Genomic DNA, 287333 nt, shown 5'->3' on the forward strand with positions numbered 1-287333 from the left:
TTTTCTTTTTTGGGTCATTTTGTGTCTTTTTTTTGGTCAATTTGTGTCTTCTTTGGGCATTTTGTGGTCAATTTGTGTGTTTTTTGGTCATCTTGTTGTCAATTTGTGTCTTTTTTGGTCATTTTGTTTCCTTTTTTTTGGTCATTTTGTTTCTTTTTTGGGTGATCTGAACTGTGCGTGTGAGATTGTGTTCAGTGAGCGGGGGTCTCGGACAACATGCATGTTAAATTGGGGGTCGCGACTCAAAAAGGTTGAGAACTACTGACCTAAGTAACTACCTCTCTTTGGGGAGTCCATTCATTTATGTTACTTTTTTTAACTATGTTTTGATTCTGCCAATCTTGTACTTTGTTGCCAATACTTTGCCAACACAGCTAAACCCAAAGCAACACAGTCAGAGGGAATGTGTGTATTATTTTTATACCAAATGCATGCAAAGGTGTTTCCATTTAAGTGTCAGCACAAATTATGCAACCCCAGAGATTTAGTTTTCCTTTAATCTTTAATGTAAGGTCAGAAGTAAGCAGCCTTTGCTTTGGTCTTTTTAAGGAGTATTACCAGGACTAACTGGATGCTTGTTTTGTTTGTTATTTGTGTTACACTGTAAAAAAAACCCTGTTTTTTTTACGGTAAAAAACCAGCAGCTGTGGTTGCCAGAATTTTACTGTAATAAATACGGTGCAACTTTTTTAAATATTACGGTAAAAAGATATTAGCACTGTTGATTTTGCATTTAAGATTGCCATTTTATTAAATTTTTTACTGTATAAATAAAATATTTTTCCATCAAAAGAAACGCTGTTTTGCCATATAATTGACAAGAAAATACTTTATAAATGCTGCATAAATGAAAGATTTTACCATGAAATAGTACAGTATATTTTTTGTTACAGATATGGTGTTTAGTTCATTCAAAAGTGAGAAAAAGATTTTTTTACAAAAGATAAATGCAAAAATTACAGTGGTGGCTTGTATATATATTACATTAAATACATATTACAGTGTATTTTACAGTGGAATAATGTATGTTTCAAAAAACAAAACTATAAAAAATACTGTTTTGACTGATATAAACATTTACTGTGTTTCATTGTTACTGAAACTGAATTAACTCATTTATCATTTCACGTCTTTTACTGTCGTGGTTTAGCAGTTTTTCACCGTAAAATCTACAGACATTTTTTACAGTGTAGTTAATTCATAATGTTGGTGGCTACACCTTACTGGTTTACTCATAACTTCAGGTAATATCTTGAGGTTGAACTCTGTGGTGAACAGAGAAATATAATATCATCTGCTGTGTAAAAGGTTCGTTTCTGCTTCAAAGAATGAACAAGGATGCTTTCTACAATAAAAAAAACACCTGTGATCTTGCTTTTAATGGGCTTCTTAAAATCCAAATTGATTAATATCTGACAAATAAAGCCCATTAAGCTGCATATTAAAGCAGGGATTAAAAAAAAAAAAAATCCCATCCATTAGCTGATTGTACTGTATGTGTTGTTGGCTCAAACATCCAAGTCACAGGAAATCACTGCTTTGCTTTAAAACCCTCATGTTGGGCCAGATTTATCAGCCAAATTACTAACAATTTGTACAGAAAGCTGTTTGATAAATAATATAAATATTTCTGAGGAAAAATACACCTCATTAAGTGTTTAAAAACACTGAGCTCACATTAAAATCTATTACACAAACAGGCAGAAATGTTAATAAAATGGAAGTTTGATTAACTAAACCCCAACTAACCCAAAAACATTGATTAAATTATAGATTTAACTGAATGTTTTTGTAGTTAATCTATAGTGGATTAAGAATAAGCATAACATAAATCTTCATATTTCAGAGTTTGAAAACAGTATTTTCTGTCATTATTGCTTAAAAATAAGTTTAATGATTAATTATCAAAATAGTTGATGGTTACTTATTTGTTAATTGACCAATTGATTAGTTGGCAGATTTATATGATAATACATTTTGGGCTGTTGGTCATACAAAACAAAAAACAAAACAACAAGTTTAAAGAGACGAATACAGACGAAACAATTAAAAGAGGAAAAGTAATTAAGTTGCAGCTTTCAACCTATCTCTTCTATTTAAGCTCATAGCTTTAATTACTATGTAATTAAGCCTGTGGCTTCCCGTTACAGTATTTAAAATCACCTCAAACACATAATTTAACAAACTAAAGAGGCAAATTAAGTGCCAAGTCTTCATCTGTCAGGTATTAGAGGAACAGACCAAAGAGAAAGATCGAAATATACATTTATTTGGACTTAAAAGAAGAACACAGTACATTTCTAACAAGCAAATCTTCTCTAAATAGAGTGTTGAAGAAGAAACATGGTGGAGATGGGTTTGCCTTTTTGAGGGAATATCAAACTTTATTCTTAAGTTAACATGAGTTAAAACGACTTATATTTACATTTGTTGTTAGTGGTCCCTCTAACACCAAGACAGAAGTAACATCACAGAGTGTAAAAGCAAAGTAAGAAGTGAGGAATCAGAGTATAAAGAACAACAAGGTCCACTTATGGTGGCTGGGACTTTGACCCACGCTTTTTTGGTCATTTTGTTTCCTTTTTTTGGTCATTTTGTGTCTTTTTTTGGTAATTATTTTCTTTTTTGGGTCATTTTGTGTCTTTTTTTGGTCAATTTGTGTCTTTTTTGGTCATTTTGTGGTCATTTTGTGTCTTTTTTGGTCATTTTGTGGTCAATTTGTGTCTTTTTTGGTCATTTTGTTTCCTTTTTTTGGTCATTTTGTTTCTTTTTTGGGTGATCTGAACTGTGCGTGTGAGATTCTGCAGGACAACATGCATGTTAAATTGGGGGTCGCGACTCAAAAAAGGTTGAGAACTACTGACCTAAGTAACTACCTCACTTTGGGGAGTCCATTCATTTATGCTACTTTTTTTAACTATCTTTTGATACTGCTAATCTTGTACTTTGTTGCCAACACTTTGCCAACACAGCTAAACCCAAAGCAACACAGCAAACTGTCTGCATGGCACTGGGAATGGACTGACTGAGTGATGTGTGCTGCATTAGTATTCAGTTCCAGTGAAAGCAGCTTCTTGCATTGCACCAACCCAAAAAAAACCTTGACACACAACAGTTGAGAAGCCCACAGGTAGATTCAGACATCCATGTCGTCATGGGAGGCGTCTGGAGACGTTCTGGCCCGAGGCGTGTTTACGCTGCCTGCAGTCTTCCTGCCATTTTCTTTTTTAATGTTTCAGAAAGATTAGGAGTAAACAATGCACTCCATGTGCACGATAATATGCAGCAGAAAGGCTGAAATTAGCGGACAATTGGGGGCATTTTGTTGGACCGACATGTTTTTGTGCACATTTTCTTTTTACATTAATGAGTAAGTGGTGGCTGGCTGCCTGTTGATTCTGTTTTGGTTTATCTGTTTGTTTACTTTTATTTATTTATTTATTTTTTTCCTCTGTTGGGTTTTTTCTATGTTTCTTGTACTGTATGTGTCTGTTCTCTAGTTCTTTTGTCTATTCTCTAGTTTGTTACTTTGTTAGTTAAACACCAAGAGTTTGGACACCCTTTGTTAAATCTTAGTTTGTTTCGTTGGTTTTGTGAAAGCTTATGGTTGCTGACCTCCTTTTGTTAGAGTTTTGTGTAAGCCAAGAGTTTGGTAATTTATGTTAGTTGTATATTGTATTGCATATTGTCAGCCCCATATAGCCTCTTTTTGTTTGCTTTTGTTGTAAAAAGCATTCTCTTACTGGTTAATAAAACCCTGATTTAACCAGAACCTCCCAGTGTTACGTTCCACCTTCATTTCTATACCTTTTCACATGTTACTGCTCTCAAAATCGAGCCGGGTCGTAACAATATATATGTGCCAAAACTTTGCATAAATAACATTTACAGAAAGGCTGAAATTAAGGCTAAGATACCCAGTGACCACATGTGCTAAATGTCCAACAATGTGCACCAGCAGTCCTTCCAGCAAACAGACTGCACACCTGGTTGAATGTGAAATAAGAAATGTATTTTCATGATATTACTTGTGGGTGGCTGCAGTATTAAACGGAGACGGAGGAAAGGCACAACATACATCTTTATCTGCGTCCACTTACAAAAGGTTATCTTTCATATTGCTCAAATGTTACCTGATAAATGTCCTGGTAACTCTCAATATTTCCACGGCGGGTGGCACATTTGTCATCGTTGAGATGGCGGGCAGAGTAGGCCACAGATGGGAACTCCTCCCTCACGCTGGCGTTGACGTATGAGCCGCGGGTCGGACCAGACGAGAGCATGTGATTGATCACTGAGCTGGATCTTAAACAGACAGAAGCTGAACTGGTGGCTAGAGCTTCATGAACTACAACAGGTCTAACAGGAAAAGTTGCACAAAAGAAGTTTGATAAATAATATTAATATTTCTGAGGGAAAATACACCTCATTAAGTGTTTAAAAACACTGAGCTCACATGTCATCTATTACACAAACAGGCAGAAATGTTAATAAAATGGAAGTTTGATTAACTACGTAAATCTTGATATGTGATATTGTGTCTGATTGAACCTTGGGTAGTTATGAAACAATATTATGACTGGACATAGTGCATGCTACACTGTAAAAAATGTCTGTGGATTTTATGGTGAAAAGCTGCTAAACCATGACAGTAAAAGACCGTAAAATGATAAATGGGTTAATTCAGTTTCAGTAACAATGAAACACCGTAAATGTATATATCAGCCAAAATAGTATTTTTTACATTTTTTTTTTTTTATACATTACTACCACTGTAAAATACACTGGCACCGTGATTGTAGCAAAAATATACTATAATATATATTTACAAGCCATCATTTTTGCATTTAATTTTTGTAAAAATACTTTTTCTCACTGTTAAGTATACTAAACACCATATCTCTAACAGAAATATACTGTAATATTTAATGGTAAAATCTTTAATTTATGCGGCATTTATAAAGTATTTTCTTGTCAATTATATGGCAGAACAGCGTTTATTTTGATGGAAAAACTTTTTGTTTTTTACGGTAAAATATGGAATAAAAGGGCAATCTTAAACGTGAAATCAACAGTGATAATATCATTTTACCGTAATATTACAAAAAGTTGCACCGCATTTATTACGGTAAAGTTCTGGCAACCACAGCTGCTGGTTTTTTACCGTAAAAACAACAGGGTTTTTTTTACAGTGTAGTTACTAGTTATGCAGCACAAAAAAACTCCAAAAACATTGATTAAATTATAGATTTAACTGAATGTTTTTGTAGTTAATCTATAGTGGATTAAGAATAAGCATAACATAAATCTTCATATTTCAGAGTTTGAAAACAGTATTTTCTGTCATTATTGCTTAAAAATAAGTTTAATGATTAATTATCAAAATAGTTGATGGTTACTTATTTTCTAATTGACCAATTGATTAGTTGGCAGATTTATATGATAATACATTTTGGGCTGTTGGTCATACAAAACAACAAACAAAACAACAAGTTTAAAGAGACGTATACAGACTAAACAATTAAAAGAGGAAAAGTAATTAAGTTGCAGCCATTGTAAGCTTTCAACCTATCTCTTCTATTTAAGCTCATAGCTTTAATTACTATGTAATTAAGCCTGTGGCTTCCCGTTACAGTATTTAAAATCACCTCAAACACATAATTTAACAAACTAAAGAGGCAAATGAAGTGCCAAGTCTTCATCTGTCAGGTATTCGAGGCACAGACCAAAGAGTTAGATCCAAATATACATTTATTTGGACTAAAAAGAAGAACACAGTACATTTCTAACAAGCAAATAAAACATTTTGGGCTGTTGGTCATAAAAAACAACAAGTTTAAAGAGACGTATACAGACTAAACAATTAATACTGCAGCTTTCACAAAAGAGATCACAAAAGAAGATAATAAAAATAAAATTATGAGTTGCACACCAGATGCTTTTGACTCTTATATTGCAATTAAACGAGGGGCAGATAATTGCTGAATTATGGTGATTACCCCTCTGGAGGATATCACAACCACAGCCCATTAACCCGCCATTGTTGCATGTGCAGATTATAATCCTGTTAAATCAACTGCTAGCTACACAGCCACTAACGCCATGACATAGTCACTAATGCCATGACATAAAGGCTGATGAAACATGGCTACAGGATGTGATGCAACCTGCCAGCGCTGTGTCAACTAGGTCACAGAATAATACACATTCACAATTCACAACTGGAAGGTGAAAGCAATGTGTAAATGGGTTTTGCATTAAAAAGATCCGAATTATATATATATAGAGAGAGAGAAGAATAATCTGTGGTTAAATACACTGAAAAAAAGCAAACTGGGTGTCTGTTACCTTCTCCTTAGTCTAACATGTACCTTCTACTATATACAATTATGTTTTGTGGTTGAACAATTTTAAAACATGTAGTTTAAGCATAAAATGCAACAATTTTAAATTTACTAGAATCATTTATGTTAAAACAACCCAATTTGCTTTGTGTTTTTCTTTTCTAAACTTGACACCAGCTGGGGTTATATAGGTTGAATAAATGAATAATTACTATTATGTTCATTTTCATATGATAAAGGTAATCTTTTAGGCTAAACCAGCTATTCTCAACCTTGGGGTCGGGACCCCAATTGGGGTCGCGAGATGATTTCTGGGGGTCGCCAAATCATTTTGGAAGTCAGCTCTGCCTTCTTTGGTCATTTAATGTCTTTTTTTGGTCATTTTGTGGGTTTTTTTTAGTCATTTTGTGTCTTTTTTGGTCATTTTGTGTCTTTTTTTGGTCATTTTGTGTCTTTTTGGTCATTATGTGTCTTTTTTTGATAATTTTGTGGTCAATTTTTTGGTTTTTTTGGACATTTTGTTTCCTTTTTTGGTCATTTTGTGTCTTTTTTTGGTCATTTTGTGTCTTTTTTTGGTCATTTTGTGTCTTTTTGGTCATTATGTGTCTTTTTTTGATAATTTTGTGGTCAATTTGTGTCTTTTTTTGGACATTTTGTTTCCTTTTTTGGTCATTTTGTGTCTTTTTGGTTATTTTGTGTCTTTTTTGGTAATTCTGTGTCTTTTTTTTGGTAATTTTGTGTCTTTTTTTAAATAATTTTGTGTCTTTTTTAGTAATTAAGTGTCATTTTTTTGGTAATTCTGTGTCTTTTTTGGTCATTTTGTTTCTTTTTTAAGTATTTTAGTTTTTTTCTATCATTTTGTGTCTTTTTTGGTAATTCTGTTTATTTTTTTGGTTGAGTGGGGGTCGCGGACAACATGCATGTTAAATTGAGAACTACCGGGCTAAACCACTTCAACCTAGCTTTGTTTTGTTGGCTCAGCACAATTAATTCATATACTGGACCAATTTAAAAAGTAGTTGTAACTACCCTATTAAATAAAGTAACTCTTAATAATGTCATACACGTTTAAATGGCCCAAGAAAATTATGTTAGTATGTTACAATTACCCTTATAAATCTAGTTAGACTGACCCCTGGTAATTAATTAACAGTAATGCAAATACATCATGTTGACCCGACATATTTACATTTTGTTCACTCAACAAAACTGTTTCTCGTTAAATTAAAGCATTTTATTTAGGTGGAAATGATTTCCATAATGTTATTACGTTTTGGGAACAAGTTTTTTTCACATGGAGGGTTGTTTTTTTTTTCAAGTGCAACATGTCTTCTTCAAAAGGAGACTAACTAGCTTTGAAACGCCTCCCCCTCCTGTCAGATGTGAACAGGGACATGTGTAACAACACAAAGCGACATGACAGGAGCCGTGATGATATCCGTGGTTCGCCACAGAGCACAGCCAGCCTTCTGGCTTGTCAGTTAATTAAAATAGCCAGAGGTATCATATCAGAGCTGCATTCTGAATCATGTCAGCACAGAAATATCATTCACATATTCTGGAAGGGATTCAAAATGGAGCAGTTTGGTTTGGTTTAGGAGCCATACGATCTCTGAAATGAAACATAACTTAAATTTAAATGGAATTTGGTTAAACTGGGTAAAAAAAGATAGAAGCATTGATAGATTTTGAAAGATCACATTTGTGGGATTATGTGCTGTAGCCCTTTATAAGGAAATACTTGGAAATTAAAATTTTAAACCTTAAAGTGCGTTTGAAGAATATAACAAGACTATGTATTTTTGTGGCTTTTTTTCAAAATGTTCAATTGTATGTTGCAAATCAAGGTCAATTGATTTATTATTAGGGCCTCGGGGCAATCTCCCCAGCACTGGTCCCTACAGCAATATCTGCAGGGACCAGTGCTGCACTACTGTTATACTGTGGATTTCTTCTTCTTCCTCTTCCGGACGCAATTTCGTCCCGCTACTAGTCCTACAACTTGAAGAGTTGCAGGACAAATTATATATCAAAACGTGCAGTTTGATCGGGATCGGTGTGCTATTACTTTTCTCTACCAAATATTAATTTTTTGTGACGTAAGTGCCCAAAATTTTGAATTGAAATGAATGGGACGGCCGAAAAAAAATGAGCTAAAAAGAACAATAATTGGAGATTTTTAAACGCCTACTTCTCCGGCATAATTTCACCTAGAGACTCCATTTAAACTTTAAACAGTAGACACAAGTCTTGTGTATCGGTGTATTAATCCACGTTTCGATAGGTCATATAGTTTTTTATCAATCCCTGTTCAATGACCATGATCATTTTGGGAGAAATTCTGAGATTATAATGGGTGTGTATTGCACGGAATGTTCGTGTCACAGTGTGTGACATCATCGCCAGAGTGTAGAGGGAGAGAAAAAATTGTCAAAAAATTATTAGTTTTTTTGTCATTTTGTTTCTTTTTTGGTCATTTTGTGTCTTTTTTGGTCAATTTGTGTCTTTTTTTGGTCAATTTGTGTCTTTTTTTGGTCATTTTGTGTCTTTTCTGGTCATTTTCTGGCTTTTTTTTGGTCATTTTATGTCTTTTTTGATCATTTTGTGGTCAATTTGTGTCTTTCTTGGTCATTTTGGTTCCGTTTTTTGGTCATTTTGTGTCTTTTTTGGGTGATCTGAACTGTGCGTGATTCTGTTCAGTGAGCGGGGGTCGCGGACTACATGCATGTTAAATTGGGGGTCGCGACTCAAAAAGGTTGACAACTACTGTGTTAGAGAAACATGAGCATACAGTTTCTCTGACACACATTTCTGTAACTGAGACCTTTTTTTCGGGTTGAGCTAAAATATGGACAGATACAGAGTTGCCACTGACGCATGATAAAACTGCGGGGGTGCTTTTATGTCTGTCGTCAAACCACCAAAGCAGTGTAAAAGTGAATCAAACCAGAACACATTTGGCGAGCTGTTCACCACAGCAATTTCATGTTTTCCCTCTTTAGACGTCTTAAAGATCAGACATCACAAACTTTAATTTAGCTGTGATTGACAGGCACCCAGTACACTCCCAGTATTGCTTACATCCAAAAAAAAAGGACAATTTGATTTCCAAATCTCCAGTTCTGATGGCTGCTGAGGGGAGAAGTTCACCCTCCAAGGTTTGCTCTCTGTAATCACACAGATGGGGCCAGCCAGGGATTGTAAAGGTAAGCTAACCCGGTCCCCGCAATTTCCCTTCCCCAGACTGCAGTCTGCTGGTTTGTTTGCTGTCTCCTCAGGACTGTGGTTGCTCCACTGTGTTGACAACCTACCATCTGCTGCACAGCCAATCTAGATCTCATATACCTTCCCCAGTCTGTGTTTACTCTGCTGTCAGGACTTTAAGTTTGGGGCTAAACATAATCAGTTAGGATATTTTGACTGAAGTTTACCCACACATTCTGTTTGAGTGGGTTTTCTACTGTAAATTTAAATGTAAATATCAGCTAAATATGTCATTTAGACTGAAAAATCACTTGCCATTTTATCCCTATTGTGTCTCTTTTTGGTAATTTTGTGTCTCTTTTGGTCGTTTTCTGTCTTTTTTTTGTCATTTTGTGTCTTTTTAGATAGTTTTGTGTCTCTTTTGGTCATTTTGTGTCTTTTTTGATGGTTTTGTGTCTCTTTTGGTCGTTTTGTGTCTTTTTAGATAGCTTTGTGTCTCTTTTGGTCGTTTTCTGTCTTTTTTTTGGTCATTTTGTGTCTTTTTAGATGGTTTTGTGTCTCTTTTGGTCATTTTGTGTCTTTTTAGATAGCTTTGTGTCTCTTTTGGTCGTTTTCTGTCTTTTTTTTTGGTCATTTTGTGTCTTTTTAGATAGTTTTGTGTCTCTTTTGGTCATTTTGTGTCTTTTTTGATAATTTCATGTCTCTTTTGGTTGTTTTCTGTCTTTTTTTTGGTCATTTTGTGTCTTTTTTTGATAATTTCATGTCTCTTTTGGTTGTTTTCTGTCTTTTTTTTTGGTCATTTTGTGTCTTTTTTTGATAATTTCATGTCTCTTTTGGTCGTTTTCTGTCTTTTTTTTGGGTCATTTTGTGTCTTTTTAGATAGTTTTGTGTCTCTTTTGGTCATTTTGTGTCTTTTTAGATAGTTTTGTGTCTCTTTTGGTCGTTTTCTGTCTTTTTTTTGTCATTTTGTGTCTTTTTAGATAGTTTTGTGTCTCTTTTGGTCATTTTTGATGGTTTTGTGTCTCTTTTGGTCGTTTTGTGACTCTTTTGGTCATTTTAGGTCCTTTGTTAGGTCCTTTGGTCTGCTATTATTTTTAGGGTAGTTATGTCCTTGTGACGTTATGGTATTTTGACTGAAGTTTACCCACACATTCTGTTTAACCCTATAAAGCCAAGTGTATCATATTTGATACACATGTTGTTGAGACCTCTACATCATTAGAGTGATATATTTTTTTCCTGAAAAACCTGATGTATACATGTGTTGGAGATTAAAAACAAACAAACTGAGCAACAAATTGCACAAAAATACCAGGCGTAGCAAAAATGATACAGGTTCATTGCTGGGTGAAAACTTCATATCATCATATCATCAGATAATGCATATTTGAATATTTGAATTAAATGTTAAAAGGAAAGTCTTAATAGGATAAAAATGTTCGGTTTTATGTTTTTGTTAGTTCAAGAAAAACAAACTGTGAGCAACAAATTGTACAAAAAGACCTGATGTATCAAATATGATACAAATTAGAATTCATATATGCAAATTGATTTATTTTTTTTGTCAGCAGGTTCAATAAATACTCAAGTTTTTAAAAAATATAATTTTCTGGCAATTATTTCACGGTTCAGGCTTTATAGGGTTAATTTACGGTAAAATACCGGCAGCTGTGGTTGCCAGAACTTTACCGTAAAAAATACAGTGAGTGGGTTTTCTACTGTAAATTTAAATGTAAATATCAGCAAAATCTGTCATTTAGACTGAAAAATCACTTGCCATTTTATCCCTATTGTGTCTTTTTTTGATAATTTCATGTCTCTTTTGGTCGTTTTCTGTCTTTTTTTGGTCATTTTGTGTCTTTTTAGATAGTTTTGTGTCTCTTTTGGTCATTTTGTGTCTTTTTTGATGGTTTTGTGTCTCTTTTTGGTAATTTTGTGTCTCATTTGATAATTTTACGTATTTTTTTGGGTCATTTTGTGTCTTTTTTTGATAATTTCATGTCTCTTTTGGTCGTTTTCTGTCTTTTTTTTGGGTCATTTTGTGTCTTTTTAGATAGTTTTGTATCTCTAGTGGTCATTTTGTGTCTTTTTTTGATAATTTTATGTCTCTTTTGGTCGTTTTCTGTCTTTTTTTTTGATCATTTTCTGTCTTTTTAGATAGTTTTGTGTCTCTTTTGGTCATTTTGTGTCTTTTTTTGATAATTTCATGTCTCTTTTGCTCGTTTTGTGTCTTTTTTTTGGTCATTTTGATTCTTTTTAGATAGTTTTGTGTCTCTTTTGGTCATTTTGTGTCTTTTTTTGATAATTTCATGTCTCTTTTGGTCGTTTTCTGTCTTTTTTTTGGTCATTTTGTGTCTTTTTAGATAGTTTTGTGTCTCTTTTGGTCGTTTTGTGTCTTTTTTTTGGTCATTTTGATTCTTTTGAGATAGTTTTGTGTCTCTTTTGGTCATTTTGTGTCTTTTTTTGATAATTTCATGTCTCTTTTGGTTGTTTTCTGTCTTTTTTTTTGGTCATTTTGTGACTTTTTAGATAGTTTTGTGTCTCTTTTGGTCATTTTGTGTCTTTTTTGATGGTTTTGTGTCTCTTTTGGTCGTTTTCTGTCTTTTTTTTTGGTCATTTTGTGTCTTTTTTTTGATAATTTCATGTCTCTTTTGGTCGTTTTCTGTCTTTTTTTGGGGTCATTTTGTGTCTTTTTAGATAGTTTTGTGTCTCTTTTGGTCATTTTGTGTCTTTTTTGATGGTTTTGTGTCTCTTTTGGTCGTTTTCTGTTTTTTTTTTTGTCGTTTTGTGACTCTTTTGGTCATTTTAGGTCCTTTGTTAGGTCCTTTGGTCTGCTATTATTTTTAGGGTAGTTATGTCCTTGTGACGTTATGGTATTTCTCCATTCATTTTAAATGAAAAATCTAATATTTTTTACAGCAAAACTGTGTTTTCTAAAGTTTATGACAGAAAAAAGTAAAAGTTTTGTGCTATTCTTTGATTTACGGTAATTAAAAGTGTCTACTACGGTGATATTACATTTTTAATTTCACGCCCTATTTCTGATATAATTTGACAGTGTTTTACTGTAATTTCTACAAACATTTTTTACAGTGTGGGTGACAAATGTTTGAAGCTGTGACTGGAAGAAAACATGACACGTTATCTTAATAAAATAGTTTTTATTTAGTAATAAAAGAAGAAGACGACATCTGAGGACCATCACCTGAAATTCAGTCAAACAAGGCAGAGAGAAGTGTAAAGAGAGGTTTGAGACTCCAAAATAGCACAAGTTTACAGAGTCTATCTATCTAAACAAAGTATTTCAGAGAACATAGTGTAAGAGACAATAAGCTGCAGAAACAAAGCAGGGTACTCAGTCCTTTTAAATTTAGACTACAATGCAGGTCGACTTGTTTCAAGTTCCAATTGTGCCACAACAACTACAAATACTGCCCTCATTTTCCTTCCTTTCTACTTTTTCCAAAGGATATGCCAGAATAAGGATACAAATGGTTCTGCTGGGCCACAAAATCAAGCCTTGGCATCTTGAATAAATAAAGTGTAAACACAAATGTAAAAAGAAAACACCATAAGAAAAATAAAGCTTGTTCTATATAGACAGAACACAGTGTTGTCATTTTAATATTTGTTTTTCTTGGCGATCACCAAATGCTTTAGTGCCTCGCTCACCTGTTGACTTCACCTTTGTTTCGGGCCTCTCTTGGTCGCTGTGTTGTCTTCTTTCGGTCTGGCTGATCTGGCAAATTGCTGTGAATGTTTAGTTAAGGTCTGCAGCCAGCTAACATTTGCATAAAAAGGTCAAAGGTCAAGCACTTTTCAAGCATTTCCAGGAGCAATTCCAAGCTTCCCAGCACCTTCCATCAATGGTAAATTACTTATTTTATATACAGTATAAAAAGCATTACTGATGACTGCACTTATTCATCACACTAAATTAAATATTATGATTTAAACCAGCTATTCTCAACCTTGGGGTCGGGACCCCAGTTGGGGTCGCGAGATGATTTCTGGGGGTCGCCAAATCATTTTGGGAGTCAGCTCTGTCTCCACTGTGTTAAAGTGTTCATGTGTTAATGTGTGTTAGTCTTTTTTTGGCCATTTTGCATCTTTTTTGTCATTTTGTGTCTTTTTGTTGGTCATTTTGTGTCTTTTTTGGTCATTTTGCATCTTTTTTTTTGGTCATTTTGTGTCTTTTTGTTGGTCATTTTGTGTCTTTTTTGGTCATTTTGTGTCTTTTTTTTGTCATTTTGTTTCCTTTTTTGGTCATTTTGTGTCTTTTTGTTGGTCATTTTGTGTCTTTTTTGGTCATTTTGTTTCCTTTTTTGGTCATTTTGTGTCTTTTTTGGTCATTTTGCGTCTTGTTTATGGTCATTTTGTGTCTTTTTTTGGTCATTTTGTTTCCTTTTTTGGTCATTTTGTGTCTTTTTTTGGTCATTTATGTCTTTTTGTCATTTTGTGTCTTTTTGTTGGTCATTTTGTGTCTTTTTTGGTCATTTTGTGTCTTTCTTGGTCATTTTTTGTCTTTTTTCGGTCATTTTGTGTCTTTTTTTGATGACTGTTTCTTTTTTTAGTCATTTTGTGTCTTTTTTTGGTCAATTTGTTTCCTTTTTTTGTCATTTTGTGTCTTTTTTTGGTCATTTTGTGTCTTTTTGTGGTCATTTTGTTTCTTTTTTGGTGATCTGAACTGTGTGTGTGAGATTGTGTTCAGTGAGCGGGGGTCGCGGACAACATGCATGTTAAATTGAGGGTCGCGACTCAAAAAGGTTGAGAACTACTGATATAAACAACTAAAATTATGTTTTGTGACAGCATTCTACAGATCACATTAAAAGGAAAACGCAAAAAAGGTTGATGCTCCAAAATGTGTCACCTGTTTGTACGAAACCTTGGCAACCTGTATAACCTTCATTTCTAATTCAAACCCATTTTATTCAACAGACAAACTGTCCAATCCTTGAAAACACATACAAATTCAAGTGATTCAAAGATTTTCAGCACCTGTAGGAACTCTGGTTCAAAGGAGGGAAGTTTATCAGAATTCTAGCCCTTTACATGCATCAAATCCTTCATTTTTGATCTCTACTGCCTTCAACTGCTACTTTGGCATCAACAAATGTACTATGTCATTTTTTGTCTTTCTTGGTCATTTTTGTCTTTTTTTGGTAATTTTGTGTCTTTCTTGGTCATTTTTTGTCTTTTTTTAGTCATTTTGTGTCTTTTTTTGGTCAATTTGTGGGTTTTTTTGGTCATTTTGTGTCTTTTTTGGGTCATTTTGTGTTTTTTTTGGGTAATTTTGTTTCCTTTTTTGGTCATTTATGTCTTTTTGTCATTTTGTGTCTTTTTTTGATCACTTTGTTTCTTTTTTTAGTCATTTTGTGTCTTTTTTTGTCATTTTGTGTCTTTTTTCGGTCATTTTTTGTCTTTTTTTGATGACTGTTTCTTTTTTTAGTCATTTTGTGTCTTTTTTTGGTCATTTTGTGTCTTTTTTATGGTAATTTTGTGTCTTTTTTTGGTCATTTTGTGTCTTTTTTATGGTCATTTTGTGTCTTTTTTGGTCATTTGTGTCTTTTTTTGTCATTTTGTGTCTTTTTTTGACATACTAAACATCAATGGCACCACAGTAAATACACAACAAAGCTTCACCCTCACTGAAAAGCCATTTTCAGCTTAAGGCACAGCTTCACGGACGGATTATCACAGGCTAATATTTTATATCATACTCATATACGATCCTGTTTTACTCCCGGAGTTGAATGCAGCAGCTTTAAGCCACAGGGGCCCTCCTCCTTGTGACACTTGCCGCCTCATATGAATTTAATTTGAGAAAAGGTCGCAGCTGTTTGCTCATAAATGCCAGAAGACTACTGGCCAAAAATGGACCTTTTAAGAGCTCCTGCTTCTCCGAGGTTGGCTCACTTACTCACTGACGGCGACTGTCATTTACATGGACGGATACATGTTGCACAGGCTAAATAAAGGGGGAGGAGCCAGGCGATGACAGGCTGCCCCTATAGAGTTGTCTCTTAATAAACCTTACACTTTAAACTACTAGCGTGTCGTGCAGGTTTTTCCTTCCAGCTCACTAATTTTAGTAGCAGGCTGTTTGAGGATTCTCTGGCAAGTGCCATGCTGCAGTCTCTAGCTAGCACTGAAAAAATCATTATAGGGAATCTAAACTGGGACCGGCTGTCCTCTGCCTAGGACTGCTTAAAAAGACATCTGAACCAAAATGAACCTTACCCGATTTTTTGATGCTCCAAATAGAAGAAAAACCCCAAAACAAACCAAGTCCACCTCGGTACACGTGTTAAAGAGCTCTATCTACAACCTGAAAGCCGACTTGCAGTGGGATATTTTCTGTTTTTTTACATTGCAGCTTCAGCAAAACACATAGAAATATGAACAAAAAAATGCATGTCAGCATTCTTTTAAGATATAATCCTTCAGATTGTCATGAAATCCAACCTCAGGTTTCACACTATTTGGGATTTCTTTCTGCAAAAGCCATTTCATATGTTTGCAGTAGTTATTATTGGCTCTTCCTGCCTACCTGAAAACAAAAGATTCACAGAAAACAATGCATGAATGTTATCTGGCACTATTTAATCTAATTGATACACCATCTTAAAGCCCCTTCATCAAGCTTATATATTTGCTAGATGGTGCAGCTTGTGCATCAAACATACAATACCTACAAATTCAGAAATCACCAGTTAGCAAAGCAAAAGTCAAGCTTCTTGTACCAAAGTGAACCTTACTCAACTATGTCCATCTTTCTACACATGTTGAGTTCCATTAACAACTCAAAATCACACTTGCACTGGTATATTTTCACATTTTTTAAATCCAACCTCAGTTTTCATACTACTTTTTGCAAAAGCCTGTGCTTGTACTTGTTTGTGCAGTAGTTTATATTTTTTAGTCATTTTGTGTCTTTTTTTAGTCATTTTGTGTCTTTTTTTGGTCATTTTGTGTCTTTTTTTAGTCCTTTAGTCCAACATAAAATGTGATTTTAAATCTTTTTTTTTCTTTCAAAACACTATCATGCTCAATAAAGAATTTTAAATGTTGCAAATGTGCATTAATTTCAGAGAAGACTGAGACATTAAACTGCATAATTTTCAATTAAATTCTGGATTCTGAATTCTGAAGTTGGTGTGTTCTAAAACTTTTGACCAGTAGTGTATATCATATATCAATATTCAGCCTAAATATATCGGGATATGACTTTTGGTCCATATCCTCACTCTTTCTGCCTGCCTAAAAAATTAAAAGCATTGGCAGGATAATAATGCATGCATGTAATAATGTAAGAAATACAGCATCTTAAAGCCTTTCATCAAGGTTATAGATTTGCATTTAACATACAATACCCACAGATCTATACACTACCAGTATCTATACCACTAGCTCCAGTTAGCAAAGCACATTTCAAGCCTCCAAACCGCCTCTTAAATGGCTGAATGGTAACTCACTGACCAGTCATCACCCTAGCTCAGGGGTCTCAAACTGGCGGCCCGCGGGCCAATTGCGGCCCTCGTGAAGATATTTTGTGGCCCCCACCTTGATATGAAAGTCTAATGTGAGTTTTATATGAATGACACTTTACCGTGTTGTGTGTGGAAGGTCCCTTATATTACTTTTTTGGGTAATTTTGTGTCTTTTAAAAAAAATAATTTTGTGTCTGTTTTGGTAATTCTGTCTTTTTTTGGGTAATTTTGTGTCTTTTTTAAATAATTTTTCTTTTTAAAATGCATATGTGTCTTTTAAATAATTTATTTTTTTAAGTAATCTTGTGTCTTTTAGTAATTGTGTATCTTTTTGTCATTTTGTCTTTTTTAAGTAATTTAGTGTTTTTTTCAGTGATGTGTCTTTTTTCGTAATTTTGTGTCTTTTTTGTGTCTTTTTTTCTGTCATTTTGTGTCTTTTTTCTGTCATTTTGTGTCTTTTTAGTAATTTTCTTGGTCATTTTGATACTGCCTCCAGCGGCCCCCAGGTAATTTGAGTTTGAGACCCCTGCCCTAGCTGGAATATATTAAATATAGCTCCATGCAGGACAGCATCTCCAACTAAATGACAGTGCAGACGTCGCTGTTCATTCTTTGAACTCAAAGACTAATATGCTGTCGCCAAGCTAATTGGTTACGGGATGCACATTAAAACACCATCAAAATCAATAGCCTTGTTCCATTAGACAAGTTCAAAGGTTGATGTGCAATTATTGGTGTAGAGCCGAGGAAGAGCAGGTGGTGGATCAGGGCTGCCAGGAATTAGTCCTGGTCCTCCTGGAGGAGCAGAGCCAACACACATCTAACCTGATAACCATAACACACCACCTCCTAACTGCCTTTTATCTAGGTTTAGTGCCTGGGTCTATACCAAGGTTATTATAGTTAACCAAAACTAACGAAATAACGAGAAAAACTAGAATTGAAAAAACATTTTCGTTAACTGAAATAAAAATAAAAACTAGAGTTTTTAAAAAAAGATAACTAACTGAAACTGTATTGTGTGGTTACAAAACTAACTAAAACTAACTAAAATTATAGTGAAAATGTCCTTAGTTTTTGTTTTTGTCATCTTTTTTCACTCATAATTCAGTGTTTCTATTTGAACATGCAACACATGGTGAATATGTTTACTGAGACTGGGATGTTTACACTAGAACCAAAATACAAAACACCCAGAACTGTAAGAGTTAATAACCTTATTGGTGCTGAGATGATAAACCAAAGGAAATAAAGGAAACATAGCCCATTACAAAAAACTAAAACTAACACTAAAACTAATAAAAACTAAACTAAAACTAAGCATTTTCAAAAAATAAAAGCTAAACTAAAACTAGAAAACTCACTCTAAAAACTAACTAAAACTAACTGAATTTGAAAACCAAAATTCACAACGAAATTAAAAATAAAACTAATGAAAAATCCAAAACTATTATAACCTGGGTCTATTCCAGGTCTTAACTTTCCTAGCACTGCAACATGATGTGTTTATGTCTCCTAAATGTAACATAAAACAGCCAAATCAAGAAACACAACAACAAAACAGAAATCACAACAACAAATCAAGAAACACAACAAAACAGAAAACACAACAACAAAACAGAAAACACAACAACAAATAAAAAACACAACAACAAATCAAGAAACACAACAACAAAACAGAAAACATGATTTGCTGTTGTGTTTTCTGTTTTGTTGTTGTGTTTTTTAATTTGTTGTTGTGTTTTCTGATTTGCCGTTGTGATTTGCACTTCAGGGCCACTATAGCTGGGCGATATATATCAATATAAAAATATATCAATATATTTTTTAATGTGATATGGAATTAGACCATATCGCATATATGTGTTCCTGCTAGTATTGAACAGGAGGTGGAAATTAATAATAATAAACTAAATGAACCCAGACTTGTTAGGTAGATGGCCAATCTATGTTTGTGTTTCGCTTCAGATAGAAGCAACAACTTATTTTATTTCAATGAAATGTGTCCCCCACTCATTAAAAAGCTTTCCTCTGAGCAACTGATGATTAAAAGATATTCTAGCAGTAATATAAAAAGAACCCTGTATATACATCTTTGGATCCAACTCCTCCAAATCACCCAACCCTGCCAAATCAGCCTGGATTTCTAACCCCTTAGAAACTCTTGTCCCTGTTTCATCTTGTGAGAGGGAGCAAAAAGGATACAACGACGAGGGGTTTGTCGTAGAGAACGTAGCCGTTGGTGTCCCGCAGGGCTCGCTCTGCACTCTGCTCACTGGGGAGTCCCACGAAAGCCTGGCCTTTCATCCGCCCCTCCTTCATTAACACAATGTCAAACCTGAGGAGAGAAACCAAAGCAGGGACACATCATTATCACTCCAGGCTGCAGCACAGCCAAGTTATAAACATTATACTGTAGCCATTCAGTTCACAAGAGGAAGATGTTATTAAACCAGATCAAACACTGGATGGCATTCAACTTGGCTGGCTCAATCACAACTGGAGGAGACAGATCATATGAAAGCTGAAAACCAGCTCAGCACTGTGTGGTAAGTTGTTGTTGTCATAAATCGGAAATAAAAACTCACGAATTAGAATGAATTGTTAAAGTGTGTAAGGATTTAGATCAGGGGTGGGCAATTAATGTCCCCAAGGGGCCACATGACCAATACCACGAAGGTTGCAGGGGCCGGACCAAAACTCTGAAATAAATTCTGCTCAATATTAATGTAATCGCTTTATAAAATACAGTAAATTATCTGGTTTTGAGCTGCTACTGATAGGAACACATGTTATGATGAGACTGTTACTGTGGAGTAAATCAAATATAGCAGTAAAAAGTAGTAACACAACTGTAAATGACCTTTAGCAAGGTTCCTATTTATGTTTTTGTATTATATAGCTTGTTTTTTCATGTTTGTACATTTTCAAGGTGTTTTACAATGTTGTGATGCTTTTATTTTGAAAAGGTGTCGTCCAATAATCTGCAGATAATAACGAGTGCGTCGTAATTCATATAAAGTTGATATAAAGTATCAAAAGGCTTCTATAGTGGCTGACTGACAGGAACAAGTTTTGTTAAAGTTTATTTCATTATGTCACATATATTAGTGGCTATATTTGTTGTCTTAACTATAGTAAAAGTTTTTTATTTTTTCAAAATAAAAGCACTGCGGTTATATTGATTTCTAATTTCTTGGTAACCTCACGCGGGCCGGACAAGGACAGCCAACGGGCCGGATGTGGCCCTCAGTACAACTACATGCATTTGAGCATGAAATCTTAAAAGTTCAGTGTAAAAATGCACAAAATTACTTCTAGCAATTAATGTTGGTCAGCTGTTCTTTCACTGAAACAAAATAAATCACAGTAAGTTTTTATTTTTTATTTGCTTCAAACCTTTTGTATTCCTATTTATACTGTTCTACATGCATTTGAGCATGAAATATGTGAAGTTACTGCACTGTAAACATATTTAAAATTGCAGTTTCATCATATCTGGTTAAGTACACGGTCCTTTATGTGGCCCTGTGGTAGTGAACATGAAAAATTGTGGCCCCCTGCAGCATTTAAGTTGCCCATCCCTGCTGTAGATAATCAAATATTTTTTCAAATGATCTATTACACACACATAACACACCAAATACACACAGCTTGGTTGACATGTACAGCAGTTAAGTGGTAACTAAAACATTTTGACCACTTGAGATTTGATAGTAATGATCCAAAAATCCCTCAAAAACACACATTAAGACCCTTATACCTTGAGGAACACCGTAGAAAAATGACTGCTGTGATTTGGATTCAAAAACTTATGACATTTTAGAGATTTCTGCACGAATTTGATTTTTGGGCTGTTAGATGGCGAGTACTTCTGTTCTGGAAACAGCTCAGAAATCACCTCAAACTGCATAGTTCCTGCACCAAGCTGCATGGGATTAGCATAAAATGGGCATGGACACATTGAGGTCAAAGGTCAAGGGACCAGTTGAAAAGTAACTTATCCCTCTTGGGAGGTCTATACGATACTGCACTGCAAAAAAGCCAACTTGTGTTTTTTGGCCTAAAACAGTGATTTAAGTTGGTAAAACTTGGAAATATAAATTATTGACATTTAGGGCAATAATGTAAGTTAGCACAACAAAGGAAGCCAGTTGTCTGCTCAAAAACAAGTTGGTGAGTTGTTGTTACTTATATCTTTAAGTTGGGGTTCACAACAAGGGACAATAGTTCTGATAACTCTTATTTCTTTGTTGGGAAATGCGGGAAAGCGGTGAAATTCGGTCATTAGCGAAAGCTAGCGGCTAACTGATGCTAGCGGCTAACTGATGCTAGCAGCTAACTGAAGCTAGCGGCTAACTTATGCTAGCGGCTAACTTATGCTAGCGACTAACTGATGCTAGCAGCGCTGCTTGTTACAGCTACAAGAGTAGCCATTAGCGTATCAATGCTAACTCAAAATTGTGGTCGCAACATTAGCTGACATTTCATAGCGGCGTTACAATCGTGCCAATTCAGCACATTGCAGAAGTTAGCAGAAGTAAGGATTAAAAGTTATTACAATGTAAAATTATAAGTTAGTACAACTTACAGTTGAGTTGACAAAAATCTGAATTCAGAGTTGAGCAAACTCAAAAACAAAACTTAAAATATTTAGTTTAATTGTCCGACTTAAAATTTTATGGAAGTTTGTTGCCTTGAAATTTTGAGTTCACCCAACTTTTCTTTTTTTGCAGTGTGGGATGTTCACTGCCTGCCAGTGGTTGTAGGGTAAATGACAGTATAACTACCCTGAGGTAAAACTATTGGAACATGGATTAATTTGCACTGCATCAACTGTTTAGTAAATGATGTGTTTTAGGACATCTGAGATCTGGTAACAAAGTTTTTAGAATTTATTTGCATACATGTTTAATCATGAAAAAAACTGAAATAAACTGCAGTAGCCCTCAAACGGGAAAAGAAGCCGCAATTTAGAGATAGATGGGTTACCAGAGGACAGAGTGTTTCTCTGGCAGAGTTGTTTCTTCCTGTTTATCACCTACATCTGTGTTCAGAGTCTGGCCCTCTACTCAACATAAGCTCAGTTTGATGACTCAGGTGGAATATTCATTTGAAGTACTGCTGATGCGCAAACATAAAATGTCCCTCATGATCTCTATGTCAGGTTAGATACTTATTAATAACACAACACACAGTCAGCATGAATTACTAAAAACTCTCAGAGGAAAGTGACAAATTGCAAGAGTCAGAAATAGCTTGTGAATACAGGAAGTGGTGAGGTGACACGCCAACCATGTCGATAAAAAGTAGAATAAAGATCACATACATGTTTCTCTCAGCTTCTGACGAAGGGTCCACATATCTCCCATAGATGTACTTCAGGTCCTAGAAGACACATAATAATAATAATAATAATATCAGGAAAACAGTCAATATATGAATGTGAAATAATCTCCTTCATGCAGTAGTAATATATTACAAAGTGTAACATTTTATAACACAGAATGACATGTTTTAACCTCCTGGGACCCTGCGTCCTCATATGTGGACATTTCATTTTAGGTTTTATGGACCTTATATTTAATTCTGCTTCACTATAACATGTTGTCCTCAGTAGTACACACTCTAGAAAAAGCACAATACATCAATCAGTGTAAAAATCAGATGGCAGCACCTTGCTAAAGTCAATTAACAGCTTTTACCCAGACAAAAGTGGACCAGGTACAAAATCTGATCAGATTTTATGGTTAAAAACTTCTTTATTTGTGCTTAATAATGTTTGTAGCTTGATATTCTGTGCAAGTTTGACTATTTTTCGCAATAGCAACAAGCTACGACTGCTAATCAGGAAGTACTCATCTGAGAACGAATAGACTTTTACTATCATTCTTCCAAAGAGAGGGAATAAATGTAGGGAAATAAAAGTTTTATACACTGGTGAATTAATTGTGTTATACGGGAAAAATAACCGATTTGTTTTTTTTTTCAAAAACTACTTCCTGTTCAAAGACATTGCTTAGTTTTTGTACTTATCATGTCCTACAAATCCAAAATATCAAATATATAGGAGAAACTAACAATACATACCAAACAGAAGCTTGGGTCTCAGGAGGTTAATCAATAAATCAGAACTCTAGAATAAGCATCATATCCAGTAAACCTAAGTGGGTCAAGTGCTATAAATGTACCTACTTTCTCTTCCACTTGCTTTGCAATATTCTTCACGTACAGTCTGCAGGTTGGCTCACCCGGTTCATAATTTTTAAACACAGACATCCTTTTTATCTCTGTTTTAAAAGAGAGAAGAAGAAGAAAAAACGTGATGCAAGGTGCATTTGAAAAACAGGTACAAAGGATCACGGCAGAGCTGCCCATACATACATAAAGATAAATTCAAAGTCATTGCAACTCAATACCATCAACTCCATGTTTTATTTAAGACAGAGTGGACTGAAGAAGTGGGCTGCACCAGATGCACTCAGACATTAAAGCAGTGATTACATGTTTGATCCCAGCACCCAGCAGCCATTTCTTTTGAGATATGATTTGGTCATAACTGGTGTGTACTGTATTAGTGTGTCAGTGGCAGGAAGATCAAGGGAATTCATTTGAGTGGTGTAAGCTGACATGGTGAGGAGAAACAAACAATACTGGCTGTCTGAAATTGCAAATGTGGAGATTATTTACAATTCCAGCTTAATGCTTCCTTTATTTTCATTTTGTTTTTAGCTTTAAATTATCAAAAATAAATTAGAAATACAGCAAGAACCAAAGCCCTATTCAAAAAGGATTTGTTTCCACAAAAATGCTGCTGCAAATGTAATTGCAATTACACATTAATAGGTTTTTAACATGGTGTAAATATTAATGTTAATGGATGTATAAATATTCATATTAATAGCAGATCTGCACCTAAAAGGTCTTTTGAATGTTTGCATTAAAAGAGATGGAATATCTGCACAACCAAATACTTAAAACTGCATTATTTTTTTTCCTGTCCTCTTAGGGCAGAAGATATATTATTATTATTATTATTATTATGCTGTCAATCTAATGAATGTTTGTCAAATAATCACTATACTTTTGGCCTTGCTTTGGTCTTCAAAAACTGCTGAGGAGTAGATCTATTTATACCTTATTATACGTATTTAACTGCTAAATGTTCCACTGTTAACAAGCTAGGTTTAATATGCAACGTATCCAGCACCAAACCACACAGTCAGAATTAGGATGGATGGATGGATGGATGGATGGATGGATGGATGGGTGCATGGATGGATGGATGGATGGATGGGTGCATGGATGGATGGATGGATGGATGGATGGATGGATGGGTGCATGGATGGATGGATGGATGGATGGATGGATGTTTGATGGATGGATGGATGGATGTTTGATTGATGGATGGATGGATGGATGGATGGATGGATGGATGGATGGATGGATGGATGGGTGGATGGAAGGACGAATGGATGGATGGATGGATGGATGGAAGGACGGATGGATGGAAGGACGGATGGATGGATGGATGGATGGATGAATGGATGGATGGAAGGACGGATGGATGGATGGAAGGACGAATGGATGGATGGATGGATGGAAGGACGGATGGATGGATGGATGAATGGATGGATGGATGGATGGATGGATGGATGGAAGGACGGATGGATGGATGGATGGAAGGACGAATGGATGGATGGATGGATGGAAGGACGGATGGATGGATGGATGGATGGAAGGACGGATGGATGGATGGAAGGACAGATGGATGGACGGATGGATGGATGGATGGATGGATGGAAGGATGAATGGATGGAAGGACGGATGGATGGATGGATGGATGGATGGATGGAAGGACGGATGGATGGATGAATGGATGGATGGATGGATGGATGGATGGATGGATGGAAGGATGGATGGATGGACAGAGGGATGGAGGGATGGATGGATGGAGAGATGGATGGATGGATGGATAGATAGATAGATAGATAGATAGATAGATAGATAGATAGATAGATAGATAGATAGATAGATAGATAGATAGATAGATAGATAGATAGATAGATAGATAGATAGATAGATAGATAGATAGATAGATAGACAGACTTTATTTATCCAGCTGCTCTCTGAAAACGGTGCTGCTGAGTGAGGTGAGCTTCATCCTAAACCATAAAATCAGGCTGTAAAACCAAAACAATGAACTGAAAGACTTTTTTTACTGTGCTGAGGAATCCCCGATGGGTATGACTGGTCTCCAAACTATGTTTTTACACGAAAACACATATGGGAAGTAACACTGGAAATTAAATTCTACACTAATTTACTATTTATAGCCTGTTTCTTCTAGGCGCGACGACAGCTTGGGTCTCTGTGCAGACACCCTCCCCACAGTGTTCCTTTAACCCAAGTCTCACACTCTGACAGGTCCACATACTCAGCTGATAGATATCTAAGATGTATCTGCATTGGCAAGCCTCTTTTCTTGCATCTTTGCACATCTCACAGATAACACTCAAGTGTGATTTGTGTCGAGGGTATGGGTGGGCGATATGGCCCTAAAAGAATATCACAATATTTCAGGCTATTTTTGCGATAACAATATTCTTGACGATATTACGAAATACTTAAAAAGATATAGAAAATATAATTTTTTTTTTAGTCTGTATAAATAAATAAAAATCTAAAATGTAGTGTGAAGTGCAAATCTCAACAGTTGCCAAATACAAAAAAAAATTTACTCTTGACTCTTGAGTATGAGCAAATAATAAAAATAACCATTTAGGGGTTCCGGGGGCATATTTTAATGACATTTTGTAAAGGAGAATAAAGGTTCTTGTATGTTTTATTTAAGGCATCTTATTTTGACAGTCTTCTTGTAAATTCTGTGGTGGATTCTGTTAACACACTGTGCTCTTATTTTGAAAACTGCATGTGTTTAGCAACAGAGAGTAAGTAGCTTTGTGTGATTAAAACAACTTTAACCACTACATCAAGAAGTAGGAATGTTGCCAATATCATGATATGCATTTTTTTTTAACCATAAATAAATATTTATTATGATTTATGATATTATCGCGAACGATACGATATGGCACACCCCTAGTGGAGGGGACAGCGATTTGTTTCTCATCTGGTACATTTGTTAGGGAGCTCCAAAACAATGTTGTTGGTGAGTAGAAAACCAGGGCTGAAGTGGTGCAGTGTGAACTAGGCATAAGGCTGAGTGGAACTGAAGAGTGGGACAATATTTATTTGTGGTATTATTATTATAAAAATATTGACTAGAGCAGCTTAACCCTGTGACTGACAGCACGGCGCGGTTTTATCCCACTCAAGTGCCACTATTGATAATCCTTGCTTTAGGAACCAAGAGAGAATAAAACTAAGGACTGTCAACCTCAATTTAATTCTGACCAACAGTCTCAGTAATGTTAGCTTGGACACAATTGATAATATTGGGCCTGGATGTATTTGACAGATATACTGAGATGATATTATATCAGCAGAAATGATCAATGTTACGCTGACATTGCTCCACTTCTCTCTGTGCTGCTGCCAAAATATGACTTGAAGTAATAATCCACAATTGTTTTTGGTTTGGGGACACCACTGGTGACAAGTACTTGTTGCTTTGATGCTCTCCACTCAGCATTGGACAAACATAAAAGACACTAAAGACAGACGGCAGCTGATTACCAACAGCAGAATGCTTCCTTCAGAAAGTGTGGTGATTTTAGTCTTGAGTGTTAATGCTGATGTTAAACTTTTCAGCACAGGCTCTCACAAGTCTCTCCCTCTGAGGGATCTATCAGTTTCTTTTGTCAAGTTTGATTCTCTGCAGTTGGCACTTTTCTTTTTTTTTTGTCGAGCCACGATGGCTCTCGCTGCTCGCACTAACTGCCAAATTTATCTAATATGCATTTCAAACAAACCACTGTTGCTGCCTCCATTCTTGGAGCATCACGTCTACACAGAGCAGGGTTTGTGAGAGGGAAGAAGAGGGTTATTAACGGAAAATGCAAGAGCTTGTTACTGTTGTTCATCAACTTGCAATACACAGAGCCAACCTTCCTGAATTTTCCCCTCGAAAATCAGTACCTGCATCGTCAAAAAATCCGGTAACGCTTTATATTAAGGTCCTTGTAATAACCATTAATTAACAAGTAATAAGGCCCTTGTAAGTCCTTACAAGATGCTTATTAACATTATTGTGTGTTTATAAGCTTATATAAGTGTTAATAATGGCATTACAAACACCCATGACCCATTATGTCTTTGCTATGCCTTTATTAATCTTATTTTGTTTGCTTATTGATATTAAAATACTTTATTGCTCATCTATTATAGGTTAAATATGCTTTTTGCAACTACCGGATCTAAAGCGAGAACAATGCCTTATTACTTGTTAATTAATGGTTATTAAGGACCTTATTATAAAGCGTTACCAAAAATCCCATATCGGTCAGGCATTGCCCATCTTGCACAGTGATTGGACCATTCCCCCTTAGTTTTTTTGTAAGTAGGCAATCAAAGATGAGGAAATTAAGTTTCTGGATCTATAGTCTAGGGTCAGAGCAAGGATATAGTGGAGGCTCAGTGTCTTTTTATATATATATATATATATATATATATATATATATATATATATATATGCAAAATACCAACTGGAACATTTAAAAGTGATATTGATTGAATATTTATGTCGGCCTTAAAAAAACCACACAAATAATGCTTAATTTAACCTTAAAAGTTGGTATTTTGCATATATATAAATATACATAAAAAAGACACTGAGCCTCCACTATATCCTTGCTCTGACCCTAGACTATAGATCTAGAAACTTAATTTCCTCATCTTTGATTGCCTACTTACTAAAAACTTGGGGAAAATGGTCCAACAACTGAGCAAGATGGGCAATTTGGCCGCCATTTTGATATGCAAATGAGAAGGTCAAAAACCAAAAATTTCGCTTGGGAACCATTTTTTTTGGATTCAGCACCCTTGAAATAAGTAAAGTAGGCCGGTTCCTGACTTGTACCCATAAATGCTCCTCACTTTCACTTTTTGGACAATTCAGTCTAGACTATAACGGTTCTCGATGAATTTTCCCCTCGAAAATCAGTACCTGCATCGTCAAAAAATCCCATATCGGTCAGGCTCTAGTAAACATTTCTAGTAGAAACCAAGCACATTTAAGTCCAGATCTGTTGGTCAGTTCACTGGCTGAGGACACTGATATCACTGTCCTGATACTATCATGCATGTCTTGAGGGTGGGGATAAATAGAGAATAAAACCTGCACAAAAATGGGAAATGTGCCAGTCACTGAGCCACAGAGATTCATTAAAAGGTCATGTTTACCATCTCTTGACAGCCGTCCTTTTTCCAGCTCCTTTCTGGAGATGACGTCTGACGGGAGGTCCTCCTCGTCCCCGCTGTGCTCGTCGTGTTGTTGGGACGTCTGGGTGCTGGGGTAGAGCTTCCCGAAGCCTTCAGCCTCTGCTGCCTCCTGGCTGCTGCTGCTGGGGTCCAGCTCCCTCTCATCCACGTCTGCAGGGACACAGTGGCACATTAAAAAGCTAAAGTTGTTACTACATTCATTCGGGCATCAGCTGAACTGTATTTTATATTTTGTGCTGTTAAGTTGGATTTGTACTGAGGCATACATGTAAGAAAAGTTTTAATTTTGTAAAGGACAGACTAATTTTGACTACTTAAAGAATGTCTAAACACTTTAAATGTATCTTTTTTGTGAAATCTCGACCTGAAAAGCAGTGGTGGAATGTAACTAAGTACATTTACTCAAGTACTGTACTTAAGTACAATTTTGAGGTATTTGTACTTTACTTGAGTAATTCCATTTTATGTAACTTTTTACTTCTACTCCACTACATTTTTAGGCAAATATTGTACTTTTTACTCTAGGATAAAGCTGCCAGCTTTAGTTACTTTTCAGGTCGAGATTTAACATAATATATATGATCAATGTAAAGTGATTAGACGTTTTTTTAATTAAATCTTTTAACAGTATTTTAAGTAATTAAATGAGCCCAATCTTGACAAAATTAAAACACTGCATACATTAAATCATCAATACAAATAATGTAATAATATATTTAGAATATATAAAACAATCATAGTGGGTCCATTCTGCATAACCCGAGTACTTTTACTTTTCATACTTTAAGTAGATCTTGATGGTGATACTTTTCTACTTTTACTTCAGTAAGATTTGGATGCAGAACTTTTACTTGCAAAGCAATGTTTCCTTCACAGAAACGGGCACAATGAGTCCAGACCACAAGAACTTTCTCTATTTACTTTGTTGTTCCTGTTACTGTTCCTAAATCTGACCAATAAGCGAGTGAGTGATTCCATGTCATGTTGTTGTGAAGCTTTTTGGTTTGCTAGGCTTTTTTCTGTGTGAAGAGAAAAAACAACTCAAACTGATTCGGACCACAGCAAAGAAACTAGAGTAGTGAAACACCCTGAGGGACAGTCTGCTGGGACCAAGGTTATTATAGTTAACGAAAACTAACGAAATAACCAAAGCTAGAATTGAAAAAACATTTTTGTTAACTGAAATAAAAATAAAAACGAGAGTTTTTAAAAAAACGATAACTAACTGAAACTGTATTTTGTGGTTACAAAACTAACTAAAACTAACTAAAATTAGAATGAAAATGTCCTTAGTTTTCGTCTTTGTCAACTTTTTTCATACATAATCCAGTGTTTCTATTTGAACATGCAGGAACACATGGTAAATATGTTTATGTTTGTATGGGTTAATAACCTTATTGGGGCTGAGATGATAAACCAAAGGAAATAAAGGCAAAATTTATTCATTACAAAAAAACTAAAACTAACACTAGAACTAATAAAAACTAAACTAAAACTAAGCATTTTCAAAAACTAAAAACTAAACTAAAACTAGAAAACTCACTCTAAAAACTAACTAAAACTAACGAAAAATCCAAAACTATTATAACCTTGGCTGGGACTCACTACCTGCTCAGGTATCTGGCTTTCAATTAGTGCAATGAATGTCATTTTATCAGTGCTTTATGCATGAGTAAACAACTAGTGTTATAACAGATCATATGATCATATGGTCATATGATATATTGCTGTTGCAGGATGTGAACATGGTTTTGATAATTACAGCACATGAAGAAAATCACATCCCTGATACAACGTGCTGTTAAGTTGGATGTGCATACGTTGCTGGATTTCTTTATGATAGAAAACAGGAAACGGACATTTCTTCCTGCAGCTCAAATACAGATGGAAGTTTTCAAAGTGTCTAACAAAAGCAGATGGTGAAGTAATCACTTCCACAGTGTTTATCCTCTTCAGCAAAGCAAACTAACTCAGGATGGGAGGGTGCACGCAAATCCTCTTGGTCACAATTAGTTTAACATCTCCGTGGTGGCATCATTATTAACCGAATGAATTGAATATAATAAATTCTTTGTCTGGGTTTAATACGATATTTTCTCGTCTTTTGGCAGCGATAATGATTTGGTTAAATTGGTTGCACTGGTAATTGAAAGAAGAAGCTCTCAAGAGTGAGGCATAAGCACTTTCAGTCTACGTCAAATAAAGAACTGTAATCAAATCAAAATCCATTCGTGTCTTGCAAACATGAGTTTCAAAGGCAGTGGGAAGGATAACTCTGGCAGACTTTTGAGGAGCGCACACACACGTTGTAGATTACTAAGAGCAGTGAGCCTGTACAAATCCGAGCAGGGGGAGAAAAAAAAAAAAAAGCTTGTCATCCACATAAGGTGTATGTGTGTGTGCACTGGAGCAGGAAGTGTTGGGGAGCTTTTCTGATACACTCTCGGCAGAGAACTAGATCACTGCTTTCAAAATTATCCTCCTCCTTATCTGTCCCCCACCTCCCCTTTCCATTTAAATAGCTTGTTTATCGGATCACACGCCCCCCCTTCCTCAAAACAAGACTAATCCAAAAAGCCACCTGTCATAGTTTATCTTTCTCCTGCCTTTAGGAAATCTTTTGTGTTTGACTTTGAGATCTATTTTACTTCTCAGGGGCTTGCCAGGGAGTGAAGTTGTAGCTAGAGAGAAGGGAGATAAGGCGAACAGGGAACTGCACAGCTGACAAGTAACACAGCCTGCGCCCCCAATGACATTTTCTCATACAGATAATGGTAAAACCTTTTTTGGTGCGACTTTCTGCTGTGATATACTGCTGCGTAACACTTGGCTCTGACTGCAGCCATAGTCGGAGCTTTAACTTATGTCAATAGGAGTATCAAACCACCTCCTGCTCCAATGTGATAATAAACATGATGTATAGTAATCATCAAATCCTTACGCTGCCTTTCTGGCTAAAAAAAAAGAGGGAAGGCAGTGCACTTTTTATACAGATCTCCCTGTAATGCAGTTATTCTCAACCTTGAGGTCGGGACCCCAATTGGGGTCGCGAGATGATTTCTGGGGGTCGCCAAATCATTTTAGAAGTCAGCTCTGTCTCCACTGTGTTAAAGTGTTCATGTGTTAATGTGTTTTAGTCTTTTTTTTGTCATTTTGTGTGTTTTTTGGTCATTTTGTTTCCTTTTTTTGGTAATTTTGTTTCATTTTTTGGTCATTTTGTGTCTTTTTTGGTCAATTTGTGTCTTTTTTTTAGTCATTTTGCGTCTTTTTTGGTCATTTTGTGTCTTTTTTGGTCATTTTGTGTCTTTTTTTTAGTCATTTTGTTTCTTTTTTGGTCATTTTATGCCTTTTTTAATCATTTTGTGGTCAATGTGTGTCTTTTGGTCATTTTGTTTCCTTTTTTTGGTAATTTTGTGTCTTTTTTTGGTCATTTTGTGTAATTTTTGGTCATTTTGTTTCCTTTTTTTGGTCATTTTGTGTCTTTTTTTAGTCATTTTGTTTCTTTTTTGGTCATTTTGTGTCTTTTTTTGTCAATTTGTGTCTTTTTTTGGTCATTCTGTGTCTTTTTTTGGTCATTTTGTGTCTTTTCTGGTCATTTTTTGGCTTTTCGGTCATTATATGCCTTTTTTAATCATTTTGTGGTCAATGTGTGTCTTTTGGTAATTTTGTTTCCTTTTTTTGGTAATTTTGTGTCTTTTTTTGGTCATTTTGTGTAATTTTTGGTCATTTTGTTTCCTTTTTTTGGTCATTTTGTGTCTTTTTTTTAGTCATTTTGTTTCTTTTTTGGTCATTTTGTGTCTTTTTTTGTCAATTTGTGTCTTTTTTTGGTCATTCTGTGTCTTTTTTTGGTCATTTTGTGTCTTTTCTGGTAATTTTCTGGCTTTTCGGTCATTTTAAGTCTTTTTTAATCATTTTGTGGTCAATTTGTGTCTTTTTTGGTCATTTTGTTTCTTTTTTGGTCATTTTGTGTCTTTTTTTCAGTCATTTTGTTTCTTTTTTGGTCATTTTGTGTCTTTTTTGGTCAATTTGTGTCTTTCTTTTGTTCAATTTGTGTCTTTTTTTGGTCATTTTGTGTCTTTTCTGGTCATTTTCTGGCTTTTCTGTCATTTTATATCTTTTTTAATCATTTTGTGGTCAATTTGTGTCTTTTTTGGTCATTTTGGTTCAGTTTTTTGGTCATTTTGTTTCTTTTTTGGGTGATCTCATTCTGTTCATTGAGTGGGGGTCGCGGACAACATGCATGTTAAATTGGGGGTCGCGACTCAAATAGGTTGAGAACTACTGCTGTAATGTATGTGCAGACTACAGTATTGGTCTACACAATTTAGCAAAATGTGCCTAACTAGTGCAACGGCACAAAGTTTCTTCCCAAGCGGCATATAATCAATAACAGATAAGTGATTGAAAGTGGCTGTTATTTCACATTAAAGCTCAAACGATTAGTTGATTAACCCATTAGTCATTCAACAGGAAACTAACTGGAAGCTGAAGGGTTCTTATGCCTTTTAACTCCATTTCAAACACTTCTAAAGCATCTTCAAGGTGCATTTTCAAGCTTTTCCAGCACCTTACAGCTGTGATAAATGAGGCTACATATTTATATACAGTATATACAGAATATATGGGCAACAATATAAAAGAAAACAAAACCTGAAACTGTTTCAAAATGTGTTTGTAAGTAGAATTGGTATCCTATTTAACCATAATTTCAATTTATTGAATCCTGAGCTAATCCTAAACTATTTCCATAACCGAATAAACATTAAGGTCATTTTTTTTAAATGGACTAATTAACGGATTAATTGAGATTACAATCCCACAGTCAGGTAAATAAAAATCAATTGAAGCCCTAGTTTCAACATATCTTATAAACTCATTTTAAATCCTCAGGCATGTGATTGACAAAGGTCCAAAAAGCTGAAAAAATATACAGAGCTTCAGCAGGCGCCCACGCCAAAATGCACAAAATACCACCATGCCCTGGTCAAACATCACACTCATATTATATTGCTTTTTGTTTGTCTAACTGGTGGAACTTGCAAGAAGCAATCATTCTAGCTCTCAGGCACCACATATCAGGCTCAATATTAAGCTTTTTTATGTTTGTGAAGGGTCTTTGACTTGAACTACGCACTTTCACATTACTTTGGACCATTATCATTACTATAAAGAACAAAGCTTTGAGACAAAACTTCATCTAAAAATCATCTTCTGTAAAACAAAAATTATACGATTCACTCTCTCTGGTCATATGATACACTGCTGTTGCAGGACGTGAACATGGTTTTGATAATTACAGCACATGAAGAAAATCACATCCCTGATATAACGTGCTTTTATTTTAATTTTATTATAATTTATTAGACCACCTGTCATAAAAACAAGAAAACATAAATATTTTAGAAATTGTTTAAAAGCTTGTATAAAACAAACTTTTTTATTGTTATTTATTTGGCAAATAACAAAGTGAATTTACCTTTTTATACCCAACTTCTCTGAGAAGTCAGAAATTAATCAAGCACTAAAACTTGTTTTTTTCGGTTCAGGAATGCAAGTAAATAACTATAATTTGACTTCTTACTCAATAAATAATAATGCGCTTTACTATTTTTTACAGTTTTTTTTATAAAACAGTCAATTTGAAAATTCATGGATAACAATAATTATTATATTTTAGCATTAAAATATAATTTTGGTTAAAGAGCTTCTACATACTGCTGTATTAACCACTACAGAAACATAAAAAAATGATTTTGGTAATTACTGATGCTGTTAATTTAGGACACTGGGGGATAAACCACGGTGTAATAAATGTATTAAGCACTGCATCTTATGAGCTCTTAACAAATACTGCAGAGATGCTGAATCTCATTTATAGGGAAAGTGCACACCTGATTTGACATTACCATTGGTATAAATCTAGCAAAGTGATATCATAAAACCTAGAGGAAAACTTAATTTAGTCATGATTAGTGCTAAAATTATCAGTAAAGTTAATTAGTCAATAACCTATAATAAATCCAATGATTCATTCACCACTTTTCTAAGCATACAAGCAATATATTCACTTATTCTAGCTTCTTATATGTGAGGAGCTGCTGCTTTTATCCATTTGTATCATTGTCAAATTAGTATTTTTTTGGTTTTGAAGTGCTCATCAGCCAAAGCAAGAACTTAACCCATTAACGCCAGGAAAGCATTACCGCATTTCTACCATTAAAACCGGGAGCGCTGTTGCGTCACTCTACCATTAAGGCCGGGACAGCGGATATGTCATTTTGTAGTATTTGTATTTTTTTCCACCTATTTTCGGTCTCTTGGACAATGAAATGCATCAGAACATGATCAGAATACATGCGGGAGTGGCACAATGCATCATGGGACTTTCCCAGAACTTTAAATCATGGAGGAAGACGACTATAGCGGAGGAGCTCAGCAGGAAGTGACGGAAGAGATCTGATGAAAACAGCGCCGATCATTTTATTGCTGATCCGACTTTGAACCCTCCGAACCAATCGACCAGATTTATGGATGAGGAATATGTTTTAGATGACATATTTTCACCAAAAAACAGACAGATTTGTGGCCATCTGGAGATAATAATGCTATTAATAATATATCAATATTAATAATAATAATAGGCTAATTGATTGTGATGATGATATCAGAAATCATGACTGTTTATGTCTTATATTACTTTATGCGTCGTTGAGTACCCTGAAAAGTGCAATATATAAAATGTATTATTATTATTATTATGATTTTTTTTTATTTTTTTTATTACAGTAGGCTAATGAGAACTATGTCTATTTCTTCCAATGGTCATATCATGTTAGCATCTTGCTAATGGGCATGTATTAGTATTATGCATAGGATTTTTTATTCAGTCAAATGTAACATTTGCTGAGTTTGTTGATTTAAAAAAAAAACTTTATTGAAGGTTTGGACAAATAAAGTCAACTTCGTATGAAAGCCACGGGTATAAGCTCTCAAATACTTTTTGAATTTCATTTTTATCTGCTACAGAGGCTGAAAAATCTATTATTTAGTAGGTGTTGAATTTCCAGAAAAACTTCAGGTTTTAGGGGGTCATTTGAAAATCGCCCAGAGGTTTTACAGGCGCTTTAGGCCTGAATGGGTTAAAAGTCATCACCTTGGAAAATATGATGGATATTCTCCTCCGTCACCACCTCTGACTGATGTCACCTTTCATGTTAAGAAAATAATGACAGTTTGGAGGAAGTGAGTGAGTATGTGAGGTTAAAACAAGGAAGCAGAGCTCTCACCGCTGCCTCCATCATCCGGCTGACGCGGCCCACTTCCTCCTTCCACCGTGGCTGCCACCTCTGGAACCGAAATGTGGAATTCAATTTTCCTGTGTCCGGCGGGGTGGGGCTGCTCGAAGACGTCGGCGGGCTGCAGCGCTGGAGCACTGAGGACGGCACAGACAATCAGCAGCAGCCTCCAAAAAACTACCCACAATAAAGCTGGCTCCTGAGCGGCTTAAGGGCTGGGATATTTTGTTCTGGTCAACCCGAGATATTTCCCAGTCCACAAACATGCAGCCTGGAGACACCGAGGTGTGTGTGTATTTATAGTTTGTGGTCTGTCATTAAGGGAGTGTGTGCTGAAACAATAAGACTCGGAGCAACAAAAGCCTGTCGTTATGAGGAAGACTTATTGTCTGGAGGTTTTGTCCTGCTTCTTTTTTTTTTTTTAGCTGCCTATGAATACTGTCTATGTGTGAGGACTGTGACATGCATGAGAGCCTGTGGTACCTCTGAGAGTCTGGTTTGGGAGCGTAGAGTAGATCCTTGATCTTGGGCTTCTTTCTCTTTGAAGCTGTTTTTGGTCTCAAGGGTCTCTTGCATGCTTGGTTGACCAGGCCCATCAGACGAACAATCCTGGAATAAAGCAAGCATAGGGAATAAGTGGGAAAAATGTCTACTATGGACAAAAAATAGCCCACAAATTTGAATGTAAAGACATTTCCCTTATAGTCTAGACGGATTTCAGAATAAAGGCCTCCTATAAGAAGTGAGGAGCATTTATGGGTACAAGTCAGGAACCGGCCTACCTTACATATCTCAAGGGTGCTGAGTCCAAAATAAAATGGTTCCCAAGCAAAATTTTGAGTTTTTGACCTTCTAATTTGTATCAAATGGCCACCAAATTGCCCATCTTGCTCAGTCATTGGACCATTTCCTCTTAGTTTTTTTGTAAGTAGGCAATCAAAGATGAGGAAATTAAGTTTCTGGATCTATAGTCTAGAGTCAGAGCAAGGATATAGTGGAGGCTCAGTGCCTTTTTTATGTATATATATATATACAAAAAAAATACCAACTGGAACATTTAAAAGTGATATTGATTGAATATTTATGTGGGCCTTAAAAAAACACACAAATAATGCTTAATTTCACCTTAAAAGTTGGTATTTTGCAAATATATATATATACATAAAAAAGACACTGAGCCTCCACTATATCCTTGCTCTGACTCTAGACTATAGATCTAGAAACTTAATTTCCTCATCTTTGATTGCCTACTTACAAAAAAACTAAGGGGAAATGGTCCAACGACTGAGCCAGATGGGCAATTTGGCCGCCATATTGATATGCAAATGAGAAGGTCAAAAACTCAAAATTTCGCTTGGGAACCATTTTTTTTGGATTCAGCACCCTAAGTATAAGAATATAAGAAGATATAAGAATAAGTAAAGTAGGCCGGTTCCTGACTTGTACCCATAAATGATCCTCACTTTCACTTTTTGGACAATTCCGTCTAGACTATTCGTGCTACGTGTGTTTCTGGAAACATTATTACTTCTCAGTGACACTTCAACACACTGGATCGACAAAATGATGCAAAACTAAATGAAAGTCAATTCGTCTGCCTCTTGAAGAACCCAGAGATGAGTCCTCACCTCTCCTTGTCTTCGTCGTCTCCACTCTCATATTCTGATTCTTCTCCACTGGACAGCTCCATCTCCTCCTCTGGTAGAGGAGGGTAGTCGGGGGGGAAGGGAGGAGGCATGGGGATGGGAGGCGCAGGGAGCAGGAGCTCAAACTGGGAAACAAAACAACAAGACTTGGATTACAAATGAGTTCAACGGACAGATTTCATGAGTTTCAAAACTGAGATTTATTGGTTTATTGCAGATAATATAGAAGCAATAAAAGTAAAAAGGTATGGCCGGTTTATTATCACAGTAAAAAAAAAAAAAAAAAGCTGAACACAGTCAATTACTGTTCTGCAAAACAAACAAAACAGCAAATGTTCACCTTTTAAGAGCTGGACCAAGCAAACAGTGTGGATTTTTTAAAAGGTGTGTTGTACATACTTGTTATCGATTTATATCACAATATTTTTAGAATTCCAGGTCGTCCACACTGACAGGGGTGGAATATAACTCCATTTCATTTTTAGAACTTTATACTTCCAGCAAATTTTAGAGGCATCTTTAGTTACTTTTCAGGATTTCAAGATTTATCATTTAAAACATGAAAATGACAAAGCATTTTTTCAATAGTCAATTAAGCCTTATAACAATATGATAAGTAGTTAAAATCAATCCTATCTTGACAACAGCAAAATGTGTGTATATATATATATATATATATATATAACGAGTACTTTTGACACTTTAAGTATATTTCAATGTGGATACTTTTAGTTTAGTTTAGAATGCAGTTTAGTTTGTACTTTTACTTAAATGATTTGAATACTTCTTCCACCACTGCACGCAAACAATAATAACACTAATAATAGTGTTAACTACAACAATGTGAGCATCTTAACTGATGAACAATAAAATAATAAAGTTCTATAAACAGCAGCAGCATCACACGCTGTCTGCTCCAGCTGTGTTAAAGCCCCACGTGTTCCCTCTTCTGCATTATAATGCATTATAATGTGTCCTTAAACAGCCAGTAACTTACATGAAACAGGTATTCAGAGACAGCAGACACAAAACATTTCATTTTTGCTTTGTCTATCATATCTATTATTATTATTATTATTATTATTATTATTATTATTAATAAGAATACGAATGACAAGAATATTTAGGTGAACTTTCAAAAAGCGCGAGAGAGGCTTTGGATTTCAATAAGTACAATTTATTACACGTTGTTATGGAGTTAGAACATGATGCAGAGTTTGTGGGATTGATTTTAATTGGTTGTAAGTGTCAATCAAATTGCTCTGAAAGTGATCCCAAACAACAATATTGTTGTTATGGACTCTGTTATCTATGACATTTTTAAAAACTTTATATTTATAGTTGTTCTTGGTGCAGATGGCCCATTATGCATAGTGTTCAATTAGATTCATTTTCAGATTATTAGATTATAATGAATTCAGAAAAGTGCCTATCATTATCTCCAAATTCAGAAAAGCAGTGAAACTGTTTGGGAGACAAAGCAGAAGAGTAAATGTTCAGCATGTAAATGTTGCTCTGTTGCCCATAGGAGATCTTTAACCTCCCTTAAACAATGTGAAATATTGATCTGAGCACAATTTCAGATTCATAAATACACTTATCCAGTGGCTGCCCTCAGCACTCAGGGCTTTCCATGAACTTTCACACAGTCCTAAAGCTCAGTGAGGGAAATTAAATCCCTGTTTTTACATTAACAGGAAAATATCTGCAGTGATTTAGTGAAGTAAAGACGGTTAGTGGCACAGAAGTGTTGTTCCAGCCAATAAATTGCCAATTGAGTCACTGTAAATCAATTTGCTCTGATTGCTGAGGGTCCTCTACAGCAGGGAGCTCACCTCAATCATTGACTTCCTTTCTTGGACACATTTGAATACTGGCCTCCTAATAACTTCTATCTAAATCAGGGGTGTCAAACTCTGGCCCCTTTATTTATATAGCACAATTTTAGCAAACACAAGGTTCCCAAAGTGCTGCACAAACAATAAATACATAACACAATACAAAGAGATGTAGTAAACAATAGATCAGTAAGATGCAATAAGATAAAATAAATTAAAAATGGGATAAAAATAAATTAAATAAATTAAAAATGTACTGCCCACACAAAATAAAATATGCATGAATACAATAAAAACAAAAAATCATAAAATCATAAAATCAACACTCTACGTGGTGTTAAAAGCCAACGGGTTTTAAGAAGAGATTTAAAATGAGACATTTTTTATAATTATTGTACTATAAAAGCTGACCCGCCGGTATTATACGGCGCATTTACCGCTAATACTTGATTTATTATTGTTATTTCATTTTTAAATGTATTAACCTGTTGAAAAAGTTTATTTTGATATTTAAATCAGAAGGATGCAAATAGAAAAGAGGCATACGATTTTTATTTAATTTTTATTTAATAAATTAATGACATTGATGTGTTTTTTATTTGAAATTTGATTAGATTAGATTTGACTTTATTAATCCCACAGCGGGGAAATTTCTTTGTTACAGCCGCAGAAAATCACACAATTTTAAGATAAGATAAAAAACAATCTAAGAAAAGACATTTAACAAAATACAAAATATACAAAATAATAATAATAATGCATTTTTAATGCAATTTGCATGTCTGCACTATTTAGTTATATATTGTATGTTTATAAGCGTTGCTGGTTCCATATTTAATGTTAAAGCAAAACATGTTTGGTATATATTAAAAGGTTTGGTAACACTTTACAATAACTATCTAAGTGATGTTTATAGATTGTTTATAAACCATTTACATACATATTTAATCGTTAAATGTTTTAAATCAATTTCTTCAAGGTATATGAATGATTTGAAAATCCTTAACACACTTAATATGGTGTTAAAAATGTTAAAATGAGTGCAAAACTATTAATAAACTAATAATTATAATGTCATTGTTTGTTAATGGTAAAGTAACTATCAACTGACATTAATATACCATCTATTTGGCATTTATGAATTATAGTTCAACATTAATACATTTTCTGTTTACCATTATAAATGGCCTATATACTGTTTATAAATGATGATTGAACGTTAATAATCTGTTTATAAACCATTAAATAAACCATTTATAAATGATGGTTATTGTAAAGTTTTACCAAAGGTTTATTTGTTCAATGTTGGCCCGCGATTTTATTCAAGTTTTTAATTTTGTCCCATTGTGTATTTGAGTTTGACGCCCCTGCATTAGAGATAAATGATCTAAAACTCAACAATAATGTAACCCAGCTTACCATGGGGGGTCTGGCTGTGACTGGGCCAAACGGACAAGGTAAATTCATCTTGTTCATCAGATGTAGAACCTGTAAAAGCAGAGAAACGATTGTGAGAACAGCGATAGTTGTATCTTAAAGAGTCTGGGTGGGAGCTGGTAATATAAATATACTGCCTCTCTCCAACAGGCAGCCTGTAACCCGAGCTCCGTATGTAAAACAGATTGCAAGGCTTCTGCATTTTCATTTAAAATACAAGGATCAAGGTGAGATTGAGGCTGAAGTGAGATACCAGCGGCGAGGCTGAGCGTGACGCACCAGCACCACCAAGACGCCGGCGCTGGAAGTAGCAGCGAGGAAAAAAATCCAGCAGGCAGCACGGCTCCCAGGGAAATGTTAAACCCATAACTCATGCCTCCCACTTATGGTTTATTATTAATACTTGCTCCCCAAATTGAAATTTAAAAGGCAAATGTTTGCTGTTTGATCTTTAAGAGGTTGGATGCAGTTCAAAAACCTCTGGGATATTCGTATTTCCATTTTACAATATGAATCTGATGGCTGGAAATGCTGTCACATTTGCATTTTTTTGTACAAATTCCCCCACTTCCCAAAATTAAAGGAAAGAACAGCGCCAGTGGAATAATATCCGACAATACAAATCCAACACACACACACAGATGACCACCGTATGCATATCAAAGACGTGCAGGTTTTTAAAGCAAGAATAAAATGATAGTATTTACTCACTTGAACATAAAACTTTGGCACACTCAGGAGGGCGTGCGTTATATTTGTCAGGATGCCATTAGAAGGTGGAGGGTATAAATATTTCAACGTGGGATTCGATTGAAAATTCAACCTGTAAGAGAGAGGGCGAGAGGAAAAGACAATATTATACATATATATATATGTACACTACTGGTTAAAAGCTTTAGAACACACCAACTTTTCCAGTTTTTTATTGAAATTCAAGCAGTTCAAGTCAAATGAACAGCTTGAAAGGGTCCAAAGGTAAGTGGTGAACTGCCAGAGGTAAATAAAAAAAGGTAAGCTTAACCAAAACTGGAAAATAATGTACATTTCAGAATTATACAAGTAGGCCTTTTTCAGGGAACAAGAAATGGGTTAACAACTTAACTCTATGGGGTCTTGGGCTATTTTGTCCATTTTTGAATTCTTTTCATGTCTTTGTAAGTCATTTTGTGTCTTTTTTGGTCATTTTGTGTCTTTTTTTAGTCATTTTGTGTCTTTTGGTGTCTTTTTTTGTCATTTTGTGTCTTTTTTTGTCATTTTGTGTCTTTTTTTTGTCATTTTGTGTCTTTTTTTGTCATTTTGTGTCATTTTGTGTCTTTTTTTGTCATTCTGTGTCTTTTTTTGGTCATTTTGTATCTTTTTTTAGTCATTTTGTGTCTTTTTTTGGTCATTTTGTGTCTTTTTTTAGTCATTTTGTGTCTTTTTTTAGTCATTTTGTGTCTTTTGGTGTTTTTTTTGTCATTCTGTGTCTTTTTTTGGTCATTTTGTGTCTTTTTTTAGTCCTTTAGTCCAACATAAAATGTTGGACTAAATCTTTTTTTATCTTTTTATATTTTCAAAACACTATCATGCTCAATAAAGAATTTTAAATGTTGCAAATGTGCATTAATTTCAGAGTACACTGAGACATTAAACTGCATCATTTTCATTTTCACCATCAAGTTGGTGTGTTCTAAAACTTTTGACCAGTAGTGTATATAAAAGGAAACCCTGTAGCTGCAACTTGCTGCCTTAAATACAATATCCCCTTCACTTAAAATCTCACAAAATATGTCAGAATAATGGAGACACATGAATATGTGGTCCAGCTTTAGCTAGGTAGCTTTCTCTGTCGATGACAAGCACTCAGCCAACAGAATATGAAACCAGCTATTAAGGGACGTTGGGACCAGCATGCCATGTCAGCACCAAAGCTTGTCCTCATGTAATAATAACTTTTATAAGCCAAGACTCTGCATGGCACGAGAGAACAAATGTAAATCTACTGAGGCCTAATAAACAAAGACTTAAAGTGGGGGTTCAGTGGATGTTGTTCAATCTGCCACTTGGCGACATGACAAAGAAATCTGTTCGTTGTTCAGCTGGGACTGAAGAACAGTGAGCTCAGTAGATCAGAAAGGTAAATGGAAAACATTTAAAGCAGCCTCTATTTGATGAGTGTATGCTAATGCTTGGGAGGATACATTCATTCTGCAATAAGGTGAAAAAAACATGTCAAAACTATCTTTAAAAGGAAATTAAGCAAATAAAAATGAAACAAATATAAACATTTGCATCGTTTTTATGCTGATTTTAGCTTAGGTTGTGCATTTGAGACTCAGAACTGCAGTAATTGTAGTGGATTTTACCACATGTTGTGTCTGATTTAACCCTGGTTTGGAAAATTAATTAATAATTAATTCACCTTATTACCTTTGATTATAACCTTTGAAACTTTTCATTTGTTTCAAACAGTCGCTATGAGTTGGATTCTAAATATTTCAGATAGATTTAATTTTTGAAGCAGATAGATGGATTGAAATCTGCATAACTTCCATATAATACATTCATGCAATAAGGCATAGGTTCTCAAAGTGCGGCCTGCGAGCAAATGCTGGCCCGCAGACACATTTCTGGCAGTTTTAAATCCAACTGTACATTGCTTTGAAAGGATGAATCTCCGTTTCGTGGTCTTTAGCGGCATCTATAGGGTTAATCGGATCAAGTCATGTATGTGGGTGGTTGACGTGCCGCTCAATTTTTGTGTTCCCAGTGACAAATATTACTAAAATTTGATAATATTTCATTGAAATTAATGTTTTAATATGCAGTTCATTCTTCTACATCTAATCCATCTGCAAACAATGACTATCGTTCTTCAACTATGCAAATATTCTGTTTTGAACATGACATTTGTCCACCGGTGCAACTGTCCTAGGTAGCATTACTTATCTTAAAACAACTGTCATTTAATGAAAAATGTATCTAAATACATTAAAATACTTGAATGCATGTCATACAAGTGTTTAGTTAATGAATCTAGAGGATATAAGTGTTAAGGTCCCTATGTAGAGTTATTATGACACATTACATTTTGTCCTCCTGGAGCAACGCCATGATGTGGATATAAAACAGGCATTAATGTGACCAGCCATTACTGAGAGGGGTCCTTCCAGAACCAGGAAGGACAGAAGAATCTCTGGACACAAGATCACTTCTGTCTCAGATATTTTCATAATATTACTATTTCCTTGCAGTGTTGGAACTGGTCGTCTTAAGGTAGTCCTTTGGTACAACGCAGTTTAAGTATTGATCTGAATATTAAAATAATGTAAATTGATAAAAAATATTCAGAACTAATATGACTTGGGCTTATCTATCTTATCTGTCCAACATTCCCTGAATTAAATAATGACATTCTTTATTTTGTTGCACCGGTGGACACATTTTAGGACTACCACACCAAAAAGTTAATAATATGCTAAATATATAAAGAATTAGAAATGGACACATTCAGTTTTGAAGTATTCACATATAAGGGAATATAATTGTATGTCATTTGACATATATTTTTTGAATGATTCTGTTTTTCACTTTGAATTTTAGTTCACGTCAACCACCCATGTGCCTGATCTGCAAGCAGGTTAATGCGATGCTCAAGGACCTCAACATAAAACGTCATTATGATACCAATCATAAAACCTACGATAAATCCACCAGTTTGTTTTAGCCTCATTTATTAATTAAAAAGTTTTGCACATTACTGGATGCAGACCAATAAATGTAAACTGTAGTGATGCAATCTGGTCATTAAAAGGATTACAAATGGGATTCTCCCCGTTTTTTTACTTTTTTCCCCCCTTCGGCACCAATCAGTCTAATGTTGGGTTCCTAAATTGGCCTCAAAACTTTGAGAACCTCTGCAATAAAGGAATCACTTCACCTACAGTACAGGCCAAAAGTTTGGACACACCTTCTCATTCAATGCGTTTCCTTTATTTTCATGACTATTTACATTGTAGATTCATCAAAACTATTAATGAACACATGTGGAATTATGTACTTAACAAAAAAGTGTGAAATAACTGAAAACATGTCTTATATTCTAGTAAGCAAAGGGTGGTTACTTTGAGGAATCTAAAATACAAGACATGTTTTCAGTTATTTCACACTTTTTGTTAAGTACATAATTCTATATGTGTTCATTCATAGTTTTGATGCCTTCAGTGAGAATCTACAATATAAATAGTCATGAAAATAAAGAGAAACGCATTGAATGAGAAGGTGTGTCCAAACTTTTGGCCTGTACTGTATACAAACATTTTTTTTGAGGCAATTAACATGAATATTGCTTTCAGACATCAAGCTTTGTTTCTGTTTCATCCCAGAATATTTTCCTGTCAGAATTAAGTATTGCAGTATTTTAACTGTAAGTCGACAGAATTCTCTACTGTTATACACATTTATGTCCCGTGAGGACATCTTATTAGAATTTATCCACATTAAATGCTTCTGATAAACAATCAGTGCAGTATTGATCCGAGCTATAATAATAATTAAATTTTAATAATAATTAATCTATAATTTAATTTAATAATAATTTAATTTAATTTTTATTTTATTTTTTATTTTATTTATTATTTTATTTTATTTTTTATTTTATTTTTTCTTCTTTTTTTGCTGGGACAGTTAGATTGTATAAATTATATGTTGATTGTAATGCAATGATTGTAAATATTGCTTTCTTTTATTGTTATTAGTTTTTCTTTTCTTTTAAAATGAATAACAGAATTATAATAATTTATTGTAAATATTGCTTTCCTTATCTTGTTATCTTTTTTTCTGATGCTTGCTTTGGCAATATATACATTGTTACGTCATGCTAATAAAGCCAATTGAATTGAATTGAATTATAAAGACGTCATGGAGCACACTGCATCATCTCAGGAGGTGGTGGAGACTTCAGGCTGATCCAGATTTTATTTTAGCACCAGGCAGGACACACTGTCAGGACTGAGTGAGAGGTATCAAAGACCACCTGGTCCCACCAACTGGCGGGACAGACGGCCTGTCAGCCTCTCGATGGCGGACTGACCGTCTAATTGGACACGAGGCCAGTGACAGCTCCGACTATCACATTCTCCTCCAGGTTTACTGTCACACTGAACACTGGCAGCATGTGTCATACATGCATATTTAATAGTATACAGGATAATTTGGCAAGTGATGACAAAGTAATGGGGATGTTACGATGCGTTGATATTCAATTCATTCATATACAAGAAAAAATAGTATTCTAACTTAAGTATATGCAATCAAATCTACACTACCGGTCAAAAGTTTTAGAACACCCCAATTTTTCCAGTTTTTTATTAAAATTCAAGCAGTTCAAGTCAAATGAACAGCTTGAAAGGGTCCAAAGGTAAGTGGTGAACTGCCAGAGGTAAATAAAAAAAGGTAAGCTTAACCAAAACTGAAAAATAATGTACATTTCAGAATTATACAAGTAGGCCTTTTTCAGGGAACAAGAAATGGGTTAACAACTTAACTCTATGGATTCTTGGGCTATTTTGAATTCTTTTCATGTCTTTGTAAGTCATTTTGTGTCTTTTTTGGTCATTTTGTGTCTTTTGGTGTTTTTCTTTGTCATTTTGTGTCTTTTTTTAGTCCTTTAGTCCAACATAAAATGTGATTTTGAATCTTTTTTTTACTTTCAAAACACTATCATGCTCAATAAAGAATTTTAAATGTTGCAAATGTGCATTAATTTCAGAGTACACTGAGACATTAAACTGCATCATTTTCAATTAAATTCTGGAAAAGTTGGTGTGTTCTAAAACTTTTGACCAGTAGTGTATATCGGATCTAATGAATTGAGACCTTGTGAATCAGAACTGGATTGATTAAAGAACTCTGTGGCGATATCCAGCTCTAGTCTGAAGTATGTTGCATTAAAGTTGACACACTAAGCCACCTGCCTGAGTCCATCTAAAACAGGGATTCCCAAAGTGTGGTGCGTGGACCTCTGAGGGTGCATGAGCTGCTGCTAGGGGGTGCGCGAGATGAAAAATGTAATGGCGGTCTGGTAATGACACAATTCATTTTTTTAAGAGGTGTATTAATTAATTAATAAATACAGGCTAATTAATTTTGTGTAATTTTTTGTTCATTTTTGCATCTATTTTTTGGTTGTTTGGTAATTTTTACATGTATTTTTGGTCAATTTGTGTCTATTTTGATAATTTTGTGTCATCTTTGGTCATTTTTGCATCTATGTTTTGGTTGTTTGGTAATTTTTACATGTATTTTTGGTCAATTTGTGTCTATTTTGATAATTTTGTGTCATCTTTGGTCATTTTTGCATCTATTTTTTGGTTGTTTGGTAATTTTTACATGTATTTTTGGTCAATTTGTGTCTATTTTGATAATTTTGTGTCATCTTTGGTCATTTTTGCATCTACTTTTGGTTGTTTTTGATCTTATAATGAAGCGTAGAAGAAGTTATCTTCTTGTTCTTGTATCATTTTTCCAGCCTGTGTTATGATGACGGGTTGTGTTCACTCCACGCTCATTTAAATTTGCTGCAATTTTTGTTCAACGCAGCTCAAAATATTATAACATTTGTCCCAACTGATCTGCTTTCTGCCTCTGATCCTGAGCCTGTCATCATCCTCCACCTTTAATATGGCTATAAAAACTCTTATTGCATTTTGTTTTTTTGAAGGTGTGGGGGATTGGGGGGGGTCAACCCAGTTGGGACATAGAAAGGGGTGCACGGCTATAAAAGTTTGGGAATCCCTGATCTAATGTATTTCAAAGTCAGAATTACAGAAACTGTTCAGGTCACAGATTCATCAGCCAAAAACACAACAACCATGAACACAGAAAGCCTCAACCCCAAGTTCATCAAGATGTGCTCATATCACACCAAAGCTACAAGAACAATGCTAACGGACATTAAACACTCACCCAAGGCTCGGTGCAACGCCCGTCTCTATGAGGGGGATTTTTGGTTGCTTGATTTCCTGTTTCTTCTGGTCTTTCCTGTTATGTTTACCACTGTAGGGAAAAAAAATAAGCTTGTTACACAGAGGATTCAACTGCAGCCTTCACCTTGATTAGTATTTGTTTTAATGCTGGTAATTAAGTTTGCCAGGGAGAGGAGAAGATGTTCACACTGGAACTAAAAGATTTTAATTCAGGGCAAGTTTGAATTGGCTTAATGTTGTCTGCTTAATGTAATTTGTTTTCATATGCGATTTTATTAAAATAATCCCAGCTTGGAAAATCATTTCTGATCTGTGGAGATTACAACAAAACTACACAAAACACCAACAATATATGGCTCTACTGTATCTCACAGGGAGGTGACTGGATGCATTTTTGCAATGTACAAAAGTAGCATTTCTGAAAACTGTTTCTTAATTCATACGATTCGAGCAACTTACCTGTCCGACACTGGTGGGTCGTTTAATACTGTCACATCATCTTTGCCTTTTGCAAACTCCACAACAAGTGTATGATCAAGAATCTTTAACTGATGCAGCCTGCTAAGAGCCTAAAATAAAAAGGAATGGGGATTAAAAACCATACAGGATATATTCAGGTAAAACTAGATTATGTTTACATTACTTTCAGCTTCAAGTTTAACACATAAAAGACAAAAATTGCGTAAATATCTCACGTTTGCTGCTGACTTCTCACTTCTAAAAGTTGCAAAGGCTGCATGTTTCTGTGAAGACAGAAAGGCTTGTTTAGATTGGACAGCAACTCAAATTAATTTCAAGACATAAAGGCTCATTAGGCTTAATACATCTGCATTGAACGTCATGGTAAAATTTATGCTTACCTCGTATACTCTTCTAGTTACATGATTATATATTCTACAATCATGTAACTCTTTTTATAATCATGCCTTGTACTACTTAATATATATTATAATCATGTTAATATACATTATAATCATGTTAGGATGAATGACTTCATGTTATTATCTGTATAAATGCTGTAATGATGTTTGATTTAATGTGGACCCCAGGAAGAATAGTCTTCATCTCTATGAAGACTAATGGGGATCCAAAGGATACAATAAACAATAAACAATTAGGTTTAAGTAAGGCCCGACCTACCATACGACCCGTGTTGGAGAATACCCTGATGGACTCAGCTCCAAAATACTTTAAGAGGTCTTCTTTCTCATCCTGGCTGAGTTCAGCTGGTAAGTGGCGGATAAGCAGCGTTTTACTGCTGAGAGTTTGGACCTGCTCCTTATTCTTCTCCATTTCCCTGCAGGACAGCAGGCAGTGAGATACCACAGTTACACAGACTACACACCAAGGTTATTATAGTTAACGAAAACTAACAAAATAACGAAAACTAGAATTGAAAAAAGATTTTCGTTAACTGAAATAAAAATAAAAACTAGAGTTTTTACAAAAACGGTAACTAACTGAAACTGTATTGTGTGGTTACAAAACTAACTAAAACTAACTAAAATTATAGTGAAAATGTCCTTAGTTTACTGAGACTGGGATGTTTACACTAGAACCAAAACACAAAACAGTTAATAACCTTATTGGGGCTGAGATGATAAACCAAAGGAAATAAAGGAAACATTTATTATGACCTCTTTGAATCTGGCACCCAACACATAGCCCATTACAAAAAACTAAAACTAACACTAAAACTAATAAAAACTAAACTAAAACTAAGCATTTTCAAAAAATAAAAACTAAACTAAAACTAGAAAACTCACTCTAAAAACTAACTAAAACTAACTGAATTTGAAAACAAAAATTCACAACGAAATTAAAACTAAAACTAATGAAAAATCCAAAACTATTATAACCTTGCTACAGACTACCCAGAAGCACTTAGAAACACTTACAGATGATAGATCTCTTTATTGTTAGCAGTTTCATTCAATGAATGAGTGATCAGAACGATAGAAAATACAACAACCCTAAACTAATTACTAACTCTAAAGTACGTTTGAATTATTGCCAGTCAGCTTGTCCTTTACATGAATGAAGCAAAACATTAGAAACATCTTTCAGAACAAGTTGTATTAAGAAGTCTGTGTGAAACGTTCTTACATGTCGTCACCCTGTTAAAATAATCGCCTAACTCATTTTTTAAGTTTTGCAGGAAACACAAAAAACTTCACCAAAAGTGTAACATATGACATTTATTGATCATTTCACTCAAAAAAGATGTAACAAAGGATGGCTATTGGCATAGTAATAACACTGTGTGTAAATTATGTAACTTAAGAGAAATAAATGACTTAGGCATTTTTTGAACATGCCTTTGTGACTTAAGCAAGATATGGTAACACTTTATTTTGAAGGAGTCTACATAAGAGTGACACAAGCCTGTCAGAAACATGACATGACAAGTATCATGAGCATTAATGTTCCTTCAAAGTGTCATTAATGTTCATGACACATCCCATGTCATGTTTATGACACGCTCATGTCACTCTTATGTAGACACCTTCACAATAAAGTGTTACCATATCTTGCTTAAATCACAAAGGCATGTTCAAAATATTGCCTAAGTCACATTTTATGTTGACTTAGACATAATAAATCCGCTTAAGTCACACACTTGACATAGGCCATTATCTTAAAGGAGATGATTTAGGCAAAAAAAATCAATTTTGACAAAAAATGACTTAGGCGATTATTTTAACAGTGTGACGATGTTATTACCATTACTTTGTTGAAAAACGTTAACCATTTTTAAAACGGGTGTTGCCGAATTAAAGAACCAATGTTAAAGATTTAATAAATATCCGAAGTCATGTTATATAAAAAAATGTAAGTGTTTATATCAGCAAGGCAAAGTTAAACTGCAAATTCTTTGAACAGAGTCAGGTGCTACAACAACACTGAGCTAGCTTAATGCTAACGATATGACCGAAGCTAACTGCAAATTACAAGGTTGTCTTTATCTTTAACTTTTTAGGGTTGCGAACTTAAATGGTCTAATGATTAATTTTTTTTTTTAAATACAGGCACTTTTTAAAAAAACGTATATTAAGCAAGTAATCAAAAGCTGAAGTGATATCTGAGATAACTTACCTGCAGCAGCAGCTAGTCAGTGAACATATCCACTTCCGGCCTCTTCTTCTTCTACTAACGGTAACTCGGCGGTCGGACGCTCTGGAGCAGCGCCACCGCCCCCTGCTGGACTGGAGTATACTGCCCTAAAAAGGCTAACTGCAGTAACTACACAAAGAGTAAAACTGATTATCAATAATAAGGTAAAAGAAGTATATTTTAAGATAATTTACAGAATTTACCCATCTAAAGTTTTTTTTATATATACAACGACTTAAGAAAGACATAGACTTAAACTGCTCTTTCTGTAAAGGACACCCTGAAGATGTTTTTCATTTATTTTGGTCTTGCCCTTTCTCAACTAAATTATGGGAAGATATTTGTAACCTGATTTCTTTTTCGATTGAACCTCATTTGTCCCCGTGCTTATACTGTTTGGTTTCACTGACTTTCCTTTTGCAAAAGAAAAACAATACTATTTCATCAATCTCATGATACAGTTAGCCAAAGGGAATATCCATAAATGTTGTTATGTTGTTGTACAAAAACCTCTCTCTCTTGTCTTTGAAAATGAGACCAAACAATATATTAAGTCTATTAAGAAATCTACCAACATTAAATCTTTAAAAACTTTGAATTTATGTACACTTTACAATGTTTTTGTATGAAAGAAAGAAGAAAACTGAGAAAAACTGCTTTAAAGTTGTTGTTTTTATCAACGTTTTTTTAACTGGCCAGCCAAATGGGTTATAGGTAGTTAAGTGATATGACACTTATTTCTACATGTATTGATGATGTCATTTTAATGCTGAAAAATCATGATGATTTATTTGATCTTTGACCCCAAAAATGTAGTTACTGCACTCTGGTTTTGCTGTAAAAGACTCTAATGCAGAAACAGAGTGCAGTAACTACAATGTTGTTGTCTTCTTTCAGCTTTTATATTGTGTTTTCAGTGAATAAACATTCTCAAATAGATTTTGAGAAGTGTATTTAAAAGTGTTTAACAACTCTATTCAAAGATATGTATTTCCGACTTAACATTATAAAGTAATGTTATATATTATTTTCTGTCACTTTTTTAAATTTTACTTACACTTAATCACTATCTACATTATAATTTCCCTATCAAAATTTATCATTTCTATTATTCTTGTCTTCACTATTCAACACAATGAAGAAATACAAGGCTACACTGCATCAAAGTTTGCTTTGGTTTTGAGTTGGATTTTGTAATTACTGCAATTTTTATATAAGTATTTCTCTGAAATAAACCAAAATTAAAATCTAAAACTTTATCACAAGATAAAACAGACATCGAGGAGTTCATGTTTAGTTATAACTCATATTTGACCAAAAAATGTAGTTACTGCAGTTAGACTTTGTAGGGCATTTGAAGGAAATTTGGTACTTCCTGTCATGGTGGTACAAGAAGTAGGCGGCGACCTACTTGATATTCAAGACACAAGGCATTGTCTGAACTCACTAGGGCCTTAACTCTGATAACACCATGAGAGAGGGGAACATGTAGATCAGGGGGCTCTGTCCTGATGTGATGTATAGGGCAGGAAGATAGGGCTGCATTGATGAAAAGCTGAAAAGTGCAACAGTCATAAGTCGAGCGGTGTACGGGGCTTTGTTGTACTGTAAAAGAGCCATTTGGAGTTGTGCGGTGTATGGAACACGAATGTGCTAATGAAACTTGCTGAACAGAGTATTGAGTGCTTTGTGTTTGGCCAGCTCACCCATTAACTTAGTGCAGTTGTAAAAACTGCCACGACAGGCAGTATAACATGTTCTCACAGAAATCCGTGAAATAGCCACGGATTTCGCTTAACTCAAAATCCGTGGAATAGCCACGGAATCGCTCAAATTTCTGTGAAACTGACACGGATTTGGCTACAATGCAAGTTAATGCCAGTCATATCCCGTGGCTATTCCAACATACAAAGTGATTATGTACATTCACTGAGTGGATATTTAGAAAATAAAACATATATTTCTCGCTAGAAATGTGATCAAAATCCATTTTTATGCAGAAACTAAGTCAAAATATTGATTTTTTCACTAAAACTGAGAGAACTGTCCGCCATGTTTTTTGTTCTGACCGCCGGGACCTTGAAAGTCACGTGACTTGGAACAAACCAATAGGAACAAATATCCATGGAATAGCCACGGGATATGACTGGCATTAACTTGCATTGTAGCCAAATCCGTGTCAGTTTCACAGAAATTTGAGCGATTCCGTGGCTATTCCACGGATTTTGAGTTAAGCGAAATCCGTGGCTATTTCACGGATTTCTGTGAGACCAGGTTGCAGTATAGGTGAGAATAGCTCTGTCCGGTTACATTGCTCCATGTTCAACCAGAAACTAATGACTCTTCCCGAAACACGACTAACATTGCAGCAGTTCGGTTTATAATGATGGAGGTTAATGATTAAGTTTGCTGTCCTAATTTTCAAACTGCATTGGTACCGAAGAATTAGACGACACTGGTAAGTCAAAATACAAGAGCATTTTACTTTGGTCAGCCTTGATATTTCCCTGATATTACCAAGTGTGTTTCCTAAAATGTTATTACAGAGTCTGCTGGAAATTGCGGCAATGGTCTAGTTTATGAAGTGTTATTTTAAGTTCTTATTTTACATCCATAATGAGGCCACTTCGTCGTGGTCACGTGATTTGTAGTGTTCATGTAAGGTGTCTGTTTGGTATAACGTTACACAGTTTTTAAAGTTTTATCTTAGAGTGATTTTCATGTATTGTGATATTGTGGGGTTTTGCCTCATTAGCTCACATCCCGGAAGCTTTTTCTGTTTGTTCTCGGCTTAACCCTCTATGGTACGCACTATGATGCCAAAAGTTTGGAGTGGGGGAAAAAAAGTTTTTTGTTTTTTTTGTCTTAAAATAGACTAAATAAACATAATTTGAAGAATTTTTATAATTTTTTTTTTTTTTTGGTAGTTTTTGGGGTTTGTTGCCCGTAGGCAACATTGTACCATAACGGTTCACAAGTGAAAAAGAAAGTTTTTGAAAATTAATTTTAACATCATTTAATCATATAAACGTGTAAAAGATTCAGTACCTTCAACAGGGTACAATACAAAACATTTTAAATTTAAAAACATTATAAAAGGAACTTTGTCTGAATGTTGCCTTGAGGCAACACTGTACCATTAAACCAACGACCATTGAAATGATTGTCTTGAAAAAGTGTATGAAACTATCAAAAATGAAGGTTTACTCACCTATCAGTAGGAATATATATTTTTTCCAGATGGAAAAGGTCCAGCAAATGACGTTTTGAGTGATTTTTTTGTGGCGCAAAATGGCAAAGCTGTTTCCTTTGGAAAAGTCTGCAAAATAGGATTTCAGTATGGCCTCCTGGAGGTCATGTGACAAATTAAAGCATTGCTATTGGTTCCCTATGGTCTTTCCTCTTTTTTTAAAGTATCACATCACTCAAAAACATGCATTGTAGAAATTTGACAGGCCAAAAATGGGTATGTTGCCTGAGGGCAACACTGTACCGTAGAGGGTTAACTTCTAAACACTCCAAGCAGCGGCTAGCAGCAACATAACTGTTTTTTTGTTTAGTTTAGTTTTTACTACGGATGGTATTCTCCGCTCATCATTTGCAACTTCTGGTGAGACTGTCCCAAACTTTTATTTGGGTCGCCTCAGATTCAAACAGCTTTCCAGGCCGCTTGTCACCAAAGTTTAGTGTGTTTTTAGTATAATACAGTATAATAAGTGTTTGCTTACCAAGCAAAGCTATTGAAAAGTACCTTACTGATGTCTAGGGTGGACTCCATCTGTCAAAGAACTCATGTCTACCATACAGCGTTCTTACAGATGACAATTTAGGTGAGTGGATTTAAAATTGTGCTTTTCTCCGCTGTCCTCTAGTGCAGTAGTTCTCAACCTTTTCGAGTCGCGACCCCCAATTTAACATGCATGTTGTCCACGACCCCCGCTCACTGAACACAATCTCACACGCACAGTTCAGATTACCCAAAAAAGAAACAAAATGACCAAAAAAAGTAAACAAAATGAACAAAAAAGACACAAATTGACCACAAAATGATCGGAAAAGACACAAAATGACCAAAAAAAAGACACAAATTGACCAAAAAAAACACAAAATGACTAAAAAAAGACACAAAATGAACAAAAAAGACACAAATTGACCACAAAATGATCAAAAAAGACACAAAGTTACCAAAAAAAGACACAAAATGACCCAAAACAGAAACAAAATTACCAAAAAAACACAAAATGACTAAAAAAAGACACAAAATTACCAAAAAAAGACACAAATTGACCACAAAATGATCGAAAAAAGACCAAAAATGACCAAAAAAGACACAAAATGACCAAATACCACACAAAAAGACATTAAATGACCAAAAAGACTAAAACACATGAACACTTTAACACAGTGGAGACAGAGCTGACTTCCAAAATGATTTGGCGACCCCCAGAAATCATCTCGCGACCCCAATTGGGGTCCCGACCCCAAGGTTGAGAATTGCTGCTCTAGTGGTCAAACTGACAAACTATCAATCAATTAATCAAGATACCTGAACGCAGAGATGTTAATACTTCCGGTTAGTACTTTCAAAATACAGGGACCAAACGGAAGCACCCAAAAAGAAAATGAAAGTACCATTGAATTATGTTCATCATTCTCCGGTGGTCCCATCCATACCGTAGAACTATTAATGGTTATTATTAACCCATAAGAACCCAGAGCCAGTAATCCTTAAAAAGGAAAATTATGGTGGATATACCACAGACCAAGTGGACCTTATGATATTTCTTATTTTTAAATAAATAAACTAGACACATTTTCTGCTTACAGAAACACAAATTTGCCTTTTTCTTTGCATCTCCACCACATATATCAAAATTGTGACATTAATAGTGCTGTTTAACAATAAATTATTTTTTTAGATTTGTTTTTAACTAACAAAATAATATTAAATCAATAATAAATAAAAACAAATAACCATCTGCCCTTTTTTGTTTTCATTACATTACATTACATTACATGTCATTTAGCAGATGCTTTTGTCCAAAGCGACTTACAATAAGTTTCATCTCCACAACATATATCAAACTTGTGACTTTAATAGTGCTGTTAGACAACAAATTCCATTTCAGATTTGTTTTTAAGTAACAAAATAGTAATAAATCGATAATAAATAAATATAAATAACACTGCCTTATTGGACGGCTTCTCAACAAGCTACTGTAGCTGTAGAACACTAAAAAACAGACTTATGTACTTGAGAAAACATACATGAACATTACTAGAACATTTAAAATGTGTGTGACACCCATGTCACCGTGGGTTCTTATGGGTTAATATTCGTAAGAATAATGCTAATAACATTTATAATGCACACTCTGATGCAATGTAAAGCTCTGTAACTTGTAATGTATTTCAATAAGCCAGCCTACCCATTAGAAGTGTAGTTATTGTTTTTCACCAGCAGGTGTCAGTCTTGCCATGTGAAACAGCAGTTTGCTTCAGCAGTAATGGAGCTGACATGTCAAACTAATGTATGCAGGTTAAAATTACTTAGTATCCCTCTTCAACCACAGTTTATTAATATATTGTATTGTGACTGACTCGTAAGACCAGTGGTGGAAGAAGTATTCATATCCCTTACTTAAGTAAAAGTACTAATAAAACACTGTGAATTTACTCCACTACAAGTAAAAGTCCTGCATTCAAAACATACTGAAGTAAAAGTACAAAAGTACCAGCATATAAATGTACTTAAAGTATCAAAAGTAAAAGTACTCGTTATGCAGAATGGACCCACTCAGATTGTTTTATATATTCTAAATATATTATAAGATTATTTGTATTGATGCATTTATGTTTGTATCATTTTACTGTTGTCCAGATAGGACTAACGTTAATTACTTAACACACTGTTATGTTTTATAAATGTGTAATCATATTACATATCTGGTATTTTTTCATGTTGAATCTGAAAAGTAACTAAAGCTGCCAGCTAAATGTAGTGGAGTAAAAAGTACAATATTTGCCTCTAAATGTAGTGGAGTAGAAGTATAAAGTAAAAAATAAAAATGGAAGTACCTCAAAATTGTACTTAAGTACAGTACTTGAGTAAATGTACTTAGTTACTTCCCTACACTGCGTAAGACTAATTAAAACATTCCCCCTATAACTTTGTTTTGAAATTAAAATTGTGAGATTGTTAATTAGTCCTAAATGGAGATATAAAGGGATCACAAAGTGGAACATGTAGCACCCTGAGCTTTCTGTTGGTCAATGCAGATCTCTCAGTAGTATCCCAGAGATTGGGTATCACAGTGAAGGCCTGTCCTTCTCCTCACCAGGCTGTTTCCCATCCCCCCCCCCAGAGAAAATATCCCCTACACTTCTCGAGATGCCTCCAAATTCCTGGCCAAATGAAGCCTTTTCTTTGAGGAGCGACGCAAGGGCATTCCTCATCAGGGGGACACAATACCCCCTTTCACCGTGGCCTGGCTCTGAAATTTCACAGGTGATGGGAGGAACGGGAGACACTCGATCCTCCTTCCTCCCTCCGACGTTACGCATCAGACGGAGGAGGGGGAAGAGAGGGAGATGCTGATCCAGAATGGCTGGAGAAAGAAACTGAGTCTGACTCAGTTTCTATCAATCGGGCTGATGAAATTGCTGATATTTTGACAGTTTTCATACAAGCATGGTGTCTGTCATATCAGAATGGGTTGACAATAACAGCACTTATCCTTTACATGGCAGTCTAATAAAATAGTTGAAGGGAAAGGGGTTGGACTATGTGAAAAAGTGCAGTTTTAGGTGGCACAAAAGCAACCTGGTCTCACAGGAATCCGTGGAATAGCCACGGAATCACTCAAATTTCCGTGAAACTGACACGGATTTCGCTACAATGCAAGTTAATGACAATGTTAAGTCAGATTTTTCTGGCGAGATCTTCACCACAAAGTGATTATGTACATTCACTGAGTGAATATTTAGAAAATAAAACATATATTTCTCGCTAGAAATGTGATCAAAATCCATTTTTATGCAGAAACTAAGTCAAAATATTATTTTTTTTCACTAAAAATGAGAGAACTGTCCGCCATGTTTTTTGTTCTGACCGCCGGGACCTTGAAAGTCACGTGACTTGGAACAAACCAATAGGAACAAATATCCATGGAATAGCCACGGGATATGACTGGCATTAACTTGCATTGTAGCCAAATCCGTGTCAGTTTCACGGAAATTTGAGCGATTCCGTGGCTATTCCACAGATTTCTGTGAGACCAGGTTGCAGAATGGGTTGACAATAACAGCACTTATCCTTTACATGTCAGTCTAACAAAATAGTTGAAGGGAAAGTTGTTGGACTATGTGGAAACTGAAAAAGTGCAGTTTTAGGTGCACTGTAAAAAATGTTTGTGGAAATTACAGTAAAAAACTGTCAAATTGCATCAGAAATAGGTTGTAAAATTAAACATTGTACATCACCGTAATAGATAGTTTTAATTACTGTAAATCAAAGAGTAGTAAAAAACTTTAAATTCTACTGTCATAAATTGTAGAAAACACACAGTTTTGCTGTAAAAATATAAAATTTCCATGTAAAGTTAATGGAGAAATACCATAATGACACAATTATCCTAAAAGTAATGGGATTATTCTGTATAAATTACAGTTTTTGCTGATATTTACATTTACATAAGCTCACTGTATTTTTTACGGTGATGTTCTGGCAACCACAGCTGCCGGTATTTTACCGTAAATTAAACAGATTTTTTTTTTTACAGTGTGGCACAAAAGCCAGAAGAAGGGCTCTTACTGCCTCTGTAGGCAGGAAGACATTATAAAGTATAAAGTAGTCACCAAGATGAATATTGATGTTTGTATTTTTTAGTCATTTAGCTGATTCTCTCATTTAGAGAAGTTTCCATCAAAAGTCTACAGGGTTTCAATCTAGTCAGTGGACAATTACTGAAGCCCAGCGGCTTCTTGATATTTCATTACAAATGCAAACTGACTTTATTGGAGAAAGGTTGGCACACACTGTAAAATAACAAGCATAACAAGTATTTTTTTTTACCTTTCGCCCCATCTTTGTGTGCATATATCTGGATTTTCCCCAGAAACATGGTCAGCTATGTGATCTTTTCTAAGACAAAGTGAAGAAGTTGTGATTGAGACCACTACACTGTAAAAAAAATCTGTTTAATTTACGGAAAAACACCGGCAGCTGTGGTTGCCAGAATTTCACCGTAAAAATTACAGTGAGTGGATTTTCTATTATAAATTTAAATGTAAATATCAGCAAAAACTGTAATTTAGACTGAGTATTCCTGTTATTTTATGTGTCATTCATTCACACATCATGGTATTTCTCCATAAATTTTGCATGAAAATGTTATATTTTTACAGCAAAACTGTGTGTTTCTTCCACTTTATGGCAGAAAAAAGTAAAAGTTTTGTGCTATTCTTTGATTTACGGTAATTAAAAGTGTCTAATACGGTGATATACAATTTTTTATTTTACGCCCTATTTCTGATGTATTTGACAGTGTTTTACTGTTATTTCTACAAAGATTTTTAACAGTGTAACTCATTACGAAAAATGATTACTGAGCTAAAAAATCAAGTGAGAATTAGGGCCATTTTCATATACTTCTAGACAATCACACTCCTTTTTTTCATCCAGTGGAGTCGCCCCCTGCTGGACACGAGAAATACTGCAGGTTTAAGGAACTTCTAAGGCATTAGTCTTAGTTTTTAGGCCCAGAAGTTGCTGCTTGGTCTCCTCCGACTCCTCAGTAGGTTTAAGTTGCAGGTTTATGAATCTCTGTGAGTTCGTCCCCACAAGTGACATCACTCTCATTACACATAGTCCTGGGATCCAATGTTAATTTTAAAATATTGCTTAAAGCAAATGTGTGTATGGGACTTTGTCATAAATTCATGCTGCTTAGGTATGTAGCAAAAAAAGGAACACCATATTTGTATTTATGGTAAGATTCCAGACACAGTTTTCCACCTGGCTGTTCAAAATGGCTGCTTTAGAAATAAGGTCAACACTCGAAATTCTACTCATGTCTCTCCAGTATTTCATCTCCTCTCTGAGGTTGTCCACAGAAATACTTTCCAGCTAGGTTCTAGCCTTGGATGAAAAAAAAATGGCAACTGCACACATCCAGTCCTGTTTGTCAGCTTGAGGGATTTACTAATAAAAAAACTGCCAAAAAGTCCTGCAGCATTTGAACTAACACGGAATAAACACATTTCAATAGACTTTTAATGAAAAAAACAACATAAATACTTTATGGAGACGTTATTGTACTGAGGCTGGGAAGTATTCGGACACAAGATAATATTCACCAAGTAATACTGGATGTTTAAGGACCAAAATATAGTCTTCAGAGGTTTCGAAGAGCTCTGCACCTCCAACAGGGTCCTACAGTCCTCATAAAGTCCATATGGCCTGTGTATTCCTGACTGGGCACACAGGGAAGGCTAATACACTCTAGACAGTAAACTCAGGTCATGTCCAGCCTCTGAGGCTTTAAATGGACTCTTTCATGGCAATGAATGGGGCAGCAGGGGCCTCTGTGGTGGGATAGTGTGTATTTTCAGCAGCCTGCATGGAAACAGCATTGAAAAACTGAGCTCCTGAGTATATCAGGCCTCCATTGTACCTCAACAAATATGTCAAATACAAGACTTTGCTTATTTCACAGAAAAACAGGTCTGAGCTTACTGTGATTTCTTGTTGGGCCCGTATCTTGGGGTTTGTACCATTTAACAAACAAGATATAACTAGTTAACTTTAGAGGTACTGGTAGGACGTTTTTGTTACCTTCTTGGGACCAAGCAACAATATCCAGGCCTTGAACCTGAATGATTTCAAATGATCAGCAGGGGGCGACTCCACTGGTTGCAAAAAGAAGTCAGATTGTATAGAAGTCTATAAGAAAATTGCCCAACTTTTCACTTGTTTTATTACTAAAGTAAACATTTTCCTCATGCTAATACTGCCTTGATAGCTAGTTTCAAGTCTTCTTCAATACAGCAGGATGTTTATTTAGTAAATGATGGTCCCGTTTAGAGTAAAATAGATGATGAAAGATAACTCAAAGAAAAGTTGGGTGAACTCAAAATTTCAAGGCAACAAACTTGGATAAAATTTTAAGTTGGACAATTAAACTAAATATTTTAAGTTTTGTTTTTGAGTTTGCTCAACTCTGAATTCAGATTTTTGTCAACTCAACTGTAAGTTGTACTAACTTATAATTTTACATTGTAATAACTTTTAATCCTTACTTCTGCTAACTTCTGCAATGTGCTGAATTGGCACGATTGTAACGCCGCTATGAAATGTCAGCTAATGTTGCGACCACAATTTTGAGTTAGCATTGATACGCTAATGGCTACTCTTGTAGCTGTAACAAGCAGCGCCGCTAGCATCAGTTAGCCGCTAGCATCAGTTAGCCGCTAGCTTTCGCTATTGAATTTCACCACTTTCCTGCATTTCCCAACAAAGAAATAAGAGTTATCAGAACTATTGTCCCTTGTTGTGAACCCCAACTTAAAGATATAAGTAACAACAACTCACCAACTTGTTTTTGAGCAGACAACTGGCTTCCTTTGTTGTGCTAACTTACATTATTGCCCTAAATGTCAATAATTTATATTTCCAAGTTCTACCAACTTAAATCACTGTTTTAGGCCAAAAAATACAAGTTGGCTTTTTTGCAGTGTGTATGCCATTATGGTCACTTCTGGCTCCAGAACACCAAGGTGGCGAAGGCTTTAATGCCAAATTTGGAGCCTCAGAATGGTATAGCCCATAAACCAATGGGTGATGTCACTGTGGTTATGTCTAACTGTTATATACAGTCTATGCTTCAGACAGACCCAGGCTAGTACCAGTCGTGATGCTAAGTAAAACTAACCGGCTTCACGTTGAAAGGACAAGAAGGAGGTATCAACAGAGCCGGCCCAAGGCATAAGCGAACTAAGTGACTGCTTAGGGCCCCGTGGCCACTAGGGGGCCCCCAAGTGCAATTCAAAACAATATTTTTTATTTTATTGTGCACTACACATCCAAATCGCAGGTAGTTGCAGGCAAAATATTGTAGCAAAAAGGACATATCCTTCAAGGGCAGAGAAAAGAATAAGATAAAGGTATGTTGTCTTGGTAATTGATTGTTTATCGAAGACATTTGTGTAGCCGTTAATAGCAAATTAGCTAGTTGTTTTGGCATCCGTCTACTATATATAGTTTGAGATTTGTTGTTTGCACAAATTGTTTGCTGCACATTGCTGTTGCAGTTTTTTTGAAGCCAAAAATAATAAACCAGATGACACTTTTACTAAAATATATACGTATAATATAGTTTTTTTTAATATAATGTTTTACCATTTGGATCGTTGTGTAAATCAACCCTACATAAATTATTATTGCATTGGTATTATTTATGTTATTAACTGGACCACCCCCATAAATGTGTAAAGACACATCAGGCTGACAAATCAATCAATGTTATTGGCAGAAATAGAGGGCCCCAAAAATTGAATTCTGCTTAGGGCCCCGTGGAGGCTTGGGCCGGCTCTGGGTATCAATCTTCTCAACTAACTCTAGGCAGGAAAAGAAATAAGCAAATTTCCCAAAATTACCCAAATTCCTTTTCCTGTCAGTCTGTTTAACACTGTGCATGTGTGTGTTTGACAAAGCCATCTCTCAGATTGGTGTGGAATGCCAGAACCAAGTGACTCCAGTCTGGACTTTTCGGTCTTTAGAGTCAGTAATCCTTCAGTACACACTGTAAATTGTAATAAGTTCACTTTACTTAAAAAAAGTTAGGAAACCGACCTCAAAATCTCCAAGTAAAGTAGCTAATTCATTTCAAGGTGTCATAGCTAAAAATAACTGTGTTTAGACCACTCAGATAATGGCAGTAAACTTGAGTTTAGTTAACTCAAAATCATTAGTTAGGTTGACTATAACATGTCAATTTTGACTACTTAAACTTGTGAGTTATCTTAATTAGGCAGTACTCATAAAAATAAGTTATCTTTACAAATTTAAGTGTTCACATTACTAGCAAAAATATCAGGAAACCGATTGCCTTGATATGTTCGAACCAAAAGTGATAAGTTATTGAAACGAAGAGACAAAAGACAACAGTTTGAATGGAAAACAAAGTTTAATAATTAAACTTTTTTTGTTCTGAACACAAATACATGGAAAATGGGGTCCAGGCTGAAAACTATTGAAGTTTACCTTAAATACAGGGATTCTCAACTGTGGTTACATACATTGTTGAGGGAACTCCAAATTCAGAGAGTAAGTAACCTAACTAATGATTTTGAGTTAACTTTACTCAAGTTTACTGCCATTATCTGAGTTGTCTAAACACAGTTATTTTTAGCTATGACACCTTGAAATGAATTAGCTACTTTACTTGGAGATTTTGAGGCAATCGGTTTCCTAACTTTTTTTAAGTAAAGTGAACTTATTACAATTTACAGTGCAGACTTTCATGATTACAGAAGCATACAAGCCAAGCTAATTGTTTGAATAGGCAATTTTTATGTGTGCTATTGCTATTTATTGCTATACCATTGCTTATTGTATAATTGTGTTTAATGGTCACAATCTCTAATAACCTGTCAGTCTTGTCTTTGGTGGGCCGAACCGGCTGACAGATGGACACTGCCATCCCTTCTAAATCCAAACAGAAGGAAACTTGATGCATCATTAAAAACAATTAATATGTTACAACAAGCTAGTAATAGTGCCAGCATCTGCTTCTACTAAATTAAAGTCCTGAAGTCTGGTTACAAGACAACTTTGTTTTCTAAGTCAAGGTAAAAAATGTCCCATATTCAAGCAGAATCACAACTGTCAGTGTCCTGAAGTGACTGTATGAGCTATATTTCAATCTACAACAGACACGACATGCTGTTTACATAATACCATTAAAGGCTTGCACAGAGATATTGTGTTCATGTCAGAATGGGTGACAAGGCCATCCTGCTGACAGATGTTCAGAATAAAGCCAACTGAGTATTGAAGACTCATGTGGCCTACAGATGTCTAAGCTGATAATTTCAGTGTCATTATAATTTATGCAATAGTTGTTGTGGTCTGATTCTGTTTTCTAAGTGAAATAAAAGTTCACTTATGTTCTGCATGTTCTCGTTTATATCTGCACAGTCATGCTCTGTTAAAACTCCTTGGAAGAAATAAAAGATTGTTTTTTCTTTGCTCTTAAAGCTAAACAATGTTTAGAAAAGGCTGGTGTGGATAATGTTCCCCATAGCAAAGAGGTTGATGAGCATGGCACATATTGGATCACATAGTGGATCACATAGTGGATCACATAGTGGATCACATAGTGGATCACATAGTGGATCTCAGACTGAGTCAAGTCAAAGACATACACTACCGGTCAAAAGTTTTAGAACACCCCAATTTTTCCATTTTTTTATTGAAATTCAAGCAGTTCAAGTCAAATGAACAGCTTGAAAGGGTCCAAAGGTAAGTGGTGAACTGCCAGAGGTAAATAAAAAAAGGTAAGCTTAACCAAAACTGGAAAATAATGTACATTTCAGAATTATACAAGTAGGCCTTTTTCAGGGAACAAGAAGTGGGTTAACAACTTAACTCTATGGAGTCTTGGGCTATTTTGTCCATTTTTGAATTCTTTTCATGTCTTTGTAAGTCATTTTGTGTCTTTTTTTTGGTCATTTTGTGTCTTTTTTTAGTCATTTTGTTTCTATTTTTAGTCATTTTGTGTCTTTTGGTGTCTTTTTTTAGTAATTTTGTGTCTTTTGGTGTCTTTTTAGTCATTTTGTGTCTTTTTTTGGTCATTTTGTGTCTTCTTTTAGTCATTTTGTGTCTATTTTTAGTCATTTTGTGTCTTTTGGTGTCTTTTTAGTCATTTTGTGTCTTTTTTTAGTCATTTTGTGTCTTTTTTTTAGTCATTTTGTGTCTATTTTTAGTCATTTTGTGTCTTTTGGTGTCTTTTTTTTGTCATTTTGTGTCTTTTTTTTGTCATTTTGTGTCTTTTGGTGTCTTTTTGTCATTTTGTGTCTTTTTTTGTCATTTTGTGTCTTTTTTTAGTCCTTTAGTCCAACATAAAATGTGATTTTGAATCTTTTTTTATTTTCAAAACACTATCATGCTCAATAAAGAATTTTAAATGTTGCAAATGTGCATTAATTTCAGAGTACACTGAGACATTAAACTGCATCATTTTCAATTAAATTCTGGAAAAGTTGGTGTGTTCTAAAACTTTTGACCAGTAGTGTATAATATGAATTTTAGGTCGTCTCTGTTTAATCAACACTTCCATGGAAGCATTTGATAGATGGTGGATGGCCAAGTTCTGTCTCTGAGGTCACCATCAATCCCGACATGCACAAAATGTCTCAAAATTATGATGTAGCAAGTGTATATTAAAACAGCTTTTGAAATATTTTGGACCTGACATCAGACATCCCAAAATGATGCAAGCAGCAGCTCCAGCTCCAGCTGACATTGCTTTAAGCTTTATTCTGTTGTGAGTCCGGTCAGTCTCAGACTGAATTACAAAGTATAGCCGCAACACTCAAATTTGTCTGGTATCCTATCTTCAATCACTGTCTGAAACCGAGAGGGAAGATGGCAATCTTCTGTAATTCTACAGGTGAAACTGAACACCAAATTCCTCCGTTTGAGGATCCATGTAAACAGGGAGATAATTTACGTCTGTCCAGTGAACACACTTCTGCCCTTAACTGCTCTCTGTGATTAATGGTAATGACTGGCCTCTGTTCATGCAACTTGCACTCTCAGGCTTAAACCAGTTCACATGCTTACCTGCAGAGGCGGTTCTACACAGGGGCCTCCAGGGGCCACTGCCCCTGTGAAGAAGCCTTTGGCCCCTGCTGTGGCCCCTGTGTCAAATTAATAATAAAATGATCAATTTATAACAATGAACAATGGAACAATTCTAACCTTTTTTTTTGTTCAAACAATATCTCATTGTACACAAAAGGAACCCAGAATGTTACATTGTATAATAGTTTAACTCTCTGGAGTCTTATAGGGCTATTTTGTCCATTTTTGAATCCTTTACATGTCTTTGTAAGTCATTTTGTGTCTTTTTTTGGTAATTTTGTGTCTGTTGTTGTGTCTTTTTTAGTTATTTTGTGTCTTTTTTTTTTTGTCATTTTGTGTCTTTTTTGTCATTGGTGTCATTTATGTGTCTTTTTTGTGTCTGTTTTAGTTATTTTGTGTATTTTTTTTGGCCATTTTGTGTCTTTTTTGGTAATTTTGTGTCTGTTGTTGTGTCTTTTTTAGTTATTTTGTGTCTTTTTTTGTCATTGGTGTCATTTATGTGTCTTTTTTGTGTCTGTTTTAGTTATTTTGTGTATTTTTTGGTCATTTTTATGTCTGTGGGTTTTTATTTTGGTTATTCTGTCTTTTCATTTTGTGTCTTTTTTGGTCATTTTGTGTCTTTTTCAAGACATTCAAAGATTTTGAATGCTTAAATATCATCTTTGCCATTTTTCATCATGTGCTAATGTGCCCCTCTGATTAAACACTGGCCCCCACAGTAAAATTGGTCTAGAACCGCCACTGCTTACCTGTGTGAGCTAGCCATGAAGAGAAGGGCTGGTGGGGAAAGGTAACAAGTGTACAGGGATCAAACACAGTGTCATCCACCCTGCAAGGAGACTAGTGAGGGTGAAGGGAGGTCAAGAACCCAGGGTTAAGGCAGAATGTGAGGAATGTTGCCTGCAGACCTGAACACTGAAAACCAGTGACCACAGAGAGATCCCATAAAGACTTGCAGAGTAATGGTTCAGGGTCAAAGTTACAGGATGAGTGATATTAGCAACAGTTCAGGTCCAGAAGCAAATTCACACCAAATGCATGAAGTTGTTTGAAGGGATGCCACTCAGAGATTTTTGTGGGGAAGAGCTTTTGCAGTTTATCCATTTCCAATCCCACAAATGAAATAAAAACAAACTGTATTTCATTATTGAATACCGTACAAACTATCACTCAGCGAATTATTAGTCCACATTATGAATTGGTTATGAGTAATTTAAATCGCATGTGCAGTAGAATGTAATTTGAAACATTTCCTTCCTAAGCACCATTACATGTTCTCAGTCTATACTAAGGTTTGATTAAATCACAGTGGTATGTAAATTGTAAATTGTATGTAAATAGTATGTAAATTGAAATAATTCTGTTAAGTATACACTGCAAAAAAAGAAAAGTTGGGTGAACTCAAAATTTCAAGGCAACAAACTTCGATAAAATTTTAAGTTGGACAATTAAACTAAATATTTTAAGTTTTGTTTTTGAGTTTGCTCAACTCTGAATTCAGATTTTTGTCAACTCAACTGTAAATAATTTTACATTGTAATAACTGTCTGCTAATGTTTCGATCACAATGTTGAGTTAGCATTGATACGCTAACGGCTACTCTTGTAGCTGTAACAAGCAGCGCGGCTAGCATCGGTTAGCCGCTAGCATCAGTTAGCCGCTAGCTTTCGCTAATGACAGAATTTCACCGTTTTCCCGAATTTCCCAACAAAGAAATAAGAGTTATCAGAACTATTGTCCCTTGTTGTGAACCCCAACTTAAAGATATAAGTAACAACAACTCACCAACTTGTTTTTGAGCAGACAACTGGCTTCCTTTGTTGTGCTAACTTACATTATTGCCCTAAATGTCAATCATTTATATTTCCAAGTTTTACCAACTTAAATCACTGTTTTAGGCCAAAAAATACAAGTTGGCTTTTTTGCAGTGTACCATGTATATATCTACAGCCATGTTAGCTGCCGTACTTTGTGTTTCTGAGCTAAATGCTAACGTCAGCATGCTAACAGGTTTAGCTATAGTGACAATGCTGTGGTGATGTGTAGCAAGTATACCATTTATGTTTACCATGTCAACCATCGCAGGTTAGCGTTAGCATAGAAACCTCCTGGTCTGAAAAGTAAAGCCTGTGTGGAATTTAAACCTGCATTCTTTCTAATGACCAGCATGCAGCACTGATCGTATAGAAGTCTATGAGAACATGACCCTACTTCTCACTTGATTATTACTTCAGTAAACATTATCCTAATAAGTTTATGGTCTCATTTGCTAGTTTCAAGTCTTCTTCAATACAGCATGATGTTTATTTTATACTATGGTCCTGGTAAAATATGATGAAGCAGGGTATGATTTAGGTTGTGGCTACCTTGTGATTTACAAGTTGCTACCACAGCAGCCTTGTAATCAATACAGAGGCCCAGTGATGCATACCCATTGCACTGTGTACTTTTAAATAGCCATGAACTTACCTTTCTTTTACCTCAAATTATGAAAGCTAGCTTTGCACGATGTAGCCAGGGGCTCGGTAAAGTCAAGTTTAGATACAGGTACACTGCAAAAAAGCCAACTTGTGTTTTTTGGCCTAAAACAGGGATTTAAGTTGGTAAAATTTGAAAATATAAATTATTGACATTTAGGGCAATAATGTAAGTTAGCACAACAAAGGAAGCCAGTTGTCTGCTCAAAAACAAGTTGGTGAGTTGTTGTTACTTATATCTTTAAGTTGGGGTTCACAACAAGGGACAATAGTTCTGCTAACTCTTATTTCTTATTTTAGAAATTCGGTCATTAGCGAAAGCTAGCGGCTAACTGATGCTAGCTGCTAACTGATGCTAGCGGCTAACTGATGCTAGCGGCGCTGCTTGTTACAGCTACAAGAGTAGCCATTAGCGTATCAATGCTAACTCAAAATTGTGGTCGCAACATTAGCTGACATTTCATAGCGGCGTTACAATCGTGCCAATTCAGCACATTGCAGAAGTTAGCAGAAGTAAGGATTAAAAGTTATTACAATGTAAAATTATAGGATAGGACAATTTACAGTTGAATTGACAAAAATCTGAATTCAGAGTTGAGCAAATAAAAAAAAAACTTAAAATATTTAGTTTAGTTATTCAACTTAAAATTTTATCGAAGTTTGTTGCCTTGAAATTTTGAGTTCACCCAACTTTTCTTTTTTTGCAGTGAATAGATAGCTTGGTGTGCATAGTGTTACAGTCATTCAGTTAGATCCGCTCTCTCATAGAAATTTTGTCATTTCTTGCTCAACGTACAAAACAGCAGCCAAAATGCCTCACTTAACATCTAGATTAAATAAGATACCGTTTGCAAACAAGTACATCAAATCAACCACTGACTGTCCCCAGGTGCCTTAAAATAGTATTCAGTTATTGCAGGTATAATGAGCATCATGAGGGGAATAGAAATGTATTTTTATGGCAATCCATCCAACAGCCACTGGGAGACAAAACCCAGATGTCAACCTCAGGATGGCACTAATGGGACATTCAGAGGATCACCACAGTCATTTGGATTCATCAACTGCGAACCATAAATGTCTGTACCAAATTTTGTTCCAATCCATCAAATAGATGTTGCAGAGTGATGGTGCCAGACAAAAAGACAGAGGATCACTTGGAGACCATAAATCTCGATAGAAAGTCGCTCTCTATCCAACAGTTGTGATATTTCAGTCTGGAGAAAAGTTGTGGACAAACTGGCAGACTAACATTGTCATTCCACGCTGCTAGGGGGACTAAAAATGACATTTTATAACCATTCTCTGGAGAAGTAGGCCAATTTAACATGTATATAACATATATGATTGCATGCTTCATGGACATATAATCACCTGGTATCCAATGTATTTTGGCCTCCTGTCAGTGAAAATAAGAACCAAAGATATCCATCCATGAAAAATTCAGCCTTCAACATGTAAATTTAGCAAGAAACAAAAATATATATGCTGGGATGCAGACGTTCTATTTCAGCTCAAAGATCCCATAATCACAATTTTACTAAATCTTGTACACTGTGTTCTACTTTGCCATCCTGTTTGATGTTTCATCTTTCCACGTCACCCCAATCCACTGGTTTAGCTAGATTGCCCTCTCCAAACAGTTAATTATCTCTCACATGGGCACTTCCCAGAGGACCACATGGTGATTCGAGGCACACAGCTGGACTACAGCAGGAGACTTCAGCTTTTTCCTACGAAGACATTTATCTGGGGACATTATAGATCCTTTGAAGTTGTTTTTTCGAAGCTGTGCAACAGTTTTGATTATTTGTGATGGAGCGGCAGATGTTGGGCTCTGGGTGAGAAGTTTCCATTGAAGACAATAAATAGGTATAATCTTGTTTTAGCACCAGTGCATTCTGGCATTACCACAGAATACCTCCCCTAAACATTCTTCAGAGTTGTCAAAACCTAAAACCAGCCAGACTTCTAGATTTAAACAGCAATTCCCATCCCTTCAAATAATCTCACTAACTGGATCTCCAGGGGACACTGACTGCTTTCATGTAAATCTTGTATTAAAAAAAAGGTTGTTAATGAAATAAAGTGAAAGAAAAAACTCAATTGCTTCAACACATTGCTCAGACATTATCTGAGCAGGCCACATAGTAATATAGCCACTGAGAATGCACTGGCATCAGTAACAAAAGACTGCACATACGGAGACCATTCACATCTCTAAGTGCTTCCAGAAGCAGCCCTGCACACAACCACTGCTGATATACATTGTGCATAGATTCACTGCACTGCAAAAAAGCCAACTTGTATTTTTTGGCCTAAAACAGTGATTTAAGTTGGTAAAACTTGGAAATATAAATGATTGACATTTAGGGCAATAATGTAAGTTAGCACAACAAAGGAAGCCAGTTGTCTGCTCAAAAACAAGTTGGTGAGTTGCTGTTACTTATATCTTTAAGTTGGGGTTCACAACAAGGGACAATAGTTCTGATAACTCTTATTTCTTTGTTGGGAAATTCGGGAAAGCGGTGAAATTCTGTCATTAGCGAAAGCTAGCGGCTAACTGATGCTAGCGGCGCTGCTTGTTACAGCTACAAGAGTAGCCATTAGCGTATCAATGCTAACTCAAAATTGTGGTCGCAACATTAGCTGACATTTCATAGCGGCGTTACAATCGTGCCAATTCAGCACATTGCAGAAGTTAGCAGAAGTAAGGATTAAAAGTTATTACAATGTAAAATTATAAGTTAGTACAACTTACAGTTGAGTTGACAAAAATCTGAATTCAGAGTTGAGCAAACTCAAAAACAAAACTTAAAATATTTAGTTTAATTGTCCAACTTAAAATTTTATCGAAGTTTGTTGCCTTGAAATTTTGAGTTCACCCAACTTTTATTTTTTTGCAGTGTGTCAGTGGTGCTTCAGTGATCATCTTTTTTTCCTGTTTGAGGCTTTTAGCCTCACTGTTTAGCCTCAAATCGTCTTGTACCCTCGCCTTTCCTTCCATATACCTTTTTACTGCAGCCACCTGCTGTGACATCCACAATCCACAAACCGTTAAAGTAATATGGTGAGGTTCCCGATGCACCGAGGTAAAAGGGCTATTTAAGCACAGTCCTATGATTCTAATGTGGGGAGGATGTAACAATCTGACATTAAGAGTCCCACTACTTCCCATGTCTCGACTGCGAGGCTCCACCACCTCTCATGCAGCCAGCCAGCTGCAATTCCTTAATTATAGAAAGCATGCATGCCTCCAAGGGGGGTGCATGGTGGCTTCAAAACCAGAGTGGCAAAACCATTCAACCACTAGTATGTGTAATAAGTTAACTTAAGTACAAAACCATTACTTTCAAAGGGAAATATTGTACTTACTTCACTAAATTATACAACTACAGTTAGTGGAGAACCACACTGCAAAAAAGCCAACTTGTATTTTTTGGCCTAAAACAGTGATTTAAGTTGGTAAAACTTGGAAATATAAATGATTGACATTTAGGGCAATAATGTAAGTTAGCACAACAAAGGAAGCCAGTTGTCTGCTCAAAAACAAGTTAGCAAAAAGCTAGCGGCTAACTGATGCTAGCGGCTAACTGATGCTAGCTGCTAACTGATGCTAGCGGCGCTGCTTGTTACAGCTACAAGAGTAGCCATTAGCGTATCAATGCTAACTCAAAATTGTGGTCACAACATTAGCTGACATTTCATAGTGGCGTTACAATCGTGCCAGAGAAATTCAGAGTTGAGCAAACTCAAAAACAAAACTTAAAATATTTAGTTTAATTGTCCAACTTAAAATTTTATCGAAGTTTGTTGCCTTGAAATTTTGAGTTCACCCAACATTTCTTTTTTTGCAGTGCATGTATTGTATTGTCAACCAAGAATGAAAGAAAGAAAGAAAGAAAGAAAGAAAGAATTGTTACCATGAAAATTCACCCCTTGATAATTTCATCTAGGCAATAATTTTTTGTATGACATGCTTACTGAAATTGTGTTCAAAAATGCAAAAGAGGCAATATTTAATAGAAAGTTTTGGTGAATTTTAGGAGAAATCTATAAATTCAAATAGACAAAGTGGAGTAAAATATACACCTTGATGTGTTATTGGCTTTCCACTTGTCTGTAATAAGACATTTTATGTAAGCAATATCTCAAAAATGATCAGTGCATTAAAAATATCTTTGCCTGTATAACATACAGCAGCACTGACAGTCAGACCAGCTGGCCAATCAGGAGACCAAGATTAAATCAAACATTAATGAGGTGCAGCTGTGTGATTAACAGGGAGCTTCATATATACAGTACATCAACAATTAAACTAAAAGAAGCCACGGATACAAGGAAAAAAAGTTAAATACTGAGTAAGTTCCTCTATTGGCACTTTATAGTTTTCCAGAATATAATAATATGTCATTTTCTCTGTTTGGCTAAACTTGCTGTTGTAAAATTAGCTAACAGCTAACCTACTGTACTAAGTAAAGCTAACTCCCATAGCCATTGTTTCCTTGTGTACTGTAATGACAAAGCTGGCTTATATTGTTTACATATTTATCAAACCACATGTCTCTGGTTGGACACACGAGCTGAAACTGTAGGGTGGAGGCTAAAACTGTAGGGTGGAGGCTGAAACTGTAGGGTGGAGGCTGAAACTGTAGGGTGGAGGCTGAAACTGTAGGGTGGAGGCTAAAACTGTAGGGTGGAGGCTAACAGTTACACAGTAGCTGCTTCAGGTGGTGATTTCTAGTCTGTTTGAAACTAGCTAGCTACTAGCATCATGTTTCAAGCACCCATTCCATTCAGTGATAACACTAAAATGTAGCATTATGGAGCTTTGAAACAAACAACTTATGTAGCAACACATTAACAACACACAGACCTGAGTTCATGAGAGATAAAATAGTTTTTTGTAACACTGTGCATAAACATAACACCAGGAAGGCAGACAAGGGTGATATTGTGCAAGCTCATCCAAGAACTAATTCTGTGAAAAGAACAGAGCTTTATAGAGCCAGTAATATATGGAATGATTTACCACTTGATATCCGTCAAGAAAAAAGCAAAATATCCTTCAAAAAGAAATTAAAGATGTACTTTGTCAGTGGTTAATGTTAGGTGTTGGGCTTATTATATTTTTTGGGGGGTTTATTTAAATTTTTTTTGTTTATTTTGGTTGAAAGGAAAAGACGCTACTCTTTAAAGAAGCGATGTTTGCCTGGATTCATGATGTCCAGGATTACAATCAATGATACTGGTTAAAGCTGGATTGTTTTTTGTTTTTTTTGTATTTTATTTGTTTTCTGATCAAATGCATTTGACCAATTATTCCTAAACATTTAATCCAAATGGCTATAATTCAATGGTTTGATTCTACAAACTGTCTTTTAAATTTGTGCTGCACTTTTCTAATGTATTTTGGAATGTATTTTTACTGTTAAAGTTGTTGTAGGACTGTTGAGTATTACTTGTTGGAATGTTTTGACCCCAGGAAGACTAGCCAACTGCCACGGCACAAGCTAATGGGGATCCTTTAATAAAAACATAAAACATAAAGCTCTTTAATATCTGACATTTGACAGGAAAAAAACACAGGTGTAATTAACAACGGCTCCATTATTTGGTTTGTTACTGAGCTTACTCTACAGTTAAGCTGCATTCACAGTATTAGACCTGCCATGGAGACAGTTTGGGCTGGTTAAATGCAGGTGTTACCAATAACAATGAGGATGAATGAGGATGGCTGTGATCCATGTGTGTGTCCCAGGGCCTTGGCCTTGCTATTGTGCATGCTGGTTACTGGCACATCACAGCCTTAATTAAAATTATTTGTTACACCTGCACCTTTTCTGCTGTGACAAATTAAAATGTCTGTTGTTAAAAAAAAGGGTCTATATCAGAGTCTTAGGACAGATATGCATACAGTACAGGCCAAAAGTTTGGACACACATTCTCATTCAATGCGTTTTTCTTTATTTTCATGACTATTGACATTGTAGATTCATCAAAACTATGAATGAACACATGTGGAATTATGTACTTAACAAAAAAGTGTGAAATAACTGAAAACATGTCTTATATTCTAGTAAGCAAAGGGTGGTTACTTTGAGGAATCTAAAATACAAGACATGTTTTCAGTTATTTCACACTTTTTTTGTTAATTACATAATTCCATATGTGTTCATTCATAGTTTTGATGCCTTCAGTGAGAATCTACAATGTAAATAGTCATGAAAATAAAGAAAACGCACTGAATGAGAAGGTGTGTTGAAACTTTTGGCCTGTACTGTAAATGGAATGTAGTAATTATTAGTTAGTTAAATTAAGTGAAATTATTTTCCTCTATTTTTTTTAGTGCCCTGTAATGCCTATTATAGTTGTTATAAATCATATTTGGCTTGCATGTACCACCACGTTATGTGATAGTAAAGTTTGGATTCATGCTATTATATTTAAATGCTTCATAAGTACACTACTGGTCAAAAGTTTTAGAACACACCAACTTTTCCAGAATTTAATTGAAAATGATGCTGTTTAATGTCTCAGTGTACTCTGAAATTAATGCACATTTGCAACATTTAAAATTCTTTATTGAGCATGATAGTGTTTTGAAAGTAAAAAAAAGATTCAAAATCACATTTTATGTTGGACTAAAGGACTAAAAAAAGACACAAAATGACCAAAAAAAGACACAAAATGACAAAAAAAGACACCAAAAGACACAAAATGACCAAAAAAAGACACAAAATGACAAAAAAAAGACACAAAATTACTAACAAAGACATGAAAAGACACAAAATGACCAAAAAAGACACAAAATGACTTACAAAGACATGAAAAGAATTCAAAAATGGACAAAATAGCCCAAGACTCCATAGAGTTAAGTTGTTAACCCATTTCTTGTTCCCTGAAAAAGGCCTACTTGTATAATTCTGAAATGTACATTATTTTCCAGTTTTGGTTAAGCTTACCTTTTGCTGCCTTTTACTGCTTGAATTTCAATAAAAAACTGGAAAAATTGGGCTGTTCTAAAACTTTTGACAGGTAGTGTACATTTGCGAATTTTTTATAGGTAACATAAAAAACACAGCTGAAATATTTTGCTGAATCACCAAAAGGTTTCCACAGAGCTCCCCCTCCCCTTTTCCATTCTTCTGACAGGCTTTTCCTCAGCATACCTGAACACCGAGGGTCTGTTCTGGAAGCTCGCCTTGGGGGGCTGTGTTGGATAACTTGTTAGAGCCTGACGGAGTCAGAAAGAAGGCACACGCAGCAGCACAGGCAGCTCTAGCTGGAGGTGAGTGCTACATGACTCGTCTTGAGCTGTGACCTCTTCACCAAACTCCCTCAGAGGCCAAAGGTCAAACGGGACAGCTGCACACTCCGTCCTGTTTCAATCAGAAAACCCTGACACAGTTGATGAATTTGCTGGCAAAAAAAACCCCTACACTGCAAAAAAAGAAAAGTTGGGTGAACTCAAAATTTCAAGGCAACAAACTTCGATAAAATTTTAAGTTGGACAGTTTTACATTGTAATAACTGTCTGCTAATGTTTCGACCACAATTTTGAGTTAGCATTGATACGCTAATGGCTACTCTTGTAGCTGTAACAAGCAGCGCGGCTAGCATCGGTTAGCCGCTAGCATCAGTTAGCCGCTAGCTTTCGCTAATGACAGAATTTCACCGCTTTCCCGCATTTCCCAACAAAGAAATAAGAGTTATCAGAACTATTGTCCCTTGTTGTGAACCCCAACTTAAAGATATAAGTAACAACAACTCACCAACTTGTTTTTGAGCAGACAACTGGCTTCCTTTGTTGTGCTAACTTACATTATTGCCCTAAATGTCAATCATTTATATTTCCAAGTTTTACCAACTTAAATCACTGTTTTAGGCCAAAAAATACAAGTTGGCTTTTTTGCAGTGTAAAGCTCATTAGACAATGAGGAATTTATCATCAATTTCTTGCATTTTGTGAACCATGGCGATCAAAACTGTGATAATTGCAATTCACAAACACCAAATTATGGGGTCCACACATGGTCTGCCAGGGGGATTTAACTTGATGGGTTGAGGATGGCTGCCTGGTGTAGCAGCCATGGGACCTGTCCCTGGAGCTGGCTGGTAAAAGGTAGCCAAAGGCAAATGTAAGCAAATGTTAGGATCAAGGCTATTATAGTTAAAGAAAACTTTCAATGAACAGCTTGAAAGGGTCCAAAGGTAAGTGGTGAACTGCCAGAGGTAAATAAAAAAAGGTAAGCTTAACCAAAACTGGAAAATAATGTACATTTCAGAATTATACAAGTAGGCCTTTTTCAGGGAACAAGAAATGGGTTAACAACTTAAAGCAGTTCTGCAGCAACGGAGGTTGATCAAGCCTTGAAAGTTGCTAAGTTGCTACCAATTCCTACAGGTGTCCCAACTTTTCTTGATCACTTACAACCTACAAGTTGCTCCACATTTAAGGGAACTTCTGCAACAGAGTTGGGAAGAACTTTCTGAAGAATATTTGGTTTCCATTGAGTGTGTTCAGCTGTTCTATCTGTTAAGGTGCTACTTCCATGAGTCAACAGTTTAGAATACATTTTCCTTTCTAAACTGATTCTACGATTTATTTTTTAACTTCAATTGTTTATCTGTTACATGCATTAATTTCAGAGTACACTGAGACATTAAACTGCATCATTTTCAATAAAAAACTGGAAAAATTGGGCTGTTCTAAAACTTTTGACCGGTAGTGTAGGTGCCAGTATATTGGCTGAAACAGCAGAAATAACAGGTGGGATCATGTTACGGTGCAGGACGAAGGACCTTAATGAGATAATGAAACAGCTTGGTAGTGCTCATATGCTCCGTTATAATCAAAAACTAAATGACAGTGACAGACAGCATCCAAAGTCCGCCACATCAAATGCCTCCAGTAGCACACACACCCTGTCATTCTGTAATATGAATAGAGACGTACAGTGTACTCTACCTCCTACGATGCATCACTCAGCCAGATTGTGAACCCTGCCCTATGGGCTCCATTTAAAGGCCACATTATTCCAGAGCCGGCCCTGTGGCTGCACAGTGCATGCTGTTACAGGGTGGGAGGGAGACACAGACACGTATGAAAAGGAGCTCTGTGACTTCCACTGCCCACAGAGCAAACCAGGAAATGTGAGGAAGAAGATTTTAGTCTAAAAAGAGCAAACCTCTGCTCTATATTGGTAACACGTGTGCCGCTAAGGCACGTTATGGGCGTCTTATAACTGCATTTGAATTAGCCTGTCCTTATTTATATAAATGAGGTGGGCAAAAAAATAAAAACACCTGTCAGCACCACAAACTCTATTCTCCAAAATGACTTAAGTTTTATTCCGAGTCCCAGTGTTTGTGTTGCAGTCGGTACTGAATCAACCAACTTACCAGTTTACTGCTGTCTCCTGTCAAATGTGAGTTTTTTTCTGATGTGAATGTCCTAATTTCAGTTTCTTTTTTTCCCCCCTCTGTGTGGTTGAAACAGACCTGTGGATTTTAAAGCGTGGTTGCAACAGAATTGTGCTTAGAGTACCATTAAATCAGTATTTTAGAGCAGTAGTTCTCAACCTTTTTGAGTCGCGACCCCCAATTTAACATGCATGTTGTCCACAACCCCCGCTCACTGAACAGAATTTCACATGCACAGTTCAGATCATCAAAAAAGAAACAAAATGACCTCAAAAAGACACAAAATGACCAAAAAAAAGAGACATAAATTGACCAAAAAAAGACACAAAATGGCTAAAAAAAGAAACAAAGTGATCAAAAAAAGACATAAATGACCAAAAAAGACAAGTCAAATGTGAGTTTTTTTCTGATGTGAATGTCCTAATTCCAGTTTCTGGTTGAATCATAAATCTGCCTGTTAGGGACTCATGAGAGATGGCTCACTCACTGACCTATCCAAAGACTTGCTTTACAAATATGCAAGATCACTAATAACACACACACACACACACACTCACACACACACACACACACACACACATTCTTGTACTTCTATCTTTGTGAGGACCCTCATAGTCACTCTTAGTTTTAATTTTCCTTGTGAATTTTTGTTTTCAGATTCAGTTAGTTTTAATGAGTTTTTAGAGTTAGTTTGCTAGTTTTATTTTAGTATTTATTTTTTGAAATGCTTTAGTTTTAGTTTTTATTAGTTGTAGTTTTTTGTAATGGGGTATTTGTTGGGTGGGAGATTAAAAGAGGTCACAGTAAATTTTGCCTTTATTTCCTTTGTCTTATCCATCTTCATCATGTATGAAAAAAGTTGACAAAGACGAAAACGAAGGACATTTTCACTATAATTTTTGTTAGTTTTGTAACCACACAATACAGTTTCAGTTAATTATCATTATCATGTAACCTTTAACCCTTAAAACAAAGTCTGAAATCTCAAAAAAGCCTTTAAAGAAGTGAGGATAAAACACATTTTGTGTATTTTGTGTCTTTTTTTAGTCATTTTGTGTCTTTGTTGGTCATTTTGTGTCATTTTTTGGTCTTTTTGTATCTTTTTTTTGGTCATTTTGTGTCTTTTTTGAGTCATTTTGTGTCTTTTTTAAAGTCATTTAGTGTCTTTTTTTGGTCATTTAGTTTCTAAATTTTGCCTTTATTTCCTTTGTCTTATCCATCTTCATTATGTATGAAAAAAGTTGACAAAGACGAAAACGAAGGACATTTTCACTATAATTTTAGTTAGTTTTGTAACCACACAATACAGTTTCAGTTAATTATCATTATCATGTAACCTTTAACCCTTAAAACAAAGTCTGAAATCTCAAAAAAAAAAAGCCTTTAAAGAAGCGAGGACCGGCCGAAATGTCCTCACTTTGCAAAAATGTCCTCACTCTGTTGGTTAAAAACGTGTTCTGGTCCTCACAATGTAGGAAGTACAAGAACACACACACACACACACACACACACACACACACACACTGGAGCTAGTTGAGGCCACCCACCCTCACTTCACAGTAGCTCCTCTATCTTCCCAGTCAGCCGGGTGATTCCCTCCTAGACCTTTACTAAACCTATCTCCTGTGCCCAACAATACCAAATCACTTTCCCAACACATTATATTCCAACCTGGTCTCACAGGAATCCGTGAAATAGCCACGGATTTGCTTAACTCAAAATCCGTGGAATAGCCACGGAATCGCTCAAATTTCCGTGAAACTGACACGGATTTGGCTACAATGCAAGTTAATGCCAGTCATATCCCGTGGCTATTCCAACATACAAAGTGATTATGTACATTCACTGAGTGAAGATTTAGAAAATAAAACATATATTTCTCACTAGAAATGTGATCAAAATCCATTTTTATGCAGAAACTAAGTCAAAATATTGATTTTTTTCACTAAAAATGAGAGAACTGTCCGCCATGTTTTTTGTTCTGACCGCCGGGACCTTGAAAGTCACGTGACTTGGAACAAACCAATAGGAAAAAATATTAACTTGCATTGTAGCGAAATCCGTGTCAGTTTCACGGAAATTTGATTGATTCCGTGGCTATTCCACGGATTTTGAGGTAAGCGAAATCCGTGGCTATTTCACGGATTCCTGTGAGACCAGGTTCTTATATTCACAATGTAGACCTCTAACTTTAAACTTGCCACCTGTAATAAGGGTGCAGCAACCGAGGGTGTACTATATATATATATATACACTACTGGTCAAAAGTTTTAGAACACACCAACTTTTCCAGAATTTAATTGAAAATGATGCAGTTTAATGTCTCAGTGTACTCTGAAATTAATGCACATTTGCAACATTTAAAATTCTTTATTGAGCATGATAGTGTTTTGAAAGTTAAAAAAAAGATTCAAAATCACATTTTATGTTGGACTAAAGGACTAAAAAAAGACACAAAATGACCAAAAAAAGACACAAATTGACAAAAAAAGACACAAAAAGACACAAAATGACTAAAAAAAGACACAAAATGACTAAAAAAAGACACAAAATGACCAAAAAAAGACACCAAAAGACACAAAATGACTAAAAAAAGACACAAAATGACTAAAAAAAGACACAAAATGACCAAAAAAAGACACCAAAAGACACAAAATGACCAAAAAAGACACAAAATGACCAAAAAAAGACACAAAATGACTTACAAAGACATGAAAAGAATTCAAAAAATGGACAAAATAGCCCAAGACTCCATAGAGTTAAGTTGTTAACCCATTTCTTGTTCCCTGAAAAAGGCCTACTTGTATAATTCTGAAATGTACATTATTTTCCAGTTTTGGTTAAGCTTACCTTTTTTTATTTACCTCTGGCAGTTCACCACTTACCTTTGGACCCTTTCAAGCTGTTCATTTGACTTGAACTGCTTGAATTTCAATAAAAAACTGGAAAAAGTGGGGTGTTCTAAAACTTTTGACCGGTAGTGTAGATGTATATTTGCTGCAGAATATGTCTGCCGTCTGTTTTTTAACAGCCACAGCTTCACATCAGCTTCACATACCAAGGTCATGCAACTCTCCTAACTCTACATTTTGGTCCTGAGGGCTCTGTGGAGCTCCGCCCCGACCAGGTGGTGTGAACATAGAGCTCTACCTTCAGCATTTCATGATTGACTGAAAGCAGAGCTGCACTGTAGGCGATAAATTGTTCCATTAAAGGAGGGAAATTGGTGCAGCACTCAAGCTGTCTATTAAGTTATGGCATGGACTTATTGTGCTGAGCTCCACAGCAATTTTGTGAACTTTCAAAAGCCCCATTAACTTCACATGAACTTCAATTTTATGTAAGAAGTATTTTTACTGTGGTGGACTGGGCTTTATGAGCACAAACTGGAGATTAGTTCTTTCAACAAGGTTTAACCCTATAAAGCCAAGTGTATCATATTTGATGCACAAGTTTCTGAGACCTATACATCATCAGTGTGATATTATTTTCCTGAAAAACCTGATGTATACATGTGTTGAAGAAGAAAAAATGAGCAACAAATTGCACAAAAATACAAGATATAGCAAAATTTATATGCAGGTTCCACTGGTGGATCAGTCATTGCTGCGTGAAAACTTCATATCAGCAGATGTATGATGTTGTGTTATATGGAAAAAAATATTTTGCATGTTTGAGGAAAATGTTAAAAGAAAGTAAAGCCTTAAAAGGTTAAAAATGTTGGGTTTTATATGTTTTTGTTAGTTCAAGAAAAACAAACTGAGCAACAAATTGCACAAAAAGAACTGATGTATCAAATATGATACAAATTAGAATCATATATCCCTATTGTTTTTGGATTTTTTTTAAATTATCTGTCAGCAGGTTCAATAAACACTCCAGTTTAAAAAAAAGAAGAATTTTCTGGCAATTATTTAATGGTTCAGGCTTTATAGGGTTAAAGGTAAAAATGTATCAACACAAATGACCAAAAATGTTGTTTTTTGTCCTGTTTTCCAGATATGCTTGCCTTAGATGTGGATGCCAGCTATTATGATTCCAACATGTGGCATTTTGTGTCTCGTTCGGTGTAAATAAAACAGCAGTTATCAAGTCGTCTCACATAGGAACATCCCAGCAGCCCTGAAATTATCCTTTTATCGGCTGAAGCCATCACTTTAGATGCCTCTCAGCTACAATGTGCTCAGACAAAATGACATTCCTGACTTTCTGAGATGTACAAAGGGCTTGTTGCATGTCTGGCTGCAAGATTGCTGTTTCCTTTCTCTGGTGTGCTGTAGAATCAGACTGCTTCCCATTACAAACACCTGTAGCCCAGGCCAGGCTGACTTCACTTCAAGATAGAGGATTTTCTTTTTTTTCTCCCCGTCTGTGTGGTTGGAACAGACCTGTGGATTTTAAAGCGTGGTTGCAACAGAATTGTGCTTAGAGTACCATTAAATCAGTATTTTAGAGCAGTAGTTCTCAACCTTTTTGAGTCGCGACCCCCAATTTAACATGCATGTTGTCCGTGACCCCCGCTCACTGAACACAATCTCACACGCACAGTTCAGATCATCAAAAAAGAAACAAAATGACCACAAAAAGACACAAAATGACTAAAAAAAGACACAAATTGACCAAAAAAAGACACAAAATGACTAAAAAAAGAAACAAAGTGATCAAAAAAAGACACAAAATGACCGAAAAAAGACACAAAATGACCAAGAAAGACACAAAATGACCAAAAAAAGACATAAATGACCAAAAAAGACACAAAATGACCAACAAAAAGACACAAAATTACCAAAAAAGACAAAAAATAACAAAATAAGACACCAAATGACAAAAAAAAGACACAAAATGACCGAAAAAAGACACAAAATGACCAAGAAAGACACAAAATGACCAAAAAAAGACATAAATGACCAAAAAAGACACAAAATTACCAAATAAAGACATAAATGACCAAAAAAGACACAAAATGACTGAAAAAAGACACAAAATTATCAAAAAAAGACACAAAATTACCAAAAAAAGGAAACAAAATGACCAAAGAAAGACACAAAATGACCAAAAAAGACACAAAATTACCAAAAAAAGGAAACAAAATGACCAAAAAAAAGACGCAAAATGACCAAAAAAGACATGAAATGACCAAAAAGACTAAACCACATGAACGCTTTAACACAGTGGAGACAGAGCTGACTTCCAAAATGATTTGGCGACCCCCAGAAATCATCTCGCGACCCCAATTGGGGTCCCGACCCCAACTGGGGTTGAGAATAGCTGTTTTAGAGCACAGCCTTTACAATCATACAAATACAATAAATCATACATTGATTTAATTGATATGCAGTTGTAACAGTTTGGCAATAACTAATAAATACTGTAATACTATCTAATATTAAAGAATGTATTAGATACTATCGACATTTTTGTAATATAATTATTAAATGAAAGAAAATACCATCTGAAGCAAAAACAGTACACACTCTGTTTTCTCAAACTGCTGTATGATGCGTAACAGAGAAATAAAAATGCCATCGTAAATTAAGAATGACTTCACAAGTCACTACAATCATGCTATTCTGCATATGATGCATAGGTCTTCTCGTCATATTAATCTCCATCTACATATACACTACTGGTCAAAAGTTTTAGAACACACCAACTTTTCCAGAATTTAATTGAAAATGATGCAGTTTAATGTCTCAGTGTACTCTGAAATTAATGCACATTTGCAACATTTAAAATTCTTTATTGAGCATGATAGTGTTTTGAAAGTAAAAAAAAGATTTAAAATCACATTTTATGTTGGACTAAAGGACTAAAAAAAGACACAAAATGACTAAAAAGACACAAAATGACAAAAAAGACACCAAAAGACACAAAATGACAAAAAGGACACTAAAAGACACAAAATGACTAAAAAAGACACAAAATGACCAAAAAAAGACACAAAATGACAAAAAAGACACAAAGACACAAAATGACCAAAAAAAGACACAAAATGACCAAAAAAGACACCAAAAGACACAAAATGACTAAAAAAAGACACAAAATGACTAAAAAAAGACACAAAATGACCAAAAAACCCCCAAAAAAAGACAAAAAAGACACCAAAAGACACAAAATAACTAAAAAAAAACAAAATGACCACTAAAAGACACAAAATGACAAAAAAGACACCAAAAGGCACAAAATGACTAAAAAAAGACACAAAATGACCATAAAAAGACACAAAATGACTTACAAAGACATGAAAAGAATTCAAAAATGGACAAAATAGCCCAAGACTCCATAGAGTTAAGTTGTTAACCCATTTCTTGTTCCCTGAAAAAGGCCTACTTGTATAATTCTGAAATGTACATTATTTTCCAGTTTTGGTTAAGCTTACCTTTTTTTATTTACCTCTGGCAGTTCACCACTTACCTTTGGACCCTTTCAAGCTGTTCATTTGACTTGAACTGCTTGAATTTCAATAAAAAAATGGAAAAATTGGGGTGTTCTAAAACTTTTGACCGGTAGTGTAACTGTCCTATATCTTGGGCCAAATGTTCATTCTGGTGCTACATGGCAAAACTTCATTGAAAATACATGGTTGTCACGGTCAGGATGCTTTAATGACAACTAAGAGACAAAAATATATCCCAAAAATGCCAAAACCCATGGCATAGAAACCTTCAAATGAACAAATGAAGCCCTGGCTTTCCACAGAATACCTCAAATTACCCTCAATCTGTTTAGGCTTCTAATAAAAGCATTTAGTCCCATGATGACTAAACTTACCAATAGATACAAGATTATGAAGCATATTTATTCTTATAAAACATACTGTGGTAGCCAAAAATAATGTTAGTAAAGTGAGGGAGCTTTTTCTAGCTTGTGTTAGCCAGAGGGCTGGAGTGAGTGGAGAAAGAGCTCTTTATACTCTGTGAGTGTGTAAACAGGGACAGACAGTGGCTGGTTGGCTTGAGTGTGCCTGTGAAAAGTGCTTGTGTTTCGATACCATGTCAGGTAAAAACTCACGGCAAGTAAAAGAATAATTCCCATTTCAACATTTATACAGTGCTCATTAAATGTGTCTTAACAGGATAGATTTAGATATATATAAATATCAGATTCTGAAACCAAGTCTGAAGTCCAAAGAGTGTTTTTTGTAAAAAATGCCACTGACGTCCTTAGATCATGTGTTTTAGAACACTGCAAAAAAAGAAAAGTTGGGTGAACTCAAAATTTCAAGGCAACAAACTTCGATAAAATTTTAAGTTGGACAATTAAACTAAATATTTTACTCTGAATTCAGATTTTTGTAAACTCAACTATAAGTTGTACTAACTTATAATTTTACATTGTAATAACTGTCAGCTAATGTTTCGACCACAATGTTGAGTTAGCATTGATACGCTAATGGCTAGTTGATGTAACAAGCAGCGCCGCTAGCATCAGTTAGCCGCTAGCATCAGTTAGCCGCTAGCTTTCGCTAATGAATTTCGCCGCTTTCCCGCATTTCCCAACAAAGAAATAAGAGTTATCAGAACTATTGTCCCTTGTTGTGAACCCCAACTTAAAGATATAAGTAACAACAACTCACCAACTTGTTTTTGAGCAGACAACTGGCTTCCTTTGTTGTGCTAACTTACATTATTGCCCTAAATGTCAATAATTTATATTTCCAAGTTTTACCAACTTAAATCACTGTTTTAGGCCAAAAAATACAAGCTGGCTTTTTTGCAGTGTCTGCCTCTCACCAGAAATACTGTAACTCTCTAACTAATTGCTGTTTAGGATCCTAACTTGTGATTTGCATTTTGCCCCAACTTTAGTGATTTACCAAAAAGCTACAGTGGCTTGCCAAGTTAACATTTCTTGACTGGTTGTTTTACTGGTTTTGAGAATGTTTTGCAATATGCTAATGCTAATGATGCTGATCTCACCTCCAGGACACAAACACACAACATACTTTCAACAAGTCACAATTTAAGTTATCCATCTGTTAAATAAATATTATGCCGTCTGACCCATTCATTAATTCAACTTCTCATTTGACTAGTTCTCAGGATGTTATGTTTAGGATATTGAACAGTGAAGCATATTGTATGGCTGCTCCTATAGGCCCTTGATTGGTATTTACCTGATTTCATTGCTGAATGTATATGTATACTTGGGCAGCGATAACTGTCAAAACAGGCATTAAACTCCTCTGTTTGAAGTTTTGCATTCCTCAGTGAAAGTTGCTTTCCTTTGGTTTTCATCCAATAAGAAAGCTACATGGAGTTGCAACAGCTATTAACTGTAAAGCCTAAACCTAAGCAAGTTGGATTTGTACCAAGGTTATTATAGTTAACGAAAACTAACAAAATAATGAAAACTAGAATTGAAAAAACATTTTCGTTAACTGAAATAAAAATAAAAACTAGAGTTTTTAAAAAAAACGATAACTAACTGAAACTGTATTGTGTGGTTACAAAACTAACTAAAACTAACTAAAATTATAGTGAAAATGTCCTTAGTTTTTGTTTTTGTCAACTTTTTTCATTCATAATTCAGTGTTTCTATTTGAACATGCAACACATGGTGAATATGTTTACTGAGACTGGGATGTTTACACTAGAACCAAAATACAAAACACCCAGAACTGTAAGAGTTAATAACCTTATTGGCGCTGAGATGATAAACCAAAGGAAATAAAGGAAACATTTATTATGACCTCTTTGAATCTGGCACCCAACACATAGCCCATTACAAAAAAACTAAAACTAACACTAAAACTAATAAAAACTAAACTAAAACTAAGCATTTTCAAAAAATAAAAACTAAACTAAAACTAGAAAACTCACTCTAAAAACTAACTGAATTTGAAAACAAAAATTCACAACGAAATTAAAACTAAAACTAATGAAAAATCCAAAACTATTATAACCTTGATTTGTACCTTAAACTCACCAAACTAACCATAGTTGTGAAAAATCAGAGAATAGTTTTATTGTTGAAATAGCAATATCATCCTGTGGAACTGTGGCGTCATATCAGAAAATGCTTATACATTTGTGCTGTTTGGGCAGGCATGGACCACCACCATATTCTGTTGTTTAATTAGGAGATCTCGTGTTTGACATAGTGTGAACTAAATCTTACACAGTTTGCATTTGCACGTCATCTTGTTTTCTTATATAGACGCACAGCAAGAGTCAGGTGTGCCACTCATCCAGGTACATCTACATAACATCACATATCAGGGCCAAGAAAAGTCCAATTTGGGCATTTTGAGGTCCAAAATACACTACTGGTCAAAAGTTTTATAACACACCAACTTTTCCAGAATTTAATTGAAAATGATGCAGTTTAATGTCTCAGTCTGCTCTGAAATTAATGCACATTTGCAACATTTAAAATTCTTTATTGAGCATGATAGTGTTTTGAAAATAAAAAAAAGATTCAAAACCACATTTTACGTTGAACTAAAGGACTAAAAAAAGACACAAAATGACCAAAAAAAGACACCAAAAGACACAAAATCACTAAAAAAAAAGACACAAAAGACCAAAAAAAGACACAAAATGACAAAAAAGACACAAAATGACAAAAAAGACACATAAAGACACAAAATGACTAAAAAAAGACACAAAAGACCAAAAAAAGACACAAAATGACAAAAAAGACACATAAAGAAACAAAATGACCAAAAAAAGACACAAAATGACTAAAAAAAGACACCAAAAGACACAAAATGACTAAACAAAGACACAAAATGACTAAAAAAAGACACCAAAAGACACAAAATGACTAAAAAAAGACACAAAATGACCAAAAAAAGACACAAAATGACAAAAAAAGACACAAAATGACAAAAAAGACACAAAATTACCAAAAAAAAAGACACAAAATGACAAAAAAAAGACAAAATGACTAAAAAAAGACACAAAACGACCAAAAAAGACACAAAATGACAAAAAAAGACACCAAAAGACACAAAATGACTAAAAAAAGAAACAAAATGACAAAAAAAAGACACAAAATGACCAAAAAAGACACAAAATGACCAAAAAAAGGGAACAAAATGACCAAAAAAAGATGCAAAATGACCCAAAAAAAGACACAAAATGACTAAAAAAAGACACAAAATGACCAAAAAATGACACAAAATGACTAAAAAAAGACACAAAATGACTTACAAAGACATGAAAAGAATTCAAAAATGGACAAAATAGCCCAAGACTCCATAGAGTTAAGTTGTTAACCCATTTCTTGTTCCCTGAAAAAGGCCTACTTGTATAATTCTGAAATGTACATTATTTTCCAGTTTTGGTTAAGCTTACCTTTTTTTATTTACCTCTGGCAGTTCACCACTTACCTTTGGACCCTTTCAAGCTGTTCATTTGACTTGAACTGCTTGAATTTCAATAAAAGATGGAAAAATTGGGGTGTTCTAAAACTTTTGACCGGTAGTGTACTGTACTATTACTGTAAGAGAACATCTAACTGTAACTCCTGCAGCAGTAAGTGAGTAGACTGCATGGCCACAGAGATTATTCATCGCTTGTCTGGTAGCAGTTAGTTGGCTTAGTTATTTGTTGGTTTTAGAGCCATCTCATTAGTGGAGACGGTAACAATTTTGGACAAAGGCTGATTGTCATTATTGTTGCAGCTGATAACAATTACATGCACATGCTGGCAGTTATCGTGGGAGAATATTTGAGACGGACTATATGTTTTAGACACAGATTTGACATTATAAATAGCTGCAAATTAATACAAATCAACTGTTCAAACCTGATTGATTGCCACAAAGCTGATATTCTGTTATCACATAACTTCTTATATTAAAATAGTTTAGTTTAGTGAGTCAAAATGTCCTTTTTACAGTAAATTACTGTGATACTTTGTATTGTACGTCAATCCTTGGTCATGCTTATCTATATTGTGTATCCATACAACCCTATCATTTTGTATTATTATATTTGTATTTATTATTATTATATGACACTGAGGCAAATGTTGTTACAGCTACAAGCATTAAAGCTTTAACTGCTGCTGCTACTTTATCTACACTGCAAAAAAAAAAAAGTTGGGTGAACTCAAAATTTCAAGACAACAAACTTCGATAAAATTTTAAGTTGGACAGTTAAACTAAATATTTTAAGTTTTGTTTTTGAGTTTGCTCAACTCTGAATTTCTCTGGCACGATTGTAACGCCGCTATGAAATGTCAGCTAATGTTGTGACCACAATTTTGAGTTAGCATTGATACGCTAATGGCTACTCTTGTAGCTGTAACAAGCAGCGCTGCAAGCATCAGTTAGCCGCTAGCATCAGTTAGCCGTTAGCTTCAGTTAGCCGCTAGAATTAGTTAGCCGCTAGCATTAGTTAACCCCAACTTAAAGATATAAGTAACAACAACTCACCAACTTGTTTTTGAGCAGACAACTGGCTTCCTTTGTTGTGCTAACTTACATTATTGCCCTAAATGTCATTTATATTTCCAAGTTTTATCAATCAATCAATCAAACTTTATTTATATAGCGCTTTTCATACATATAAATGCAACTCAAAGTGCTTTTTTTACCAAATTAAATCACTGTTTTAGGCCAAAAAATACAAGTTGGCTTTTTTTGCAGTGTACTCAGGTAAATCACAACACAACGTACCTGAAAGCTTTTATTTCACTGTATAATATTGTTCCTCTGCTGGTCACACTAGTGCACCTTTCACAGAGGAGTAATGGTTTACTCATTGTCCAGTGTACTGGTAGCATTTTTTTGTCTGATGGGGGAATGTGACTTGATCATTGTCCAGATTTTCCCCATCCTACAGGAAATCAAAGGAGCAAACATCAAATGATATGCACACATCGCTATCCCTGAGGCTACCATCTGCTGTGGCAGCGCACCATCTTTAACGTGCATCACCCATTACTAATATCTCCTTTGTAGTGTGCACCTGACTGTCTGAAGCACAGGCCATCAATTATTTTATTAATAGGTGCATAGGAGATGATGGTAAATAATTAACCAGTAAAGTTAAAGCAATGTCACTTATTGTAAGTCGCTTTGGACAAAAGCGTCTGCTAAATGACATGTAATGTAACGTTAAAGCAAAGAAGTTCTGTGATCTTTAATTGGAATAATTTCCTGTGAACCCAAACATAAAGATATTTTACGTGGGACTTACACTGCAAAAAAGCCAACTTGTATTTTTTGGCCTAAAACAGTGATTTAAGTTGGTAAAACTTGGAAATATAAATTACCGACATTTAGGGCAATAATGTAAGTTAGCACAACAAAGGAAGCCAGTTGTCTGCTCAAAAACAAGTTGGTGAGTTGTTGTTACTAATATCTTTAAGTTGGGGTTCACAACAAGGGACAATAGTTCTGATAACTCTTATTTCTTTGTTGGGAAATGCGGGAAAGCGGTGAAATTCGGTCATTAGCGAAAGCTAGCGGCTAACTGATGCTAGCGGCTAACTGATGCTAGCGGCGCTGCTTGTTACAGCTACATGAGTAGCCATTAGCGTATCAATGCTAACTCAAAATTGACATTTCATAGCGGCGTTACAATCGTGCCAATTCAGCACATTGCAGAAGTTAGCAGAAGTAAGAATTAAAAGTTATTAAAATGTAAAATTATAAGTTAGTACAACTTACAATTGAGTTGATAAAAATCTGATTGAGTTAAGTTGAGCAAACTCAAAAACAAAACTTAAAATATTTAGTTTAATTGTCCAACTTGAAATTTTATCGAAGTTTGTTGCCTTGAAATTTTGAGTTCACCCAACTTTTCTTTTTTTTTTTTGCGGTGTACTTAAACCTCCACAAGAGCCAAAAAAAAACTTGACTGGAGCCCACTTTGGGAATGAGTGCCCCTGTTTTTTGAACCATGAGAAGATGAGTTGTATCATGAAACCTTCTCTGCCCAGACACCAATTCATCCCAGATAAATGGCTCTGCTTTTTGCCACTGGCCATCCAGAAGGGGCATCTGATACGGTTTGGCAGGAAACAGGCTGAGTCTGCCTGGCTGGGAAGGACGAGCTGGCTGACAGACAGAGCCTGGTCAGGATCCATGCCTTCACTGCAGGGAGCCAAGAGATACAAGGAGCTGACTGTCTCTTGGATTGACCTCTGTTTCTGAAAGGCCATTAGATGAAAAACCTTGGAATCCTTCATCCCCCAGCAATCACTTTTTACAGTTGTCCAAAAGTGTGTTTGGGTAAACTTGCCTTATTGTGTCTTGTTTCAGATTATTCATCATTTGCACAAAACTTGTAATGGAGGAAACCGGAGGGAACAAGTGGAGTAATCTCATTGTTGGCAGGTGGTTACAGTTTTTCTACAGTTAATGTACACTACTGGTCAAAAGTTTTAGAACACACCAACTTTTCCAGAATTTAATTGAAAATGATGCAGTTTAATGTCTCAGTGTACTCTGAAATTAATGCACATTTGCAACATTTCAAATTCTTTATTGAGCATGATAGTGTTTTGAAAGTAAAAAAAAGATTCAAAATCACATTTTATGTTGGACTAAAGGACTAAAAAAAAGACACAAAATGACAAAAAAAAGACACCTAAAGACACAAAATGACTAAAAAAAGACACAAAATGACAAAAAAGACACAAAATGACTAAAAAAAGACACAAAATGACAAAAAAGACACAAAATGACCAAAAAAAGACACAAAATGACTTTCAAAGACATGAAAAGAATTCAAAAATGGACAAAATAGCCCAAGACTCCATAGAGTTAAGTTGTTAACCCATTTCTTGTTCCCTGAAAAAGGCCTACTTGTATAATTCTGAAATGTACATTATTTTCCAGTTTTGGTTAAGCTTACCTTTTTTTATTTACCTCTGGCAGTTCACCACTTACCTTTGGACCCTTTCAAGCTGTTCATTTGACTTGAACTGCTTGAATTTCAATAAAAAACTGGAAAAATTGGGGTGTTCTAAAACTTTTGACCGGAGGTGTAGCTCTCAGAGGCAGAGTGAACCTGTAGACCAATTCAGTGATGTGGAAACTTTATTTATTTGGCTTTTAAATGCAATGACATGGTACAAGTCAAAAGGGGGATAAAATAAAATGTTTCTGTATGATTTTTTATAATGTTTTTACAAAAACTTTATTAAGGGAGGATCTGCAATTTTACACATTATTGATATCGCTTCAGTGCATAGAGTGCATAAATAATTGACAAACCAACATAAAGTGTCTAAGCAAATTTTTCAGACCACCAAGAGTCACCTGAAGCAGCTTCAGTGCACCAGGTAGTAAATTCTACAAGTCTCTGAAACTCAACTAGATAGAGGGATAAAAGCATTATTTAAAAAAAAATCATTGCCTTTTGTGGTCCTAAATCTGCTATAGTTGTTCAATTGACGTACACTGCAAAAAAAAGAAAAGTTTGGTGTACTCAAAATTTCAAGGCAACAAACTTCGATAAAATTTTAAGTTGGACAATTCAACTAAATATTTTAAGTTTTGTTTTTGAGTTTGCTCAACTCTGAATTTCTCTGGCACGATTGTAACGCCGCTATGAAATGTCAGCTAATGTTGTGACCACAATTTTGAGTTAGCATTGATGCGCTAATGGCTACTCTTGTAGCTGTAACAAGCAGCGCCGCTAGCATCAGTTAGCCGCTAGCATCAGTTAGCCGCTAGCATCAGTTAGCCGCTAGCTTTCGCTAATGACCGAATTTCCCAACAAAGAAATAAGAGTTATCAGAACTATTGTCCCTTGTTGTAACCCCAACTTAAAGATATAAGTAACAACAACTCACCAACTTGTTTTTGAGCAGACAACTGGCTTCCTTTGTTGTGCTAACTTACATTATTGCCCTAAATGTCAATAATTTATATTTCCAAGTTAAACCAACTTAAATCACTGTTTTAGGCCAAAAAATACAAGTTGGCTTTTTTGCAGTGTACCCATTCTTATTAGTTTTATAAAGTGGCATTGATTCTGTTTCATGGACCTGCACAAGTCTCTTCCACTTGCACATTTAGCCATCAATAGATATAGAAATGCCCGTGTTGCAGCATTTATGTAACTGCCTCTTCATAATCCAACAGCATTGAAACTGCTGCCATAATACACAGCTGTGGCAATGTTTAGAGCTCTCTTATAATTCATTTATCACATGTAGCCTACCTGTAAATAGTCATTGTGGTATTGTGCAATATCTCAATGACAAGGGTGTCTCTTACTATATACAGCAGTGATCATCAACTGGCGGCCCGCGGGCCGAATCCGGCCCGCCGAACTGTCCAATCCGGCCCGTGACTGGATTTCAAAATTGTAAATCAAGGAGAAAATATCATGTGGTCCGCACTATTAAAACAACTGAAAACAGCAACGACAACTGAGACTCTAATCAGTAATCCCCACCATATATGACTCTATTTAAATTAACATTTATTGTTTCACACAGTACTTGTTTTCGTTTGGGGTTTTTTTAACGTAACTTTTCCTCATGCCATTACGTAACATGGTTGGTTTTTATTTCAAAGTCTCAACAACAAGCTTCAGACTAGACTTCTCAGTACAGAAAAAAAAGGAAAACCAACTGGCATAACTTAAAATAGCATGGTATCAGAACAGAACAGCTCACAAATAATGATGCACATCAAATAAAACGTGACTCATTAAGGCTAAAAATGCCTTCAGTTTTGTAATGACATGAAAAAATATGAACAATAAATAAAGATTAAATAATAATGTTATGCCAAAATTTGTTTTTTATTTCATTTTATTTGAGGGTCCGGCCCCCAGGGTGACTGTCCAGTAAAATTTTGGCCCTCCGACAAATGTAGTTGGTGACCCCTGATATACAGACTGCATGTTTGTAGGGACCTGAAGCCACCAGGGCGCCACCAAGCTGCAAATGTAGGCCACTTTTGTAAGCATTTAAGCATATAGCAATAAGCATTTGTTTCTACAAAACGGTCTGTATGCTGGTAAATATGATGTCATGTGATATATGCATGTTTTTGTGCCTCTTTATCCTTGACACATGTGGTCCCTGGTGAACGTGAAGGCTGTTTTGGCCTCGTGTTTAAACTCAAGACACTGAGTGATCCCTCATGCTCTGAATGAAGCATCTGCATTCCTTATGTTTCTCTACCAATCCATTCATGAGACCCTGCATGATCGAAACTCTTATTTTTCTAATTTACACTACTGGTCAAAAGTTTTAGAACACACCAACTTTTCCAGAATTTAATTGAAAATGATGCAGTTTAATGTCTCAGTGTACTCTGAAATTAATGCACATTTGCAACATTTAAAATTCTTTATTGAGCATGATAGTGTTTTGAAAGTAAAAAAAAGATTCAAAATCACATTTTATGTTGGACTAAAGGACTGAAAAAAGACACAAAATGACCAAAAAAAGACACAAAATGACCAAAAAAGACACAAAATGACTTACAAAGACATGAAAAGAATTCAAAAATGGACAAAATAGCCCAAGACTCCATAGAGTTAAGTTGTTAACCCATTTCTTGTTCCCTGAAAAAGGCCTACTTGTATAATTCTGAAATGTACATTATCTTTCAGTTTTGGTTAAGCTTACCTTTTTTTATTTACCTCTGGCAGTTCACCACTTACCTTTGGACCCTTTCAAGCTGTTCATTTGACTTGAACTGCTTGAATTTCAATAAAAAACTGGAAAAATTGGGCTGTTCTAAAACTTCTGACCGGTAGTGTATTCTCTTTCTGGGCATTATCTAGCTGAATTTTTTTTTTTATATTAGTGCTCGGAATAGTGATAGATAAACAATGAATACTGAGGTTGTGGTTTTCTATATGTGTAGTATATGGTTACTTTTTTAATTTGTAAGGGTAAAAATGATTTCTCAATCAAGTGGTTTATGTTTTAGTGACCAGAGGAAGAGTAGGTTTGAAACCGTGTCTCATTCTCATAGTAAATACAGTATTTATGCTGCAGATAACAGCAGTTAGGATCTCAGCTGGTGTAAGATTAGAGGAGCTAGGGTATTATCACAGAAACACCCTGCATGCATGCATCATTCTGTCATTTCATCATGCAGAAGTCGTTTCCAACTTTGTCACGGTTTGATTTCCTTCTCCTCAGCCCTCTGTGCAGAGACTTGGGGGCGCATTACAGAGCTAATGGGAGGACCCGAAGGAGAATTTCCAGCCCCGTGATTTGCTAATCGGGGGCTGGCTCCCTTGTCATTTCCCTGTAATCGTGGCTCCGGTTTGTGGAGCTCGCCCAGCCCTCCTGTCCGTGGACGCACCAAGTGTAGCGACTGCACTTTGTGCGTTTTGGTTAAAGCCCGACTACCTTCAGTGTGAAGGCTGGGCACTGGAAAGGAGGACCGGGGGCCTCGTAGTGGCTGAGAGAAGAGGCTGAAACTTTTCACTTATGGCTCTTTTGTAGGACAGTTTCCATCATCATTTGGACTTGTGGAAGGGACGTCTGTAAAAATCACCTGAAGTCGCTGAGAAATTTTATTCAACTGTGGGCGCCCGACCATGGAGATGCAAAGGTGGTCCACAAGGTGGAAAACGAAAAGGTGGTTTATGGATTCCACTGTAACCGCATTCATCACTTTAACCCTGGTTCTACAGGCGACCAGTGTCACAGCAGGTAAGATTATTAGGAATAAAACGTCCTTTATCAACTTTATCTGGCCCAAAAGTGAGAAAAAGCTGCGACTGGAGAACTCGGTAACTGATGATGGAGATTGAGGGATTAGCAGATTTACCTGCACACAGCGCCGTCATGTTAGTTTAGCAGTAAACTGTACATTTGTTTTAGATTATTTACATTGAAGTGAGATTGCCCCATTTACCTGTATGGGCACCAAACAATACAGTAAAACTGCTCTCTTCTGCAGAAAAGTGCACAGTTAAACACTGACAGACAGTTTCTGCAGTACATGCTCTCAGGGGTAAATTTCTTGAGGTGCAAATATTTTGTTGGCCAAAACACTATATTCATTATCACACAGTTTACCGTCCGTGGGCTACTTTTACGCATGAATGGAAAGCGTCGGCTCAGGAGATGAAACACCTCGCCCAATTAAATTCATCCTAAGCCGCTGGTGGTATGTGCTCACAGAGAGCAGGAGAACAGCAGCAGCGCTCCCTGCCTGCTTTTAACATTCACTTAGGCTGAAAGAAAGCTCTTTGTTTCAGCTGTGGTCCGCTCGGTGGATGTGGACACGGTTAGCAGGGTGGACTCCCTCACACAGAGGACACTGGACATTGATAACATACTTCTAATGATCATATTTACATATAGTCTTATATTTCATTTCAGTCTGATGGGATATTGGTTAGTCTGATAGTGTGTAGTACTGTAGGCCTGATTATACTATCTGTACTATCTGTACTATCCAAGATAGATGATAGACAACATATCCAATCCAATCCAATCCCCTTTATTTATATAGCACAATTTTAGCAAACACAAGGTTTCCAAAGTGCTGCACAAACAATAAATACATAACACAATACATATACAATACATATGCATTTTTCAGATATAAGGATGTTGTGTTATAGGCATTAGTTACATTTACATTTAGTCATTTAGCAGACGCTTTTATCCAAAGAGACTTACAGGAAGAGTAAAACAATTACACAATCAAGGTCTAGTGCAATAAGAGCTATTAGTGCATCAATAAGTGCTGGTGAATTAGTGCTGGTTTATATGTACTAGTGAAGTACTGAGAGGTCTCAGTGGGTCTCAGAGCTGTCAGTGCAGAGCCCCTCTGGGTCTGCAGGTAGTGGTCAGGCAGGTTCACCCTATCTCCACACTGCCCTGGTCCTCACTGAAGCCCAAACCCCCCCGGTGCCCAGCTCTAACCCTCAACTTTGCACTTAGATGTTTTGTCGGCTGCAGGACAAGGCTGTGTGTTGTGTGTGTGTGTGAGTGGTGGGAATGCTTCCCCTCTAAGTACTGAGCAGTTATTTGATGATGGTCCTTGTTGCACTTCCCTATGATTTCAGCAGAACCTTCAAAGAGCAGCAGGCCTGCATACGGGCCTATAGCCTGCAGCCATAATGGCCTCAAGTCACAGGGTTTAGGATTACACAGGCCTCACACCTCAATAGACAATATTTTAGGATTTATTGTTGCATTCAGATTCATTTTTATCTCCATAATGACTATTTTTAGGAGTGGAAAATCGTTTTAAATTGAGCTCAAGTAGCTTATGCTATAGGTTAATCAGCCATGGCCAAATAATTAGTAAAGTTAAATCAAGAAATCACACATTTGAGTTTATGCAGTGTGATTTTATTTTACATTGCAAAAAGCAATTGTTGTAGCCTATCTTTTTATACATTTACCAACATGTTACTGTTCTTATTGTACAGTCATTTGTTTCCTGCTGACTGTAATTTAACTTCAGAGTGAAAATCTCACCTTTCCAACCACATCAGCCTCTCTCTGCCTCTTTTTTTGAATCGTAAGCATTGTGCTGCAGGCTCAGTGTTCAGGGTCTCAGTCAGTCAGTCAGAGCTGTTTCTGCAGGGTGCCCTCTTCATCTAGCAGTGTACAGACACGTTTTCTCAGCCCCCGGGGCGCAGGCATGTGCATTCCAGCAGACAAAGCTAGCATTTTCACAGTCCTCTCCCTAATGTGCTGCACCGGGAACATCAGCTAATCAGCTTCTTGCTGGACCTTTGTCCTGTGGAGCTGTCACATATTAAAAATCATTGCTGAATCATTTGAAGACGAGCTTTTCTTTCTTCTCACAAACAAAGCCACAGCTTGAAATTGTGCTATAAATGCAAATTGAAACTTCTTGAAATTCTGAAATGGATCTCTTTTTCTCTAACATGACCTGTTGGCATTATGAAATAACACGTCCTGATATTCACATGGAGGCATACAGGTTAATTAATGAGAGGAAAAGCAAGGGGGGTGCTTTGAAAAACTTGTGCAGTTTTTTTGGAATGACACCAGCATAAAGCTGTCTTGTTTTAGCCGGCAGCATGGTGGAAGTTGAAGGAGGGAGAGAGGGAGAGTGGGAGGGGAGGGGGGACATATAGAGAGACATTCTGGCTGAAGATATTATTAGAGTCTCAGGGAGCTGCAGGTGAAAAGGTCCCCCTCTGTTTATCAGCCAATTCCACCTTTCTGTAAAGATGTGAGGGCTGAAAATGACTCAAAAGGAGGCTGTTTTACTGTAGGATGTTGTAAATACGATGAGATAAAAGATGAGCTGAGACTTTTTTGGCGTCTGTCCTACGACAGGTGATCTATTATCTCTTGGAACAGTGTGTTTACATGGATTTAAACCTGTGAACATGATGGGGATGATATCAAATTAGGCAATTTATGTCTTATGGTGATGTGTCATACTGCTCCTCCCTTCCCTGCATGCTTCTGCAATTTGCATAAAGATGTTCAGATGATCCAATAACTGAGCAACAGAGGCTGGCTTGTCTGAAGTTAGGCTTGGCTACACTGTAAAAAAAAAAAAAACTGTTGTTTTTACGGTAAAAAAACCAGCAGCTGTGGTTGCCAGAACTTTACCGTAATAAATGCGGTGCAACTTTTTGTAACATTACGGTAAAGCACTGTTGATTTCACGTTCAAGATTGCCCTTTTATTCCATATTTTACCGTAAAAAAAAAAAGTTTTACCATTGTGATAATGATAAAATAAATGCTGTTCTGCCATATAATCGACCAGAAAATACTTTATACTAAATGCCGCATAAATTAAAGATTTTACCATTAAATATTACAGTATATTTCTGTTAGAGATATGGTGTTTAGTACATTTAACAGTGAGAAAAAGTATTTTTACAAAAAATAAATGCAAAAATGATAGCTTGTGTGTATATATATATATATTACAGTATATTTTTGCCATGAACATGGTGCCAGTGTATTTTACAGTGGAGTAATGTATTTTTATTTTTTTTTAATTGTAAAAAATACTGTTTTGGCTGATATAATTCACCCGTTGATCATTATACGGTCTTTTACTGTCATGGTTTAGCAGTTTTTCACCGTAAAATCTACATTTTTTACAGTGTAGAATCTTCTCTGTTCTCCAGACTCAGGAAGTTCTTTCCTCCATGCTACTTCCATGAGTTCTAGTAGCTATGTGGCCTGTTTGTTCAGCCCTGAGGGTAAACTCACACCAGCTCATCAGATGCACTATTTTAAAACCTGTGCACACTCATTGGTCACCTTAATGGATCGGCCAGTATTGACGTTGTCTCAGCACCTCTGTGTGAGGGTCGCAGCCTGGCCAAACGGACACATCTGGAACACATGAGTCCTGGGGTTTGAACTGAAAGCAGCTCTGCAGGAACTCACAATGAGGTCCTCAGTTCACTCTCCAAAGTAAGTAGCTGGTTCATCCTCACAAGCCACAAAAAAAGGTTGTTGTCCTTCGTGATTGCATTCCTACGGAGGAACAGTTTGCTGATTTTGCTCTCAACCTCACATTCTATCTGATGTTTTTATATCATTTAGCTTATCTTTGTTTCCTCCATGTTCTTTGTTGACATGGTTGATGCTGAGGATGCTCTTTAATCATCCCACACATGCATTTCCTTTACAGGGACAGACCATTTCCGCCTTCAGTTTCAGAGAATAAAAGTGGATGATTTTTGCAAAATGACTTGCTGGTCGAGTCCTGATTAGATTAGATTAGATTAGATTAGATTTTATTTGTCATTGCACAGAAATACAACGAAATTCAATATTGTATTTGCTTTTTTGGACTACCTACAATTCAGAGTTTTGTAAAAAAGAATTGATTTCTTTATGATGTGTATCTGCTCCATCCCAGATGTTATATAAGATGCTAGTAGATAAAGAGACAAGATGTGAAATACATTTAGCATGATAAAATGACAAAGAAAGCTTAACATATTCATTCAGGATGTTCTGTTGCTTGCCTTCCATAAAATAAAATAATTGAAAAGGACGAGCTCAAAGCAATGGAAGGATATAGTTCTGATAGTATGCAATCAGATCTGCGTATCTAGATTAGATTAGATTTGACTTTATTAATCCCACAGCGGGGAAATTTCTTTGTTACAGCCGCAGAAAATCACACAATTTTAAGATAAGATAAAAAACAATCTAAGAAAAGACATTTAACAATATACAAAATAATAATAATAATATACTATATACAACTTAGTGCAAATTAAGTGGAGAATGTGCAGAGTGCAGATTATATGCAAAAATCTGACAAAATATCTGACAAATCATCTGTACGAGCAGTTCTTGCAGCACCTTATTATATTTATTATATACTTATATTCAGTAGGAATCGATTTATGTTTTTTCTAAAGAATCAAACAAGCTTTTGATTTGCTTTTTTACCCTGCAACAGATGGACTGTTGACCAGAGAGTGTTTTTCTTTTCTTAACATCCTCTTGTATTAAGAAGTTAAAGAAACTTTCAGAGTGATCTGACCTTTACATGCCAACCCAAACAGTGGCTTTAGAGCCGTCAGAAAGGCTCGCTGATGCTTTCAGACACCTTGGCATGCTTATTTACCCCACAAAACAGATTAGTCTTATTCCATTAACAGTCTGCCATTGTACTGCCTGGTTTCCTCAGATATCGCTGTGCTCTGTGGACTAAAGTGAGCGCCTGTTTTTATTTCAATATATGGATTTTAAGCTTCTGTATGAGGCTTTACTCATAATACCCACTCATAACTCATAGATTGTTCAGTATGTTTGTATTGTTAGACAGCAGTGGTGGAAGAAGTATTCAGATCCCTTACTGCAGTAAAAGTACTAATACCACACTGTGAAATGACTCCACTACAAGTAAAAGTCCTGCATTCAAAACTTACTGAAGTAAAAGTACAAAAGTATCAGCATCAAAATGTACTTAAAGCAGGGGTCTCAAACTCGCGGCCCACGCGCCAATTGCGGCCCTCGTGATGATATTTTGTGGCCCCCACCTTGATATGGAAGTTTAATCTGAGTTTTATATGAATGGCACTTTACTGTGTTGTGTGTGGAAGGTCCCTATAATAACTTTTTTTTGGTAATTTTGTGTCTTTTTAAAAATAATTTTGTCTTTTTTATTTGTAGTTTTGTGTTATTTTTTGGTCATTTTGTTTCTTTTTTAAGTAATTTAGTTTTTTTTCTGTCATTTTGTGTCTTTTGGGTCATTTTGTGTCTTTTTTTTAAATAATTTTGTGTCTGTCTTGGTAATTCTGTGTATTTTTTTGTCATTTTGGGTCTTTTTTGATCATTTTGTGTCCTTTTTTTCACACTGTCTTTTTTGTGATGGTAATTCTGTGTATTTTTTTTTGTCATTTTGTGTCATTTTTTTGTAATTTTGTGTCATTTTTTTGGTCATTTTGATACTGCCTCCAGCGGCCCCCAGGTAATTTGAGTTTGAGACCCCTGACTTAAAGTATCAAAAGTAAAAGTATTCGCAATGCATAATGGACTCACTCAGATTGTCCAAATATATTATTGTATTATTATTTTTGATGCATTTATGTTAGCTTTGAATTTACTGTTGTCAACATAGGGCTCATTTTAACTACTTAATATACTTTTGTGTGGTTTAATTAGTACAAATTTTAAATCTATTATGTTTTATGTTAAATCTCGACCTGAAAAGTAACTAAAGTAACTAAAGCTGGCAGCTAAATGTAGTGGAGTAAAAAGTACAATAGTTGCCTAAAAATGAAATGAAGTAGAAGTAAAAAAGTATCATAAAATGGAAATACTTAAGTAAAGTACAAGTTCCTCAAAACTGTACTTAAGTACAGTACTTGAGTAAATGTACTTAGTTACTTTCCACCTCTGTTAGACAGTGGGGGGTGTAAATAGTGCTTTATAGTTTCATTTTGCATGAATTTTAGGTAATTTTAGGGTCAGTATCCTGCAGAACTTTGGTTTCTCCCTTATCATGTTGTGTTTTATACTGAAAGGGTGTTTGGATGAAGAGGCATAATGATAAAGCTTTCCCATGGGTCTCTATGGGCACCATCACCACACAGGCTCCTTTATATTAAGTGCATCAGATTGAAGAGAATGTAAAACCCAGAGGGCTTCTTATCCAGGTAAACCTATCCAGGTGTTATAGAACCAGATCTCTGTTGGCACTTTGTTCATTTTGCTCTTTGGTTGGTCTTGAAGGAGACATTTCCTGTCAGATGAGCCTGTAGAGCCACAGGAAGACACTATTTAGGCATGTTCAATGACAGATATATCGTCAAATTATATTTAATGTAAGTTAAGGCAACTGCTAAGAACTTTTTGTGTTGGTTTGGTGGCCCTTGTGGACAAAAGTGGTAGTGTTTCCATGAGCACCGCTGGCTTTACATTTGTTTTGGAAGCGAGTGAGCCTTTCAAATCCTGCAGTCCTCTCCATCCGTTTTTATGGTTAAAAAAAATGCATATCATGATATTGGCAACGTTCCTACTTCTTGATGAAGCTACTTACTCCCTGTCTCTAAACACATGCAGCTTTCAAAATAAGAGCACAGTGTGTTAAGAGAATCCACCACAGAATTTACAAGAAGACTGTCAAAATAAATTAAAAGTAAAGTAATGAAGTAAATTTTTTTGTATTTGGCAACTTTTGAGATTTGCACTTCAAACTACATTTTAATTATTTATACAAACTACAAAAAAAATCATATTTTCTATCTTTTTAAGTATTTCCTAATATCGTCAAGAATATCGTTATCGCAAAAATAGCCTGAAATATCAAGATATTCTTTTAGGGCCATATCGCCCAGCCCTATGACCAACCAAGGCTGTGTTTCTGCCTGTGCTCTATCACTGTTGCTTTGTCTTTCAGTGAACTCTTTTCTTTTTTAATTTGCTGATCCTGCCCCAGTATCTGGCATAATGACAAATTATAATATTCTCTGTAGAAAAATCTCCTGCTTCCCTTTAACATACTGCTTGTTTCCAGACTTTGCCTGGGAAAATGTCTGCGTCAAAGAAGGGCATTAGGAATAAGTATAATAATAGCTAATATACTTATCATCATACAGAGTATCACATTGAGATGGTTTCATAACTAGTTAAAAAGGTCTATTTTATCATAGATCAGGTATATTGTGCCCATTATACTTAGTGTCATTTTGATGGCGAGTGGTTCTGGTATGGGATGTTGTTCCACAGCCTGAACTATAATAATATATAATAATATATATATATAATAATAATAATCCTCCTTGTCTATTTTGGCCTGAATCATGCAGTATCTCTGTCATGTTTACCAGAAATGGACCAGGACACATACACGTGATTCAAAACTTTGAAAATCTAATCAACCAACTGAAACTAAATGAAGCCAATATAGCAGGGGTGGCCAACCCGTGGCTCCAGAGCCTCATGTGGCTCTTTAGGCCGCCTGCAGGGGCCTCCCCGTGGCTGAGACAAAAAAAATTATATACATATTTTTACATTAAAATGTTCATTTATCAATGGTGTAGACCAAAAACTATTTGTATTACTCAATTGTAAAATTGTATAGCCTTTTTACAGCATATTAAAAAAGTTTTGACATTTAAGTCAACTAAAATATGCTTCATAGCTTATGAAAGTCTCCGGCCCGGCGCCTTAACATTTAAGTTTTTGCCAACTTTGAGTTTAGTTTTGAGTTCCCAGAGATAGACTAGTTTTCAAAATTATATTAATAAATGCTCAAGATGACTATTAATAATGTTGGTAGGCTAATTTAGACTTATTAGGCTGTTTAATTTTCATTTTAGGCTCAATATAAGGTTTGCGGCTCCATTCCGCGATTTTCTCTCTTTTTTTGGCCAACAGTGGCTCTTTAGTTAGTAAAGGTTGCCCCCCCCCTGCAATATAGTCTGCATTTAATGTTTACTGTTGTCATCCATCATTCATTCAAGATCCTAACTGATGTTTTTATCTGCTCCCCTGATCAGCAGAGCCAGTGGATGTGTTAAAAGTATTAGAATTTCAAAATTACCCCGAAGGAGTGACAAAAACATCAGGACTTTGCACAAACCGAAGATCATCAGAGCCGGACTCAGCTTACAGAGTCGCCAAGCAGATCCAGATCAGTGCCCCCACCACGCAGCTGTTCCCTGGTAAGAGACACTTCCTAATCTCTAAACTCTTTATATCACTGTGTATACACTGGTAGACTTGTTAGTGTGTTCAAAGGTGTCTGTTGATAACGGATTCTGCTCTTTCTTTCAATAAAACGATAAGATAGAATCAAAAGATAAAAATCTAGACAAATATGCAAAGAGCATAACATTTGAAAGAGTACTGGATTTATCTGATTTCTGTAGCTTTGAACTAGACTCACAGTTTAGATGATGCATAATACTATAGCATAACTGGAGCAACATGGTCTCACAGGAATCTGTGAAATAGCCACGGATTTCACTTAACTCAAAATCCGTGGAATAGCCACAGAATCACTCAAATTTCCGTGAAACTGACACAGATTTGGCTACAATGCAAGTTAATGCCAGTCATATCCCGTGGCTATTCCAACATACAAAGTGATTATGTACATTCACTGAGTGAATATTTAGAAAATAAAACATTTATTTCTCGCTAGAAATGTGATCAAACCCCATTTTTATGCAGAAACAAAGTCAAAATATAGATTTTTTTCACTAAAAATGAGAGAACTGTCCACCATGTTTTTTGTTCTGTGTCTTTTTTTGGTCATTTTGTGTCTTTTTTTAGTCCTTTAGTTCAACATAAAATGTGATTTGAATCTTTTTTTACTTTCAAAACACTATCATGCTCAATAAAGAATTTTAAATGTTGCAAATGTGCATTAATTTCAGAGTACACTGAGACATTAAACTGCATCATTTTCAATTAAATTCTGGAAAAGTTGGTGTGTTCTAAAACTTTTGACCAGTAGTGTATATAGTATGGTTTTTCAATAACTCTAACTCATCCACCTGTCTTCTCCTCCTCTTGGACCTGCAGGAAGTTTTCCTGAGGACTTCTCCATCCTGACCACCGTGCGTCCCAAGTCGGGCCTCCAGTCCTTCTTGCTCTCCGTCTATAACCAGCAGGGCGTCCAGCAGCTGGGCGTGGAACTAGGACGTTCTCCCGTCTTCCTGTTTGAGGATCAGACCGGCAAGCCAGCACCAGAGGACTACCCTCTGTTCCGTTCTCTCAACCTTGCTGACGGAAAGTACGTCAAATCTCAAACATCCACTCACGTAATGACATACTCATGCACACACATACAAACCCTTCATCTAGTCAGGCGGCTTAGCTAAATAAAGGGGACACGCTGGACAAAAGCACCACATTTTTTCCACGTGCTCTCTATCACCATAGGTTTCAATTTTTGGTAGGAGCCACTTCATCAAGATGGCCGATCCGAGATGGCACCCATATAAAGTCTATGAGAACCAATACATCTTCCAAGCCACTCAGAAGGTCAATCTTGGTGTCAAAATCTACATTTTCTGGGTCAAGAAATCATTTAAAGCTGTTGAGAATATCACTAGATGATTATTTGATCAAATAGAAATGTTCATTTTCACCCAGACTGGTAGGCAACTCGCTTCAAGTGCTGCAGCAGAGAATCCTGAGCTGAAAATGTTTGGAATCTATTAATTATGTAAATACATGGCCAAAATGAACATATCTATTTGATCATCTAGTGATATTATCAGTAGCTTTAAATTATTCTTTGACCCAGAAAATGTAGATTTTGACACTAAGATTGACCTTCTAAGTGCCTTAGAAGATATATTGGTTCTCATAGACTTTATATGGCTGCCATCTCTGATCTGCAATCTTGATGAAGTGGCTCCCACCAAAAATTGAAACCTAAAGTGATAGAGAGCATGTGGAAAAAATGTGGTGCTTTTGTCCCACGTGTCCCCTTTCTTCCCAAATCTGGTCCTAAACCGCCGGACTAACAGGTTGGAAGCTGATTCAGAAGGAAAGGGTCCTGCAGCATGCAGAGAGGAGACTACAGTTGCTGTAGGTGACTGAGGGTCTTGGTTAAAAATGCTGAAGAGTAAAAAGAACATACCAAAACTGACCGAACCATGCAGGCTGTGCCAGTGTTTAGCTAGCATTGGCTGATACATATTTTTCTGAGACATATTTTTCCTTATTAGTGGTGTTCTCATTTTATCATATATTTCATTATGTGATTGTTCAATACATTAGTTGGAAAAGTTCAATATTTTGAGGTTTCTCATGCATAGACATGTATTCTTATCAACCTGGTCTCACAGAAATCCGTGGAATAGCCACGGAATCCCTCAAATTTCCGTGAAACTGACACGGATTTCGCTACAATGCAAGTTAATGACATATAACAAAACATATTCATATTTTTCTGGCGAGATCTTCACCACAAAGTGATTATGTACATTCACTGAGTGAATATTTAGAAAATAAAACATATATTTCTCGCTAGAAATGTGATCAAAATCCATTTTTATGCAGAAACTAAGTCAAAATATTGATTTTTTCACTAAAAATGAGAGAACTGTCCGCCATGTTTTTTGTTCTGACCGCCGGGACCTTGAAAGTCACGTGACTTGGAACAAACCAATAGGAACAAATATCCATGGAATAGCCACGGGATATGATGTCATTAACTTGCATTGTAGCCAAATCTGTGTCAGTTTCACGGAAATGTGAGCGATTCCGTGGCTATTCCACGGATTCCTGTGAGACCAGGTTCATTCTTATTTGAGGTGAAGTCACTCCAGTTGTGTTTTGATAATCTTAAAACTTATTTAATCACCAAATCACGCTCAAAAAAACATTTTTTTTTTAATTTCCTCCGACTTGTTCTTCTTGATAAAAGCAAGAAAACAACCCAGATCTTCCCATTTTTGCACCACAGGTGCTCATGACCGGATTATCCTTCTCATCGGGGGTCTATGGGCACAGAGACAGGTCAGAGACAGGGAGACACTGGATTATTGGGGCACAGCAGGGACTGCTATGGGCAACCTGACCTCATCCATGAACTCACTGCCTCTGTTATTTTAGAGAGGGGGGAAAGGGGGCAGGCCTAAACTTCCTCTTTACCCCCCTGGATTACCTCACCCAACCAGAAACAGGGCTCCAAACCTTTTAGCATAAACCTGATTATCTGAAATCCCAGAACTCTCACTCAGAGCTCCGGCTTAACTGACATGAGCCCGTGTGCAGGGCGAGGGGGAATACATAAACAGATATGTTGCTGGGAAAAATGCATCATTTTAATTTGTTTTTTTTATCGTGACTTAAAGTGTTATAAAAGTGTTTTTTGTTCACTCTGCTTTGAACTCGCTGTGTGAGGACGGTTTGTTTTTGGAGCTTTTGAAAGAAGTCATAACCCGGTCACCATCATTCTGTGACCCCAGATTGGCTTTAAGAGAGATCTAGTGTGTCCACATCTATCATGATAGGAGGAAGCTGGGTTAATTCTTTAAAAGCCTCATGTCAGCAACAACTGGAACAAAGAGAAGAGCAGCCAGCTTTGTCTTACACTGTAAAAAATGTCTGTAGATTTTACGGTGAAAAACTGTTAAACCATGACAGTAAAAGACCGTAAAATGATAAATGAGTTAATTCAGTTTCAGTAACAATGAAACACCCTAAATGTATATATCAGCCAAAACACTATTTTTTCCTTTTTTTGGGGGGGAAAAATACATTACTTCACTGTAAAATACACTGGCACAGTGAATATAAAAAATATGCTAACATATTTACAAGCCATCACTGTAATTTTTAGCATTTATTTTTTGTAAAAATACATTTTCACACTGTTAAATGTACGAAACACCATATCTCTAACAGAAATATACTGTAATATTTAATGGTAAAATCTTTAATCTATGCAGCATTTATAAAATATTTTCTTGTCAATCATATCTGCCATATGACAAACAGCGTTTCTTTTGATGGAAAAACGTTTTATTTTTTACGGTAAAATATGGAATAAAATGGCAATCTTAAATGTGAAATCAACAGAGCTAGTATCATTTTACCGTAATATTAGAAAAAGTTGCACCGAATTTATTACGGTAAAGTTCTGGCAACCACAGCTGCTGGTATTTTACTGTAAAAACAACAGTTTTTTTTACAGTGTAGTCTTATTGGGCTGTTTTGTCCTGAGTGTAGTTTCTGTGACCCAGCGTCTAAGGAACAGAGGATTTTTAACACTTGTTGGTCTGGATGCCTTCCAGATCCAGGCCTTGTCTAAACCTTCAGTGACTGCAGCTCAATCCCTGTAGATGTGTTCATTGTTACAAAGAAGCATGTGCCAAGCTTGAACAGAGAGGCACAATGATGATATTGATGAGGTGAAAAAGAGCATTATGCTTTTTTTTTAAAGGAAAGGAGGGTGAATAGGAGGATTTCTACTGAGCTGTTACACTGTTTACCCCCAGTTTATCTTATTTAAGCTCTTTAAACATGCACATTTAAACATTCCATATACAATGTTACTCTTCTTTTTAACATAATGCACTTTAGAAGTTTGAACTGTTTAAACCTATTGAAGTCAACCTTTGCTTTTCTGCCATATAAGGTGACAAGTAATCCTTCTAAGCCCAGAGAGTGTTGCACGTTTATTTACCTCTAAGCTCTATTTCCTGCCCTGGAATGTGTCCATATGATCTAGATGTTTGTTTGTTTGTTTTTTTAAACTTTATTGCACAATACTATAATTACAAGATTAATCGAGAATCTCCACTATGCATTCCCCCCAAAAATACAAAGAACAAAAACAAAATTCTGCAAGGCAAAGAGTTAAATAAACAACAAAACTATCATCTCAGTAAGTCAAGTGGACACAGACACAAACTACAATAGAGATATAAAAGTATAAAAATAAACTATGACATTAGAAAATAAAATAAATAATAAACAAATACAGGCAAAAATATATGATCTAGATGTGTTCAAAGGAATTTGACATTTATCTTCTTTGGATATTTGCCATAAAGATGTATTAACCCTATAAAGCCAAGTGTATCATATTAGATACAGTAATTTTTGAGACCTCTACATCATCAAAAACCTGATGTATACATGTGTTGAAGATAAACAAACTGAGCAACAAATTGCACAAAAATACCAGATGTAGCAAAAATGATATGCAGGTTCCACGAGTGGATCAGTCATTGCTGCATTAAAAAAACTTCATATCAGCAGATGTATGATGTTGTGTTATATGGAAAAAAGATGTATTTTGCATGTTTGAGGAAAAAGGAAAAGTTAAAAATGTTGTTGTTTGATGTTTTTGTTAGTTCAAGAAAAACAAACTGTGAGCAACAAATTGCACAAAAAGACCTGATGTATCAAATATGATACAAATTAGAATTCACATATGCAATTTATTTATTTTTTAAAATTCGTCAGCAAGTGAATAAGCACTCGGTTTTAAAAAAAAATTGAATTTTCTGGCAATTATTTCATGGTTCAGGCTTTATAGGGTTAATATGATATAATATTCATATATTTATCTGTACCTAAATGCTTCTTTTATTGGCATCTGGAGCTGTAGTGGTGCCAGGGCTCATCTTCCACCTCAGAACAATGTTTTGACTGTGTGTCTCCTGCTCTGGCAAGGCAGGCCTTCCTGGATCCTGACACACACTTTCCACAATGTTCACCATGTCTGTCATGCCGAGTAACCCAGAAGGAGGATTAAGTTTGGAGTTTAATGAGTGTAATCCCGTGTTAAACAGGGCCAGAGTGTGGGGGCAAGAATGTGGTCCACTGCTGCCTGGTATGCAATAGCCCTTAAGTGCAAAATGGCAAATGGTCCAGAGGAGAAGGAGGTGTCAGACTCACGTGTGACCCCAGTTAACCCCGTGCATCTATGGGAAATATATCGTACATAACTCTAATGTAGTGGCGTAAAGCGTAAATCTTAATTCTAAAGCCACTCAATTTATTAGCAGAAGGCAGGTACAGCTGGCTCGCCTCGTATGTTACTGTTCCTTAACCCTACAAAGCCTGAACCATGAAATAATTGCCAGAAAATTCTTTTTTTTTTTAAAAACCGAGTGCTTATTAACCCATTGACGCCTAAAACTGCCTGTAAAACCTCTGGGCGATTTTAAAATAAGCCCCTAAAACCTGAAGTTTTTCTGGAAATTCAACAGAAGTGTCAACGCGTCTACTAAATAATAGATTTTTCAGCCTCTGTAGCAGATAGAAATGAAATTCAAAAAGTATTTGAGAGCTTATACAAATACTACAAAACGACGTATCCGCTTTCCAGGCTTCAATGGGTTAACTTGCTGACGAATTTTAAAAAAATAAATAAATTGCATATGTGAATTCTAATTTGTATCATATTTGATACATCAGGTCTTTTTGGTGCAATTTGTTGCTCACAGTTTGTTTTTCTTGAACTAACAAAAACATCAAACAACAACATTTTTAACTTTTCCTTTTTCCTCAAACATGCAAAATACATATTTTTTCCATATAACACAATATCATACATCTGCTGATATGAAGTTTTTTTAATGCAGCAATGACTGATCCACTCGTGGAACCTGCATATCATTTTTGCTACATCTGGTATTTTTGTGCAATTTGTTGCTCAGTTTGTTTATCTTCAACACATGTATACATCAGGTTTTTGATGATGTAGAGGTCTCAAAAATTACTGTATCTAATATGATACACTTGGCTTTATTGGTTAATTACTCACAAACCACCGGAGTCAGGTCGGAGTTTCCTTGGTTTATTGATCTTTGCAGAATAATCCAGGTATTCCATTAATACACGTCAATCCAAGCTTCTCTTGGTTTTCCACAAACATCGCGAAGTAACTGAAACATCTGAAATGACGGTCAAAAAACCTTTTTTCTCTGCACCTATTAGCACTCTGCTAATCCACGCTTTTACCTTTTTACAAAGTCTTTCACAATAATGCGCATGTGCAGCGCCTACTTCAGGTGCTGTGGTAAATTTCAACCATACAATGAAAGGCAATAAACCAATATAAAACACACTGTAAACCTACGGTAAAAATCTAAACTTTCTTAAACATAATATTGGCTCCTACATCTAATGTCTAATGTTTCTTAGAGCATTTGCTTCCGTAATGAATCAGATCGTACCTCTCTTTGACATGTGTTGAAGAGAAGAGACGGCAGATTATAATCCTATTAGAAGTGCTGGTAAAATGTCCTTAGAAAGTTATAAACCACCACAAAAATCATCCACAATCACACCTCCCAAAGAATTAAGTGTCCTTAAAAAAATAAGAAGTTTATTTTACATCATCCTCTGATTATCACAATCTCCACTTAGAGTAGCTTAACCCCATAAAGCCAAGTGTATCATATTTGATACACAAGTTTTTGAGACCTCTAAATCATCAGTGTGACTTTTTTTTTCTTCTTGAAAAACCTGATGTATACATGTGTTGAAGAAAAAAATAATTTGCAGGTTCCACTGGTGGATCCATCATTGCGGCATGAAAACTTCATATCAGCAGATGTATGATGTTGTCTTATATGGAAAAAAAAATATTTTGTATGTTTGAGAAAAATTTTAAAAGGAAAGTCAAAGTTTAATTGGTTAAAAATATTTTAAGGTTGCACGAAAAGACCCGGTGTATCAAATATGATGCAAATTAGAATTCATACATGCAAATTGATATTGATTTTTTGTTGTTGTTGTTTTTTGTTAGCAGGTTCAATAAACATAAATAGAATTTTCTGGCAATTGTTTCATGGTTCAGGCTTTATAGGGTTAAAGTGTGCCACACACTAACAATAACAATCAGTGACTTCTGTAATTTTCCAGCTTGGGATAAATAAAGTATATCTATCTATCTATCTATTTAAACTTATTCTGGTTGACCTCGGTTTCTTTATTTCCTTCCTTCCCTGTCGTGTCCTGGACCAGGTGGCATCGTGTGGCCATCAGTGTGGAGAAGAAGGTGGTCACCATCATTGTGGACTGTAAGAAGAAGATCACCAAGCCTCTCCTCAGGAGCGACCACGGCTCCATCAGCACCGATGGCATCACCGTGTTCGGCACCAGGATCTCCGATGACGAGGTTTTCCAGGTAAAGTTTCCATTGTGCTGCTTAAGCTGCATGTTGCCACCAATGCTAGGTTACTTATTGGCATATTGACATATATTATGTTATATATTGGCATATTAAGGAGAGTTATTTACTGTATGTGTGGATTTCAAACATTGCTTCAAGTTCTTTGCCTAATAGTCTAGACGGATTTCAGAATAAAGGCCTCCTATAAGAAGTGAGGAGCATTTATGGGTACAAGTCAGGAACCGGCCTACCTTACATATCTCAAGGGTGCTGAGTCCAAAAAAAATGGTTCCCAAGCGAAATTTTTAGTTTTTGACCTTCTCATTTGTATCAAATGGCCACCAAATTGCCCATCTTGCTCAGTCATTGGAGCATTTCCCCTTAGTTTTTTTGTAAATTGGCAATCAAAGATGAGGAAATTAAGTTTCTGGATCTATAGTCTAGGGTCAGAGCAAGGATATAGTGGAGGCTCAGTGCCTTTTTTATGTATATATATATATATGCAAAATACCAACTGGAACATTTAAAAGTGATATTGATTGAATATTTATGTCGGCCTTAATAAAATGACACAAATAATGCTTAATTTCACCTCAAAAGTTTGTATTTTGCATAAAAAAGCCACTGAGCCTCCACTATATCCTTGCTCTGACTCTAGACTATAGATCCAGAAACTTAATTTCCTCATCTTTGATTGCCTACTTACAAAAAAACTAAGGGGAAATGGTCCAACGACCAATGGCCGCCATATTGATATGCAAATGAGAAGGTCAAAAACTCAAAATTTCGCTTGGGAACCATTTTTTGGGATTCAGCACCCTTGAAATAAGTAAAGTAGGCCAGTTCCTGACTTGTACCCATAAATGCTCCTCACTTTCACTTTTGGGACAATTCCGTCTAGACTATAAGGTGGTTTTTAGTTAACGTCCCATTAAGGCAACCCTGGACCCTTTCAATGTTTACAAAAAGGAATGTGGAGATGACAGAAACCATCTGGATGTGCTCAGTTCTTTAGATTTTATTAGGAATTTCACATACTATACATATTATACATACAGCTATATATCTGAAATATCCAATGCCGTTTATCTAGGCCCAGTTGTGCTACAGTGTCGTTTGTTTACAGCTTTATTCTTTAATGACCACATGACTTGGTCAATGTGTTCTTCTATTAATTCTGGAGAGGGAGAAGCACATATCAACTGTCCATCTAATTGAAAAGTGGCTTCTAGGTGAAGTGGGAAGTCTTTCTTATCTGGTGACTGCATTTAGTGATTTTTGTTGACGCTTGGCCTTTATCCAGGTCTATCTAAGCGGTTTAACTTGGGTACCTTTGTACATCATGATTGCTTGTTTGTTTGTGTTTTTCAGCAAAGCAAACATGGGCTCTCTGTCAACTTCTCAGACTTCTCAGATCCGACGTTAAAGCTTCTCTTTACCTTGTAATTAGAGACACTTAGTGCCATGGCAGTTTCACGTGTAATAGGTTTACCAAAAAATAAGTGGCCTTATTGAAATGTTTTCTTGGATCGACTTTTAATCTGATGGTTTGTATTGACTTTAGGTGAACTTGTGATGTGACCCGCCAATTATTTGGTTTATATGATGTTTTTCAACTCGTACGTTTGTCAAAAAAGGTTTCAAGTGTTAAATGCAATAGCAGTTATGTATCGTGTCTGTCTGTCTGGTGGCTAAGCTTAAAACAAACCTAACCTAGCCTGTTGGAGGACACTTTTTGGCCTTTGTCTTGGCTCAACAACACTGCAAAAAAGCCAACTTGTATTTTTTGGCATAAAACAGTGATTTAAGTTGGTAAAACTTGGAAATATAACTTACTGACATTAAGGGCAATAAAGTTAGCACAACAAAGGAAGCCAGTTGTCTGCTCAAAAACAAGTTGGTGAGTTGTTGTTACTTATATCTTTAAGTTGGGGTTCACAACAAGGGACAATAGTTCTGATAACTCTTATTTCTTTGTTGTGAAATTTGGTCATTAGCGAAAGCTAGCGGCTAACTGATGCTAGCGGCTAACTGATGCTAGCGGCTAACTGAGTAGCCATTAGCGTATCAATGCTAACTCAAAATTGTGGTCACAACATTAGCTGACATTTCATAGCGGCGTTACAATCGTGCCAGAGAAATTCAGAGTTGAGCAAACTCCAAAACAAAACTTAAAATATTTAGTTTAATTGTCCAACTTAAAATTTTATCGAAGTTTGTTGCCTTGAAATTTTGAGTTCACCCAACTTTTCTTTTTTTGCAGTGAACTGACACCCATAAAAAAGTTAGGTCTCATTTTGAACAGAAGCATCTGCAGATTAGTTCCATACCCAATATGTTATGATCCAGTAAAGTTAAAAGTTAAAGGAAGTAGGAGGAAAAGGGTTAAAGGCAGGTTGAAATTCAACTCTTCTATGTTTGGTCGGGAGAGACACCTGGCAGAGATGCACTTCACTGAGTATTTGTTGAAATGCACAAAAGAACAGTTTGATAAAAAGGTAATGATTCAGATGTTGTGGTTGAAGGTGCAAAGGATGATTCCACTGAAATACAAAATCTAAATTTCCCCCATTCACTGTGACTCAAAGAGAGTAAGCAGCCCTGATAGAAGAGACCTTGTTTGACAAGGATAAAACTGGCTCATCCATCATGTATGTGATGAACACCGAAGTGAATCTAAACTGCTTTAAACTGAGTTATTGTTGCTGTTAATGCATGTTTGATACCTGTGAACAGTGCTTTCTGTAAATATGGCTACATTTGTGTAGTATTTGTGTACACTGCAAAAAGTTGGATAATTAAACTAAATTTTTTAAGTTTTGTTTTTGAGTTTGCTCAACTCTGAATTCAGATTTTTGTCAACTCAACTGTAAGTTGTACTAACTTATAATTTTACATTGTAATAACTTTTAATCCTTACTTCTGCTAACTTCTGCAATGTGCTGAATTGGCACGATTGTAACGCCGCTATGAAATGTCAGCTAATGTTGTGACCACAATTTTGAGTTAGCATTGATACGCTAATGGCTACTCTTGTAGCTGTAACAAGCAGCGCCGATAGCATCAGTTAGCCGCTAGCGTCAATTAGCCGCTAGCTTTCGCTAATGACCGAATTTCGCCGCTTTCCCGCATTTCCCAACAAAGAAATAAGAGTTATCAGAACTATTGTCCCTTGTTGTGAACCCCAACTTAAAGATATAAGTAACAACAACTCACCAACTTGTTTTTGAGCAGACAACTGGCTTCCTTTGTTGTGCTAACTTACATTATTGCCCTAAATGTCAATCATTTATATTTCCAAGTTTTACCAACTTAAATCACTGTTTTAGGCCAAAAAATACAAGTTGGCTTTTTTGCAGTGCACTGAACTGATGCCACCACCTCTGAAGTCAGTGATTTGAACATTTTGCTTTGAGGCACAGTTCATCCAGAGGTGGACGCCTGCATGAAGTCAGGCAGATGTAAATAATGACAGACAATGGCTGAATTGTCACAACACTCATGGTCTTCTCTGGTGGGAAGTAAACGCCACTGAAAGGCTCTATGGGGGCTGTGTTTACTCGTGAGGGAGTGCTGTTTTTTTATGGGCAGCAGGAGTGATTGATGCTGCTACTCTTGTTTAAAGTCATATTTTGTTGGCATACCTTGCCATCGCCACGGGGACAGAGGGCCATGCATATTTAAAGCCATTTCATGTGCATCCACACACCACAATGATTTTTTCAAACTCTCTGTTATGCACAATATAACATGTTTTTAAAAAAGCGTCATTAAAAAGATTATTCTAGCCTCTGTCAGTATTAGGGTGACATCACTTAATTTTTTGTTTTAATTGACTCTCATATGAGAAATATGAAACCAGTTTGCAGTATGATGCTGCTGGTATCTAATTGTACACTGCAAAAAAGCCAACTTGTATTTTTTGGCCTAAAACAGTGATTTAAATTGATAAAACTTATTGACATTTAGGGCAATAATGTAAGTTAGCACAACAAAGGAAGCCAGTTGTCTGCTCAAAAACAAGTTGGTGAGTTGTTGTTACTTATATCTTTAAGTTGGGGTTCACAACAAGGGACAATAGTTCTGATAACTCTTATTTCTTTGTTGGGAAATGCGGGAAAGTGGTGAAATTCGGTAATTAGCGAAAGCTAGCGGCTAACTGATGCTAGCGGCTAACTGATGCTAGCGGCTAACTGATGCTAGCGGCTAACTGATGCTAGCGGCGCTGCTTGTTACAGCTACAAGAGTAGCCATTAGCGTATCAATGCTAACTCAAAATTGTGGTCACAACATTAGCTGACATTTCATAGCGGCGTTACAATCGTGCCAATTCAGCACATTGCAGAAGTTAGCAGAAGTAAGGATTAAAAGTTATTACAATGTAAAATTATAAATTAGTACAACTTACAGTTGAGTTGACAAAAATCTGAATTCAGAGTTGAGCAAACTCAAAAACAAAACTTAAAATATTAAGTTTAATTGTCCAACTTAAAATTTTATCGAAGTTTGAGTTCACCCAACTTTTATTTTTTTTGCAGTGTAGATTGATAGAGATTACTGGGTCATATTACTCAACAAAGGAGACATTTTTTCATAGGTGCAAAATTTTATAAGCAGATTTGCTTTCATATCTGCTGTCAGCTTTGATTAGATTTATGAGAAGGCAGTGGAAGCAGCGTTTGTATGAAACAGTGTGTCCAGTCAGAGGTTGGCCAGTGGAAGGGCTGAAAATAGGAGCCACAAGTCAGTTAACAGGGTCTTCTCTGTGTGGTTCTTGGAACAGGTCTCCTGTCTGTTCTCTGTCCCGGCTCTCCTTGGAGATCCACGGGGCCCAATGCATGCTGGGATATACAAGGGAAGGAAATACCTTGGCCTTTTGCATTCAAGCCAGCCAGTGGTTATAATGAGAAACTAAATTAAAATGGCAAAATCTTTCAGGTATGCCTAGGAACTGTTGTTCCCTGTTGCTGTTCTTGTTGTTTTAGGTAGTGACTGGACAGTATTTAATACATGGCTTCTTATAGCACTGGATGTTTATTTATATTATTCCAAAGCTAAGTTATTGCTCCCATTTATACCACAGTGGTAGTCTTTGCTTTCTGGGATAGATTTGATAATGAATTCAGCAACAATAAAACATTTTATCCCTGATTCAAACCAAGGTTATAATAGTTTTGGATTTTTCATTTGTTTTAGTTTTAATTTCGTTGTGAATTTTTGTTTTCAAATTCAGTTAGTTTTAGTTAGTTTTTAGAGTGAGTTTTCTTGTTTTAGTTTAGTTTTTAGTTTTTGAAAATGCTTAGTTTTAGTTTAGTTTTTATTAGTTTTAGTGTTAGTTTTAGTTTTTTTGTAATGGGCTATGTGTTGGTGCCAGATTCAAAGAGTTCATAATAAATGTTTCCTTCATTTCCTTTGGTTTATCATCTCAGCCCCAATAAGGTTATTAACTCTTACAGTTCTGGGTGTTTAGTATTTTGGTTCTAGTGTAAACATCCCAGTCTCAGTAAACATATTCACCATGTGTTGCATGTTCTAATAGAAACACTGAATTATGAATGAAAAAAGTTGACAAAAACGAAAACTAAGGACATTTCCACTATAATTTCAGTTAGTTTTAGTTAGTTTTGTAACCACACAATACAGTTTCAGTTAGTTATCGTTTTTTTTTTAAAAACTCTGGTTTTTATTTTTATTTCAGTGAACGAAATAGTTAGTTTTCGTTAACTATAATAACCTTGATTCAAACTGGGACATTTGTTTTCACAAGCTGACCCGCATTTTTCATAAACCTCTATTCATGCCATACCTGCCCCAGGTTTGTGGCGACCACCGTCTCAAAGGGATCTGGTGCAGATGAATGGGAGTCTTTCATTGCCCCGTCAGGCCTTTCTCATTTCCTCACCCCCCACCCGACCCTTTGCATATTCTCCCCTGCTCCCCACCTCCTCCTCCCTCTCCTCCTCCCCACCTTGAGGCCTCCCTACCGTGCCAAAGCCATGAGACCGTCTATTCATGCCTTGCTGACATTACCTGTCTGAATTGAGCACACTCACATGCATACCTTCCTATTCCCTCTATTTTTGGTAAGCAAACACTCATCAGGGCTCAGAGTTCCTTACCTTCAGGACTAGATGTGGCTGAGGTCGTCTGCCACGCCACCAGTAACGCCAGAGGATGTTTATTGTCTAAAAACAGCATACTGGTTTGTGTTAGATATTTTTTTAGCTACTCTGCCAGCCTGCAAGAAGCATCACTTTGCTCAATTTCAGTTTAAATATATACACTACTGGTCAAAAGTTTTAGAACACACCAACTTTTCCAGAATTTAATTGAAAATTATGCAGTTTAATGTCTCAGTGTACTCTGAAATTAATGCACATTTGCAACATTTAAAATACTTTATTGAGCATGATAGTGTTTTGAAAGTAAAAAAAAGATTCAAAATCACATTTTATGTTGGACTAAAGGACTAAAAAAAGACACAAAATGACTAAAAAAAGACACAAAATGACCAAAAAAAGACACAAAATGACTTACAAAGACATGAAAAGAATTCAAAAATGGACAAAATAGCCCAAGACTCCATAGAGTTAAGTTGTTAACCCATTTCTTGTTCCCTGAAAAAGGCCTACTTGTATAATTCTGAAATGTACATTATTTTCCAGTTTTGGTTAAGCTTACCTTTTTTTATTTACCTCTGGCAGTTCACCACTTACCTTTGGACCCTTTCAAGCTGTTCATTTGACTTGAACTGCTTAAATTTCAATAAAAAACTAGAAAAATTGGGCTGTTCTAAAACTTTTGACCGGTAGTGTATATTGTCTAAAAACAGCATACTGGTTTATGTTAGATATTTTTTTAGCTACTCTGCCAGCCTGCATAGCAAGTCACAAAAGAAGCATCACTTTGCTCAATTTCAGTTTAAATATACAGTACAGGCCAAAAGTTTGGACACACACCTTCTCATTCAATGCGTTTTCTTTATTTTCATGACTATTTACATTGTAGATTCTCACTGAAGGCATCAAAACTATGAATGAACACATATGGAATTATGTACTTAACAAAAAAAGTGTGAAATAACTGAAAACATGTCTTGTATTTTAGATTCCTCAAAGTAACCACCCTTTGCTTACTAGAATATAAGACATGTTTTCAGTTATTTCACACTTTTTTTGTTAAGTACATAATTCCACATGTGTTCATTAATAGTTTTGATGAATCTACAATGTAAATAGTCATGAAAATAAAGAAAAACGCATTGAATGAGAAGGTGTGTGTCCAAACTTTTGGCCTGTACTGTATATGTTTTGAAACTTGTTTTTATAATTGGCAATGGATTCAAATAATGGTCAAATATCACATTGCAATCCAGCTACTATATCTCTAAATTGTTATATTTTAAATAAGCTATTTTCTGTCTCATGTTTTGGAGAGTTGATCCTCTAGCTGTCTGATGCCTTTTCTTTGTCTCTAGAGAGCCTGTACTGTATAGGCTTTGGGGGAGCAGCTAATTATTGTATGGGGCTGTCTAATTACAGTTAGCTATGGTTCAACTAAAGGCATGTTGCCCTGGGCAAAGGTCTGTCAAAGGATCAATGGTGGTAACTGCTTGTGTTTTGATTTGACCAGGGATGCCCTGCACTCCCTGTAATTACAACATGTGGTTGGATTTTGGTAAAAGGAAACACAAAATAGCTAAACATGCTGCATACTCACCACTCAAAACATGGAGGTAATAAAGGTTCATGTGGGAACACTGCTGTGACCTTTAACCCCTCCATGTCTACTTATATCTCATGGTGCCTTGTGGCCAGGATGAGGTCAAGTTGGATAGTGTTTTAGAAAAAAGGGTTGTGGTTTAATTGATCTGTTCCCACAGAGCACTTCAAGAACATTTTTATCCTAATATGCCAAACCAACTGCTTAAAAATGGCTTTGCTCTACTAATAGGTATGTGAGTAATATATCCAGTGTTAATAAATGCTGAATGAAAGATTTCCTTTCCTTTCCAGTCTTTGTTTTGTTTTGTTTTCTTTTCTTTTCTTCTGCCTTATATCTGTGTTTCACATTATCGCTATACACTCAAAAAAATACCTCATTGGATGAACTCAATTCAATTGTGGGCAGAATTTCCATCCAACAAATATGTAAATATGTAGCCCAAACTCAAAACAAGTGCATCGATGCAATATAATGTATTTGAGTTAATGTAGCTCAATGTCACTTTTTTACATTTGGTGGAACTCAAATTAAAAACATGTATGTATTGTATTTAAATTGAGTTACCTCAACTCATTTATGTCGAGGAGAGCTAAAATAAAGAAATTGTGTTCGTTCAACCTAAAAACATAGAATTGGAAAACTGAAAGTCATTCTTTTTGGGTTGAAGGGAAGGACAGGGGAGTCAATTAATACATTTAGGTTACACTTCTTAAACTACTTTTGATTTGATTTTAATTGATATATTTTCATTAGACAAACAATACATTAATGTGTCACATCTAAGAAGGGCTTGAATCATTTTTTTGAGTGTATACCATCCTCTGATTGCAGAATTAGCATGCACTTCAATGCTTTTGTGTGAAACTGTTAATGATGCATTTAAACACTTCATACTTGAGGTGAATACTGCCAAGAATGCTTAACTAAACAGAGGATATCACAGGTATGGAGCAGTAAACGGATTTCCACAAGGATTCACAAGTCTCAGCTGTTGATCTTGACCTCGCTTCTCTCTTTCAGCCTCTCTCTTTTCGCTGACCTCTGACCCCACAGTCATTAACACACAACCTCGTGGCCTGTTTCTCTGCTGTACTGTGCTGTGTTGTAGCCAGGAGGGGCATATTTTTGGAGCTCTGGCTTTGCTCCAAGTTGCCAAGGGCTTTTATCTCAGCAGTCCACAATGGAAGACAGGCCCAGAGTCTCAGCATAACTCTCCCCAGGTGTTAGCCAGCACAAAACATCTTTTACCATCCCAGCTGCTCCCTCTAAATCCCTGCTGTCTGCCTCTGGAGCCCTCTTGGTGTTCCCTTTCTGACTTGACAGAAAGAGTCAGAGTTGGCTAGTTTTAGCTTTGTTAGTTGGCTGTTGTTTGTTTGGTGACTCAACTCCTAATTAAAACTACACTGCAAAAAAGCCAACTTGTATTTTTTGGCCTAAAACAGTGATTTGAGTTGGTAAAACTTGGAAATATAAATTATTGACATTTAGGGCAATAATGTAAGTTAGCACAACAAAGGAAGCCAGTTGTCTGCTCAAAAACAAGTTGGTGAGTTGTTGTTACTTATATCTTTAAGTTGGGGTTCACAACAAGGGACAATAGTTCTGATAACTCTTATTTCTTTGTTGGGAAATGCGGGAAAGCGGTGAAATTCGGACATTAGCGAAAGCTAGCGGCTAACTGATGCTAGCGGCTAACTGATGCTAGCGGCGCTGCTTGTTACAGCTACAAGAGTAGCCATTAGCGTATGAATGCTAACTCAAAATTGTGGTCACAACATTAGCTGACATTTCATAGCGGCGTTACAATCGTGCCAATTCAGCACATTGCAGAAGTTAGCAGAAGTAAGGATTAAAAGTTATTACAATGTAAAATTATAAGTTAGTACAACTTACAGTTGAGTTGACAAAAATCTGAATTCAGAGTTGAGCAAACTCAAAAACAAAACTTAAAATTTTTAGTTTAATTGTCCAACTTCAAATTTTATCGAAGTTTGTTGCCTTGAAATTTTGAGTTCACCCAACTTTTCTTTTTTTGCAGTGTATACAGAAAGAACATTGTCCATAGGAGTGCCATTTATACCAGAAAATGATCATTATCTGATTCATTTGGGTGTTTTTTAATGTTAGTCCTCTAAAAAAGTATTTTGCGTCTTTGAACCTTGGACTGGATTGGTTTTTTTTACATTAACACCTACAGTATATGATCATTTTCTTGTTCCTGGGTACATTATGTTATTGAACATGTCAGACGCCAGTCAGAAGTCTAGTTGTCCTGATCTGGTCTGGAGGTTGGACACCATGTCTCCACAGCCTGTTTGTGTGCAGACGGGTGGCTCTGAGACATGGACTAATTAGAGCTGACTCTAGGCAGGGTTCAAGCATTCACTGTTGGTCTTAGGGTGACACATGAGGTAATACATGCCAACTTGATTCAGAGCAAGGCTTGATCTCTCCAAAACACACATACACACTGACACACACTCAGCTGAGGCCTTTCCAGACTTGGCACCTTGGTTTACTGTTGTCCCATGCCCATTTAGTCTTTTCATGGTCAATGTAGTAAATGTTTTCAATGGTTAACACAAGGGTTAAGATACATTTTATAGCCTGAAATGTCATATATTTCTTTTGTCACCAGACTTTAAAGAAATAAGATGTCACCTAACCCAGTAGTTCTCAACCTTTTTGAGTCGCGACCCCCAATTTAACATGGGAGACCCCCGCTCACTGAACAGAATCACACACGCACAGTTCAGATCACCCAAAAAAGAAACAAAATGGCCAAAAAAAGAAACAAAATGACCAAAAAAGACACAAATTGACCACAAAATGACCAGAAAAGACACAAAATGACCAAAAAAAGAAACAAAATGACCAAAAAAGATACAAATTGACCACAAAATGACCCAAAAAAGAAACAAAATGACCCAAAAAAGAAACAAAATGACCAAAAAAGATACAAATTGACCACAAAATGACCAGAAAAGACACAAAATGAAGGAAGGAACAGTCCCTTTTAACTTTGCTTCGGCTCCAGCTTCTTTATGTGACAAGTACATTGGTAGATTTTTTTAAAAGTGCATACATATTGCGCATTTCAACAGAAATCAGTATCAGGAATCATACTTTGAAAGGGGGATGATGCTCTGGTTACATGGCATTATCAGGGATTGTAGCCATAAAAATATAATAGCTGCAGTGTAATACTGTGATTGTCCCCTTAAATCTGAAGGCTGGAATTATAACACCAAGATGAGCTATAGTTTATAGTTTAGTTTGGTGTTAGATGCACCATCCTACACTGCAAAAATAGAAAAGTTGGGTGAACTCAAAATTGCAAGGCAACAAACTTCGATAAAATTTTATGTTGGACAATTAAACTAAATATTTTAAGTTTTGTTCTTGAGTTTGCTCAACTAACTTTTTAATCCTTACTTCTGCTAACTTCTGCAATGTGCTGAATTGGCACGATTGTAACGCCGCTATGAAATGTCAGCTAATGTTGCGACTAAAATTTAGAGTTAGCATTGATACGCTAATGGCTACTCTTGTAGCTGTAACAAGCAGCGCTGCTAGCATCAGTTAGCCGCTAGCATCAGTTAGCCGCTAGCTTTCGATAATGAGCGAATTTCACCGTTTTCCCGCATTTCCCAACAAAGAAATAAGAGTTATCAGAACTAATGTCCCTTGTTGTGAACCCCAACTTAAAGATATAAGTAACAACAACTCACCAACTTGTTTTTGAGCAGACAACTGGCTTCCTTTGTTGTGCTAACTTGCATTATGCCAAGTTTTACCAACTTAAATCACTGTTTTAGGCCAAAAAATACAAGTTGGCTTTTTTGCAGTGTACCTGTAATCGACTAACAATATATGCTCTAATTGCAAGAGAAAGAAATCAAGATGAAGTAGCATTCCAGCAGCAGAGGCTCACAGGGAGGACTCTCTGCTCTGTCAAACTGAAGCTGTGCAACGAGATGTTGATGGATGGTTACACAGGGAAAGTTTGAAGGAGCACGGCTTGTTTTCCCATGGGACAAGCCTTAGCACATGGCTGTTTATACTGAGCTACATGTTAAGGATCCATAGATCTAGTTTTAACACAGCCAGAATACACACACGCACATTCTCTTGGCAAGTTGCAGCTCGCTTCATTTCTCTCGTGTTTTCCTGCCAATCGTCTATTCAACATATAGTTGCCCTGCTCACACAAGTGCATGAGGATTTTACCTCTGGGCTCATACAGTACAGGCATCTCCTGCCAAACATCCTAACCAAAGACATGCCCCTTCTTCCACCTCCCCAGAACCCCCCTCAGCTGTCTTTACAATGTGTATAAAGGCTCCAAAACCAGCCTCCAGGAACTTGGTTGAAGCAATTACAGACTCCAAAAGAAAAATCCAGATGCTTTCAATGCCAATATGTTCTCAGTCTTGCAGTGAGCTGTGTGCTTTGGCTGTGAGACTGATAACAAGGCGAGACAGAGCTGGAATGGTGTCAAGCATTGTGGTGTCGCGTCCCAATAACCCACCATAGACAGAACATTGTGGTTTTAGCAAAACCATGTCCTGAACTATCCAGGGTTTACTCTTTCCTGAGTGCTATTTTAATGGCTTTCAGACAAAGCCGTTGCTTGTTTTCAGTTTTCACTCTGTGTATTTTCTTTTTCTTCCAAGGGACATTTTTAAAGATGGCTGAATTATAGCACAATCTCCTGTGACACTCATTGCACCAGACACCGTCAGTAACTACACTGCAAAAAAGCCTTGTATTTTTTGGCCCAAAACAGTGAATTAAATTGGTAAAACTTGGAAATATAAATTATTGACATTTAGAGCAATAATGTAAGTTAGCACAACAAAGGAAGCCAGTTGTCTGCTCAAAAAATGGCTAACTGATGCTAGCGGCTAACTGATGCTAGCGGCTAACTGATGCTAGCGGCTAACTGATGCTAGCCGCGCTGCTTGTTACAGCTACAAGAGTAGCCATTAGCATATCAATGCTAACTCAAAATTGTGGTCGCAACATTAGCTGACATTTCATAGCGGCGTTACAATCGTGCCAATTCAGCACATTGCAGAAGTTGGCAGAAGTAAGGATTAAAAGTTATTACAATGTAAAATTATAGGTTAGTACAACTTACAGTTGAGTTGACAAAAATCTGAATTCAGAGTTGAGCAAACTCAAAAACAAAACTTAAAATATTTAGTTTAATTGTCCAACTTAAAATTCTATTGAAGTTTGTTGCCTTGAAATTCACCCAACTTTTCTTTTTTTGCAGTGTATGTGATTTAGTGAACTACTTCTTGCTTCAAATTAAAAGCTGTTGACAATTGGGTTTGATTTGGAGCCTGACTGATTTCGTGGTCAGTAATGAAATTGTTACATGAGTGTGAAAGTGTTTTTTTGTAACATTTTTGGCAAGGATTCAAACAATGTGTTTGAGTTTGGACAGGTTTTGTACCGTGGCAGAATATTTTACAGTTGACATAAAACCTTAACATAAAATGTACAACAGTAAATACAATGGCATTTGCTAAGATTAGACATACACTACCGGTCAAAAGTTTTAGAACACCCCAATTTTTCCAGTTTTTTATTGAAATTCAAGCAGTTCAAGTCAAATGAACAGCTTGAAAGGGTCCAAAGGTAAGTGGTGAACTGCCAGAGGTAAATAAAAAAAGGTAAGGTTAACCAAAACTGGAAAATAATGTACATTTCAGAATTATACAAGTAGGCCTTTTTCAGGGAACAAGAAATGGGTTAACAACTTAACTCTATGGAGTCTTGGGCTATTTTGTCCATTTTTGAATTCTTTTCATGTCTTTGTAAGTCATTTTGTGTCTTTTTTTTGGTCATTTTGTTTCTTTTTTTTAGTCATTTTGTGTCTTTTTTTGGTCATTTTGTGTCTTTTTTTAGTCATTTTGTGTCTTTTTTTAGTCATTTTGTGTCTTTTGGTGTCTTTTTTTGTCATTTTGTGTCTTTTTTTGGTCATTTTGTGTCTTTTTTTAGTCCTTTAGTCCAACATAAAATGTGATTTTGAATCTTTTTTTTAACTTTCAAAACACTATCATGCTCAATCAAGAATTTTAAATGTTGCAAATGTGCATTAATTTCAGAGTACACTGAGACATTAAACTGCATCATTTCCAATTAAATTCTGGAAAAGTTGGTGTGTTCTAAAACTTTTGACCAGTAGTGTAATTGTAAAAGGCTTTTAGCAGAGCACACATGGCTGTGCCAGGTGTTGCTTGTGTCTTGATGATACATTAGATGTCCTGAGGTAAACCCTGGCGCTGATAATAATAATTCCCAGTGTCTGAACTTCCTGCTGCACCATGTGAGTGTGGACTCTGTTGGATGTGTGTCAAGCTGTTTAATCAGACAAAGGGGGGGATTTACTCTGCCAGACTCTGTAAGTGTACGGGGCCTAAGAGATCACATCTGCAATTTAAGATTTACATTCATACCACCTCTCTCAGTGTGTGAGCATGATCAGACATGACCTTCTAGGTGTGTGTGTGTGTGTGTGTGTGTGTGTGTGTGTGTGTGTGTGTGTGTGTGTATGTGTGTGTGTGTGTGTGTGTGTGTGTGTGTGTGTGTGTATGTGTGTGTGTGTGTGTGTGTGTGTGTGTGTGTGTGTGTTTGTTTGTGTGCAGCCTTGACTTGGGTTGCATTGATCTTTGTATATACACTTCTGGTCAAAAGTTTTAGAACACTCCAACTTTTCCAGAATTTAATTGAAAATGATGCAGTTTAATGTCTCAGTGTACTCTGAAATTAATGCACATTTGCAATATTTAAAATTCTTCATTGAGCATGATAGTGTTTTGAAAGTAAAAAAAAGATTCAAAATCACATTTTATGTTGGACTAAAGGACTAAAAAAAGACACAAAATTACCAAAAAGACACAAAATGACTAAAAAAAGACACAAAATGACAAAAAAAGACACAAAATGACTAAAAAAAAGACACAAAATGACCAAAAAAGACACAAAATGACCAAAAAAAGACACAAAATGACTTAAAAAAGACACAAAATGACCAAAAAAGACACAAAATGACTTACAAAGACATGAAAAGAATTCAGAAATGGACAAAATAGCCCAAGACTCCATAGAGTTAAGTTGTTAACCCATTTCTTGTTCCCTGAAAAAGGCCTACTTGTATAATTCTGAAATGTACATTATTTTCCAGTTTTGGTTCAGCTTACCTTTTTTTATTTACCTCTGGCAGTTCACCACTTACGAAATTAATGCATATAACAAAGGAAAATGTATTCTAAACTGTTGACTGATGGAAGTAGCACCTTAACAGATAGAACAGCTGAACACACTCAATGGAAACCAAATATTCTTCAGAAAGTTCTTCCCAACTCTGTTGCAGAAGTTCCCTTAAATGTGGAGCAACTTGTAGGTTGTAAGTGATCAAGAAAAGTTGGGACACCTGTAGGAATTGGTAGCAACTTAGCAACTTTCAAGGCTTGATCAACCTCCATTTTTGCAGAACTGCTTTAAGTTTTTAACCCATTTCTTGTTCCCTTTAAAAGGCCTTTTTCTATAATTCTGAAATGTACATTATTTTCCAGTTTTGGTTAACCTTACCTTTTTTTTATTTACCTCTGGCAGTTCACCACTTACCTTTGCACCCTACCTAGCTTAAAAATTGTGGTGTTCTAATTGGAAATGGTGATTTCTAATATCAACTTTTATGTCTTTGACACATGTTACTGCTATGCATTATTACATGCAGGGGAATTTTTGTTTTTGCATGAAGATGAAAGGTGAAATAACACGTTTGTTTTTCTGTTTTCTGCAGGGTGACATCCAGCAGCTTCTGATTGTGGCGGATCCCAAAGCAGCATATGACTACTGTGAACACTACAGCCCCGACTGTGACACTCCCCACAGCCAATCCCTGCAGGCCCAGGAGCCGGAGGAAGAGGTCAGCCAACCAGGGAGGGTGGGGGGCAGAAAAAAAGAACCAATCAGGGGCCCTGATTCATTCTTGTTTCCTAACAGGCTTCACTTTACCCTTCATATCCTCATGTTGTTTTTCAGCCTTAGTCATCTCAGTATTTCCTTGTTTAGAAGGGGTTTCATTTTAGTTATTGGTTTGTAGATTAAAGCTGGTGCAGGCAGTTTTCTAAAAAGAAAAAAACACACCATATTTTGAGAATACATCCCTCCTCCAGCTCTCTCTGCTAAGCCCCTCCCACTCTGAAATGACCTGGGATTGGCCATAGTCTATAGAGAACAGAGCCTAGAGAAAGTGCACAAGTGTAGTTTTCTCTAGGATTACATTATGAGGAAACTCTATTGTTGGATTTTGCTCAATGATGCCAAATTATGGCTATGGCAAATTAATGCTGCAGTTGCCATTTAAAAAAAACCCAACATGGTCTCACAGGAATCCGTGGAATAGCCACGGAATCACTCAAATTTCCGTGAAACTGACACGGATTTCGCTATAATGCAAGTTAATGCCAGTCATATCCCGTGGCTATTCCAACATACAAAGTGATTATGTACATTCACTGAGTGAATATTTAGAAAATAAAACATATATTTCTCGCTAGAAATGTGATCAAAATCCATTTTTATGCAGAAACTAAGTCAAAATATTGATTTTTTCACTAAAAATGAGAGAACTGTCCGCCATGTTTTTTGTTCTGACCGCCGGGACCTTGAAAGTCACGTGACTTGGAACAAACCAATAGGAACAAATATCCATGAAGCCACGGGATATGACTCACACGGAGATTTGAGTGATTCCGTGGCTATTTCACGGATTCCTGTGAGACCAGGTTCCAAAAAAACATATGGTTGTAGTATTTTGACAGGTGATTTTTCAGATTTTTGGAAATTCCCTTCATCATTTCATCATTAGTGTAATAGAAATGTATTCAGCCAATACAGCCTGCACAAATAAACACATTTCACTATCATCACACATTATGCTGTATATTGCACCATTAGGGTGTGACCATAAAGGGTTAAAACACACTAAATCAATAGATGAAACCATATATGGTGCATATCTGGCCACACCCCCAATCAGTGATGTCATAGCAGGTGTCTTCCATCAGCTGCTGTGATGTCTGTGATTGGACATGTGGCAAGACATGAAACCTTACTTGAAAATGTAAATTTGAACCATGGTAAACAGCAGCTGTGTGATCTGTGAAATGCTGAGAATTTATAAAGTAGCAACTTAAGTCAGCATTGATCAAGATACAGTGTAATTATTACCTATTCTGTCCCTCTGATCTTTTTTCTGCAATTTATAAAAGCTAATTCAATATATTAACCCCAACTGTTTGCTTAGAGTTCTTATTCCAGTGAATAAGAGTAGAAAACCAGACCAAGCAGCAGCTAAAGGACACATTGGAATATGTGAATCTTTTTGTTAATCAGCCATTTGAACTAATCACACACTTAAAACTGCATCAGTCTTAAGTGCATATATTTGCCCTTTGATCATTAAGATGATTATAATTGCCAAGATGAAACAATCATTGACATTGACCAGCTATAAAATTACAATGAGCCTGAAGCAAAGTCAGTTTAGCCAGCTTAGCCCCCGAGCTCAATCTATGTTTCATTAATTTGATATTATTATTATTATTACATGCACATGCTGCCAGATACCATAACCAATCATTTTGAATCAGTTCAGCATGGTCACATGACACTTCTAAGTTGCTGCATAAATAAACCTTAATGACTAGAAGTTGGGTTTTTTCCTGGTCTTCACCTGAATAGTATTATGGTATAGTGTAGTTTAATTTTTCCACCCTAATAAATAAGTGTAAGTGACCTATATAACTAAAAGAAGGTGCACTTTTTAAAAAAAATAGCTGAATTTAGAAGCCCTGAAGTGTATAATTTACATGCTTGTAGTTAGAAAGTTCCATGCAGCTGGTATTTTTGTCTTTGAGCTTTTTTCTCTTGTTTTCCTGTGTTTTATGAGCTTTTAAATATCCCATCTGCTTTCATGTTTGTAAGACCAACATGGCTAGTTCACCATATGAAGAACATTATCTAATTTAGTAACACTTGGCTTTAATTATTTGATTTTATTTGTGAGGTATTAGACCTAAATTGTAACATGTTAATATTGTAAATTATGTGTTATAATCAGTGGTGGGAAAAGTATTCAGATCCTTTACTGAAGTAAAAGTACTAATACCACCCTGGTAAATTACTCCACTACAAGTAAAAGTTCTGCATCCAAATCTTACTGAAGTAAAAGTAGAAAAGTATCAGCATTAAAATCTCCTTAAAGTATGAAAAGTAAAAGTACTCGGGTTATGCAGAATGGACCCACTATCATTGTTTTATATATTCTAAATATATTATTACATTATTTGTATTGGTGTTTTAATGTATGCAGTGTAATTTTGTAAAGATTGGGCTCATTTAATTACTTAATATACTGTTAATAGATTTAATAAAAAAAAAAATGTCTAATCACTTTACATTGATCATATATATTATGTTAAATCTCGACCTGAAAAGTAACTAAAGCTGGCAGCTTTATCCTAGAGTAAAAAGTACAATATTTGCCTAAAAATGTAGTGGAGTAGAAGTAAAAAGTTGCATAAAATGGAAATACTCAAGTAAAGAACAAATACCTCAAAATTGTACTTAAGTACAGTACTTGAGTAAATGTACTTAGTTACATTCCACCACTGCTTTTCAGGTTGAGATTTCACAAAAAAGATACATTTAAAGTGTTTAGACATTTTTTAAGTAGTCAAAATGAGTCCGTCCTTACAAAATTAAAACTTTTTTTGTTGTACAAATCCAACTTAACAGCACAAAATATAAAATACAGTTCAGCTGATGCCTGAATGAATGTAGTAACAACTTCAACAAGAAGTAAAAAGTTACATAAAATGGAAATACTCAAGTAAAGTACAAGTACCTCAAAATTGTACTTAAGTACAGTACTTGAGTAAATGTACTTAGTTACATTCCACCACTGGTTATAATATATTATAACATTTCACTTTGGCTTCAACTGTTTGAACATGTGGCATGGCCAGGATGATATGTGCCCAATGTATCATCTTTTAGCTGAAAGAGCGCTAATGCTAATGCTAACGCTAACACCTCTCTCCATCCCTCTCTCTCTCTCTCTCTCCCAACCTCTCCAGTACACTACTGATGATTTAGATTACTCTCAGTTCTATGATTACTCTGAGGGAGCCACAGACACCATTCCAACCGATGAGTATTCTGAACCACAGGTAAATGAAAAAAGGAAAAGAAAAGAAGAAAGATGTGTTTCCTGTTCCTGTTATGTCTCTTTTTGTCCCTCAGTTTGTCTTCTGTTGTCTGTGTTTCTCATTGTTATGTTTATGTGCACACCAATACTTCAGTAATCAGCTAAATGATCATATTTAGACGGGATTGTTTCAGCCAGAAGTGATGATTTACTCCACTACATTGAAAGCAATAATCTCAGTGTTTTGACTCGGTTGTGCCTGCTGTCATTATGACCTTACAGTAAGCAATGGAGGTAGAATTTTTTAGTGTGCATGTAAACATAGTCCTCTTTGTGTCTGTTTTGTCTCTCACTGGAAAAATGCCATCTGCTTTGAGTGTTATTTTGCATTCCAGCATGTCTTTAAAACTATTGTATACACATATATATATACACTACCGGTCAAAAGTTTTAGAACAGCCCAATTTTTCCATTTTTTTATTGAAATTCAAGCAGTTCAAGTCAAATGAACAGCTTGAAAGGGTACAAAGGTAAGTGGTGAACTGCCAGAGGTAAATAAAAAAAGGTAAGCTGAACCAAAACTGGAAAATAATGTACATTTCAGAATTATACAAGTAGGCCTTTTTCAGGGAACAAGAAATGGGTTAACAACTTAACTCTGTGGAGTCTTGGGCTATTTTGTCCATTTTTGAATTCTTTTCATGTGTTTTTAAGTCATTTTGTGTCTTTTTTTGGTAATTTTGTGTCTTTTTTTAGTCATTTTGTGTCTTTTTTTGGTAATTTTGTGTCTTTTTTTAGTCATTTTGTGTATTTTTTTGGTAATTTTGTGTCTTTTTTTAGTCATTTTGTGTCTTTTTTTGGTAATTTTGTGTCTTTTTTTAGTCATTTTGTGTCTTTTTTTTGGTCATTTTGTGTCTTTTTTTAGTCATTTTGTGTCTTTTTGGTAATTTTGTGTCTTTTTTTAGTCCTTTAGTCCAACATAAAATGTGATTTTGAATCTTTTTTTTACTTTCAAAACACTATCATGCTCAATGAAGAATTTTAAATGTTGCAAATGTGCATTCATTTCAGAGTACACTGAGACATTAAACTGCATCATTTTCAATTAAATTCTGGAAAAGTTGGTGTGTTCTAAAACTTTTGACCGGTAGTGTATATATACGCACACTTGAATATCAGCAATGTTTTACATTACATTTTGTAGCAAAAGCACTTTTTTACGACTGCAATAGCTCTAAAGAGTTGCTGAAACGCAAATCCTGTGTTTTGTTTGTGCATCTGTCCCAGATAGAAACTTATATGTGCCCAAAAAATTCTCCTGTGTGTCACACATGAAAGGCCCAGTCTTCAATTGTTGTGCAGCATCTTTTCTACTCAACTGTTACATCATCTAAAGTTCACATGGTCAGCCTTCCGATGGCAGCCCTTGTAGTTGATGTACATGGTTTTTAACATTTTAAGGAAGTCCAAGCATGCCAACTACTGAACATGGGCTGCTGCTGGAAAGTGGAGCACACAGTTGGGTTGGAAAAGACTCTGTACAACAGTCGCGAACTGTGCCTTTAAATCATTTCCACTTTTGAATGTTCCATGTTTGTCTTTGTCGCCGCCACCTCCTCTTCCAGAGAAAGAAACGTAGTGTCTCCATGAAAAAGAAGAGGACCAGAAAGTCCCTCAGTAAAACTAAGGCCAAGCCCTTAAACTTCTTTGCTGCCGTATCAGCAGCTAAAAAGTTTGCCGCTAAGAAGAAGCGTCAGATGCCTGGCTACCAGGCCACAGCGCCAGCTCGACCCAGAGGGGATTTTAGGGTAAACGTTCATGTAAAGATCAGACCAGATCCCATCAAGATCTTCCTGCCTTGAAGGGAAAATCTCTGATGGCAGACCTAGAGCTCCCTAACCTCTTTTGTGTAGAAGTAGCAGAGTCTGTAGCTAGCTTGAAAGGACCCCTAGCTAATAACTTCTGGTTTGAGCCTTTTGGGTTAACCTTCGCTTTATATTTCTTTCCTTTTTTCAACATGACTCAGCCAATGCCAAACAATGTAGGAGATTACAATACAGACTATGACTACGGAACTGTAGATGGTACTCAAACTCAGTCTCCCTTTGCCACGAGTGGACCCAACGAGGTAATTTTCATTTTCATTCTCATCTACTTCTAACAACATGGTCTCACAGAAATCCGTGAAATAGCCACAGATTTCGCTTAACTCAAAATCCGTGGAATAGCCACGGAATCGCTCAAATTTCCGTGAAACTGACACGGATTTCGCTACAATGCAAGTTAATGACAGTCATATCCCGTGGCTATTCCATGGATATTTGTTCCTATTGGTTTGTTCCAAGTCACGTGACTTTCAAGAACAAAAAACATGGCGGACAGTTCTCTCATTTTTAGTGAAAAAAAATCAATATTTTGACTTAGTTTCTGCATAAAAATGGATTTTGATCACATTTCTAGCGAGAAATATATGTTTTATTTTCTAAATCTTCACTCAGTGAATGTACATAATCACTTTGTATGTTGGAATAGCCACGGGATATGACTGGCATTAACTTGCATTGTAGCCAAATCCGTGTCAGTTTCACGGAAATTTGAGCGATTCCACGGATTCCTGTGAGACCAGGTTGACTTCTAAATACCAGTGTAAGGTGTTTTGGGAAATTTGAGCCAGGAAGATTTTACCCAAGGAGATATCTGGTATGAAATGCCAAAGACACAACTATTCTATTGGATTGATGTGTCTTTGACTTACTAAGATTTTGGTGTATGGCAGAACTGATGGACAGAGGAAGTATTTTTAACGTATTTTTAACGTTTAAAAGCTACGATCCACCTGGTCCACCGTGTGGATTCTAGCGATGCATTGCATGCTGGGAAGAAAATGCGGTGGACATTGTGGATGTTGTTTGTAGCTTTATATTATGTCATACATTTTTGGCTAAGGCTGCAGATTTTGTTAGCTCTCACTAAGTGAATCCATTTGACCTTTTTTCAGATAGTGGAAATTAACCAGCTGGTTAAAATAGTAAGAAATGAAAAAGCACTTACTTTAATATATCTAAATATTAGGATTAGAATAGGCTATTTGTTCTGGAAACACATGGACCTTGATTGATTGATTGTCTTTATTTCGAACATGCAAGCAATAAAAAAAACAAGTTTAAATATTAATAGATGAATAAATAAAAAATAAAACAAAAAAGCAAAAAAAAATTGGAAAAAAACTGACACTTTCTGCATGCTCGAAAGGGGGTAGGAAGAAGTAAAAAAACTTATCTAGTCCTACCTCCTTCTAATAGAAACCACTCAGACTTTTAGTGAAGTACACTGCAAAAAAGCCAACTTGTATTTTTTGGCCTAAAACAGTGATTTAAGTTGGTAAAACTTGGAAATATAAATGATTGACATTTAGGGCAATAATGTAAGTTAGCACAACAAAGGAAGCCAGTTGTCTGCTCAAAAACAAGTTGGTGAGTTGTTGTTACTTATATCTTTAAGTTGGGGTTCACAACAAGGGACAATAGTTCTGATAACTCTTATTTCTTTGTTGGGAAATGCGGGAAAGCGGTGAAATTCTGTCATTAGCAAAAGCTAGCGGCTAACTGATGCTAGAGGCTAACTGATGCTAGCGGCGCTGCTTGTTACAGCTACAAGAGTAGCCATTAGCATATCAATGCTAACTCAAAATTGTGGTCGCAACATTAGCTGACATTTCATAGCGGCGTTACAATCGTGCCAATTCAGCACATTGCAGAAGTTAGCAGAAGTAAGGATTAAAAGTTATTACAATGTAAAATTATAAGTTAGGACAACTTACAGTTGAGTCAACAAAAGTCTGAATTCAGAGTTGAGCAAACTCAAAAACAAAACTTAAAATATTTAGTTTAATTGTCCAACTTAAAATTTTATCGAAGTTTGTTGCCTTGAAATTTTGAGTTCACCCAACTTTTCTTTTTTTGCGGTGTAACGTGCGCCTTTAACAAGAGTCAATAATATGTTCTCTGATAGATATAGATATAGATATAGATAGTGCTGTTTGCTAAGAGTTTGTCTGCTTTTATTCCCCACACAAAGAGTGTAGAGTTGACACGATTTGTAGCCTTATCCAGGATTAAAACCAGTTAATGCTGACAGATCCTCTCTCAGCCAATGCCACTTACAGTAAATGACAGTGGAGATAATCTGTTTAACACAATTATTAATTTAACACCCTGTCCATCACATCTTAAGCTTGGTTCTGATCACTAGTTCTGCTAATTACCTCTCCAAGAACTATGATGGCCATGCTAAAATCTCCTCACAGCCAGCTATGAATGTGCATTGTCTTCTGCAGCGTTTGACAAAGTGGATGTGATTCTACAGGCAGTTTGAAGTGTATAATTTGGCTCTAAGGTGGAGTACTGCCAGTAATAACTGTGTAATTGCATCCATTCTGTTGCTCCCCAAAGCTAAAAGCAAAACAGTGTTCAGTTTGGAAAGAAAAAAAATGTGCCAGGTGATTTTGGCTAGAGTACTTGTGCCAAATACAGAGTGTACCAAAACAGATTATATCACAACAGATTTGCTTACAGACAAATTTATATTTCACTTGTATGTATCTTGATACACTCTCTATCTGCACAGCTGCTCCAATCTGATGATTGATTAGATGCATAGTGTCATTTCAGACATCCATTTCAGCTTTTTCTTTTAATAGTCTAGACGGAATTGTCCAAAAAGTGAAAGTGAGGAGCATTTATGGGTACAAAAAAATGGTTCCCAAGTGAAATTTTGAGTTTTTGACCTTCTCATTTGCATATCAATATGGCGGCCAAATTGCCCATCTTGCTCAGTTGTTGGACCATTTCCCCTTAGTTTTTTTGTAAGTAGGCAATCAAGATGAGGAAATTAAGTTTCTGGATCTATAGTCTAGAGTCAGAGCAAGAATATAGTGGAGGCTCAGTGTCTTTTTTATGTATATATATGTATGCAAAATACCAACTTTTAAGGTGAAATTAAGCATTATTTGTGTGTGTTTTTTTAAGGCCGACATAAATATTCAATCAATATCACTTTTAAATGTTCCAGTTGGTATTTTGCATACATATATATGCATAAAAAAGGCACTGAGCCTCCACTATATCCTTGCTCTGACTCTAGACTATAGATCCAGAAACTTAATTTCCTCATCTTTGATTGCCTACTTACAAAAAAACTAAGGGAAAATGGTCCAATGACTGAGCAAGATGGGCAATTTGGTGGCCATTTGATACAAATTAGAAGGTCAAAAACTCAAAATTTCGCTTGGGAACCATCTTTTTTGGACTCAGCACCCTTGAGATATGTAAGGTAGGCCGGTTCCTGACTTGTACCCATAAATGCTCCTCACTTCTTATAGGAGGCCTTTATTCTGAAATCCGTCTAGACTATAATGTCTGTATCGGCATATCCTGTATGGCCGTATGATAAGAAAGAAAAGGCTGAGATCACATCAAGTCTGTCTTGTCATGTATGGTTAACAAACCTTTGATCGTCAGGTATGATAATGATATTAAGTTATTACGGTAACATTTTATTTATTATTTTGAATTACATCATTTACTGAACTGAAGTGTGCACAACTCTATTTCATGAACGTAGGATTTAACAGTTCGTAACTCAGACAGTTTTTGTGAAATATCCATCTTGGAAAAGTTTGACGCCAGTTTATTTAATCAGTACATATTTAGTAACATGGCTCACTGTGTAGTTTATATACATATTCAAATTTCTATCACACAACCCTGCCAGGGAAGTAACTGGAAAGATAAAGAAAATAGGAAACACTTTACAATAACCATCATTAATAGATGGTAAATAGATAGTTTATTTATGTTTAATCATCATTTATAAACCATATATAGGCCATTTAGAATGGTGAATAGAAAATGTAATAATGTTGAACTATAATTTATAAATGCCAAATAGATTACTTTACCATAAACAAACATAATTATTAGTTTATTAATAGCTTTACACTCGTTATAACATTTTTAACACCATATTAAGTATGTAAATGATTTCAAAATGATTCTTATGCCTTTAAGAAATTGCTTGAAAACATTTAAAGATTAAATATGTATGGAATTTTGTAAATGGTTAATAATAACTGGTTTATAAACCATCTATAAACATCACTTAGATCAGGGATCTCAAACTCAAATTACCTGGGGGCCACTGGTGGCAGTATCAAAATGACCAAAAAAAGACACAAAATTACAAAAAAAGACAAAATGACTGAAAAAACACTACATTACGTTAAAAAATGACGTTAAAAAGACACAAAATGACCAAAAAAATACACAAAATGACCCAAAAAAATACACAAAATGACCCAAAAAATACACAAAGTGACCAAAAAGACACAAAATGACAGAAAAAAAAATAAATTACTAAAAAAAAGTCACAAAATTATTTAAAAAAGACACACAATTACCAAAAAAGAAACAAAATTATTAAAAAAAGACAAAATTACCCAAAAAAAGTAATAAAAGGGACCTTCCACACACAACACAGTAAAGTGTCATTCATATAAAACTCACATTAAACTTTCATATCAAGGTGGGGGCCACAAAACATCGTCACGAGGGCCGCAATTGGCCCGCGGGCCGCGAGTTTGAGACCCATGACTTAGATGGTTATTGTAAAGTGTTACCAGAAATTATCTTTCCAAAGTAAGTTAAAATTGTTCCTGTTGTTGTAATAAATAAGGTGTTACCGTTGCTATTTTATGAACTAAAAGTAGATTATTTGCCTTTAATTGCTTAACTAACATGCTTATCTCCTTGGTTGCCTTGGTTACCATTACCCCCCCACTGACACTCTGAAGGCTGTGGAGGAGGATGTTTTCGGTGCGTATGTCACCGAGGCTGCTCCCGTTGCTCCGGAGGAGGAGGCCGTTGTCCCGGAAACGGTGGACGAAAACTTGGAAACTGGTGCTGAAGCATACGACTTTAAGGAATATGACCTAAAGGAGTATGACTTGGGCGCGGTTGACAACAGGTTGTATGATTACGGGGCGTATGATGAGTATGGCACGGCCCCGCCCAAACCCACGGCAACCTACGACCAGGAGGAGGAGGTGGGGCCCGGGGTTGCCGCGGAAACAGACGTTTCTGAGAGCGCCGTAAGTAGCCACGCCCCGGCCCCTGGTGGCGGGTGGCGGAGGGGCGTGAGCATGAACTGACCCGTTTGTTTATGGACTCACTGTCTTCCTGCACGCCCTCATAGTTGGTTGCTTAGCAACGTGTCATTGACATTTAGAGTGTGTAGTCGCTCACTGGTCTGTGTTTGGTGATGTAATGATTGACAGATATGACAGGGACAATGCATGCAGCTGTGTCTTCTTTGAAAGGGAATAACTGATTACTTCTTCATTTACTACGTCTCATTTTTTCTTCTTTCCTCCAACTCTATCTCTCTCCACACACAGCATTCAGTCAGTGTATGTTACCTAACCTGTACACCACCCCACACACACCCATGGAGCCATACCATCCCAGTCCTCCCAGTCCTTCCCACCCAGTCTGATCTGACTCCTCCCGCTCCTCCTCTGCCTTTTTAACAAGCAGTTAAATATCCCTCCCCGTATGCACAGGAGTTAGCCCATAACTCAAAGGGAGCAGTCCACACTAGTGATGTTGGATACCATCGATTTCCTTTCCGATCCGATACGGAGTAAAATTCAGGCTGGTATCGGTGATACCGATCCGATACCAATACTTTGTGCAAATACACCTAATTTGCCTGGTAAATCTAAAAAGAGTGTATTTCAAATGGCTTAAGAATGAATAGAAGACATCAGAGTCACTTATTTATTTTAAACTCAGAAGTATACGGACTCATTCACAATATAGCTTCTTTTCGCCATTGAATTACACACACACACACACTGATAGCAGCGTGCCACTGCACTTACGTATTAGGCTCTTACCCAGGCAGAAGAAAAAGTAGTTCCTACCAGCAGCGTCTCATTTAGACAAGATCTGAATAGTTTAGTTACTTTCCACCGTATTCCTGTTAATAATATACATTACCACAAATGACTGAAGTAACAAAAGTATCGATATTTCCATTTGAGAATTGATTTTAGAGCATACAGATCTGGTATCGGAAGTATCGATATTTCAGTATCGATCCGCACATCACTAGTCCACACACACACACTTTTAAACTCTGCCTTCACTAACCGGCAGTCACAGCTTGTCACAGTTTGTCCGGTTTGTATAAATATTTGACATACAGCCTTCCCTCCACTTTTTTGTTTAGCCATTTTGACCCCATTGCTGTTTCAATTTACTCACTGTCAGGACATCATCCAACACAGTTTAGTGTGTGTGTGCCTGTTGGTATTGTTACCATGTGAGGACCAGGACTTAAATCCTTCCCATCTCCCCCTTCCTTCTCCACCGTCACCTCTAAAACCACAGAAACACACTGAGCCCTCCCACTAATAAAACACAGCTATTTATTTAGATTTAGCCATTTGCAATGTTGCACAAAAAATAGAGAGAAAAGAAAGAGAAAAGAGGATGATTATCTTTACTGAAATGTGATACTGTACATTGTAGGGAAACGTCTTTATTGTCTTTCTCTCTAGGTGTCTATTTGTGTTATTTTGTGGGATTTGCATGACTTTTACCTGTTGGTGCAATGAGTTTCATTTAGTCATCATTAGCTACTCTGCACAATGGCAATGCAATGACAGCGTTGCTTCATTTCAAGCACATAGAGGTCCATTCTTGCTCATTACGACTAACATTTTGCCTGTTTGGTTGCATAATGTCATGTCACTTTGTGTTATTCTTGATTCCCTCTCTGCCTCTGACGTAGCTACAGTAGAGTATGTGATATTGATTGATTGTTTAAGCACTAACACATTCTTTTACCTGTCGAACGGCCTCCTCCTCATTGCTATTCATCCACCTGTGGACTCTAGCTGCTGTGTTAAAAGCCCACCTCTGTGCTTGCTTTTTGTAATACAGGTTGCTGGTGTTGGAGGAGCCTTCGGCCAGAAGGGAGAAAAGGGCGAGCCGGCTGTTATTGAGCCTGTAAGATATATAATCCTGTTATTTTTACACTGCAAAAAAAGAAAAGTTGGGTGAACTCAAAATTTCAAGGCAACAAACTTCGATAACATTTTAAGTTGGACGATTAAACTAAATATTTTAAGTTTTTTTTTTTGAGTTTGCTCAACTCTGAATTCAGATTTTTGTCAACTCAACTGTAAGTTGTACTAACTTATAATTTAACATTGTAATAACTTTTAATCCTTACTTCTGCTAACTTCTGCAATGTGCTGAATTAGCACGATTGTAACGCCGCTATGAAATGTCAGCTAATGTTGCGACCACAATTTTGAGTTAGCATTGATACGCTAATGGCTACTCTTGTAGCTGTAACAAGCAGCACCGCTAGCATCAGTTAGCCGCTAGCATCAGTTAGCCGCTAGCTTCCGCTAATGACCGAATTTCACCGCTTTCCCGCATTTCCCAACAAAGAAATAAGAGTTATCAGAACTATTGTCCCTTGTTGTGAACCCCAACTTAAAGATATAAGTAACAACAACTCACCAACTTGTTTTTGAGCAGACAACTGGCTTCCTTTGTTGTGCTAACTTACATTATTGCCCTAAATGTCAATAATTTATATTTCCAAGTTTTACCAACTTAAATCACTGTTTTAAGCCAAAAAATACAAGTTGGCTTTTTTGCAGTGTAGAGGTGCCATATTGATCGAAATTAGCTTATGAACATCAAAAGAAGTTTTGCAAAAAATTGTAAATTTGACAATATGGCCTTAGTGTGGTACTTTCCAGAAAAATATGGCCGTTATATCTATCACTCTATACCATGTAGCCTTGCCGGACTAATACGTATTTACAATTAGTCAGCAATGCCCCTCAGTTTTTGATTTTAAGGGGCGTTGTTGAGATGAACGGACCAAAATGCTTCTGAATAGACCTACGACCAATAAGAGCAACCAACAGGTGATGTAGCACTGAGTGAGGGCGTCCAGATCAAAAACTTAACGGTGACCTTGAAACTATTGTCTAATCAAATTGTTAATTTGGAGAATCTCTACAGCCCTGTTCACTCTAGTTTCTGTTTACTGTGTAAGCCATTTTTCTCTCACTTTTATCACAAATTGCAATGATCTAAAATCAAGTGAAATGTCGTCAACTCCTGAACTGAAGCTTTACTGTTTTAGTTATTTTAAGGCCTAGACCATTTTCCCCAAAGTTTGTTGACTTATCCTGAACTAGAGCTATGTTAGGGCCCAAAACATCAGGACATAGGACATAGTTTCTGTCCAAGCCTCACCAAACCCTTAACCAAAAAAGAAAAGCAAAAAACACTGGAAATCACCGCAGAGCTGACTTAAATTAGGAAGAGAAATTACAGCCAAACCCAGTGAATCAGGTCAGAGAACCTGCTGTGGTGCAGGACAGTGTTTGTGGAATAAACAATGTGCTTGTTTTATTTAAAGGGCATGCTGATTGAAGGACCACCAGGACCCAGCGGCCCAGCTGTGAGTATATTGTTCAATAAATAAAGAAATCGGTGTATTGCACTCTGTAAAAAAAATCTGTTTAATTTACGGTAAAATACCGGCAGCTGTGGTTGCCAGAACTTCACCGTAAAAATTACAATGAGTGGATTTTCTATTCTAAATTTAAATGTTAATATCAGCAAAAACTGTAATTTAGACTGAGTATTCCTGTTATTTTTAGGGTTATTTTGTCATTCATTCACACATCATGGTATTCCTCCATAAATTTTGCATGAAAATGTTATATTTTTACAGCAAAACTGTGTGTTTCTTCCACTTTATGGCAGAAAAAAGTAAAAGTTTTGTGCTATTCTTTGATTTGATTTTGATTAATTAAAAGTGTCTAATATGGTGATATACATTTTTTTATTTTACACCCTATTGCTTGTATTTGACAGTGTTTTACTGTTATTTCTACAAAGATTTTTAACAGTGCATCCGAGCATAATTTTAAAGCATTGTTTTCAGACTCTGATCAGCTGTTCTGACTGAACTTTGTCTTTCTAGGGTCTTCCAGGTCCCTCAGGCCTCCAAGGACCCCCGGGCCCTTCTGGAGATCCTGGTGACAGGGTAAGTTGGCAATTAATTAAATTAAATTAAATTCAATTGGCTTTATTGGCATGACGTAACAATGTATATATTGCCAAAGCAAGCATCAGAAAAAAAGATAACAAGATAAGGAAAGCATAATTATTATGTGGCAATTATACCACCAAACAATCCACATTTGTGTTCACTGTAAATATGTCTTCATACTAATCAGCTTACATGTTAATACACCAAAATCAATGAAATCTTTGATTCAATTCACCATGAACAGCCGCTGCACGTTGAGTGATATTTGTGTCAGTGATAAAAAAAATTAAAACTGTAAAATTTGACTGAAGTTTGACACAAAACTCCCTTAATTAGCTGCATATTGTTTCCATTCAATGACGTTCTAATGCTGCAAAAGTTAAAATGTTGTGTCTGTTCAGATAATGCCAGTCGCTTACTATCAAGTGTTAGCATGCAATGCTACAGCCAGTTATTAAATATTGCTTAACAGCTAAACCATCTTTAAGAATAAGTGTGCAAATTTTATTGAACAATAATCCATTTTTAAATTTTTTTTTATTTATAAGCGCATTTTCACCCAAGGTCACTTTACAAAAAAGCATAAAATAATTTAAAAACAGTGGCAACAAAATAAAAAAAATAAAAAATAAAAAAAAACAACAGTTACTATGGCAACAATACTTATGAACTAGTCTTGGCTTCAATTGATGACAAACAAATCTTGGAAGTAGACGTCAATTTACACAACCAAGCTGTAGTCCCTCCAAGGGGTTTCAGTATAAAATAGAATAGTCCTATGTCAGTGGAGGGAAACTATTTTACCTCTTCTATTATTTTCACTTTTTTTACTTGCATTATTGAGTATTATATATACTCTTACCAGTGCACAAATACAGTAATATCTAAAGATGTCAGTGAGTTTTATCACATCAATTATTATGGTTTCTTAGATAGATAGATAGATAGATAGATAGATAGATAGATAGATAGATAGATAGATAGACAGACAGACAGACTTTATTTATCCCAAGCTGGGAAATTACAGTGTATCAGCAGCATTACACACAGAGACAATAACAACACAATTAAATAAAAAGAACAACCTAGGCATACTTCAAGCAATAAAATACAAAAATACAATAAATGCCAATAAAATGTAATGTAAAAATAAAGTGTCTAAAGAAGGAGTATGTATTAAGGAGTAGAATTCCAGTGCAGAATAAATATGAATATACAGTATAAAAATGTTGGTGCCTTGAAACAAATAAGGTTAAAGATAAGGTTGAAGATTAGAAGATTAGAAGGAAAATATTTGGTCTGGACGGTAAGAGTTCTCCATATTTAACACTTTGCTCTTTAGACTCTCTGTTCCTCAGTCATGCAACACACACTCACTAGATGCAGCAGAATGAATGGAGAAGGATGTTGGTTTTGGACCGTAGACAGCAGCAGGTTTATGGTTTACAGACCGGTCTATGTGTGCTGCAGGAGGAGGAGGAGCACATAACTAACAAACAGCACACCTCCATTTACTGCTCCGTCTGGGTGTGTGTGTGTGTGTGTGTGTGGCTTTGTTTGTGTTTCCTTCTATATTACAGCCCAGTGGTGGTTCTAGACCAGTTTTACTGTGGGGGCCAAGGAGGGGCCAGTGTTTAATCAGAGGGGCACATTAGCACATGAAAAAATGGCAAAGATGATATTTAAGCATTCAAAATCTTTGAATGTCTTGAAAAGGACACTAAATGACCAAAAAAGACACAAAATGAGAAGACAGAAAAACCAAAAAAAAACCCACAGAAGACATGAAAATGACCAAAAAAAGACACAAAATTACCAAAAAAAAGACACAAAATAACTAAAACAGACACAAAAAAGACACAAAATTACCAAAAAAGACACAAAATGAGAAGACAGAATAACCAAAAAAAAACCCACAGCAGACATGAAAATGACAAAAAAAGACACAAAATTACCAGAAAAAGACACAAAATAACTAAAACAAACACATAAATGACATCAATGACAAAAAAGACACAAAATGACAAAAAAGACACAAAATAACTAAAACAGACACAACAACAGACACAAATTTACCAAAAAAAGACACAAATTTACCAAAAAAAGACACAAAATGACTTACAAAGACACATAAAGACATGAAAAGGATTAAAAAATGGACCAAATAGCCCAATAAGACTCCATAGAGTTAAACTATTATAAAATGTAACATTCTGGGTTCCTTTTGTGTACAATGAGATATTGTTTGAACAAAAAAAAGGTTAGAATTGTTCCATTGTTCATTGTTATAAATTGATCATTTTATTATTAGTTTGACACAGGGGCCACAGCAGGGGCCAAAGGCTTCTTCACAGGGGCAGTGGCCCCTGGAGGCCCCTGGGTAGAACCACCACTGTTACAGCCACAACAGTGTATGTAATGGCATATGGATTACAAGCTAATCATGTTTAATTTAATATATAAGCGATGATAACCACCTTTTATTTTGAACCAATATATTCACCATTACTACATTGTATTTGTTTTAGTTTAGTAAAATGTTTTCATATGGAAAACGCCCCTCTTCTGAGTCTTTTTTAAAGCAAAACCAAAATAAAACAGACAAATTATGGGCAGTAAGCCACAATATCTGAAATATTTTCTGACCCAAACTAACAATTGCGCTAGCTAATGTTGGAGTGAATCTCCTTGATATACCAGGTGCTTAGTCAGGACACAGGCACTGGACTTTTTCAGGGGCCCAGGGTTGCCATTTTTTTTATTTAAACCACATCAGTTAACATATACATTGCGTACATATAAGCAGCCATACGATTTGTATTTCTGAATATTCACTGAGGAGCCACCAGAAGAAGAGTAAATCCCAATCTCCATCATCACATTGTCCTTTTTAAATGTTCGAAGTTGATATATATATATTTTTTAATTATTTTTATTGGATTTTTCTTTTCAAACAATAAAACAAGACAGCCATTCAACAAACAACAGACACTTCAATCAGAAAGGAAAAAAAACAAAACATCCAGACTCAGACAGACTATAATGGCTGAAATAAATAACAGTAGTCACATATTGCAGGCTTAGTCTGGAGATACGTACAGGAAAGTGGGAAGGTTAAAGCTTGGTTTCAATGTAATCTATAAATGGTTTCCAGGTATTCTCACAGTTATCTGGGGAGCCTCGTAACATAAATCTCAATTTCTCCAGTTTAAGGTGTTGCCTCACTTCTCTCAGCCACTGAGTCCAGCTGGGTGGAAGTTGATATTTTTAATACAATTGTTGGTTTCTGGTGTGTATTGTAGGGTCCTCCTGGTCGTGCTGGTCTGCCTGGTGCTGATGGTTTGGCCGGACCTCCTGGTACCATGCTGATGCTGCCAGTAAGTCAAAATAATGCAACACAAGTACATAGCAGCCATCTTTCATCACATAATTCCATAAGCAGGCTAATTTAAAAAAAAGAAAATGGAATATTGCAGACAAAGAGAATGTTGGGTAACACATCTGTTTATAGAGGGTTTATAAACCAATTATTAACCATTTACAAAGTGCTATACATATTTAATCTTTAAATGGTTTCAACCAATTTCTTAAAGGTATATGAATCATTTCAATATCATTAGCATAATAAATATGGTGTTAAAAATGTAATAATGAGTGAAACTAAAACTATTAATAAACTATTCATTAAATTTGATTGTTTGTTAATGGTAAATTAATTATAAACTTACATTAATTCATTTATTAATGGCTAATAGATGGTATATTAGTTAGTTAAACAGTAATAATTGATGTATTTATTATTCTAAATGGCCTATAAATGGTTTATAAATGATGATTAAACATTAATAAACTATCTGTTTACCATTTAAACTTGAACTTCTTGAACTTCTTTAATGTCTGTGTGTGTGTGTGTGTGTGTGTGTGTGTGTGTGTGTGTGTGTGTGTGTGTGTGTGTGTGTTCAACAGTTCCGGTTTGGTGGGGACGGTGAGAAGGGTCCAGTGGTTTCAGCCCAAGAAGCCCAGGCCCAGGCCATCCTGTCCCAGGCTAGGGTAAGTAGAGAGGGACATTTAAAAAAGCTAACGGGAAGCTAAAAAGCTAACGGGAAGCTAAAAAGCTAACGGGAAGCTAAAAAGCTAACGGGAAGCTAAAAAGCTAACGGGAAGCTAAAAAGCTGTGGACGAAGCCCCTCCCCCACCCTGCTCCACACAAGGTTATTATAGTTAACGCAAACTAACGAAATAACAAAAACTAGAATTGAAAAAACATTTTCATTAACTGAAATAAAAATAAAAACTAGATTTTTTTTTTTTTAAACATTTGTTTATTGATTTTTCAGTGACATAACAAAATCAAGAGATTCGAGATATGAGAGTCAAAACAGTGTCAAGTGTAACAAGTAAAATAATAATAATAATAATAATAATAATAATAATAAAAATAATAAAAATAATACATAAAATAAATATAAAATAATAAAATAAAATAAATAAATAATTAAATAAATAAGGTCACCCACTGCTAAATAAAATTCTAATAATATGTTCACTTAAGCAGAGATAAATAAAAAACATTCCCAGCATGCTACAAAATCACACAAGAAAAAAACTAGAGTTTTTAAAAAAAACGATAACTAACTGAAACTGTATTTTGTGGTTACAAAACTAACTAAAACTAACTAAAATTATAGTGAAAATGTCCTTAGTTTTCGTTTTTGTCATCTTTTTTCATTCATAATTCAGTGTTTCTATTTGAACATGCAACACATGGTGAATATGTTTACTGAGACTGGGATGTTTACACTAGAACCAAAATACAAAACAGTTAATAACCTTATTGGGGCTGAGATGATAAACCAAAGGAAATAAAGGAAACATTTATTATGACCTCTTTGAATCTGGCACCAACACATAGCCCATTACAAAAAAACTAAAACTAACACTAAAACTAATAAAAACTAAACTAAAACTAAGCATTTTCAAAAAATAAAAACTAAACTAAAACTAGCAAACTCACTCTAAAAACTAACTAAAACTAACTGAATTTGAAAACGAAAATTCACAACGAAATTAAAACTAAAACTAATGAAAAATCCAAAACTATTATAACCTTGGTGGGAGGTTTGGGTAGGGGATAAACAGCGTTTTGTTGGCCTTGCGAGGCTAAAAGGAGAAATGCCGAACAGGCTGAAGAGCAACAACATAAAAAGTCACTTTGAACAGATGGACCGACTGTTAAAAATACTTCTGAGGCTGTTGACCTGCGGGTGGCTCAACCAACAGGTGTCTAAATGTCTTTGTGTGTCTGTGGTGGAGAAGGTGGAGCGGCTAGAGGAAAAGAGAAAATCTGGACTTGGTATTTAAAGGTTTTGTTGGATTTCGCACAATATCCCACATTAATTACACAGTCGGAGACCACAGGGAACAAAGAGATTAGGCGTGGAAATAAATCTCTGAGTTTGCTTCACCATAAGACAGCACAAATGTAAGCAATTAGAGAATGATCCAGACCAGGAAACAAACCCAGAGGCATTGTTTATATTATAATAAATAATACAATTATTGTCTGCATGGTTGCTGTGTTTACTGTAAAGGATTAGTTATACAGTATGTGAGCAGAAGGAGCAACAAAAATGTTGAATTAACTCAAATTGGATGTAGTGATTAAACATTGGACTTTTTTTTTCCAGTATACTCCATTTTAAGTTTAAGTAATAATAATAATAATAATAATACATTTTATTTGTAAAGCACTTTTCATACAGAAATCTCAAAGTGCTACAGAAACCAGAAACAAGAAAGAGAAAACTCATTAAAATCAGCAGTAGATAAAAAAAAAAAAGACACAGGTAATAAAGTACATTATGCAGAGACAAAATAAAAACATCTAGGGACAACCTAAAAATGCCTCCCTGAACAGAAAAGTTTTAAGCCCTTTTTTTTTGTGTGTTAAAATAAAGAAGTAAGAAAAAAAACTATTGCAAAAAAAGGAAGGAAAAAAATTCCAAAGTTTTTGTAAATGTCCCATCAAAATGTGTAATATGATTTGTCTTTTGCACCACTTCAAAAAGCTAAAATGATGGACACCAGATAATTAAAACAAGTACACATTGTCATACATTTCATTGATTTGATTGTATTATGTCATAAAATAACAGACTCACTTTCCTAAGTGAGTGAAAAATGAAGAAATAGCTGATTCAGTGCATCATGGATGATGGATTGCAAGAATAAAAATAGATAATATACTGTTATATATGACATGACAGGGTGGAAAAACTTCTTATATGCTCCATTTATGGGATGTAGCTTTTTCTTTACTAATTAAAATGTTACTAATAATGATTGTTCTCTGTGTTTCTACCTGCAGCTGGCTATGAGGGGCCCCTCAGGGCCAATGGGTCTAACAGGAAGATCAGGACCAGTGGTGAGTCTTTGTTTGTTGTTGGTGGTTGTAGAAATCTTTACAAATTCCTATTTTTTCTCTTTTTAATTTCCAGCACTTCCTCATTATTCATGTTATTGAATGTGCATATGATAAAGACAGTTGTCATACAGATATGCAAGTGTTGATACATAGAATTGATATCATAAAATGAGAAATTAGTCTGAAGGAAACAGGTAGTTTTGAGTTTCGAGCTTTTGATTTCTGACCTGTTAATATTGTTTAAAGAAGTGGGCTGGGATTGAACAAGTTTTTACTTCTTCCCACCCCTTTTTTTTTGCTTGTCAGCCTTATCAGTGCAGGAGTCACTAGGGCTGACTGCTGTTGATGAATTATTATTATTGTATTGTTGTTGCACATTTGAAATAAATCATTAAAATCAAATCAAATCAAAATCAAATCAAAAAATATGCGCATATGATATCCATTCAGATTAATATTATGACACAAGTTACAATTACTCAAAGCTTGAGTTGTATCAGTATTTCAGGAATTCAATGTAATTAACAGTTCTGAATTATCATATCTGATAAATATCATGTTAGTATTTTTATATTTTTAGGGCAAATGTATTATAAGCCCAGAAACCAGGTTGCTTGTTTAGAAATAAGATAAGATAAGATAAGAAATACTTTATTCATCCCAGCAGAGAAATTTAGGTGTTCCAGCAGCCAACATACACACAACACAACACAACACAACACAACACAACACAACACAACACAACACAACACAACACAACACAACACAACACAACACAACACATGTATACATATATATTATACATTAGTAGCTGTTACTCATAGATAACAGTTACAGCAAGTGTGTAAATAAATAAACAGCTGTGCAAAAAACATGTGCAAAAATACAGTTTGGTAAATAGAGTATAAGCAGCTAAGCTAAAATTTAAATAAATATTAAATAAAGATTCTTCTGTCCTTACTAAAAGGGGAGTCATTATAAAGTGCAATTGCAGCAGGTAAAAATGTATTCTTGAATCTGTCCTTTTTGCAGTTTAGCTGCCGTAGCCTCCAACTAAAAATTTTAAAAATTCTAAAAATTGGTGGCTCAGTCGGTGGCCCTCTGCCTGTCTGTTGGTGCTGCCAGCTGCCAAGAAGTTTCCTTCTGTAGTTGCCCCCCCTCCTCCGTTCTCCTGGGCCTGTTGATACATGATCCACTATTTATCTGCAGGAGAGAATCTGCAGAAGACTCACAGATTCACCTTCTGTTAGATCTGCTCTTCTCTGTCTTAACACCAAGCGTAATGGAAATAAAATCTGAAGCGATATGACAATGAGATAAAAAGAAGAGCAGATATGATGATGTGTGGTTTGACTTGCTGCTAATGTACCTCTCCAAAATCTTTCACATTTTGATTGATTACATGAAAAACCCCCAGATGTTGCAGCTTTGAGGCTATTTTTCGGTAATTACCAAATCACCAGCTTTATATTCAACCTTTCCTGCAGACAGGTTACAGTTTATGCCCCAAATCACCACCAAGAACAACAATTAACCGCCACATTTTTAGACATTTAGACTAGATTTCTAGACAAAAGACACCCAGCTGTGTTAATATGCTGCATGTCATGCAATGTTCAAATGCAGGATAATCTCACACTGATTCTTATACTTAACATGTTAAAAACAAGCCTTCACCATCTAAATTAATAATGTGCCAGCTGCATATGATCCATTATTTAAACAAATGATTTTCCTTTAAGGGTGATAGTAGAGATATCATTTAGAAGAATAAAGGATCTTCTTCACTTGAGTTCCCAGGTAGTTCATGCATCTGTAGTAACAGGAATGTGTGGATTCATTTTCCTTCAGATGAACTCACAAAAAGAATGTACATATTGAGCTAAACATCGCCATCTGCTGTTTACTTTATGTTATTTATTTAAACTGCTGTGTCACACTTTGAACAGAAAGTATATACACAACCGGTCAAAAGTTTTAGAACACACCAATTTTTCCAGTTTTTTATTGAAATTCAAGCAGTTCAAGTCAAATGAACAGCTTGAAAGGGTCCAAAGGTAAGTGGTGAACTGCCAGAGGTAAATAAAAAAAGGTAAGCTTAACCAAAACTGGAAAATAATGTACATTTCAGAATTATACAAGTAGGCCTTTTTCAGGGAACAAGAAATGGGTTAACAACTTAACTCTATGGAGTCTTGGGCTATTTTGTCCATTTTTGAATTCTTTTCATGTCTTTGTAAGTCATTTTGTGTCTTTTTTTTGTCATTTTGTGTCTTTTGGTGTCTTTTTTTGTCATTTTGTGTCTTTTGGTGTCTTTTTTGTCATTTTGTGTCTTTTTTTTTTGTCATTTTGTGTCATTTTTTAGTCATTTTGTGTCTTTTGGTTTCTTTTTTGTCATTTTGTGTCTTTTTTTAGTCATTGTGTGTCTTTTGGTGTCTTTTTTTGTCATTTTGTGTCTTTTTTTTGTCATTTAGTGTCTTTTTTTTGGTCATTTTGTGTCTTTTTTTAGTCCTTTAGTCCAACATAAAATGTGGTTTTGAATCTTTCTTTTACTTTCAAAACACTATCATGCTCAATAAAGAATTTTAAATGTTGCAAATGTGCATTAATTTCAGAGTACACTGAGACATTAAACTGCATCATTTTCATTTTCACCATCAAGTTGCTGTGATCTAAACCTTTTGACCAGTAGTGTATGTCTGGTTTGTGTTCTCTCTCTTCAGGGTCTACCTGGTTCTCCTGGACTGAAAGGTGAAAGTGGAGACCATGGTCCACAGGTGAGTTTGAAGTGATGATTCTAATAATCAGTGGTGGAAAGTAACTAAGTACATTTACTCAAGTACTGTACTTAAGTACAGTTTTGAGGAACTTGTACTTTACTTAAGTATTTCCATTTTATGTAACTTTTTACTTCTACTTCATTTCATTTTTAGGCAACTCTGGTACTTTTTACTCCACTACATTTAGCTGCCAGCTTTAGTTACTTTAGTTACTTTTCAGGTCGAGATTTAACATAAAACATAATAGATTTAAAATTTGTACTAATTAAACCACACAAAAGTATATTAAGTAGTTAAAATGAGCCCGCAGTAAATTCAAAGCTAACATAAATGCATCAAAAATAATAATACAATAATATATTTGGACAATCTGAGTGAGTCCATTATGCATTGCGAATACTTTTACTTTTGATACTTTAAGTACATTTTGATGCTGATACTTTTGTACTTTTACTTCAGTAAGTTTTGAATGCAGGACTTTTACTTGTAGTGGAGTAATTTCACAGTGTGGTATTAGTACTTTTACTTGAGTAAGGGATCTGAATACTTCTTCCACCACTGATTATAATGCAGATAAAAGATAAAATCCCCCAGTGATTGAAGGACACTTCCTAGGTTCCTCCATCATTCCTTTGTCACTCAGTGGTCCTCATGTTTCTGCAGGGTCCCCGTGGCGTCCAGGGCCCTGCAGGACAACCTGGCAAAGCTGGCAAGAGGGTGAGAGAACTCACTGACCTGTGTGTGTGTGTGTGTGTGTGTGTGTGTGTTTGTTGTTGTGTGGTTGTTTGTACTTTTGGTCTCTGCTCAAACGTTGAGAGGCTTACTTCCACTCCAACAAACAATGGCTTGATATGTGCTTAAAGGCTGCGCTGCCTCCAATCCTCCTGGATCAATGGATCAATGGATCAATGGCTCGCCAGCAAATCTGTCTGAAAATGCCAAAATGGGAAAAAACTGGCGATGGATATGGGACAATTACTGTCACGGTGCCGTCACTCTAGAGCAAGGTTATAATAGTTTGGGATTTTTCATTAGTTTTAGTTTTAATTTCGTTAGTTTTAGTTAGTTTTTAGAGTGAGTTTTCTAGTTTTAGTTTAGTTTTTAGTTTTTGAAAATGCTTAGTTTTAGTTTAGTTTTTATCAGTTTTAGTGTTAGTTTTAGTTTTTTTGTAATGGTCTATGTGTTGGTGCCAGATTCAAAGAGGTCATAATAAATGTTTCCTTTGTTTCCTTTGGTTTATCATCTCAGCCCCAATAAGGTTATTAACTCTTACAGTTCTGGTGTTTTGTATTTTGGTTCTAGTGTAAACATCCCAGTCTCAGTAAACATATTCACCATGTGTTGCATGTTCCAATAGAAACACTGAATTATGAATGAAAAAAGATGACAAAAACGAAAACTAAGGACATTTTCACTATAATTTTAGTTAGTTTTATTAGTTTTGTAACCACAAAATACAGTTTCAGTTAGTTTCCGTTTTTTTAAAAACTCTAGTTTTTCTTTTTCTTTCAGTTAATGAAAATGTTTTTTCAATTCTAGTTTTCATTATTTTGTTAGTTTTCGTTAACTACAATAACCTTGCTCTGGAGGGCCAAACGTCCTGACCTAATTGATTACTAATAAACATAAACCAGTCCTAATGAAATTAGTAATGCACGTTTAAATCATGGGTCATTCATGAGACATTTACTGGTTTTAATTAGACAATAATTATTAATAAAATAATCACTTATCTCATCTACTGCTGTGTGTTTCAACATACATTACATTACAAACGCTAAGGTAATAGGGTAACACTTTACAATAACCAACTAAGTTGTGTTTATAGATGGTTTATAAACCAATTATTAACAATTGACTACATATTTAATCTTTAAATGTTTTCAACCAATTTCTTAAATGTATATGAATCTTTTCTAAATCATTAACATGCTTAATATGGTGTTAAAAATGTTATAATGGGTGCAAATAAAACTATTAATAAACTAATAATTATAATTTAATTGTTTCTTAATGGTAAAGTCACTATAAACTTACATTAATATACCATCTATTTGCCATTTATAAATTATTTAGTTAGTTAAACATTAATAAATTATCTATTTACCATTCTAAATGGCCTATATACGGTTTATAAACGATGATTAAACATTAATAAACTATCTGTTTACCATTTATAAATGATGGTTATTATAAAGTGTTACTGACAACTGTAATAAAAGAATCACTTATCTCATCTACTGCTGTGTTGTTTCAACATATCTTGTATCCTTGTTTTCTGTCACTACAAACGCTAAGCTAATAGTCTCAAAGAGTCGTGTTACATTAAGAAATATATTTAAGATTTATACTTTTGTTAGGTGTTATGAATTCCTTTCAGTAGTTATATTATTATTTAGAACTCCTCCAGTGTTGTTGTTTACTGACAGCACGTCCTCCTTAGTTCCCACTCTTGATTGTTTTATGTATCTATTTCTATATTGCTGAATAATATTTTGTCAATGAGGGATGCAAACAGCAAACTGCCTGTTTGTTGGTGTCAAACGCTATCTATGGCTTCAGGCATGCTACATTTTTTATTAGTTAGTATAAGAAATATTTTAAATGTTTCATTGTTCTTGTGACTGGCCAGACAAACAACACAACGAGTGGTAATAATCTGAACCATATCAGGGTATTTTAGGATGTCAAGGGTGTTTTTACCTCAACTCATCTTGCTAACTGACTGAATGTTTTATCTTTATGTGTAATTATTATTCTGCTAATGTTTCTCAGGGTCGTGCCGGAGCTGACGGGGCTCGAGGAATGCCTGGAGAGCCGGGCTCCAAGGTACAATATGCCATGTTCATGTGATAAAGTACAAATGAGAAATAGTGTATTATTTTCAGAAAACATTGATGAGCATGATGATGATGATGGTGTGTGTTTTTATTCATTTTTATTTCATTTATTTATTTTGTTCCTTTCATGAAAGTGGACAACAAAATGTGTGCAGAGACACTCTACATCTTCATGATTAGAAAAGAAAACATTTCTTATGTTTGTCTGCCCCCTACTTGAACAATAAAAATAAAAAAAAGATGGTCTGACATCACATACAATGGATTTTCAGTAGCCGACACCAACAAAACTTTGATTATAATCCTGCTGTATCTTATTTTATCCTATTTGTATTTTTATTTCTATTTCCCTGTTTTAATTGACTGTTTTTACTGTTTTCAATTGTGTCTTGCTGTTTTTAATGTGTGTGTAAAGCACTTTGAATTACCTTGTGTTGAATTGTGCTATACAAATAAACTGGCCTTGCCTTGCCTATAACAAAACACTTAAAGCAACAAAAACAAACAAGACAAAAAACAAACAAAAACCCATACAAGTACATGTTATTATCTCAAAAACAAAAGACCAAAAAACAACTGATCATAAACAATCAGTTTAAGATTCCAGTACATATTGACAATTTTTTCTGCATTTATACATTTTTATTTTGAACCTTTTAAATCCATATTTTTACACCAACAACCGAAACACACATTTGTTTTAAAGTAGTCGGAGCAACTTGGTGCTTAAAATGAAATCTTCTTCTCTGGTTTTCTTCTTGTGAAGTGAATGTTGACTTCGTCTCCTGGTCTGTGTGTTTACAGGGGGACCGAGGCTTTGATGGGCTGCCTGGACTGCCTGGTGAAAAGGGACACAGGGTGAGTCAACATGCTGGTTTCCTCTTCAAAATCCCGCCAAAATAAGACAGTTCTGATGTTCTCAAACAGCCTGTTAGGTCTTTACTGCTGCAGATTCCACTGATGTTGAAAACCTGTGAGATGTGTCCACTGAGAGTAATTATGTAGCAGATTTTAAAGAAAATCCTCATGAACAGAGTAGAGAAACAATTTCTGTGGATATGTTTCAGCTTATAAGCAAAATAGTGTTTCTTCATTTGATAAGACATATATCTGGCATTAAAAACAAAATCCCTTCATTATTAGGGATTTGTGTTCTTAGATTACCATGATTTGCACTAAGTTGTATATAGTATATGATTACTATTATTATTATTGTATATTGTTAAATGTCTTTTCTTAGATTGTTTATTTTTTATCTTTATCTTAATTGTGTGAAACTTTGCGGCTGTAACAAAGAAATTTCCCCACTGTGGGATTAATAAAGTCAAATCTGAATCTGAATCTGAATTTACTGAAGGGTGGGTATCTTCTAGACGGCAAACATTTTGGATATAATCTAATATATTTGGCGGAGATCATGTTGAGTAAATTTCAGTGTGATGAGTGAATAACTGGAATCATTGAATAAGAAGTTACAGTTTATTTTATAGCATTACTGTACGTGCGTTGTTAAGACTGACATGGAAAAATGAAATGACAGCTTGGTACTGAAGCCAGGGAGCCAGAATATTTGATGTATTGATGTAGAATGAGCCGCAGTTTCTAAAGTAGACTTTGTGAAGGAGAAGGGAATATATAACATTATATTCTAGACTCTTGGCCATGATTAACCAAAGCTGTCTTACATTTTTAAATTTGTTTCTCACCACAATTTAATGAACTCTTCTGTAGGATGACCATACATTTTAGATGCATCTTTAAATTAGGTAGAAGCAGTGGTGGAAGAAGTATTCAGATCCTTTACTTAAGTAAAAGTACTAATACACACTGTGAAATTACTCCACTACAAGTAAAAGTCCTGCATTCAAAATGTACTTAAGTGAAAGTACAAAAGTATCAGCATCAAAATGTACTTAAAGTATCAAAGTAAAAGTACTCGTTATGCAGAATGGAGCCGCTCAGATTATTTCATATATTCCAAATATTATATTAGATTATTATTAATGATGCATTTCTCAAGGTAGGGCTCATATTGACTACTTAATATTCTGTTATGAGGTTTATTTTAAAAATTGTCTAATCACCTAAATTTAGTGTTTTTTTATGCTAAACCTCGACCTGTAAAGTAACTAAAGCTGTCAGCTAAATGTAGTGGAGTAAAAAGTACAATATTTGCCTCAAAATGTAGTGAAGTAGAAGTATAAAGTGACATAAAATGGAAATACTCAAGTAAAGTACAAGTACCTCAAAATTGTACTTAAGTACAGTACTAGAGTAAAAGTACTTAGTTACTTTCCACCACTGGGTAGAAGTACTTGCTACTAAACAACTAAGAGATAAATAATAAATAAAGTGACGCAGCAAAAAGGTTTTAGAGTAACTAACAGTTACTGTGTGATTGAAATATATAAAGCAAGGTATACAGTATATCTTCAGTTTCAGTTTTGAAGACTGAAACATTAATGATTGTTCAGTTAATAAAATATTGGATTAATCCAAACCTGTCTCACATATTCTTTCTCTCTTTTCTTTTCTTTTTTTCTCTGTTTATCTCAGGGAGAGTTTGGACCGATGGGACCCACCGGAGCCCCCGGAGAGGACGGACAGAGAGTAAGTACTTCCTCTTTAAACTCAAATTAATTCTAAGAAAACTGTACTCAATTGAGGTGAACAACTATTATAAAAAGGGTTAGGCACCATTTGAAAAAAGCACACTTCTAACATTGTATTACAGTTTAATTAATCCTTACATATCTTACTGTAATATAATTTGGGCGAGCACTTACCATTCTTATTTACAGGCAATTCATAGATTTCAGGAATCCTTTTATAAGAATTTCCACTAACTCTTCTTATTTAGCCCATAAACTAAACCATTATTTAAACAATTGCAACTTTATGAGGTCAATAAGTATCAAACAGGGGTTCTTATGTATAAAGTAATTAGCCTTCCTGCATCTTGACCTAACTTTTTTCATATTTACTTTGAGTTTAATTCTCATTATCATGCACATCTTACAAGAAGAAAGAATGATTTACATATTCCTTTCTGTAGGAACTCTGTTGCCAAATTCTCATTAGTTTATCAAGGTGTTAGACATAAAACATCTAACAGAATCATGTTCCTCTTTAAATACTTTGAAGACCAAGCTCAAAAAACCCCTATAGATGTTCTACACCTTTGTATTTGTTTTGTTTAAATGTTGTTTGTATTTTTTTATTTTCATCTAGCTATGTAATTTAAGTAAAGTATAGTTACTGATAGGTTTTAGAGGGAGGGTCGCGTATATAAGCCCTTTGGGCTTTTTGATCTTTCCTGCACTTTCTTTTACTGTTTCTTGTTCTGTTATTTCCTAACGATTGTATGTTTTTTAAGTGCAAACAACAATAAATTAAAAAAAACAACTAACATATTAGATGAGCTGTCGGCCAGCTCAGCTTCAGGCAGCAGCAGCTGGGCGGAGATTATAAAGTGGGGAGGAGGTTTGTGTTTAACCTTTCCTCCCTTTGAAACTAACTACCTCCACCTCCACCCCCAGGCTGCTGCTGCATTCAGCTCTGTTTGGTCAGGTTCAGATTGTCTAATAAAGGCTTTCCAGAGCTCACAGTCATAGCTGGTGATAGTTATCTAATGTTTCAGTGCAAGATGGCAGTACTTACCTCAGACTGTATTTGTTGAAATGACAGAGAATTTACACAAAATATATAATATATAGAATATACAAAAAATCTTTCCTTCCACATGCCATCACACTGTACAATAACAGATAGTCTGGTTCATTACATGCCGTCGTTATGCACTTTATGTGTTTTTTATGCACACTGTTCATTGCATTTGTTTCATAGCACCAACATTTTTATACTGTATATTCATATTTATTCTGCACTGGAATTCTACTCCTTAATACATACTCCTTCTTTAGACACTTTATTTCTATTTTTACATTACATTTTTTACATTACAGCTTGAAGTATGCCTAGGTTGTTCTTTTTATTTAATTGTGTTGTTATTGTCTCTGTGTGTAATGCTGCTGCTACACTGGAATTTCCCAGCTTGGGATAAATAAAGTCTATCTATCTATCTATCTATCTATCTATCTATCTATCTATCTATCTATCCATCTATCCATCTATCTATCTATCTATCTATCTATCTATCTATCTATCTATCTATCTATCTATCCATCTATCCATCTATCTATCTATCTATCTATCTATCTATCTATCTATCTATCTATCTATCTATCTATCTATCTATCTATCTATCTATCTATCTATCTATCTATCTATCTATCTATCTATCTATCTATCTATCTACCTAATTTAACTCTGGACCTCTACAATGAGGAGCAATTCAATACAATTAGTGTGACTTGTGTGTTTTTTCTCCCCTCAGGGCGAGGACGGAGAGATCGGGCCCCGAGGATTAGCTGGAGAGAGTGTAAGTTTAGTCTTTGTTGGCTTTGTTTCATCAGGTTCTCCTCCAACATGTTCTGACATGAAGCTCTTCACTAGTGATCTCTGATGTCTGATCTCTCTCTGACTAAAGTCTCCACCAGAGGACAGGATTGCCCGACTGAAAGTTATTATTCAGCCGTGTCTTGAGCATAGAAAGTCATTTCTTCTTGTTCCTTGCAGGGTCCTCGAGGTTTGTTAGGACCTCGTGGTCCTCCAGGACCACCTGGATCTCCTGTAAGTACCGTCACCATCCTGATCTCTCAGATCATTTTCTATATATCCTATATATATTTCTATATATCTATATCCTCCTGACTACCAGGAAAAAAAATACTGTCCCATCACATTTTTTTTGGTAACACTTTACAATAACCATCTAAGTGATGTTTATAGATGGTTTATAAAGCAGTAATTATTAACCATTTACAAAGTTCCATACATATTTAATCTTTAAATGGTTTCAAGCAATTTCTTAAAGGCATACGAATAATTTTGAAATCATTTACATCCTTAATATGGTGTTAAAAATGTTATAATGTTATCATGTTATAAATGATGATTAAACATTAATAAACTATCTGTTTACCACCTATAAATGATGGTTATTGTAAAGTGTTACCTTTTTTTTTAATTCCCCAATCTTTGTAAGTTAATTAGAATACTGGGTAACACTTTACAATAACCTAAGTAATGTTTATAGATGGTTTATAAACCAACTATTAACCATTTACAAAGTGCTATATACATATTTAATCTTTAAATGGTTTCAACCAATTTCTTAAAGCTATATGAATCATTTCTAAATCATTAACATACTAAATATGGTGTTAAAAATGTAATAATGAGTGAAACTAAAACTATTAATAAACTATTAACTATAATTTAATTGTTTGTTAATGGTAAATTAATTATAAACTTACATTAATATACCATCTATTTGTCATTTATGAATAATGTAGTTAGTTTAACGGTAATAAATTATGTAATTACCATTCTAAATGGTCTATAAACGGTTTATAAATGATGATTAACCATTAATAAACTATCTGTTTACCATTTATAAATGATGGTTATTGTAAAGTGTTACCGAATACTGAAAACAAAATGCCAAACCCGTAAAATGGAACCTTCATGGCAACTAGTTAATCTTATAGAAAATATCAAAAAGTCAACTTGAGAATGAGTTGAACATCCAAATAACTGCTTATCATTACATTTATTTATTTATTTTGCTTTGTTGTGCTTTTAAGACATAAGAAATACTATGCTGAAAAAAATACAGCTAAAATACTTCAGAGAATGTTTGAATGTGTCCTTAAGAGACTTATTATATAAAATACGCCAACAACATTTCAAGCCAAAATGTGATGAGATGTGAAAGGTAGCAAAGCCCCGCCCCCTCACATTTGGTACCATTGAAAAGCCCTAAATGTCTTCTGTAGATAGCAGAAGGTCTTCCACAGAAGACACATTTAAACTCCTGGTAGTCAGGAGGAGATGAATAAAATCCACATGAGGTTTGAGTGTTTTCTGGATGTTCTTTGCAGGGTGTTGCTGGTGTTGATGGGCCTCCAGGTGCCAAAGGAAACATGGTAAGAACCCACCAACTCTTAAAAACCAGACCAGGTTTACTGAGCTGGAACCTGACTATCTCTAGAAGTTTCTACAGTCGAGGTTAGGCTGTTAAAATCCCTTTAGGGTGCACAGGTGGAGGTCAAAGGTCACAGTAGACTCTTAAACAGCAGCACAGGATCAAGTGCTGCCTCATTAATATATTCCAAGATGTGTAGTGTTTAATGGAGAGAAAGGAGCCCTGGTAGGTGTTTTTAAGAAGGAATTGAGTAACATATTCGTTTGCAAATGCTAACATACATATACAGTAAGCTATTTTAAATGTACTTAGAACAAATGCATTGATAGATACATTAATAGATCAAAGTTCAGAAGCACTACCATATTTATTTCCGTTCTAATTGACCAACTAGGTTGTAAATTTAACCAATAAGCTCAATAACAACATGATAATAGGTAAAATTATATATTTTGACACCACAAATTGTATATTTTCATGCATAAATTAAGCTAAAGTCTAAAAGAATTGTGATGCTGCCTCATTAATATATATCCAAGATGTGTAGTGTTTAATGATACGCAGGCTCTGAAATGTTCCACAGCAACAGTCTTTTTTTCATGTATGTGTTGTATATATTTTATTTTCATATCATGACGGAATACAATACATTAGGTTACAAGGTCAGGAAGCAAAGCGGCTCAGTTCAAACTACAACTACTTCATTAGATAACGTGATGATGCTAAATGTATTATTATTATTATTATTATTATTATTATTAAATAGTGAGTATGTTTTGCTGGATTATATCTTTCTTCTCAAGTTTTTTTGAGGCTGGTACAGTAAACACTATTATTTCTGTTCTTCTAACAGATATACATGCAGCCATTTATGATATTAAACATAAATGTTGCAATTTAATGTGTTATTTTATTTTTAATTAGGGGTTCAGAACAGACTGGGACATATTGTCTACATATCTTCACCAGTTGAAAAATAGCTTGTTCACATGCCATATTGGGACATTTCTGTGAAGGATCTTGATTCTGTGCAATTTTTATTTTTGCCTCTTGCTGCTAAATGTTCATGTGTAACTCTGAATGGACAATTTTGACAATTTTTTATGCTGTTGAAAGGCAGAAGTTCAGATTGAACACACCTGATTGAGGAAAATGACAATAACAATGTGTAATTCAAGTGTCAGTGTTGGAGCTGAGGATAACTCTTGAACTAGTGTTTAGTTTTGACAGCTTCCATCTTTTTTCAGGGACCACAAGGAGAACCAGGCCCACCCGGGCAGCAGGGAATCCCCGGAACACAGGTGAACAAATCAATCATACACCACTGACACCAGGGCAGAGTTGGTGCATGCACCATGATGTTATTACAGTGAAGTGGCCACAGAAACACGTGTTTGCTGTCTGTATCTTGCAGTTCAAACCCCACAAGCAAAGAGAAAAACTAGCAGATTTACTGTTGACAGCTTGTGAGCTTGGAGAATCATTTAATGAATTCAGTGCTCAGTTGAACAGCTGCTTCTCTCAGCATGCTGTCACGTTGTTTATCCTTCCAGGTGTAAAATACACTGTCATACTTTTTTCTGAAAAATAAATTTGAGGTATCAAATCAGAAGTTGGCCTGTCAAAAGATATTCTCATCTTCCATTTGACTTTTTGGATTTGCTCCTCCTCTGTTCTGGCCTCCCACCCTCCCTGGACACACAAACGCCACACACACACACACACACACACACACACACAAGCACGCCCCGCGCACATATTTATAAAATATTTTGAGGGTTTATCTTGGGAAGGGGCATGTTTCAGGGTTGATCCAGTTGAAAGCATCTTATTCATGTTGGTGGAATTCCTGCAAAGCTGCCACACCTGTTGGAGCAAGTTACTGTGCCTCAAATTACCCCTGCGACACACACACACACACACACACACACACACACACACACACACACACACACACACACTCAAATGCATTGGTACACACCATAGCTACCTAGAAACGCACACATGGAAACACGTGCACAAATATTTAAGTGTATACAGTACCACAAGCATGCTAGATGCTAATATGCCAACAGGCCCCCCTCATTACACACACACACACACACACACACACACACACATTCTTGTACTTCTATCTTTGTGAGGACCATCATTGGAACAGTGAATTCCCTTGCAAGGTTATAATAGTTTGATTTTTCATTAGTTTTAGTTTTAATTTAGTTGTGAATTTCTGTTTTCAAATTCAGTTAGTTTTAATGAGTTTTTAGAGTGAGTTTGCTAGTTTTAGTTTAGTATTTTTTTTTTTTTAAATGCTTTAGTTTTAGTTTTAGTTTTTATTAGTTGTAGTGTTTTGTAATGGGGTATTTGTTGGGTGGGAGATTAATAGAGGTCACAGTAAATTTTGCCTTTATTTCCTTTATTGTCTGATCCATCTTCATTATGTATGAAAAAAGTTGACAAAGACAAAAATGAAGGACATTTTCAGTTAATTATCATTATCATGTAACCTTTAACCCTTAAAACAAAGTCTGAAATCTCAAAAAAAGCCTTTAAAGAAGTGAGGACCGGCCGAAATGTCCTCACTTTGCAAAAATGTCCTCACTCTGTTGGTTAAAAACGTGTTCTGGTCCTCACTATGTAGGAAGTACAAGAACACACACACACACACACACACACACACACACACACACACACACACACACACAAACACAAACACAAAGGTATAAGATTAACAATCCTTTGCTAGCTCAACTATTTACAGCTCCAACAAACTCTAAAGCTTGTGTGTGTGTGTGTGTGTGTGTGTGTGTGTGTGTGTGTGTGTGTGTTTGAGCATGCTTGCTGTCGCCATAGCAACAGACCCTCATTTCTGTGTGTCTCTGTCTAACAGGGTCTTCCTGGTCCTCAAGGCCCTATCGGACCACCTGGTGAAAAAGTATGTAACCCTTTGTCTTTGTTATTTAACCCTTTGATGCACAACATGAGTCTAAAGTGACCCGACTTAGTTTTTAATTTTCTATATCTTTACAATAAATTAATTTCATCATTCAGTATTCCAGGTTTTCCTCAATCAATTTGTTTTTCATCATCATACATCCTCATTTTTTGTTATTCATTTCTTACTTTTTGAATAAAAACCCTTTTATTATCACTACTACTGCTTCTAATGCACAACATGGGTCAGAAATGTCATTATGGGGTTATTGTGTGTATAATTTTAAGGAAAAATGAATTTAATCAATTTTGGAATCAGGCTGAAACATAAAAAAAATGTGGAAAAAGTGAAGCTCTGTGAAAACCTTCCAGATACACTGTATGTGTGACAAAATGATACACAAATATGTTAAATATATTAAATATATGAGTGTGGAAAGTAACTATTTGAAACAAATTACTATTATTATAGTATTAAGTAATTTAATTTTAATTCAAATTTGGATAAATGAGTCATTTTTGACCCATGTTATACATTAGAAGTGTTGTCCATATGTTGTGCATCAAAGGGTTAAAAGCACATTAAAATTGAAACAAATAAGATAACATAAAATAAAAGTGACTCATGGTTTAAGTACAACAAAATAAATGTCAGTTGCAGGAAACTGTTGTTTAGCCAAAGATAATCAGTCATTTAACCCTATAAAGCCAATTGTATCATATTTGATACATAAGTTTTTGAGACCTATACATCATCAGTGTGATATTTTTTTCCTGAAAAACCTGATGAATACATGTGTTGAAGAAAAAAAAACTGAGCAACAAATTGCACAAAAATACAAGATATAGCAAAAATGATATGCAGGTTCCACTGGTGGATCAGTCATTGCTGCGTGAAAACTTCATATCAGCAGATGTATGATGTTGTGTTATATGGAAAAAAATATTTTGCATGTTTGAGGAAAATGTTAAAAGAAAGTAAAGCCTTAAAAGGTTAAAAATGTTGGGTTTTATATGTTTTTGTTAGTTCAAGAAAAACAAACTGTGAGCAACAAATTGCACAAAAAGAACTGATGTATCAAATATGATACAAATTAGAATCATATATCCCTATTTATTTTGGATTTTAAAAAAATATATCTGTCAGCAGGTTCAATAAACACTCCAGTTTAAAAAAAAAAAAGAATTTTCTGGCAATTATTTAATGGTTCAGGCTTTATAGGGTTAAATGCTGTTTCAGGATTATGATAGAATATTGTAATAATGTAGTTGTTAGTTTAAACTCAATGTGTACAATGTAGCAAAACACATTAGGTGAGTCATGTTTAATCATCTCTTAGATCCAACTCAGGTAACATAAAATGTTTTATGTTCTGCATTTTGTAACCTGCATGTTCTCTGAATGAATATCTATAATAATATATGTATATTTTAGCCCAACAGAGAATTCTGAAACTAGTTTTTTAACCTTGTTTGTATCTTTCTTTCCCCCCCACAGGGACCTCAGGGCCGGTCGGGGCTGGCTGGACTACCTGGAGCTGACGGGCCTCCTGTGCGTGCTCTTATCACCTTTATACGTACATACAGTATATTAGTATTATTATACATACACCCACAGACTGAGATATGACACCACTTTACTCCTATAACAACCCAAGCCTCCAATATTGGCGCTGAAACCTTTTTTTTGCATCAAAAGATGGATGTGTTTTTCAGTTTTTCAGTAAAATAAGCACAGTAGTGGAGGTCCCAACACAGAGCCGACTGTGTTTGACACTTTTAAATCAGATCTGATCACCTGTGATATCAAAATTTACACAAAGTAATCAGCAACATTGTTTCCTCTGCAGCCAATTTGGTTGGTTTCAAGCCAATTTCAGCATACAGAAGTCACTGGAGACCCAGTTTAAAATGTTAAAAGTGGCGATCTTAAAGCCAACGGCCATGTTTAGAAAATAAGAAATACATTAATTACAGTACAGGCCAAAAGTTTGGACACACCTTCTCATTCAATGCGTTTTTCTTTATTTTCATGACTATTTACATTGTAGATTCATCAAAATTATGAATGAACACATGTGGAATTATGTACTTAACATAAAAAGTGTGAAATAACTGAAAACATGTCTTATATTCTAGTAAGCAAAGGGTGGTTACTTTGAGGAATCTAAAATACAAGACATGTTTTCAGTTATTTCACACTTTTTTTGTTAAGTACATAATTCCATATGCGTTCATTCATACGCTGTAAAAAATGTTGGTAGAAATGACAGTAAAACACTGTCAAATACATCAGAAATAGGGCGTAAAATTAAAAATTGTATATCACCATATTAGACACTTTTAATTACCGTAAATCAGAGAATAGCACAAAACCTCTTTCTGTCATAAACTGGAAGAAACACACAGTTTTGCTGTAAAAATATAACATTTTCATGCAAAATTTATGGAGAAATACCATGATGTGTGAATGAATGACACAATTACCCTAAAAATAACAGGATTATTCAGTCTAAATGACAGTTTTTGCTGATATTTACATTTAAATTTACAGTAGAAAACACACTCACTGTATTTCTTACGGTGAAGTTCTGGCAACCACAGCTGCTATTTTACCGTAAATTAAACAGATTATTTTTTACAGTGTAGTTTTGATGCCTTCAGTGAGAATCTACAATGTAAATAGTCATGAAAATAAAGAAAAACGCATTGAATGAGAAGGTGTGTCCAAACTTTTGGCCTGTACTGTATATTAACTAGTAGTTTTTATTTAGTTTAAAGACCATGGCACAACTCCAAGTCCATATTTAGACTGTGTATGGAGGGTTTTGAAGGGTTTTGGAGGGTTTTGAAGGGTTTTGGAGGGTTTTGAAGGGTTTACCCTTTTGGTGTTTGACACACACAGAACCTTGTTGTGAAATCCTGCAGAACAGTCCCTCAGAAATCTCTCAAGGCAGAGAAATATAATAAATGTGCCTCTGAGCTTAGTTATTGTGGAGCTGCAGTAGCTCATGTCACTAGCAGAGGTGTGTCAGGTGAAGAGGCAGCAGCCCTCAGCTGCCCTCAGGCCTCAGCCGGGTGATTTACTGCCTCACACCTCAGATTGGAAATGCCAGGTGTTCACAGCTAAACACCTTCCATGTGTGTGTGTAGGTGTGTGTGCATCCAGCCGTTTTTATGGGGACGTCTACCTGCCCCATCACCTGGACACCACACTGATGGCTGTTAACACACAGGACTGAGTTCTTGCAGCAGAAATGACACTATAGAGTGCACATTGATATGTTTCAAGGTTATAATAGTTTTGGATTTTTCATTAGTTTTAGTTTTAATTTCGTTGTCAATTTTTGTTTTCAAATTCAGTTAGTTTTAGTTAGTTTTCAGAGTGAATTCATTAGTTTTAATTAGTTTTTATATTTTGGAAAATGCTTAGTTTTAGTTTAGTTTTTATTAGTTTTAGTTGTTTTGTAATGGGGTATTTGTTGGGTCCAGATTCAATAAGGTCATAATAAATGTTTCCTTTATTTCCTTTGTCTGATCCATCTCAGCCCCAATAAGTTTATTAAGTCATAAAACCAGATGGATTAAATAGATTTCATATCAACCAAAAAGGTTTACGTATGAAAAAAGTTGACAAAGACGAAAACTAAGGACATTTTCACTATAATTTCAGTTAGTTTTGTAACCACACAATACAGTTTCAGTTAGTTATCGTTTTTTAAAAAACTCTGTTTTTTATTTATCTCTTTATTTTTATTTCAGTTAACGAAAATGTTTTTTCAATTCTAGTTTTTGTTATTTTGTTAGTTTTCGTTAACTATAATAACCTTGATATGTTTTTCATATAGAGGAGGGGAAAAACTGTGTTGTTGCTGTAAATCAGACAAAATGCAGAAGCTTCTGACCTTTTTTATATGGATTTTGGATTTTATATTTGACACTTTTTGAATAGAGTTGGAGTTTAGAGACGACGTCTACGACTGAATTGTTTAAGCATAATCTTCATAAGATGTTAGCAGATTGTTTCCAAGATCCCATTAGGGACGATGCAGATAACGCTCAAATGTGCATTGTCCCCTTGCCTAAAGATGTTGCATTCAGTTGCAAATAACAGTTTCAACCTGGTCTCACAGGAATCCGTGGAATAGCCACGGAATCACTCAAATTTCCGTGAAACTAACACGGATTTGGCTACAATGCAAGTTAATGACAGTCATATCCCGTGGCTATTCCAACATACAAAGTGATTATGTACATTCACTGAGTGAATATTTAGAAAATAAAACATATATTTCTCGCTAGAAATGTGATCAAAATCCATTTTTATGCAGAAACTAAGTCAAAATATTGATTTTTTCACTAAAAATGAGAGAACATTTGTGCCCGTGAAACGTGTCAGTTTCACGGAAATTTGAGGGATTCCGTGGCTATTCCACGGATTCCTGTGAGACCAGGTTCTTCTGTTTATAGCAGTGAAGTCAGATTTGGTTTTAAAAGGCATACACAGATTGTGCTGTGTGTTTATTATTTAGTGAGCAGTTGGCTCATCCCTTCACTCTCATTCTCATATTTGTACATTTGTGGCTTTGTCATCTAGAGCAGATATTTAGACACCACACCTGTCTACCTGTAGAAACTGATGGTCATTTAGCATGTACTTGCATGCACTTGTTATTTGTAAAGATGCATCAGCAAACTGAATAATATACATTTGTTCACAGCGTTCTCTGTCTCTGTGATTAGTTTAGAAACAACAGTGAAAAAACCCCTTTTAACCACTTTGACACGGTTTATTCTACAGGGTCATCCTGGTAAGGAGGGTCCACCTGGAGAGAAAGGAGCCCTGGTAGGTATTTTTAACAAGGAATTCAGTAACATATTCGTTTGCAAATGCTAACATATAATACAGTAAGCTATTTTAAATGTACTTAGAACAAATGCATTGATAGATACATTAATAGATCAACATTCAGAAGCACTACCATATTTATTTCCGTTCTAATTGACCAACTAGGTTGTAAATTGAACCAATAAGCTCAATAACAACATGATAATGAGGTTAAATTATATATTTTCACACCACACATTGTATATTTTCATGAATAAATTAAGCTAAAGTCTAAAAGAAAAAATGTATTTTAAACAAAGCACCACAAATTTAAGACAAAGTCTTTAGATAATTATGATTAATAATAGTACATATTAATAAATAAAAGAATTACTGTGCTCAGAACAATTGAAAACCTTCAATTATACCATACATGCAGTAATCTTAGTTACAGTAACTATAGTAAATGCATTTTTGAGCTAATAAAGACACAATGTGGTACATCCTATGTCTGAATATCTAACCTATCATATCATCTCTAATTATAAACTATCTAATATTGTAACCATGCACTGTGTTACTTCCCAGGGTCCATCAGGTCCTCAGGGTCCTATCGGTTATCCTGGTCCCCGTGGTGTCAAGGTACGGTTTCAGTTTGATCATGTGGGCATTCAATTAATTAGCCCCATTTACTATACTTGTCATTTTGTGTCTTTTTTTAGTCATTTTGTGTCTTTTTTTTATCATTTTGTGGTCAATTTGTGTCTTTTTTGGTCATTTATGTCTTTTTTTGGTCATTTTGTGTCTTTTTTTGATCACTTTGTTTCTTTTTTTAGTCATTTTGTGTCTTTTTTTGGTCACTTTGTGTCTTTTTTGTCATTTTGTGTCTTTTTTGGTAATTTTGTGTCTTTTTGTTGGTCAATTTGTGTCTTTTTTGGTCAATTTGTGTCTTTTTTGGTCATTTTGTGTCTTTTTTGGTCATTTATGTCTTTTTTTTTGTCATTTTGTGTCTTTTTTTGATCACTTTGTGTCTTTTTTGGTCATTTTGTGTCTTTTTGTTGGTAATTTTGTGTCTTTTTTGGTCATTTATGTCTTTTTTTGATAATGTTGTGTCTTTTTGTGGTCATTTTGTGTCTTTTTTGGTCATTTATGTCTTTTTTTGGTCATTTTGTGTCTTTTTTTGATCACTTTGTTTCTTTTTTTAGTCATTTTGTGTCTTTTTTTCAGTCATTTTGTGTACTTTACAGTTTTACATAACGGTATTGTGTTGTGTTGTGTTTGTAATGCTAATGAATGTCTGTTACAGGGTGCTGATGGTGTCCGTGGTCTCAAGGGGGGAAAGGGAGAGAAGGTATAAACTTCTTGAAATACTTTGTTTTTACATAGTTTCTTCATTAACCACTGAGCAGCCAGTAAAGCTTATGAATCATACATTGTTTGTTAATGTAATTCCTAAAGGTTTCTGCATTTTTGTCACAAAAAATTAAGTTAATATTCCTAACCATGATGTTACTGGAAACTATTTATTTCAAAAGCTGTAATAAAATAAACTAGGGGTGTGCCATATCGTATCGTTCACAATGATATCGGTATTTTTTTTTTATGGTTAAAAAAAATGCATATCATGATATTGGCAACATTCCTACTTCTTGATATAGTGGTTAAAGTTGTTTTAATCACAAAAAGCTACTTACTCCCTGTCGCTAAACACATGCAGCTTTCAAAATAAGAGCACAGTGTGTTAAGAGAATCCACCACAGAACTTACAAGAAGACTGTCAAAATAAGACGCCTTAAATAAATCATACAAGAACCTTTATTCTCCTTTACAAAATGTCATGAAAATATTTGCTTATACTCAAAAGTCAAGAGTATTTTTTTTGTATTTGGCACTTCAAACTACGTTTTAGATTTTTAATTATTTATACAGACTAAAAAAAATTATATTTTCTATCTTTTTAAGTATTTCCTAATATCGTCAAGAATATCGTTATCGCAAAATCCTTTCAAAATAAGAGCACAGTGTGTTAACGGAATCCACCACAGACTTTACAAGAAGACTGTCAAAATAAGATGCCTTAAATAAAACATACAAGAACCTTTATTCTCCTTTACAAAATGTCATTAAAATATTTGCTTATACTCAAGAGTCAAGAGTATTTTTTTTGTATTTGGCAACATTTTAGATTTTTAATTATTTATACAGACTAAAAAAATCATATTTTCTATCTTTTTAAGTATTTCCTAATATCGTCAAGAATATCGTTATCGCAAAATTAGCCTGCAATTAAAAAAAATGCATGATATTGGCAACATTCCTACTTCTTGATGTAGTGCCGTAAGGTTAATATTAGCTAACAATTAAAGTTGTTTTAACCACAAAAAGCTACTGACTCCCTTTCACTAAACACATGCAGCTTTCAAAATAAGAGCACAGTGTTTTAACGGAATCCACCACAGAATTTACAAGAAGACTGTCAAAATAAGATGCCTTAAATAAAACATACAAGAACCTTTATTCTATTCTATTCTTTATTCTATTTTTTTTGTATTTGGCAACTGTTGAGATTTGCACTTCAAACTACATTTTAGATTTTTAATTATTTATACAGACTAAAAAAAATCATATTTTCTATCTTTTTAAGTATTTCCTAATCTCGTCAAGAATATCGTTATCGCAAAATTAGCCTGCAATATCGTGATATTCTTTTAGGGCCATATCGCCCAGCCTTAAAATAAACTCTCTCATGGTGATCCCATTAAGATCTCTATCTAGTGTTGGATGTTCTGTCTGTCTAAAAAGTCTTTAGCCGAGTTGAAACAGCAGCAGACTAAAGTGTAAACACGCTGTCCAAACTGACACGCAGAGTGTTTGTTTGTCTAAACTTCACTCACTTTGTGATGAAGGTGAAGGCAGCAGAATAAAGTTTGGGACCAGCCTGTAAATATATTCATGTCACAGAGATCCTGTCTGTTTCTGTGGCTTTCTGTCTACCTGCCTCCCAACTTTGTTTTGGCTCTTTTGAGCTGCAGAAGCGTGCAGAGGTCAGTCGATAGCGTCTTCAGAGCAGAGGAGACTTTCTCTGAGTGACCCTCCATCACTTGTTAAATGTAAAGCTGTCATGCTGCAGGCTTTTGGTTTCAAAAACACTGCAATCCATCTCAAGCACTTGTGAAGTGTGCGACTGTGTGTCTGTGTCGCCATGTAGAATTTCAACTAAGCTGCCTTTTAATATGCATGACACTTATTTGAGATCAATATAGTTATGCTGCTGTATAAAATCCATTATCTGACTGAGGGTTGTGTTGTTCTCACCATAATGACAGGTATTCATATCAGTTAAAAAAAATGGAATCATTGAATTATTTATATTGTGGCAAGAGATTCAAAAGGCAAACCTTGAGGAAAAAGGGTTTGTTATGAATAAAGGATGTGCTTTACTGTGGTGTGTGTGTGTGTGTGTGTGTGTGTGTGTGTGTGTGTGTGTGACATGCTCAGTGCTGCATTATGCATCAGATAGGCCTGAAAACATGGACAGGTGACAGACTAGAAAGAGAAAGTGTCAAAGAAGAAAGACAGAGGTCCTGCTGAAGAGAAAAACGTCCTTCAGCATCGATTTGATTCTTTTTATGTGGGACAATATTTGGTTTCATTAAATGGAATCTATATTTAGTTTATTGCTGAAAAACATTTGGAAAAAATGAGCATTTATGAATAAACCACAACAGCATATTAACATTTTTTAGCTGCAGACTTAACACCTAAAAAGAGCATTACAAATATTTATTATTATCATTATTAGCGAATAGAAAGGATAAACAACCCACCAACAGTCAAAGGGCCATTACACAACCTGGCAACCCGATTCCTTATAACAGTGGACAGGTGACAGACTAGAAAGATAAAGTGTCAAAGAGGAAAGACAGAGAAAAACGTCCTTCAGCATCAATTTGATTCTTTTTCTGTGAGACAATATTGGTTCAGTTTTTAAAAAATACATTTGGTTTCATTAAATGGAATCTATATCTAGTTTATTGCTGAAAAACATTTGAAAAATGGAGCTAATGACCTGAGAAAATGCCTGAAATCAGTTGTTCCAGGTGCTAAACGTGGTGCATTTATGAATAAACCACGGCTCAGCAGCAGCTAGTTACAGCAGCTCCATAGCTTTTCTCGACCTTTTTAGTGTTTTTATAGTGTTAATTATTATTATTTTGTATATTTTGTATATTGTTAAATGTCTTTTCTTAGATTGTTTTTTATCTTATCTTAAAATTGTGTGTTTTTCTGCGGCTGTAACAAAGAAATTTCCCCGCTGTGGGATTAATAAAGTCAAATCTAAATCTAAATCTAAACCAGCTCCTTGCATATGCAGTTCCCATGTTTGTCCAGCAGAGAGCAGCATCAATCCTGTGATTACAGAGTGAACATGAACAGGCTGCATTTAAAATAAAAGATTTATGAAATACAAAATGTCAGGAGACTTAATAAGGTCCTCAGTGAAATAAAGGGAAATAGTCTAGTATAGTATAGTCTCTTAGTAGGAAATAAACAAAAAGCTTTAAATAACAATATAAAGAAATAACCAAATGATTACAGGCAATGGCAATAACTTGTTTCTGTTTCCTTTCAGGGCGAGGATGGTTTCCCAGGTTTCAAGGGAGACATGGGACTCAAAGGAGACCGGGTGAGGAGCATCATCTGCACTGTAAAAAAAAAAATCTGTTTAATTTACGGTAAAATACCGGCAGCTGCTACGGCCAGAACATCACCGTAAAAAATACAGTGAGCGTATGTAAATGTAAATATCAGCAAAAAAACTGTAATTTATACTGGATAATCCCATTACTTTTAGGATAATTGTGTCATCATGGTATTTCTCCATTAACTTTACATGAAAGTTTTATATTTTTACAGCAAAACTGTGTGTTTTCTACAGTTTATGGCGGTAGAATTTAAAGTTTTATACTATTCTTTGATTTACAGTAATTAAAAGTATCTACTACGGTGATGTACAATGTTTAATTTTATGACCTATTTCTGATGCAATTTGACAGTTTTTTACTGTAATTTAAACAGACATTTTTTACAGTGTGGCCAACAAATAAATAGATAGATAGATAGATAGATAGATAGATAGATAGATAGATAGATAGATAGATAGATAGATAGATAGATAGATAGATAGATTACTTTATTCATCCCCGAAGGGAAATTCGGTTGTCACAGCAGTCCGGTATTCAAGTACAATAAAATAGAATAAAACATATAACAATAACTTCATACATGTTCACTTGAAAATGTTTGCAACCCCTCTGGATCATTGTGATATTCTTTGTGTTTGTGTTCCAGGGTGAGTCTGGCATGCTGGGCGCCCGGGGAGAAGACGGTCCTGAGGGTCCCAAAGGCCGAGCGGGCCCCAACGGAGAGTCAGGTCCCCTTGGTCCTGCTGGAGAAAAGGTAATAATCTAAGGATGTTCTGATAGAAGAGTTCTATTTTATCTCAGTTTTTTTGTGCTCACATTGTGCTAAAGTTATAATACCAGGCTGACGACTTCTGCTAATGTCTCTTAGGGTAAACTGGGTGTTCCAGGGTTGCCAGGTTATCCAGGAAGACAAGGACCAAAGGTAACTTTGCACCACTCTCACCACAATAAGGATGTTTTACTGCATCTGAATCTGCAGCAGTCTGTTCCGCCATCAAACATACATAAACAACCCACCAACAGTCAAAGGGCTATTACACAACCTGGCAACCCAATTCCTTATAACATATTTTATTAGAAGAAAAATTAAGAATTACATTTTATATTAATAATCATTGTTACTTCTTTTTTTCCTCAATTACATTTGTGCGATTTTTGTAATCTAATACATTTATCATGCAGGAGTATGCTCTTGTGTTGCTCTTGTAAAAAATTAAGACGTACCTGTTTGTATATGGCTGATCTTGTTCATTGCTGTAAAATGATGCAGCAGATTTTCAGATTTTCTGACATTCTGCCACACATTATAACATTTTATTTAGGGGTGAAAGACTGGTAGACATTTTTTCTAAGAGATGGGGTCATTTATGTCCCAACATATTTAAAATGATGCTGAAGGGATTTATTGACTCTTTTGGCTTCTTAAAAAAAAATGTGATGACACTCAAACACCAGGCTTAGTATCATAAATGATACTTGCTTATTTCTCCCATCATATATTCACACCTGCTGCCCACCATCCACCAGACATGTAGATTTAAAGGATGCTCTCTGTCTCATGATTCCTGTAAGTGTCTGTCTAAGTGAACATGAGTTGATATGAGATGTTCTGCCAGCTTGGACCCTAATGAAGAAGAGCCACAGGCCTGTCTGAGGACTGCCACAGTATCCTATAGAGCAGCTATTCTCAACCTTTTTGGGTCGCGACCCCCAATTTAACATGCATGTTGTCCACGACCCCCGCTCACTGAACACAATCTCACACGCACAGTCGAAGAAATGATCAAAAAAGACACTAAATGACCAGAAAAGACACAAAATGACCAAAAAAGACACGAAATTACCAGAAAAGACACAAAGTGATCAAAAAAAGATACAAAATGACCGAAAAAAGACACAAAATGACCAAGAAAGACACAAATTGACCACAAAATGATCAAAAAAAGACACAAAATGAGCAAATAAGACACAAAATGACCAGAAAAGACACAAAATGACCAAAAAAGACACAGATTGACCAAAAAAGACACAAAATGACCAAAAAAAGACACAAATTGACCACAAAATGATAAAAAAAAGACACAAAATGACTAAAAAAAGACACAAAATGACAAAAAAGACACAAAATGACCCAATAAAGAAACAAAATGACCAAAAAAAAAGACACAAAATGACCCAATAAAGAAACAAAATGACCAAAAAAAAAGACACAAAATGACTAAAAAAAGACACAAAATGACAAAAAGACACAAAATGACCAAAAAAAGGAAACAAAATGACCAAAAAAAAGACGCAAAATGACCAAAAAAGACATTAAATGACCAAAAAGACTAAAACACATTAACACATGAACACTTTAAGACAGTGGAGACAGAGCTGACTTCCAAAATGATTTGGCGACCCCCAGAAATCATCTCAAGACCCCAATTGGGGTCCCGACCCCAAGGTTGAGAACAGCTGCTATAGAGAAGTGTTCATGCCTCATAGGAACTTTTTATACTGATGGATAGACTATCTCTATCTAGACAATCTCAAAAACATGAGACTAAATGAATAAGTAAATTAAAGTTGAAGCTTTTAAAGAGACAGTAGCTCGTTAGACAAAAGGAAATAATCATAATCTAGCAGTTAGTGAATTTGAGAAAGTAAAGGATTGTTGTGGTTTAATTTTGTATTAAATGTCCCCAATGCAACGCGTTGTGAAGTGCTACAGAATGGGTAAGCTGTTTTTAATCCTTTTGTTCAAAGAGTTTGACAAAAGAACAAGTCATGTCACCTTGTCTGGTGTTTACAGGAGCCTTGTGCTAAGCCTTTTGTTTTAAACTCTCTTTGTGTAAATGTGTTTCCCACATAATCATAAAAGTTTAGAGGATTGACCTGAGAAACTTTCTGTATTCTGCCGGTTTGATAAACACTGTAGAGATACCAGAGAGGTATTTGATATATTCTCTTCGGAGGGCTGGAAATGAATGCTTATTTTTATGTAAAACTTTCACTTCACTGAATTATTGACAATGTGTTTTACACTTTAAAAACATTCATTGTATTAAATAGTGTTCAACCCAGCTGAAGTAGAGACATTTTTGAAAACCAACATGGAAATAATCAGCTGTATATTTTAAAGCTCTTGCTAAATTCATGGAATTTCATATAAGGGGCCGTGGTGTTAACCCTCTATGGTACGCATTATGATGCCAGTTTAGTCTGAAAATAGACTAAATTAACATATTCTGAAGACATTTTCTTAAAAAAAAATGTTTGGGAAGTTTTTAGGGTTTGTTGCCCGTAGGCAACATTGTACCATAACTGTTTCCTTTGGAAAAGTCTGCAAAAAAGGGTTTCAATATGGCCTCCTGGAGGTCATGTACAGTGGCGGTTCTAGATCAAATTTACTGTGGGGGCCAAGGAGGGGCCAGTGTTTAATCAGAGGGGCACATTAAAAAACAGCAAAGATGATATTTAAGCATTCACAACCTTTATTTTAGCTTATTGAAAAATCTCATTTAAGTATATTTGGAAGATACAAATACATTGATTGAAACAATGAGACAGACTCACCAACAATAACAATTATTTTTGTACGACAATGACATTTCTCATTTTTGTGCTTTTATTTTGAAAGTGCAGGACAGTGAGAATTATCTTTTATATATGTATATATACACACACAAGCTTTTATTGCACAATTAAACTATTATACAATGTGCACATTCTGGGTTCATTTTGTGTACAATGAGATATTGTTTAAACAAAAAAAGGTCAGAATTGTTCCGACGTTCATCGTTATAAATAGATAATGTTATTATTAATTTGACACAGGGGCCACAGCAGGGGCCAAAGGCTTCTTCACAGGGGCAGTGGCCCCTGGAGGCCCCTGTGTAGAACTGCCACTGGTAATGTAACAAAAATTAAAGCATTGTTATTGGTTCCCTAGTCTCTTCCCTCTTTTTTAAAGTATCCCATCACTCAAAAACATGCATTGTAGAAATCTGACAGGCCAAAAAAAGGGGGCAGCACCGTACCATAGGGAGTTAATTTGAATAATATCCTATGTGAATTAGGGCTGGCTTATATGATATTGTATGTGACGTGCATGATACTACCAGTTTGATCATTTCAGTAAACTAATCTAAATTTAGAGGGAACACACAACTTGTATATGCCATTTGGGCTGTAGTTTTAAAATTCCTAATATTGTCCGAGACATTCTGATCTGCTATAATTCTGAAGTGATCTGTGGAAACAGGAAGACGCTGAAATGGTGTACGACCATTTTGAAGTCAGATTTAATATACGGGATGTATTCTTAATTATTAAGTTTGACTAATTATTCACATAATTGAAATCAGAATTTTCTCTCAAATGCCATTTTGCAGGCAGTACTCTTGATTGAGTGTCATTTATTTATCCATTTTTATTTATTTATTTAGCATTGACAGAATCACTGACTGCTTTAATAAATTAATGTGAAATTTCCCAACATTTTACCTGGAAGGTTTTGTTGCCTGAGGGCAGCACCGTCCCATAGATAGAGGGTTAACCGTGTAAAACTACAGAGCATAACTGAAGATAATAGCCAACAATAATGCAGATAAATACAGGCTGTGCCCTCATTACCATGCATGCTCTGACCCATCCAGCATCTCTCTGGTTTCCCTCCATGATATCTCTCTTTTTCTGACAGGGCTCCAGCGGTTTCCCCGGGTTCCCTGGAGCAAACGGAGAGAAAGGAGCCAGGGTAAGAAAACCCACACTGGGCCTGTTTGTGTATGAAAATCACCACGCCATCATATCCCAGCACAAAAGAAAATTGATTCCTATTATAAAGGCATCTGTATGGTGACTTGGCACAAAAAATATAACAGCAGCAAAATCAATGTTGGGGAGAGAACAAAAGACATGAGAACAATTGTGCTTTCATTGAGCCCCTTTTTCCATTTCTAGGCTCGAAAAAAAATAGCAATTTGCTCCTGCTCAGTACAGGTTTTACTTTCAAATAGCCAAAATATTCTTGGCTTATCCTGATTTACCTTAATAACACTGTTGATTCATGGGGGTAGTGGAAAAAAAGGTGGTAAGAAATTACCTATTTCCATTGTTGAGTCCATCAGAATCATTTAATGGACACTTTGAAGTACATTATCTCACTCATGCCAAGGCTTCCTGCCAAAATTAAACACTCAGTGCATTTTTCATCCAATCAAATCATTTCCAGTGTCAACTTCAAGCCAGAAAAACCATTTCCAGCTATTGTAGAAATATTTTTGCTGCATTTGTTTGCAGACTGTTTCTGCTGCTTTAGTCAGCATACCAGTGGAAATAAAAAATACGGTAACACTTTACAATAACCAACTAAGTAATGTTTATAGATGGTTTATAAACCAATTATTTACCATTTACAAATCTTTAAATGTTTTCAACCAATTTCTTAAAGGTATATGAGTCATTTCAAAATCATTAACATACTTAATATGGTGTTAAAAATGTTAAAATGAGTGCAACTAAACTATTAATTATAATTTATTGGTTTCTTAATTGTAAAGTAACTATAAACTTGCATTAATATACCATCTATTTGTCATTTATGAATGATGTAGTTAGTTAAACATTAATAAATTATGTATTTACCATTCTAAATGGTCTATATATGGTTTATAAATGCTGATTAAACATTAATAAACTATCTGTTTACCATTAATAAATGATGGTTATTGTAAAGTGTTACCAAAAATACTTAGCCAATGCTTTGTTGTTATATGCAGAAGTGCATAATGTAGCTATAAACAGGTTAGATGTGTCTCAGTGCACTGAAATATCAGGAAACTGTTTAATTTAACTCTCAAAATGAAGGAATGGAGCAAACTGTTGTGTGGTTGTTTTTGTTTTGATTGTAAAAGTGATTTGAGCCCTTTTCTCTAGGTCATAGATTAATGTTGAATAGTGACACAGAGTTATTTGTAAGTGCATAAAATAGGTTGTTTTATAATATAATAACTAACTTTATAATACTGTGAACTCTGTAACACTTTACAGCTTATTGGTAAAAAAGCCAATGGAAATTAGATGTCTTAATCAGTCAAAACAGGACAAGTAAACTCATATCTGATGGATGAATCAGATTTTAAAAGATACATTTAAATGACCAAATCAGCTCTGAGGCACATTTCTATTTGAATGCAAAAGATTAAATCAATTTCAATTAATGTTGAATAGTGACAGAGTTATTTGTAAGTGCATAAAATATGTTGTTTTTGGTTCTCTTGCAGGGCATTGCAGGCAAACCTGGTCCAAGAGGGCAAAGAGGTCCAACGGTGTGAATTTTTCAATCCATGATGAATAAAACGAATTCAATTATGTCAAATCATCTTGTGCATTCTAACAGTTTTCTAAGTATTTGACATCAATAAACTTTTTCTCTCTTTGCAGGGTCCACGTGGGGCTCGAGGAGCCAGAGGTCCAACAGGAAAACCAGGTCCCAAGGTCTGTTAATGCAACACAACGCTCAGATCTTAGCCTTTTTACTGGGTAACGCTCTACAAAAACACTGCAAAAAAAGAAAAGTTGGGTGAACTCAAAATTTCAAGGCAACAAACTTCGATAAAATTTTAAGTTGGACAATTAAACTAAATATTTTAAGTTTTGTTTTTGAGTTTGCTCAACTCTGAATTCAGATTTTTTAACTTATAATTTTACATTGTAATAACTTTTAATACTGCTAACTTCTGCAATGTGCTGAATTGGCACGATTGTAACGCCGTTATGAAATGTCAGCTAATGTTGCGACCACAATTTTGAGTTAGCATTGATACGCTAATGGCTACTCTTGTAGCTGTAACAAGCAGCGCCGCTAGCATCAGTTAGCCGCTAGCGTCAGTTAGCCGCTAGCTTTCGCTAATGACCGCATTTCCCAACAAAGAAATAAGAGTTATCAGAACTATTGTCCCTTGTTGTGAACCCCAACTTAAAGATATAAGTAACAACAACTCACCAACTTGTTTTTGAGCAGACAACTGGCTTCCTTTGTTGTGCTAACTTACATTATTGCCCTAAATGTCAATAATTTATATTTCCAAGTTTTACCAACTTAAATCACTGTTTTAGGCCAAAAAATACAAGTTGGCTTTTTTTGCAGTGTATCAAGTACAAGTTAAACTTGATCAATAAAAGATTTGTAAACTTCTGCTGCTTGATGATTTGCATGATGATGATGTTGTTGTTGTTGTTTGTTGCAGGGCACAGCAGGCAACGACGGCCCTCCAGGCGGGCCTGGTGAGAGAGTGAGTATATTATATTTTCTTATTTTCTTTCATGTCTTCTAACAAACAGGAACATTTCTGTTTTATTTTGTTCCTTTGCCTTGCCATTGATTCTCAGAGTTGCAATAAAGTACTAATTTGCAGTGTTTTAATCTGATGCGGCAACAAAAAAGAACAACTTGTTGTTATCTAGATTTCAAGGATTTGTTATTGAGCAGTGAGTTAGTTGTAGGTGGCTAACTCAGTGGCAAAGTTAATAATCTGTGCAGTTTCTTCACAATAAAAGCCTTCCAGCACCTTTATTTAATAGCTTTCATTAGATTTCCAGTGGTGTTTTAGTGCAATTTAATTTTGCTGTGTAACAAATAAAATGTGAAACATTAATTGGAATCTGGAACAAATCTTTTCCTAAAGTAACACTATGGGAGGAGAAACTGACTTCTCTGTTAGATGAAAGTCAAAACAAGACGGGAGTGTAACTTTAGCCTATTACTGTGTTTTTTTCTCATTAAGTACACAGCCAGGCACAGAAAAATACTCACCATTAACCCATTAGAATAGTCACATTCAGTTTTTCCAATGTCTCCAAACACTAGAATCCTGAACACTATTTACACTGTAAAAAATGTCTGTAGATTTTATGGTGAAAAACTGCTAAACCATGACAGTAAAAGACGTAAAATGATAAATGAGTTAATTCAGTTTCAGTAACAATGAAACACCGTAAATGTATATATCAGCCAAAAACAGTGGGTTTTTTTGTTTTTGTTTTTAAATACATTACTCCACTGTAAAATACTAAATATACTGTAATATATATACAAGCATCACTGTAATTTTTGCATTTATCTTTTGTAAAAAACACTTTTTTTTCACTGTTAAATGTACTAAACACCATATCTCTGACAAAAATATACTGTAATATTAATTTTTTTAATTCATGCAGCATTTATAAAGTATTTTCTTGTCAATTATATGGCAGAACAGCATTTCTTTTGACGGAAAAACTTTATTCATACGGTAAAAAATGGAATAAAATGGCAATCTTAAACGTGAAATCAACAGTGCTAATATCTTCTTAATGTAAAAATAGAAAAAAGTTGCACCGTTTTTATTACGGTAAAGTTCTGGCAACCACAGCTGCTGGTTTTTTACCGTAAAAACAACAGTTGTTTTTTTTTAACAGTGTAGTTAAAGCATCCACTGATTCCACTAGTTTACTAAGACTCTACTGTGAAGCTGTGCGTTTGTGCCTGGGCTGGTTAGGTTAAATACAAATGAACAAGTCAAATGATTTGATTTTCTCTTATTGAAGTTGAGTATTATGCATGTGGCTGCCCTCCGTCCCACAGAATACTGTTGAGCAGATGTTAATAGGCAGCTTTTGACTTTCAAAATACATGATTTCATGTGGGTGGGTGTTGTTATTCAGAGAAATTCAAACTATAATACTGTGAACTCTGGAACACTTTACAGCTTATTGGTAAAAAAGCCAATGGAAATTAGATGTCTTAATCAGTCAAAACAGGACAAGTAAACTCATATCTGATGGATAAATCAGATTTCAAAAGATACATTTAAATGACCACAAAGCTCTGAATATATATATATATGCATTAATTTAGCTTTTTACCATACTGACATGTTAATAACATAATACTAACTATCCAATTTAAATTGATCTGTTAAGGCGTAGGACTAGATACGTTTTTTTACTTGCTCCTACCCCCTTTCGAGCAGAAAGTGTCTGTTTTTTTTATTTTTTTGCTCTTTTGTTTTGTTTTTTTATTTATTCATCTATTAATATTTAAACTTCTTTTTTTATTGCTTGCATGTTCGAAATAAAGACAATAAAAAGCTTTTCAAAGCATTTTGCCACTCTTTCCAGGGAGTGTGCTCCGTACTAACGTGGTGAGCAACTAATCATCATTTTAGATCTTTTTTTTTTTTGCACTGAAAAGCTTTGATTTGCTCTCTCAAGCTGCTCTGGAAATAGTCATACATCGACGTGATATCGTTCCATTTTTTTAATTTGTCTCTGTTCAATTTACTTTTTCTTTGCATGTCACTAGCACTTATTGATGCACTTATTATTATTGCACTAAACCTTGATTGTTGTTTTTACTCTTCCTGTAAGTCACTTTGGATAAAAGGGTCTGCTAAATGACTAAATGTAAATGTAAATGTAAATGCATGATACAGTAAGCCACCATGTGACTTTATTCTTTGTTCATCTTTCGTTAATCTGCCTTTGTTGTGTCCTGCAGGGGCCTCAAGGACCTCAGGGACCAGTGGGCTTCCCCGGACCAAAGGGCCCCCCTGTAAGTATTTCTTGCACTTGATGGCTCAATGTACTGAATATAAAACCAGCAGCTAGGGCAGGGGTGGGCAATTAATGTCCCCAAGGGGCCACATGACCAATACCACGAAGGTTGCAGGGGCCGGACCAAAACTCTGAACTAAATTCTGCTCAATATTAATGTAATCGCTTTATAAAATATAGTAAATTATCTGGTTTTGAGCTGCTACTGATAGGAACACATGTTATGATAAGACTGTTAATGTGGAGTAAATCAAATATAGCAGTAAAAAGTAGTAAATACTCCAATCACTATATCACTTTAACATTTATTTTAAACACAACTGTAAATGACCTTTAGCAAGGTTCATATTTATGTTTTTGTATTATATAACTTGTTTTTTCATGTTTGTACATTTTCAAGATGTTTTACAATGTTGTGATGCTTTTATTTTGAAAAGGTGTCGTCCAGTGTAAAACGGGTGCTTTAATTTTGAAAGGTAGTGACAGGAAATAACCGGTAGAATGGTTAAATGAAAAAACGAACGGTAAATAATAATGAGTGCGTCGTAATTCATATAAAGTTGATATAAAGTATGAAAAAGGCTTCTATAGTGGCTGACTGACAGGACACAAGGTTTGTTAGAGTTTATTTTATTCTGTCATATATATTAGTGGCTATATTTGTTGTCTTAACTATAGTAAAAGTGCTTGTTAGCTCTAGTGCTAATGCTAATGTTTGCTATTTTTTTCAAAATAAAAGCACTGCGGTTATATTGATTTCTAAACCTTTTAATATATACCAAACATGTTTTGCTTTAACATTGAATATGGAACCAGCAACGCTTATAAACATACAATATATAACTAAATAGTGCAGACATGCAAAATCAAATTTCAAATAAAAAACACATCAATGTCATTAATTTATTAAATAAAAATTAAATAAAAATGTATGCCTCTTTTCTATTTGCATCCTTCTGATTTAAATATCAAAATAAACTTTTTCAACAGGTTAATAATAAATTCTGCCTTTCTTTTCCCGCCATTTTTGGGAAGGGGTTGCTAGGAGACAGCTCTAGCTTGCGGTTGCTATGACGACTGTCACTAAGGAGCGTTTCTGGGTCCTGTCCTGATTGACGCGCCAAAACAACAGCAGGGCATTGTGGGATTTGTAGTATTAGCTGTAAATGCGCCGAATAATACCGGCGGGTCAGCTTTTATACACTATAAAAAATAATCTGTTTAATTTACGGTAAAATACCGGCAGCTGTGGTTGCCAGAACTTCACCGTAAAAATTACAGTGAGTGGGTTTTCTACTCTAAATTTAAATGTAAATATTAGTAAAAACTGTAATTTAGACCGAATATTCCCGTTATTTTTACTGTAATTGTGTCATTCATTCACACATCATGGTATTTCTCCATACATTTTGCATGAAAATGTTATATTTTTCAGCAAAACTGAGTGTTTCTTCCAGTTTATGACAGAAAAAAGTAAAAAAAAAAAAAATTATATACAATTTTTAATTTGAAGCCCTATTTCTGATGTAATTTGACAGTGTTTTACTGTATTTCCACAAACATTTTTTACAGTGTAGTACATAATAAGATAATAATTTGGTATTGCCTCGCAAATAAAATTACACTGCGGGCCAAATTTGGCCCACGGGCCAGAGTTTGACACCCCTGTACTAGGCACTGCCCTCAAAGTGCCCTTGAGCAAGGCACCAAAACCCTCACATTATTCTAACATATCTCCTCATCTATCTGTGTGTGTGTGTGTGTGTGTGTGTGTGTGTGTGTGTGTGTGTGTGTGTGTGTGTGTGTGTGTTAATCAGGGGAAAATAACAACAAAATGAAAAAATCAATTTCCCCAAGGGGACAAATAAAGTAACTGTTAGTTTGTGATGTGCAGCCTGACTTCCTCTCCTCTTCCTACTGTCTCACAGGCAAATTAGCCTAGTTTGCAAACATTATAAGTCAGAATTGATTCAATTTGAAGAGTTCATGGTGTGCAGTAATACATAGCAATATCCCTAATTCTGTGCAGGGATCATTAGTCTAACTGTTACTGAAGCAGAACCCATTTTCTCCCTCCCCAGTCCATGCAGGAGACAAGTGGTAATTTCCACCTATCGATCCAGGTTAGATTCATCGCTGGCTGCTAGCCCTCAGCCACTGATGTTCTTCTCTTCAATAGAAAAAAGAACTGTTAGTTTTTCATTGTTCCAGTAGTCTAACTAGGACTTTGCCAGTCTAATTGTAATATCTCTGCCATATTGTGCCTACAAAGCATTCAATGATAAAATCTCCTTGCTAGGGGAAAAAAAAGTTTACTGCAGCAATATGCCCAATTTAACCCATTAAGGCCTAAAGCGCCTGGAAAAAAATGGCTGGAATCGATTTTCAAATGACCCCCTAAAACCTGAAGTTTTTCTGGAAATTCAACACCTACTAAATAATAGATTTTTCAGCCTCTGTAGCAGATAAAAATTAAATTCAAAAAGTATTTGAGAGCTTATATTTGTGGCTTTCATGAGAAGTTGAGTTTATTAGTCCAAACCTTCAATAAAGTTTTTTTTTTAAATCAACAAACTCAGCAAATGTTACATTTGACTGAATATAAATCCTATTTATAATACTAATACATGCCCATTAGCAAGATGCTAACATGATATGACCACTGGAAGAAATAGACATAGTTCTCATTACCAAAAATAATGATTATCATGATAATAATAATAATAATAATAATACATTTTATATATTGCACTTCTCAGGGTACTCAACGACGCATAAAGTAATATAAGACATAAACAGTCATGATTTCTTATATCATCATCACAATCAATTATTATTATTATTAATATTAATATATTATTAATAATATTATTATTATCTCCAGATGGCCACAAATGTGTCTGTTCTTCTGTGAAAATCTGTCGTCTAAAAACATATTCCTCATCCATAAATCTGGTCGATTGGTTCCGAAGGTTCAAAGTTCAGATCAGCAATAAAATGATCGGCGCTGTTTTCATCAGATCTCTTCCGTCACTTCCTGCTGAGCTCCTCCGCTATAAATATATATATTTATATATATAGATATAGATATTCCTCCGCTATAGTCGTCTTCCTCCATGATTTAAAGTTCTGGAAAAGTCCCATGATGCATTGCGACACTCCCGCATGTATTCTGATGCATTTCATTGGCCAGGAAAAAAATACAAATACTACAAAATGACATATCCGCTGTCCCGGCCTTAATGGTAGAGTGACGCAACAGCGCTCCCGGTTTCAATGGTAGAAATGTTTTAATGCTTTCCAGGCGTCAATGGGTTAAATATGAATGTGATAATGATGATTGTTGTTGGGTACCTAGTAAGTGTGTGTCTTGGTTTCTACCTAACAGGGACCTCCTGGAAAGGACGGGCTGCCGGGACACCCTGGTCAGCGTGGAGAGACGGTGAGTTAAAAGATGCAATAAAAGCTTCTACTGAGGCTCAGCTTCTTCTGCTTCTCACCTCCTGCTGAGAGGAGAAACAGAAAGTTGAGCTATAAGCTCAATAATACTTCATTTCTCACACTTCCCACTTCTGGCATAATTCAACTGCAAGAGTGAAAACACACTGGTGACAACTTTTTCAGTTTTCAGAAATGTTTATTCAGACTCTTCTCTCAGTCTAATCTTCTTTTAATCCTTGGAAAAATGACCTTTGTTGTGTTAAAGGCTGGTTTTCTATTACTCAATGCAATGCAGGTTAAAGTTACCAACAAGACCTTTTTAGCTCTCATTCTTCAAATTGCCTTTCGATTGCGGGACAGATCTGATCCTCCCAATCAGAGCTGCTTCTATTGAATCTCCAAACTCTTCCTCCTCTTCCTCCTCTGAGTCTTATCTCTGTTGCTCATCTATGCAGGATTATAATCAGTGATACAACCTCAGTGGGACGCCAAAGGGCCAGACAGACATTCTCTTAGAGCAAGACTCTAAAGACAAAGAACAATGTCTGAGTCTATCTACCTGTCTGCTCTCTCTCTCTCTCTCTCTCTCTCTCTCTCTCTCTCTCTCTCTCTCTCTCTCTCTCTCTCTCTCAATTCAATTCAATTCAATTCAATTGGCTTTATTAGCATGACATAACACTGTATATATTGGCAAAGCAAGCATCAGAAAAAAAGATAACAAGATAAGGAAAGCAATATTTACAATAAATTATTATAATTCTATTATTCATTTTAAAAGAAAAGAAAAACTAATACCAATAAAAGAAAGCAATATTTACAATCATTGAACAATATTTACAATCAATATGTAATTCATACAATCTAACTGTCCCAGCAAAAAAAGAAGAAAAAATAAAATAAAAATAATTTAAAAATCTCTCTCTCTCTCTCTCTCTCTCAATTCAATTCAATTCAATTGGCTTTATTGGCATGACGTAACACTGTATATATTGCCAAAGCAAGCATCAGAAAAAAAGATAACAGTAAGGAATATTGAAAGCAATATTTACAATAAATTATTATAATTCTATTATTCATTTTAAAAGAAAAAATAATAACAATAAAAGAAAGCAATATTTACAATCATTGAACAATATTTACAATCAATATATAATTCAAACAATCTAACTGTCCCAGCAAAAAAAGAAGAAAAAATTAAATAAAAACAAAAAAACAAAACAACCAACAGCTCTCTCTCTCTCTCTCTGTCTGTCTCTCTCACAGACACTCACAGACAGAGACAAAACAAACACAAACACACACGCACAAACACACACACACAAACACACACACACACACACACATCTATCTCTGTCTGGTTTAGACTGTATCTCAGAGAGCTGGACACCAGGGAGCGAGGGAAGCATCTTTTTCTGACGCAGCTTCTATCTTGTTGTTACTTATATGCAGAGGGAGAATGCTAAATCTAAATTGTCCAGTTGCAACAAGGTGTCCTTGTGTAGCATCGTCTGCTCAAAAATAATTGAGCAATAATCCTGTAAGTGAGGTGTTTAAACTTTGTTGCAGCAGCATGAAACAATGGCTCCTGTAGTTTTTTTTTCAAAATGAAGTTATGAGCTTAATGACAAACGGTACTTATATTATATTAATCTGCACTGATGCACTGATGCATAGATGGCATAAATCCCAGTGGACATAAGATTTATATGGCAATAGAGAAAAACAAAGCAAAGTTTGACTTGATCACATCTCGGTGCTGCTCTCAACCTGGATTCCTCCTCACTTGGTATGCATCAGTGCTCCTTGGTGTGACGAGGCTCACAGGGCAATAAATTCTACTAAAAGCTTGACAGATCATCGCCTCCATCATTAAAGCTTCCCTTTCCGCCTGCTACTTTCCTATAGACAACGTAATACACCACACACCAGTGCCTCCCTGCCTTTGCTGCTGTTCAGGTGACAACAGTAGAGTCTTCATTAAGGTGTTTATGGCTGTAGATTTATGCGGTGATGAACATGCTCCACAAGCATCCAATATGAGAATAGATCACAGTAATAAAGATGCTCATAGGCACCCATTCCCAGCAGCACAAGTTGGATTTGAGGAAGTGCAAATAAAGATTTGAGTGTGTGTCTGGTGTAACAGCATGGCCTCGGGGCCTCCGCTGAATAATACATCACCATAAATCACAACACACTGATCAATAGGCCTCAAGTCATAAGTCAGCCAGCATCGGCCTTCTAGCAGCTTGAAAACTTTGTTTGGTTGTAGGATAATAAGTTACAAATGAAATAAGATACTGTATAAATGCACTACATTAATAGTTATGTATGGAGTTTGATGACTGAGGGATACAAAGATCAAATGGAAATTAGTGGAAAAGTCAAAGTCAAAATGAAAAAGTCAATGTGCAGCCGACACTTTGCCCTTGGAGTTTGATATATTTGTTTTATGCTAATGACTCGCTGGAATTAATACAGTTTACTTTGTTCACTCGTGCTGTTTTATCTTAAAACATTAGTTTTAATACACCAGCATTTAGCAACTCAGATATACATGGCAGACACTTCGGTTATGAAATGTAAGCATGCATGTCCACTTGAGAGTGTCTGACTGAACAATAAAATGCACATTTTCAAGTAAGAAATTAAACCAGGGATTATTATTAATTTAATCTATATTTTTTAAAAGCTTGTTTATCATCAATTACTGCACTCTATTACTCAGGAAGGACAAAAAAAATGAAATCATGAATACAGAAATAACTGAATAAATGTAATAATAAATGCTGAAATACATACAGAAATACCAATATAATTTTGTAATCCTTCAATAAAAAATAAATGCTAAAATCAATACAGTAGTAAATAATTCAATGCATTAAAAAAAACCCTGTATTTTTACTACGGTAAAATACCAGCAGCTGTGGTTGCCAGAACTTTACCGTAATAAATTCGGTGCAACTTTTTCTAATATTATGGTAAAATGATATTAGCACTGTTGATTTCACATTTAAGATTGCCATTTTATTCCATATTTTACCGTAAAAAATAAAACGTTTTTCCATCAAAAGAAACGCTGTTTGTCATATGGCAGATATGATTGACAAGAAAATATTTTATAAATGCTGCATAGATTAAATATTACAGTATATTTCTGTTAGAGATATGGTGTTTCGTACATTTAACAGTGAGAAAATGTGTTTTTACAAAAAATAAATGCTAAAAATGACAGTGATGGCTTGTAAATATGTTAGCATATTTTTTATATTCACTGTGCCAGTGTATTTTACAGTGAAGTAATGTATTTTTCCCCCCAAAAAAAGGAAAAAATAGTATTTTGGCTGATATATACATTAACCCATTTATCATTTTACGGTCTTTTACTGTCATGGTTTGACAGTTTTTCACCGTAAAATCTACAGATATTTTTAACAGTGTATGTTAAAGATACTGACACTTTTCTCTTCACACTCCTGCTGCATTCATTCTCATCTGAGCCTCACACTGGGTTAATATCTGATAATATTGAGTCGTAGAGAAGAGAAGTCAGGCCGATGCAGATTGGATTGTTCCTCTCCCGGCAGACAGAACTTCTGATTCGTGCTGCAGTGTTGCAGTCGATGCTTGAGGTGTTGAACTTTTATCTTTCTTGGCTTGTTCCTGTTCTGCTGTTTGAATTTGCCTAAGCATATCCATAGGGAGTACTGTAATGGAAATCAACCACACACTGTGAATGTAAACTTGTGCACAGTGGTCTGGATTCTGTGCAGGCAGCGGCAAAACTGAGCAATGGAGAATTTAAAAAGCTTCACCAGGAAAACTTTTTTTTTTCTTACAAGTTTGTGATTTTAGAGCTTTAGTTCATGAAAACTATGGAGCAGGGAACTTAAAATCCAAAAACTGACAGAATGATGCAGGCTTATGAAGTTGTGGAAATAATTATAGCGAGCAGATGCCTAATTACATATTCAGCAAACTTAGAACAACATTATGGTCCCACTGGAGTGAAGAGTCTTGCTAACCAGTATTCACTGGTTTTTTAGCTCTCATCCACTAGGTGCTGGACAGGTAGAGCACATACAGTTAGCCATACCTTGTTTGATGTAAACAACTGTTACAGTTTAATGAGAACTGAACTCAACCATCATATTCCTTATTTGCAAGCCAGAAAGTTTATCAATACCTCTAAAGTAGAATCTAAAATTTGCTTAGAGCTGCAGTGTTTGAATCGCTATTACATAATATGACATCATATCAGTCACATAATAATATCCATATGAAAAGTTACTTAAGTATTTGAATATATAACATTCATGTAAAAGCAAGCAACAGTCAAAGTTGTGGTCAAAACAAGTGAGTTCACCATTAAAAAAAAAAGATTTAGGCATCATATGCAAACATTTTGAATCAAATACTCAAATATATTTCTTCTGACATCACCTCATCCAACTCACCCCCATCAACAACAAACAAGAGTAGAAAGCAAAGACCAAAACAAAAAAACACAATGATGAAATTACCAAAACATTGTTTTTGTATTCAAGTTGGAACCTTATTATCTCTTAAGAGGAGCAACTCATTGTTAACATCTGTCTGTCTGTCTATCTATCGATCTATCTATCTATCTATCTATCTATCTATCTATCTATCTATCTATCTATCGATCTATCTATCTATCATCTATCTATCTATCTATCTATCTATCTATCTATCTATCTATCTATCTATCTATCTATCTATCTATCTATCTATCTATCTATCTATCTATCTATCTATCTATCTATCTATCTATCGATCGATCGATCTATCTATCTATCTATCTATCTATCTATCGATCTATCTATCTATCTATCGATCTATCGATCTATCGATCTATCGATCTATACCGGCAGCTGTGGTAGCCAGAACTTCACCGTAAAAAATACAGTGAGGTTTTACTCTAAATTCAAATGTAAATATCAGCAAAAACTGCAATTTATACTGAGTAATCCCATTACTTTTAGGATAATTGTGACATCATGGTATTTCTCCATTAATTGTACATGAAATTTTATATTTTTAATAAAACTGTAGAAAACACACAGCAAAACTGTGTGTTTTCTACAGTTTTATGCTATTCTTTGATTTACGGTAATTTAAATACCTACCCAATCATTAATTTTACGACCAGTTTCTGATGCAATTTGACAGTGTTTTACTGTAATTTCTACAAACATTTTTTACAGTGTATATATATATTCTTTCTGCAATACTATCTTTTCTGTCCTTTCTGTCATCTGCTTGCAGCCTCTGTTGTCTTATTCTAAAGTCTTAATTACAAACTCTGAGTCATGATACTTAATCTACGTGTTACATAATAAATAATACATATACATACAATACATATATATATAATACATATGTAAAGACTGAAGAGATTATGACATCATGGTCCTGATAACCTGCTTCATTTGAGCCAGAGACCTTAACATTTTCACCATTAATCTTAATAACTACTTAATGAAGAGCTCAATGTGTACAATATATCAAGAGACTGTACATTTGCCTGCATTTGTTTACTTGCCTGCACTGTAATGTAATAAAATCCCTTCTTGATTGTGAATATAACCTAAAACAACCTCTTGATCCTACATCAAGGTAAAGCCAAGCCAAATCCTAAATCCTGCTTATCAGCTGAGAGGAAGTCAAGTGGAATCCCTCTGGTTTCTTTACTTGGGTTTAATAGATAAGCTCTGTGTTTCCATTGTTGTTACAACCATATAAACAAGGCTCTGTGATGTTTTCTGCAGGGTTTCCAAGGAAAAACTGGTCCACCCGGCCCAGGAGGTGTTGTTGGACCGCAGGTAAGAGATTTGTATTATTTAAAGAATACATTTATTATTCAGGAATGCATTTTTTAATTTGACATCTTAAAGGCACAGCACTTCCCATCCATAAATGTTCCTATTGTTTGGAAAAAGACAATGTAGTAAGGTAGCATGTGACAGATTTTTGTAAGCAGCAAAAAGTTTAACAGCTATTTAAGACTAATTAAATTTACCTTTACCTAACTTTTTTCATAGTTACTTTGAGTTTAATTCTCATTATCATGCACATCTTACAAGAAGAAAGAATGATTTCCATATTCCTTTCTGTAGGACCTCTGTTGACAAATTCTCATTAGTTTATCAAGGTGTTAGACATAAAACATCTAACAGAATCATGTTCCTCTTTAAATACTTTGAAGACCAAGCTCAAAAAATCCCTATAGATGTTCTACACCTTTGTATTTGTTTAGTTTAAATGTTGTTTGTATTTTTTTTTAATTTTCATCTAGCTATGTAATTGAAGTAAAGTATAGTTACTAGGGTTAGGGTTAGCCCTTTGGGCTTTTTGATCTTTCCTGCACTTTCTTTTACTGTTTCTTGTACTGTTATTTCCTAACGATTATATGTTTTTTAAGTGCAAACAACAATAAATAAAAAAATAAAAATAAAAAGACTAATTAAATGTAAAGCAAGCAACGTGTCAGTGGTGCTGTATAGTATCCTCAGTGATTAGTATCTTATTAAGAAATGTGTCAGGTACCAACAGATAATTAAACACATTGTTTTGCACACGATATGTTGAACTCAAACTAATATCCACCTGTGTGATGGCACCTTAGGGACCAACTGGAGAGACTGGTCCTGTTGGGGAGAGAGGCCACCCCGGACCCCCCGGCCCACCCGGAGAGCAGGGTCTTCCAGGTGCTGCTGGCAAGGAGGGAGCTAAGGTATGTGTCTAGTACAGGTCATTTTTGGTCATTTTGTGTCTTTTTTGATCATTTTGTGGTCAATTTGTGTCTTTTTTGGTCATTTTGTTTCTTTTTTTGGTAATTTTGTTCCTTTTTTTGGACATTTTGTGTCTTTTTTGGTCATTTTTTCGTCTTTTTTGGTCAATTTGTGTCTTTTCTTTGGTCATTTTGTGTCTTTTCTTTGGTCATTTTGTGTCTTTTTTGCTCAATTTGTGTCTTTTTTTATCATTTTGTGGTGCATTCATGTCTTTTTTGGTCATTTTGTTTCCTTTTTTTGGTCATTTTGTGTCTTTTTTGGTCATTTTTTCGTCTTTTTGGGTCATTTTTTCATCTTTTTTGGTCAATTTGTGTCTTTTCTTTGGTCATTTTGTGTCTTTTCTGGTCATTTTGTGTCTTTTTTGCTCAATTTGTGTCTTTTTTTATCATTTTGTTTCCTTTTTTTGGTCATTTTGTTTCTTTTTTGTGTGATCTGAACTGTGCGTGTGAGATTGTGTTCAGTGAGCGGGGGTCACAGACAACATGCAGGTTAAATTGGGGGTCACGACTCAAAAAGGTTGAGAACTACTGCTCTAGTAGACTGTACTGAAGCAGGTAGAAATAGATAACTCACCATTATTCTACTAAATGAATACTCATTTGTTTTTCTATAGTAGCATAATGTGGTCCCATTGCTCCCCTTCTCTACTATAGGTAACAGTTATACATAGTAATTTGTTGGGTTCAGATTTTCTTATGAGCTGTATTAGATTAGTGTTAGTTAGAGCGAAGCTGGGGAGCCTGATAGAGACATCAACAGTATAGAGGTGGGCTGCAAATTGAACTTATGCAGTTGCAATTATCGTACATGATTTGATTCTGCAGATTGAGCCAGCTGCATTCTCAAGCGGTTATATTTCTGGCAGGCGTGTTAAGCTCAATAGACTACTGGATTGCTTAAATAAAATCATGAGAAAGCAGAAATAAATCCATAGCAATAATAAATCCAGAGAGAAACAACATCAAAGTCTCACCATTACTCTCTGAACTATACGTGACTGTGCCAAGTGGCTGCTGCAGATACAGTAGCAGAGATTTAGGGCTGCAGTCCCTCCCTGGCCTTCCCTGGCCGGCAATTGAGTGCCCATTAGGAGCAGACAGTAGCCATTTTGCAGAAGTATGGGCTGCTCCAAAGCAAACCCCTGACTCCCAGGAACACTCAGCATCCCCGGCCCCCCATCCCATCCCGTCCATGTCTTCTGCTTTCATTTTCTCCCTGTCTTCGCCAAGCAGACAGTTTAATCAAGTCCGTGGGCTAACTCCAAGCCCTCCGCCACTCACAGCCCCATTTTCCTCCTCGCTCTGCTCTGCTCAGGCCTGTGCATCAGTATGCCAGGGACACTTTGTGGAGGTCTTGGCAGCAGAGCCCAAATCCTCTTATACCTCTCAAGCCCACTCTTCTGTCTGTGCCTCCCTGTTTGCAGATAAAGTCAGCCTGCCAATACAAAAGAAAAGCCAATGAAGCCAAAAGTAACTTTTTCTGGAGTCAAATGTCACCGTTTTTGAGATGTGGTTTACAAAACTAGGAAGTAAACTGAATTGCCCTGCAATTATTGGCACTCAGTCTAAATGTTAGCTCAGTGAGGTGAGGGTTAAGGACAGGGGAGAGCATGCAAACAATTGCACAAGCTGAAGACATTTTTTCTTGAAAAATGTTCCGTCCTTCTGGTAGCAAGCACTCTGTCTGCTGTCACTCAAATGTTTCTGACTCATTTTAGCATGCAGTGTTGTGGCTGGTTATGTGGAAGCAAAACTGCATTGGTTTTGACCAGAGTTGAGACTTTTGTTTCTTTTTTTGGACATTTTGTGTCTTTTCTGGTCATTTTGGGTCTTTTTTGGTCATTTTTTCGTCTTTTTTGGTCAATTTGTGTCTTTTCTTTGGTCATTTTGTTTCTTTTTTGGGTCATTTTGTGTCTTTTCTTTGGTCATTTGGGGTCTTTTTTGGGTCATTTTGGGTCTTTTCTTTGGTCATTTTGTGTCTTTTCTGGTCATTTTGTGTCTTTTTTGCTCAGTCAAATGTTTCTGACTGCAGAGTCACCTCTCAGTGTTGTGGCTGGTTATGTGGAAGCAAAACTGCATTGGTTTTGACCAGAGTTGAGACTTTTGTATTGACTGTGTTAATGAATCCACATACTTCAAACTAATTGCAGCTAATGGCCCATTAAGATGGATATCAACTAGAAAACAAGTCTATTTCTGTTCCTGGGGGAAGTACAAATCCATTAGCATACACTATATATTTCATATGCTTTTTAATCCATATTTAGAGCACTCTTTCCCCAGCTGAAAGCTATGTAGTGTAATTCTTTATTTAATATATAAATGCAGAAACATACCTGCATGTACACATGTCCCCATAGAGCTCAGTGGAGGAGGATGTTTCTAGAAGTAGAACAGTTCTCAAACACAACATGTAGCTGTCATGTGCTTTGCATCTCTAAACTGATTCCAACACCAGACAAACACTTCACAAGCAAAAGTTGCATTAGAAGTTGTGTATGTGGATAATTAGTTTAAAAAGAAAAAAAGAAAGTCAACTAAAATGGTAAAGTTACAAGCTCATTATTTGCTCTTGTTCAGTAAAGCTCATGCACACATTTCCTGGAAAAAAAAAAAAACAACTTATATAGGTAACTATGGGGACACAGGCCTGCCTGATGAACCAGGCAAGCATTTTGATTTTAAAATGCAAATTTAACTCTGGTAGTCTGGCATTGCCAAGTCCTGCTCATTGTCTAGTACAGCTATTCTCAACCTTGGCAACCAGATGATTTCTGGGGGTCGCCAAATCATTTTGGAAGTCAGCTCTGTCTCCACTGTGTTAAAGTGTTCATGTGTTAATGTGTTGTCGTAGGTTTTTTTTTGTCATCTTGTGTCTTTTTTTGATCATTTTGTGTCTTTTTAGGTAATTTTGTGTCTTTTTTGATCATTTTGTGGTCAATTTGTGTCTTTTTTTGGTCATTTTGTTTCCTTTTTTTGGACATTTTGTGTCTTTTTTTAGTCATTTTGTGTCTTTTTTTTTGGTAATTTTGTTTCTTTTTGGGGTCATTTTGTGTCTTTTCTGGTCATTTTGTGTCTTTTTTGCTCATTTTTTGTCTTTTCTGGTCATTTTGTGTCTTTTTTGCTCATTTTTGTCTTTTTTGATCATTTTGTGGTCCATTCGTGTCTTTTTTGGTCATTTTGTTTCCTTTTTTTGGTCATTTTGTTTCTTCTTTGGGTGATCTGAACTGTGCGTGTGAGATTGTGTTCAGTGAGTGGGGGTCACGGACAACATGCATGTTAAATTGGGGGTCGCGACTCAAAAAGGTTGAGGACTACTGGTCTAGTAAGCCTCAGTTGGCATTATTTCAGGTAGACAGCAGAGTAGATGACAGTTCTCCCTTCTTCAGTGCAGAAGTCTTCCTGTGTCGTGTTGTATTCATGCAACAGATTTAAAGTGCATAAATCCTGACACATGTCAGTTTCAAAGTCTGTTTCTTGCACATCTGCACATTGCACTTTTTACCTCTACTAGGTAGTAACTCTCCATTCAGGGGTCTCAGCTCTGCAACGAACATGTGTCAGTGATTTTATTTTATATATGCGTATGGCGTTTCTTTGAACTGTGTTTTATTAGATATTTATTGAGTTATCGTTGTGTACCTTGTCTTTGGTGTCCTGCTGCAAAACAAATCTCCCTTCAAGGGACGAATAAAGTGATTCTGATTCATGTGATTGTGTGTGTAGGGAGACCCTGGACCACAGGGGTCCTCTGGTAAAGACGGTCCCCCCGGTCTTCGAGGCTTCCCTGGAGAACGAGGTCTACCTGGTGCCACGGTAAGAGCAACACTCCACCTAAACTACACCTATTTGTCATGGCTTTCCTTTACATGTGTCTGCTAGTAGAAAGTGACAGAACATTGCAACATAACAAATGAAGCAGCGTCTATCTAGAGCGTTCACTTCATTAGAGACACCAGCCCTGAATTCACTTCTAGCAATCAATCCGCTGCAGAGGAAATCCAAAGCGACGTCTTACAAATGAACAGGCGTGCCTCTGCATCGCTCCAGCGCCACTGACACCACTGTTTTAACTGCTGCAATGCATCATGGGACTCTATTATGGACGTAGGGAATGGCTGGTTTGGGATCCGTGGTAACACTTTACAATAACCATCATTTATAAATGGTAAACAGATAGTTTATTAATGTTTAATCATAATTTTTAAACAGTTTATAGGCCATTTAGAATGGTAAATACATAATTTATTACTGTTTAACTAACTAAATTATGTATAAATGGCTAATAGATGGTATATTAATGTATATTTATAATTCATTTACCATTAACAAACAATTCAATTATAATTAATAGTTTTAGTTTCACTCATTATTACATTTTTAACACCATATTTAGTATGTTAATGATTTAGAAATGATTCATATACCTTTAAGAAATTGGTTGAAACCATTTAAAGATTAAATATGTATAGCACTTTGTAAATGGTTAATAACTGGTTTATAAACCATCTATAAACATTACTTAGATGGTTATTGTAAAGTGTTACCGGATCCGTTTGCAAAACCTTTCCCCTGGTTTAACTCAAGGACTTGGATTGTTTTTCATATTTCAGTGCCAGAATATTTTTTTGGGGGGCAACAAAGTTATTTGTTTGTTTTTGTATGCATTATTTACTTAATAAATTATTAAGTGTGAAATTTTAGCAATTAAAATGGGATGGCTCAGAATGGAAATACTGTGGGAAGAGAAGTGTTGTTGTATCTCAAGGTCAGAGAGACTCTGCAGGCCGGCAGCACCGCTGATTGTTTCTGCCGTTGTAATTTAGTGGAGCACCCAGCCAGAGCCAGCAGAGACTCATTACCCACACTGCCATGTGCTCTTTGTGGCCCACTAGGGAGCTGCACAAACACACATTTGGGGAACGACAAACACATGCATACAGTACAACATGAGAAACTCAAAATCTTGCATGTGCACAATGAGATAGAGAAAATTGTGCACACCCAATTGTGCACACAGTCATGTGAACTGATGACTTATGTATCCATATCTGATTTTTATGTATCCAAAACGATTCCAACACTCCCTGGTTGTAATATCCACAAGAGCACACATATGAAGGGAATAATGTATTTTCAGACATGCCATAAATGAATGCATCATGGATTTTCTTTAACCCTTTGATGCACAACATATGGACAAATCAAATCAAATCAAACTTTATTTATATCGCGCTTTTCATACATAAAAATGCAACACAAAGTGCTTTACAAAAAATAAGAAAAAACAAACAATAAAAATGACAAAACCCACCCCTCCCTCCCCCACATACACATCACAACCCTCCTAATGCACAACATGGGTCAAAAATGACTCATTCATCCAAATTTGATTTAAAATGAAATGACCTAATACTATAATAATAGTTTATAATAATAATTTGTTTCAAATAGTTACTTTCCAAACTCATATATTTATTATATTTAACATGTTTATGTATCATTTTGTCACACATACACTGTATCTGGAAGGTTTTAACAGCATTTTTTTTATGTGTCAGCCTTATTCCAAAATTGATTAAATTAATTTTTCCTTAAAATTATACATACAATACCCCATAATGACATTTCTGACCCATGTTGTGCATTAGAAGCAGTAGTAGTGATAATAAAAGGGTTTTTATGCAAAAAGTAAGAAATGAAAAACAAAAAATTAGGATGTATGATAATCAAAAACAAATTGATTGAGGAAAACCTGGAATGCTGAATGATGAAATTAATTTATTGCAAAGATATAGAAAATTAAAAACTCAGTCGGGTCACTTTAGACCCATGTTGTGCATCAAAGGGTTAACACATAATGTATCTTGAAGCTATGCTGTTGGTCTATCAGGTTGACAATGTTAATTGAAATTATATCTTTTCAGACATGCCATAATTTATGGAACCATGTAATACGTTTTTTCTTTTTTAACTCATAATGTGTCTTGGGTCTATGCTGTCGGTCTGTCAGGTTAAAAATGTTATACCATAGATATCATTGAGATGAAATGCACCCAAAGCTAATTTTTGTCTGAATTGATAAACCAGTAAACAATAACAGACAGTCCAGACTGGATTGGCATCTAATGATGTTTAAATACAGGCTGTAGAGCCAATGCATACACTGTAAAAAAGAAACTGTTGATTTCCCGTTTAAGATCGTCAATTTTGTCCATGTTTTACCGTAAAAAATAAAGTTTTTCCATCAAAAGAAAAGCTGTTCTGCCATATAATTGGCAAGAAAATGCTTTATAAATACATCCATTAAATATTACAGTATATTTCTGTTAAAATATGGTGTTTAGTACATTTAACAGTAAGAAAAAGTATTTTTACAAAAAATAAATGCAAAAATGATGGCTTATATATATATATATATATATATATATATATATATATATTACAGTATATTTTTGCTACAAACACAGTGCCAGTGTATTTTACAGTGGAGTAATGTATTTTAAAAAAAAATGTAAAAAAAATACTGTTTTGGCTGATATATACATATATGGTGTTTCATTGTTACTCAAACTGAATTAACCAATTTTTCATTTTACGGCCTTTTACTGTCAAGTTTTAGCAGTTTTTCACCGTAAAATCTACAGACATTTTTTACAGTGTAGGCTGATGTAATGTTATACAGGTTTTAACAACAATGCCAAGAGAATCCTCATGTTCTTTTTCCATCTTTTCCATCTTTTCCTCAGGGTCCAGCAGGTCTGAAGGGAGGAGAGGGCCCCCAGGGGCCACCTGGTCCTGTTGTAAGTATACTGTTACCTTTCCTTACACTCTCTATTGGATTTTTCATATGACATGTTTTAGAGAGGCCTGCATATGCCAAAGCACCAGAGGGCAGTTGAAATCATTTGGACAGAAAAGCTTAAAAATGGCTTCAATTTTCCGTGTCTGGCTGCTCGGCCATCTTTCTACTTGCTTTCCCTTTGACATCTCCACCAGGGAAGCAGGATATATTCAGGCAAACTTATGAGAGAAAGATACATTTATTTATTTATTTGTTTGAACTTTCATTGCCCCAGGTAAGGTTTAGTAAGCAGTGTGCACTTTTCCATCCCAGCAGTGCTGCACATTTATGAGTTTGTAGACACTTAGATATTCTAGTGACGTCCTGAGAGTAAATCCACTGTGCCTTGCTCAAGGACATCACAACTGTAACTACCGAGGAAAAAAGAGACCAAGTTTTCTGATATGCAGCAGAATTAGAAATGCTGAAAGTAAATAAGACATGAAAAGCATGTCATGAGATCATTTAAACCAGGGGTGTCAAGCTCAAATACACAATGGGCCAAAATGTAAAACTTGAATAAAATCGCGGGCCAACATTGAACAAATAAACCTTTTAATATATACCAAACATGTTTTACTTTAACATTAAATATGGAACCAGCAACGCTTATAAACATACAATGGTAACACTTTACAATAACCAACTAAGTAATGTTTATAGATGGTTTATAAACCAATTATTAACTATTTACAAAATTGCTATACATATTAAATCGTTAAATGTTTTTAACCAATTTCTTAAAGGTTTATGAATCATTTAAAAATCATTAACATACTTAATATGGTGTTAAAATGTTATAATGAGTGCAACTAAAACTATTAATAAACTATTAATTATAATTTAATTGTTTGTTAATGGTAAAGTAACTATAAACTTACATTAATATACCTTCTATTAGCCATTTTAAATGATTTAGTTAATTAAACATTAATACAATTATCTATTTACTGTTCTAAATGGTCTATATACAGTTTATAAATGATGATTAAACATTAATAAACTAAATATATTATTATATATATATTATACTATTAATTATAAACTAAAATCTGTTTACCATTTATAAATGATGGTTATTGTAAAGTATTACCCATACAATATATAACTAAATAGTGCAGACATGCAAAATCAAATTTCAAATTAAAAACACATCAATGTCATTAATTTATTAAATAAAAAATAAATAAAAATCAAATTTTCTATTTGCATCCTTCTGATTTAAATATCAAAATAAACTTTTTCAACAGAATTTTAATAAATTCTGCCTTTCTTTTCAACATTTTTGGGAAGGGGTAGCTGGGAGACAGCTCTAGCTTGAGGTTGCTATGACGACAAAACAACAGCAGGGCATTGTGGGATTTGTAGTATTAGCGGTAAATGCGCCGTATAATACCGGCAGGTCAGCTTTTATAGTACAATAATAAGATAATAATTTGGTATTGCCCTGATTTAAACAGTGTATTAAGTACATGTGTAATACACATAAACTCATTAAGCCATCATGGTCACGTAATCAGTGTTTTATTTATTAATTTTCCACTGGAAGCATCACCAGATCTCATCTCATCGCTGCTCTCAGTGATCTGTGGTGGAGGCGGTGATGCGCTAGAGTCGCTGGTATCAAGTCTGTTTGCTCCGTCGCTTCCTGGCACACACAAACACATCAAAACAAACAAACAAACACACACACACACATTCATAGAACCACACCACAGAGCCAGGAGAGCCTCCATATGGTGAGTCATGGCGTCGACTCATCTCGGAGTTGCTCCAACACATGCCTCATCAGTCCCAAAGGTTCATAACGGCACTTTACACCCGCTGAGTTCATTCTCTATAGATTTTCACACAGGATGTGTTGTGCTGTCTGCATCCTCAGTGGTGAAGTTATTCTGCTGCTGTGTCAATGGAGTTTTTTCCCCTTATCATAATCTATTTTTCTTCTGCACTGCCTTATGTACAGTGGTGGTTCTAGACCAGTTTTACTGTGGGGGCCAGTGTTTAATCAGAGGGGCACATTAAAAAACAGCAAAGATGATATTTAAGCATTTAAAAATCTAATTTAAGTATATTTGGAAGATACAAATACATTGATTGAAACAATGAGACTTACCAACAATAACACCTTTTTTGTTTCGACATTGACATTTCTCATTTTTGTGCACAATTACTTTTTTTTTTTTTAAAGCGCAGTACAGTGAGAATGATCTTTTTTTATATATACACTACTGGTCAAAAGTTTTAGAACACACCAACTTTTCCAGAATTTAATTGAAAATGATGCAGTTTAATGTCTCAGTGTACTCTGAAATTAATGCACATTTGCAACATTTAAAATTCTTTATTGAGCATGATAGTGTTTTGAAAGTAAAAAAAAGATTCAAAATCACATTTTATGTTGAACTAAAGGACTAAAAAAAGACACAAAATGACTAAAAAAAGACACAAAATGAAAAGAAATGACATGAAAAGAATTAAAAAATTGACAAAATAGCCCAAGACTCCATAGAATTAAGTTGTTAACCCACAAAACTTTTGACCGGTAGTGTATATAAAAGTGATTATAAAATAATTATAGAAGAGATAGCAAAAACATGATAATAACAAGTTTATCCTGAATTCACACAACATACAATACTCTTAATCTGTGGTTTGGTGTTATACTGAGAGTTTTCTGTCATGTTTTTCTGGGTGCATCAGATTAATGTGCATGCCGGCCGGGACACATTGAGTTAATTTGTGCAGCCGAGATACAAAAAAAGTGTCTTTCACCATCATGTTTTATGGATTTAGGTAAACACTGAGTTATCTGAGTCCTGATACACAGCTGCAGCAGCCTCTTTCATTCAGAAATGCGTTTTCAGCAGCAGGAGCTTAGAAAGCCTCGACGGCAGCAGATAATGCTGCTGCTTTCAAGGAGCAGCGCTGCTTTATTAGAACTTAAAAGCTCCCTGTTACTGTGTTGCTTCCTCAGTTTACCTCTTTAAAAGGCCTTTGTGTATGTGGGGGTGCAGGTGTGTATTGATCCATTAGCAGTGGGACTCCGTCAGGACTTGTTTTGTAGATTTATGTCTTAATGGCAATGCTTATTGTTCAGCATGCTCAGGTTGTATTAACCCTCTATGATACGCTTTATGATGCCAGTTAGGAAACAAAAATTCTTTGGAGTGTCTTTATTTTTTTCTTCAAATAGATTAAATTAACATAATCTGAAGAAATTATATATATATATATATATATATATATATATATATATATATATATATATATATATATATATATATATACAACATTCTACCATAACGTGCACAAGTGAAAAAGAAAGTTTTTAAAATTAATTTTAACATAACTTATTTAATAAACATGTGTAAAAGATTCAGTAGCTTCAACTTGGTACAATACATAACATTTTAAATTTAAAAACATTATAAAAGGAACTTTTTTAACCGGTTTCTTGTCTGAATGCGACACATTGAAATGAATGTCTTTAAAGCGTATGAAACTATTAAAAATGAAGGTTTACTCACCTAAAAGTAGGAATTTTTTTTCCAAATGTAAAGGGTCCAGGAAATGACGTTTTCAGTGATTTTTTTGTGGTGCAAAATGGCAAAGCTGTTTCCTTTGAAAAGATCTGCAAAATAGTGTTTCAATATGGCTTCCTGGAGGTCATGTGACAAATTAAAGCTTTGCTATTGGTTCCCTAGACTCTTCTCTCTTTTTTAAAGTATCGCATCAGTACTATCAGTACCATAGAGGGTTAACAGAACTCTGAAACATATGTCCCTCTCTCCACAACCAATAAAACATGGCTTCTGCCTTTTGTTTCCACTCATCTGTCTCTCAGGGTTCTCCTGGAGAAAGAGGTCCTGCTGGTTCAGCTGGTCCCATTGGCCTGTCTGGTAGACCTGGTCCTCAGGGGCCCCCAGGACCTGCTGGAGAGAAGGGAGCACCTGTAAGTATTTCTGTTACCTTAATGGTTTCTTTCATTTTCCTTTCTTTGACCTTCAGTTCTGCTTTTTTTTTTTTAGTTCGTTTTAGTAACATATAATTCTAACAAAGGTGTTTCCTCTTTTAGGGTGAGAAAGGGCCTCAAGGTCCTGCTGGTCGTGATGGTGTCCAGGGTCCTGTTGGTCTGCCCGGACCTGCTGGACCTCAGGGTCCACCTGGAGAAGATGGAGACAAGGTCAGACCACCTACACTCACCATCCTGTTGGCCCAGTTAAACTCCTTCCCATTCCCAGACTGGGATGTGTCTTGAGAGTGAACCAGATTGCAGATCAATCTTCATAACCATGTTCACACTCAGACCATCTGCATGAGAATATGTCTCCCTGTTTCCCTCACTGGTGCCGATCCATCTTCATAATCAAATGCAAGCAAATACAATTAAGGGAGATGTAAACGTGAAATACTGTTGATCAATTAAGTATTTTATACTTCAGCCTACTCCCTTACCTACTCCCAAAATGATATAAGGAAATGCATATTGAATATTAAGTTAACTGGTTCTTATTTCTATCTTATTACTTAGACGGGGCAGATGCATGTATATGTATAGGGCTTTATATACTGTATGTGTGTAAATGTTTATATGTTTATGTACATCTGTTTAATGGTGTCTATGTGAGTATGTGTATGAATGTATATGTATATGCATCTAGCCTACGCTGTTTTAGTTTATGTTGTTTATTTATTTCGGTTCGAAAAGAAGAATTAATGAAATGAAAAAAAAATGAAAAATTAATCTCCTGCAATCGTTTTGCCCCTTAAGGTCACTATCAAGCATTTTATGTGTCAGTGCAGAGTTATACAGTGCAACAAAGTCCATGATAAAAAAAACGGTAACACTTTACAATAACCATCTAAGTGATGTTTATAGATGGTTTATAAACCAGTTATTATTAACCATTTACAAAATTCTATACATATTTAATCTTTAAATGGTTTCAAGCAATTTCTTAAAGGTACAAGAATAATTTTGAAATCATTTACATACTTAATATGGTGTTAAAAATGTTATAATGTGTGTAAAGCTATTAATAAACTAATAATTATGTTTGTTTATGGTAAAGTAATCTATTTGGCATTTATAAATTATAGTTCAACATTATTACATTTTCTATTCACCATTCTAAATGGCCTATATACGGTTTATAAATGTTGATTAAACATTAATAAACTATCTGCTTACCATCTATAAATTATGGTTATTGTAAAGTGTTACCAAAAAAACTTACATCTCCATATTTGTGCATCCAGACAGTATTAGCTGCAAAAACTGGTTGTTTGTGTTAAGCTGGGGGTTCTCAGTGATCTTTTCATAAGCTGTTGACATTTACAGAAGAAGTGAAGCTGAGCTGAGACGGTTGACTGTGTGTGTGTGTGTGTGTGTGTGTGTGTGTGTGTGTGTGTGTGTGTGTGTGTGTGTGTGTTTCTCTTCCCCAGGGAGAGGTTGGAGAGCCTGGTCAGAAAGGAAGCAAAGCTGACAAAGGAGAACAGGTGTGTTACAGGAATCATTCCATTCATTCCTTCATTGTAGACACATTTATACAGTTATTAAGATTATTTAGAGTTAATGATATATACATTTAATGATTTATAAATCACAAAGCGATACATGACTGCTTTTGCATTTGTGGAAACTTTTTCTTGTTTGTGTTCAGGGTCCTCCTGGTCCAGCTGGTCTCCAGGGTCCCATCGGTGCTCCAGGTCCTGCTGTAAGTAACCGTCTGAAAAAAAACAATCAAACTGATGTAATTGGAGTCTCTTATGTGTTATATCATATTAAACAATATGTATACATATATATATATGTATGTGTTTCCTCAGGGTGCTGATGGAGAGCCTGGTCCCAGAGGTCAGCAGGGAATGTTTGGACAAAAGGGAGATGAAGGTTCACGAGGTTTCCCTGGACCCCCGGGTCCCATCGGGCTGCAGGTTAGTACCATTCATACATGCACACATGGAAAAAACACATTTCACAAATACACTACCGGTCAAAAGTTTTAGAACACACCAACTTTTCCAGAATTTAATATAAAATGATGCAGTTTAATGTCTCAGTGTACTCTGAAATTAATGCACATTTGCAACATTTAAAATTCTTTATTGAGCATGATAGTGTTTTGAAAGTAAAAAAAAGATTCAAAATCACATTTTATGTTGGACTAAAGGACTAAAAAAAGACACAAAATGACCAAAAAAAGACACAAAATGACAAAAAAAGACACAAAATGACAAAGACACATAAAGAAACAAAATGACTAAAAAAAGACACAAAAAGACACAAAATGACCAAAAAAAGACACAAAATGACTTACAAAGACATGAAAAGAATTAAAAAATGGACAAAATAGCCCAAGACTCCATAGAGTTAAGTTGTTAACCCATTTCTTGTTCCCTGAAAAAGGCCTACTTGTATAATTCTGAAATGTACATTATTTTCCAGTTTTGGTTAAGCTTACCTTTTTTTATTTACCTCTGGCAGTTCACCACTTACCTTTGGACCCTTTCAAGCTGTTCATTTGACTTGAACTGCTTGAATTTCAATAAAAAATGGAAAAATTGGGGTGTTCTAAAACTTTTGACCGGTAGTGTATATATAGTCATATAGTAATCCAATATAATATGCCATATGGTGACATATTTTACAGTAATCTACTTTCTCATGTGTTGGATAACTCTTTCACTATTGCAAGTCCGCATTTTACATGGCAAGCTATGATCATAGTCATTATAGAGCTAATTATTTATTCACACATTTCTTTTACAGGACTGTGACATGGTTGCATTTATTGTTGTTAATCCTCAGAGTGCATTGAGACTATGGGAATAATTAATCAATGATCAATTCATGGTCAATTTAATCAATCTGTGTATTTTTTTTATTTTATCTGACTGTGTATCAGTACTCACTGAACTGAGTGTTTAGTTCTGAGGCCGTTTGAAATCAGCCAATGAGCTGAGAATGATGTTGGATAAAGCTACAGTTTGCAAACTGAAAGTTGCAATAACAATTATAAAACACACAGAAATACAAGACTATTAGTTTGAGCAAAACTAGCTTACTGTATCAAACCTTGCTAGCATGAATTACTGAGTTTGATTTTGTCCGAAACTTATTTAAACACAAAACACGTTTAAATATGCAAGATTACTGTGAAAACTCACCTCATATATATATATATATATATATATAACTCTGGGGACTGTAAGTAGACCTGTCCCAGACCACCTCAGGGCTCTGGACGGCTCATAGCGTATCAGCAGATCGGTGATATATTTTGACCATTTAGGGCTTTATAAACCAACATTAATATTTTGAAATCAATTCTTTGAGTGCATAAGTATCAGGATCATCAGTCACCAGTCTGAACCGTGAGGTGCTGCGACTCTGTGTGACATCGTCCCACACCGTGCTGCAGAGCAAACAAAAGGCAGACACACAACCTGACTCAGCTCCACAGCTGTAGCCTCTGCAGGATGCTCTGCTTTAATTGGATCTGTGCTGTGTATTGTATGGAGCCTGAGCTTTGACCTGCAATGATTACACCTTTCACCTTCATTTGCTGGCAGCATCCTCCCTCCATCACCACTTTGGAGAAACGGTTTTATCTGAGCTACATTTTACTTTTTGATGTGCAACATCTTGTTATTCATAGACATGTGGTAAAGTGGAGGCTACCCATGCAAGGACACAGTTCAAGCCAGACTGAAAATATTAAGGCAATGTTAGGGTACACTGTAAAAAAAACTGTTGTTTTTATGGTAAAATACCAGCAGCTGTGGTTGCCAGAACTTTACCGTAATAAATACGGTGCAACTTTTTCTAATATTACGGTAAAATGATATTAGCACTGTTGATTTCACATTTAAGATTGCCATTTTATTCCATATTTTACCGTAAAAAATAAAACGTTTTTCCATCAAAAGAAACGCTAAGAAAATATTTTATAAATGCTGCATAGATTAAAGATTTTACCATTAAATATTACAGTATATTTCTGTTAGAGATATGGTGTTTCGTACATTTAACAGTGTGAAAATGTATTTTTACAAAAAATAAATGCTAAAAATTACAGTGATGGCTTGTAAATATGTTAGTATATTTTTTATATTCACTGTGCCAGTGTATTTTACAGTGAAGTAATGTATTTTTCCCCCCAAAAAAGGAAAAAATAGTGTTTTGGCTGATAAATACATTTAGGGTGTTTCATTGTTACTGAAACTGAATTAACCCATTTATCATTTTACGGTCTTTTACTGTCATGGTTTAGCAGTTTTTCACCGTAAAATCTACGTAAAATCTATCTAAGAAAGCCAAATCAGCTTGGTATAAAATTATACAAATCCACACTAGAAGCAGACTTAATGATGTTTTGTATGGGCGTGATAATAATCTAAGGAGAGAGGACCTTCCCCTCCGTAGTAACCCATTTGTTTGTAATTACCTGTTTTAATAGTAATCAGCTCCTTAAGCTAAACGTGTTGAGTGTTTATTGGGGAGATTGGGGTCATTGTCTTGATGAAATGACACAGACTGCTGCTCATCGTCCCAGCCTACTATCCTATCTCTGCAGGATAGTTTCCAATGGACTTTTAATTGGGAGTAATTCACTTCCCATCGTGATTCCATTAATTGTGTGGACTGACCTGCTCCGATAGTCAGTTTCTCATCGAGCACATTTACCACGCTGCATAATTAGAAGCAGCGCTAATGATCTCAGACTGGAGGAGACCTTTACACAGATGAGGTTCCTCAGCACAGCAGAAATCAGCATGCAGCTACACAACCTGTTTAACACGCAAAGAAAATACTTGCAAACAGGAGCAAGAACACACAGAAGCTTAGATGAAGGGCACACACACACATACAGTGTGTTTGGTGTAAGCACATGTAGAGGAATGCATGCTTTGATCACCTCCCATGCAGCCTCACACCTTATTCTGATGACAAACTGCCTCTGAATTAAGAGCAGGCACACACAGGAGGTGAAGCAGGGTACGGCAATTTAATCACGGCAATTACCGGCAGAAATGTCAGGGCTCAAACGCACATATGAGGTCCTGACCACGCTGCTTATTTGACATGCATGAGCTGGCTGGATCTATGCCGACGCCTCTGAGTGAAGATCAAACTGTCACTGACTACAAAAGGGAAGCAAACAGGAGAGGAGTCGTGTCTTACATGGTGGTGAAGCCAGCAGAGAATAAAATCATCAGTTAGTAAAGGAGCTTAAAGCCTGTTGGAGTGGAGATATCTGCTTTTCTTATATCTTATAGATATCTTCTTTTTTTATGGTTAAAAAAAATGCATATCATGATATTGGCAACGTTCCTACTTCTTGATGTCGTGGTTAAAGTTGTTTTAATCACAAAAAGCTACTTACTCCCTGTCGCTAAACACATGCAGCTTTCAAAATAAGAGCACAGTGTGTTAAGAGAATCCACCACAGAATTTACAAGAAGACTGTCAAAATAAGATGCCTTAAATAAAACATACAAGAACCTTTATTCTCCTTTACAAAATGTCATTAAAATATGCCCCCGGAACCCCTAAATGATTATTTTCTATTATTTGCTCATACTCAAGAGAAACATTTTTTTGTAATTGGCAACTGTTGAGATTTGAACTTCAAACTACATTTTAGATTTTTAGTTATTTATACAGACTACCAAAAAAATCATATTTTCTATCTTTTTAAGTATTTCCTAATATCGTCAAGAATATCGTATATCGCAAAAATAGCCTGCAATATCGTGATATTTTTTAGGGCCATATCGCCCAGCCCTATGCTACATCACTGACTTGTTTGTTTCATAAAGTCAAGCTAAGTTAGGCGGTAACACTTTACAATAACCATCATTTATAAATGGTAAACAGATAGTTTATTAATGTTTAATCATCATTTATAAACCGTATATAGGCCATTTAGAATGGTGAATAGAAAATGTAATAATGTTGAACTATAATTTATAAATGCCAAATAGATTACTTTACCATAAACAAACATAATTATTAGTTTATTAATAGCTTTACACTCGTTATAACATTTTTAACACCATATTAAGTATGTAAATGATTTCAAAATGATTCTTATACCTTTAAGAAATTGCTTGAAAACATTTAAAGATTAAATATGTATAGAATTTTGTAAATGGTTAATAATAACTGGTTTATAAACCATCTATAAACATCACTTAGATGGTTATTGTAAAGTGTTACCAGTTAGGCTTTTTTGCCTAGTACCTCATTCAAAGAGCTGTTGAAATATTTGGTTTATATTTTATGGATAAGAATTGAAATGGTTCTTTCTGTCATCCCTAAATTTCTCTGCTTCTGATTCTATTAGTCCGTTACTCACTGTTTTTTTAAGATCAGTTCATCTGGTTGGAGACTTGTTCTTGACCTTGCTCAGCATATATTCACTGAATATTTCAGTGAACGGATAATAGGACTAGACTGCACTCAAAACATGGATTCAGGCAATTCATTTATGTATGTTCTGGCCGACAGACATATTTAATATTTCAGTGTATCGCTAGAATGTATTCCAGCAGTCAAATCCAATTTAAAAATTAAATATGGAGCAGGAACAGCTGTTGTGAATGCATTTAACAGCACAAACACATTTAAATCATTACCAACACCAATGCTTATTCATGCAACAGCACCTTATGCTTGTAACATGATTATTTTCTTTTCTCATGATGTAATTGTTGATTCATTTGTGTTGTCCTCAGGGGCTTCCTGGACCTCCTGGAGAGAAAGGAGAGAACGGTGATGTTGGCCCCATGGTAAGAGAACATCTGCTTTTTAAGCATCTTCCTCATAATTTAATGCACTTTAACAACACTGTGTTTGTTTTCTGCAGGGCCCTCCTGGTCCTCCTGGTCCCAGAGGCCCTCAGGGGCCCAGTGGAGCTGATGTACGTATGCTACGCTAATACACAATGTGTTTACACAAATTATATAACCTATATTAAAAATGATTTGTCCCAGCTGTTAGACTGTGGCATTACGATAGCTACATCCTTATCTCACCTATATTCAGTGGCGGTTCTCCACAGGGGCCTCCAGGGGCCACTGCCCCTGTGAAGAAGCCTTTGGCCCCTGCTGTGGCCCCTGTGTCAAATTAATAATAAAATGGTCAATTTATAACAATGAACAATGGAACAATTCTAACCTTTTTTTTGTTCAAACAATATCTCATTGTACACAAAAGGAACCCAGAATGTTACATTGTATAATAGTTTTACTCTCTGGAGTCTTATAGGGCTATTTGTCCATTTTTGAATCCTTTTCATGTCTTTATGTGTCTTTGTAAGTCATTTTGTTTTTTTTGGTCATTTGTGTCTTTTTTGTGTCTTATTTTGGTAATATTTTTGTCTGTTGTTGTGTCTTTTTTAGTCACGTTGTGTCTTTTTTGTGTCTGTTTTAGTTATTTTGTGTCTTTTTTGGTCATTTTCCCCACAGTAAAATTGGTCTAGAACCGCCACTGCCTATATTACATTGAAATGCCTAAATGTCATGAAGTGTTGGATGATCTCTATCTTCTTTTCCTGCTGTAGGGTCCACAAGGTCCTCCAGGTGGTGTCGGCCCCATGGGATCTGTTGGTGAGAAGGTAAGAGTCACAACCTGCCACACCACAGGGCGTCCCAACAGGGACAGATACAGAAAAATTTGGGACAGATACAAAAAATCTTTCCTTCCACATGCCATCACACTGTACAATAACTAATAATAGTCTGGTTCATTACATACCGTCGTTATGCACTTCATGTGTTTTTTATGCACACTGTTCATTGCACCTTATTTGTTTCATAGCACCAAACATTTTTATACTGTATATTCATATTTATTCTGCACTGGAATTCTATTCTACTCCTTAACCCATTGAGGCCTGAAAAACCGCTGGGCGATTTTAAAATAAGCCTCTAATTTTCTGGAAATTCTGGAAAAATTCTGGAAAAAAAAGTGTCAACTCTTCTACTAAATAATAGATTTTTCAGCCTCTGTAGCAGATAGAAATGAAATTCAAAAAGTATTTGAGAGCTTATACAAATACTACAAAACGACGTAAACGCTTTCCATGCTTCAATGGGTTAATACATACTCCTTCTTTAGACACTTTATTTTTTATTGTATTTTTATATTTTATTGCTTGAAGTATGCCTAGGTTGTTCTTATTTAATTGTGTTGTTATTGTCTCTGTGTGTAATGCTGCTGCTAAATAAAGTCTGTCTGTCTATCTATCTATCTATCTATCTATCTATCTATCTATCTATCTATCTATCTATCCATCGATCTATCTATCTATCTATCTATCTATCTATCTATCTATCTATCTATCTATCTATCTATCTATCTATCTATCTATCTATCCATCGATCTATCTATCTATCTATCTATCTATCTATCTATCCATCGATCTATCTATCTATCTATCTATCTATCTATCTATCTATCTATCTATCTATCTATCTATCTATCCATCTATCCATCCATCTATCCATCTATCTATCTATCTATCTATCTATCTATCTATCTATCTATCTATCTATCTATCCATCTATCTATCTATCCATCTATCCATCTATCTATCTATCTATCCATCTATCTATCTATCTATCTATCCATCTATCCATCTATCCATCCATCTATCCATCTATCCATCTATCCATCTATCCATCTATCTATCTATCTATCTATCTATCCATCTATCCATCTATCCATCTATCTATCTATCTATCTATCTATCTATCTATCTATCTATCTATCCATCTATCCATCTATCCATCCATCTATCCATCTATCCATCTATCCATCTATCTATCTATCTATCTATCTATCTATCAATCCATCGATCTATTGATCCATCTATCCTCTCCAGACCACCAGCTCCCCCTTTGTTACCGTCTGCAGCCTGTTCTTGGCTTTTTGTCTGAGTTACTGTCTTGACACTATAAATGTCTGTTTTACAACGCTTCCAACAAGATTCGTCCATTTTAGTGCCATTTGGCAGACGGCTGCACTATAAAAGCTTAATGCTGTAGCACTGCAGTTAAAATGACTCTAGAATATGAAAAATGAAGTATGAAGGGCTACCAACTCTTTAAGGGGGGCTCTTTACTTGGAATACAGGCACATTTAACAGTTATAAACTGAGTTTAGTTGTATGTCTAGCTTTTGTTGATATTGTATTATAACCTCATTAAGCGTTAGAATAGAAGAACTATTTTGTCAGATTATGTGTGACCTTTTTTTTTTTCAAATGCTATATCTGAATGTAATGTGTGAGGGTGAAGGTTTATCTGACATTTGTCTAACCACAGGGTGAACAAGGTGAGGCTGGAAACCCAGGACCACCCGGAGAGGCTGGGACCGGGGTAAGAGAGCTGAATATATGTATATATATGTGTTTCAGGCATGTTCATCTTGGTTTTGTCTTTGTGTCTGTACTACATATGCCACCATGTGTGTGTTTCTTTGTAAATCTCATTTATCAACATGCTACATGTCTTAGATTATCAGTGTTTAACAAACCACCCAACCTAAAATATGTGTAGGCTATACTGAAAACATTTTTAAAAAATAGCTCCACTTCACTTTAAGTTCATTTAATGAACACACCACTAAAGTTGGAAAAATGTATTTTTTCCACTACAACAGTATAATTATATTTGGCCCTCAAGGAAATACCAAATGACAACCAGAGCTGGCCCGCCGGTATTATACAGCGCAAATAATACTACAAATCCCAAATTAAAGTTGTCTTTATGCACTTTTTCTTGCTAGTCCAAGGCTTGAATGGCTGCACATTCATTGAAGGATATTATTATTAGTCATTTGGTTTATTATTGTTATTTTATTCTCACATTTATTTTTAGCCTGTGGAAAAAGATTACTGTTAAATTTAAATTTAAAGAAGGCCGCATATAAAATAAAGGGACATACGATTTTTATTTAAATTTTATTTAAGAAATGAATGCCATTAATGTGTTTGTTTTTATTTGATATTCGATTTTGAATATATGCAATATTAAGTTATATCAAGCTTTGCTTGTTCCATTTCGTTTGAACTTGTTTAGGTCAATTTTTTCAATAAATATCAATGTTGGCCCGCGACTTTGTCCAAGTTTTACATTTTGGCCCACTGTGTATTTGAGTTTGACACCTCTGGACTACAATGTAAATAACGGTATCAGCAACATAAGAAACATATATTTGTAGGTTATCGCCAGGTTTCTTAATAGATAGCTTTAGGTAAATATAAAGCAAAAGGCTTTTTCTTCAGTGTGACGCTGTGTCTTCATCACACTGAAGGTAATTGCTCCTCACATTGAGGCTGGTGGTTCATCTCAGCATGGTTCTCCTGCTTTGCCCCCCATGTCCACATGGCCTGCCAGACTGAGTCTCTTCCCAGACTCTTAAGACATAATTAGCAGGAGGAAACGCCTGGTGCTTCTGTTTTAAAGAACAATGATTCCAGCATCCAAACAGCAGACACTCACTCTGCTGAGTGCAGCTTTTAGCAGCTTTTAGCTGTGATTTGCCCTTTTTTTGGTAGCTGCAATAGTGCAGATGTGAAGGACTTTAAAAGTTTTGCAAGTCTTCCTAAATACGATGTATTTAGATCAGGGGTCTCAAACTCAAATTATCTGGGGGCCGCTGGAGGCAGTATCAAAATGACCAAAAAAAGACACAAAATTACAAAAAAAGACAAAATGACTGAAAAAACACTACATTACGTTAAAAAATTACGTTAAAAATACACAAAATGACCCAAAAAAATATACAAAGTGACCAAAAAGACACAAAATGACAGAAAAAAACTAAATTACTTAAAAAAGTCACAAAATTATTTAAAAAAGACAAAATTACCCAAAAAAAGTAATAAAAGGGACCTTCCACACACAACACAGTAAAGTGTCATTCATATAAAACTCACATTAAACTTTCATATCAAGGTGGGGGCCACAAAATATCGTGACGAGGGCCGCAATTGGCCCACGGGCCGCGAGTTTGAGACCCATGATTTAGATTGTTCTCATTATAAAATATATTTAGCGAATGTCAGATTTAATTTGAAAACATTCTCAAAGATTGCATGTTAATTTATCATATCCATATGCTTGCCTGTGTTGTTTCCAGACAGAGATTTATGACAATTTGATTAGCTTTTTTTAAAAACTTTTACCAAACAGCCACTCATTGACAGCTCTATTAGCTCTGCTGCCTCATTTATCATTATGGAGGTAGAAGAACAGATTGGAAAGATGGCCTATCTCCAGTGGGAGTGGCAGAGCAGCGTGATTACAAGCATTCATAATGTCCCTTGTTAGTTCCTCATCACACTGTTGCTGTCATTGACATTTGCAAAGTCAGTGTGCAGCTTCATAAGCTCAGCCAGCGCCTCTCACTTCTGTCCTTTTTATGTCTTTTTGTGTCTTTTTTTAGTCATTTTGTGTCTTTATGTGTCTTTTTAGTCATTTTGTGTCTTTTTTTAGTCATTTTGTGTCTTTTTTTTAGTCATTTTGTGTCTTTTTTTAGTCATTTTGTGTCTTTATGTGTCGTTTTTTGGTCATTTTGTGTCTTTTTTTAGTCATTTTGTGTCATTTTGTGTCTTTTTTTGGTCATTTTGTGTCTTTTTGTGTCTTTTTTTGGTCATTTTGTGTCTTTTTTTTGGTCATTTTGTGTCTTTTTGTATCTTTTTTTAGTCATTTTGTGTCTTTATGTGTCTTTTTTTGGTCATTTTTATGTCTTTTTTAAGTCATTTTGTGTCTTCTTGTGTCTTTTTTTAGTCATTTTGTGTCTTTATGTGTCTTTTTAGTCATTTTGTGTCTTTTTTTAGTCATTTTGTGTCTTTTTGTGTCTTTTTTTGGTCATTTTGTGTCTTTTTTTAGTCATTTTGTGTCATTTTTCCCCTTTTTTGTCATTTTGTGTCTTTTTGTGTCTTTTTTTTAGTCATTTTGTGATTTTAGTGATTACAAGCATTCATAATGTCCCTTGTTAGTTCCTCATCACACTGTTGCTGTCATTGACATTTGCAAAGTCAGTGTGCAGCTTCATAAGCTCAGCCAGCGCCTCTCACTTCTGTCCTTTTTAAATTATAGTGTTACATTTAGCACTGAGGCTATTGGGACTCTAATAACTCAATAATAACTAGTTACTACAAGATTAGTCTCATGATAGTCTCATGATGATCATGATAGTATTTATTACTACTAGCACAAAGAAATGGTGTCATTAAATGTCAATTAAAATGGGGTTAATGCCCCTCAATTTAACTTTTATATTACTGTCATTTGTAAGGAACAATATATAATATTCAACACAGTTGTTTTAATAAGATTTATTGCTATTTTAATATAATTAAGTGCTGAGTGCTTTCATCCTCATCCACCACACATTTTAAAATGGCACATAATAATGTTATATATTAAACCAGTTGTTCTCAACCTTGGGGTCGGGACCCCAATTGGGGTCGCGAGATGATTTCTGGGGGTCGCCAAATCATTTTGGAAGTCAGCTCTGTCTCCACTGTGTTAAAGTGTTCATGTGTTAATGTGTTTTAGTCTTTTTGGTCACTTAATGTTTTTTTTTTTTTTTGGTTATTTTGTGTGTGTGTCATTTTTTGGTCATTTTGTGTCTTTTTTGATCATTTTTTGGTCAATTTGTGTCTTTTTTTTTGATCATTTTGTGTCTTTTTTGATCATTTTGTGGTCAATTTGTGTCTTTTTTGGTCATTTTGTGGTCATTTTGTGTCTTTTTTGATCATTTTTTGGTCAATTTGTGTCTCTTTTTGATCATTTTGTGTCTTTTTTGATCATTTTGTGGTCAATTTGTGTCTCTTTTTGATCATTTTGTATCTTTTTTTATCATTTTGTGGTTATTTTGTGTCTTTTTTGATCATTTTTTGGTCAATTTGTGTCTCTTTTTCATCATTTTGTGTCTTTTTTATCATTTTGTGGTCAATTTGTGTCTTTTTTGGTCGTTTTGTGTCTTTTTTGATCATTTTGTGGTCAATTTGTGTCTTTTTTGGTCATTTTGTGTCTGTTTTTGGTAATTTTGTGTCGTTTTTTAGTCATTTTGTATCTTTTTTGGTCATTTTGTTTCTTTTCTGGGTGATCTGAACTGTCTGTGTGAGATTGTGTTCAGTGAGTGGGGGTCGCGGACAACATACATGTTAAATTGGGGGTCGCGACTCAAAAAGGTTGAGAACTACTGTATTAAACTAACAGAAATGAAGCATACACTGCACTACATGATGAATGCGTGTAGTAGAATCATTGAATACATTATTAATCTATATGCCTAATGGGTAATGTGTCTTTAAAGCTGTACAGTAGAGGAAACTACAGCTTCTTTTGTCATTGGGTGAAGAGTTCCACTAAATTCAACACAAAAAGCTGAAGGGCTAAATGCAGGGCAGCAAATAGTGACAAACTGGACAATCTGATATTCAGCTAGTCTGAAGATTGATCACACTGCTTCATGACACAAAGAAAAAGTGCTTTATCATACAAAGCAGGAAAAATGCACCGTTATATCAGCAAGAACTGAGCCACAGGAGCTTTCAGGAGGTTTCAGTGCTTAAGATGCTTCAGATTACACACTGCAAAACTACACACTGCAAAAAAATAAAATTTGGGTGAACTCAAAGTTTCAAGGCAACAAACTTCAATAAAATTTTAAGTTGGACAATTAAACTAAATACTTTAAGTTTTGTTTTTGAGTTTGCTCAACTCTGAATTCAGATTTTTGTCAACTCAACTGTAAGTTGTACTAACTTATAATTTTACATTGTAATAACTTTTAATCCTTACTTCTGCTAACTTCTGCAATGTGCTGAATTGGCACGATTGTAACGCCGCTATGAAATGTCAGCTAATGTTGTGACCACAATTTTGAGTTAGCATTGATACGCTAATGGCTACTCTTGTAGCTGTAACAAGCAGCGCCGCTAGCATCAGTTAGCCGCTAGCATTAGTTAGCCGCTAGCTTTTGCTAATGTCCAAATTTCTCCACTTTCCCGCATTTCCCAACAAAGAAATAAGAGTTATCAGAACTATTGTCCCTTGTTGTGAACCCCAACTTAAAGATATAAGTAACAACAACTCACCAACTTGTTTTTGAGCAGACAACTGGCTTCCTTTGTTGTGCTAACTTACATTATTGCCCTAAATGTCAATAATTTATATTTCCAAGTTTTACCAACTTAAATCACTGTTTTAGGCCAAAAAATACAAGTTGGCTTTTTTGCAGTGTGGAGACACACTCATATTTAAGTGCTCATACTGAAAAACAAGTGTTGACTTCACATCACAACATGTTGACCATCCAGAGTCACACACAATCACGCTCGGCTTTAGATCCAATTTCCCGCAGCAGCCTCCGTCCTGTCCACATGTCAGTTTTTTCCTCAGTTCAGTTCAGTGGAACCTCTTGAAAAATGTTTGCCCCCCGTGGTCCTGTACTGATGTAATGAATGCATTCCCACACCGCTATAGGGACCTAAAGGCGAGCGAGGAGAGAAAGGCGAGGCCGGACCCCCTGGAGCTGCAGGACCTGCTGGAGCCAAAGGACCCCCTGGAGATGACGGTCCAAAGGGCAACCCTGTACGTCTGCCACATACTCTCAGAAAAATCTGCAAAGAGTTTTTTTTTAGGCACTCTGTCTAACAGGCTGAAATGTAGTGCTTTAAAGGAAATGTCCCCCGCCGGCCTTGAGGCAGGCAATTTTATCCGAGAACATATTCAAGAAGTAAAAAGCCTTTTTATTGAGGGAGATTATATTTTATGCCTGCATGGTAATGGAATGCAGTGAAGCTTTTTCACTTGGATTTGCAACATCATCATTAAGTCCATCAAATTGCTTCTGATGGTTGTTACCAGGTGTTGTTTAAATTACTTACCATGCCTGTAATCTGTATCCAGGGGAAAAATGCCTCAGGTTTCTTTACACTGATGCATCTCCTCTCTCTCTCTCTCTCTCTCTCTCTCTCTCTCTCTCTCTCTCTCTCTCTCTCTCTCTCTCTTTTAAAGGGTCCTGTCGGATTCCCTGGAGACCCTGGTCCACCTGGAGAGCCAGGTGTTGCTGTAAGTATGAAATCTTTAAATAATATTTATTCACTATACATTAGGCCATTTAGATTTTTGCATTGTGAATCATATTTAATCAATAAATGAAACAGTATGATGGTAACATATAAATAGATATTTCCTGCAACAGACATTATCTAACCCAGCTGTTCTCAGCCTTGGGGTTGGGACCCCAATTGAGGTCCAGACTAGGTTGAGATGATTTCTGGGGGTCGCCAAATCATTTTGGAAGTCAGCTCTGTCTCCACTGTGTTAAAGTGTTCATGTGTTAATATGTTTTAGTCTTTTTGGTCACTTAATGTCTTTTTTTTGTCAATTTGTGTCTTTTTTGGTCATTTTGTTTCCTTTTTTTGGTCATTTTGTGTCTTTTTTTAGTCATTTTGTGTCTTTTTTTGGTCATTTTGTGTCTTTTTTGGTCATTTTGTGTCTTTTCTAGTCACTTTGTGTCTTTTTTTGGTCATTTTGTTTCCTTTTTTTGGTCATTTTGTGTCTTTTTTTTAGTCATTTTGTGTCTTTTTGGTAATTTTGTGTCTTTTTTTGGTAATTTTGTGTCTTTTTTGGTAATTTTGTGTCTTTTTTGGTCATTTTGTGTCTTTTTTGATCATTTTGTGGTCAATTTGTGTCTTTTTTTGGTCATTTTGTTTTCTTTTTTTGGTCATTTTGTTTCTTTTACGGGTGAGCTGAACTGTGCATGTGAGATTCTGTTCAGTGAGGGGGGGGGTCAGGGACAACATGCATGTTAAATTGGGGTTTGCGACTCAAAAAGGTTGAGAACTACTGATCTAACCAGCACATCTCTCATTTCCAGGGAACTGATGGAGAAGCAGGAGAGAAGGGAGAGGATGGTGAGGCCGGTCAGCCGGTAAGTTGTTGTCATTTTATAGTATTTGGACAGAACAAATAAGTATATATCATAAACTTATATAGTATATATATCATGTATCGTATACGGTTCACTTGAGGACACTTAAAAAGCCCATAATATAATGTAATTATCTTAATAATCAGCTACATTTTCACTTTGTTTGCATGAGTATGAATATATCTTGTTTACGTTTGCAGTAAAAGCTGTAATTATATCTAGTCAGTAAATAATTTACACAGCAGCATTGTAATTCATGGTATTTACTCCATACTCTAGGGTGTAGGGTAAATGGACTTATCTGCACTGCAGATTCATTAAGTATGATTAGAAATAAAAGGCAAACAGCAATGTGCTGGCTCTGTGTAAAGCACAGCCAATCACAGCTCTTATTAACATTTATGAATGTAAATTAGCCTTTACAGAAAAACACAGAAACTATTTTATTTACTCCATGAGTGTTACATATTTGAAATTGAAATGAGTGAATGTTTATGAACTCTGATTGCACACTGGAATTATACAGTGGAAAACAGTGTTTAGAAGGTACATTAACATGGAATGAACTTTGTATAATGGCTCATAATGGTATTTATATTTATATGTAACCGTGTACTCAACCTATAAAACAGCTAAATAATGCTGGCTTCACTTTTCACTACTGCCAATGCAATATTTACCAATGCAAATGATAAAAAATGGTTTGATTGCTTGCAATTAACTCTGAGATAATTGGATGAGAGTGTGTCAGAAAGCAGAGTACAAATCATTTCACTCTGGGTTTTTTGTTCTGGTTCTTCTGGACTATCCTGGGCTTCAATATTCCCTAAATATCAATATGCTCTCTGTGTTATTGTCATTTTGGCAGACATATCAAGAGATTTAGTGAAGCATGCTGCGCTCTCATTAAAATTCATATCAGCACTGTCTCATTTGTTAATACAACTTGTTTTATTGCCTGCAAAAGCAAACCGGCATCTCTCTTCTCCTTGTTTTCCAGGGACCTCCAGGTCCATCAGGAGAAGCGGGCCCGCCTGGACCGCCTGGCAAGAGAGTAAGTCTGCAGCCATTAAAATTAAAATTACTACAGTATTTCATTTGTGCATCCCAAGACAGAGCAGCCTGATGGTCTCCACTGTTGGCATTTCATCATAGAAAGAGTGAGTTTTAATATAAAATCTCTTGCTGACTAAAGCTTTAGTCCGTATTAAAGCCATGACTCAACAAGCTCATGTGAAATGTTGTAGTCCTGTTTTAGAATAGCTGAAAGATTTGTGTATCAGTTGGCATTGTATTGTGGCTCCGTAGCCAACAGACCGGTATCAGCAGCAACTCCTCCTCAACAACTCAATCTTGGCAGTAAAGCAGGAGAGATTCATTTTCATTAAAATTAGAGTGGGGAAAACAAAGTGGAAGATTTAAGGGGTCAAGTCTTTCTTCGCTTTCTGCGAAGAAATCCGCCACAAAGCCGACAGAGAAATGAATGGCAGGATGTGAAAATCATGAATCTTTTTTTTTTTTTTTTCTTAGCAAGAAATTGAAAAAGGCTTACGAAAAAATAGCTGGAAAAAAAAGAGCTGTGGGTTCCAAGCTCATTTACGTCCTTGTGGCAGTGGAAAGAAAGAAAGAAAGAAAGATAGAGATATAGCAAGTCTGACACATTATTGATCCATGGCTGCTTGACTGGCAGTCACAGCAAAACAAAGGCAAAACATGGACGTTATGAAAGGAGAAGCATTATCCAAAAAATAATCAAATACAATAAAACCTTTCATCTTTTAATGCATTTATGATGATGTGATTAAGGGAGATTTTTGTCTCCCTTTACTAGAGAAACTGGGTCTCTACTTGAACAAAACTTCTCAAGGTTAATATAAAATACAGAGATTCTAGCACATTAAAAGTTTATGTTTCTATGATGTCCATTCTCCAATAAGGAGATCCCCTTCATGCATCAGTATGAGGTTGGGATAACTGACTGAAATATCAAAGCCAATAAGCTGCTTTTTGAATGCACATATCTGAGGTGGAACATTAACATATTTCCAATATATTGTGAAGCTCAAAGTCCACATGAAAATGAGCAGCTATTCTCCTGAATTTGAAAGAAAGTCACAATCTTAAATGACTGACTGCATTTCAAAGAAAGACTCCAAGGCTAACCAATGGGGGAAAACAGGTCATGCATTTTAAAATCAGGGTTGATTGCTTTTCTAATGTGCCCAATGAAATTTACATTCTGAGTATTTAGCATGGTATCAGCATATGCTCCACCTAAATAGCCTAGGGATTATGGTAAGGAAAAGGGCTATTTTATCACTCATAGGTCTTTAATCGCTGAGGGAATAAAGGGGACCTAAGATGATCCTGCTGCTCCATGACAGGTTGATCCTCTGAATACTAAAATCCACAGCAAAACTTGTTTAGGATCTGTTTGCCCTTTCTGTGTCTTCGCAGCATTTTGGCTGTAGAAAATTGAAACAATTCCTAAATCTTTCTCTAGCACAGCCTCCGACTATGAATAAGTCAATTTAACACAGCAGCAAATTGACTTCTATCTGATTTACTTATGCCTTAATACTGTAAATGTATTCAACTAAGCATCTTGAAAAAAGTAATATAGAAAAGTTATTAACCTCATCTGACTTTAATTATTCTTTTGGGTGCAGGTCACTGTTTCATTTTTTTACCTCTTTATCCTTTCTCAGTGGCAATTAATTGCAATTAAGGACGGTAATAAACTTTGTCTCATACACCTGATGCTGTCGAGGCAACAAAAGGTAACAAAAGGGTTTAGTCAGGCGGCTTAGGACCAGATTTGAGAAGAAAGGGGACTCTCTATCACCATAGGTTTCAATTTTTTGGTAGGAGCCACTTCATCAAGATTGTGGATCGGAGATGGCACCCATATAAAGTCTATGAGAAACAATAAATCTTCCAAGCCACTTTGAAGGTCAATCTTGGTGTCAAAATCTACATTTTCTGGGTCAAGGAATCATTTAAAGCTACTGAGAATATCACTAGATGACTCACTGTAAATAATGTGTTGATCAAGATCTGACATGAGATGAAAGCTTTACCTTGATTTGTTTGAGCAGTGTACCAAGGTTATAATAGTTTTGGATTTTTCATTAGTTTTAGTTTTAATTTCGTTGTGAATTTTTGTTTTCAAATTCAGTTAGTTTTAGTTAGTTTTAAAAGTGAGTTTTCTAGTTTTAGTTTAGTTTTTATTTTTTGAAAATGCTTATTTTAGTTTAGTTTTTATTAGTTTTAGTTTTTTTGTAATGGGTATGTGCCTTCATTTCCTTTGGTTTATCATCTCAGCCCCAATAAGGTTATTAACTCTTACAGTTCTGGGTGTTTTGTATTTTGGTTCTAGTGTAAACATCCCAGTCTCAGTAAACATATTTACCATGTGTTCCTGCATGTTGAAATAGAAAAACTGAATTATGAATGAAAAAAGTTGACAAAGACGAAAACGAAGGACATTTTCACTATAATTTTAGTTAGTTTTAGTTAGTTTTGTAATCACAAAATACAGTTTCAGTTAGTTATCGTTTTTTTAAAAACTCTAGTTTTTATTTTTATTTCAGTTAACGAAAATGTTTTTTCAATTTTAGTTTTCGTTATTTTGTTAGTTTTCGTTAACTATAATAACCTTGCAGTGTACATGGCAGCTAATGCTAATGCTATGCTAATGGAACATAGACTCCAAACATTTTCAGCTCAGGATTCCCTGCTGCAGCACTTGAAGACCTACCAGTCTGGGTGAAAATGAACATATCTATTTGATCAAATAATCATCTAATGATATTCTCAATAGCTATAAATAATTTCTTGACCCAGAAAATGTAGATTTTGACACCAAGATTGACCTTCTAAGTGACTTGGAAGATATAGCATTTCTCATAGACTTTATATGGCTGCCATTTCCGATCCGCAATCTTGATGAAGTGGCTCCTACCAAAAATTGAAACCTATGGTGATAGAGAGCACGTGGAAAAAATATGGTGCTTTTGTCCAGCGTGTTATTTAGCTAAGCCGCCTGACTAGTAACCGTGGCAACCGTGACAGGAAGAACAAACCCTGCACATCGACTCTAGCTGCTGTATGTCGTGCTACAATTGAAACGGCTCTTTGTGCTGATCAAGAGCCGGCCTCTTCCCCACCAGTAAGAGGTGCACATCAGGAGAAGATGAAAGCTCCAAGACAGGAGGCGAGCTCACATTAGAGGCTCTCAGTCAATAGCACTCAGCCTCAGACGGCCAGATGAGAGGGAATCTGGATGGAGAGCGGCTCTGAAGAGGGACGACTGGAGGTGGAGTTGAAAGAAATCGTTGTGGGTCTGAGAGCTGCTGAGCAGAAAGAAAAGACGACCTGCCAACCCTTGACACGACCCAAGAACACTGTGTGTGTGTGTGTGTGTGTGTGTGTGTGTGTGTGTGGCTGCATGATTGTATGTTTGTGGGCAGACAAAGACATGTCAGAGTCACTCAAACACATCCTGACATTACTTAGTAGTGCACATTCAGGGACACTGGATTATCATTCTTGTTGGAAGACAGCATCCACCAAGTACTCATCAGACTATTGTTCAAAATACAAATCAAATAAAAGTACACTGAAATGCCAGAAGGCACGGGAGCTGACCTGACAGAATCTCTGGTGGAGACGCCCATCTCTCGTTTAACCCATTGAAGCCTGACAAGTGGATACGTCGTTTTGTAGTATTTGTATAAGCTCTCAAGTACTTTTTGAATTTCATTTCTATCTGCTACAGAGGCTGAAAAATCTATTATTTAGTAGAAGCGTTGACACTTCTGTTGAATTTCCAGAAAAACTTCAGGTTTTAGGGGCTGATTTTGAAATCGCCCAGAGGTTTTACAGGAAGTTTTAGGCGTCAATGGGTTAAGACATTGCCATCACAGCTCAAAAACTGTGGAATGAATTGCCGCTGCACATCAGACATCCTCCTCACTGTCTCATTTTAAATCTCTTCTTAAAACCCACCTCTTCTCGTTGGCTTTTAACACCACGTAGAGTGTTGATTTTATGTTGATTTTATGATTTTATGATTTTTTGTTTTTATTGTATTCATGCATATTTTATTTTGTGCGGGCAGTACATTTGACATTTTATTTCATTTATTTTTATCCCATTTTTTATTTATTTTATCTTATTGCATCTTACTGTTCTATTGTTTACTACATCTCTTTGTATTGTGTCATGTATTTATTGTTTGTGCAGCACTTTGGAAACCTTGTGTTTGCTAAAATTGTGCTCTATAAATAAAGGAGATTGGATTGGAAGACAGAGGCATATATATATATATGCAGCTTACATGCTGCAACCATGTACGCCAATGTTTTTTAAAAATAAGCCAACATTCCAACAGATACATAACCGATGTATTTATTTCACTGACGTTAGCCCTCTGAAACAAGGTTATAATAGTTTTGGATTTTTCATTAGTTTTAGTTTTAATTTCGTTGTGAATTTTTGTCTTCAAATTCAGTTAGTTTTAGTTAGTTTTTAGAGTGAGTTTTTCTAGTTTTAGTTTAGTTTTTATTTTTTGAAAATGCTTAGTTTTAGTTTAGTTTTTATTAGTTTTAGTGTTAGTTTTAGTTTTTTTGTAATGGGCTATGTGTTGGTGCCAGATTCAAAGAGTTCATAATAAATGTTGCCTTTATTTCCTTTGGTTTATCATCTCAGCCCCAATAAGGTTATTAACTCTTACAGTTCTGGTGTTTTGTATTTTGGTTCTAGTGTAAACATCCCAGTCTCAGTAAACATATTCACCATGTGTTGATGTTCAAATAGAAACAAAGATGACAAAGACGAAAACTAAGGACATTTTCACTATAATTTTAGTTAGTTTTAGTTAGTTTTGTAACCACAAAATACAGTTTCAGTTATCGCTTTTTTAAAAACTCTAGTTTTTATTTTTATTTCAGTTAATGAAAATGTTTTTTCAATTCTAGTTTTCGTTATTTCGTTAGTTTTCGTTAACTATAATAACCTTGGTCTGAAACACTGTGAAAGGTCAATGATGAACATTCACTTGTTTGTCCAGTCTTTCTTGTAGCGTTGTTGTGTTGTTGTTGTTGTGTTAAATGCTAACGCAGCGTCCTGTCGTCCTCCTCAGGGTCCTCCGGGGGCTGCAGGCTCAGAGGGCAGGCAAGGAGAGAAGGGCGCTAAGGTAACTAAATCAATTCATCCTTTTCACTGTGGAGTCGTCTCAGCAAGCCCCGCCCCCACTGTACCTGCTTTGTTCCCTCACTTGAATTGAAAGCACAAAAAAACGCAGCAGTAATTTAATTTCCACCCCTAGATTAGATGGAAATTTATGGATGCAGAGCCTATTTGAGCAAAACTAAGATTCAATTGTTTCTTGCATTGTGCTGTGGCTTAATTTCAAGAATGACTAAAGGAGTCTAGCCCTCAGGTATTCAGAGTTATTATTATGCTTTTCTCTTCTCAGTCTGAATCACAGAGACTAAATGAAGTTTCTCTGAGTTTGCACTTGTTTTACACTCATCTCCTCAATTCATTAGTGTCTAAATCTGCACATATGATCTGCCGTTTTGTGCACAGGCAGAATCAGTTACCAGCTGCTGCTGCACGCTGAATACTAATCAAATCTAGGACAAAAACATATGTCTCCTCTCAGCTAATCTGCTTATATGAAAAGGGATGTAAAAACATGCTATCATCCTATGTTAGCATTATTAGCTGTCTACGTGCTAGTGCATTTTTGTAATGTTTGCACTGAAAGATAAGCTTTAATGAAGCAAAGTATATGTTCTGGTGTTAATGTTAAGGTCATAATCACTGAATATGTATTTTTTTCCACCATCATTGGAGAAAGACTGAATGCTTTTATAAATCTGATCAAATAGAAATGCTTGTCATTATAGTGATGATGAAATATCAGCAGCTTTGATCAAAATACACTACTGGTCAAAAGTTTTAGAACACACCAACTTTTCCAGAATTTAATTGAATATTATGCAGTTTAATGTCTCCTCTCAGCTAATCTGCTTATATGAAAAGGGATGTAAAACTTAATTTTCCATTACACCATGCTATCATCCTATGTTAGCATTATTAGCTGTCTATGTGCTAGTGCATTTTTTTTTAATGTTTGCACTGAAAGATAAGCTTTAATGAAGCAAAGTATATGTTTTACCTTGTTTTTAAATGTGGAAATTGGCCTTGAATGTGCCTAAAAGCCAGTGGTGGAATGTAACTAAGTACATTTACTCAAGTACTGTACTTGAGTACAATTTTGAGGTACCTGTACTTTACTTGAGTATTTCCATTTTATGTAACTTTATACTTCTACTCCACTACATTTTGAGGCAAATATTGTACTTTTTACTCCGCTACATTTAGCCGACAGCTTTAGTTACTTTTCAGGTCAAGATTTAACATAAAAACATGATAAAGTTAAAGTGATTAGACATTTTAAACCTCATAACACTAGGCCTATATTACAAAGTTAAAATGACTCCTATCTTTACCAAATTAAAACTCTGCTTCCAAAAAGCATCAATACAAATAATCCACCATATGTAGAATGTATAAAACAATCTGAATGGGTCCATTCTGCATAATAAGTACTTTTACTTTAAGTACATTTTGATGCTGATACTTTTGTACTTTTACTAAAGTAAGTTTTTAATGCAGGACTTTTACTTGTAGTGGAGTAATTTCACAGTGTGGTATTAGTACTTTTACTTAAGTAAGAGATCTGAATACTTCTTCCACCACTGCTAAAAGCTGAATCTTAAAATTCCAAAAGAAAGAATTACAGCTGTAACACACAACAGTTGTAAACACACTAAAGTAGTTCTTATCACTTAAAAATAAGCCTGCAACCTGTGAATATCTTCCAGTTCAACCTCCCGTGAGTTCTGTCTAGTCTGGTGTTTATTGATGTGTTTCAGACTGAACGTTGGTCAGCCGGCACGCTCTCATCTGGAGGCCATACTCGTTTTCTCATGAATTAAAACATAGCAGGATGAAGCAGCAGATATTATTGGAGGAACAGGAGCCCTTTGGCTCATTTATAACTCACACTCTTGTTTACTTGTCCCCATTTACCCGATCTACACACTGCATACTATTATTATTATTATTATTATGCATACTGTCTCAGCATCATTCACAGCTAAAAGCAGCCTGCAGTTGAATTCTGATAATAATTACTCTGAGATATGGAGAGGCTCCAAAAAACAACATATCAAGTCTTCCTGCACATGTAGAAATGCATAATTATATTGTATAAAAAATATAAATACAGTACAGGCCAAAAGTTTGGACACACACCTTCTCATTCAATGCGTTTCCTTTATTTTCATGACTATTTACATTGTAAATTCATCAAAACTATGAATGAACACATGTGGAATTATGTACTTAACAAAAAAGTGTGAAATAACTGAAAACATGTATTATATTCTAGTAAGCAAAGGGTGGTTACTTTGAGGAATCTAAAATACAAGACATGTTTTCAGTTATTTCACACTTTTTTGTTAAGTACATAATTCCATATGTGTTCATTCATAGTTTTGATGAATCTACAATGTAAATAGTCATGAAAATAAAGAAAACGCATTGAATGAGAAGGTGTGTCCAAACTTTTGGCCTGTACTGTATATATATATTTTGTTAATTTTAATATATTAGAAGTGCCCTTCCTGGCTTCAGTTACCTAAAACATGTTTTTTCAAGCTCTGTGTTTATTTCACTGATGTTCTGGTGTTAATGTTAAGGTCATAATCATGAATATGTATTTTTTCCACCATCATTGGAGAAAGACTGAATGCTTTTATAAATCTGATCAAATAGAAATGCTTGTCATTATAGTGATAATGAAATATCAGCAGCTTTGATCAATATACACTACTGGTCAAAAGTTTTAGAACACACCAACTTTTCCAGAATTTAATTGAAAATGATGCAGTTTAATGTCTCAGTGTACTCTGAAATTAATGCACATTTGCAATATTTAAAATTCTTTATTGAACATGATAGTGTTTTGAAAGTTAAAAAAAAGATTCAAAATCACATTTTATGTTGGACTAAAGGACTAAAAAAAGACACAAGATGACCAAAAAAAGACACCAAAAGACACAAAAAGACACAAAATGACTTACAAAGACATGAAAAGAATTCAAAAATGGACAAAATAGCCCAAGACTCCATAGAGTTAAGTTGTTAACCCATTTCTTGTTCCCTGAAAAAGGCCTACTTGTATAATTCTGAAATGTACATTATTTTCCAGTTTTGGTTAAGCTTACCTTTTTTTATTTACCTCTGGCAGTTCACCACTTACCTTTGGACCCTTTCAAGCTGTTCATTTGACTTGAACTGCTGGAATTTCAATAAAAAATGGAAAATTGGGCTGTTCTAAAACTTTTGACCGGTAGTGTATATTAAAATAAAACATCATCAAGCTTTATTTACTGTATTGTGTGCTTTTATTTTGTTAATTTTTTTAGCTTGAGTCACGATTTCACAACATTTGTATCTCCACATACAGGGTGAGGCCGGTTCCGAGGGTCCAGCAGGTAAAACAGGCCCGGTTGGCCCTCAGGGGCCTTCAGGAAAGCCCGGTCCAGAGGGTCTGCGTGGAATCCCCGGCCCTGTCGTAAGTCTGATACACTGCATGTATATTCAGCTCAAACTGTAAAAAATGTCTGTAGATTTACGGTGAAAAACTGCTAAACCATGACAGTAAAAGACCGTAAAATAATAAATGGGTTAATTCAGTTTCAGTAACAATGAAACACCCTAAATGTATATATCAGCCAAAACACTATTTTTTCCTTTTTTGGGGGGGAAAATACATTACTTCACTGTAAAATACACTGGCACAGTGAATATATAAAATATGCTAACATATTTACAAGCCATCACTGTAATTTTTAGCATTTATTTTTTGTAAAAATACATTTTCACGCTGTTAAATGTACGAAACACCATATCTCTAACAGAAATATACTGTAATATTTAATGGTAAAATCTTGAATCTATGCAGCATTTATAAAATATCTGCCATATGACAAACAGCGTTTCTTTTGATGGAAAAACGTTTTATTTTTTACGGTAAAATATGGAATAAAATGGCAATCTTAAATGTGAAATCAACAGTGCTAATATCATTTTACCGTAATATTAGAAAAAGTTGCACTACTTATTTACTACTGTATTGATTTTAGCATTTATTATTACATTTATTCAGTTATTTCTGATTTCATGATTTCATTTTTTGTCCTTCCTGAGTAATAGAGTGCAGTAATTGATGATAAACAAGCTTTTAAAACATAGAGATTAAATTAATAATAATCCCTGGTTTAATTTCTCACTTGAAAATGTGCATTTTATTGTTCACTCTCAAGTGGACATGCATGCTTAAACACAGACACACACCCACAGTGTGCACACATAACAAGGTCCTGCTAAGGCATGATGATAGACTTCATGGAATAATCAATACACCCATTTGGCTTATACTTTAGTTTGGCTTGTTTATTCCAGCACACTTTTTTTCCCTGTTTGGGCTATTAATCATGGTGCTGAGCACAGCAAATCAATGGCAGGCCAGAGGAAATACAGCAGGCTGTAATGGTCACTGCTACTGAATCTTTCTCACAGGGGGAACAAGGTCTGCCCGGCGCCCCAGGACAGGACGGTCCACCTGGTCCCATGGTTAGTATGCAGAATATCTCTTTCTCACTCTATTTGTCTATCTATAGTGAAGTCAAGGTGGGAAGTAGTTGGAAGTAGTAGATGTTTTCACTCCTGGCAGAACTGTATTCTGTATAACTCATTAATATTACCATATTTGCATTACTGTTCAGAAATCTGGGGAAACACAATAAAAAATTACAAAAGCTCTTTACAACCGTTGTGTATTCTTCAGAAGCGAGCCATTAGAATAATCCATAATGTAACTTATCATGAACATACTAATAAACTATTCATACAGTCCAAAACTCTCAAATTTCCTGATCTGGTTGAATTCAAAACTGCCCAAACAATCTTCAAAGCCAGAAATAATACGCTACCAAAAAACATACAGGCAATGTTTTCTGAAGGGGAGGGAGGGTATAATAATAATAATAATAATAATAATAATAAGCTAAGGGGACGCACAACCAAAAAGAGCTTTTGTATCAGCATCTACGGAGTTAAATTGTGAAATAAGTTAAGTGTGGAAGTACAGAAAAGCCAAAACATAAGACAGTTTAAAAACAAATATAAAGACATCATCTTTACAAAGTACAGAAATTTAGAAAAGCCTCTGTAACATGGACATATGTAGACTGTAGTTTTGTAATACACATGGTAATTGTATTTATGTTTATAATATTTATATTTATATAGTAATTTACAATGTACATGTATAGGTATTCACAATGTAATATAAATTGTTTATAGTATATATATATATATATATATAATTGTTTATAATATTTGTATGTGACTATATTGATTATTCATATATATATATATATATATATATATATATGTATATAGATATAGAGAGCTGTTAAGGGGTAGGACTCGATATGTTTTTTACTTCTTACTACTCCCTTTCCAGCTTGCAGAAAGTGTCTGTTTTCTAAAAATTTTTTTTTTGCTTTTTTGTTTAGTTTTTTTACTTATTCATCTATTAATATTTAAATTTGTTGTTTTTTTTTGTTGTTTTTTTACTTGCTTGCATGTTCGAAATAAAGACAATCAATCAATCAATCAATCAATCAAAAAAACAAGGCAAGACGTTTCACCTTGCTTCCAGTCTTTAGCTCCAGTCAGGTTAAATCAACAGTCTTACCTGTAATACATGGGTGCTTTTCATCTGTTTTTCTATATATATTTTTGTTTCCTTTCATTTTTCTTTGTCCATATTTCTTCATTTCAGCTTCAGGTTCTCTGTGTTGCTGGTTTTCTTCATATTGTCCCATTTATACTTTGTCCTTTCTCTGCAAAATTGATTTTTAACTTCTTCTGCTGTTGTTGTTTAGGGTCCTCCTGGTCTTCCTGGTCTGAAAGGAGACCCTGGGTCTAAAGGTGAAAAGGTGAGTGTATCTGCCTGCAGACAGATTTAATCTCCAAAGCTTCCAAACAGGCTGAAAGATAAACATGAAACGGTTGAAAAGAAGCTCAGGACAGTGATCAGAGTTCAGGCTTCAGTCAGAGCTGCACAGAGCTTATATTAGATATTTTAATAGATCCAAAGCAACACATCTTTTAGACTTACAAAGCACCGCTTATGTTAACATTTAGGAAACAAAATTAGTTTTTGCCGTAGCTGCTGTAAGAGAAAAACTCTCAGCAGGATTGAATATGCAGCTAAATGTGATGTATCACTCTAATCTGTCTAATCTTGCTCTTTTCTTCGCTGCCACTGTCAAATTTGCTGGTGAAATATAACTGCAAAGGATATTCAGACAGCACACATTACTCTATCTAAATTGCCTCCCACACACTGACATGATGGCTTGAGAGAGAGCGAGCGAGCGCTTTAAAAGCTCACAATAGAGGCGCCGTGTTGCGTGTTGTGCGTTTTTAATGCTGTCAAATCATCACCGGGCCTGGCTCCAGCTCGCCCATTTCAATGTCATCATCTTTGTGTTGTGAATCGTTTGTGTTTTTTTTTTTTTGTGTTTCTGTAGCAGGAGAGGCATTTCAATTATGATGCCTGACGATTTGTATTGTAATGAAACTTCACCCTTCACAGCCTCACATGAGCTTTTCAGTTCTGTTGAGGAAAAACCGTTAGTTTTTGCTCATGTTAGACATGTACAGTGGTGGAATGGGTAACACTTTCTATGAAGACTACATCTATAGTGCATTAAATCACTGTTTTAGGCCAAAAAATACAAGTTGGCTTCTTTGCAGTGCAGTCTTGAGGGATTCATCATCTGGAGACCATGAATCTATGTACGAAATTGAATGGCAATCCATCAAATAATTGAATCAGAATGAAAATCAGAATACTTTGTCTGTCATGACAGAAAATCATCTAAAACGTGGCTCACATACAACAACATACAGTACAAAAAGCAAACTTGGACAATAGACATACATGTGTTCCAAAAAAACCCAGAAAAGAAATACCGGTAACACTTTCTATGAAGACTACATCTATAGTGCATTATGAGCGCATTCATAGTGAATTATAATGCTCATTATAATCAATCATAATGCATTATGACTGTAAAAAAATGACTGTTTTGAATGCAGGACTTTTACTTGTAGTGGAGTAATTTCACAGTGTGGTATTAGTACTTTTGTTTTACTTTTCCCACCACTGGACATGTATGCAGTATTTTTAAAGGGAAGCTGCTTTTATCTTCTTCTTCTTTGGTGTCTCATCTGTTTTCCTCCTGCAGGGTCATCCAGGTCTGATCGGTCTGATCGGACCTCCTGGTGAGCAAGGAGAGAAAGGAGACCGAGGTTTGCCCGGACCCCAAGGTTCTCCCGGTGGCAAGGGCGACGGGGTAAGTAATTGATGACTCCATCCTGATGTTGTTGCCCTCCACCTGCTGCCCTTCACTGTGCTGCAGGTCCTCCAGAGTCACTGCTGCAGAGAGAGGCAGTGCAGAGCTCAGCTCCAGGGCTGAACAGTAGTCTGAATTCTATTGAAATTGAAATATGGACGAGTGCAATATCCAAATCTGCAGGAGGTGCAATATTTGCTGAAGGCAAAATTTGTGTTAAATACCTTTCTGAATAATGTGTTGTTGTGCTACATAGATGTCCCAGCCAAGGTTATTATAGTTAACGAAAACTAACGAAATAACGAAAACTAGAATTGAAAAAACATTTTCGTTAACTGAAATAAAAATAAAAACAAGAGTTTTTAAAAAAACGATAACTAACTGAAACTGTATTGTGTGGTCACAAAACTAACTAAAACTAACTAAAATTATAGTGAAAATGTCCTTAGTTTTTGTTTTTGTCAACTTTTTTCATTCATAATTCAGTGTTTCTATTAGAACATGCAACACATGGTGAATATGTTTACTGAGACTGGGATGTTTACACTAGAACCAAAATACAAAACACCCAGAACTGTAAGAGTTAATAACCTTATTGGGGCTGAGATGATAAACCAAAGGAAATAAAGGAAACATTTATTATGACCTCTTTGAATCTGGCACCCAACACATAGCCCATTACAAAAAAACTAAAACTAACACTAAAACTGATAAAAACTAAACTAAAACTAAGCATTTTCAAAAAACAAAAACTAAACTAAAACTAGAAAACTCACTCTAAAAACTAACTAAAACTAACTGAATTTGAAAACAAAAATTCACAACGAAATTAAAACTAAAACTAATGAAAAATACAAAACTATTATAACCTTGGTCCCAGCCAGCAAATTGTATTCTACAGACTTAAGAAAAACTTTTAGAGGGCGTCCCGGTAGCACACCTGGTAGAGTGGGTACCCCTCTGTCTCCCCCTGTCAATAAAGCTTTAAAAATGGCCAAACAATATCTTAAAAAAGGAAAAAATCTCTACGAGATCTAGATCCTTTCCAGAAGATAAAATAAAAAACCATGCAATGATCAATATAATTTGTTTTTCAATGAAAATAAGAAAAATGAACCAAACATGATCGTTTCCTTTAATATTTTTGAGTCATCCCAACTGCAATATATCAGTTAAAATGATAGCAATTAAATATTTTTTTCAAAATACTTTATCCTAAACAACCAAATACTCCATGCCATTGTTTTAGCTTTTGACAGATTGGATTACTCGTTCATATTGCTCAAAGCATATAAATAAAAAAAGAAAAAGCTATAAAAAGATGGATGGAGGCTTCTAGTTAACCTTATGGTCTCCCCATTTTTTTTTGTTTTAATGAGGATAGATGTTAATTTCTTTTCCATATCTGCAGCAACCATTTTTCTTCATTTCCCCTTGTTGTTTTAGTGAGCATCCAGGAACAGATTTGCTTCTATTGTGATCAGTTTCTGCATATCTGATGTGATGATTTAACTACATTCAGTCAAAACACTGAAAAGAGTATTAAAATTTAAATGTAGATATATTTCTCCAACACTAAAACCAGCAGCAGAGCTGAGAGAAGGTGAAGCTCAGCCTTGATAAAGGATGATGACAGCCTTCATCCATTTTTAAATAAACATTGCAGAATGAGTGAACATGTTTCTGTCCTGCTGAGGCTCTTTACTGCCCTGCTAGTGATTTAAGATGATGGCTGGATTAAGTATCAGGAGATTAAGCCTAATGAAACTGTAATGTCCCCTTCTGTCAGAGCAGAAGGGCTTCAAAAAAGTTTTCATTTCTATTTTAGGGTGTGAGAATAGGCCTCATATTGTTAGATTGCTTTATTTCCTGACAAAAGTGACATTAGATATGAACTTAATGGGGTCAAAGAAACAAGTTTGCCTTTCTGTTTATTGCTAAAATAAAGAATTATTATCATCTCAGCCAATGAAATACACAATAAAGCTCATTATGCATTTGTTCATAAACTAAGTATCTAAGATATTCTTTTCAAATATTTGGTAACACTTTACAATAACAACTAAATAATGTTTATAGATGGTTTATAAACCAGTTATTAACCATTTACAAAGTGCTTTACATATTTAATCGTTAAATGTTTTCAACCAAGGTGTATGAATCATTTCAAAATCATTAACATACTTAATATGGAGTTAAAAATATTAAAATGGGTGCAACTAAAACTATTTATGAACAATTCATTATAATTTAATTGTTTGTTAATGGTAAAGTAGCTATAAATGTACATTAATAGACATGTTTATAAATAAATATACATCTATTTGCCATTTATACATGATTAAGTTAGTTAAACATTAATAAATTATGTATTTACCATTCTAAACGGTCTATAAACAGTTTACAAATGATGATTAAACATTAATAAACTATCTGTTTACCGTTTATAAATGATGGTTATTGTAAAGTGTTACCAAATATTTTGATTGACTTGTCTTTTTTATATACATATGTGTCAGTATATTCGTCATTAAAGGGGACATATTCTACTTATTTCTGGGTTTCTTTACATCATTATTCAACTTGTCATTCATAATAACTTTGTATTATCTACCAAACTTCATTCACGTACAAAAATATTTACAAAAAATATGTATCTATCAAGATAACTTCCCCTCTATTTAAGGATATTTTTAACAAATTTGCCCCATTTCCTGTCAAGTTTCACTGTTTGCCTTTCTGTTTATTGCTAAAATAAAGAATTATTTTCATCTCAGCCAATGAAATACACAATAAAGCTCATTATGCATTTGTTCATAAACTAAGTATCCAAACCATATCCCTTTAACTCAATATTCAAACCAGATAATAACGTTTGTCTCTAATGTTTCTTTAATATAAATCTGTTTTTATCTCGTCTTATCTCAGGGTATCAGTGGATCTTCTGGTCCTCTCGGTCCCCCCGGTCCTCCTGGTCTGCCTGTAAGTCTTTTTTTGGATTCAGTTGCTCATTTAGATTTAACACTGATGATGGAATGACTTTGCCAAATTGCTGTGCTTATGTCCTATGTCCTATGTCATGCAGGGTCCTCAAGGTCCCAAAGGAGCTAAAGGTTCTTCTGTGAGTACTATCGGAGGTTTTAAAGGCAGATTGTCACTGTGTTTACTAAGTTTATCTTGATTAACATGTTTCTGTTCCTGTTTCTCTTCAGGGTCCTGCTGGAGCCAAAGGAGACACTGGTTCAGTTGGTGCTCCTGGTCCTCCTGTAAGTATTTATCATCCCTGCTGCTGCCACTATAAGCTAGCTAGCTCATTTGCTAGCTAGCTCGATGGCTAGCCGGATTGTGGTGGGGCAGGAAAAATAACTGAAAGAGTGTCTAGCTGGATTTTTGTTAATTTAATATGTGTTTTTACATTTTTTAATTTACGTTTGTATATTTAGTTTACATTTTTTTAATATTTTAAGAAATAATTTAAATATTTTTTGTCATTTTAACGAAGAAAATGACTGCTATGGCCACTAGGGGGCGAATTTGCGATGGCCTAATATACAGATTTGTTTGAAACATATCCACCAACACATCCACCAAATTGTGTGCTTCTATCACAAAATAAACAATTCTTGTGATTTATTGAGCTAATCCGCCCCACAGGGGATGCACATTTTTGGGGGGTGCTACCCACACGTTTAGCCCCGTTGCTCATTCCATGAATGCACGATCCTTACAAGCTGTACCTGGTTGTAAAGGTGACTAATCAGGCTTTCCAGCAATATACAATTCATCACCAGTTGGTATTATTAAAAGGGCAGTTTTTATTCATCATTGATTTATTCGTATAACAAATGCCTGCCACGGCCACTAGGGGGCGCTTTTGAGGTGGCCCAATATCCAGATTTGTTTGAAACATATTCACCAACACATCTACCAAATTTCATGCTTTTATCACAAAGTGAACGATTGTTCAGCTAATCCGCCCCACTACTACCTTTAAATGATTACACTACTGGACCATTGCACAAAATCTAAGCTCAGACTTCTTGTATATAATCTAAACCATTTCCTGCAGGGCCCACCAGGTGAGGTTATCCAGCCTCTGCCCATCCAGTCCCCCAAGAAGACCAAACGCTCCAGTGACATGCAGTCAGATGCAGCGGCCGCCATCATGGACTACGGCGAGGGCATGGAGGACATCTTCGGCTCTCTCAACAACCTCAAACAGGACATCGAGCGCATGAAATACCCCATGGGGACCCAGAACAACCCCGCCAGGACCTGCAAGGACCTGCAGCTCTGCCACCCAGAGTTCCCCGATGGTGAGTTCAGTCACAGGTTGGACATAAAAGGAAAGAAATGCTGGAAAAGATGTTCTTTTTTCAAATATTTTGATTGACTTGTCTTTTTTATATATATACACTACTGGTAAAAAGTTTTAGAACACACCAACTTTTCCAGAATTTAATTGAAAATGATGCAGTTTAATGTCTCAGTAACAATGAAACACTGTAAATATATATATCAGCCAAAACTGTTTTTTTTTTAAAAATACATAACTCCACTGTAAAATACACTGGCACCTTGTTTGTAACAACATATATTGTAATATATATACAAGCCATCACTATAATTTTTGCATTTATTTTTTGTAAAAATACTTTTTCTCACTTTTAAATGGACTAAACACCATATCTCTAACAGAAATATACTGTGATATTTAATGTTAAAATCTTTGTATTATGCGGCATTTATAATTATAATTAGTATTAGTATTTTCTTGTCAATTATATGGCAGAACAGAGTTTCTTTTGATTGAAAAACTTTTTCTTTTTTACAGTAAAATATGGAATAAAATGGCAATCTTAAACATGAAATCAACAGTGCTAATATCATTTTACCGTAATATTAGAAAAAGTTGCACCGTATTTATTACGGTAAAGTTCTGGCAGGTTTTTACCGTAAAACAACAGTTTTTTTTACAGTGTAGTTTGCCACACTACCATAAAGGCCAACCAACTAAGAGTGATAATAAATAAGTTGTCATTTATGTTATTATGGATTGATTTATCATAACTCATTTCTCTGCTGTTGAGGAAAACGTTTAGTCACATTTGTTGCAGATAAATGATCCCCTGCTTCAGGCATAGCAATACCATTTTATTTAAGCCATGAAAATGAGCAGTAAATGGCTTTAAATCTGAATTTTCCATAGGATCAAGGAATCCGAGCACACTTAATTTAGAAAAGGAGCTTAAAGCCGTTTAGCAGAGCAGAATGTTTGAGTGTTCTTGGTTCTCCTCAGGCGAATACTGGATTGATCCGAACCAAGGCTGCTCCGGGGATTCTTTCAAAGTCTACTGTAACTTCACGGCCGGGGGCGAGACCTGCATCTACCCAGATAAGAAGTCTAATGGAGTAAGTGACTTTACATTTAACATGAACGCCTGGTTCTAATCAGCATTTGTCAACAAACAGCACAGCAATAAGTGGAAGCTGTCATTAGATCTGCTGCAGGGCTCAGCTTGGACACATTTCATATTCACTTTGGTGCAAACAACACAAAAGCTACCAAAAGGCAAATAGTTTAGAGTTATTTGACCCTATGAAGTTTGTTAAAATGATATTTCAAAGATAACAGAACAGATTTAGATGATACACTCTGTTTCTACCCTTGAGGCTGTGTTTTATATGATAATGTCTGGTTTTAATATGTCTGTCTGCTTTGGTTCCCTCAGGTCAGAATATCTTCATGGCCCAAAGAGGTTCCTGGGACCTGGTTCAGTGAATTTAAGCGTGGTAAAATAGTAAGTCTGTTTCCCTTTTCTTCACTTGACTTCATCAAACAGACCTCCTTCAGAGCTAAATTAACCCATTAAGGCCTAAAATGCCTGTAAAACCTCTGGGCGATTTTCAAATAACCCCTAAAACCTGAAGTTTTTCTGGAAATTCAACAATAATAGATTTTTCAGCCTCTGTAGCAGATAAAAATGAAATTCAAAAAGTATTTGAGAGCTTATACCCGTGGCTTTCATACAAAGTTGAGTTTATTTGTCCAAACCTTCAATAAAGTTTTAAATTCTTTAAATTCATTTCTACCATTAAGGTTTTAATGGTAGAAATGTGGTAATGCTTTCCCGCCTTAAATGGGTTAAATGGATTGCTACATCTCTCCCATGTTTCCTGCTTCCTCCTATGTTTCCTGTACAGGGACACTGCTAAATTGCAAGCAGCTGCTGATAGCCTCAAACAGCAGCAGCTGATAGCCTCAAACAGCAGCAGCAGCATGAAATGTGAGGCAGTGACCAGAAGTTGCTCCCCATAAAGAAATCCCAAACTGCCTAATGGCTTTAGTGAATTCATATTTTAGGCAAATCCAAGAGCAGAGAGAATTCAAAGAGCAAATGATATGCTTTTTCCATGAACAAGATTGGCTTTTAGTTAAAATAATCTACATCCTTTTAAACTAGCACCTTGTTTTCTGTTAATGTCATTACAATCCATTATAATTCTTAGAATGTTCTATAAAGGAGGGATAATAAAAACATTACAGAGGATTCAAGCAGAATGTTTTAGTATTCCACTAGTTCTCTCTCTGCCCTTGAACAGTAAAAAATGGTCTCAGTCCACATCAGCTACTGTTTCTTGTAGTCAGAAATGAAAGAAACAAGTTTGTCTGCTCCATCAAACTGGTGTCATGCTCATATATTATATATTTCCACGGAGGAAAGACTTTAAAGGACTGACTGTGTCACAACATTAACACACTACAGTACATTTCCTGGTTACACACTGAGGGCTCTTTTAATGCACATATTCAAAAAAAGGTTCACACAAAGTTAATGTTCCAGTCAGGATCACTGTGTGTTCTGTACTCTTGTGTTTCTACGGTCAAACTCTTTTTAGACTCATGAGACTAAGAATATGTTACATTATGTCACATTTGTTGCCAAACTTACATGTGTTTCCAATATTGAAGCAACCTAAAAGCAATTAAGATGAAAATAATCTTTATAAGAAATGATTTACTAACCACAAATCTGTCCGTTCAATCAGAGGGTAGTATATCGTTAGCCTCATAGCATAATTGCCTAAGTAATTTTTTGACCAAATTGTGAAATCTAATCTAATTTAGCTATCTAATTTTTTATGCAAACTTGTTCACACTTCTATTTGAACTTACTGTTACAATATCAATGAAGAATACCAATGGGCTTACTAAAAATTGTTTCCCGAAAACGTTCAAATATGACTTATATGTGAAATATGCTATGAGGCTAACGACGTGTTATAAATCCATCTATCAGCTAGTTTTTATCAAGTAGTGTCCTAAGTCCTTTTATAAGTGGCTGGCCTCGTATCTTCATGCAAGATGAAGACAAATTCATAAGTCTTATTTAACATTTGTTTTATTTTTATATATTATATCTTTTTTCCCACAATAACGGTGACTCATAACAACCAAAACTTATCATTCAAAGAAATTTCAATGAAATTTGTTTATTTTGATCCTGTTAAATAAAACACACAGTGTCTTTAAACATTCAGGCCCTGGGACAGGTAGTTGACTGCTGATATATACAGTACAGGCCAAAAGTTTGGACACACCTTCTCATTCAATGCGTTTCCTTTATTTTCATGACTATTTACATTGTAAATTCATCAAAACTATTAATGAACACATGTGGAATTATGTACTTAACAAAAAAGTGTGAAATAACTGAAAACATGTCTTATATTCTAGTAAGCAAAGGGTGGTTACTTTGAGGAATCTAAAATACAAGACATGTTTTTTACATTACATTACATTACATGTCATTTAGCAGACGCTTTTTCAGTTATTTCTTTCTCATTTTTGTCTTCTTATTGCTTTATTATAATACCTGACTCTTTATGATATATACACATTTCTTTCATGTATTTTCATATAATTATTATTTATCTTGTTTTTTAAAGAAACGACTGAATAAATCCAGCTGTTGAGTGAAGATGTAGCCTTGTGTTTAACTTCTCTCTCTCTCTCTCTCTGTCCTCCACCAGCTCTCCTATGTTGACGCAGATGGAAACTCAGTAAACATGGTCCAGATGACCTTCCTCAGACTACTGACGGCCTCCGCCAGGCAGAACTTCACCTACAGCTGCCACCAGTCCGTGGCGTGGCACGACGCCACCAGCGACAGCTACGACAAGGGGCTTCGCTTCCTGGGCGCCAACGACGAGGAGATGTCCTACGACAACAACCCGTACATCAGGGCGCTCTCAGACGGCTGCGCGGTAAGAAGCACTGGGCACAGTTACTGTTGGTCTACAGCAGGAGGTCTCAACCCACCCCCAATCTAACATGCATGTTGTCCACGACCCCCGCTCAGTTCAGATCACCCAAAAAAGAAACAAAATGACCACAAAAAGACACAAAATGACTAAAAAAAGACACAAAATTACCAAAACAGACACAAAATGACATAAAAAGACACACAATTACCAAAAAGACTTGTGGAGACAGAGCTGACTTCCAAAATGATTTGACGACCCCCACAAATGACAAAAGAAGACACAAAATGACCAAAAAAAGACACAAAATGACCAAAAAAATAAAATAAATGACCAAAAAAAGACACAAAATGACTAAAAAAAGACACAAAATGACCAAAGAAGACACAAAATGACCAAAAAGACACAAATGACCAAAGAAGACACAAAATGACCAAAAAAAAGACACAAATTGACCAAAAAAAGATACAAAATTACCAAAAAAAGCACAAAAATTACCAAAAAAAGACACAAATTGACCACAAAATGATAAAAAAAAGACACAACATGACCAAAAAAAGACACAAAATGACCAAAAAAGACACAAATGACCAAAGAAGACACAAAATGACCAAAAAAAGAAACAAAAGGACCAACAAAAACAAAAAAAATATGAAAAAGACAAAAAAGACCACAAAATGATTTAAAAAAGACACAAAATGACAAAAAAAGACACAAAATTACCCAAAAAAAGACACAAATTGACCAAAAAAGACACAAAATGACCAAAAAGACTTAACCACATGAACACTTTAACACAGTGGAGACAGAGCTGCCTTCCAAAATGATTTGGCGACCCCCAGAAATCATCTCGAGACCCCAACTGGGGTCCCGACCCCAAGGTTGAGAATAGCTGGTCTAAATGCATCAAAGGCATCACATTTAAAACCAAACTACAGTGTGCACTTGTTGCTGCTCTCAAATGTATCTTTAAAGTTACATTTGTTTGGATGAGTAAGCTAGTTAGATTTTTTTAGAAAAGCTTTTTATCCGACACATTTAGCCCAGGTCTAAAGGAAAAGATATAAAGAAAAATGTTTTGTGCAGGTAGAAAAATGTGACAAATTGTGTGTTTTTATCTGCTTCTCTAATCCTTTACATCTGTGTTTGTGTCTCCTGCTGCAGACGAGGAAAGGCTACGGAAAGACTGTGATGGAGATTAATACTCCCAAAATCGATCAGGTTCCGATCATCGACGTCATGTTGACTGACTTTGGGGACCCGAACCAGAAGTTTGGGTTCGAAGTTGGGCCCATCTGCTTCCTTGGCTAAATAAAACCGAAAAAGAAAAAAAAAGGACTTGATGGGGCCAGCAAAGAAAGTCAAGTTGAGACGTTTTGGGAACCACCAAACCCCATTTCTAGCCCCCCACCCTTTTCTATGCCACATGCAAGTTTTGAATAAGAGATGGTGTAGCAAACATGTCTTTCCATGTATGTACGTGTAACCCAGGAAAATACTTGTTGCCCTTGTAGGGCTCGAACCACATGACTTAACCACGTTATGGAGCAAAGGTGAAGGACATTTGAAGGCGTGGCAGAGGAGGGTGAATCGGAGGTAACAAGAGAGGAGGTTATAAGGCGACATAAGGGGACACAGACCTCCTCTCTGGATCCTCCAGGTGCTGTATGAATACGACTACAATGGTGCTTGTTCAAAACACACAAAAAATATAAAGAGGTGCTAAGAAAGAAGGTGTATTTTGATAATTATAATAAAAAAAAAACTGTAATTATTATTATTTTGTACAATACTGTTATTTCTGAATCCACTTTCAAAACTTGCATGTGTATCAGATTCTGGTTCCGGCTCTTTAATTTCAATGTTGGTTCAAAGATATACAGTGTAAGTTAAAGACACCATTCATTCAATCAAATCAATTTATAATTCTTATATTTTTTTTTGTTCAACACATACTGTGTATTTGTCATAAAGCAAATAAAGTGAGCATTCAAACCATTCTCTATTGCTAAATTAGACGGTATTCCCTTTGTATATATTGACAGTCCAAAGCTTGAGGTTATTTGCTGTTTTGCCCTTGTTGCCGTAGAAACAACTGGAAGTATCAACCACCACCGTATCCAGCAACATCTCCCACTAATGTTGTGATCCTGTGCTAGTAGGAAGCAATCGTGGCATTCATTTTTCCTTTATTTAATTCTATTTGTTGTTTTTTTTCTGTTTTGTTTCCTGACAGGCTTTTTATTTTGGTTGTATACCTCAAACTTTCTTGATAACCTGTAAGATGCAAGGATGTTATGCCCTGTATATACCTTGGTTAAGCAATTAAGTTTATATATTTTGGGTGGGGATTTTTTTTTAAAGAGAGAAATACATTAACTGTTAGACATCCACTGTTCAAATCCTTCTGTGAATGCAATGAGAAGCCCTTTAGGTGACCCATTTTTGTAACTAAAATGAGAAGATGTTTTAATGTGCTTTTTATAGTTCATTTAAATATTAAAAACTGGATTCTAAACAACAGTGAACTGAATGTCTCAATGGTTTGTGTAAGTGGATCTACCTACTGTACATGTCAAATGCTTTAAATCAAAGATATGTTAATTCAACTAAGACTTTGGGCTGGTGCAATTCCATCTCTCTTGAAACCAATAAAGTACCATCTTACAATAATTCCTTCATTCTGAGTAGATGAATGGAAACCTGAATAAAATGTCTGCTTTTGTTTGTCGAAGTAGAATGAAAAAAAAAAGTGTTTTATTATTTGCTGCTCATTATATTTCAGTATTTGAGTGTGTTTGCCTATTCAAGAAGCATATACACACACACACACAAAGCCATTTAACTCCACTGGAACATTATTCATACAGATGGAGAGAAACATGAAGCTTTTTATACACAAAGGAAGTAAAAAGGTCCTTTCATCCCAATCTGCATTTCAGTTTGGGCAACATAGTTATGTTGGATTTTCTCTCTATCATCTTGGAATTACCTGAAAGTGTTTTTGATTTTACAAAGAGGAACTGAGAAAATTGTGTCTGAGAATTTCATATGGCTTGTTTGAGTGAAAAGAGGTTGTTGTTTGCCGTAAAGAGAGGAAGAGGAGCCTTGTTCTCACACTTTGTGGTGACTACATGCAGATTAGTGTCACTTTCACATTCCTACAGAAAATATGAAGCTGGAGCCAGCAGCCAGTTAGCTTAGATCAGTAGTTCTCAACCTTTTTGAGTCGCGACCCCCAATTTAACATGAATGTTGTCCACGACCCCCGCTCACTGAACACAATCTCACACGCACAGTTCAGATCATACAAACTCAGGAATTTGTCAGAAAAGACACAAAAGGGCCCAAAAAAGAAACAAAATGACAAAAATGACTAAAAAAAAGACACAAAATGACCTAAAAAAGGAAACAAAATGACCAAAAAAGACACTAAATTGACCAAAAAAGACACAAAATGACCAATAAAAGACACAAAATTGACCAAAAAAGACAAAAATGACCAAAAAGACACAAAATGACCAAAAAAAGACACAAAATGACCAATAAGACACAAAATGACCAAAAAAGACACAAAATTGACCAAAAAAGACACAAAATTACCTAAAAAAGGAAACAAAATGACCAAAGAAAGACACAAAGTGACAAAAAAAACAGAAAATGATCAAAAAAAGACATTAAATGTCCAAAAAGACTAAAACACATGAACACTTTAACACAGTGGAGACAGAGCTGACTTCAAAATGATTTGGCGACCCCCAGAAATCATCTCGCGACCCCAATTGGGGTCCCGACCCCAAGGTTGAGAATAGCTGGCTTAGAGTTAGCCTGGACGGTTGGGGGGAAAGTATCTTGGCTCAGTCTGTCTTCCAGAACCTGCAAAGCTCAACAACTAACATGTTCTGTAACACCTTTAGGATCAATTCAATGTCAAGGGCAAAGGGCAATAATAAAACCTTTTTACATGCCCATATTCTTAGATTTAAAAAAAAAACCAGACAAGACAAATTACCACTAAAACAAAAAACAAAACAAAACAAGGTAAAACAAACAAAAAAAACAATAGATACAGAAATAATAATAGTAGTAAAAATAAAAATGTACAACCCTGTATTTCCTATGTAGCTGCTGTGTTGAATATTACATTTTCTTTATTCACTTCATTGTCCTTTTCAAGTGTTCAACATCTTGATCGGTGACTTTCAAGATATTCAATAAATTGTCCCCATAGCTTAAAAAAGCTCTGTATTTTTCCCTTGGTGGCACAGGTTCACTTCTCCATTAAACCAATGTTTAACTGTGGGAGATTCAGAGCTCTTCCAGGAAGTTGCTATACAGTGTTTAGCCTGAAGTGAGCACAAAATGACAATCTTTTTATTTGCACCTGACACTCCTAACTCCGCTGGAAGTAGTCCGAGGATAAATACCCGAGGGCAGACAGGCAGTTTGATAGAGATAATATCAGATGTAGTTTCTATGACCTTTTCCCAGACTTTTTTAATTTTGGGGCAACTCCATAGGCAGTGTAATAATGTTCCTTCTTCTTGGCTGCATTTAATACAGAAATCAGGATTATTGTTATCAAAGCGATGTAACAGGGCAGGAGTGATGTATGTGCGCATAATCCATTTAAATTGTAATAGTTTCAATCTGGTGTTAATAGTCTGACATTATGCATTATGACAAATCGTCTTCCAGTCAGCTTGAGAGATTTCTGCATCTAAATCACTAGACCAAGCCAATCTTTTACTGTCCGAGGATTCTTTAGATGCATCCACAATCATTTTATACAAAAAGGATACCTGGCCACGGTCCTGAAGATGATCTAGTAGAGCCTTTTCCAGACTAGAAAGAGGGGGTTTATGATGGGATTGTTTAAAAGCTTTTAGAATGAAGTTCCTTATTTGTAGATATTTAAAGAAGTGCTTTTTAGGTATATTATAATTTCTTTGCATATCCTCAAAGCTATAAAGAATGCCGTTGTCGTTATCACAACAGCATCTCTAAAGATGTCTTATCGATATCTTGTTTGACATGTAAAAACAACGCTTCACTATTTAACAGGACTAGAGGATTTCCTGGCTGGGACCAGTTGGCTTTCAGTCAACAAATAGTCATCTTACTTTGTGGGTTTTGTCTGAATTTAACAACCGCGTCAGTAAGTGTTATATATATGAATTAGTAATATTATTATAGAGGTGTTCTGGTAGGCAGATTTTGTTGCTAGCTGTTTCCAGGCGTTATGCTAATCTAAGCTAACCAGCTGCTGGCTGTAGCTTCATATTTAGACATGAGAGTGGTATCAATATTTCATCTAACTCTTGGCAAAAAAAAAATGAATAAGCAAATTCTTAAAGTGTCAAAGGACTGCATCAACTTTCCATCTCTTCCCTTTTATCTTAAAGATATCACTGAGTGTCCTGGTTATGATTCTGTTACAACTTTCAGATTGTTGCAGCCAGATCACTGCAGCTCCTCCTCTCTCTTTGAAATGTGGGAGAAAAAACAGACTAATTAGCATTCAGTCCTCCTGAGCCTCGTTCAAACTAATGTTAGCGATGGCACCATGTCACTTCAAAGGATTGACCACTACCAAACCTTTTATTTTCACCTCCAAGAGTGCAAAAGAAATCCACATAATAACAGCTGACACGTCTGTGGTGAGCAGCAAAAGAAATGGACTTTGTATTTTCTTTTTATCTTTCTTTCTTTGGAGTGAAGGTCTTTGTAGAGGAGCGACCAAAGAGAATACTCATGTGGAACCGCACACACAAGGAAAACAATCAAGAAAAAACCTCCCCGTGGCTTCAGAGGATCCAGCTCCACTCTCACGCTACTTTCAACTTGCTTTGAGTCCTTAACAAATACTGTGTTTGTCTCGGGAGATTACTTGAATCCTTAATCGGCCTTTTTTACATATTCAGGATGTACAATGTATTTAAATGAAGCAATCAAACTTCTTTGAGTTGTTGTGGAAGATCATAGTAATAATCTCCTTCATTATCATATAAATAAGTGTCAGCTTGAAGGAAGTGATGTTGCCTCACTATTGTGTCAAGTAGCAAACCCCGTGTTAAAAGTTAGTCTGACCCCAACTCTCTCTACACTGTAAAAAATGTCTAGATTTTACAGTGAAAAACTGCTAAACCATGACATAAAAGACTGTATAATGATCAATGGGTTCATTCAGTTTCAGTAACAATGAAACACTGTAAATCAGGGGTCTCAAACTCAAAAAATTACCTGGGGGCTGCTGGAGGCAGTATCAAAATGACAGAAAAAAGACACAAAATGACAGAAAAAGACCTAAATTATTTTAAAAAGACACAAAACGACCAAAAAAAAAGACACAAAGTGACCCAAAAAAGACACAAAATGACAGAAAAAAGACACAAAATGACAGAAAAAGACCTAAATTATTTTAAAAAGACACAAAACGACCAAAAAAAAGACACAAAATTACTTTAAAAAGACACAAAGTGACCCAAAAAAGACACAAAATGACAGAAAAAGACCTAAATTATTTTAAAAAGACACAAAACGACCAAAAAAAAGACACAAAATTACTTAAAAAAGACACAAAGTGACCCAAAAAAGACACAAAATGACAGAAAAAGACCTAAATTATTTTAAAAAGACACAAAACGACCAAAAAAAAAGACACAAAATTACTTAAAAAAGACACAAAGTGACCCAAAAAAGACACAAAATGACAGAAAAAAACTAATTTACTTAAAGAAGAAACAAAAAGACCAAAAAAGACACAAAATTATTTTTAAAAAAGAGACAAAATTACAACAAAAAAAACCAACACGGTAAAGTGCCATTCATATAAAACTCACATTAAACTTTCATATCAAGGTGAGGGCCACAAAATATCGCCACGAGGGCCGCAATTGGCCCGCGGGCCGCCAGTTTGAGACCCATGCTGTAAATGTATATATCAGCCAAAACAGTATTTTTTACAATTAAAAAAAAAATAAAAAATACATTACTCCACTGTAAAATACACTGGCACCATGTTCATAGCAAAAATATACTGTAATATATATATATATATATATATATATATACACACAAGCCATCATTTTTGCATTTATTTCTTGTAAAAATACTTTTTCTCACTGTTAAATGTACTAAACACCATATCTCTAACAGAAAAATATAATGTAATATTTAATGGTAAAATCTTTAATTCATGCAGCATTAATAAAGTATTTTCTGGTCAATTATATGGCAGAACAGCGTTTATTTTGATGGAAAAACTTCTTATTTTTTACGGTAAAATATGGAATAAAAGGGCAATCTTGAACGTGAAATCAACAGTGCTTTACCGTAATGTTACAAAAAGTTGCACCGCATTTATTACGGTAAAGTTCTGGCAACCACAGCTGCTGGTTTTTTACGGTAAAAACAACAGTTTGTTTGTTTTTTTACAGTGTAGTGTCCCCAGTAGTTCTCTTTTTACATATTTATCCATTCTTGAATCTCAGTTTTATGTCCCTTCACTGCTACCATGCAGACCGATTTAGCATAAGAAGTTAGTTGAAACTTTACAGCACTTTTATATTCACTTTCAACATTCTCAAACTCTTGCACTGATCTAATGGAGCTCTGTTATATTGACATATATAGTAAACTGGCTGTTTGTCCTGCTGAGTGTTCAGTATGTACATAATCACAAGAACGCCACTCTCAGGGACCATTTAGTCTCCAGCAACTCTCCCAGTTGTCCCAACAAAGATGAGAGAAAAAAACATTTGCGGCTGTCCAAACTGCACCATCCACTGGATCAGAGGACGAGAAACGCTGACACAGCAACAACCGAGGGATCCCACAGGGTCCTGACAAGAGAGCAGAAAGCCTCCATTTAGACTCACGAAGCAAGAATCTAACTCACCTTACACCACTCTGAGACACAGTCTGAGGTCCACACTGCAAAAAAGCCAACTTGTATTTTTTGGCCTAAAACAGTGATTTAAGTTGGTAAAACTTGGAAATATAAATTATTGACATTTAGGGCAATAATGTAAGTTAGCACAACAAAGGAAGCCAGTTGTCTGCTCAAAAACAAGTTGGTGAGTTGTTGTTACTTATATCTTTAAGTTGGGGTTCACAACAAGGGACAATAGTTCTGATAACTCTTATTTCTTTGTTGGGAAATGAGGTCATTAGGGAAAGCTAGCGGCTAACTGATGCTAGCGGCTAACTGATGCTAGCGGCGCTGCTTGTTACAGCTACAAGAGTAGCCATTAGCGTATCAATGCTAACTCTAAATTGTGGTCCCAACATTAGCTGACATTTCATAGCGGCGTTACAATCGTGCCAATTCAGCACATTGCAGAAGTTAGCAGAAGTAAGGATTAAAAGTTATTACAATGTAAAATTATAAGTTAGTACAACTTACAGTTGAGTTGACAAAAATCTGAATTCAGAGTTGAGCAAACTCAAAAACAAAACTTAAAATTTTTAGTTTAATTGTCCAACGTAAAAATGTATCGAAGTTTGTTGCCTTGAAATTTTGAGTTCACCCAACTTTTCTTTTTTACAGTGTACCGGCCCACTCTGGCTCCAAATGATGTCACCAGCAAAATATGGTACCCCCCCTATGCTGGATATTTTTGCCTCATTTATGTACAAGTGGAGAAAGTCCATCTTTATTTACAGTGTGGTCAGGACCAAAGTCCATACTATTGAAATATATATATATATTTTTAAATCCTTAGACTTAACCCTCTAAGGTACGCATTATGATACCAGTAAGGAAAAAATGTGTGAGTGTTTTTTCGTCTTAAAATAGACAAAATAAACATAATTTGAAGAAATTTTATAATTTGTATTTTTTTTGTGGAAGTTCTTGGGGTTTGTTGCCCGTAGGCAAGGTACCATAATGGTGCACAATAATTGAAAAAGGGTTTGTTTGTGTTTTTTAACATAACTTATACATAATTTGAACACTATATATTTAATAAACGTGTTTAAGAGTCAGTCGCTTCAACAGGGTAAACATTTTAAATTTAAAAACAAGTTTCCATTATTTAATGAATTTAAAACATTTTTTAAAAGGGCCAGCAAATTACAATTTGAGTGATTTTTTGTGGCGCAAAATGGCAAAGCTTTTTCCTTTGGAAAAGTCTGCAAAATAGGGTTTCAATATGGCCTCCTGGAGGTCATGTGACAAGTTAAAGCATTGCTATTGGTTCCCTAGACTCTTCCCTCTTTTTTTAAAGTATCGCATCACTCAAAAACATGCATTGTAGAAATCTGACAGGCCAAAAATGGGAATGTTGCCTGAGGGCAACACCGTACCATAGAGGGTTAAGATACCAACAAATATAATAATAATAACAAATAAATATATAATCATGTTTTAAGGCGTGGCCCCTTTCACTATGTCAAAAATTAACTATATTTGTCAATGCAGCCCACATTTGGGGTAGATTTAGACTGACAAAGACAGTTTCAGAGCTCTTTATTGAGTGGGTGTAGGTGCTTTTGGTGGTAAAACAGGTTAATAATTCACATTCTGCAGCTTTTTTAGTCTTTTTTTTTTAGGCATAATATTTATAACCACTGTGGCCTTTAATGTAGGCAGTGCTGAGATCAATATCTGATTACTGAACAATCACCTCTCTACCATATCCCCCAACCACACAATGACTCAGTCTACATTTTTCTATTATGTTTTTACCATTTCAGTATTCTAATGTCACCTTTTCAAGAGGTAATTTTGGCTATTTGCAATTAGTGATAAAGAGGGGCTGGGAAAAAAAGAGCTAAATGTCAGCAGCACATACACAACACAGCCTGAAGCGCTTTTATGTTGGCGGTGATGGCTTACTGAGTCACACCAGGAAAGTATATTGGAAAATTAATTAAATGTTTTGTATTACTCAATTATCATAATTTTGTTTTCAAGTAGAACGAGAATAATGTTCTTTATGACGTTACACAAATAAATGCAATTTAGTTAAAAGGGTTTTAATTGGATATATTTGTGAGGCAGACTGGGAGTCAGAGCTGGGACAGAACTGGTCTCTGATCAGTTTCTGCTCTGGTTCAACTGAGGTAAAGTCAATGATTGGAGGCTTTCCAGCTTTGATCTAAAGTCTCTGGTGGCATCAGGGCCAATGTTTAATTGTAATAGTGCTGACAGAGATACGTTTCAATGAAAAGGTGGATTCTTTAAAATACAAAGCAATGTCTTTCTCCAATGCAATTAGATTTAAACTCCTGTTGCATAAAGCAGTAGTTCTCAACCCCCCCTCACTGAACACAATCTCACACGCACAGTTCAGATCACCCAAAAAAGAAACAAAATGACCACAAAAAGACACAAAATGACTAAAAAAAGCCAGAAAATGACCAAAAAAGGAAACAAAATGACCAAAAAAGACACAAAATGACCACAAATAGACGCAAAATTACCAAAAAAAGACACAAAATGACTAAAAAAGACACAAAATTACCCAAAAAAAGACACTAATTGACCAAAAAGACACTAATTGACCAAAAAAAGACACAAAATGACCACAAAATGACCAAAAAAGACACAAAATGACCAAAAATAGACACAAAATTACCAAACAAGACACAAAATGACCAAAAAAGGAAACAAAATGACCAAAAAAGACACAAAATGACCACAAAAGACACAAAATGATCAAAAATAGACGCAAAATTACCAAAAAAAGACACAAAATGACTAAAAAAAGACACAAATTGACCAAAAAAGACACTAATTGACCAAAAAAAGACACAAAATGACCACAAAATGACCAAAAAAGACACAAAATGACCAAAAATAGACACAAAATTACCAAACAAGACACAAAATGACCAAAAAAGGAAACAAAATGACCAAAAAAAGACACAAAATGACCAAAAATAGACACAAAATTACCAAACAAGACACAAAATGACCAAAAAAGGAAACAAAATGACCAAAAAAGACACAAAATGACCACAAAAGACACAAAATGATCAAAAATAGACGCAAAATTACCAAAAAAAGACACAAAATGACTAAAAAAAGACACAAATTGACCAAAAAAGACACTAATTGACCAAAAAAAGACACAAAATGACCACAAAATGACCAAAAAAGACACAAAATGACCAAAAATAGACACAAAATTACCAAACAAGACACAAAATGACCAAAAAAGGAAACAAAATGACCAAAAAAGACACAAAATGACCACAAAAGACACAAAATGATCAAAAATAGACGCAAAATTACCAAAAAAAGACACAAAATGACTAAAAAAAAGACACAAAATTACCCAAAAAAGACACAAATTGACCAAAAAAGACACAAAATGATCAAAAATAGACGCAAAATTACCAAAAAAAGACACAAAATGACCAAAAAAGACACAAAATGACCATAAAAGACACATAATGATCAAAAATAGATGCAAAATTACCAAAAAGACACAAAATTACCCAAAAAGACACAAATTGACCAAAAAAGACACAAATTGACCAAAAAAGACACAAAATGACTAAAAAAGACACAAAATTACCAAAAAAAGACACAAATTGACCAAAAAAAGAACCAAAATGACTAAAAAAAGACACAAAATGACCACAAAAGACACAAATTGACCAAAAAAGACACAAATTGACCACAAAATGATAAAAAAAAATGACACAAAATGAACAAAAGAGACACAAAATGACCAGAAAAGACAAAATTACCAAACAAGACACAAAATGACCAAAAAAGAAACAAAATGACCAAAAAAGACACAAAATGACTAAAAAAGACACAAATTACCCCAAAAAGACACAAATTGACCAAAAAAGACACAAATTGACCAAAAATAGACACAAAATTACCAAACAAGACACAAAATTACCAAAAAAGACACAAAATGACCACAAGATGACCAAAAAAGACACAAAATTACCAAAAATAGACACAAAATTACCAAACAAGACACAAAATTACCAAAAAAGAAACAAAATGACCAAAAAAAGACACAAAATGACTAAAAATAGACACAAAATGGCCCAAAAAGACACAAAATGACTGAAAAAGACACAAAATGACCAAAATAAGACATTAAATGACCAAAAAGACAAAAACACAGTGGAGACAGAGCTGACTTCCAAAATGATTTGGCGACCCCCAGAAATCATCTCGCGACCCCAATTGGGGTCCCGACCCCCAGGTTGAGAACAGCTGGCATAAAGCACACCTGACTGCATCCTTTTAATACTAAAAAAATACTCACAGTTGCCCTGATGTACAGTATGCCCCTGTGTCTCCCTGTACCAAATGTAAAACCCTCCACTTTGTCTATACTTCATCCCTCTTCACATTACAGCTCCTCTACATGACAGATGGCTTATCGCCACATGTACACTCCATTTTTACTATTCCTAGAAGACTCACCGAGCCAACGCAGAGCATTAAACATGCAGGCAGAGTGCTCGGTCAGCACAGATAGCGACTGAGTGGCAATCATTTTAAAACACCAACGATCCTGGCTCTCACAAACACAAAGTCCTCAGAAAACCTGGAGAAAAGAAAAGCAACCTGGGAAATCTGCTCAGCACACTGACAGGCTGAGAAACACTCAGCATCCATTCTCAGTGTGTGTGTATATATATATATATATATATATATATATATATATATATATATATATATATATGTATATATAACATGCTCCAAGCTATTCTGGTGTTTAGTTAATTAGCAGCCTGGTATTACTGTATTCTCCATAGAGGAGATGAAGAGGCCAATCAGCTACTATAGAAAGCCAAAGAGATGAAATTACTTTTATAACAATTGACAGTTACATTAGTAAATGTCAGTGCTGCCTCCGTTCAGAGTCATTTCAGAGCCACACTGTAAAAAATATTTGTGGAAATTACAGTAAAACACTGTCAAATTGCATGAGAAATAGGGCGTAAAATAAAAAAATTGCATATCACCGTAACAGACACTTTAAATTACCGTAAATCAAGGAATAGTACAAAACTTTTGCTGTTTTACTGTAAAAATATAAAACAATTCATGTAAAATTAATGGAGACATACCATAATGTCACAATTACCCTAAAAACAACAGGAATATTCAGTCTAAATTACAGTTTTTGATCGTATTTACAGTAGAAAACCCACTCACTGTTTTTTTTACGGTAAAATTCTGGCAACCACAGCTGCCGGTATTTTACCGTAAATTAAACAAAACATTTTTTTACAGTTCAGGCTCTCATCAGAAACCTGAGGGGCAGATCTTGCAGTTATTTGTACACATTTAAGATGCTCTTAAAGAAGTTCTTATTTCCTGCAAAATGTGACTATACCATTATTGACACTTTTAACATTCGAGAGTCGGGTTCGAATCCCACATGTCTTCCCCTTTCACTCTCAGTATCTCTCCTGTCAATAAAGCTACAAAATACCCAAAAAATATCTTTAAAAAAACATTTGAGAGTCGTGAGCAAAATGCTGAATAAAAACCAGTGGAACACAGAGGTGTGTGGGATTTTCGAGGGTTTAAGTGGATTTGCAGTTTTGCTAAAAAACAAATGTACCATTTGGTAATTCAGCCACTTGCACTTTCTTTTGTTTTAATGGAAATAAAAGATGATCTTCTGAAACTTCTGCAAAGCACAAATAAAAACTTTATCCAACAGGAATTATAGATTCAGTTTAACTTTATAGCACAATATATTAAAAGACCAGATTCATCTGGCATCATGGCATGAAAAGGTGTTTTCTTGGTTCAAAACAATTGATCCAATCAGCATTATCATTAGCACTTGAGCAAACAAGCACTTTTACTACAGTTAAAACAACAAATATAGCCACTAATATATATGACAGAATAAAATAAACTCTAACAAACCTTGTGTCCTGTCAGTCAGCCACTATAGAAGCCTTTTGATACTTTATATCAACTTTATATGAATTACGACGCACTCGTTATTATTTACCGTTCGTTTTTTCATTTAACTGTTCTACCGGTTATTTCCTGTCACTACCTTTCAAAATTAAAGCACCAGTTTCACACTGGACGGCACCTTTTCAAAATAAAAGCACCTCAACATTGTAAAACACCTTGAAAATGTACAAACATGAAAAACAAGCTATATAATACAAAAACATATATAGGAACCTTGCTAAAGGTCATTTACAGTTGTGTTTAAAATAAATGTTAAAGTGATATAGTGATTGGAGTATTTACTACTTTTTACTGCTATATTTGATTTACTCCACATTAACAGTCTCATCATAACATGTGTTCCTATCAGTAGCAGCTCAAAACCAGATAATTTACTGTATTTTATAAAGCGATTAAATTAATATTGAGCAGAATTTAGTTCAGAGTTTTGGTCCGGCCCCTGCAACCTTCGTGGTATTGGTCATGTGGCCCCTTGGGGAAATTAATTGCCCACCCCTGGTTTAGTATGTTTTTACTTTGCTCCACTCCAAAACCAATACGTTTTCATACATTTAGGCGGATACGTTGGACTCTAGTTGAACAGTGAAGTCGTTAGTTGTGTTCTTTAAAACAGAAAGCCACAGGCACTCCTCTCATTAGACCTACACAATAATGGTTCCCTGATTGTTAATCATCTCTTTCTGCAGTAGTAATATTAATAAGCCCGTCCCTGCAGTGGTAGACAGAGTGTCAGAGAGTTTTCTGACTCTATTGTGTGAGTCAGAGTGGACTCAGGCATCAGTCACTCTGAGAACGTCCACGTAGAAAAACCTGTCGGCGCCATTAAAGATTCAGAATGACGCTCCTGTGGCAGAGCTGAACCAGAACCTGGTGTGTACCATCTTGTTCTGTGTTTGCCTTTCAAAATCCTCAAGTGGACTTCAAGGCCATGTTTAAAAGGCAAGATAAAGAAGTGGAGGGAGTGATCAGAGAGGAGCAGCAAGCGATTGTGAGCGAGCCCTGAGGCTGATGCCAAGGCTCCCTCGTTAGAAAACCTGAGAGACTGTCAACAGCTGATCCTCAGGGACCCGTAACAAAGCTAACCCCACCAAGTGCTTCAAAGACACTCGCTCTCATTTGAATACGTTCAGAAGAGCCGTTCTGCTCTCTCCCATCCTGTGCTGAGGTATTGTAGCCGTGCATGCCGTGAATCCTGAGCAGGACAACAGGCTCTCTGACCTCCTTACCAATAAATTCTAGAGCATCTCCCGGGAGCTAGTGAGCCACTGAGCTCTTAAATAGCAGGTAAGGGACAAGCGTGAAGATTGTGTTTACCAGCCAAGGACAAGGGAGGCAAATCTCACAGGGCGAGGAAGACAGCTACAATAGATCCTGGCAGCTCCTGTTAAAACATTTAACAGGTAGCCTTTTTTTAAAAAATGTTGCTTTACTCGAAAGGGTAAGAGGAGATCTCAGCAGAGAGTGAAGCACCACCAGGAGCTTTATAAAATACAGTAAATTATCTGGTTTTGAGCTGCTACTGATAGGAACACATGTTATGATGAGACTGTTAATGTGGAGTAAATCAAATATAGCAGTAAAAAGTAGTAAATACTCCAAAATGACCAAATAAGGAAACAAAATGACCAAAAAAGACACATAGTGATCAAAAATAGATGCAAAGTTACCAAAAAAGACACAAAATGACTAAAAAAGACACAAAATTACCCAAAAAAGACACAAATTTACCAAAAAAGACACAAGATGACCACAAAATGACCAAAAAAGACACAAAATGACCAAAAATAGATACAAAATTACCAAAAAAGACACAAAATTACCAAAAAAGACACAAAATGACCAAAAAATGACACGAAATGTCAAAAAAAAGACACAAAATGACCAAAAAAGGAAAAATGAGTAAATTATCTGGTTTTGAGCTGCTACTGATAGGAACACATGTTATGATGAGACTGTTAATGTGGAGTAAATCAAGTATAGCAGTAAAAAGTAGTAAATACTCCAATCACTATATCACTTTAACATTTATTTTAAACACAACTGTAAATGACCTTTAGTAAGCTTCCTATTTGTGTTTTTGTATTATATAGCTTGTTTTTTCATGTTTGTACATTTTCAAGGTGTTTTACAATGTTGTGATGCTTTTATTTTGAAAAGGTGCCATCCAGTGTGAAACGGGTGCTTTCATTTTGAAAGGTAGTGACAGGAAATAACCGGTAGAACGGTTAAATGAAAAAATGAACGGTAAATAATAACGAGAGCGTCGTAATTCATATAAAGTTGATATAAAGTAGAGAGTGAAGCACCACGAGGAGGGAATAGCTCTCTGTGTTTATATTTAATTAATAATGTTGGAATAACTGTGAAGCAACACACATCTGAATAGCTGCATCACATGAAAAACAAGTAATTCTCTTAATTATAATTTAATAACCAGCTTTGGTTGTACAGCCTGTTAGTGTGGGTGAAAGCAGAAATATTGAGTTCAGGTTGTTATGGACTTGCAGCAGACCTCTCCTGTCTGTGTGAGTAGCTGCTTAATTGATTCTGTGAATTATTAATTCTTTGAAAATGCTGGTGTTAGGTGTTTGGGTAATTACCACTGTATGGCTGTTTAATCTATGAATGCATGTGTGTAATACGTTTCTTCTTCTGCTGCTCTGTGTTAGTGTTAGGCATGATAAAGCTACCATTTAATTAAAAATCATTTATGAGTAGTGGAACTTAATTATGGTTGGTTTTAACAACGCAGTCACACATTAACATCAAGGTTTTCCAGCTTTTGTTACTCTACATTTTCCCCTCACTGTTTCAAACCGTACTACAAGTACTACAAGTACATATTCACACTGTTATTCATGTTTACACCATCCCTGTTTCAGCCTGAAGGATTCTTTATTTATAAGGCCTTACAGTTAAATGTATTGATCTACTGTCTTTGTTGTAGAGTGTGTAGTGTTATACTGATATAATACTCAGCTCTGTTTTCATCTTTCCATTTGCATGGAAAATAATCATCCTGAAGAAAAAAAGGAAACAGAAATGAACATAAGAACTTCTGCTCCACTGCAGAAGTGGTGAGGACCCAATGACTTTTATTCTTGGCAGCAGCAAGAAATTCAGCAAGAAACAAAATGACCACAAAAAGACACGAAATGACTAAAAAAAGACACAAAATTACCAAAAAAAGACACAAAATGACCAAAAAAGACACATAATGATCAAAAATAGACGCAAAATTACCAAAAAAAGACACAAAATGACTAAAAAAGACACAAAATTACCCAAAAAAGACACAAATTGACCAAAAAAGACACAAAATGGCCACAAAATGACCAAAAAAAGTCACAAAATGACCAAAAATAGACACAAAATTACCAAACAAGACACAAAATGACCAAAAAAAGACACAAAATGACTAAAAAAGACACAAAATTACCCAAAAAATACATTAAATGACCAAAAAGACAAAAACACATTGTGTTAGTGTTGTACTGATATAATACTCAGCTCTGTTTTCATTATTCCATTTGCATGGGAAATAATCATCCTGAAGAAAAAAAGGAAATAGAAATGAACATAAGAACTTCTGCTCCACTGACTTTTATTCTTGGCAGCAGCAAGAAATTCAGCAACAGGTACGTGGCAGGACACTTCAAGACAATGAAGCAGGTTAAAGTCTCTAAAGGTTTATGGAGTACTCGGAAAACCCAGAAGAAAAGAAGTGAGCCGGGTACGTGGGCACGCACAGAAAAGGTGAGTCCAGTGGCGGTTCTAACCAGGGGCCTCCAGGGGCCACTGCCCCTGTGAAGAAGCCTTTGGCCCCTGCTGTGGCCCCTGTGTCAAATTAATAATAAATTATCAATTTATAACAATGAACAATGGAACAATTCTAACCTTTTTTTTGTTCAAACAATATCTCATTGCACACAAAAGGAACCCAGAATGTTACATTGTATAATAGTTTAACTCTCTGGAGTCTTATTGGGATATTTTGTCCATTTTTGAATCCTTTTCATGTCTTTATGTGTCTTTGTAAGTCATTTTGTGTCTTTTTTGGTCATTTGTGCCTTTTTTGTGTCTTTTTTTTGTCATTTTTATGTCTTCTGTGGGGTTTTTTTTTGTTATTCTGTCTTCTCATTTTGTGTCTTTTTTTTTTTAGTCATTTTGTGTCTTTTTGTTTCTTTTTTTGGTCTGCTTTGTTTTTACGTCTGGATGTGATGAAGAAGTCATGCTTTTTAAAAAAAAAAAAGTTATGAAATGTCATTGTCATACAAAAAAACTTAATTTTTGGTGAGTCTCATTATTTAAATCAATGTATTTGTATCTTCCAAATATACTTAAATTAGATGTTTAAATAAGCTAAAATAAAGATTTTGAATGCTTAAATATCATCTTTGCCATTTGTTAATGTGCTAATGTGCCCCTCTGATTAAACACTGGCCCCTCCTTGGCACCCACAGTAAAACTGGTCTAGAACCGCCACTGGGTGAGTCAGAGACAGGCAGGGTCTGCAACAGTAATTCAGTCCAAAAAGAAACTTGAAAGTCAGGCAGGAGTGAGGCAGAAGGCTTTCTATTGGCTCGATTGGTGATCTGAAGCAGCTGAGTGAACAGGTGAGTGATGAGGTGGGAATGAGCAGCAGTGAGCAGAGCTGTGACAGGAAATATTCTACTTCACTACATTTATTTTACTCTTTTAGTTGTTACTTTTTTTTTTTATACCTAAAAACATATGATAAGATCAATATGATAAACTAATCTAAGATTTAGCCAGTGGGCTCCTTTATACATTTCAGATGTCTATGACATTTTTAACGCTTTAACTTCAGATATTTTCCATTATTACCTCGTTGCGAGCCATTGTACAGAGACGATATATCTACAATACTCTATCCATCTAAATCAGAGGTGTCAAACTCTGGCCCGCGGGCCAAATTTGGCCCGCAGTATAATTATATTTGGCCCGCGAGGAAATACCAAATGACAACCAGAGCTGGCCCGCCGGTATTATACAGCGCAAATAATACTACAAATCCCAGAATGCTCTGCTGGTGTTCTGGCTTGAACACAGTAGATCAGTGTGGAGCAAACTGAGCAACAGTTAAAGTTGTCTTCATGCACTTTTTCTTGCTAGTCCAAGGCTTGAATGGCTGCACATTCATTGAAGGATATTATTATTAGTCATTTGGTTTATTATTGTTATTTTATTCTCACATTTATTTTTAGCCTGTGGAAAAAGATTACTGTTAAATTTAAATTTAAAGAAGGCCGCATATAAAATAAAGGGACATACGATTTTTATTTAAATTTTATTTAAGAAATGAATGCCATTGATGTGTTTGTTTGTTTTATTTGATATTCGATTTTGCATGTTTGCAATATTAAGTTATATCAAGCTTTGCTTGTTCCGTTTCGTTTGAACTTGTTTAGGTCCATTTTTTCAATAAATATCAATGTTGGCCCGCGACTTTCTCCAAGTTTAAAATTTTGGCTCACTGTGTATTTGAGTTTGACAGCCCTGCTCTAAGGGAACATTGTATAATGATTTCTATGTATACTTTATCTGGATTTTGCTCATAATATTTCAGCACTTTTATTTGAGTAGGGTTTTGAATGCATGTCTATTACTTGTATGGAGAATTTACACGCTGTAGTATTGGTGCTGGGTTTAGTCCAGTAAAAGATGTGAACACCACTGGAGCTGACAGCAATGAGGGAAATCCATAAAAATCTAAGAGGAATATATCCCCTAAAATGATGCTGCTCAGTTGTCACAGCCATGAGAAATGTGTTCCCTCCGAGACCAGCGAGGAAGAATGTTCTATACAAGGTCACACCTATCGACCTGCGTCTGATGGATTTGATATTTAGGCCACATCTCTTACACAGCCTTATTCACATCACGGCCATTTAAAGTCCTGTCACACTCTGAGAGGGAAAATATTCTACCTGGGAGATTGGCATTTTCATTTGGACAGAAACTACACCCTGCAAAGTGCTGCCTTCATTCTGTCCAGACCCTCTTTATTTTCCACCATGTCCAGAATAATTAGCATTGATGTGTCCCTTCACTATTTTTTTATTCATCAAAACTGTATTGAACTGCAGAATTGGTGACCTTAGCATTACATGTATAAATAATAACATTCTCAATATGACCTTATTATTATGTTGCAGTTTTACTCTGCAGCTAGCTCACATTTATCTGACTCACATTAAGAATTCATATTAAACTCATGCATTTATACAAACAGTTGGCATCAGATACGGTTCGAGGCGGTTGTTGTGCACTTCTGTTTGACCAGGCACTGGGATACTTATGTCAGCTAAATCCCTTATTTGGGCTGAATATTGATGATGTCACACATCAGTGGTCTAATCCTTTGAGTTGAATCAGCCCTCCAAGGCAGCACAGTGTGTCTGAATCCATGCTGCTGTCTGTACATTATGCCCTGATGTATATATGTTAACCTACAGTCTGCTGGGAGTTTAGCCACCAACTCTTGTCCACTATGTATTTTTTACACTGTACACTGTAAAAAAAAAGTTTTGTTTTTATGGTAAAAAACCAGCAGCTGTGGTTGCCAGAACATTACCATAATAAATACGGTGCAACTTTTTCTGATATTACGGTAAAAAGATATTAGCACTTTTAATTTCACGTTTAAGATCGCAATTTTATTCCATATTTTACCGTAAAAAATATAAGTTTTTCCATCAAAAGACACGCTGTTCTGCCATATAATTTCAAGAAAATACTTTATAAATGCCACATAAATTAAAGATTTTACCGTTAGATATTACAGTATATTTCTGTTAGAGTTTTGATGTTTAGAACATTTAACAGTCAGAAAAAGTATTTTTACAAAAAATAAATGCAAAAATTACAGTGATGGTTTGTCTATATATTACAGTATATTTCTGTTACAAACACGGTGCCAGAATATTTTACAGTTGGGTAATGTATTCTTCAAAAAGAATGTAAAAAAATAGTGTTTCGGCTGATATAAACATTTACAGTGTTTCATTGTTACTGAAACTGAATTAACCCATTTATCATTTTACGGTCTTTTACTGTCATGGTTTAGCAGTTTTTCACCGTAAAATCTACAGACATTTTTTACAGTGTGCTGTGTTAGTGGGTTATACTGTCACAGAAACTATTCCTCTCAGAATTAGGCAACTTTTATGCTCCCTTTATCTACATTATACACTGCAAAAAAAGAAAAGTTGGGTGAACTCAAAATTTCGAGGCAACAAACTTCGATAAAATTTTAAGTTGGACAATTAAACTAAATATTTTAAGTTTTGTTTTTGAGTTTGCTCATCTCTATGTCAGCTAATGTTGCGACCACAATGTTGAGTTAGCATTGATATGCTAATGGCTACTCTTGTAGCTGTAACAAGCAGCGCCGCTAGCATCAGTTAGCCGCTAGCATCAGTTAGCCGCTAGCTTTCGCTAATGACCTAATTTCCCAACAAAGAAATAAGAGTTATCAGAACTATTGTCCCTTGTTGTGAACCCCAACTTAAAGATATAAGTAACAACAACTCACCAACTTGTTTTTGAGCAGACAACTGGCTTCCTTTGTTGTGCTAACTTACATTATTGCCCTAAATGTCAATAATTTATATTTCCAAGTTTTACCAACTTAAATCACTGTTTTAGGCCAAAAAATACAAGTTGGCTTTTTTGCAGTGTATACGTCCATTGTATAATGTCTATAATGCATTATAAACATACTTATTATTTGTTATAATCTGCGTGTAGCACTGTATAATTATAGCTATCGGCACTCGTTAATATTCATAATCCTTTATAACAAAAATCACAACACATTATAAAGCATTTCTATTGACTGTTCAAGTATCATAATGCTTCAAAACGTCATGTGATGTTTTTGCAATCCCATATTTATAATGCGTTATAAACATACTTTTATGTGTAGTAAGGTTAGGATTAGCTATATATATTACTATAATCACGTTATAATGTAGTTGAACAATTATAATAATGCATTGAACATTAAAATAATGTGTTATAACTATAAGGATCATAATACACTATGAGCCTTTCAAAAATGATATATATGATAGTTGACATTATAAAGCAAGGTACATAATTATCATACATAAAAAAGAGTGTGTGATAGCATAAAAAACTGATGGTAAAGATGTTAAAACACTCTTAGAAAAAAGGCCAAGACCACCAAATGCATAGTAATAAACTAGTCAAAACTTAAAACTATTCTTAGGAGAATTTTAGTTTCAGTTTTCAGTAGGACCAGCCCATGTAGCTGGAGTGGACCAAATTCAAACAGTATAATAATAATAATAATAATAATTCATTTTATTTAACAGTATGAGGCCCTTGTAACCAGAGAGTAAGTGATTATTTTAGAAAATGAGGAGATTCACCAGATATTAGGAGGGGAGATTAGGGTTATATAATTTAATACCAATATATAAACAGATTAAAAATGTAAAAATGTATTTGATATTCTGCAAATCACCTCGGGTCTTATTCTTGTTTGAGAATAAACTCTGACCGGCTGCAGTGAAGTTTGTTTTTCCTCTATAAATTCGTTGTAAATCTTTTTTGTTCTGTGATTGTTCTGATTATTATGACACCATGTGAATGCAGAGGTTGTTTTTCTGAATTGCCATACTCACAGTGCATAATTGAATAGAATGATGTTAATGTAATTTAAGCTATTGTGCTCATTGAGACCCACTCCCTTACATAATAAGTCATTTATCCAGGACATACAGTACAGTACTGGTGGTTATGTGACAAGAAAAAGGAAGTTAAGAGGACATTAATGTTCTGCAATATGAAAACATTTGAGTTCTTTCCTAGGACTGTTAGGATCATTTCTTCTTTAGATCCATCTGAAGTTCAGAAGTAAAGGCATCAAGCTTCTTCACACATTGTGAATTTCATTGAACACCTTCATCACTTGAGCCCATGTTGATTAAAGATGTTGTAAAGAAGCTCTGCACCTGACTGTCACTGAGTTTACTGACAATAAACTCCAGTAAACGAAGGCTGCAGACAGGAGCAGAGGATATTTCTGCACTTAAATTTGAAAAACTATGGAAACAACTTCGCATTGAGACTGAAAATTAAAATGCTCAGGGACGGCAGTAAACAAAAAGCTGCAGCTGCAGAGAGGTAAACGGAGTGTTATTGAGCATTTGACCATCAGACGTTTTAATGACACGTTGTAAGGGTCATTTTACATCCGTGTGACTTCTCTCCTCAGAATGAACTGACCTTAATCACACAGACTCAGTAATAATGTGTGTGTTGAAGCCTTGAGATAATGAAAAGATGGCACGTCCTGCTCGCTCTATCCTCCTCAACCAAGTTTGTCTTGTATTCATGCCAGCGGCCGGCTGAAGAGAGGAAAGACTCGACTAAACACACGAAGATGATGAGTCAGAGCTGTATTAAGCTGCAGTGAAGGACATGAGTTCATATAGTCACATAGTTCAGTGAGGAGACAGGCCACCGGACCCTGATACACAAACTAAACATTTCCTGAGAATTTCATTCACTTTTCCTTCTTCTGCATCAGGCCCCGTTTACACCAGGACGCTCGCGGGTAAAAACGACAAAATATTTTATCGTAAACTAACAAAATAACGAAAACTAAAATTGAAAAAACATTTTCGTTAACTGAAATAAAAATAAAAACTAGAGTTTTTAAAAAAACGATAACTAACTGAAACTGTATTTTGTGGTTACAAAACTAACTAAAACTAACTAAAATTATAGTGAAAATGTCCTTAGTTTTAGTCTTTGTCAACTTTTTTCATTCATAATTCAGTGTTTCTATTTGAACATGCAACACATGGTGAATATGTTTACTGAGACTGGGATGTTTACACTAGAACCAAAATACAAAACACCCAGAACTGTAAGAGTTAATAACCTTATTGGGGCTGAGATGATAAACCAAAGGAAACAAAGGCACAAACCCATTACAAAAAAACTAAAACTAACACTAAAACTAATAAAAACTAAACTAAAACTAAGCATTTTCAAAAAATAAAAAATAAACTAAAAGTAGCAAAGTCACTCTAAAAACTAACTAAAACTAACTGAATTTGGAAACAAAAATTCACAACAAAATTAAAACTAAAACTAATGAAAAATCCAAAACTATTATAACCTTGATTGCTACATACAGGAGCCGAGCTGCTACATGTCACTAAGGAAGCTAATCTGTAATTTCCCAGCTTGGGATAAATAAAGTATATCTATCTATATCTATCTATCTAAGGCCACATGTCCAGGCAAAAGGTGAGCTTCCTTACCTGTTGAGGATAATTACAAAAGACAAAGAAATAAAGAAACAATGTTGTATGATATATTCCATATTCTTATATCGTAGCATCTCGTATTGGTTTCTACACAAGCAGCAACCTCCCTGTCTGAAACGTGAAGCCAGTGTGAAATGCATTAAACCTGAATTATTTCTACTGGCCAGCAGGGGGGGCTCCACTGGTTGCATAATAATATATGAGAAAATTACCCTACTTCTCATTTGATTTATTACCTTAGTAAATATTTTCCTAATGAGTTTATGGTCTCAATTACTCATTTCAAGTCTTCGGCAAAACTGATACTCACTCATTTAGTAAATGATGATTCCATTAAGAGTAAAACAGGATAAAGCAGGTTATGCTTTGGGGCATGACAACCTGTTTGAAATATTTCTGTGGTAGTGACTTGACAGTCAGATTAGAAGTCTATCCAAGCCACAGTGTACATTTAAATAGCTGTTTAATACTGTTAATGCTCCAGACAGTGGGCTAAATATGGAGTTGGCAGATGTGATTGGGTCTTCTTTTTTTTTTTTTTATCCCACTAAAATGTAACCATCTGCAGGATAATTACAGGAATACTATATAACCTCATGAATACTTTTTCCTGTTCTACTTTAGTTGGTTTTCACTGTTTTAAAGTTTTAGTGTCTTGTGGTTTAATTGCTGTTGCAGAAGCTGACAAGAATATAAAAACTGAGAAAACAGGGCGCCTTATTCTCAGCATGAAACTCAGAATAACACAAAGGTAGAATCTTTTGTTCCGCTTGATGCTGTTGTGGAAATTGAAGACTCAAATAAATTATGCAAAACTCAAAATCCATAGAATAGAATCAGTGAGAAGAAATATTCAGGAAACCAGCATTGGAGTAAAGTATTCAACAGAGATGAGAGTTTTCATTAACATAAATCGTAGACGTTAATAACAAATTAATGCTCACCTTGTTGACCATATTCTCAATAGATATGACCTTAATCTCCATTTGAAGATGAAACTGCTTTTAATAAATTCAAGTATTCAGTATCAGCTTGAATCCTAATGGAAACATTTATCCTTGAAGGACCTTCGGCTTTCAGATTTGATCAGCATGTTATAATCAACATTATAGCAGGAATCATTTTGGGATGAAAAGCTGTAATCTACTGTGTCGTCGTAGCTGCTTTCTACTTTTTTCTCCTTCAGTTAATGATTTCCTCTGTTTTCCCAGGTGCTACAACGCTCCCCACAGAATAGGCCTCAACTTGTTGCAGGCAGATTTTGATTAAAAAGTGTAGGTGGAGAGAGCCAGAGTGCTGCTGGTGATAGGACAAACAAGTAAATGAGAGTTTTTGTGGGTGGGAGGCAGTTCTCCTCCTCAGTGCCTTCAAGGTTTGCATATGAGGGAAGAATTGGATGCTCAATATACATTAGTGTTGGACTGATATATGGGGCCAATACTGGAGCATTAAGTGCTGCCTGTGAGTCCGTTATTCACAGTCACCAGTCAGTGTCATTGAAGGCTAAAGAAAGTTGTTTTCAATTTGAAAAGTCTGAACTTTGGCTGAACCTGATAATGCACAAACAGGATGATTCAACTGTGGTTCAGCATGGACAAGCTGACATTTCCCCAAGTCTTCAGTCCTCCAGTCATGCTAGAAGGTAGTCAGAGTGTTTGTCCACACATCTCTGCAGCATGGAGGTCCACACTGTAAAAAAGGTTTGTAGAAATAACAGTAAAACTCTGTCAAATACATCAGAAATAGGGCATAAAATGAAAAATTGTATATCACCGTATTACAGTGTGTTCAGACCGGACGCGTAGCGAATATTCGCGTCGCGTTACTCGCGCGAATTGATACGCGGGAGAATTTAATTTAATTCGCGTCACTCGCGCGAGTAACGCGACGCGAATTTTCGCCCAAGAGACTATTTAGCGCCAAATAATTGCCTCCATTTCATTCTGTCATCAACCATGGCTGACATTACAAGCATAGCGTCCCTGTACCTGCTCTGCCGTCGTGTCTGGGTGAGTGACATCATCCGGAGGCGCACTCAGCACGGAGAGAGGACCGCAGAGTACTTCCACCTTTTTCCTGTCCCTCCTGCCGACCCACTCCTCCTTCCTGCCTCTTTTCTCCTCTCTCTCATGTATGTATCTCGGACACTGTCGTCCAGAATCTCAACGCTGATAGGCTGTCCCGACACAGCGTCACGCGAATATTTCGCCAAAGTTGAATTTATTGAACTCACGCGAATTCGCGTTGTTTCATTCGCGCCGCGAAATTCGCGTCAATCGCGGCATTCGTGTCGCGCGAAACCCGCGATTCGCGCCGCCGGCAAAAATTCGCGTCTATTCGCGTGTTTGCATTGACTTTGTATGTAATCTTGTCGCGCGAAATATTCGCTACGCGTCCGGTCTGAACGCACCGTTAGACACTTTTAATTACCGTAAATCAGAGAATAGCGCAAAACTTTTACTTTTTTCTGTCATAAACTGGAAGAAACACACAGGTTTTAGGTCAAATATAACATTTTCATGCAAAATTTATGGAGAAAAAAACGAGCACTCACGGTGCGAGGACCCTATTGTAATTGGTCCGTCTATTATTATTTTTCTCCTTCTCCCAAATGAATTGCCTTTTTGGGGGCTTTATCATATTCCAAAACTCACCAAATTTGGAATATACATAAATCTCATGTGAAATTTACGTATTCTGGTATTTGCGGCAATGGACCTTGCAAAATGACTCACTAGCGCCCCCTCAAAATTTTCAAAACAGCCTCACAATATAGGTTTTTTTCACGTAGACACACGAAAGTCGGTAGATATGTGTATCATGGGAAGACGCACCAAAAAGCCTCAAGAACCCATACCCGAAAACGTACAGGAAGTCGGCCATCTTGGATTGAATATCGCACTTGTCATCGTTTTTGGCCATTTCCAGGTCGCATACTTTAACGAACTCCTCCTACAGATTTTATCCAATTGACTTCAAACTTGGTCAGTACCATTAAAACGACTTTGGGATCAAAAGTTGTATATATATACCCTGATGTGTGAATGAATGACACAATTACCCTAAAAATAACAGGACTATTCAGACTAAATTACAGTTTTTGCTGATATTTCCATTTAAATTTGGAATAGAAAATCCACTCACTGTCATTTTTACGGTGAAGTTCTGGCAACCACAGCTGCCGGTATTTTACCGTAAATTAAACAGATTATTTTTTACAGTGCATGGAGAGATAAGTGGCCAAAGGAGAGAACGAGGAGAGAAGAAAGATCTTAGATTTGCTGCAAACGTTCAGTCTGTTGTGACTCATGCAGCTCGACTGTTGAGCCAATCAGGGGGAAAATCACCATCAGCTCTCAGTGAGTTCTTCTCTACGGCATCATTTTATGCACAAATGGTTGGCATGAAAGACCAGACAGCAGATTTTCAGGCCCAGACATGAGTCTACAGCAATATTTCATCAAATGGCATGCAGGTTTTAGTGTTTGCCAAAGATATTCTTAGTTTGTTTCACCTTGAAACATGCAGTGCTTTTTTTTTGCCCTGACAAGAGGAATAATAATCAGAAATATTTTATTGATTTTAGGAAATGCACAGTAAAGATGCAATGTTAATAACAGTGTGTTGATTAAACTCTGATATTTGGGAGGCTGTAGTTGGTCGTGTTATTGCAGTAACACTTTAACAGATTTCTGTAAGAAAACAGACAAATTATGACAGTAACATACTGTTTTCCATTAACCCTCCTGTTGTCCTCGGGTCGAGGAAGGAAGAAGAGGGAAGGACGCAAAGGGAAGTAAAAAAAGATGGAGGAAAGAAGGAAGGAAAGAAAGAAGGATGGAGTAAGGAAAGAAGAGAGGAGGAAAGGGAGAAAGAATGGAAAGGAGAGAGAAAGGAAGGAGGATGGAGGAAAGTAAGGGGAGGAGGAGAAGAAAGGAAGGAAAAAATAAAGAAGGAAGGAGGGAGAAAAGGAGGGAGGCAGGAAGGAAAGAGGGCAGAAAGGAAGGAGGAAGGAAGGAAAGAGGGCAGAAAGGAAGGAGGAAGGAAAGAAAGGAGGGAAGGAAAGGGGGGCGAGGGAAGGGAAGAAGGAAGGAGGATAGAGGAAGGGATGGAGGCGGGAGGGATGAAAGAAGGAAGGAAGGAAGGAGGAAAGGAGAGGAAATCAGGAGGAAGGAAAGAAGAGAGAAAGGAAAGGAGATAGCGGAAGGAGGAAAGAAAAGAAGGGAAGGAGGGAGGAAAGGAAGGAAAGAAAGAAAGGAGGGGCGAGGGAAGGAAATAAGGAAGGAGGATAGAGGAGGGAGGAAAGAAGGAAGGAGGAAAGAAGAGAGGAAGGCAGGAGGAGGGAGGAAAGAAGGAATAGTCAAAACAGATTGAGTCAATTTGACCCGGAAGGACGACAGGAGGGTTAAAAAGGTATTATACTGTAGAAAACAATGCATTCTGGGCAATATTTGTAGGTAGCTTGCCGTTTCCCATAAAATATATATATTATATATATATGATATTTAATAAGTCTCTTCTTGTCCACATTTTAATGGCTGTATTTCACTTAACTAACTCATTCAGTATATTGTTTATTAAAATTACTGAGGTTATTGTGAAGACAGCGCTTAATTCATAGTAATTGTCTTTCAGACAGTAATTTGCTCTATTTACAGAAAATGACTGCATTGTTTACTGCAACAATATTGCAGTTTATTTTGGTCGCTCTGAAGATCATCTTTTTGTATTTTTGGTTTCTGTCATATTTTTGTCTGCTGTGTAATTTATTTATTTGCATTGTTCCTGTTTTTAATATCTGTCTCCTATCGACCCTCACTCTTGAATAAAAATTTGATTGATTGATTGATTGATTGCAACTAGCTTCAACACTAAACTGTGTTTTAGTCTACTGTAAGAATCAATGAAATGCAGGATTTTACTGTAATTCAGTATGTGGTTTTATCACAGAAACATACTGTAAAGTAAATAAAAGTAGAGGAACTGTAAAATTAACCCTATAAAGCCTGAACCGTGAAATAACTGCCAGAAAATTCTAAATTTTCAAAAATGGAGTGTTTGTTGAACCGGCTAACATTTTTTTAAATTCAATATAAATTTTCATATATGAATTTAATTTGGATCATATTTGATACATCAGGTCTTTTTGTCCAATTCGTTGCTCACAATTTGCTTTTCTTGAACTCACATAATCACATAAAACCTAATATTTTCAACCAAATAAAACTTTGACTTTCTTTTTAACATTTTCCTCAATCATACAAAATATTTTTTTCCATATAAAACAACATCATACATCTGCTGATATGACGTTTTCAAACAGCAATGACGGATTTTTTTTTCAGCAAATCATTTTTGTTACATCTGGTATTTTTGTGAAATTTGTTGCTCTAAGGAAATTCTAAATTAAAAAGACAGTTTGCAGAATCAAACCACCAAATTATAGCCATTTGGATTAAATGTTTAGGAATAACTGGTCAACACTGAGCAGTTTTTGCTCTCTCTCTATACAAAGTGGGGATTTTAGATCATTTATTTATATCATCAGGTTTTTCAGGGAAAAAAATATCACACTGATGATTTAGAGGTCTCAAAAACTTATGTATCAAATATGATACACTTGGCTTTATAGGGTTAACAGTAGAAACCCTGCTGCCAGTATTTTACTGTTAATTTACAAGACAATTGTTTACAGTGTATGAGTCCATAGACGTCCTGCAGGGTCCCTGATGTCCCGCTTCCTGTCTCTGTCTGACCCCACCTGGCCCCCAACCCGCATGTTTGCCCCCTTTTTATGGGGTTAACAGTGACAGGTTCTCTGGTTGAGTGCACATTATGCAAATGCTCTCTGAATGAGGTTAAACCCACAGAGCTCTGTCACAATGCTCTGCTTGTGTTCATTTAATAAAAGACATAATAATGGTAACACTTCAATTCAAGTCTCTCCTTTCAGCAGAACGATTTGTTCATTTATAGCTTCTGGACGTCCAGTAGGACTGGGATTTTACTACATAAATAATGATTAAAGCATTAACACTTATTAAATTGTATATCACAATTATTTGCAAATTTAATGCAATGTACACTACTGGTCAAAAGTTTTAGAACACACCAACTTTTCCAGAATTTAATTGAAAATGATGCAGTTTAATGTCTCAGTGTACTCTGAAATTAATGCACATTTGCAACATTTAAAATTCTTTATTGAGCATGATAGTGTTTTGAGTAAAAAAAAGATTCAAAATCACATTTTATGTTGGACTAAAGGACTAAAAAAAGACACAAAATGACCAAAAAAAACCACAAAATGACCAAAAAAGACACAAAAAGACACAAAATGACCAAAAAAGACACAAAATTACCAAAAAAGAAACAAAATAACCCCAAAAAAGAAAAAAAATACAAAAAAAGACACAAAATGACCAAAAAAAGACACAAAATGACCAAAAAAGACACAAATTGACCACAAAATGATCAAAAAAGACACAAAATGACCAGAAAAGACAAAAAATGACTAAAAAAAAGATACAAAATGACTAAAAAAAGACACAAAATGACCAAAAAAAGGAAACAAAATGACCAAAAAAGACAAAAAAAAGACACAAAATGACAAAAAAAGACACCAAAAGACGCAAAATGACAAAAAAAAGACACAAAATGACTTACAAAGACATGAAAAGAATTCAAAAATGGACAAAATAGCCCAAGACTCCATAGAGTTAAGTTGTTAACCCATTTCTTGTTCCCTGAAAAAGGCCTACTTGTATAATTCTGAAATGTACATTATTTTCCAGTTTTGGTTAAGCTTACCTTTTTTTATTTACCTCTGGCAGTTCACCACTTACCTTTGGACCCTTTCAAGCTGTTCATTTGACTTGAACTGCTTGAATTTCAATTAAAAACTGGAAAAATTGGGGTGTTCTAAAACTTTTGACCGGTAGTGTATATACTGTATTTTCACATGCACAGTTCCTCTCTGTGCATTGTATTTCTCCAGATCTTTCCTTCTAGGAACTCCACAGTGAGAAGTTGTGTGTTTCTTCTTCAGGCATACAGTAAATTCATTACAGCTGCTTCAAGTAGAAAGGAGGAAGACTTGTTTGCAGTTCAGTTAATTGCTCTAACCCTTTGGCATAATTAGCATAATCTTGTAAAGTGCCAGATACAAAGGCAGGATGCATTACACTCCCCAGCCAGATTGCTACTTGGCCAGTACTTTCTTACATATCAAATGTGACTAATAAGCAGAGGCATATTTTACTGGGGAGGATAATAATGAAATCTATATTTGGTTCACACAAAGGAGGAGTCATACTCCAGGGGCTACTCCACTTCCCACATTCAAGAAGCAATTATATACAAGCTAATTGGTGCACTGTACATTGTAATTAGCTGTGCACATTGTGATCAATGTGTTGTTGTTGAAGATTCTTGAGCTTCATTTGAAAAATCAACAGCGTGTCAAGGAAGCTATTATATCCTGAAGTGATCATAGATAGTAACTACAGACGCCAGCTGATTAGAGACGAGATCCTGCATAATAAAGAGTGACAAGGTAGCTTTACATTTCTTACCATGACATTTTATTTTGCTTTGAATGGCAGGAATCCTGTGAGTTCTCATTGTAAACCACCAGAGTCTTTCAACAGTGTTGACTGAAACACTTTGAGCTATTTTCCCTGGAACACATCTTTTCACAAGTAGACATTTTGGCATGTGACAATAGGAAAAGCATAGATTTGAAAAAATAAAAGGAATTACTCAGTGCACCTGTGCTTTTCAGCCCTGTGTGAAAGAGGCGTATTGTGTTTTATATTTATAGGCCATGCACACCTGGCACAGCCACACAGGTGATTTAGCTGATTAGTGGAGGAGTGAGTGGGCCAGTAAAGCTCCACTGACCTCTCCATGACTTCACCTTTACCTGGCTGCACCTGTTGTGGAGGGACACATTACACCTTTATCGTTGCCTTTATTTAGCTGCATGGGCCACTTCTTATGTCACGGTACTGGCATGAAAACAAAGAGTGAAGTTAAAGCGGCACATGAGGAAGCAGCTACACTGCAAAAAAGCCAACTTGTATTTTTTGGCCTAAAACAGTGATTTAAGTTGGTAAAACTTGGAAATATAAATGATTGACATTTAGGGCAATAATGTAAGTTAGCACAACAAAGGAAGCCAGTTGTCTGCTCAAAAACAAGTTGGTGAGTTGTTGTTACTTATATCTTTAAGTTGGGGTTCACAACAAGGGACAATAGTTCTGATAACTCTCATTTCTTTGTTGGGAAATGCGGAAAAGCGGTGAAATTCAGTCATTAACGAAAGCTAGCGGCTAGCGGATGCTAGCTGCTAACTGATGCTAGCGGCTAACTGATGCTAGCGGCGCTGCTTGTTACAGCTACAAGAGTAGCCATTAGTGTATCAATGCTAACTCTAAATTGTGGTCGCAACATTAGCTGACATTTCATAGCGGCGTTACAATCGTGCCAATTCAGCACATTGCAGAAGTTAGCAGAAGTAAGGATTAAAAGTTATTACAATGTAAAATTATAAGTTAGTACAACTTACAGTTGAGTTGACAAAAATCTGAATTCAGAGTTGAGCAAACTCAAAAACAAAACTTAAAATATTTAGTTTAATTGTCCAACTTAAAATTTTATCGAAGTTTGTTGCCTTGAAATTTTGAGTTCACCCAACTTTTCTTTTTTTGCAGTGTATGATGTTGAATCTGCAGGTAATATTGTTTGTTTACACAGTTTTTAGTTAATCAATATTGATATTTCAGGAATATCTTGATTATGAATGGCTCTCTTCAGTTTATCTCACAAATTCTCAAAAATGTGATGCTATGGTTGACATTAACCGTTTTGAAACATGACTTTTCTATCGTAGAAGCCATTTCTTTGTGCTACTGGGCATTTTCATGTTACATCTCCCAACTTCTACTAAACACCAGATGACCCTGAAACATACACTTATAAAAAATTTTTTTTTTCATATGCATTTAAGTGCATTGTTTCCTCAGTGAGGAATGATTGTTCAGACCCAGGGGTCCATTCTTAATGCTTCACTTTAAGGATGATGTTAAGGCTTTTAGTTTCCCTTTCCTTTTTATTCTAGTTAAAATCTAAGGTCTTTCTGCAGCAAAATATAGTCTTTGAATTCTAAATGCCCCAGAGCATTGTCCAAGTAACATAATAGAATATTCATATTGCCAATTTAAGACAAAATAAATAAATAATATAAATTGTGAACTCAATGACTTTGAGACATTTCAACAGGTTGTTAATTGTAACCCTGTGGAAGAGGATTAGGGCCACGTAGGAGAAAAAATAATGAGATTAGAAAAAAATGTCATTATGCACTTCTAGAAAAAGTCGATATTTTGAGAATAAAGTCAACTTTTTCAGTTTGGTAAAGTAGACTGCGAGCTACAACCTGATTTACCTCAATACGTCGAATATACACTACCGGTCAAAAGTTTTAGAACAGCCCAATTTTTCCATTTTTTATTGAAATTCAAGCAGTTCAAGTCAAATGAACAGCTTGAAAGGGTCCAAAGGTAAGTGGTGAACTGCCAGAGGTAAATAAAAAAAGGTAAGCTTAACCAAAACTGGAAAATAATGTACATTTCAGAATTATACAAGTAGGCCTTTTTCAGGGAACAAGAAATGGGTTAACAACTTAACTCTATGGAGTCTTGGGCTATTTTGTCCATTTTTGAATTCTTTTCATGTCTTTGTAAGTCATTTTGTGTCTTTTTTTGGTCATTTTGTGTCTTTTTTTAGTTCTTTAGTCCAACATAAAATGTGATTTTGAATCTTTTTTTTAACTTTCAAAACACTATCATGCTGAGACATTAAACTGCATAATTTTCAATTAAATTCTGGAAAAGTTGGTGTGTTCTAAAACTTTTGACCAGTAGTGTATATGTCCAGAAAATTAAATACTTAAATTACATAAAAGTAGATTTTCCCAAAACAATAGTTGTAGTAACCTACTCTGAAGAATAGCTCATTAAAGTGTCAGGGGATTCTAGTTCTACTACACCCTTAAATATTATATAATATAATATATAATATTAAATATTGTAGTTATTGCTCATTATATGACTGATATTGATGAAAATCAGGTTGTAGTTTCCAGTCTACCCAACTGTTCAGATAGACACACCGTTTCTCTTCACCAAACTCCAAAAATTTACTTTTCCCCTTACATTTCAACTTCTTCCTGGTCATTTCAACTCCTACACTGTAAAAAAAAGACCTGTTGTTTTTACGGTAAATAACCAGCAGCTGTGGTTGCCAGAACTTTACCGTAATAAATACAGTGCAACTTTTTCTAATATTACAGTAAAATGATTGACAAGAAAATACTTTATAAATGCTGCATGAATTAAAGATTTTACCATTAAATATTACAGTATATTGTGTTTAGTACATTTAACAGTTAGAAAAAGTATTTTTTTACAAAATATAAATGCAAAAATGATGGCTTGTATATATATTACAGTATATTTTTGCTACAAACACGGTGCCAGTGTATTTTACAGTGGAGTAATGTATTTAAAAACAAAAACAAAAAAAAACACTGTTTTTGGCTGATATATACATTTACGGTGTTTCATTGTTACTGAAACTGAATTAACCCATTTATCATTTTACGGTCTTTTACTGTCATGGTTTAACAGTTTTCACTGTAAAATCTACAGACATTTTTTACAGTGTGACCCTAATACTTTTCCATATAACCCCATTAGGGTTCTTCTCTCCCTGGGTTCTTGCTTCATCTGAAGTTCTCTGAAAGCATGATGAATGTTTTGTACAGACCAAGGCACAAGTAATTATTAACTACAATTACAACTCATTGATTGCAAAATGTGACTCATAGTAGCTCTTTTATAGGTCTTTTGTGAAGGCCTTCAGATATATTTTTTTGTTCCTTTTTGGATTTTCTTAATATTGGGCTGCACAGCAGTGTGGTGGCGAGCCCAGCCAGAGGGTTCTGGGTTCTGGGTTCATGTTGCTGCTCTTCTGTGTGCAGTTTGCATGTTCTCTGCAGGTCCTCTGGCTTCCTCCCACCGGCTTCCTCCACTTTCTTTTTCTTGACGCAGCAGGTGGGCCGGGCCTTCAAAACCATCATAAAACATTCACTAAACCTTTTTTCTTTAATGATGCTTTGCAGCCTTTTCAATATGACTGCCACTAGCTGCTGATACCATTACTGACATCAGCTCGTAGTCTATGTAAATCCTTGCACAATAGAATAAGAGTAATGCTGTAATGCATCAAAAAAATCAGCACCACATATGGTCAAAATGTCCACAGGATACCAATAATTAGCTTTATGTAACAATGTATTGTGCTCTTTTTATAAATGGCATAGAGCAGAGCGTTGACTGAGTGAATGGCGTCCACTCCAACATCCAAGTGCTTCAGAGCCCCACCAGCTACTGCACAATGACAAAAGATCCCTCACATTCAATCTGCTGTTTCTTCCCCTCTATTTTTTTCTCCGTGGCACCAAATACCACTTGATGTTGCTGAGCAACTAATGCCAGAAAAGAGCAAGGGGGAGAATGAAAAAGGAATAACACAGCAAAGGGAATGACAGAGGAAGGACGATACAGCAATAGCATATAAGGGTGTTTTTTTCTCTTTTTTAGACGAATGAGCAAAAGGGCAGGAAGGCAATTCGGAAACAGAGAAGATAGAGAAACCAGGGAAGAGGAAGTGGAGGGAGCAGTAATGGGGCTATTTCAATACAAATTGGATATTGGCCTGTCAATGTTGTCCAGCTCTGACATGAAAAACATGAACCACGTCTTCTGGTTGCAGAAAAGAGGGATGCAGAAAACTGTGGTGTGTGTAATTATTTATATTTCTTATTAAAACAAAAACATATGGTCAAAAGCATAAAAAAGCATATGGTTTGGACTATAACACACGTACATATGGTACATAAGGACTGTGTATAGATGTGGTATTTTTTAGTTCAGAGCCATTGTAAGGAACATTCTGTGTGTGTGTGTGTGTGTGTGTGTGTGTGTGTGTATTCTTGTACTTCCTACATAGTGAGGACCGGAACACGTTTTTAACCAACAGAGTGAGGACATTTTTGCAAAGTGAGGACATTTCGGCCGGTCCTCACTTCTTTAAAGGCTTTTTTGAGATTTCAGACTTTGTTTTAAGGGTTAAAGGTTACATGATAATGATAATTCACTAATTAACTGTATTGTGTGGTTACAAAACTAACTAAAATTATAGTGAAAATGTCCTTCGTTTTCGTCTTTGTCAACGTTTTTTCATACATAATGAAGATGGATAAGGCAAGGGAAATAAAGGCAAAATTTACTGTGACCTCTTTTAATCTCCCACCCAACAAATACCCCATTACAAAAAACTAAAACTAATAAAAACTAAACTAAAACTAAAGCATTTTAAAAAAAACTAAACTAAAACTAGCAAACTCACTTTAAAAACTCACAACAAAATTCACAACAAAATTAAAACTAAAACTAATGAAAAATCCAAAACTATTAAAACCTTGCAAGGGGATTCACTGTTCCAATGAGGGTCCTCACAAAGATAGAAGTACAAGAATGTGTGTGTGTGTGTGTGTGTGTGTGTGTGCCAGGTGTCATCGGTCAATTGTGCTTCCTCGGCGGTTTTCTGCAGGATGATTGTTCATTGTTGTCTTGATGCGTTTCAGTGCTGCTGTTTGATGTTGTTGTCTTATGACCCGGTGCTGTCATGGTGTGTGTGTGTGTGTGTGTGTGTAATGACTGCTGATGTAAAATGGGACTCTGTGCACCAGTGTTATTGCTTTATTTTGTATTATCTGTCTGTGTTTTGTCAGAAATGGTTTTTGAAGAGTATCAGATGCAGAACTGGTGGAGTTTCATCTGTGCTCTGCTTTGTGTTAATATTGTGATTATAATCTTTTAACATTATTCCCATTTATAGAGGGTTGGGGCAAGGGGCCAGGGGGGTTTTAGGGGGAGATAGCAGGTCAACAGTTGATGTCAAATACACGTGGTGTATACCAGTCGTTCTCAACCTTTTTAAGTCGCGACCCCAATTTAACATGCATGTTGTCTCACTGAACACAATCTCACAGTTCAGATCAGACAAACTCAGTTGATACGACAAATTTTGAACAAATAATGAAGCAGACAACAACTAAAACATCTCTCTGTCTGTGCATTTATATATATTTTTTATATTTTATTGTTACAGAAAAGACATAAAATTACCCAAAAAAGAATCAAATTGACCACAAAATGAAACAAAATGATTAAAAAAATACACAAAATGACCAAAAAATTACATAAAATTGAGCAAAAAAGGACTGAAATTACCAAAAAAAGACACAAAATTACTAAAAAAAACCCCACAAAATTACCAAAAAAGACACAAATTGACCACAAAATGATCAAAAAAGACACAAAATGACAAAAAAAAACACACACACACAAAATGACAAAAAAAACACATTAAATGACCAAAAAGACTAAAACACATTAACACATGAACACTTTAACACAGTGGAGACAGAGCTGACTTCCAAAATGATTTTGCGACCCCCAGAAATCATCTCACGACCCCAATTGGGGTCCCGACCCCAAGGTTGAGAATAGCTGGTGTATACCATCTGTAAACTGGGAATCTGAAGATTAACCTGAGAGAGGCAGCTTTGCACTGTGTGTCAAATTATTGTCATAAATCTGTATTGAAAATAAAAATGAATGAATCAATGAATTAATTAAAGTAATAACATTATAATGTGAGTAACTGAAGGCCATTCCCATGCTCACTGATGCGAGTGAGTCTTTGGTTGATACCATTTGTTACACAGGTTTGGTGCTAAATTGAACCTTTTGTTCTTTACCTGAGAGTGGAAAAAATATGAAAAGTCCCGTCAGAATACCTCCTTAAGACAAGAGACCTTGAGAACACCATAGACAAACCATGATGTTATTTGGTTTCAAAAACTTTTAATGCTCTAGGTTTGTAGTTTTATGAGGGTGAGATAATCTGAGAGGATAATCAACCATTTACTGACCACAGGATGCAAAATATCATTCAGATATTTTGAGGTCAGAGGTCAAGGGACTCTTTTGAAAGTATCCATGTTTTTCCCTCACTTAAATTTGACCTCACTTATTTCACCCCTTTGCAAACAAGAATTAAAATTACAACATGGTTGGTACCAGTGACCATGGAAAAAATAAAATATATAATGAACAGATAAATCAAATGGTTATATTTATTAAATGGTTTGAACTATAAACTAATTTTCCCTTTAACTTCAGCTATTTTGATTGTTTTTTATTTAAAAAATTGCTGAATTTTTGCACGGTACGGCATCAGCAAGCTGAACCTCGCCTTGGATTACTGACACTTTTGATATATGCCCCCCCCCCCATAGTTTAGCTAATGTTTATCATGTATGTGTGTAAGCTGTTTCATGTGCTCAGCAATCTTACAGCGGCAGTGAAGAGGCACGAGGTGAAGCAGGCATGAACCTCAGCACACCTCACTGGTTGGTACCAGTGGCGGTTCTAGACCAGTTTTACTGTGGGGGCCAAGGAGGGGCCAGTGTTTAATCAGAGGGGCACATTACCACATGAAAAAATGGCAAAGATGATATGTAAGCATTCAAAATATTTGAATGTCTTGAAAAAGACACAAAATGACCAAAAAAGACACAAAATGAAAAGACAGAATAACCACAAAAAAATCCACAGAAGACATAAAAATGACAAAAAAAGACACAAAATGAGCAAAAAAAGACACAAAATAACTAAAACAGACACAAAAAAGACCCATAAATGACACCAATGACAAAAAAGACACAAAATAACTAAAAAAGACACAACAACAGACACAAAACTACCAAAAAAAGACACAAAAAAGACACATAAATGACCAAAAAAGACACAAAATGACTTACAAAGACATGAAAATGATTTGAAAATGGACAAAATAGCCCAAGACTCCATAGAGTTAAACTGTTATACAATGTTCACATTCTGGGTTCCTTTTGTGTACAATGAGATATTGTTTGAACAAAAAAAAAGGTTAGAATTGTTCCATTGTTCATTGTTATAAATTGATCATTTTATTATTAATTTGACACAGGGGCCACAGCAGGGGCCAAAGGCTTCTACACAGAGGCAGTGTTTATACACAAGTTACATTGATATAAATATGATACCATTATCTTACCAGTCTGTTTAAAACTTAGCCCTGCCTGCCTCTGAAAAGAAAATGTCTGCAAAAAGTTTGCCATGTGAACTCTGAGGGGATAATCTGGTATGTTACCGTAGAATGTTACTCAAAGGGAAATTGCCTCTTGGCCTTTTCCCTCTAAGAGCAGAAATACTCCTTGAAAAGCATTCATTGAACCAGAGAATATCCATGTTGGGATATTGCCATGCTTCTTGTCACAGCAGAGCTTCACTTAGGCCACTCAAGTGCAATCCTCAAATTAAACCCCCAGGTGATTCTTTGATTGCCGCTCTGGTTTGCACAAGTGCTCCTCTGGTGTGACCTTTTGCCAAAAGCACATGAGAACCTTACTCATCTGTAGGGGCACCCTGAAGGGACTGCTAATTCAGTTATTTCTTTTTTCGTCATAATAGTCTAGACGGAATCGTCCAAAAAGTGAAAGTGAGCAGCATTTATGGGTACAAGTCGGGAACTGGCCTACTTTACTTATTTCAAGGGTGCTGAATCCAAAAAAAATGGTTCCCAGGTGAAATTTTGAGTTTTTGACCTTCTCATTTGCATATCAAAATGGCGGCCATTGGTCGTTGGACCATTTCCCCTTCGTTTTTTTGTAAGTAGGCAATCAAAGATGAGGAAATTAAGTTTCTAGATCTATAGTCTAGAGTCAGAGCAAGGATATAGTGGAGGCTCAGTGTCTTTTTTATGTATATATATATATATATATGCAAAATACCAACTTTTAAGGTGAAATTAAGCATTATTTGTGTCATTTTTTTAAGGCTGACATAAATATTCAATCAATATCACTTTTAAATGTTCCAGTTGATATTTTGACACCATAGAGGGCACCAAGTAATTTGCACCTGTAAAGGACAGCCAATAAGGCACTTCCTCTTGTTTTGCTTCTGATAAGGAACGTGTTGTTTTTTCCCCTACAATTGTGTGTGTGTGTGTGTGTGTGTGTGTGTGTGTGTGTGTGTAGTTCTCAAACTGTGCATGCCACTGTTTGTATTGAAGTCTTGTATTTTATTGAACACTTTTTCAGTGTCAAAATATATTGCTGGTGATTTTCCTTTTGGTCCTTTAGATGCTGTCAGACAGTCTGTCTGGTGGCATTCTGCTGTCTGGATATGGGGATGTGAACATATTTAATACTTTACTAGTGTGACTGTGTTTATTTATTTATCTTTGATCATTTTGGGGTGTATTAAGGCAGGATGTGTAATGGTGATAGCACATTAAGACTGGCTGCTCTGCCATTTGGGCGGGATGTATTATATTGAATCGTACACTGTAAAAAATAATCTGTTAAATTTACGGTAAATTACCGGCAGCTGTGGTTGCCAGAACTTCACTGTAAAAAAATACAGTGAGGGGGTTTTCTACTGTAAATTTAAATATCAGCAAAAACTAATTTAGACTGAATATTCTCGTTATTTTTGAGGTAATTGTGTCATTCATTCACACATCATGGCAAATCTCCATTAACTTTACATGAAAATGTTATATTTTTACAGCAAAACTGTGCGTTTCCTACAGTTCATGACAGTAAAAGTAAAAATTGTGCTATTCCTTGATTTACGGTAATTAAAAGTGCCTACTACGGTGATACACAATTTTTAATTTTACGCCCCATTCCTGATGCAATTTGACAGTGTTTTACTGTAATTTCTACAAACATTTTTTACAGTGTATGTGAGGTGAGCATCTACAGCTTTGTCTCTGGGTAATTTGTCTTCAGGTGGCTTTGTGTGGAAGATGTTCCGTGTTTCCTGTTGCAAGCTGTGTCTTTATCACGCTAGACAAAGAAGTGATTTGATTGTGAATGGGCTTAGGTGGAATATTGCAGTTATTGTTCCTCCTTCTCTCTGGCTTTGATGAGGCTTTGGCACGGTTCAGTCAGCTGCTTATGGCTGAAGCTCTCACATGTTTTTTATTTGTCTGTGTTTCTGGAGATTTTCCACAAGAAGGACAAGATGAAAACAGGACATTTAGAAAGTGAAAATTACAACTTACATGTTAATTAAATGTCTGAATACTTTATGTTCAATATGAATTTTTGGATCCTTTAGTGCTCTGACTGGTTCTGTTGTTAATTGTTGAACTGGTTTCTGCCACTGTTTATTGTTGTTATATTAGCAGATCAGAAAAAAAACATTATTGTGTGTTTGGGGGGATTTTACAATTCTTGATAAACCCAATTTGCATTTAATGCAGACAGATATATATTTATATGTAGCTTAAACTGACTTTTGGTTTCGCACAGGACACAAATAGTGATCACCTGTCACCAGATTTGACCTACAGTCATGGAAAAATGATTAGACCAGCCTTGTTTTCTCCTTGCTTTCTTGTTCATTTAATGCCTGGTACAACTAAAGGTACATTTGTTTGGACAAATATAATGATAACAACAAAAATAGCTCATAAGTTTAAATGAAGAGCTGATATCTAGACATTTTCTATGGTTTTCTTGATAATGATTTTGGTTATTATCAAGCTTTGTGTGTTTTCTCCAGTTTTTGAGCTCAAGAGATGTTAAGTTCAATTAAGAATCCTTCATGCTAAACTAAGGCCCCGTTTACACGAGGACGTGTAAACCCCCGTTGTACCCTCGTGTAAAAGGCCCCCGTTTTTACACGAGGACGCACAGGAAATAAAGAAACGTGGGATTATTTCCATGGTGGGACCTTCAAGCTGCTCTGGCAGCTCTAATAAACTTACAGGAGTCTTTCCACCAAATGTCCAGGATATGTACAGATAGTATTAGTGAACAGAGAAGGATCTGGAATTACCTCCATCACATTCTGGATGCAGCGATTGGTGGGAGGAGCCAGACGGCTGTGAACGAGACCTGGGAGATCTAGTGATGGAGGAGAACTTTGTGGAAGGAGTAGCTGATGAAAATGTGTGGCGTGAAAACTTCTGCATGCCCAAAGATGCTCTTATGGCTTTAAGTGATGCCGCCTGGCTGCATACAATCACATTTCACACACTTTAGATCACCGTATCAGCAGATTTCCTCCTGAAAACGCTCGTCTAAACGAGGAATAAAAAGTGAAGACGAGACGCCACTTTTGCGTCTTCTGTTCAGACCGTCCTCGTGTGAACGGGGCCTAAGGTTCTACAGTATGGACCAAGCCACTGGAGGACACCACCGTGGCTGTTGTTATTGGTAAATCCTGTCTACCAAGACCACCTGATGACACATCCCTACTCCCCAGACTGCTCATTAGATGACCTCTGGGTGAATGAATGCAGATGGATATGCCACATTTATTTACACAAACACACACATGTCAATCCCTCAGTGATGCATTAACCTTTAACCACCAGCTCTCACATGATATTCTGGTAAATGCACAGACATGTGTGCAAACATTTGAACATGTGTGCACAGGATCTGGTGTGAGTATATGCTATATTTGTTTAGATAATCAATACAATACACATCTCAGTTCTGTCCTATTTTACAGACAGACAGTCTTTGAGATGTCCAAAATAGAATTAAAGCTCTCAAGGACACAATAAAAGGTAGATGACAAGGACAGAGAGGGGGAGAGTCTAACCTATTTCCAAGTTGAAAAGAGCAGAGATGAGTTTTTAATTAGCAATCTAATACCATCCAACAAATGGCTTTAATACGGCGGTGAAAAGATATATATCAAGAGCAGTACATATAACAGCAGAACCCACAGCTCACAAACATCATCCTCCAAAAGAATATATAAATAAGCCTATTTATCTGTTTAAATTTAATTACTCCAACTCATCCGTCCGAACCAGCTCTATTAAATCCTGCTCCATTAACACTGCATAATGGATAGACATTGCATCACTCCTGGGTTGTTGGTTTTGTTCTGTTGTTTTTTTTTTCTAATCTACTTTGTAGATTGGATTTCATTCCTTTTATCATTTCACCCAAAAATCTAGAGGTCGCACTTGTCTAATTAACATGCAAACACAGATGTAAGCCTGTTTTCTCTTCAGTGTCAAAGTTTCCTCTTCAAACAAGCGGGGCTGTGGATGGCTCTGTGCAGCTCATTGGTACGCCGAGCTTAAAGCGCTGTGTTGAAAAGCAGTTTCATTCCCTGTTGCTTTAAACTATGACAGGAGGATTTTTCTATCTGCGATGGAGGGAACACTGTGCTGCAGTCTGTACACAGCAGGCCACCTTAAAAACCAGCAGACTGCTCAAAACATTCCAGATAAACGTTATGGATGAATAAGAAAATGTAGAAAATAATCCTTATAAAAGTATTAAAATATTTATAAACAATAGTTCACCCCCACCTGCTGCATGTAAAGTTTGAGTGGATCTTACTGTTTCCCACTGAAAAGGTTTCTGTGAGTTATAAACTATCAACTACTCATAGAGCACTTTTAAAGAAAGCTCAGTTACCAATTTTTTCTTTGGGATTATCTCTCTGTTGACTCGTTCATTCTGACTGAGACATCGATGACTCAAACTTGGATTCTTATTCTTATTATTTTAAAAAGATACTACTACTACTTTCTGAACAATGCATACAAAGAAATGACACAAACACATTACAAAAGCTGACTTTGGAATGTTAATGTCAGTGTCTTTTCAGTTGCTGTGGATTTTGGAACCACTGGTTGACTATAAAAACACCCTGACATGTTGACATTGTGTTATTATGTCAAATGTAAATCTTTTTTATTTCTATATCAGCTCTTTGAAGGTGCCAGAATGGAGTACTTGAGCCAATGTTGGAACTCGACTAAACCTTGATGACTCGGACCTGTGACCTGGACTTGGACTCTGATGATTCAACTTGGACTCTTCTTAGTGACTCAGACTTGGACTGGTGCCATGTTAGTAATTAAAGCCTCTATCCTGATTAACAGACAGTAATAACTTGTAAGTCACGCCCTAAGGTATGCTCTGCTTTATCATCTATTTTACTCTAAATCGGACAATAATATACACTACTGGTCAAAAGTTCTAGAACACACCAACTTTTCCAGAATTTAATTGAAAATGATGCAGTTTAATGTCTCAGTGTACTCTGAAATTAATGCACATTTGCAACATTTAAAATTCTTTATTGAGCATGATAGTGTTTTGAAAGTAAAAAAAAGATTCAAAATCACATTTTATGTTGGACTAAAGGACTAAAAAAAGACACAAAATGACTAAAAAAGACACAAAATGACAAAAAAGACACAAAATGACTAAAAAAAGACACAAAAAGACACAAAATGACCAAAAAAGACACAAAATGACTAAAAAAAGACACAAAATGACTTACAAAGACATGAAAAGAATTCAAAAATGGACAAAATAGCCCAAGACTCCATAGAGTTAAGTTGTTAACCCATTTCTTGTTCCCTGAAAAAGGCCTACTTGTATAATTCTGAAATGTACATTATTTTCCAGTTTTGGTTAAGCTTACCTTTTTTTATTTACCTCTGGCAGTTCACCACTTACCTTTGGACCCTTTCAAGCTGTTCATTTGACTTGAACTGCTTGAATTTCAATAAAAAACTGGAAAAATTGGGGTGTTCTAAAACTTTTGACCAGTAGTGTATAACAAAACAAAAAAAAAATCATGCTGTATTGAAGAAGACTTGAAACTAGAGATTGAGACAATAATTGCATTAGAAAAATATTTATTGACGTAATGAATGAAGTGAGGAGCAGACCCATATGGGTTAGGTTGGGTATAGACTTCAATACAATAGAACTTATTGTTCAACCAGTGGAGTCGCCCCCTGCTGGCTGTTAGACAGAATGCAGGTTAAGGCATTAGCTTCACTGTTGATCGCTCTTTAGTTAAAGTCTTTCTGCAGAAAGAAGAACACACGGTGTATTAGTTTAACCTGTATGTATTTGTAATTATTCCTGGAAGTAACAAGCATCTACCCGCCAGAATAAAACAACATGGTCTCACAGGAATCCGTGAAATAGCCACGGATTCACTTAACTCAAAATCCGTGGAATAGCCACGGAATCACTCAAATTTCCGTGAAACTGACACGGATTTGGCTACAATGCAAGTTAATGCCAGTCATATCCCGTGGCTATTCCAACATACAAAGTGATTATGTACATTCACTGAGTGAAGATTTAGAAAATAAAACATATATTTCTCGCTAGAAATGTGATCAAAATCCATTTTTATGCAGAATCTAAGTCAAAATATTGATTTTTTTCACTAAAATGAGAGAACTGTCCGCCATGTTTTTTGCTTGAAAGTCACATGACTTGGAACAAACCAATAGGAACAAATATCAATGGAATAGCCACGGGATATGACTGGCATTAACTTGCATTGTAGCGAAATCCGTGTCAGTTTCACGGAAATTTGAACGATTCCGTGGCTATTCCACGGATTCCTGTGAGACCAGGTTCGAATAAAAGCACACATAAAGCTTTACTGACCTTTGCTTTGCCTTTTGAAGCCGTGTCAGTGAATATAATGGGCCAGTAAGTGAGGAATGCATCGATAGCACACAGCAGAGTCACAGCCTTGAGAAGAGGAGGATGGTGTGCAGGGATTCATCTTTCTGACACGAGACGAGAACCCCCAGTGGAAAGTGTCAACCAGCTGATAGCCAGATCATCAAGGCTTCAGCCAGCAGCGCTGCATTGCCTCTCATGGCAGAGTACAGCTGCAGCATCTTCACACTAGCCTGCACCGGCATCTCATCTCACCACCGCTGCTCCACTGATGAATAGTTCCATGAATATCTCAGGCATGAGATATTCATGAAACGATATGAAGGTAAGCACAGATGTGTGCAGAAGCCACCCGTCGGCCTGTAAATAAAAAGCTCTCAGCTCCAGCTCTGAATGAGAGTCGTAAAGAAACAGGCTCCCTCGATTGCTTTCCTCTCCTTCTGAAGAAAATATGAGGGACCATAGTCTTATCAGTGATGGGTTTTTGTTATTGCTGCGCCTGTTTCACGCCTGCTTGTTTTTTTCCTGATGACCTTGAAGGTTAGTATATTGTATACAAGCATAAAGTAGGAAAAACACCTCTAAGATTGGGAGATGTAGAGAGAATTCATATCCACAAAACACACACATGCTCTGAATCTGTGTGAGAACAATGCCCACGATAACAGGACTACTCATAGACACTTTTTAGATTTGCAAAGGCCAATTCTAATGACCACTAACAGATAATTGGTGCAAATATTACAGCTTGTGATACAGTTCTCAGATCAGAATTTAAATTCTCCAAACTAGTTGTTCTACCTCCACATCATCTATGAACATAAAAATCACTTCTCATTTGTTTGAACAAATTGCAAAT

The 287333-nt window shown here is 35.5% G+C and overlaps 2 protein-coding genes and 1 long non-coding RNA gene across 5 annotated transcripts; 1 reads left to right on the forward strand and 2 right to left on the reverse strand.

Moving 5' to 3' along the window:
* Positions 1-12689: 12689 nt before the first annotated feature.
* On the reverse strand, positions 12690-50763 carry rnpc3 (RNA-binding region (RNP1, RRM) containing 3). Its single transcript, XM_059327484.1, has 16 exons — positions 50722-50763; positions 48766-48922; positions 48321-48368; positions 48085-48194; positions 47606-47695; positions 41372-41483; positions 40643-40711; positions 37368-37510; positions 36223-36348; positions 35731-35876; positions 28406-28594; positions 23237-23331; positions 22371-22429; positions 19247-19379; positions 13221-13298; positions 12690-13075 (listed from the first exon to the last, which is right to left on the reverse strand). Exons 2-15 carry the CDS (start codon positions 48916-48918, stop codon positions 13230-13232), a joined length of 1542 nt encoding a protein of 513 aa, XP_059183467.1. The 5' UTR covers positions 48919-48922; positions 50722-50763; the 3' UTR covers positions 12690-13075; positions 13221-13229.
* Positions 50764-94830: 44067 nt separating this feature from the next.
* col11a1a (collagen, type XI, alpha 1a) lies at positions 94831-243231 on the forward strand. 3 transcript variants are annotated; one of them, XM_059327462.1, is made up of 67 exons: positions 94831-95100; positions 103373-103537; positions 104403-104613; positions 111318-111480; positions 127010-127135; positions 130353-130499; positions 132396-132551; positions 137313-137570; positions 139429-139494; positions 140933-140974; positions 141503-141565; positions 144874-144948; positions 145538-145621; positions 147939-147995; positions 150719-150772; positions 151439-151492; positions 153551-153604; positions 154420-154473; positions 156172-156225; positions 158012-158056; positions 158254-158307; positions 159621-159665; positions 160912-160965; positions 162555-162599; positions 164097-164150; positions 167400-167444; positions 168015-168068; positions 168733-168777; positions 172060-172113; positions 172779-172886; positions 173001-173054; positions 176817-176870; positions 178399-178443; positions 178559-178612; positions 179365-179409; positions 181656-181709; positions 185100-185153; positions 190945-190998; positions 191802-191909; positions 195693-195782; positions 198716-198769; positions 202658-202765; positions 202889-202996; positions 204259-204312; positions 204477-204530; positions 204643-204750; positions 209557-209610; positions 209688-209741; positions 210384-210437; positions 212149-212202; positions 217327-217434; positions 217861-217914; positions 218726-218779; positions 219780-219833; positions 224925-224978; positions 228327-228434; positions 229442-229495; positions 230815-230868; positions 232186-232293; positions 235222-235275; positions 235379-235414; positions 235506-235559; positions 236363-236609; positions 237593-237705; positions 238026-238094; positions 240328-240561; positions 241723-243231. In XM_059327462.1, exons 1-67 carry the CDS (start codon positions 94986-94988, stop codon positions 241867-241869), a joined length of 5517 nt encoding a protein of 1838 aa, XP_059183445.1. In that variant the 5' UTR covers positions 94831-94985; the 3' UTR covers positions 241870-243231. The 3 variants fall into 3 exon arrangements, with proteins under 3 accessions (XP_059183445.1, XP_059183446.1, XP_059183447.1); XM_059327463.1 differs by having other exon boundaries at positions 130353-130445; positions 132450-132551; positions 137274-137570; XM_059327464.1 differs by having other exon boundaries at positions 103376-103537; positions 130353-130445; positions 132450-132551; positions 137274-137570.
* Positions 221805-222635, reverse strand: LOC131962492 (uncharacterized). Its single transcript, XR_009389931.1, has 2 exons — positions 222490-222635; positions 221805-221853 (listed from the first exon to the last, which is right to left on the reverse strand). It is a non-coding gene; the product is annotated as an uncharacterized LOC131962492 (long non-coding RNA).
* Positions 243232-287333: the final 44102 nt, after the last annotated feature.

This window comes from Centropristis striata, chromosome 23, assembly GCF_030273125.1.
Source record: "Centropristis striata isolate RG_2023a ecotype Rhode Island chromosome 23, C.striata_1.0, whole genome shotgun sequence".
Classification (NCBI taxonomy): domain Eukaryota; kingdom Metazoa; phylum Chordata; class Actinopteri; order Perciformes; family Serranidae; genus Centropristis; species Centropristis striata.

Bases quoted from the DNA above. Each gene is read 5' to 3' on its own strand.
- rnpc3 (XM_059327484.1), bottom strand. From the start codon at position 48,918: ATGGAGAAGAATAAGGAGCAGGTCCAAACTCTCAGCAGTAAAACGCTG. The intron at 48,195-48,320 runs GTGAGATATTTA...TTTTTATTTTAG, and splicing joins GTGAGAAGTCAGCAGCAAAC to GCTCTTAGCAGGCTGCATCA. The intron at 23,332-28,405 runs GTAAACATGACC...CTTTTAAAACAG, and splicing joins AGGACGGCTGTCAAGAGATG to AGATAAAAAGGATGTCTGTG.
- col11a1a (XM_059327462.1), top strand. From the start codon at position 94,986: ATGGAGATGCAAAGGTGGTCCACAAGGTGGAAAACGAAAAGGTGGTTT. The intron at 159,666-160,911 runs GTAAGAACCCAC...ATCTTTTTTCAG, and splicing joins CAGGTGCCAAAGGAAACATG to GGACCACAAGGAGAACCAGG. The intron at 178,613-179,364 runs GTCTGTTAATGC...TGTTTGTTGCAG, and splicing joins CAGGAAAACCAGGTCCCAAG to GGCACAGCAGGCAACGACGG.